The sequence below is a fragment of the Schistocerca piceifrons genome, chromosome 2 (assembly GCF_021461385.2).
Source record: "Schistocerca piceifrons isolate TAMUIC-IGC-003096 chromosome 2, iqSchPice1.1, whole genome shotgun sequence".
Lineage (NCBI taxonomy): Eukaryota > Metazoa > Arthropoda > Insecta > Orthoptera > Acrididae > Schistocerca > Schistocerca piceifrons.
Genome location: NC_060139.1, coordinates 187024947 through 187313304, shown reverse-complemented (window position 1 = coordinate 187313304; position 288358 = coordinate 187024947). Strand labels below are relative to the sequence as shown.

Sequence of the window (288358 nt, the reverse complement as noted above, 5' to 3'; positions counted from 1 at the left end):
TGTGAGTGCCTGAACTTTGATAATTGTCTGAAAATAAAAAATTAAACTTTTCACCCAAGAGAAGACTTGAACCAAGGATCTCTCATCTCGCAATTGCACACGCTAATCACGGGACCAAAGCGCTCTTTGGTTCACAATAACACTGATATTGCCTATCTTCCACAGAGACTACTCAGTTTGTATATTTTGCTTATTTTTTCATAGTTCCACACAACTTCTTCCTGTTTTCTCGATTGATCTGTGTTCAGTTTTTCAAGGCCTATCCACTGTACCAACTTATAACTAATTCTGAGGGGGGTGCGATTGGGAGGTTCCCTTGTGAGATGTGGTACTATAGAAAGATGTTGAAAATCAGGTGGAATCTTAAAACAAGAAATGAGGCAGAATCGGTGATGAAAGAAGCATGGAAAACACTGACAAGAAGGGACAAGATGATGAGGCACATGTTAAGACATCAGAGAATCACTTCCGTTGTACAAGAGGGAACTGCAGAGAGGGAAAAAAATATAGGGAAAGACAGAGACAACAAATAGTGTGTGTCACAAGGTGCTGTGTCACAGCTGAAAGTAAGGGGAAATTACAGGACATGGAGTTCTATGTGTATTTTAAGATGGCATCCTCTTGCTTGATGTATTCCAGGGGTAAAGTAGTTCCCCATTTGGATCTCTGTGTGGAGACTATTCAGATCAATACTGCTGGAAGAAAATCTCACCCAAAACAGACTGGTGTGGAGAACTGTACCAAACCAATATTTGGAGTGGAGTTCATAGCTCATACAAATGTAAACCGTATTTCTACACTTGCACCATGTATGGGTTGTTTAATACATTGTGGAAGGAAATGAGTAATAGGCAAAGATAATCCTATTTTTAAAAAATTGTCTTTTACATCATAAACAATCATGGTTTTCAAACCACAGCCCAAAGTGAACAAAATAAGATTACTTCTCAGTATTGGTAATGTATAATATTTTTTACAGAATACATGAAAAACGTGTTTTTTTACAATGGGTGCGTAGGCAGTCTCAGGCTTAATGAATGATTTATATTCGTATAGGTAACTCTCATTGTGTGATTAAATTTGCAATACTCTGTTGAATGGAAAGTGAAGTAGAACTTCTTGGAGGCACAGAAATAACAGTTTGTATTTTGTTGCCGTAGGTGTGCTGAAGAAAAGAGCAAATTTCCGTCGTGTGCAGCTGGTTCGTCGACTGTCTCTGTGGACGACATCCTGGAGTCGCAAGGTGCGGGCCTGGCGTCTCTTTGGGGCAACACACTGGTGCTGCTTTTCTTCCTGGTGCTCTTCCGTACCCTCGGCTATGTCGTGCTGCGGTACTTCCGCCGACCCAAGTGACGTGCCCTGCGGCAAACTCGAGTACTGCCCCACGTCACGTTACCATTGAAACTCACTGACATTTGTAAATGTACACATACACATATTATACGATACGCTGAAGTCTTACTGTTACCTGTGTAATTCTGGCACTGCAGTTATTACACGTGTAAATGTGATAATGTATCATATTCGAAAGAATTGTGTTCGTTGGAGAATGTTGCCACGGGTTACGCGTCGGAAGCGTCTGCGGTGAAGGAATGGGTGATTGTGTAAACTGTGAATGGAACACTTGGGTGGAGGCCACAACAGATATGCATGAGTAAGGTGCTGCTGACACACCGTTGTAGAAAGTTCCATTTTATCCAGATTTTACTGTGTGCCAGATAGTGTTAAGTGTGTGCACGATGGATAGAAACTACCCGAGGACATTCCGTGCTTCTCAGCAAACAGAGAGAATGAGCTCGAGTGTGAATGTGTGTGTGAGAGAGAGAGGGAGACTGACATGTTAAAAATGTGTGCAGCAAAATAATGAGGAAAGAGGTGGATAGTGAACCAGATGATAAACCTAGTCCAATATAAAATACTATTTATATTCAATAAATCTGTTATAGAAATTATGAAACACATTGTTCATGTTTGTTTTCTACCTATTCCTATCTCATATATTTTTGATTATATCTGAATAAATACATCATTTATTTGTGTATACATTTCTTTTCATCTTTACACCTGACTAATGAAATTTTACAGGAGGCTTCATGTACACAAGTGGAAATGTGGCCCAGTCAATCACTCAAAAATAGAATTCTCTTACATTCTGTAAATGGCATTGTGAAAGGAGTTAGCAGAATTTTGGAAAGCCCAATACCTCAGGGATCATAAATAAAATATCGAGCTCAATAAATAAGGTTTGAACCTGAAAAATGTTTGTGGAAGATAAGCAGCAACAATTCCACCAGTATCATTGCTTCAGTTAACAATGCTTTTTAATAAAACTTTTTCCCACTACGTCATGCTGGCTCATATAGAAACTGTTTGAAGAAAAACAGACTTTTGCAAAAATTGTTTAATGATGTGTTTCGAATTTTTAGGGCATCGTCAGATTCTGTTTGCTGTTAAGTCGTGAAATAAGCAAATGTCAAGAACACACAATGCCTGTACCTTCAATACACAGAATGGAATGTGTGGCAGTGCAGCAATAGGATCGGACTTGTAGAATTGCAGATGAAACTGATCTACACAGTTGTAGATGTCAAACATGTAAACAGTTAAGCTATGGACTAGTTCAACAGACAGGAAGTCTGGATCATGTGCAGTTCATCATTTGCACACTGCTTACCCATAATGTGTCATCTACTCAGCTTTAAACTATTTCACCATGAATTCATTTCCCTGTAGCTATTTTGTTTGCTGTACACCAAATTACTATCACAGAAGTAGTAGTAATACTGTCATTGAATCCTGAGAGAGAATGTTTTTTGGTACCCAGGACCAGCAGATGTTATAAGGCTACAAAAAAATTGCCAGCTATTTAGGAATGAATATTTTGTCACTATCACAAAATTAAATCTCTGTGTAACTGTTCTCTTGATACACTTCTGAAGCGACATCACATGGCTAGCATCTGTTCAAAAGGGTATAGTATTGTAGTCTCTCACAAGACCATGATGGTGCAAAATGCAAGGACAAGCCAGTACTTCTGGGGCTGGTTGTAAAATGACTGGAGGGACTGAGCCAGTGTTCATGAGCAGTGACAATCATTTCATGTAATAACAAACACTGTTATACTGTAAAACCTAGAGGCAGTTTTAACATACTACAACATTAGTCTTCCATAAGTAACAGTTGGGCCAAAACATCTTAAGAAACAGCCTGAAGGCTTTCTTTAAAAACTATGCAAGACAGATAAATGCCTGCACTTGCTTCTTTCCTGTTGAAACTATTGGTCAACAACCGTTAGGATACTGCATGCACTAATATACAGTTTTTTTGTGTGTTAAACACAAATTCCAGGCACATGTATGTCATACTCAATATTCCACCATGGCTTGTTGGGTAACCACACACAGCATCAGCTGCTGTGCTCTATCATTTAAATATACAGCACACTTAGATTATGGGTGACTCTGAGCCAACTTGAACAGAGATCATGAAAATTACTTAAGAAGATTTTGGTTGATAGACTTTGTCACATTGTTTGCAACCAAAATACTGAGAATCTGGGTTCATATATTTGAGTTCAAAACTTTCTTATATAGTGTTCATTTTTTCAGTCTCAGTTGCACGGCTTTTGCAGTGTGACTAGTTTGTCACCCTGGATCTGTATAATTGCGTAAGGAATAAATTTTTTTTGTCTGAGCTACACAATCAAAATACTTTAAAAGTCAATCCTTATGTTCCAAAGCCAATGTGCCATGTCAAAGATTTGGATACACAGTGCTTTTAAGTAAGAGGAAGCCTACCAGTGTCAAATGTGGCCTGGATGACTGTGATCCAAGCGTAGAATGCACATCACCACCGTCGTGTACCATGTGGTCTAAGAAAAGCACTGTCTAATTTGGTGATCAGTACATACAAGAGCTGCAGGTACAAAGCTGATCACCTGAGATGGAAACAAGAAAGGTCTTCATATGCTATAAAAGACCAATCTTCCAGTGACCTATATAAAAAAAGGTAAGTCTTAGACCTTGATGCAAATGCACCATGTTTATACTAGTACATCAATCTGCACCTGTAACTATATGTCAAGTTACCACTAAAGTTGTAGTTGCTAAATATTGTGAACCAGCTGTGAAGACAAATGTTAAGATACACCTACATCTTCCATTCCATCAAAGGACAGAGTACGGTGGGGCATTCCCCATTAAGACAACCATTGTATTTGGGAGGAATGGGAAATAATTCCCATCCATGTCTCCCTAAATCAATAAAGACCAGCCTCCCCCCCCCCCCCCCCCCCCCGTCCAATCACAGTCTGATCCTACCTGGTACTCCTGTTTATGGGATATTGAACTATAACCCTATTTTCTTCCACAGAAAGGAAACATTGTGGGCAGGGCAAAAAGATTAGACCCAGAAAGCTAGATGTAAAATCTTCAGAGATGTAGGGTTCCCATGATATCTTACTGTGAGGATTCATGTTACTGTCAAAGAAAAAATGCTTGACACACACAAGTGGTTCAAATGGCTCTGAGCACTATGGGACTTACCATCTGAGGTCACCAGTCCCCTAGAACTTGCAACTACTTAAACCTAACTAACCGAAGGACATCCCACACATCCATGCGTGATGCAGGATTTGAACATGTGACCGTAGCGGTCGCATGATTCCGGAATGAAGCGCCTAGAACTGCGCGGCCACACCGGCCGGCCATAAAAGTGGCTGCTTAAAGATGATACGTGGTTGGCTGCAAATAGCTTGTCTTTTTTTTCACATATGGTGAGAAACAGTCTTTTTTCACAGGCTGCTTGTAATTTTTTTTTTCTTTTCAGAGTGATTTTCAGTATGCTTCAATGTGAATGGAAACAGACATATTAAAAGACAGATAATATTACTGAAAAGGTCTGAACTCAACATTGGCAGACTCAGCTCAGATTACAGCTGAGCAGGCTTACAATTGGCTCACAACAATCTCAAAAAGTCTCATAATTCAGATCCAAACAACCAAAAATGACTGCCTAGCATCAGAAGTACACTTTGATCATCATACATAAAATCCAACTGGACATACAGGCAAAGTCAAAATGTGGAGAATACACAGTAATGTAACCGAGAATAGTCCACCCGGTATGTTTTTGACTGGGAAGTAGCTCACACTGTGTCTGTTCTAAAGTCAAGGAAAGAAAAGTTTGTTCTGCACACTCACTCCATGTTGTCTTACAGAATTATGTTCTAGTGCAATGCACCTAATGTAAATACATTATTCAGCAGGAGTGAGTAGGAAGAATATTGTGAAAAGTAGATAAACATAATGCACCTCTCACGAAATTGTTGCTCACTTCCCAGTGTATTTACTCCTTAATAGGCTTCATTGCCGATAATAAAAATCAGTTTCAGCAGTACCATGACTTTCACAATGACAATACAAATTACAGTAATAATTGTCTTGTATACTTTGCCTCCTTATTTAGGGTCCAGAGTGGAGTTATGTTCTCTGGTGCAAAAGTAAAATATATTGTGGATAGACAGATTGGACCAAAGAGGGAACAGTATTCCACAAAACAGTTACACAGTAGGCCTTTGCCTTGCTGCAACTAGTAAACCATCACTCAGCCTACAGTTAAAATGTGGAATTTGAATTACAGTCCAGTATTGCATACTAATAACAAAGAACTATGGACTAACACAATTCATTGAGTGCATGTTGGAGAACAGATGATGTTTTTTGTTGCTCTAAATGACAGTCAATAGGGAATGCAGAAGAATGGTTTTCCCTAATATATATTACAGGGAAACATTCCACGTGGGAAAAATATATCTTAAAACAAAGATGATGTGACTTACCGAACGAAAGCGCTGGCAGGTCGATAGACACACAAACATACACACAAAATTCTAGCTTTCGCAACAAACGGTTGCTTCGTCAGGAAAGAGGGAAGGAGAGGGAAAGACGAAAGGAAGTGGGTTTTAAGGGAGAGGGTAAGGAGTCATTCCAATCCCGGGAGCGGAAAGACTTACCTTAGGGGGAAAAAAGGACAGGTATACACTCGCGCGCGCTCGCACGCGTACACACACACACACACACACACACACACACACACACACACACACACACACACACACACACACACACACACACACACACATTTACAGACACAAGCAGATATATTTATGTCTGCTTGTGTCTGTAAATGTGTGGATGGATATGTGTGTGTGCGCGAGTGTATACCTGTCCTTTTTTCCCCCTAAGGTAAGTCTTTCCGCTCCCGGGATTGGAATGACTCCTTACCCTCTCCCTTAAAACCCACTTCCTTTCGTCTTTCCCTCTCCTTCCCTCTTTCCTGACGAAGCAACCGTTTGTTGCGAAAGCTAGAATTTTGTGTGTATGTTTGTGTTTGTTTGTGTGTCTATCAACCTGCCAGCACTTTCGTTCGGTAAGTCACATCATCTATGATCAGTCACTCGACACAGGAAACTGGTCCTTCATCTACACAGATGACACAACTGTTGCTGCTCAGGGAGTGATATTTGAAGCGGCAGCACACAAGTAACATCTACTCTCGAAGAACTTGCCGTTTACTGTTATGAGAACCACTTGAAACACAACCTGGATAAAAAAGTTAAACATCAACTGGAAAGTATGCAATCGAAATCACTGTGCTCACGACAATATCTAGGGTTAAAGTTGGATTGTGCCTTAAGCTACAAATAATGTATAGACATTAGACAGAAGGCATGTACCAGGGACAACCATATCTGCCAGCTGACACACACACAGGGAACACAGCTCAGCATCCTCTGCACTTGCTCTCCATTTCTCTGCTATGAGTACGCCTCACCAGTCAGGAGGAACTCTTCACATGCTAACCAAGTTGATGAAACAGGCCACGTAGTCACAGGGTGCTTAACACCAACCCCGGTCACCAAGATATTTCCACTCATGGTATTAGCACCTCCAGATGTAAGAAGACAGGCATCAGCAGAGTGTGAAAAGGAGACTCGAGAAACACATCCAAGGTATCCATTATTTGGAACTCTCATCATGTCCGAGATCCAGAAGCAGCTTCCTACTTAAAACTGCACAACTGAAAATTCAGCAGAAGCCCTCCCAACTGAGCTGTGGATAGTTATGGGCAGCGTGCCATCTCCGGTATGTGACATGGAAAAAGTCTCAATATGTGGAAATGAATGTTGTGAATGCGGAGCAAAGCAGGAACACTTATTGGTCTGCAGTAGCCTGAGTGAACCCTGTGACAGGGAAGACTGACTTGAAGTGAGTAACTGTGCCTTTCTGGTTACTGAAACACTCTCTAACTAAAATTAGATTGCAGATTTTATTATATTGTATTTTAGTGTTCTTTGGCCTCTGATAGATAGTTAAATAAAAAAAATAGACTACACATTTTCAATGGAGAAAATTGTTTAGGACAAAACACAACTCAAACCTTTAAAATAGTTATCTTGACACTTACCCAATGAGTCGCATCCCCTTTACACTTACAGCCATGTATCTAAATTGGAAAAAAAGAGTATTATCTCATTAGGAAGTCTGCAACGTTTTTGAAGCTGTTAGCAGTGTCCCAGCATGACCCATCAACAGCTGTAGGTGAGTGGCTGCCTTTTCCCATTTTTGTTTATTGGAATTGTCCATTGCCATAATAAAATCCCATCATTGAAGAAGAATGTATCTGATTCCACATCTCTCTGCCTCACCCATCATTTTGATGTGACTTACTATATGCTTCTCAATATCTTCTATCTTTTGGATGACAATGCTCTTGCTTATCTAAAAGAAATTCTTCAAACAGTAAGTAATTAACATGAAAAGTGTCATTTTGCGTTACCCTGTTGTAGCTTGGGGATGGGAGTGGGGGATGTCTTCAGGTACAAGAAACTTAATAGTTTCAGTGGGCATTTAAAAAAATCCAAAAGAAAGTTATTTTAATTCTAATTTGCTTGCCACAATTATTGGTGTGGGCTATAACTTGCACTTAAACAGGTAAGCACCTTCTCAAATGAAATTTTTGGTCCCTTTGTGTGTGGAATGAATGGTTTATGGTCCAAATTATTTGTTTTAATCTTGTAGTCCATTTTCTCATTATTGTCTTTACCTAAACTAAATTCTCCACAACACACATTACATTTCTTTCCTTAACCCACTTACCTGCCCTTAAATAAAGTTCCTACTGCATAGGAAATTTGTTTTTCACAGAAGTGGCTGCATCCACGTAAATTTTATGGTCTGTCACATATTACAGGTATGATGTACATACAGAATAAAAAGTGTGTGAAAAGTCTTTCAACATAGTTTCGAAAATCAGTGGTTTATCAGACTTATTTTTCAGTCACTAGAAGCATGCAGAAAATGTTACCACCATTTTGTATTATGCAAAACCATCAGTAGAAAGAACAATGTGTTTTCTGCCTCTCTGTAAAGTGGTTTTACTTGTGAGTGTTTTAATCCATTTTAAAACTGGTTTCACAAGTACGACAAACTGCAGAGGTGACTGATTACAGCAATAAAGGGTGCTCTAATCTGCAAAACATCGTGAGGTGCATGGCAGTGTGTAACATCCCATTGTACCAGTTAGGGTGCTTCCCATTCCATTCACATGTGGAGTGTGGGAAGAATGATTGACAGAATGCCTCTGTGCATGCAGTAATTATTCTAATCTTATCCTCACAATTGCTATGTGAGCAATATGTAGGATGTTGTAGTGTATTCCTAGAGTAATCATTTAAAGCTGGTTCTTTAAACATTATTTGTGCTGCCCTTCTCTGTATGTGTTCAATATCTCCTGTTAGTCCTATCTGGTAGGGGTCTTACACACTTGAGCCATATTCTAAAACTGGTTGCACAAGTTATTTGTAAGCAATCTCCTTTGTAGACTGATTGCACTCCCCAGTATTCTACCAATAAACTGAAGTCTACCACCTACTTTACCCATGACTGAGCCTATGTATGCATTCCAGTTCATATCCCTGCAGTGTGTTACATTCAGGAATTCATATGAGTTGTCCGATTCCTACCATGACTCATTGATATTGTGAGATACAATGTTTTTTTCTGATTTGTAGAGTGCACAGTTTTACATTTCTGAACATTTAAAGCAGGTTTCCAATCTTTGCACCACTTTGAAATCTTATCAAGATCTGACTGAATATTTATGCAGCCACTTTCGGATGGTACTTCATTGCAGATAACTGCATCATCTGCAAAAAGCCTTATTTCACTATCAATATAGTCTGCAAAGTCATTAGTATACAACATGAACGGCAAGGGTCCCAGCACACTTCCCTGTGGCACACCTGAAGTTACTTCTACATCTGATGATGACTCTCCATCCAAGACGCTGTGTCCTCCTTACCAAAAAGTCCTCAATCCAGTCACAAATTTCAGTTGATACCCCATATGATTGTCCATTTGACAATAAGCTTAGCTGTGGTACTGAGTCAAATGCTTTCTGTAAATCAAGAAATATAGCATCTAACTGATTGTCTTGGTTCCGAGCTTTCAGTATGTCGTGAGAAAAGTGTGAATAAGCGTACTCAATCAGGATATTAACGCCTGGTGTTGGGGTGATCAATTACATGCTGTGTTTACCAGACATATCCCTTAAATATCACATGATGGGCACCCCATCGTAAATTTTCACATAGTACTTTCACATGGAAAAAATGAGGCATTTCCTAAATCCATGAACTTCATTGAGTTCTGAAATTCCTCATTTTTGCCATCTTGTTTATCACACACAATTTTCCACAAGCCACCGTATGGTGAATGGTAGAGGAACCTTGTACCACTTTTAGCCGCTCCGTCTCCTGTTCTACTCACAAATGGAGCAAAGGGAAAAATGAATGCCCCTGTAAGAGCCCTTATTTCTCTTACCTTGATTTTGTGGTCTTCACAAGGGAAGTATGCTGGCGGCAGCAAAATCACTGTGCAGTCTATAACAAATGCTGGTTTTCTAAAATTCAGCATAGTGTTTTGGGAAAAAGAGAGAGAGAGAGAGAGAGAGAGAGAGAGAGAAAGGCAAGACTCCCTCCCTTCTGGGATTCCAATTTGAGTTCATGACGCATTTCCCTAATACTTGGGATCAAACCTACCAGTAACAAATTTAGCGGCCTGCCTCGGAAGTGCTTAATTGTCTTTCTTTAGACCAACCTAGAGGGAATCCCAAACCACTCAAACAATACTCGCGAATGGGTTGCATAAGTGTTAATAATCGGCTACAGTTTCCTAGAACAACCCCAATGAAACAAAATCAATCATTTGCCTTCTGCAGAACTGACCTCACATGCTCATTCCATTTAATTTCGCTTTGTAATATTACACCATGATATTTAACCAAAGTGACTGTTTCAAGCAGCACAGCACTTTAGACTACTAATCTGCTGTTGCTTACATTTTTCTGTGTTTATAGAAAGCTGCTTATTAATAGAGCCCAGATGACAGTATGTGCATGTATCTATTTGGTCCCAATTGCAGGAAGTGCTTAGCTATGCAACACAAATGACTTGACACAGCCTAATTGGTATCAAGTTGCGTCTGGTCCGAGGTGTATAGTCAGAGTACCAATAAGGAAATATGGCACACGGCATGGTGAATGCTGGCTTGACCCATTTAGAAGCAAGCAGCAGATAAACTTTCAATGTTTTTGACATCAAGTGAAAGAAATGTCCTCATACTTTCTTACCTGGAGAACCTATTTTTGCGAGGAATGAGTGTCCCGCATATAAACTTTAACACAACATTAGAAAATTCTTATTGTTCATAAGAATAGGGTGAAAGGAACCTCATTTTTGCACACTTTTAACTGTTAGACAACTATTTTCAATTCATGCTTTGTGTTATTTCCATTTCTTTGTACCTTACATTTCTATTTCTGTGAAAAATACATTAATTGCAGGGATAAACTGCAAGAATGTAGGTTTCTATAGTGGCACTTTTGTATAAAATCTTTAAGTACCAGACAGTCTGTTACTATGCGAAAATTCCAGATGCCACTGCGGCCAGAAGAAGTCATCGAAAGGTTGGGTTTACTGACAACTCTGAGGCGGCAAGAAACCCAATCAATATTTATCTGAGATATGAGAATGTCTTTTAGTGTGCAGGAATAGCACTGTGGCACAATTCATTTCACAACAATTTTTAGGCACATAACTACTTTACATAAGTATGATGGTATGTTAAATAGCAAACAAAGCTTATCATTCCTAAAAAATTTTCCTCTGTGTGTGAATTGCAGTATTTTTGTACTAGGGTGACTGAGAAAAACCGAGATTTGGATTGCAACTCCTATATTCACTGTCTCTGTATGATGCCTTGCAGAGGATAGATGTAGATAAAAGCCGGCCACTGTGGCTGAGCGGTTCTAGGCGCCTCAGTCCGGAACCGCACTGCTGCTACGGTCACAGGTTCGAATCCTGCCTCGGGCATGGATGTGTGAGATGTCCTTAGGTTAGTTAGGTTTAAGTAGTTCTAAGTTCTAGGGGACTGATGACCTCAGAAGTTAAGTCCCATAGTGCTTAGAGCCATTTGTAGATAAAATTGTTTTCCAATGTCACAGCTGCACTAAATATAATGGTAAAACTATTGTTCTTTCATCCCTCTACAACACTACAAAATAGTTTAAGACACTCCAGTCTCCTGATTTACATACCTTTAAACTTTGTGGAACATTTTAGAATCTTACTCTAAAAGTAATTACACTGCAAATAAAAAGCAATATGATAAAGTTACTTCCAGAGGTCTGGGGCTACATATTGGCAATGTTGACATGTTTACAATGGTACTTGGTGACACACATTGAATACTTTGTGAATGCCTTTTCTTTGTTAAAAAATAAGTCACAACTTTGAATTTTCAGCTTACTACGTAAGTCAGAGTAATTCATAACATCAAAATTTTACATGGCAAATTGCCTTAGTGACACACCATATAATAGCCCTCTGTCTGAATATTTGTTACATGATACACTATATCTTAAATTGTATTTTATTTGATGTAATACTTCATTTTTTTGTATACTTCACATGCAAAATAAAAACAGTTGCTCACATTCTTGTTAACGCAATGATCCATCTCTTGCATAAGATCCAAAGCTGAAATATCTACGTGTTCTTATACAGTACGAACCTGAGCTCCATTGACTAAATTTTGGAGGCTGTTCAGAGATGTTTTCTGAGCATCTTGGTACAAAAGTACTTTTTACTCTGGTAGCTCATTACAGAGTGATAATTTAATGATTTTTTCAGTTTGTTACTCAATGTTTCTGTGAGAATACCTCCAACACGGTGAAAACAACTGTAATACAGTATCACCAAAGCATACAACAAAAAACATACAAATACAACAACCCTCAGATGAAACACACATACACTTTTATTACACAATGGAAAATCCAGGATGGAATGTAACAATATTATGAACAGGAAAGTGCCTACTCACCATAGAGCAGAGACGCTGAGTCGCAGATAGGCACAACAAAAAGATTGTCACACGTAAGCTTCCAGCCAGCAAGACCTTCGTCAAAAATGTGAATGTGAGTTGCATTTGCTTGAGCATGGGTGTCTGTCTGTCTATTTTTGACGAATGCCTTGCTGGCTGAAAGCTTATTTGTGACAGTCTTTTTGTTGTGCCTATCTGCGACTCAGCATCTTCGCCATATGGGAAGTAGTAACTTTCCTTTTTATAATATTATTACACTTTCATCACAGAGTGGCTGCCGTCACTGCAAGAACATCTCGGCATACTGTTATCCTGCCCCCCCTCCCAATTCATTAGTGATGAATTTCTGGGTTTCCTATCATACAGAACACATCTCATTGATTCCTAATAGGATCCAATCATCAAATCAAAAAGTAATACACGGTGTATCCCAAGGGAGTGTTACGAAGCCTTTATGTTCATGGCACACAAGGTGAATCCTAAGGACGATAAAATTTTGGGCCTTGTCCAGGGATATGTCCTGAGTATTCTGGTACAAGGGATCCATGGTCTCATTACAGAATAATAACATGATTTAATCAGTTTGTTAATGCAATCATGTTTGCTTTTGTGACAAATTTCTACTTAAAAACCAGTAGCCAGGAAAGGGGTGGGGGAGGAAGCTGTCTTTTAAATAAAGTAAGACTAAAATGATGTCTTAATTAATGTTAATACTAATCACGTACACATATCCCGTAAACTGAATTGTTCCCCATCACTTCGGGAAAAAAAAAATATATATATATATTCAAATGATCTGTGGAATATGTAACTAACTAAACGTTCACAACAATGAAAACGCCTTTTACAAGCAATCACCAAAACTTACAACATAAACGAGTAACACACAAACTGCATGATGCAAAAGTACTGTGAATGGGAGCAGCTTAGCATAGCATTGTTGATCCGCACTTCCATTGCATTTAGTGAACCCATACAATTGTGTATATTTGTCATCTCTTCATTCGTGAACTTGTCCATACTGTTGTGAATCACTGTTACAGTACAACTAACACTATCAGACAAAAACCGAAGATAGAACTGAACAGTACCAAAAGCAAGCTTGAGTGTGAAGAGTAAAGTGGACAACACTATTGATAACTGCAAGTACTGTGACTAATTGAACAAGCTTGTTTCCAAACAAGACACACAGTGCATACTATCAACAATTACTCTGTTGTGCAGATATTTTTCAGTGTGATATGTAAACAAAGATAATGGGAGTGGGAAATCAAATTACCCTCAGGCAGACATGGGTCCCGTATATCAGCATATTCCCAAAATATCTCTTGAATGTTCTCAGTGGAGTTTGGAATCATCCTGTGTATTAGTGTAGCTGAAAGACTGAGCAAGTAGGTAATAACACAACAATACCTTTTCGTAAAAAAAAAAAGAAAATTAAGTGCACTGGATGTCATAGAAACAATTTAGATGTAACATACACATGAAGGAAACAAAACCTTCTCTTTGCCCCATAAAAATCAGCAAAATAGTTCTGATTCATTTCTGCCTAGCAATCTGCAATGAAGAGCTACTATTTGATATTTGACATCCTTGATATATTTTATGGTCCTGTATTTTAGCTTTCAAAAATAAAATACTGGAAACAAATGACATTGCACTTTTTCTGGAACATCAGTGAGATATTCTCAGGCCCATGACTTCCTCTTCATTGCTATCAACATGCACTAAAAGTTCATTCCTACTCATGAAAATCTAATGCTGCAGATCAAATGAAACGACAATTTTTCTCTTATTTGCTGGATCAACTAACGCAAACATTAGAATTTCATGACAAACATGCTGTCCTTTACTTAATGACTAACCAACCTAGTCCATCACTGATATTTGTTAGGTATTTATCTCTCTGCAAGGAAAGTTGCAGTGTGCCATACCAGGCCAAATTGAAAATTGCAAAAATTCCGATGTTGTTTTCAAAGGAGTAACATTAAACAAACCAATATGAGTTGAGATGTACCCAGAACTGTTTTTAATTTACTTTGTATACATATTTTTTTTCTTTGCTGCAGATATTTTTTCTTTCCGTTTCCTTTAAGGCTATTTCATTAAATTTATTTAAAAACAAAATATAACATCATGAATTATAGTCCAGACGGAACTGCTCTAGGATAGGTCCATTACACTCCACTTCCACACGCCAGGCTATTGTGCTGGACTGAAATCCCTGTAATATGAATCCCACAAATATAAGAACAGCGTGTGTCTTCTATTTCCTTCAAGTATAGTATAAAATAGAAATAAAAGGACATGGAGGGGAGGGTTATCAAGCAAACAACATGCACTGTTACAGAAAATCTAGTCTATTTAAGATTAAAACTATACAGTACATTTTTGTCTATTTATTGTACTCTACTATAATCCATGAGAATCACGGAACCAGTATTATTTTTTCACTTCATTATTCCACTTGCAGATGTTGTGCATGGAAAGTGACTGTCTGTACAATTATGTTTATGCCCTAAAGTGATCACAGTACAACTGTTCCTTTTTGAGAAACACTATTGAGAAAATTCAGAGAACCAGTATTTGAAGCTGACTGCTGAATGACTACTGCCGCCAACATACCGTGCATAAGGACCACGAAGATAAGATACGAGAAATTAGGGTGCTTATGTAGGCATACAGGCAGTTATTTTCCCCTCGCTCTATTTGCAAGTGGAACAGGAGGGGAAATGACAAGTAGTGGTACAGTGTACCCTCTGCCATGCACCATACCATGGCTTGCGGAGTACCAACATAGATGTAGATAAAGGCTCCTATGGAATTTGCTGCTCCTCTTAGAAAATTACACAAAATTAAGAACTTCACAAAAAAACTACATTCATTTGAAAGCACTTAAAAGTAGGTAGAAATACTGTACTGCATCACTGTTCAGACAGAGGTTCCACAGTGTTTTGGCTACCAATGTCTTTCCGCAGTAACTGTGTGAATTGTTAAGCTGCATAGTGCAGATTGTTAAAATTAGAGAATTTAATGTATTGTGACATATCTGAGTTCTTATACATAAAAAAGACAAAACAAAGAGGGCAAAGGTAAAGTCCACAGCTGATAGTGCTGCTTCAAAAACATTTAAACAGGTGTTAATAACCAACAGCTTCCTATGCTCTCATGTGGTAACACTGCAAAAAGGATTCTGGATTTAACACACACTATTTGTATGTGATTTTGGAATATTAACCAAGATCCTTTCTTTAACTTAGTGAAAATTAATTAATGGCGAAAATTAATTCTGTCAACAACATTCAAACCATCTATAACTTGAGTTAAGTGGCAAACCACCAGCTAAATGTAATGTGCCAATTAAAGTACTGGGGAAACTAGTGCAACTAATGTATCGCATACCACAACTTTCAAAAATCTCTAACATGCAATGAACACTGGTGCGTTAAGGATAATAATGAAGATCTACTGCCTCTCCTTCCTAGCCCTCAGCTACCTATATTCCTTTACTCAGCACCCATTATCCCAGTGGTTCTGCAGTGCTGAGTGTGTGTGTGTGTGTGTGTGTGTGTGTGTGTGTGTGTGTGTGTGTGTGTGTGTGTGTTTTATTAGTTAGTTCTGAAAGAGGACACTGTCCTAAAAAACACTGAGTGGTTACCTTCACTCTCTCCATTATTTCTATTCAAGACATATCTTAGTACCTCTGCATATTTTCTGCTTTTGTAAGACACATTCTGACAGGGTGACGAGCACAAACAAAACTCTAAAACTGCTGTATTTTTCTGAACAATACAATAATCACAATATAGAAATTTTATTTAAAGATAAATAACATTGTGGTGTACTGGATATATGGAAACAATTACATATGATACAGAGCTCTTCCAAAGAGTTATCTGATGTTAAACTTGTGATGAAGTGAAAAGGCCCAACAGTGGAACTAGATCCAAACATCACAAATGTGTCAGTATTATGTAAAATGTGGCTGTGGCAGGAAGCCGACAACCCTCGTTGTTCGATATGTCCTTTTGGCATTAGGTGCGGCTGGTGCCCAAAGTCCACCAGGTGGGCTGGAGCCAAGTGGTGTGGTAGCATCCACTGAAGACGATGAGGAGGCACCTTGCTCCTGGCGTCGAACTTCCATCTCCCGTCGCGCAGCTTCAAATTCTTGTAAGTCTTCGAGCTTCAGCTCAATACGTGTTGGAGCCCTTCGGATCATAGTTTTGCTTTGTAAGTAACCTGGGACATCGGAATATTAATTATTTTGCTTTAGTATATCTCACTTTGACAGTACATGTCCCAAAAAACTAGGACAGAAGAAGAATTACAATAAAAGGAAAGTGTTAGTCAAGAACAGTACTATCTCATAGATATGTCTCACATTCAGTATGTAATTGCCCTAAGCATGTAAAGTGTGTGTTCTTATTTCTAATATTCAAAGTAAACTTGCATAAATCAACTTCACTGCTTACTGGGACATGTCACCGTACACTTAACTGGGGTGATTAAAATGGACAGAGTGACCCCATGCATACAATTTTCTTGATTCTGTTTACGTTATTTGAGAAGGTAGTATCATGATCATAGTAGTGAATAGCCAACCAAGATCATTATTACCGACAACACTTACTAGGAAAGTTGCATACCTCTGTGTGACAAAATGAAAGATAAGTGTGTTCTACATTCAACAGTACGCAATGTGAAAAGCCTGATGTGTAATTCAATGGCATACTTTTAGTTTGTGGCAGCACACAAATACCATGAATGTTTCCCTGTCCATCAAAAGGAATGCAAGTGTTACAAACTGCTAAAATGACATGCTGCATTGTATTTGAAATACTTGATGAAGGTGGCACAGTACACTATTTCTTGGTTGATTTTATAGGAAGCTATGGAGAGCAAAGGAAAAAAAGCTAAACCCCATTCTTCACGAACTACTGTGGGGAGATGACGCAAGTGCAAAAAAGAGCAGAACCAAATTTTCTCTGATATTTTTGCTACTGTATCTACAATCTGTCCTTAGTACCAAGTAATGTATCTATTCTGAATGTGGTTATTGAGCTTGCTTTACCACAGTATAGTTAAATTAACACTGGGGTGGAACTAAGAATTATATGACAATTTCCTGAAAATGATAAAGTAAAATGAGGCAGGATTCAGCAGTGTCTGTTATAATACTACAGCAGACAGTATTGTTTGACTACTACGGCTGGTAGTGTCCAAACACAGGACATCTGCAGCTCAAAATCTTTAGATCTACTGATTCATAACTAAGCTGTCCTGGTTTTTCCGTTTTTGAAAAAAATACTGAGGATTAGGACACAAACGTTTTAGGTGAAAGGCACATTAAGTATCAAGGTAGCACACAAGGATTCAACATTTTGTGTTACAGGTATCAAAACCAAATCGACAGCAAAATCCAGTTGCAAATCTACTGCAAGGAAGTAAATACAGCACATGGACTGTTCCTCGTGGAACAAGATTTGATATTCACCAGGTTTCTACATCTGCAGGGATACTCTGACAGAGGGCTCATCGAACCACCTTTACAATAATTCTCTATTAATCCAATCTCGAACAGCGCACGGAAAAAAACGAACACCTATGTCTTTCCGTGCGAGCTCTGATTTCCCTTATTTTATTGTGATGGTTACTTCTCGTAATGTCAGCGTCAACAAAATAGTTTCGGATTCGTAGGAGAAAACTGGTGGTTGAAATATCGTGAGAAGATTCCAGAAATGACTAATCTACTGATGTCCACCCATGACACACTCTCCCCTACTTCTCGATAATACAAAACGTGCTGCTGTTCTTTCAACTTTGTAGATGTGCTCCGTTAATGCTATCTGGTAAAGACCCCCACACCGTACAGTAGTATTCCAAAAGAGGGCGCACAAGCGTAGTAGACAACCTCTTTAGCAAATCTGTCGCATCTTCTTAACATTCTGCCAATGTAACGCAGCCTTTCGTTCGCTTCCCCACGCAGATTTCTGGCTGTAGAGCTGATTTAGGGAATATTAGGTCATAATCAAAATCTGAGAAACCTTGGCTAAGAAAGCTGACGTAAACTGACATTTTGCTGCAAGTAGAAATTAGCAGTGCCACCTAAATAAGTGTTCAAAAATTTAAGGAATTTTAGAAAGAATTTCTTCTCCCCAGTTTCGTAAATTTTATTTTATTACTAATAACTATGGATCCAACTATACACCTCACCTACAGTCTGGCTCTGGTGTAAAGCACTACACAATTTAAGAATCTTATGTTATACATCAAACACTCTAACACGACACGACACGACTCACCAGACACCATGCAAAACTTAACTCTTTAAACTCGAATTTGTGACACTTGACAGTCGCCAGCAACGCTGCCAACCATCAAAATTATTCTGCCCTGACAAAGTTAAAAATTCTCTAGATGTAATATCATAACAGGTTTCCTATAAAAGTCGTATAATTATCAGCGAAAGGACCAAGTATTTTCAGAGTAGTTGTATTCCTCTCACACGAAAGTTGTAAACACCGAAGATCACTACACACTTGCCATGTCAGTCACAACAAAATCAGAGATCCTAGATTCACCAAGTCAACACTTCACCGTGAAATGGAGGTAGAATTTTTACCTCCATGCTCCGTGATGTCCCTTTAACCCTTTCTTAACCAGCGTAGCTTATAAGAAACATCGTCTTTCCATAGATGTATTTTGCATCAAACCGATTTTAACTACACTTTGCCATTGTTTACTTGAAGCTCCATGCCAGTAGTGACTTTTCCTGACAACAGATGGCAGGAACTAACGCGCGGGAAGAAGGAAACAATTGTTGGGCGTGACTAGTTGCTGGAGTCTTCATCGTGAAGAATTGATGATAAAAAAACGTGTAAAATACGTAAGTTTTGCACTTTCGTTAACAGTCAAATAATTATCGTGTGTTGTGACAATCCTTCCTGCATAAGTACATCATTCATTTGACTTGCATAATGATTTCCAGATAAGATAAACTGCGAAAAACCTTATGTTGCTTCAAAGCAACAGTGGAATTGAGTGGAAATTCCGTAATTTAATGCCTCGCTTTACAAATCTATTGATGTAGGTCTTTGAAATTTTGCTTTGCAGGTATAAAATCACATTCTAGACACTTTTTAAATATTGCGTCACTATGTCTGGCTTTTTGACTGATGCTGACCTAGAATATATTATGAATTTACCCGATAATGAGTTCAATGCATACATTGATGTCCCTGATGGGGATATATCAGATGTTGGGGACGAAGATAAAGATGAAACTGTCGAAATTGATGAAAGTTCTCAAGCTATTTCCGAAGCAGCTGTCATGAATTTCATTCAGATGGTGGAAAAGGAGGATGGAGCCGAAATTTCGGCAATTAGAGAGGAGCAAGAGACAGAATATGAATTTCCAAAGGTAGGGACCACTAACAGAAGTAACAATATTGAGAAAGTACATAATTATAAGTATAATTACGTATTTTAGACGTCAATGTCTTTAAATTTCAGGCTGATGCAGTCAGGAGTGGTGAAGTTATTGATTCTCAGCCAAAATCAGATGTAAGCGACAACAATACAAATGAAGAAGCACCATTTACACGTGAGCAGGAGCAGCAGCAGCAAGTAAAACATAGATGTATGCGTAGTGATTATAAATTTAGAAAAAGAGATTTTGTGGTACAAGACACAGAATAGAAAGGATCACTTCCACCACCACCAGTAGAGGAAATGACACCTTTGCAATATTATAAAATATTTATGAATGATGACGTATTTGAACTCATTGCTGAGCAATCCAATATCTATGCTTTGCAGAAAGTTTCAGTTTCTTTGCGGACGAGCAAAAATGAAATGGAGCAGTTTGTTGGTATTTTACTGCACATGGGCATAATCAAAATGCCTTCCATTCATTTATACTGGTCGAATGAGTGTAGGTATTCACCAATAGCTGATGTGATGAGCAGAACTCGCTTCTTCCAGCTACTGCGGTATTTTCATGTTGTCAATAATCAAGACTTGCCTGAAGCTAATTGTAATCGTGACAAACTCTTCAAGATTCGCCCACTTTTATCTGCATTGCAGTCATCATTGAAGACACTCCCTCCAGAAGAATACCAAGCTGTTGATGAACAGATAATACCATTCAAGGGTAGAAGCGGTTTGAAACAGTACATAAGAAATAAGCCTCACAAGTGGGGCTACAAATCTTTTACGAGAGCTGGTGCTTCAGGCATGATGTATGATTTTGAAATTTATGTTGGCAAAAACACCTGCAGTGATAGAGGATTAGGTTTGTCTGGGGATATTGTTTTGGCATTGACGGAAACATTGCCAGAGAAACAGCATTTCAAAGTGTTTGCTGATAGTTGGTTTTCTTCTATACCATTAGCAATTGCCCTGAAAGAAAGGGGCATTGAATTCTGTGGCACTATCAGGACAGACAGGATGGGAAAATGTCCCTTGAAAACTGAAGCGGAGATCAAGAAAACTGGACGTGGCTCCTGTGACTGGAGAGTGGAAACAACAAACAATGTAGCTTTAGTACGCTGGTTTGACAGAAAATGCATAAATTTCGTGTCAACATACGCTTGTGTTGAGCCCTTGGCAACATGTAGACGCTATTCTGCATCTGAAAAGAAATTCATTGATGTACCTAGACCTTACATAGTGGAAAAGTACAACAAACATATGGGGGGCGTGGACCTTGCTGACATGTTGATAGAACTATACCGTATCAACTTGAGGTCACGGAAGTGGTATATGCGCCTTGTGTACTGGTGTTTGTCTGTAGCAGTTGTCAATGGATGGCTACTCCACCGTCGTCATATGGTCCAACGTGGCAAAACCTCAAAGATGTCACTCCTGCAGTTCCAAGCTAATATTGCTGCAAGTCTACTGCTTGTGGGGAAATCAGGTTCCCAAAAGAAGAGAGGAAGACCAAGTTCTGAAATGTTGACAAGGACTCCTGCAACAAAAAGGACTGTATGTGCAGCTCCAGTTAAGGATGTGCGTTTTGATGGGTTCGAACACTTTGCAGATATGGTAGAGAAGAAAGGTCGATGTAAAGTTTGCATTAAGTCTACTACACAAATTTTTTGCACCAAGTGTAAAGTGCATCTGTGTCTCACAGTAAATAAGAAGTGTTTCCACATCTTTCATGGAATATAATTACTTCATAAGGCAAAGATACAACACACACTGATGTCTGATGAGATGCGTGAAAGAGTGAAATGTTTGCAGTGCAAAAATTTCAAATTTTTACTAATACACAGAGCTGAATTTGTTAATTACTCGAACGAAAATTAGTCATCACCACATTGTCAATAATAAAAATGCTGTGCATAGACTTCTAAGCTATAAAATGTGATGTATAAACCAATATTTTCCTTACATGAATCCATGTTTATTGAATTTTGTTTCTATGATGTCACTACCTGTAAGAACCACTGTTGCTTAAAAGCAACATTAAAAATTTTTTTGAAATAAAACATATTTAAAAAAAGATTATATCATATTTTACATTTATGCACCTAAATAAGTGTAAAAACGAATGCAGATATTTTTTTTTCTCAAAACTTCGAAATTCGGTAAAGAAAGGGTTAAGACGTGCGCATGCTCAGTTTCAACCATAGGATATGTCTATCGATTTTCATGGTCGTATCGAGTCTGAGCACCGAGAGGGATAAGGTCACGCGCTGGTTCGAAGGCGAATGAGATGTCTATCGACTTTGGTGATCGTTCGGTTCACAACACACGAGGCAAATATTAACATTCATCTTAAGTAGAAACAACTGGTAGTTACTCTTTTCCTTTCCTTCACGGTACTTTAGCCTCGAAGTTACGTCTTTTACAAATAAAATTTCTGAGTTCGCGGGGCTGGCCCGTGGATGTGAGAGAAATTAAAGTGTTGACAACTATTAACTTCAAAACTTGCCTGAACGAGTCGTGTTAGTTTTCCTAACATATCTTCATCAACCCCGAAAGTGAAACGACGTTCTGATTTACAAGAAAATAAAGCTGAAACCAGCCAGAACTGAATCCAATATCGTATATATTTTACAGAGGTCATTAAGGCCTCTCAATAAAATAAGCTTATTTTTAGAAACTCTGGAAATTAGTTTCACGAGCTGCTCTGTAATTAGAAAGGACAGATAGCCATTCTAGCAGAGAATCATCTTACGTCTAATAAATAAATGCTGTTTCAGAAGGATAAAGATCCCTCGAAACCGCATCGGTATAGGTAAAATTTGTTGTAACAAAATTACGAATACCGTCATACTGATGGTTAAGGGTGTTATTTAGCTGAAAACATTTTTGTTTGGTAAAGAAGTGTCCTAGAAAAACTTGCTTGTAAATTTCCTCCTCTAATTGTAGATGGCTGAGACTAAGTTGCATTTTAATTCTTTTGCAAATGTGTCCTTCTATTCTGTGCTTTTTATTCTGAGTGAATGTTTGTTTTTCAGATGATCAACTTGTTTTGAATATTTAGTCGCATTTACGTGTTCCATACTTAATTTGTAAATTAGGTATTCAGAATGACATTTCTCTGCTAAAGAAAGAGAGAGAGAGAGAGAGAGAGAGAGAGAGAGAGAGAGAGAAAGCACTCCTATATTGACATAATATAGAATATTACAGAACATAAGCCTGTCCCAGAACCTTGCAAAATGTGAAGGTGAACAAAAAAAAAATCAGAATTTTTTAAAAACATTTATTTGCCCATAGTATCAACATATACCCGGAAACAAACTCATTTTAAAAATTGTAGTATACTCTACCACACGTTCCCATTTCAGTCTTCAGTACGGAAATCTCCAAGAAATTGTTCACTGAGTTATTTCTTAGAGGACGTTTTTGTAGAATTCACATTTCATTTTTTTAACATAAGATTTTATTTCAAAATACGTCATAAGCTCTACATACTGGAATCTTGAGAAAATTCACGTACATTAACGAATTTTTAGGATGACTAGTTATTCCCATAAGTTTGTCAGCTACTGAGAGTTGTCTATTAATTTAAGTCCAAAAACGATATGAATTGTGTGTGCCTGTAATACAAGTTGTTGCGTGTCGCTTTGCTTTGGGAAACAGTTTCCATCTGCTTATAATAGCGTTAGATACTTGTATTTGCATATATTTGTTCAATTCATCAGTCGAATCATGCCCCTTGCTGTGTGCCATATCGTAACAAATTTTGGGCACTCAAACCGATATTCGATTGTATCTTCTGAACTACATTACACATCTAGCTGACGGTTTTAACTGGAAGAAGTAAAGCTTGGAGTTGGTCCCTATCGTCTGGTGAATCATTTTGTACCAAGTCGATCTGCCGCCCTCTGGTATTAGTTTCTTCACTAAATTTTACTACACTATTCTCCAATTGAGCTGCAGTACTGGCTAGCTGCAGGGCCCGTTTACAAGGAACTGGTATTATTTTGAGAGCTATGGCCATTTTACGATCTTTTCCTTCCTGTAGGACATCTATTGGTATGTAACTTTTATTGAGATAATAATTTCAGACAAAGTTTAATGAGTGTGAGATGCTGACAATATTAACTGGCGCTAGCTCTGGTGTCAGGCGATGTGAGTCCCAGTTCACACTCGTTTAAGTCGAGGGTGCAGAGAAACCTTGAAGATTTTGCCCCTTCCATTTAAATCAATATAGCGCTTGCTGTATAGCCTTACCTTATTCTCTGGGCACCGGGGGGGGGGGGACCTTAGCTAAGTGCCACGGTTTTGCGAGTATTTGTGTGTTGCTCAGCTTGACTTTTCTACCTGCATGGATTTTTACTACCGCTCTTATTTGATGTGGTGTCGTGCGCCAGTTAAGAGCCTCCATTCTTTGTGGGTTATTTCTCATAATGATAAGTAACACTTGGTGTTGAACTTGGACAGTAAACTAATTCTGCTGTATATTCCACTAATTATTTGCCATCAGCAACATCACGACCTTTTTGTATCGTCAAGGGATGCTATGAAAGATATCAAGATTTCTTGAGTGTCCCATGAAAACACACACGTCACTGGGGTAAAACTCTACATGTAAGCCATTCATTTCCAATAAATATCCTTGACACAACACACAATACACAGGAGAGGATCTAAGCCACTGCCATTAATAATTACTCGTGACACAGCATTGCCCAAAACATTCTGAATTGCGTTTTTGAACGTGCTCATTTTTATCATGTCTTTTCCCAGATATTTATGACTTACCCTGAGGGATGCATTTTCAAAGTCTATTGATAAAAATCACTGCTTTCTTTGATATGTCGGTTTTTGCGTATGAAATAAAATCTCTATATGCTAGTAAGGCGACATATAATTGTGTTTTTGTCAGGAATGGCACATATTTGATATAAATGATTAGTTTATAATCAACATTGAATAATGTGATCAGGTGTAGATTCTATAAATTTGTCGTTTCTTTAGTTTCTGGTAACAATGTGATGTAACCTCTTAGAAATTCTTCTGACATGTCGGCACCATTGCAGATTTCATTAGCGATATGTAGTAAAAGTTCTCCTAAATTATTAAAGTATTTCAAATAAATTTCAACAAGAACTCTATCCACTCCTGGAGATTTTCCCTTAGAACTCTTTTGGATTGCTTCCTCGATTTTGTCTAAAGTGCGAGCCTCATTAAGATGCATCCAGTCATTTTCCATAACCATATGAAGTATTTCCTGAAGAAAACAGTTTATTGCAGATTTCTTGTCGCGTTCTTTGAACAGGTTGGTAAAGTGGGGGATGATTTCCGTTTTATGTTCATTTTCATTGGTAGTTTTCCAGCTGATTTGTTTCTTTGCATTCTCTTACAAAGCAATTCCTGTCTCTCTTCAGTTCCCTGTGTAAGTGAAAGACTGATACAGGCCTTCTCAATTGCCATCTACTACTGATTCCTTATAAAGGTACCCACAGTTTTCTTTTGGAGGTCACAAAAAAGTTTTGCCTTGATTTATCTCAATGTCGATAGTAAGATCAGCTGAACTGTTAGTTTACTAACGAGATCTTGTAGACAGCTCTGACAGAATTGTCAGGTTGACTGGTTCCAGCAGGCTTTCTTGGCATTGCTGTTGGTTAATAAATTTCGAATAGCAGGCTTAGCTTGCAAGAGCCACCACTCCAATGTGTTTTTAGCTTGGCACCACTTTTTGAATACCTCTTGCCATGTGACTAATAGGTCTTGTGTCAATATGTGATCATCCAAATGGCTAATGTTAAACTTGCAGGTGCCCTTCTTATAATGAAAATGAGTTTCTGGGAGTTTAATTTGGAAGATGTAGCTGCACTGTTCTGAGGATATCACTGACTTTGTTTCAGTTTTAACTATTTGAGCTAGGTTTGAAATCTGCTATTTCCATTAGTATCAAAATAAGTGTACTTGATTTTGTTGCAGTTCAAAATTCGCCAAGTGTCTTCAAGATTGGGACTGACAACCAGTGCCTTAAGTTCATTATACCTGTTTGGAACAGACTTCTGATCATCATTTCTAATTATAATTGTTGTTGTTGTGGTCTTCAGTCTGAAGACAGGTTTCATGCAGCCCTCCATACTACTCTATCCTGCATCAGCCTCTTCATTTCCTAATAACTACTGCAATGCATGTCCTGCTTAACTTAATGTATTCATCTCTTGGTCTCCCTCTATGATTTTTACTCCCACACACTTCCCTCTAAAACTAAATTCGTGATCCCTTGGTGTCTCAGAATGTGTTCTATCAACTGATCCCTTCTTTTGGTTAAGTTGTGCCACAAATTTCTGTCTCTCCAATTCTGCCCAGTACCTCCACATTAGTTACGTGATTGAAACATTTAATCTCCAACATTCTTCTGTAGAACCACATTATGAAAGCTTATATTCTCTTTTTGTCTAAACTACTTATCGCCCATGTTTCACTTCCATATATGGCTACACTCGAGGAAAATATCTCCAGAAAAGACTTCCTAACACTTAAATCTATATTCGATGTTAACAAATTTATCTTCTTCAGAAATGCTTTTCTTGCCATTGCCAGTCTACATTTTATATTCTCTCTACTTTGGCTGTCATCAGTTATTTTTTTGGCCAAGTAGAACAAAACTCTTCTACTATTTTAAGTGTCTCTCTTCCTAATAGAATTCCTGTAGCATCGCCTATTTTAATTTGATTATATTCCGTTATCCTTGTTTTGCTTTTGTTAATGTGCATGTTTTATCTTACTTTCAAGACACTGTCGATCCCATTCAACTGATTTTCCCAGTCCTTTCCTGTCTCTGACAGAATTACAATGTCATTGGCAAACCTAAAAGTTTTTATTTCTTCTCCCTGAACATTAATCCCTACTCCAAATTCTTCTTTGGTTTCCTTTACTGCCTGTGCAGTGTACAGATTGAACAACATCAAGGATAGACTACAACCCTGCCTCACTGCCTTCTCAACCACTGCTTTGCTTTCATTCCCATCAATTCTTATAACTGCTGTCTGGTTTCTGTACAAGCCGTAAATAGCCTTTAGATGCTGTATTTTACCCCTGCTACTTTCAGAATTTCAAAGACAGTATTCCACTCCTCATTGCCTAACGGTTTCTCTAAGTGTGCTATAAATGGAGCTTTGTTTTTTATTAACATACCTTCTAAAATGAGTCGTATGGTCAGTACTGCCTCACGTGTTCCTACTATTCTCTGCAATCAAACTGACTTTCCCTGGGGTCAGCTTCCACCAGTTCTTCCATTCTTCTGTAAGGAATTCGTGTTAGTATTTTGCAACCATGACTTATTCAACTGATAGTTCGGTAATTTTCACATCTATCAGCAACTGCTTTCTTTGGAATTGGAATTAGTACGTTCTTCTTGAAGTCTGAGGGTGTTTCGCTTCTCTCATACATCTTGGTATGATATTTGTCATGACTGGCTCTCCCAATGGTATCAGTAGCTCTGATGGATTATCGTCTACCCCTAGGGCCTTGTTTAGACTACATGTTTCAGAGAGCCATTAATTTCTTCTCGCAGTATCATATCTACCATCTCATCTTCATTTACATTCCTCTTTCAATTCTATAATTTGCCTTCAAGTTCATCTCCTTTTTATAGACCCTCTGTATACTCCTTCCACCTTACAGATTTCCCTTCTCTGTTTAGGAATGGTTTTCCATTTGAGTTCTTGATACTCGGACAGCTGCTTTTCTTTTCGCAGAAGGCTTCTTTAATTTTCCTGTAGATGGCATCTATCTTTTCTCTGGTAAAATATGCTCCTAAATGCTTGCGTTTGTCCTCTAGCCATTCCTGCTTAGCCACTTTGCACTTCCTGTCAATCTTATTTTTTAAACACTTGTATTCCCTTTCACCTGCTTCATTTGCTGCATTTTTAAATTTTCTGCTTTCATCAATTAAATTCAATATCTCTTGCGTTATCTATCGATTTCTATTCGACCTTTTCATTTAACCTATTTGATCCTCTACTGCGTTCACTATTTCATCTCCTAAAGCTACACATTCATCTTCTACCGTATTCCTCCCCCTGTTTCAGTCAATTTTTGCCTAATGCTGCGTCTGAACCTCTGATTTTTTCAACAAATAGAGGTCCCCTCTCTTTAATTTCCTACTTTTTTTCCAATTCTTCAGTTTTACTCAGTGTTCATAACCAATGAATTGTGGTCAGAGTCCACATCGGTCCTGGGAAATGTCTTACAGTTTAAAATGTGGTTCCCAAATCTCTGTCTTACCATTATATTATCAATCTCAAACCTTCCAGTGTCTCCAGTCCTCTTCAATGTATATAACCTTCTTTTATGATTCTCAAACCAAGTGTTAGCGATGATTAAATTATGCTCTGTGCAAATTTCTACCAAGCAGCTTCATTTCATTCCTTTCCCCCAGTCCGTATTCCCTACTATATTTCCTTCTCTTCCTTGTCCTACTATCGAATCCCAGTCCCCCATGACTCTTAAATTTTCATCTTCTTTAACTATCTGAATAATTTCTTTTATCTCATCATACATTTCTTGCTTGCCTCAATGATACAGACATATATACCTTAGGTGCAAACACACTGGAGGGATACCTGTTGAGAGGCCAAACAAACAGGTGGTTCCTGAAGAGGAGCAGCCCCTTTTCCAGCAGATGTAGGGATAACAGTCTGGATGACTGACAGATCGGGCCCTGTAACCTCAACCAAAACGGCCTTGCTGTGCTGGTCCAGGTAGGGACTACTCAGGAGGATGTCGTCATCAGGAGAAACAAAACTGGCGTTCTACGGAACGGAGAGTGGAATGATATATTCGTTAATCGAGCAGGTGGGTTAGAAAATTTTAAAAAGGGAAGTGGATCGGTTAAAGTCAGATATAGTGCGAATGAGCAAAATTCGGTGGCAGGGGGAACAGGACTTCTGATCAGGTGAATTCAGGGTTATAAGAACGAAGTCTAATAGGGGTAATGCAGGAGTGAGTTTAATAATGAATAAGAAAATAGAAATGGAAGTAAGTTACTGTAAACAGCATAGTAAACGTAATATCGTAGCCAAATCGACAGAAAACCCACGTCTACCACAGTAGTACAAGTTTGTATGCCAACCAGCTCTGCAGATGACGAAGAGATTGGAGAAATGTATGATGAGAAAAAAGAAATTATTCAGATAATAATTGTAATTATACAGTTAAAAATCACCATCGATGACAAATTAATTGTTATTTCTACGAAGCAGACCAAACAAATGGCTTGTATTGGCTTTGTTTTCACTACCGGATGGAGCATAAACCTTCATAAGCGTTACATTGTAAATGGAACAAACGATTCCACGTCCATTCGGTAAAAATTCTACTTATTTTATGTCAATGTCACGATGTATTTTACTTACAGCACCAGTTTTACCCTCTGGGACGATATTAGAGATTACTGTGAAGTCGACAATTTGATTAACTACTTCTTTTCTAACTTCTTGCACCAAAGCTACATCATATTCTGTCTTTGGAGTCAGTTTCTATATTGTTTGCGGCCACAGATGGGTTCTCTGTTGATGGTCGTGTTGTTCACTTTGTGCTACTGGTTTCTGGATTTCCTTTACTACTTCGTGTGTAGGTTTAGATGTCTCATGCGCTACAGGAACTGTCTTGAAAACTGGCAGCAGTGAATTATATGCCACTACCCTGTTCGCGACTTTCGGTTAACTGCTGCAGATGTTTCTTGTATCCATTACATCATCGTTTCTTTCCACAGGAAAGGAGACTGCCTACACTACGCTTGTCCATCCTCTTTTTGAATACTGCTGTGCGGTGTGGGATCCATACCAGATAGGACAGACTGAGTACATCGAAAAAGTTCAAAGAAAGGCAGCACATTTTGTATTATTGCCAAATATGGGAGGGAGTGTCACAGAAATGATACAGGATTTCGGCTGGACATCATTAAGGCGCTTTTCGTTGTGACGGAATCTTCTCACGAAATTCCAATCACCAACTTTCTCCTCCGAATGTGAAAATATTTTGTTGATACCGACCTACATAGGGAGGAACGATCACCACGATAAAATAAGGGAAATCAGAGCTCTTACGGAAAGATATAGGTGTTCATTCTTTCCGGGCGCTATACGAGATTGGAATAATAGAGAATTGTGAAGGTGGTTCGATGAACCCTCTGCCAGGCACTTAAATGTGATTTGCAGAGTATCCATGTAGATGAAGACAACATTGGCCATGACTTGTTGCAATGGTGTACCGCATTATCGAATGACTGGATTTGGTAAATAAAAAATTGACTGAGATTCGGATAGCGGTACTAGATTGTCTCTCTGGAACCCAAAAATCCGAATGGGTACATGCGTAATCAGATCATACAAAGAAGGAACAATCTGTTGCTGCTGCAAGTTTGACCCCTCACACGCGAAGTGCGCTGAGGACAGCGTCCAGTTATGGAAAGTGTTCGTGGAGGAGAAGTTGCATGAACATGAACCATTCCAGATATACTCGCAGGATGAGAAACCTTACACCCTGTTGTGTTCATTCGTGGATTTCGTTGGGTACTCTCTTCTTCATGGAATGACATACAAAAGATGGGCTTCGTCAGTGGTTATATTCATGGTGATGGTGTTTTGAGGCAGCAGAAGCAGTCGATCTTGCTGCACTTATACAAAATTAGAAAAGATTTTTCTGGCCGAATATTGGAGAAGTGGCGTGCAAGAACGACTTAAAAAAGAGACTTTTAATCTGCAGCCATTCAACTTTAGAAACGAAAGTTTGTGAAGCTACTTCGAAAAATACATAAATAACTCCCTCTACTGGGATGAACCCATGTCACACCGCAATATTTTGCGAATTTTGAAAGCTGTTTTACCGATTGAGGTTTGCTAGAAGCTGATTCATGTATCAGAGACTAACCTGGAAGAGTTCATGTCGGTCCTAGACTTGACAGACTTGATACTTGAAGCTGTCCAGAACAGAACAGGCCAAATATGGTATCACGTTGGTGAACCCAGCCCAGGCAACACTTGTGGATATAACGCATCCAATGAGTATCATGCTGTTCACAACAAAACTCAGATCAGTCCTCTGTATCAGTATAATGGCTATTATCATACACTGCTGGCCATTAAAATTGCTACATCATGAAGAAATGCAGATGAAAAACGGGTATTCATTGGACAAATATATTATACTAGAACTGACATGTGTTACATTTTCACGCAATTTGGGTGCATAGATCCTGAGAAAGCAGTACCCAGAACATCCACCTCTGGCCGTAATAACGGCATTCATACGCCTGGGCAATGATTCAAACAGAGCTTGGATGCCGTGTACAGGTACAGCTGCCCATGTAGCTTCAACACAATACCACAGTTCATCAAGAGTAGTGACTGGCGTATTGTGACGTGCCAGTTACTCGGCCACCATTGACTAAATGTTTTCAGTTGGTGAGAGATCTGGAGAACGTGCTGGCAAGGACAGCAGTCGAACATTTTCTGTATCCAGAAAGGCCCGTACAGGACCTGCAACATGCGGTCGTGCATTATCCTGCTGAAATGTAGGGTTTCGCAGGGATCGAATGAAGGGTAGAGCCACAGGTCGTAACACATCTGAAATGTAACGTCCACTGTTCAAAGTGCCGTCAATACGAACAAGAGGTGACCGAGACGTGTAACCAATGGCACCCCATACCATCACGCTGGGTGATACGCCAGTATGGCGATGACGAATACACGCTTCCAATGTGCGTTCACTGCAATGTCACCAACCACGGATGCGACCATTATGATGCTGTAAACACACCTTGGATTTATCCGAAAAAATGACGTTTTGCCATTCATGCACCCAGGTTCGTCGTTGAGTACACCATCGCATGCGCTCCTGTCTGTGATGCAGCGTCAAGGGTAACCGCTGCCATGGTCTGTGTGCGTTCACCGCAATGTCACCAACCACGGATGCGACCATTATGATGCTGTAAACACAACTTGGATTCATCCGAAAAAATGACGTTTTGCCATTCGTACACCCAGGTTCGTCGTTGAGTACACCATCGCATGCGCTCCTGTCTGTGATGCAGTGTCAAGGGTAACCGCTGCCATGGTCTCCGAGCTGATAGTCCATGCTGCTGCAAACGTCGTCGAACTGTTAGTGCAGATGGTTGTTGTCTTGCAAACGTCCCCATCTGTTGGCTCAGGGATCGAGACGTGGCTGCTCGATCCGTTACAGCCAAGCGCATAAGATACCTGTCATCTCGACTGCTAGTGATACGAGGCCGTTGGGATCCAGCACGGCGTTCCGTATTACCCTTCTGAACACACCGATTCCACATTCTGCTAACAGTCATTGGATCTCGACCACCGCGAGCAGCAATGTCGCGATACGATAAACCGCAATCGCGATAGGCTACAATCTGACCTTTATCAAAGACGGAAACGTGATGGTACGCATTTCTCCTCCGTACATGAGGCATCATAACAACGCCGGTCAGCTGCTGTTTGTGTATGAGAAATCGGTTGGAAACTTTCCTCATGTCAGCACGTTGTAGGTGTCGCCACTGGCGCCAACCTTGTGCGAATGCTCTGAAAAGCTAATCATTTGCATATCACAGCATCTTCTTCCTGTCGGTTAAATTTCGCGTCTGTAGCACGTCATCTTCGTGGTGTAGCAATTTTAATGGTCAGTAGTGTAATTACAACAACAATAGACGGAAACTAGAAGACAAGAACATCGGTTCGGTCTTGAGTATATGACACGTAATTATAATTACTGGCAGAAAAACCAACAACAGCCACAAAGTGACAATAATAGGAAAAATCAGCTACGGGTAATTACTGAGCTAGTTGATGATGGTAATTGTATGACTAACCACTGACTGCATCTAATCCTGAAATGTCTGTCCTGGGATGCGTAGGGACTGTATTGGAATTCCCAAATGCACAGTGCAATGACGATAAGGACATGCATCAAGAGCTTTGCTCTGATATTAATCCATGCAATACTGATTATTCAATGGTTTCAGTCTACAATAAGAACAAAAGTTGCGAAATTACTTGTCACTATTATCTTGGACACAGGATCCGCTGTCAGTGTTGCCTCAAACAGTTTTTTCAAAATAATGTGTGAAAGAATACAAGTACTTACCTACCCTGTGAGTAATCATCGAATCCTTAGAACCGTTGGCACCCGTTTGAAAAATGTCAGAGTGCAGATATGCCTGTAGATAGCGCTAGGAAATCTAGTATTCAGTTGTACATACCTATATGTCAATGTGTTGATCTTGGCCTGTGTAATTCGATTTAACTTCCTAAGGGAACAGGACACTAGACCTGACTTTTCCTTGAAAATGAGCTATTTTGCCATTGGTGATGTCTAGATTTCTGTGGATTCAATTAAGAAGAATAGTGGCCATGGGAAATACTGCCAGAGTACAAAAGTCTACTGGGTAGCTCATGACACTTGTATGGAAGGAGCGGCAGTCGGAGTCTACTACAGTTCTTGGTACCAACAAACAAATAAAGTCTAAGATGGTAGAATGAAACAATTTGACAGAATCCTATTGCTTAAAGTTGTTAACCTATTGCTCAAATACGCTAATGAGTTCTTAGAAAGGCCTGAGTGATCCATGGATGTCTGTGTCACTTTGATATAGTGCCACATAAGACGTTCTGTCATAGTTCATATGCCGTTCTGTGATCAAAGAGACCAGCAGCAGATAGAGAAAGAACAAAAAAGAGCAACTTCTGTGTACTGATCCATTTCGTATTATTAGAATTCCTAATCAAGGAGTGTATGTGCTTGCATATCCTGGTAGTCATAAGATTAAGGGTTTATATCCTCATAAAGATTTTGAGGAGATATTTTCATGAGCAATGAAATAGTATCAAGAACTTTTTACAAGTGTGACATATGACTTTCAGGTAAGTCTATGAGTATTTTTTACATATTTTAAACTGAGGAGTAACGGCACATAAGTTTTGACTACACAGTACTGTAAAATGTTGTATAGAATGTATATATTTTAATTACACCACATAATTCATCAGAAAAATCTTGCTATTCTGATCAAAACTGTATCAAACAAAGACAGAATAGTTGTACCTGTAATATTGAAATCTTAACTGTGCAACAGTGCTGTTGAATTATGTATTGTTTAAATTCTGACTTACCACAAAAATGATGCATTGACTCATCAGTATTGCAAACCATGTTTGTATCTTAGTGAGAAGGCAAATTAACTTCAACCTGTAGTTAATACTGTCCTATTCTACGAATGAAATTCCATCCATGTTGATCCTTATGGAAAAATTAATATTTATCAGCTTAAAAAGCTAATGGCCTTCAGCCGAAAGAGTTGTGAACTTTGAATGGTAGCTGAAGCATATAACATGTTAAAGATTCTGGCTCCCATTGGGGGCTTTGTAATGCCTCATAATAAGAATTTCATGACTTGTGTAGATCAGAGAAGCTGTTCCATTAGTGGGACACTGCACATGTTGTTATCTCTACTTCTCCCACGATTCAGCAGTTCCACAACTTCTTAACAATAAAATAAAGTGATATTGTAATACCTGGACTCCAGCTTTAGATAGAACCCGATGTAATTTTGAAGGTAGGAACCAGCTATTTTGTTGAAATTGATTCAATTGTATTTACAAGATGTGTGATGCACTTATAGTTCCTAATTGTGAAGACTGAGTTAATAAATATGGAATGGGTGAGCTTGTTCCTTATTAAGTACTGATTATTCTCAGTTATTTAAGTAAGACACCTATCCTTTTTTTTCTTTTTTTGCAAATTGTGATAGCTTTTGTGGTGTGGCTTTAGTGGCCAGCTCGTGGCCAGTTGTGTCATGACCTGCATCTTCAAATTTTGTTATAATTATTTTTCCAGTACAAAAAAACTTATTGCTGACTAATAGCCATCCACATTGTGGATAGCACTGCAGGTGATACTATCAAGCCACTGAGTACAATAAGATTTGCTCCCAAATTAAAAATTAATAATAGCTAAAGGTTTTAAGTTTGAAACAAAAAAAATATGCTGAGGCAGATTCAAAGCATTGAAAGTGATTTGCATTCCTACTTTCGTTATGTATGACTGTCTTAAAAACCACTTTAGTAGGAAGCTGGACTACTGTAAACCCTTCTTCACACCTAGGATTGATGTCAATTTTCAGTCAATGTATCTTCAACTCTCTCATGTACATGAAGGAAATACATGATACATTCAGAAAAAGGAGTGATAATCACAATTATAACAGATTATGCTGATCCACTATGGACATTTTAGAACTGTGACTGTATATTGAATATAAATAAGTTATACAAAACTGCAACTAGTCACTTTTTTGAATAATTATGTTTTATTCCATGAACCGGTTTTCGAACCTTTTCAGGATCATCTTCAGATGGTTTCAGGAAGTTACATCATTATTGCTAGCATAATGCTGGGTGCTGGCTTGTGACAGTATAGGCGGCTTTTTTCGGTTAGTGTCCATCTGTCTGACTTCATTTTGATGTCCATTTATTGTATTACTACACACACTTCCACACAAACTATATTAATTACACTCTGACAGCGAGACTTTTCCAGCATCCAGCATGCGCTTTACAACTGTTGCTTGTGACAAGCACTGCCGCAAGTCAGCACCCAGCATTATGCTAGCAATAATTATGTAACTTTCTGAAACGATCTGAAGATGAACCTGAAAAGGTTTGAAAACCGGTTCATGGAATAAAACATAATGATTAAAAAAATGACTGGTTGCAGTTTTGTATAACTTATTTACATACAATTATAACATACACAATAAGGAGAACATACACATGCCAAGCTGTTAACTCTCTATGACATGGGACAGTTTTCCAGCATGGGCTGTTAAAATGTTCAGTCATCTGCAAACTAGACTGTAGTCCTTGGAATTGGTGAAATTTCGAGGAAAGATGTTGGACAATCTACGCCAAAAACCACTCTTCAATTTGAATGAATTGTTTGATAGTGAACTGGCAAAATGGACTACCTAAACAGTGCAGTACTGTATGAAATGACTTACTGTTTAGTGAACAAGTACTTGGAAAAGAAATTATTACTTTATGTTACTAAGTGTGATACTACACTTACACTAATTTGTTATTGCGTTATTGTCTCTAAATCCTTTTGAAATCCTAATTTTTCATTTGACTCAGTCTCTTCAATCATGACTGGTGAATCACATAGCTATGGTAATAAATGTAATAATATTCTGTCATCCGTACCTAGCTTTCGTGTGGGCCTGTGGTGCGTGATTGTTCTCCAAACTGCAACATACATACCACTTATCCATATTTGCAGTCTGATAAATGATTATATCAGTAAAAAATATTTTCCTTAACCGCTTTAATAGTAATGGTACTTGATATAATTCAACTATGTCTTACAAGAAAAAAATCCAGTCCACATCAGGTTCTTGACAGTCTATAGCGTTCATAAAATGCAATAAAAATAAAACAGAAAACACATTGAACTATGGATCCCCTTTCGCTTGAAATCGCCCACTTAATGTAAGATGAAGATCTATAGTCTAATTTGCCTTTTTTCTCAATTTTATTTTATTTCATGAACATTGCAAACTCAGTGTCAACAACCTGACGACGAGAGCATTGTCACATAAAATGCATAGTTGAATTTTTCAAGTACTATTGTTGTTGTTGTGGTCTTCAGTCCTGAGACTGGTTTGATGCAGCTCTCCATGCTACTCTATCCTGTGCAAGCCTCTTCATCTCCCAGTACCTACTGCAATCTACATCCTTCTGAATCTGCTTGGTGTATTCATCTCTTGGTCTCCCTCTATGATTTTTACCCTCTACTCTGCCCTCCAATTCTAAATTGGTGATCCCTTGATGCCTCAGAACATGTCCTACCAACTGATCCCTTCTTCTAGTCAAGTTCTGCCACAAACTTCTCTTCTCCCCAATCCTATTCAACACCTCCTCATTAGTTATGTGATCTACCCATCTAATCGTCAGCATTCTTCTGTAGCACCACATTTCTAAAGCTTCTATTCTCTTCTTGTCTAAACTGTTTATCGTCCATGTTTCACTTCCATACATGGCTACCCTCCATACAAACACTTTCAGAAACGACTTCCTGACACTTAAATCAATACTCGATGTTAACAAATTTCTCTTCTTCAGAAACGCTTTCCTTCCCATTGCCAGTCTACATTTCATATCCTTTCTACTTCAACCATCATCAGTTATTTTGCACCCCAAATAGCAAAACTCATTTACTACTTTAAGTGTCTCATTTCCTAATCTAATACCCTCAGCATTACCAGACTTAATTCGACTACATTCCGTTATCCTCATTTTGCTTTTGTTGATGTTCATCCCATGTCCTCCTTTCAAGACACTATCCATTCCGTTCAACTGCTCTTCCAAGTCCTTTGCAGTCTCTGACAGAATTACAATGTCATCGGCGAACCTCAACATTTTTATTTCTTCTCCATGGGTTTTAATACCTACTCCAAATTTTTCTTTTGTTTCCTTCACTGCTTGCTGAATATACAGATTGAATAACATCGGGGAGAGGCTACAATCCTGTCTCACTCCCTTCCCAACCACTGCTTCCCTTTCATGCCCCTCAACTCTTATAACTGCCATTTGGTTTCTATACAAATTGTAAATAGCCTTTCTCTCCCTGTATTTTACCCCAGCCACCTTCAGAATTTGAATGAGAGTATTCAAGCCAACATTGTCAAAAGCTTTCTCTAAGTCTACAAATGCTAGAAATGTAGGTTTGCCTTTCCTTAATCTATTTTCTAAGATAAGTCGTAGGATCAGTATTGCCTCACGTGTTCCAATATTTCTACGGAATCCAAACTGATCTTCCCCTAGGTCGGCTTCTACCAGCTTTTCCATTCGTCTGTAAAGAATTCGCATTGGTATTTTGCAGCCTTGACTTATTAAACTGATAGTTCGGGAATTTTCACACCTGTCAACATCTGCTTTCTTTGGAATTGGAATTATTATATTCTTCTTGAAGTCTGAGGGTATTTCGCCTGTCTCATACATCTTATTCACCAGATGGTACAGTTTTGTCAGGACTGGCTCTCCCAAGGCCATCAGTAGTTCTAATGGAATGTTGTCTACTCTCGGGGCCTTGTTTCGACTCAGGTCTTTCAGTGCTCTGTCAAACTCTTCACGCAGTATCATATCTCCCATTTTATCTTCATCTACATCCTCTTCCATTTCCATAATATTGTCCTCAAGTACATCGCCCTTGTATAGACCCTCTATATACTCATTCCACCTTTCTGCTTTCACTTCTTTGCTTAGAACTGGGTTTCCATCAGAGCTCTTAATATTCATACAAGTGGTTCTCTTTTCTCCAAAGGTCTCTTTAATTTTCCTGTAGGCAGTATCTATCTCACCCTAGTGAGATAAGCCTCTATATCGTTACATTTATCCTCTAGCCATCCCTGCTTAGCCATTTTGCACTTCCTGTCGATCTCATTTTTGAGATGTTTGTATTCCTTTTTGCCTGCTTCATTTACTGCATTTTTATATTTTCTCCTTTCATCAATTAAATTCAATATTTCTTCTGTTACCCAAGGATTTCTACTAGCCCTCGTCTTTTTACCTACTTGATCCTCTGCTACCTTCACTACTTCATCCCTCAAAGCTACCCATTCTTCTTTTACTGTATTTCTTTCCCCCATTCCTGCCATTTGTTCTCTTACACTCTCCCTGAAACTCTGTACAACCTCTGGTTTAGTCAGTTTATCCAGGTCCCATCTCCTTAAATTCCCACCTTTTTGCAGTTTCTTCAGTTTTAATCTACAGTTCATAACCAATAGATTGTGGTCAGAGTCAACATCTGCCCATGGAAATGTCTTACAATTTAAAACCTGCTTCCTAAATCTCTGTCTCACCATTATATAATCTATCTGAAATCTGTCAGTATCTCCAAGCTTCTTTCATGTATACAACTTTCTTTTATGATTCTTGAACCAAGTGTTAGCTATGATTAAGTTGTGCTCTGTGCAAAATTCTACCAGGCGGCTTCCTCTTTCATTTCTTAGCCCCAATCCATATTCACCTACTAAGTTTCCTTCTCTCCCTTTTCCTACTACCGAATTCCAGTCACCCATGACTATTAAATTTTCGTCTCCCTTCACTATCTGAATAATTTTTTTTATTTCGTCATACATTTCTTCAATTTCTTCGTCATCTGCAGAGCTAGTTGGCATATAAACTTGTGCTACTGTAGTAGGCGTGGGCTTCGTTGTCTATCTTGGCCACAATAATGGGTTCACTATGCTGTTTGTAGCTTACCCGCATTCCTATTTTTTTATTCATTATTAAACCTACTCCTGCAATACCCCTATTTAACTTTGTATTTATAACCCTGTATTCGCCTGGCCAAAAGTCTTGTTCCTCCTGCCACCGAACATCACTAATTCCCACTATATCTAACTTTAATCTATTCATTTTCCTTTTTAAATTTTCTAGCCTACCTACCCGATTAAGGGATCTGACATTCCACGCTCCGAACCGTAGAACGCCAGTTTTCTTTCACCTGATAACGACGTCCTTCTGAGTAGTCCCCGCCCGGAGATCCGAATGGGGGACTATTTTACCTCCGGAATATTTTACCCAAGAGGACTCCATCATCATTAACCATACAGTAAAGCTGCATGCCCTTGGGAAAAATTACGGCTGTAGTTTCCTCTTGCTTTCAACCGTTCGTAGTACCAGCACAGCGAGGATGTTTTGGTTAGTGTTACAAGGCCAGATCAGTCAATCATCCAGACTGTTGCTCCTGCAACTACTGAAAAGACTGCTGCCCCTCTTCAGGAACCAAGTGTTTGTCTGGCCTCTCAACAGATACCCCTCCGTTGAAGCACTATTAAAGCAGTTAAATACAAATAATTTTTACTGGTAAACTATAATGACTGCTACCTGACAGCTGAAAAATGGATAGTATTTCAGACATCTTGGGCATGTTTAATACTGTCAGTACTTTCGATGTACTTTCTTTACTAGTTATGTAAGACCCAAAATGTTATCTCTGTTATATTTAGTAACCTTTTCATGGATTTTGGTTTATCCTTTTCTACATAAACGACCATGAAGAAACCTCAAGTTTAACATACTTCAAATACAACATAGTTGTTTCCTACAGGTTTCTGTTATTCTGGCCATTTCATGTGCATAGTTGTCCAAAAAAGTGGTCACTAATGAGAGAACTATTCCACGATTCACCTGAAGGAAACCCACCACGATTCACCTGAAGGGAACCCACACATAACCTGAACTGTTATAACTTGATATGGATTTAACTGCACTACTCCGAAATGAAATCTCATGTCCTTAATCTCTATGGCACCTTACCTGATGCTTGGGTGTGTATTGGGCAGTTGGCTCTGTCAGTCATTTCAAACTGACCACAGGAATGACCACATGTATGGTGGATGATAACACAATGTGAAGAACTTCGAATCCACCCTGCACTGTGAAGTGGCACAGCTGTTAGATTTGGGATGTCCCTGGATACTGAGGTTTTAAACTGAATTAGCCAGAAAGTTAACATGTGCAGCATTAAATGGCATCAAACATGATGCATGGTGTCTTTAGTGTCAAACAAACATGCAGAGCTGTATTTAGCACTTCAATATACTGACTTACAGTTAATAATAATACTAATTGGTATTAAGTGTTAGCAGGTGGTATTGCTTGTTTGTTTAATTTTACTGTCATTAAGCTGATTGTTTTCATATTATTCATATTTCATTTCTTACATTTATTGACAATTTCAAGTAGTATATCTACATTTGCAGCCACATGATTACTCTGCAATTCACAATTAAGTGTCTGGCAGAGAGTTCATTGAACCGCCCTCAGCTCTTTCTCTATTGTTCCACACTTGAACAGTGCACAGGAAAAACGAACACTTAAATCTGTCGTGCAAGCTCTGATGTCTCTTATTCTATTATGATAATCATTTCTCCCTATGTAGGTGGGCACCAACAAAATATTTTCACACACTGAGGAAAAAGTTGGTGATTGAAATTTCATGAGCAGATTATACCACAACGAAAAACACATTTGTTTTAATGATTGCCACCCCAATTTGTGTTACATACCTGTGGCACTCTCTCCGCAATTTTAATGAAGTTCATAATTTTCGTTCATGTTATTCTAAGTCATCAGTTTTACAATGTTTTATGTGATTTGTGTAAATAGAAATGCGCTGAGGTATTGGAATACTGGTTTAGGATATGGCAACTTGAGTTGTACCAGATCTCACAAAAATCGGATGATTCTTGTAGAGTGTAGAAAAGATAAAAAAGTATGCCAGTTATCCTAAATGGCGTGCAGAGAGTGGAGTTGTTCTGCGGCCTGCACAGAAATTGGGTCCGGTTATCTTCAAGTTTATAGTTCAGTAGAGGGTTGGTAAAGCCGTCTTTTAATTTTCATTTATTTCTTTCATTTCATATTTTTTACTTTGTTGAAAAATGTCATTAAAATGGCCAACTGCCATATGGTCAAAACAGAAAAATGTAAGGTAGTATATGGTGTAAGCAGCATATAAATTACTCTCAAGTGAATGTTTACAGAAATATTGAAATAAGTTTAAAACGATACAAAAATAAATAGATAAAGTTTATGCACATCAGTCAGTGTTCTTTGTTGTTAGATGGAGAAGTGCAGGACTTGACCCTGTGAACTCCCCGGTCCGTAAATGCTTGCAGCGGTTGCAGTCCTCTGCAATGTGATCGGTTGCATGCACAGTTCTCAGTCATATGATTGAACTAAATAGTTGGTCACTAGGAACACAAGCTGTTGGAGTTCTTACAAGTGAGTGATTGTGTGACTGTGCCTCTTGCCATTGCTTTTCTCGATCCTTACTCTATTCTAAGTCTGGTGTTGCAAAACATACACTCCACAGAGGAGAACGATTTTCGGTGATATGGAGAAACTCCAGTACGCTCCCTGCTGGCGGGTGTAAGCTATTCTATGTATAGAATAGCCGTTTATACTCCAAGTGAATAATAAAATGTGTCTCTCGAAGGTTGTGATTTTAAGACGACTGTTGTTGCTTAAGTAGGATATTTAAGGTCATCAAATACGTATAAACCTTCAAATTAACCTTAGTCTGAACGGCTCCTTCAGGCACTAGGGCATTTTGTTACCTATATTAATATGATTGGAAATATGGCAGATAGGACGAGAAAGTACATAAAAATTATTCAGTCTTGAGGCAAATCCCGAAGTGCAAAACTCCAGTTATCTTCCGATGGATACAGATTCAGCGTCGTACATCCTACAGGTTGTCTTTATCTGTGTGTAGAACAACAAGTAAACTGCTCTCACAGAAATAGATCTACCACGGAGAACCATAATTGATTCTTGTGTCAACAATTTCAAGAGGGATGGAACTATTCATAACACAAGTGGTGAGAGTCCAGCCAGGTCTTGAAAGTTGAGCACAGAGTGTGTTACGTAACATTCTAAGGCTGATGAGGTCCAATGGAGCACACTACACGCCTGGCGTTGACCTCTCCTGGTCCATCTCCAGAGGGCATGGCAGATCTGCAAATGGAAAACATGTGAGCAATTAGATCCTCTAAGTGAATTGTTGTCATTTGTTAAATTATTTCAAGGCATCTGAAATAGTTATTAAGGCTAAAGCGATTAGAAGGTAATACTCTCTTTAGCAATGTAATGAGAAATAGCTGTTTTGTCGTATTGCCTGTCTCTGGTTCTTTGGCCGACGTTTGTTTGATGTTTTTTCTGACATTAGCCCGCGCAAGTGGCTGGCATTGTCAAAGCATCATATTCCATTACCACTGGTGGAGTGGAGTCAAATCCACGGCCCGGGATTGTGCGCCTATCTAGCCAGATTCTGAGGGCTTTTCTTGGGCTTTGCTCCCATTGTTGCTTGCAACGGTCGTTCGCTTCAGCACTGAGGTCCAGGATTTATGCTTGAGGCTTTCCTCTTGTTGGCGGTCATGTTTTGTGAATTTCTATAGCTTCCCTGGACAAGTGGGTGTGGCAGCTCGCCGGGCGGGATTAGCCGAGCGGTCTAGGCGCTGCAGTCATGGACTGTGTGGTTGGTCCCGGCGGAGGTTCGAGTCCTCATGTGTGTGTGTGTGTGTTTGTCGTTGGGATAATTTAGCTTAATTAGTGTGTCAGCTAAGGGGCTGATGACCTTCGCAGTTAAGTCCCATAAGATTTCACACATTTTTGTAGCAGCTCTTCTCGACTGCGAGAACTTCCGTGTTTGCGAATTTTGTAATTTGGTGAGCTTCACACAGCGCATGCTCCGCCATGGCCGATTTCACCACCTATCCCCACCTGCAATACTGTATATGCTCCGAGATGCTTGTGTTGAAAGGATCGTCCGCTCATTATCACATAGAGTTTTCCACATTTGCAGGATATGCGGTATATTCCCGGCATTGCAAGTGGGTCCCATTCTCCATTGCTAACGTGAGACATTCTTTGATCTTCTTCGTCGGTTTACTCATAGTCTTGACGTCATCTTTGCGCAGTATACGGCTGATCTGTCCGTCATCCCGGATATGTATGGTAGAAAGGCCGCAGCCGATATTTCTTCTCCTGGTGTGTCACTTCACCGAGTGTTAGATTTCGTGGCACTTCTTACGCCACTGGTGGAGTATCCATTGCGCCTCAGAACACTTTCCATGTGTTACATCTTGCACCCGACATGGTGTACCTCACGTATTCGTCTCGTCGAGAATTACGAGCGTACTAACCGTTCCTCTTTCCTGGTCTGGTCATAATTTAACGGTTTGTCCAGGTAACGCTCTGTATGTGTCGCTTTTTGATACGCGGTGTGTACCAGGTTCTCACCATTTTTCGCAACCAGCACATCTAAAACGGTATTTGTTGGTTCTTTTCTACGTCCTTAGTAAATTTTACGTTAGCGTGGAGACCGTTCAGGTGTTTTAGGAACTCACCAAGGTGTTCCTCACAATTTGCAATACGAATGTGTCGTCGACTAATTCGTAATACGCCTTTGATTTACAAGGTTCCAAGTCCAAAGCTGCAGTGCGCCGATGAGGCGGACATGAGTTACGGGGATTCACAAGCTTGCTGACACTGTCTACTAACACTGCCTCCCTCCCACCCCGCCACCACAAGCCCAGAACATTGTCTAGCCTACGATGCGTCATTACAGTCTACGGTAGCAGTGAACTTGAATTGAAAGTGATTTGTGTTATTGGTAACAGTAAAATATTTTTGTTAGTAGCCAGTTTCGTAATAGAAAAAAAAAATTAAGGGTACACTACTGGCCATTAAAATTGCTACACCACAAAGATAAAGTGCTACAGACGCGAAATTTAACCGACAGGAAGAAGATGCTGCGATATGCAAATGATTAGCTTATCAGAGCATTCACACAAGGTTGGCGCCAGTGGCGACACCTATAACGTGCTGATGTGAGGAAAGTTTCCAACCGATTTCTCATACACAAACAGCAGTTGACCAGCGTTGCCCGGTGAAACGTTGTTGTGATGCCTCGTGTAAGGAGGAGGAATGCGTACCATCACGTTTCCGACTTTGATAAAGGTCGGATTGTAGCCTATCGCGAGTGCGGTTTATCGTATCACGACATTGCTGCTCGCGTTGGTCGAGATCCAATGACTGTTAGCAGAATATGGAATCGATGGGTTCAGGAGGGTAATACGGAACGCCGTGCTGGATCCCAACGGCCTCGTATCACTAGCAGCCGAGATGGCGGGCATCTTATCCGCATGGCTGTAACGGATCGTACAGCCACGTCTCGATCCCTGAGTCAACAGATGGGGACGTTTGCAAGAGATCAACCATCTGCACGAACAGTTCGACGACGTTTGCAGCAGCGTGGACTATCAGCTCGGATACCATGACTGCGGTTACCCTTGACGCTGCGTCACAGACAGGAGCGCCTGCGATGGTGTACTCAACGACGAACCTGGGTGCACGAATGGCAAAATGTCATTTTTTCGGATGAATCCAGGTTCTGTTTCGCTCACCTCTTGTTCGCATTGACGGCACTTTGAACAGTGGACGTTACATTTCAGATGTGTTACGACCTGTGGCTCTACCTTTCATTCGATCCCTGCGAAACCCTACATTTCAGCAGGATAATCCACGGCCGCATGTTACAGGTACTGTGCGGGCGTTTCTGGATGCAGCAGATGTTCGACTGCTGCCCTGGCCAGCACATTCTCCAGATCTCTCACCAATTGAAAACGTCTGGTCAATGGAGGCCGAGCAACTGGCTCGTCGGAATACGGCAGTCACTACTGTTGATGAACTGTGATATCGTGTTGAAGCTGCATGGGCGGCTGTACCTGTACACGTTCTGTTTGACTCAATGCCTAGGCGTACAAGGCCGTTATTACGGCCAGAGGTGGTTGTTCTGGGTACTGATTTCTCAGGACCTATGCACCCAAACTGCGTGGTAATGTAATCACATGTCAGTTCTAGAATAATATATTTGTCGAATGACTACCCGTTTATCATCTGCATTTCTTCTTGGTGTAGCATTTTTAATGGCCAGTAGTGTAGCTAAATGCTCCACCCACTGTTACGCGGCCTCTAAACACTGATTACGTGTACACTCAATGAACTGTAACTCTGTCCTAGAACGCTTTAAATGACCGCACCAGTTCTCGCGCCTGCGCCGGGGAATGAACTTATTGCGAACTCTTTCGAAGCTTTTGGCACAGGCACACCAGCTTTATTAATCACCAACAGTCTCGAGATGACACTTAAAAAAACCGCTCCACATGTCCCACGACTCGCATAGAACCATCTCGAAGGCTGGTGGCCTATTTTATTATTTCAAGAGCTCGGAAACTGCTCTAAGAAGTTTTTTCTAACTATTATGCCTTTTAAGCAATCAACCTCAGGAGCAGAACACGTGCGTTTTCATTGATCATTTCCCGGTCACGCTTCGAATTCCTTCCAAGTCTGCAAACCTTCTTAAATCAATTTCACGATCTCTCTCTCTCCCTCTCTCTCTCTCTTTCTCTCCCCCTCTCTCTCTTTCTCTCTCTCCACACCATATAGCATTTATCAGTGCTGTGCAGTTGTTGCAGTGGATAGCGTTTTGGGTTAGCATGCATGTGGTCGAGAGTTCGATGCTCGATTGAGGCGTTCTTGTATTTATTGGCTAAATGTGGTCTGCGTGATACGGTATCTGGCGTCTTAATCGTCATACAGTGGTTGCAGAGGGTTTTCTATAAAGCATTTGCAGTTAGGTATTATGCAAACGTACATAGAACTACAGTCGTTTTCGTTGGTCAGTTTTTAAAGAAGCCTTGTGGACATCGTGGACGCGAGTTGTTTCGCGCCACTGCATCTGTTACATTCCAAATGTGTTTTCTCCGTACCCTCCCCCAATGATCCCGTCTAAATGATTTACAAAGCACGTTGCTAGCCCTGTTGGTGAAGTAGGCAAGAATAATAGTTGGTATTAATCAATGGAATCGTTAGGAGAGCGTACACACAAAACAAGTTTGGAACTATAAGATGCAGTGATGCGAAACAATTCGCGTCCACGACGTGCAAAAACCTTCAAGCTGACCAATGAAAACGAGTGTACTTCCATTTCTGTGTTCATAGTACACACCTGCAAATGTTTTGTAGAAGACACACTGCAATCGCTCTACGACGATTAAGACGCATGATACCGTAACATGCATACTATATTTAGCAAATAAAAACAAATAAGCTTCGACCCAGAATCGAATCCTCGACTTCCTATATACTATCACAAAACGCTATCGACTACACCAAGTGCGCAGCACTACTGCTATGTGCTGACAGAGGTAGTTACCATTCACGTGATTACTGTGTTGCCAGATTGCTAATCTTTGAAGTCCGTTTACTGTCCGAAACATGCGCAGGCTGAAATTTTGTGACAGACATTTTTTTATTGCTAGTATGTGGGAAATCGTGCTGCAATGTGCGAGTGCCCGAATTTTTCGTCACCCTGTTTTCTATTGCATATTTAAACCAGCTTACATAATTACACCAGGCTAACGGAAATAAAATTATATTAAGAAAATCTTCCGTCGGTTCTTGGTAGAACAACATTATAATAAACGAAAAGCACCAGTTTGCTTTTGTTCTACAATATTACTTTTATTGCTAACCGATTTTCGGCTTACAAGGCCATCTTCAGACATTTACTTCTGAAGATGGCCTTGTAAGCCGAAAACCGGTTAGCAATAAAAGTAGTATAGTCGAACAAAAGCAGACTGGGAAATAAAATTATGTTGTAAATGATGTACAATGTGAAGCGTTCAGACTCCATTGTAAACTAACTATAAGAAACTCTCCCGTGATTGGTTTGTATGTAACGCCTTAAAGTGTACACGAAGTTTCAGCGTCCGCCATACAGACAAATAGCTCGTCGCGAAAGTCTAATTCCAGATCACAGCGAGAACTACTGATATGTTGTAGCATTACGGCTCAGCTGAAAGTCAAGTTTTAGTGAAGGCGTGGCTAGTGGCAGACAGTTAATTTAGGTTATCCAATAGTTTCATGTTTGTAAGACAATTGGTGTTGCTCACCCCAGATACGTTAGATAATGAAATCTGTCAGTTGTACGAGCGCATTGACTGAATCCACTGTGTAGAGGGACTGTTGCTGCTCTCTAGCTGGACAGATTGGATTGCAAGTCCAGCGCTGTTATCATGTGATACCAGTTCTATAAGACCTTGTCCTGTTGATCAGACGTAGCGTGTCTCTGGCGTTATTCCACAAATACATGGAAAAAGGAAGCGCATTCGTCGCTTTTCAGGCAGTTTGGCCGCGTGAATTAAGGTCATTGTCGTTCACAGGGCTATTTTGTGAGAAATATTCTGAAAGATCCCAGTTTAGAAGCTGGGTTACGCCGTTTAAAACTTTTGTTTCCGTCCGGGATCGAACAGGAAACGTTGCGTGTGTGCACGTAAGAACAACTTTTTTTTCCAGAGAACACACCGGGTGGATTTCGGTAAATAAAATTAATGAACACGGTTATTGCACTCACTTGGCAAGCGCTTTCCTTCCTGCAGTAAGTACACCTGCAACGGATCGAAATCACTAATTCTTCGGTTTCTCAGAAAACGTAGGGTTGCGTACTTGATATGTAGTCTACACAAAATATCCTGGATTCTGCGACTGTATCTTTGGAATTCCCCACAAACACATGAGTTTCGGAGCCTTCAGCTGGGTCACTGATAATGCATATTTAAGAATTTCTCACTTAGCTCAGTTTGAGAACAAACGAAGGGTCTAGTGGACTAGACCGTCGATTTTGCGACTCGTGATGTCAAAGTGATGTTTCCGACTACAACAATTTTAGCCAAGATTTTTCCGACCGACGAAGGCACCTGCAGCAATGGGGAGAGGCTCTGATCGGAAACACCACGGTGCAAAACTGGTTCGTGTAGTGGCTTTTACGATCGTTTTGTAATAAGAAGATCCCTTCACATTTTATATTCATGTATATAATTAAGGCGATGGTGGTCAGTGATCCCTTCAGTGCAGAGGCACTCTAAGCTAGAACTCTTACGGGTACCTATGAGATGCCACAAGTAATAAGATTAGTGGGCAAGGGGCACTACATCGGTAGTGTGCAGATAATTTGGGTCTGTAAAGGAGGCCGCTTATAAAACAGTAATACGAGCTACTCTTGAGTACTGCTCGAGCGTTTGGGATCCCTATCAGGTCGGATTGAGGGAGGACATAGAAGCAATTCAGAGACGGGCTGCTAGATTTGTTGCTGGTAGGTTTGATCATCACGCGAGTGTTACGGAAATGCTTCAGGAACTCGGGTGGGTGTCTATAGAGGAAAGGAGGCGTTCTTTTCGTGAATCGCTACTGAGGAAATTTAGAGAACCAGCATTTGAGGCTGACTGCAGTACAATTTTACTGCCACCAACTTACATTTCGCGGAAAGACCACAAAGATAAGAGAGATTAGGGCTCGTACAGAGACATATAGGCAGTCATTTTTCCCTCGTTCTGTTTGGGAGTGGAACAGGGAGAGAAGATACCCTCCGCCACGCACCGTATGGTGGATTGCAGAGTATGTATGATGTAGATGTAGATGTAGATGTCTGACAGGAGACGTGCTACGGTAGTACGTCCAGTCGCAATGACACTGTGTCTGCATGGCGCAGAGGTCAGCGCATCTGATTTGTAAGCAGGAAATTCTGGTTCGAATCCCAGTCTGCCACAAATTTTCAACTCTCCTCGTTGATTTAAATCAGTGCCCACTGACAGATAATGTCTGCAGTTCCTTTGTGGCTTCAAATTTTATTCAGACATAGGACTGGTTATGCACATAATACATAGGCATGTTTAAATTTTTTTCTTATTAAAAGACGAATATATGGTGTATTTTGAGGCTGTGGTTAAGCAGGAACCTAAGAGTATAGCATAAATTGCTCCGAATGAAACCAGCAACAATGTCATCTGTATTGTTGCTTGTCACAAATATTTGGCTGTCCACTTCTGAACATATTGCGATTTCCGAGGGAGTGGTTAGGCAACTTGAAACTGTTACGAGTGAAACGAACAGCAATGCGGTACACCTGTCTGTTGCCACGTCAAAGAACGGCGCAAAAGTGTGGGAGGTTCTGGTCGGAAACACCACGGTGCACAACTGGTTGGTCGGAAATGCCACGGCTCCTGCGACACTTGCAAAGGAGCTGCAAACGCCAGTGTCGGAAAGTCTACGGAGCAAACGTAGGCGCTTATAGACTAATACATGGTCCGGCAATAAGACCTTCCGCGTTTGACGTAGCCAGCAAGCGACTTGTAGTGAGAATACTGATGTGGGGAGTGTTCTGTTTGAAAGTGGTGTACGTGCATTTTCAGTGTGGCCTGGCTTGGTGAGCATCGTTTATTCGTGACGGGATTAGTTCTGGGATTAGTACTCAGCGAGCGTTTCGGAGACGACTCGAAGTTGGCCGACATGGTGGTGTCTCGAATAGAAAAACTATTCAACCGAGGCTGTCAAACTTTAGAAAGACGGGTTCAACACTGGAATGAAAACCTACAGACCGTCCTCGGACTGCAACAAAGCCGGAAAATGTGGCGCGTGTGGGAGTCTCTGTGCAACAATCACCAATGTGCTCAGCACTTATAATTGCAGCTGCCCCGGCATTATCTGATAGGAGTGTAGGAAGAATTCTTCATAGAGAACTTCATATGCACCGCTTCAAAATGATGCTTATCCAGGAATTAAGTTCAAAAAAATGGTTCAAATGGCTCTGAGCACTATGTGACTTAACAGCTGAGGTCATGAGTCCCCTAGAACTTATAACTACTTAAACCTAACTAACCTAAGGAAATCACACACATCCATGCCCGAGGCAGGATTCGAAACTGTGACCGTAGCAGCAGCGTGGTTCCGGACTGAAGCGCCTAGAAAAATGGTTCAAATGGCTCTGAGCGCTATGGGACTTAACTTCTGAGGTCAGCAGTCCCCTAGAACTTAGAACTACTTAAACCTAACTAATCTAAGGACATCACACACATCCATGCCCGAGGCAGGATTCGAACATGCGACCGTAGCAGTGGCGCGGTACCAGACTATAGCGACTAGAACCGCTCGGCCACTCCGGCCGGCAAGCGCCTAGAACCGCTCGGCCACAACGGCCGGTGTGAAATAAGTGAAAGAGATTTTGAAACCTGCAGAGCTGCCTGTGAGGAAATTCTTCAAAACATTCCACCTGGCGCTTTGTTTGTTTCTTCGGATGAGGCCCATTTCCACTTCTCAGGAACTGTACACAAACAGAATTTCCGCTACTGGGCTGCAGAAATCCCTCGTGGCCGGCCGGTGTGGCCGAGCGGTTCTAGGCACTAAGGTCTGGAACTGCGCGACCGCTACGGTCGCAGGTTCGAATCCTGCCTCGGGCATGGATGTGTGTGACGTCCTTAGGTTAGTTAGGTTTAAGTAGTTCTAAGTTGTAGGGGACTGATGACCTCAGATGTTAAGTCCCATAGTGCTCAGAGCCATTTGAACCAAAACCCTCGTGGAATTCATCAGCGACCACTACACAGCCCTCCTGTAACAGATTGGTGTGGGGACTGTATTTTTTCGAAGAAGGTGGCCACACGGTAACGGTTAACTGAAGCCGTTATTGTCACATGGTAGAGACCTTCCTCCAACCTAGGCTAAACAAGTTTACTGCAGATCATGATGATAAATAATTGTGGTTGCAGCAAGACGGAGCAACATTCCACACGTCTCGGCGTTCTGTGGAAATGCTGCGCGAGTTGGTTGCTCGTCATGTTGTCACTTCACGAGGAGACATCGCGTGGCTCTCACGGTCGCCTGATTTATCGCCTTGCGATTTTTTTTTTCTTTTGGTACACTTAAAGGTTCTAGTGCACAAACATCGTGCGACAACACTGCAAGCACTTAAAAGAGGCCATTACCCAAGAAGTGGCATCCATTCCAAGACAAATGACATGGAGATCTATGGAGAACTTCGAGACAGACTTCGTCAGTGTGTCAACAATGGAGGACGTCATCTAGCAGATATAATTTTTAAAACCAAATAATTCAAAATGGCAAAGTACGCATTTTTCATAAATAAAAGTAATATTTCTCTATCAGATTTAGTTTTGCTGTGACAACCTGTTAAAATGAGGGATGTTTTATTGCCGGACCCTGCATTTCCCTCACTGGCATGTTTTTTTAATGAGTGAAGTAACAACATAGGCAGTGTTAAGTACTGGACATGCGGCTGTAGTGTGGCAATGTTGTTGTGTCAAAAATTGCAATGGAGTAACATCTCCAAATCAAGCGAAGTGCATACCGTGGACGAGTGTTTTTTGAAAAAAAAAAAAAAAAAAAAAAAGAATGTCACGGGTGACGAGACGCAATGTTATTAGAACGAACCTATCACCAAACGACGAACTGTAAAAATTCACGTGAACCGTCAACACTTTGACGGCATAACCGTTATTCAAACCAGTGCGAGGCGCGAGTTGAGCTAGATGGCAAAGCAAGACATTTCTGACAGTTTCACACTGAAACGTCCCCTTAGAAAAATTAATGAATTACTGTGCTGACAAACCTCTTACATTATTTGATTTTCAAACAGCTGAGCAGGACTGAACGTACTCAGACATTTCGCTCTTTACCTATTCTGATCAACACTAAACTGACACACAATATTTTTAGCGCAACGCAATCTGACTTTCAATAATCCCTACAAAAGAATGGCCCTGACTAACATTAACCTATACCTTTCACAAATCACTTACCTCACAAAAATCTTCGTTACTCGAACTACTGTAATACAGTGAGCGCCACTACTGCCAGCTAAATAAAAGATTCAAACTACTGAAGGCACTAACTACTGATAGGCACAGTTAGCAAAAGAAAGATTTTGATACGAGAACAAACAATGTATATACCTTAATAGTGTTCAAAAGTCATAATATATATAGCAGTTCATGGCATCCAGTCTTACAAATTTACTGTGTCTGATGGACACACGTCCAGATCATCCGCTCTCAAAACTCTGCCATTTTTCTCCCCACATACACCACTGGTGGCGTCTCACCTCCAACTGCGCAATGCTACGCGCTGTTAACATCCAACTGCCCAACACTACAATAGCAAATATTCCAACAATGGAAACTAGCCACAGCCTTCACACAGCACAGTCAGTGATTTTCATATAGAGCGCTACGTGGCGTTACCAACATAAAAACCTAAACATCCTACTTACAACATGTTTGTGAGAACGTTCAATGTTTTGTACTGAACAAGGGGGGAACAACGTAGGGCAGCTGAGGCATTAAAACCACTGTGTTAACTCTTCTCTATTTTTTATTAGTCCGGTCTCGAAACTTTCTGGGCTGTTGGTGGGATACATATACGTATCAGTATATTCTTTCACTACACTGCATATCGATATTGTGAAAAAGCAGTTATAGTCCTTAAAATATAGAATGCGATTGTATAAAAGGTTGGTTGGTTGGTTGGTTTGGGGAAGGAGACCAGACAGCGTGGTCATCGGTCTCATCGGATTAGGGAAGGAAGTCGGCCGTGCCCTTTCAGAGGAACCATCCCGGCACTTGCCTGGAGTGATTTAGGGAAATCACGGAAAACCTAAATCAGGATGGCCGGACGCGGGATTGAACCGTCGTCCTCCCGAATGTGAGTCCAGTGTCTAACCACTGCGCCACCTCGCTCGGTATTGTATAAAAATTTTTATTTCTTAATTACACATACGATAGATCATAAGATAAATAATTTTTTCAAGTTCTAAAGTCTTAGGGCTGGCAGACAGCAGAGCCGGATTGTATGTTTCTCGCCAAGAAGAAAGCGACTACAACGAGACAGGCTAAACTTTAATGAAGTCCCACCGAAGTCTGATTCCCTTTCTCGTAGAATGGGAATTCAGAACACCCAGAAACGAGGATCTTGAGATCTCTGAACTCTGTATTTTCGAAAGCGGTAGCATAGCGAGATAATCCTTTCGCAGGAACTACTTCCTTGTGGTTCCCGACTATTGCGCCTAATCACGCCAGATGCGGTGAGTAAACCATTACTCCGCGATATGCATTCTCGCGGGAGTGCTAGTACACCAGAGAATGTAGAGCAGCTGCTGTGAAGTGTATAGGGTGTTACAAAAAGGTACGGCCAAACTTTCAGGAAATATTCCTCACACACAAAGAAAGAAAATATGTTACGTGGAGATGTGTCCGGAAACGCTTACTTTCCATGTTACAGCTCATTTTATTACTTCTCTTCAAATCACATTAACCATGGAATGGAAACACACAGCAACAGAACGTACCATCGTGACTTCAAACACTTTGTTACAGGAAATGCTCACAATGTCATCCGTTAGCGAGGATACATGCATCCACCCTCCGTCGCATGGAATCCCTGATGCGCTGATGCAGCCCTGGAGAATGGCGTATTGTATCACAGCCGTCCACAATACGAGCACGAAGAGTCTCTACATTTGGTGGGTTGCGTAGACAAGAGCTTTCAAATGCCCTCATAAATGAAAGTCAAGAGGGTTGAGGTCAGGAGAGCGTGGAGGCCATGGAATTGGTCCGCCTCTACCAATCCGTCGGTCACCGAATCTGTTGTTGAGAAGCCTACGAACACTTCGACTGAAATGTGCAGGAGCTCCATCGTGCCTTGTAACGGCACATGTTCTAGCAGCACAGGTAGAGTATCCCGTATGAAATCATGATAACGTTCTCCATTGAGCGTAGGTGGAAGAACATGGGGCCCAATCAAGACATCACCCAAACGTTCACAGAAAATCTGTGTTGATGACGTGATTGCACAATTGCGTGCGGATTCTTGTCAGCCCACACATGTTGACAGTGAAAATTTACAATTTGATCACGTTGGAATGAAGCCTCATCCGTAAAGAGAACATTTGCACTGAAATGAGGATTGACACATTGTTGGATGAACCATTCGCAGAAGTGTACCCGTGGAGGCCAATCAGCTGCCTGCACACGCTGTACATGGTACGGAAACAACTGGTTATCCCGTAGCACTCTCCATACAGTGACGTGGTCAACGTTACCTTGTACAGGAGCAGTTTCTCTGACGCTGACATTAGGGTTATCGTCAACTGCACGAAGAATTGCCTCGTCCATTGCAGGTGTCCTCGTCGTTCTAGGTCTTCTCCAGTCGCGAGTCGTAGGCTGGAATGATCCGTGCTCCCTAAGACGCCGATCAATTGCTTCGAACGTCTTCCTGTCGGGACACCTTCGTTCTGGAAATCTGTCTCGATACAAACGTACCGCGCCACGGCTATTGCCCCGTGCTAATCCATACATCAAATGGGCATCTGCCAACTCCGCATTTGTAAACATTGCACTGACTGCAAAACCACGTTCGTGATGAACACTAACCCGTTGATGCTACGTACTGATGTGCTTGATGCTAGTACTGTAGAGCAATGAGTCTCATGTCAACACAAGCATCGAAGTCAACATTGCCTTCCTTCAATTGGGCCAACTGGCAGTGAATCGAGGAAGTACAGTACATACTGACGAAACTAAAATGAGCTCTAACATGGAAATTAAGCGTTTCCGGACACATCTCCACATGACATTTTTTCTTTATTTGTGTGTGAGGTGTGTTTCCTGAACGTTTGGCCGTACCTTTTTGTAACACCCTGTAGAAAGTGGGAGAGAGTCGTAGTGGTAAAAGTAAAGCTGTGAGTGGTGCCTCGACCAGTAAGATGATTGGAAGGTTCTGGGCACCTTTGGCCGTCCAGCAAAACATTTTGGTGCAATGGAAACGCCTTGGTAAGAGAACATTGACGTCAGCAGCTTACAGACTGTAGATAGAGCGATCGGTTCGTACCTGTTTGGCACCGGACATTGGGGAGATATTCACGAGTACCGTCTTCAGGACGCTCCGTTCCAGATGTGCGACGCACAGCTGCCAATGTACTTGTGCAAGGCGATTATCGCCTCGTGTCGGTATTTAATACTGCCCAGATAACCCGACGGGAAACGGCTTGGTAAGGGCCGGTATCATATGGACTATCAAAGATAAGATAGACTGCAGAAGTGCTCTAAGAGCATGTTTTCAAAAATGGTTCAACTGGCTCTGAGCACTATGAGACATAACTTCTGAGGTCATCAGTCCCCTGGAACTTAGAAGTACTTAAACCTAACTAACCTAAGGACATCACACACATCCATGCCCGAGGCAGGATTCGAACCTGCGACCGTAGCGATCTCGCGGTTCCAGACTGTAGCGCTTAGAACCGCTCGGCCACTCCGGCCGGCAGCATGTTTTCCATAGCACCGTTGCTTGAAAGTCTGTATACGTTTTAAAAAAGTGAAGTAATTGCTCACACACTTTTGGAAACCATTACTTGCTCAATATCTGTTTGTCATTTTATCCTAAACAACCAGTTTTGGTCAGACAACAGACCACTGACAGAACGTCTTGACGGAAATTGGTTGATGGTAAGATGACATACAGAATGTTTTTGTACTTTCAACATTGCAGCCCAGTCAGCAATCGTGGTAATCTAATACATAACAAACTATCAGCCTCGATTGCGGTAATGAAACCAACCTTTACCTAGGTTTCAACCCAAATAATTGAGCATTCTTCAGAAGATATACCTGAATCTATAATTTGTCTAAGAGGGCATGGCCTAGAAATAAAACGCCCATGGAGATGACGCGCACGCCAGAGCTTTTGACTTAGTAATTACGTACCGCATTTTTAAAATGTGACAACGTCTATTCAGGCTGTTTTAGTTTTATTTCTAGACCATGCCCTCTTAGACAAATCATAGGTTCAGGTATATCTTCTGAAGAAGGCTGAATTATTTGGGCTGAAACCTAGGTAAAGGTTGGTTTCATCACCGCAATCGAGGCTGATAGTTTCTCTTATATACATACAGAATGATTTTTCAATCAACACAGAACAGTAAAAGGGGAATCAGAAGTGAAAGAACGTAAAATAACGAGGAAAATCCTAGGACCAAGAACTAAAGATGGTGTGCATTATCCGAAACCCAATGCAGAAATATATAAAAATTTCTCCAAAATAACAGACACAATGCGCATGAGAAGAATCCAATTCATGGGGCATTTAGAAAGAATGGAGTCAAACAGGTTAACGCACAAAATCCATACATTTTTAAAGAAGAAAACTACAAGACCGAACTGGTATAAACAGACGGAAAAAGACCTGAGAGAATTAGGGTCTCCAAATCCACATGACAGAAATGAAATCAGAAAATCGCGAACACACGGGATTTTGAGGAAGAAGAGAGAAAAACTAACCGACATGCGTGGTCTGCGCAAAGAAAACTAGCCTATTCGTTGCGTATGAAGGAATACTGAGCGAAAAGGAAGGCCAACAAACGTTGATTACGCGTGGTCCTAACTGATCCATCCGCGAAGAAGAAGAAGCTGTAAGTTACCGTCTCCTTAAAATAATTACTTATATTCTATACCTTGTTACGTCAGATTGTCGCAGGCGAAACGAGTGGTTTTGGGACGATGTACTTTTGTTTAACTATTCACAACTGAGGAGGTAGCTAACAAAAAAAAAAAAATGGCTCTAAGCACTATGGGACTTAACATCTGAGGTCATCAGTCCCCTAGACTTAGAACTACTTAAACCTAACTAACCTAAGGACATCACACACATCCATGCCCGAGGCAGGATTCGAACCTGCGACTGGAGCAGTCGCGCCGTTCCAAACTGAAGCGCCTAGAACCGCTCGGCCACAATGGCCGGCTGGTAGTTAACACTTTGATAAGTAATAATACAATTTAATTAAATAATTTGCCAATGGTTACCTTTTCCACACAATACTGTATTTGCTTCTATAGTGCCTGTGTTTTATATGAAGGTCCAAGCTGATTAAAGCACGTTTAAGAATTTACGAATTTTGCAGTTCCTCTCTGACAATGGTATTCTTATTGAGGTCGCCAGGCGTCAGCACGTTTAAGAATTTGCGAATTTTGAAGTTCCTCTGTAACAATGACTTCCTTTTTGAGGTCGGCAGGCGACAGCTATTTCGGCCGATCTCGCATTTCATATGGTTTGTGAAGTAGCCCTGACTGACGCTCGGCCGGTCGCAGTGGCCGTGCGGTTAAAGGCGCTGCAGTCTGGAACCGCAAGACCGCTACGGTCGCAGGTTCGAATCCTGCCTCGGGCAAGGATGTTTGTGATGTCCTTAGGTTAGTTAGGTTTAACTAGTTCTAAGTTCTAGGGGACTAATGACCTCAGCAGTTGAGTCCCATAGTGCTCAGAGCCATTTGAACCATTTTTGAACTGACGCTCGCGCATGTAGTGGTAGTTCTGAAGCTCCTTGAATATCGGCAGCTTTCATACCAGCGACGCACTCATAGGAAGGGGTATGTATTTGTGTAAACAGTTCACCCACTTTTGGAGGACACTTGTCATTCTTTGCTCCACACGTCCCTACCTCAACGTGCATCTCTTCATACGAAATCAGTAGCTGAGATCCCGCCAGGACTAACTTATACAACATCTGTGACGTTAATCTGCAGATTGTTTTATTTGGTTCGGATGCTAAAGAAATTCGGCTAAGGCTGAAGGAATTGGACATTGCAATATGACAGTTGGCTTGAAGAGTATTTGCAATAAGACGAAAATAATATACAGTCAGTATGTCGGCAGGAGAATAGTCAAATTTAATCCGAATCTGAACACTTGGGGGCAACTGAAAGCAACAAGCGGATGAACGGTTACCATATTTTATGGACTATAAGAGCCACTTTTTCCCTCGACAGAATACCTCCAAAATTCAGGTGCGTCTTATACTCGAAATTAATACGTATAAAAATGTACAGTGTTTGACTTAAAATTCCAGTTGGTCTTAAAAATGGCCATATAGTCTACGCCGCAGGAAACCTATCACTATCTGGCAACATGGGATTCAACAGGGAGCTCCCGGCACCGATGAGACGAACATTAGTTACGGGGATTCACAAGCTTGGTAACACTGCCTTCCTCCCGCCCCGCCATCACAAACCCAGAACACTGTCTAGCCTATGATGCGTCATTGCAGTCTAGGCTGCCAGTGAATTTGAACTGAAAGTGATTTGTGCTATTGGCAACAGTACAATATTTTTGTTAGTAGCTAGTTTCGTAATAAAATGCCTCAAATGGCTCTGAGCACTATGGGACTTAACATCAGAGGTCATCAGTCCTCTAGAACTTAGAACTACTTAAACCTCACTAACCTAAGGACATCACACACATCCATGCCCAAGACAGGATTCGAACCTGCGACCGTAGCGGTCGCGCAGTTCCAGATTGAAGCGCCTAGAACCGCTCGGCCACTCCGGCCGGCGGGTTTCGTAATAGAAAAAAAAAGTATTCATATGATGCGGGCTATAAAATTCAAAGTAACAGGATAGGCTGATGAACATGAAAACTGAGCAGCTGAACAGCATTTCGGCCTTCACCTACAGAAAAAAAAAATCGCGATTGGAGGGCTAGTAAAGACGAACTGAAAAAAATGAGGAAGACTAGATGTGCAAATAGAAGACTGAACTCGAAATGGCCGATATTAGAAGATGAAGATTTTCAGGAATTTCAATGGTCAGTTCGGTTTTATAAACTTAGATTTTTTTTAGTGTGGCTTTGTAGTCTAAAAATAAAAATGGTAAAAAAAATTTAAATTGCTTAAATATGAAGGTGCGTCTTATAATCCGTTGCGTTTTATAGTCTGTAAAATACAGTAAGTAAATAAACAATAGGGTAAAAATGGCTTGGCGTTCATGTCGTAAATTAAAAGCTGTATTCAAAAACAAATTTCCAATGTGCTTAAACGTAAAGTATACCCCATACAACACCGCGTAGTGCGAAGCAGAGGGAATTTAGCGTGGATCGTATATTAGAGTATGTAACGAGGGAAAAAGGACGGCGTAAATGTCTATGTGGGTGCAGCAATTATTACTCTAACCATCTCTTCACGGCCTCTATTAGGAAGTCGTGGTCTTATGGCTAGCGTCGCTGGACTCTTACTACGGATTTTCCTTTTCCCGGACTCTGTGTGTGTGTTCTCATCATCACTTCACATCATGGCTGCACAAATCGCGGAAATGCCGTCAAATAAAAAGCCCACTATCAGCCGACCGAACTCCCTAGAAAGGGACTTCAGGCCAACAACGACTTATATGACATATGCACATCTCATCTTTTAGGATTCCGTATTTCATTTGAGACCACCCGTGGTCTAGGGGTAGCGTCTTTGATTTATAATCAAAACGTCTTCGGTCCAGGGTTCGATCCCCGCCACTGCCTAAATTTTGATAAATAATCAGCATTGGCGGCCGAAGACTTCCGGCATAAGAAGTCAGCCTCATTCTGCCAACGGCCTTGTCAAAGAGGGCGGAGAAGTGGATAGAGGTTCAGGGCACTCTCTTGTCCTAGGGGTGGGAAATTGCCCCTAAAGGCGGAAGAATCAGCAATGATCAACGACATGAGGATGCAGAAGGCAATGGAAACCACTGCATTAAAGACACGTAACGTGTATCCACAGGACATGTGGCCTGTATTTGAAGAAGTGTCATGATGATCTCTCCATTGGCAAAAGATTCCGGAATAGTCCCCCATTCGGATCTCCGGGAGAGGACTGCCATGAGAAAAAGATTGAATAATCAACGAAAGGATAACGTTCTACGAGTCGGGGCGTGGAATGTCAGAAGCTTGAACGTGGTAGGGAAACTAGAAAATCTGAAAAGGGAAATGCAAAGGCTTGATCTAGATATAGTAGGAGTCAGTGAAGTGAAGTGGAAGGAAGACAAGGATTTCTGGTCAGATGAGTATCGGGTAATATCAACAGCAGCAGAAAATGGTATAACAGGTGTAGGATTCGTTATGAATAGGAAGGTAGGGCAGAGGGTGTGTTACTGTGAACAGTTCAGTGGCCGGGTTGTTCTAATCTGAATCGACAGCAGACCAACACCGACAACGATAGTTCAGATATACATGCCGACGTCGCAAGCTGAAGATGAACAGATAGAGAAAGTGTATGAGGATATTGAAAGGGTAATGCAGCATGTAAAGGGGGACGAAAATCTAATAGTCATGGGCGACTGGAATGCAGTTGTAGGGGAAGAAGTAGAAGAAAAGGTTACAGGAGAATATGGACTTGGGACAAGGAATGAAAGAGGAGAAAGACTAATTGAGTTCTGTAACAAGTTTCAGCTAGTAATAGCGAATACCCTGTTCAAGAATCACAAGAGGAGGAGGTATATTTGGAAAAGGCCGGGAGATACGGGAAGATTTCAATTAGATTACATCATGGTCAGACAGAGATTCCGAAATCAGATACTGGACTGTAAGGCGTACCCAGGAGCAGATATAGACTCAGATCACAATATAGTAGTGATGAAGAGTAGGCTGAAGTTCAAGACATTAGTCAGGAAGAATCAATACGCAAAGAAGTGGGATACGGAAGTACTGAGGAATGACAAGATACGTTTGAAGTTCTCTAACGCTATAGACACAGCAATAAGGAATAGCTCAGTAGGCAGTACAGTTGAAGAGGAATGGACATCTCTAAAAAGGGCCATCACAGAAGTTGGGAAGGAAAACATAGGTACAAAGAAGGTAGCTGCGAAGAAACCACGAGTAACAGAAGAAATACTTCAGTTGATTGATGAAAGGAGGAAGTACAAACATGTTCCGGGAAAATCAGGAATACAGAAATACAAGTCGCTGAGGAATGAAATAATTAGGAAGTGCAGGGAAGCTAAGACGAAATGGCTGCAGGAAAAATGTGAAGACATCGAAAAAGATATGATTGTCGGAAGGACAGACTCAGCATACAGGAAAGTCAAAACAACCTTTGGTGACATTAAAAGCAACGGTGGTAACATTAAGAGTGCAACGGGAATTCCACTGTTAAATGCAGAGGAGAGAGCAGATAGGTAGAAAGAATACATTGAAAGCCTCTATGAGGGTGAAGATTTGTCTGATGTGATAGAAGAAGAAACAGGAGTCGATTTAGAAGAGATAGGGGATCCAGTATTAGAATCGGAATTTAAAAGAGCTTTGGAGGACTTACGGTCAAATAAGGCAGAAGGGATGGATAACATTCCATCAGAATTTCTAAAATCATTGAGGGAAGTGGCAACAAAACGACTATTCACGATGGTGCGTAGAATATATGAGTCTGGCGACATACCATCTGACTTTCGGAAAAGCGTAATCCACACAATTCCGAAGACGGCAAGAGCTGAAAAGGGCGAGAATTATCGCACAATCAGCTTAACAGCTCATGCATCGAAGCTGCTTACAAGAATAATATACAGAAGAATGGAAAAGAAAATTGAGAATGCGCTAGGTGACGATCAGTTTGGCTTTATGAAAAGTAAAGAGACGAGAGAGGCAATTCTGACGTTACGGCTAACAATGGAAGCAAGGCTGAAGAAAAATCAAGACACTTTCATAGGATTTGTCGACCTGGAAAAAGCGTTCGACAATATAAAATGGTGCAAGCTGTTCGAGATTCTGAAAAAAAGTAGGGGTAAGCTACAGGGAGAGACGGGTCATATACAATATGTACAACAACCAAGAGGGAATAATAAGAGTGGACGATCAAGAACGAAGTGCTCGTATTAAGAAGGGTGTAAGACAAGGCTGTAGCCTTTCGCCCCTACTCTTCAATCTGTACATCGAGGAAGCAATGATGGAAATAAAAGAAAGGTTCAGGAGTGGAATTAAAATACAAGGTGAAAGGATATCAATGATACGATTCGCTGATGACATTGCTATCCTGAGTGAAAGTGAAGAAGAATTAAATGATCTGCCGAACGGAATGAACAGTCTAATGAGTACACAGTATGGTTTGAGAGTAAATCGGAGAAAGACGAAGGTAATGAGAAGTAGTAGAAATGAGAACAGCGAGAAACTTAACATCAGGATTGATGGTGACGAAGTCAATGAAGTTAAGGAATTCTGCTACCTAGGCAGTAAAATAACCAATGACGGACGGAGCAAGGAGGACATCAAAAGCAGACTCGCTATGGCAAAAAAGGCATTTCTGGCCAAGAGAAGTCTACTAATATCAAATACCGGCCTTAATTTGAGGAAGAAATTTCTGAGGATGTACGTCTGGAGTACAGCATTGTATGGTAGTGAAACATGGACTGTGGGAAAACCGGAACAGAAGAGAATCGAAGCTTTTGAGATGTGGTGCTATAGACGAATGTTGAAAATTAGGTGGACTGATAAGGTAAGAAATGAGGAGGTTCTACGCAGAATCGGAGAGGAAAGGAATATATGGAAAAAGCTGATAAGGAGAAGGGACAGGATGATAGGACATCTGCTAAGACATGAGGGAATGACTTCCATGGTACTAGAGGGAGCTGTAGAGGGCAAAAACTGTAGAGGAGGACAGAGATTGGAATACGTCAAGCAAATAATTGAAGACGTAGGTTGCAAGTGCTACTCTGAGATGAAGAGGTTAGCACAGGAAAGGAATTCGTGGCGGGCCGCATCAAACCAGTCAGTAGACTGATGACAAAAAAAAAAAAAAATCTCATTTGTTCAAAGCAGCTCCCTTATAGGATCGTTTTAAAATGAGTGTAAAGAGTCTCGACCGCAAGAAACCTTTATTTTTGTGGTTACCGGTACCCACAAACTCACTCATTAAAACATAACAGAGTACTTCCCTTTGACGTGGAGTCACGAAAGAAAGGTTTCACATTCCAAGTAAAGAAAGAAAGTCAGAAAATTGTTAATTTGTAATTATGTTACACGGAAAACGTTTCTTTTGTCATTTGTTATCCGACCTCAAATATCCTCAAAAGTCTTGGAATCCGTGGGATGGATATCTTGCCAGTATCAGTATCGATAACAGGCAAAACTTGTGGAGATCCTCGATTCTGCAATGGATGAACTGTCTGTACACATAACTAAGCTTATACGGAATCCTCAGTGCGCCAGCTCTACTCGCATCTTACCACTTTTTAATTATTATTTTTTTCACGACCTCTACGGGGGTAGTACGTAGGGGGCTCAAGATTTATGTTACTAAACAGATAAGCCTGTTCCTGGTTGTTGGTTTATGTTCATGGTGTACAATCCCAAATGCAGATTGACTATCCAATAGCTTTCAAAGCCGGCCAGTGTGGCCGAGCGGTTCTAGGCGCGTCAGTCTGGAACCGCGCGATCGCTATGGCCGCAGGTTCGAATCCTGCCTCAGGTTCGAATCCTGCCTCGGGCATGGATGTGTGTGATGTCATTAAGTTAGTTAGGTTTAAGTAGTTCTAAGTTCTAGGGGACTGATGACTTCAGATGTTAAGTCCCATAGTGCTCAAAGCCATTTGAACCATTTTTGGTTCAGGATACAATCAAAACACTGGGCTGGGGAGCTGCTACCCCACACGCCGTATTCACCAGACGTGGCCCCTTCCGACTACCATTTGTTTTCATCAATGGGACACGCATTGGCTGAGGAACACTTAGATTCCTACTAAGAAGTCGAAAATTGGGTGTCTGATTGGTTTGCTTCAAAAGACGAACATTTCTATTGGCGTGGTGTCCACGAATTGCCAGAAAGGTGGTCAAAATGTATAGAAAGCAGAGCCATTTGAATCTTTTATTTTATTTTATTTTATTTTGGCTTTCAAGGCAACAGGCAACAAAACTTTGATTACCGGTGTTTCATATAATTATTGTCCGAATTCAAAAACTGATAATGCTGTCATAATCCAGTCATTAAGAATTATAACCTGATTTTGAAGGATTAACACAGTGATTCAAGTATTAAAGTTAGAAACTGTGTACATGTGTTGAGGCAGAGGTAACTCACGGCGCGTTACCCGGAGTATATTCAACCGGTATTTCCAACAAACTAACTTTATTTACGGCTTCGAACACTTGAGAAAGATTTTTCACGCTGACACCGCCCCTCTTTCCCCACAAACGATGGAAGTTAAAAAATCAGCTAAAATTTACCAGACGCCTGAACTGCCATTCTACCTCCACTTCTGGCGAAATCAAGTAATCTGTAGATTACGAGGGAAACCCCATAAGTAGGGTCTCCTGTTTTTTTATAAGTACATAGACCTGTTTATTTCTACAATGGTTTACATCAGTTTACAGCTTGAACATTTAGCTGTTTGTCGACATAATCACCATTTCTGTCGATGCATTTTTGTAGACGCTGTGGCAGTTTTTGTTTGCCCATGTCATACCAGCTCGCTGCCATGCTGTTCAGAAAGTTATGAATCTCTTCTTTCAACTCGTCGTCGGAGCTGAATCGCTGGGACCACAATTAACGCTGACAGGTACTTTGAGACTCTGAAAAAACTCAAACGGGCAATTCAGAACCGGAGAAGAGGAATGTTGAGCAAGGGCGTACACATTCTGCATGACAACGCTCGCCCACACATCGCTCGGCAAACCGTTGCTCCCCTGCAACAGTTTCAGTGGAATCACCCACCCACCCTATAGTCCTGACTTGGCACCCAGTGACTATCACCTGTTCCCTAAGTTAAAAGAACATTTGGCCGGAAAGCGAATCAGCTCCGACGACGAGGTGAAAGAAGAGGTTCATAACTTTCTGAACAGCATGGCGGCGAGCTGGTATGACATGGGCATACAAAAACTGCCACAGCGTCTACAAAAATGCATCGACAGAAATTGTGATTATGTCGAAAAAGAGCTAAATGTTCAAGCTGCAAACTGATGTAAACATTGTAGAAATAAACAGGTCTATGTACTTATAAAAAATAGGAGACCTTACTTTTGTGATTACCCTCGTAATTTCGCACTCCCACGGCCGTAGTGGCCAATGATACAGGGTGTTCGGAAATTCCCGTTACAAACCTCTAGTACTTGTAGAGGGGAGTACGTACACAATATTTTGAACAGGAACCCATGTGCGGAAAGGTACCGTTTCCGTACTACGACGGTTTCAGTTCAGGTGTTTAACTCGTCCACTTCTGCATGGAGAACTGAATTAGGAGTAGCGCAGTACCATTATTAGGTAAAAAATCAAAAGGAAGCATAACGAAACATCCATTTATCACAATAGCACATTTGTTGAATTAAGACGTAAACATTATCTGTTTACATTACTAAGAAAAAAAAAAACGAACCCGGACTGCTGTACGTACAGAACAGTACTGATGCAACAACAGCGGCTCGATGTGGCGATCAGCAACGTTGTTACAGACATTGCACCTGCGAAGCATGTTCTAGTACACACTCTCCATCCCACCTGGTGTCTCTTCAGTTTGTTACGGGAATTTCCGAACACCCTGTATATGTTTAGGGGTTCCAACGGTATATTCAGATGGCAGTTATAAGAGTCGAGGGGCATGAAAGGGAAGCAGTGGTTCGGAAGGGAGCGAGACAGGGTTGTAGCATCTACCCGATGTTATTCAATCTGTATATTGAGTAAGCAGTAAAGGAAACAAAAGAAAAATTTGGAGTAGGTATTAGAATCCATGGAGAAGAAATAAAAGCTTTGAGGTTCGCCGATGACATTGTACTTCTGTCAGAGACAGCGAAGGACTTGGAAAAGCAGTTGAACGGAATGGACAGTGTCTTGAAAGGATGGTATAAGATGAACATCAACAAAAGCAAAACGAGGATAATGGAATGTAGTCGAATTAAGTCGGGTGATGCTGAGGGAATTAGATTAGGAACGGAGACGCTTAAAGTAGCAAAGGAGTTTTGCTATTTGGGGAGCAAAATAAGTATTTGTATAGAGTGTAGTCGTGTATGGAAGTGAAACATGGACGATAAATAGTTTGGACAAGAAAAGAATAGTAGCTTTCGAAATGTGGTGCTACAGAAGAATGCTGAAGATTAGATGGGTAGATCGCATAACTAATGAGGAGGTATTGAATAGGAATGGGGAGAAGAGGAGTTTGTGGCACAACTTGACAAGAAGAAGGGACCGGTTGGTAGGACATGATATGAGGCATCAAGGGATCACAAATTTAGCACTGGAGGGCAGCGTGGAGGGTAAAAATCGTAGAGGGAGACCAAGAAAAATGGCTCTGGGCACTATGGGACTTAACAGCTGTAGTCATCAGTCCCCTAGAACTTAGAACTACTTAAACCTAACTAACCTAAGGACATCACACACATCCGTGCCCGAGGCAGGATTCGAACCTGCGACCTTAGCAGTCGCACGGTTCCGGACTGCGCGCCTAGAACCGCGAGACCACCGCGGCCGGCGGAGACCAAGAGATGAATGCACTAAGCAGATTCAAAAGGATGTAGGTTGCAGTAAGTAATGGGAGATGAAGAAGCTTGCACAGGATAGGGTAGAATGGAGAGCTGCATCAAACCAGTCTCAGGACTGAAGACCACTACAACGGTATATTTGTTTTGGTCCATCTGTATTTGCGCCATTCTCCTTTTCGATGATGAAATTTTCGTACCGGTGTTGAACACACAAAACTGTAAGTTTGAGATAAACTTCCAGTAACTGTCAAGTTCACCAAGTATTTGCAGCAAGTGTTTCCACTAACTTTTAGCGTCTTCTGCAAGTTGACGAAGCGTGCGGAAGTTTATTTGCTGGGGGAGTTTCCACGTCAAACAGGTTGCAGAAGTGGATTCTGTAAGCGACTTGGGGAAGTTCACTTGCTAGCGGACACACGCCATTTAAGTGAGCCGCATGCCATCAGTTGCGTGCGTCAGCGCTTATAGCTCTTCGCGCGCAAATTCTGGACACACTGTCAGTTTAACAGCTCTATTGTTTCTGCTCACTGGCCTCTGTCGCTCATTAGAATACAGCACAACAAAGGTGTTCTGCGCGCTTCTCGCGATGGAAAAAACTGTGACTGTGTTCGAGGTTTGAGTTTCATTACCATATTAACGAAGTGAGGAGTAGGCCCGTTCTGAGGGACTGTTCCTCACACTATCAGTCAAACAAATTTAAAGAAAGTCGAAGCCTGCAATGACGTATGTCGTATGCAGGGTGTAAATTTTAAGTTGACAAACCAGAATAACCGGAAAAATAAGCTTCACACGAAAAAATATGTAGAATCCAAAGTTGATTATTTCCGAGGGGGACATCTGCTGGTGCTAAAATTAGCCCACCACCCCAGCCCCCGGGGGTGGGGCGGGAGGCAAATTTAAAATTTCAAATGAGGACCCCCATTTTTTATTGCAGAATCAGATTCTACATAAAAAACTACGTACATTTCGTCTTAAACATTTGTTTTGATTCCTGGTAGTTGGCGCTGTAATTCAAGGAAATCCATGATCTCATTTTTGCGTGGAAAATGGTTACAGATAAATAAAAAATATTTATTTACTTCGTAAATTTTGATTCGCTAAAGCTAAAACTCTCCCTCTCTCGGCATAGGGTAGGGTTAGAGAGAGAGGAATTAGAGTTTTACAAATGTTGACCCAATCCGAATCTGCAGAAAAATTAATATTTGGGTAAACATTTGTAAAACTCTAATTCCTCTCTCTCAAACCCCACCCTATGGGGAGAGAGGGACAGTTTTAGTTTTAGTGTGTCCGCAGCTCGTGGTCGTGCGGTAGCGTTCTCGCTTCCCACGCCCGGCTTCCCGGGTTCGATTCCCGGCGGGGTCAGGGATTTTCTCTGCCTCGTGATGACTGGGTGTTGTGTGCTGTCCTTAGGTTAGTTGGGTTTAAGTAGTTCTAAGTTGTAGGGGACTGATGACCATAGATGTTAAGTCCCATAGTGCTCAGAGCCATTTGAACCATTTGAATTAGTTTTAGTGAATCAAAATTTACGAAGTTAATAAGTGTTTTTTATTTATCCGTAACCATTCTCCACGCAAAAATGAGATCATGGATTTTCTTGAATTACAGCACCAAGGAATGCAAACCTACATTTCCAGCATTTCTAGCATTTGTAGACTTGGAGAAAGCTTTTGACAATGTTGACTGGAATACTCTCTTTCAAATTCTAAAGGTGGCAGGGGTATAATACAGGGAGCGAAAGGCTATTTACAATTTGTACAGAAACCAGATGGCAGTTATAAGAGTCGAGGGGCATGAAAGGGAAGCAGCGGTTGGGAAGGGAGTGAAACAGGGTTGTAGCCTGTCCCCGATGTTATTCAATCTGTATATTGAGCAAGCATTAAAGGAAACAAAACAAAAATTCGGAGTAGGTATTAAAGTCTATGGAGAAGAAATAAAAACGTTGAGGTTCGCCGATGACGTTGTAATTCTTTCAGAGACAGCAAAGGACTTGGAAGAGGAGTTGAACGGAATGGACAGTTTCTTGAAAGGAGGATATAAGATGAACATCAGCAAAAGCAAAACGAGGATAATGGAATGTAATCGAATTAAGTCGAGTGATGCTGAGGGAATTAGATTAGGAAATGAGACACTTAAAGTAGTAAAGGAGTTTTGCTATTTGGGGAGCAAAATAACTGATGATGGTCGAAGTAGAGAGGATATAAAATGTAGACTGGCAATGGGAAGGAAAGCGTTTCTGAAGAAGAGAAATTTGTTAACATCGAGTATAGATTTAAGTGTCAGGAAGTCGTTTTTGAAAGTATTTGTATGGAGTGTAGCCATGTATGGAAGTGAAACATGGACGATAAATAGTTTGGACAAGAAGAGAATAGAAGCTTTCGAAATGTGGTGCTACAGAAGAATGCTGAAGATTAGATGGGTAGATCACATAACTAATGAGGAGGTATTGAATAGAATTGGGGAGAAGAGGAGTTTGTGGCACAACTTGACAAGAAGAAGGGGCCGGTTGGCAGGACATGTTCTGAGGCATCCAGGGATCACAAATTTAGCATTGGAGGGCAGCGTGGCGGGTAAAAATTGTAGAGGGAGACCAAGAGATGAATACACTAAGCAGATTCAGAAGGATGTAGGTTGCAGTAAGTACTGAGAGATGAAGAAGCTTGCTCAGGATAGAGTAGCATGGAGAGCTGCATCAAACCAGTCGCAGGACTGAAGACAACAACAACAACAAACAGCACCAAACACCAAGAATCAAAACAAATGTTTAAGACAAAATGTACGTAGTTTTTTACGTAGAATCTGATTCTGCAATAAAAAATGGAGGTTCTCATTTGAAATTTTAAAGTTGCGTCCCGCCCCAACCCCCGAAGGCGTGGGTGGCGGGCTAATTTTAACACCAACAAATGTCCCCCTCGAAAATAATCAACTTTGGATTCTACCCATTTTTTCGTGTGAAGCTTATTTTTCGAGATATTCTGGTTTGTCAACTTAAAATTTACACCCTGTATACAGTGATGTGACAAAATTCATGTGATAACGATATGCACACAGGCAAATGGCGGTCGTATTGCGTACACAACGTATAAAAGGGCAGTGCATTGGCTGAGCTGTTATTCGTACCCAGGTGATTCATGTGAAAAAGTTTCCGACGTGATTATGGCCACACGACGGAATTAACAGACTTTGAACGGGGAATGATAGTTGGAGCTAGACGAATGTGTCATTCCAGGTCCGATATCGTTACGGAATTCAATATTCCGCGATCCACAATGTCAAGAGTGTGCCGAGAATACCTCTCACCACGGACAACGCAGCGGCCGACGACCTTCACTTAACGATCGAGAGTAGCAGCGTTTACGTAGAGTTGTCAGTGCTAACAGACAAGCAACACTGGATGAATTGACGGCCGAAATCGATATCGGACATACGACAAATGTTCTGAAAATTTTCGTGTCCTTGGAGATGGAAATGGCTTCGTCTCTGCGTAGAATGCTGTACGGCCTTTCACTGCCTGCTTCCATGCGGGCAAGAAATTCCAGAGAGAACGTTTGTCTGGCGGGTCAGCAGGCGCAACTCCTGAAGATGAGTGATTTTGTATGGATAAAAAGGCAGGATGCTTCGTAGGATTTTATGCACTGTTCTCGCAGCCATGTCCAACGTACGGGCAATTCCCCGTGCACTGCGTGTTTGCACACCACCACTCGACTCATCCTGCAATGCTGTGGGCACATCTTCGACAGAAGTTGTGTCAACTGCTTTCCTCCCTCTGCCACACTGCACTTCGAAAAACCTGAGTTTTCAAATTTTATAATCATATACTCCATACCCTTAACAGCCATCGGAACAAAGCTTTTTTTCACACTGTTGAGTGTCCGGAACTTCTGCAGAGCTACTACCGTCCACTCACCGCTCTTGCAAAAGAGCTTTGTCAGCAGCAGGCGATCCTTCATGGGGATAGTCATGCTGGTGGACGTCTGAGAAGCAAACTGAGGAACAGCTGTGTGTCCCCCGTCTGTTGGTGTGCGTGTCAAATTTTCGTTAAATTTTTTTCTTATTTTTATTCCATGTCATTTTCCTCTGCGTTAAAAATTTGCTGTTCAAATCAGTGGTTCTCTTTCTAAGCGCTTTGAAAACGAAGCTTCAGTTATTGACTCCCTGTATTTCTTGAGACAGCGAAACTCAAAGCGAAAAAGTTACCCAGACTATATTCATCCAACATTTGCGAATGAGAGGACTTAGCGACTTCCAATAAACTTCACACAAAATGTAAAACCTTTCCGAAACTATTTCTCGCTGACTACACTGAAAAAATAATGAAAGGAAGAAAGTTTATCTCTTACTATATTTTCGCTATTCACGCAGTAAAATTTATGCATTAGGCATGACGTTTTGAGTGTCTACTTCCTTACTAGTAACTCTACCGACAATACATTTTGCAGCCAGTATGCACATGCACTGCACTTGCAAAATTATATCACAGTGTAACACATACTTCCGAAGATATGACGTGATCTGTATTGAGATGCAAAAGAAACTAGCTTTTCTTTTTTAGTACATTTAAACGCTTTTGTATTTTGCAACACACCCATAACATAAACAACAGAAATGCTATCGCAATATTTGAACAATGTTTTATTACTAAATTGCAGATCAATAACGTGTTACTATCAAGCCTAAAATTAACTGTTTGACATTATGCACTACGACAAAAAGGCCTTACATGAACATATAATGGGGTTATCACTTTTTTGGTTTATCAGTTGTAGTTTTGATTTTTTCATCATTATATGGGTGAATAAAACCAACATAATTATTATTTGCATCTTCATCCATAAAGTTTTTACAAGCATAACATCAAATATTTAACACAGCAACTCATTTATAAAGAACTCAGACATTTGAAGCTATTTTATACATGCGAGTTCGGGGTTTAAGCAGCATTTTATATTTTAACATGAGCTGTTTATAATTTCGGAACAGCCTATACTAGTCAACACTTGCAACCGTGGATAACTGACCTTTCCGCTTGTCATTACTTCAAGCGATGGTAAAATCTGTAACAGTGGTTACCTAAATGGTCCCATTCAGTAAGAACAAAAGAACTCCCTGGTCACTTCGACACTTTTAGTGTATATACAGTCTGCGCAGGTAATGGTCCAAAAATTTTATTTCAGATTTGTAATGGCGACCCTTACTATTAGTAAACAGCGGTCTTTCCTGGTCATGAGAAAGGCGCTCACAGAAGCGACAGTAACAGGTAGTTTAAGTGTCACGACTAATGTTTATTATTGTATGAAACGGCGAGAGGGTGCAGGCAGAATGGAAGAGGTGGTTGTCAGTGACGATTGAAAGACATAAAAGCATGATGACTGGGTGTTGTGTGTTGTCCTTAGGTTAGTTAGGTTTCAGTAGTTCTAAGTGTTAAGTCCCATAGTGCTCAGAGCCCTTTGAACCATTTGAACATAAAAGCAAAGAAAACGTTTACGCTTAGTGCAGTTTAGGGTTTACATCTGGAACCTCTAGTTTAGATGTACTTGTATACTATGCCAGTCGCATAGGCTATCAGGGGTGGGTAGCCAAAAGTTAAAAGATGTGAGAAACGAACATAATCTTCGCTTTTAGAGTGTTTACTTCGACGACTTGACAACAATTGGCAACTCGCCGAAGTATACACTCCAAAAGCGAATTCACAGAATCCATATATTGATGGCTACAGTATGCAAGTATCGATACATCTGATTGTCTGAACATGGAGTGGATAGAGGCCTGAAGATGACATTACTGAGATGCCGAAACTGGTTGTCATCAAAATAAAATGACTTCTAAAAACATACGGCTGTTTGGAGATTTTCCTGGGTAAATACCTGTATATTGGTTAGCAGTTTAATATAACAGCTGTGCTGTAGGGTCCGAAAGTGAGTCTGCGATACATTTAGGCGTTTTAGAATGTTTACACTTTTACTAATGAGTATGACAGATCTGGCCTATACGACCAGATACGCTTTTTCACCAAGGACTTGTATTTCATACCAGTCTGATGTCTTTGAAAATGCCCTAAGGCCGAAATCTAGATTGCATAACAATAAAATAAAAATTATTGCAGTCAAATGGTGGTAGCATTTAAATAGTGTTTGAACTGCTATGTGGCAATGGTGATCTAGCGGGTAGAGCACTACGTCTCCCTGAGCCTGGACACCTCGGGTTCAATTCCGGATAGGGGAGGGGATTATTCCTCTTTCCAGTCCCTCTAGAACGGCCCCATGTCCACTCAACCTGCTGTCAAAATTACACTACTGGCCATCAAAATTGCTACACCAAGAAGAAATGGAGATGATAAACAGGTATTCATTGGACAAATATATTACACTAGAACTGACATGTGATTACATTTTCACGCAATTTGGGTGCATAGATCCTGAGAAATCAGTACCCAGAACAACCACCTCTGGCCGTAACAACGGCCTTGATATGCCTGGGCATTGAGTCAAACAGAGCTTGGATGGCGTGTACAGGTGCAGCTGCCCATGCAGCTTCAACACGATACCACAGTTAATCAAGAGTAGTGATTGGCGTATTGTGACGAGCCAGTTGCTCGGCCACCATTGACCAGACGTTTTCAGTTGGTGAGAGATCTGGAGAATGTGCTGGCCAGGGCAGCAGTCGAACATTTTCTGTACCCAGAAAGGCCTGTACAGGACCTGCAACATGCGGTCGTGCATTATCCTGCTGAAATGTAGGGTTTTGCAGGGATCGAATGAAGGGTAGAGCCACGGGTCGTAACACATCTGACATGTAACGTCGACTGTTCGAAGTGCCGTCAATGCGAACAAGAGGTGACCGAGACGTGTAACCAATGGCACCCCATACCATCAAGCCAGGTGATACGCCAGTATGGCGATGACGAATACACGCTTCCAATGTGCGTCCACCACGATGTCGCCAAACACGGATGCGACCATCATGAAGCTGTAAACAGAACCTGGATTCACCCCAAAAAATGACGTTTAGCCATTCGTGCACCCAGGTTCGTCGGTGAGTACACCATCGCAGGCGCTCCTGTCTGTGATGCAGCGTCAAGAGTAACCGCAGCCATGCTATCCGAGCTGATAGTCCATGCTGCCTCAAACGTCGTCGAACTGTTCGTGCAGATGGTTGTCGTCTTGCAAACGTCTCCACCTGTTGACTCAGGGATCGAGACGTGGCTGCACTATCCGTTACAGCCATGCAGATAAGATGCCTGTCATCTCGACTGCTAGTAATACGAGGCCGTTGGGATCCAGCATGGCGTTCCATATTACCCCTCTGAACCCACCGATTCAATATTCTGCTAACAGTCGTTGGATATCGACCAACGCGAGCAGCAACGTTGCGATACGATAAACCGCAATCGCGATAGGCTACTATCCGACCTTTATCAAAGTGGAAACGTGATGGTACGCATTTCTCCTCCTTACACGAGGCATCACAACAACGTTTCACCAGGCAACGCCGGTCAACTGCTCTTTGTGTATGAGAAATCGGTTGGGAACTTTCCTCACATCAGCACGTTGTAGGTGTCGCCACCGGCGGCAACGTTGTGTGAATGCTCTGAAAAGCTAATCATTTACATATCACAGCATCTTCTTCCTGTCCAGTAGTGTAATACCGGCGAACTTTCCCACGGGCAGAAGGCGGCCTGGTTTTGAGTTTCAGTTGAATAGTTCTCACCGAGTACACAAGTAGTTTCTTTTGGGATTTAATTAGATTTATTATCATTATTGCAAATTCAGCATTTCACTAAGATTTCAGGGAGAAATGATCATCATGATAAAGAAAGAGGAAACAGGGCTCCCAAAGAAAAATTTAAGTGCTCGTTTTTCCCGCTCGCCGTTCTAGAATGGAACGGTAGAGAGACAGCTTGAATGTGGTTCATTGAACCCTCTGACAGGCACTTTATTGTGAACAGCAGAGCAATCACGTAGATGTAGATGAAGATTTAAGTTTTGTTTCAAGACACTGTTCACAAGCGCAGTACAGTCCCAAATAACAAGTAACAGTCGATATTGTTCAGCAGTTGAATACGATATGTTATGGACACGTTACACGAGGAGAGAGCTTTTGAAAAAGAGTATTCATTATTCCACATATAGATAAACTACATAGAAAGCTTATAAAGTGTCGCCAAGTGTCAAAAACTATGCTTCAGGAATGAAAATTAAGTGGATTATTTAAAATTTGTGTTTGTTGAAAACGTTCCTTTTTGGAGAAAAGTTATTTTGGAAATACGCTATTCAGTTGTAGGCAGAGACGCGCTAGGCCGGTAGGCGCACATACCTTGGTATCGACAGAGATCGGAGTGTTGCTCTTCCGCACCATCGCGGACCGCGTTCACTGACGGCTGTGAATCGCGGTGCGGACAGCCGGTTGTAATGAATAGGCGGGCGCATTGCGAAACCGGCGAGCAAGGAGGAAGCGGCCACTTCGCAGAACGCCCTCCACACGTGGGCCGCCGTGTCAGCTGAGGCGATACTCGCGGAGAAGGCGCGGACGTAGGCAGGAAGTCACCTCCACTGTGCACACAGCTCCGGGCGAGGTGGCGGGCACTGAACTCTTTCGGTTTCAATGCTTACATTGAGTTAAAATATTCCAAGCTGTTTCATCTGTCCCAATATTGTTCAGTTTTTACCACAGAGGCAATAGCGATTCGAAAGGCTCTCAATTTTGGTGGTCATGCGTGGTTCAAGAACCTTCCTATAGTGTTGGACCCGAAAAGCGTATTGTAATCTATTGAAAACCTAAAGTGGAACAGTAAACTGAGTATTCGAGTACTGCAATACGAGAATCATGGTTAGACATGCGCTCTCCCCCAAAACTATGGGCGGTCTTTTCGGTGCAGTACATTAACGACCTAGTAAATGGTAGCTTTGCCGGAAGTATTGGTAGGAAGAGAAACATAAATAAATGTGTGTGAGAGAAATCGGGAGCCGACGACATCTCTTTGTGTTTTATTTGTTTGTTTCTTTTGCATATAATTAGAACCGCATGTCATTCGGTGTTAGTCCATGGTGTATTATATATCCTTACAAAATATTAGCCGGCAGGAGTGGCCGAGCGGTTCTAGGCGCTGCAGTCTGGAACCGCGCGACCGCTACGGTCGCAGGTTCGAATCCTGCCTCGGGCATGGACGTGTGTGATGTCCTTAGGTTAGTTAGGTTTAAGTAGTTCTAAGTTCTAGGGGACTGATGACCTCAGAAGTTAAGTCCCATAGTGCTCAGAGCCATTTGAACCATTTTTTTGAACAAAATATTGTTTGCATTTCATAGCGAACACTTAACTTGTGCTCTTTCATGTAATCAAAGCAATTAGTTTCGATGCAAGTACATTTTACTTGCGAAAACATAAAGAAGTCTATATTGTTGTTCTTGTTTTTTATACTCAATGAAATGTTCTCCATCATGATCAAAGAGAAGATTTCCTGTTATTATTCATAAATGTGAAAGTTGTATATGAATAACAGAAATATGTTTTATGTAAGCTATGTTTTTCTTGAAATGATAATTAAATCGACAACCTAGCTGCGAACAGGCGTAGATATACATCTTTGGGGACATGTTGAAAATGTGTGCCCCGACCGGGACTCGAACGCGGGATCTCCTGCTTACATGGCAAACACCGAGACTCGAACCCGAGATCTCCTGCTTTATGGCAAACCCTCCATCCATCTTAGCCACCGAGGGCACAGAGGATAGTGCGCCTGCAGGGACTTATCCCTCGCAAGCTTCCCGCGAGACCCACATTCCCATGTCCACACCATTTCGTAGTGCGTCTAATAGATGTTTGCTCAACATACTCATTTCTCGTGGCAGATTAATCTACCAAGTCCCGTACGAGTTGGGGCATAGCGTGTGCGTTCGCACAAGAAGGTCAGTGGCCGGATAACCATATTTTAACTATACATAAAGGTAGTATCTGTTCCCGAAAGAACAGATACCATCATTTCATTCTAGAGAAGCTGCACGGTCATCAGTGGTATCTGTTCTTTCGGGAACACATAACATCTGCATATAAACTGTGTTTTTCTTCTACTTGGATACTCTGCAAATCACATTTAAGTGCCTGGCCGAGGGTTCATCGAACCACCTCCACCATATCTTTACGTGCGAGCTCTGCTTTCCCTAATTTTATTATGGTGATCGTTTCTCCCTTTGTAGGTCGGCGTCAACAAAATATTTTCGCATGCAGAGGAGAAAGTTGGTCATTGAAATTTCGTGAGAAGGTTCCGCCGCAACGAAAAAGCCTTTATTTCAATGATCGCCACCCCTTAATGATCGCCACCCCAAATCCTGTATTATTTCTGTGACACTCTCTCCCCTATTTCGCGATAATACAAAACGTGATGCCCATCTTTGAACTTTTTCGATGTACTCCGTCAATCCTATCTGGTAAAGATTCCACACCGCGCAGCAGTATTCTAAAAAAAACGGCAGTCTCTTTAGTAGATGTGTTACATTTTCTAAGTGTCCTGCCAATAAAATGCAGTCTTTGATTAGCCTTCAAAATGGGTCAAATGGCTCTGAGCACTGTGGGACTTAACATCTGTGATCATCAGTCCCCTAGACTTAGAACTACTTAAACCTAACTAACCTAAAGACATCACTCACTTCCATGCCCGAGGCAGGATTCGAACCTGCGACCGCAGCAGCAGCGCTGTTCCGGACTGAAGCGCCTAGAACCGCTTGGCCAGGTTAGCCTTCCCCACAACATTTTCTATGTGTTCCCTCCAATTTAAGTTGATCATAATTGTAATTCCTAGGTATTTAGTTGACTTTACGACCTTTAGATTTGACTGATTTATCGTGTAACCGGAGTTTAACGGATTCCTTTCAGCACTCACCTGGATGACCTCAGACTTTTCTTTATTTAGGGTCAACTGCCAATTTTCGCACCATACAGATATCTTTTCTAGCTCGTTTTCCAACTTATTTTGATATTCTGATGACTTTACTAGTCGATAAACGACAGCCTCATCTACAAATAACTGAAGACGGCTGTTCAGATTGTCTCCCAAATCGTTTTATAGATAAGGAAGAGCTAAGGGCTATAACACTACCTTGGTGAACGCCAGAAGTCACTTCTGTTTTACTCGATGACTTTCCGTGAATTACTACGAACTATGACATATCTGGCAGGAAATCACAAAAAAATTGTGTCTGAAATCTTATGGGACTTAACTGCTAAGGTCATCAGTCCCTAAGCTTACACAATACTTAACCTAAATTATCCTAAGGACAAACACACACACCCACGCCCGAGGGAGGACTCGAACCTACGCCAGGAAATCACAAATCCAGTCACATAACTGATACGATATTCCTTAAGCACGCAAATTCACTACAAGCCGCTTGTGTGGTACAGTGTCATAAGCCTTCCGAAAACCCAAAAAATGTGTAATAAATGTGAAATCCCTTGTTTTCCGTTTTTTTATTTTACACTTTTTTTGAGGAAATTATATTTCCTAGCGCTATGTGATAAATCTGTATTGTTTTTTGTTATAATTATTTTTACTACAACATCCCTCTGTTCCACCTCACAAATCATCAATTTGCGAATAAAACCAGAACTATATGTTGACAATTTCAATTTGTATAAAAATATTGTTTATTTTTAAATAACAGAAAAGAGGATAACTATGTAGAACAAAAATGTTGCGTGGCTCTTTATATAACCTCATTCAGTTTTTTGACGGTTCACCACCTCTGTTTTCTAGTGGAACATAAACACACTGCATACGCAAACAAAGTGATCGAAATGAGGTAACGCCTGACAGGTACGCAACACACCTAATTTACAGGTAACGCGTTTACGATCTTAGATGACCAAAGCTACCAGGAAACCTACCGTAGTCTACGCTTACTTGTGGTAGTCTACAGTCTACGGTGTTTTCGCAACTCTAATCATGCCTAAATAAACGAGTAGGTACGAGAGCCTCCTTTATACAGGCTCTGGTTCATGTAGGATTTGTCTACGGTGACGAAGTCGACCAGTCAGCGAAGGAGGCCCTGTAATGAGCGTCAATCTATACCAACCTCCGATTTCAAGTTACGGATGCGACAACTAGCCGAGGAAAAATAAGCACTGAATCTACGCCATTCAAACTGTCTAATGGTCAACACTGCGCTACGATCCGACCAACAATCGGGTGCATCCCATGGTTTCGATAATTTCAGGCAGGAGGAAGCTTATGACTATCTTGGTACGAAAACGAGAAAACTATGATTCAGCTCCTTATGTCGGATCGGCGTCAAGGATATCCCTATCAGAAAGTAGAAGGAGATGCCAACCATTTTTTTGTTGCAGTTTCTTTGAAGCACAGCAAACCCACTTCTTCCAAAACGTTGTGAAATTGAAGGTGCCCCATACTACAAGTGCTCCAGTTTTATTACGTCATGAAGATCCTCAAATAAATAAAACTTTTTTTTTCTACGACATTGTACCGTGTGCATCTGTGGTTGCATAAACACTCTTAATTTCCAGATATGTGCATCCCAGTCTGTGTTGAGTTCTATTTATTTTTTATTTTCTCTTGTTAATACGTCATGTTTCCTTAGCGATGTGCGTTGTATCTGTGAGCATTGCATAATACACTGACCGAAAAAATTAATAGACCTGGAAAGACGTCATCGATTTTGATCTGATGGCGGTATATGCCACCTGGGTGATAGTGGATGTACTAATAATGGCTTCAACGTCGTCCACCAACAATAGCACAGTGGTTCAATAAATGGCTCTGAAAACTACAGGACTTAACTTCTGAGGTCATCAGTCCCCTAGAACTTAGAACTACTTAAACGTAACTAACCTAAGGACATCACACACATCCACGCGCGAGGCAGGATTCGAACCTGCGACCGTAGCGGTCGCGCGGTTCCAGACTGTAGCGCCTAGAACCGCTCCGCCAATCCGGCCGGCGATAGCACAGTGGCATAGCTACCAGAGCACCATCTGTGTCCATTCATTAACAGGGAATGCTCTCATCCAGAAGACTCAGTGTAGCGCAAACGCTTGAAGCAAGAGGCAGCCATGCCACGGCGACGTACTCGTGCTCCCTACAGACAACGGAGCGAGTCTGAAAGGGGAAAGTGTGGGCTTTCGAGTGGCAGGATGGTCCTTTCGGAAAATTTCCACACAAGTTGTACATGCTGCATGAGTTGTGCAACGATACTGGTACCAGTGGTCACATCCGCAGATGAGGTTTCAGGTGCCCACGCACCACAGACGCCCGCCAGGATCGCCGTATTGGTAGGGCAGCAGTAGCAGATACAGTCACCACTGCACAGATAAGAGGGCTTGTAAGCCCTCACATTTCAACACGAACTACTGCGAACTGGTTATTAACAGATTTTGGGCACACACGTCTCTAACCCGTGTTTCACTCATGCCACAGCGTCAATGTGCACGGCTCGACTGGTGCCGTCAGAGGACGGAATGGTGTCCCGTGGTATACAACGATGAAGTGAGATTCTGCCTGCATGCAAGTGATGGTCGTCTGCTCGTACGACATAGAACTGGCGAGCGCTGTCTCGTAGAGTGCATTAGTTCAAGACACACTGGCCCCATCCTAGATCTTATGGTCTGGGGTGCGATAAGCTACAACTCTCGTTAGTATTGGGGCAACAGGGGTATTACACGAAAGTACCGTTATCGAAGATGGAGGTGATGGCGTCATCCAACATGGTGGAGATGGCGTCACCCAAGATGGCGGCGATGACGTCACCCAAGATGGCGGCGACGACGTCATTCAAGAAGGCCGGGAGTTTGAATTTTGGCGGGAAAGTTCCACACCCCCCCCCCCAGAAAAATGGCGGGAAGTTCAAATTCCAACATGATAATGCGTCACACCTCGTTTATCTCTACTAAGCAAAGAAAATCGAGGAAAGATAGGTGACTTTGGCTAACCTAAGTCACCCGACCGCCACTTCCTCCTATGAACTGGCGCCAAGTTTGAATTTTGGCGGGAAGACAGGTCACTTGGGGTTTCGCTGACAATCTAAGGTAATGATGCGAAAGAAAGGGCACTTGCACTAACCTCACCTCCTCCTACTAGCGATTGGTGGGAAAAAGGACTTTTCTTTATTATTTAACCAATTTCATGCAGATGTGTTCGCCTCTGGGTCCAGATCCCAACTGGCTTAGTACACATCGCTACCAGCAAAGGGCGCTCTCATGATGTCAGGTGATGACACAAGTACCGTAATTCAAGATGACGGCACCCAGTGTGTTCACCATGAGCTCCAGAGTCCAACTGACTTAGTACATTTCGTCACCGCCAGAGGGCACTACTGTGACGTCGGGTGATGACGCAAGTACCGTTATTCAAGATGGCTGCATACATTTTGTTCGCCATGTGGCCTAGTACATATTGCTGCTTTTTCCCTCACGCTTCAATAACGGCGTGTGCCGCGCGTGTAGAGACTGCAGGTGCCACAGATAGTCTTCTGGAAATATGCTAGCGAATGTAACGGAACACATGTGACACCAACATCGCGCATCTAACGTATCAATTACCTAAGTACTTAATTCCAATTCAAATTTAATGATATTCCATAAATGAATGTACGATCGTTGATACACTTTTAAATATAACAAGTTCATTTCCACTTTGAGCTAAACTTCCAGCATTTCCACCAACGTTACCTGCTGTCAACGCTGCACTTGGTTCTTGAGGTTGTTCTGCAGAAGCCGTAACGACGTCTTCTTCCCACTCTGTTTCCGCTTCAAAAAAACTGAAGTCTTCGTCGAAGGTGATAAATCTTGTGGACCTGGTTCGTCACCAGCAGCAACTTGACTTATATGTTGAAGTACGTCTTCGTCTGTACAGAAAATACTATGAATCAGATACTGTGAAAATAACAAAGAGTAAAGTATTTAATGCTGATGATTGGAAAACATTTTATGGGGAAATCAAGATGATTCAACAACAACATATCCTGCTGTATTAGGGCTACAACGAATTGGCCAACGTATGATGCTTGGGTTACACCTTTGAATTAACCCTGCATCCACAGAAGAAAATGGGTCCATTCAATATAACAGCTTGGGCAGTCTGTAGGGGGAAAATGGCGGGAAAATGACTCAGGCTGCGCTGGGCTGCTGGGGAGAGTAAGGAAGCAGTGCACTCTACTTATTTTGGAACATTTTATCACACTGATACAAAAGACATGCTTGGGGTCATGCCACACAGCCCACAGATCTGTAAACTACTCCTAAATAACGCTCTCCAGACACGGAAACAACTCCTAATTTGCCCAAATAATTTAAGTACAGACATGCAGACTCCTTCTAAATAATGCAGCACAGTGATGTGTAGACACGCTCAGTATTGTAAACTGTCCAAATAACTCTTAGCACAGCCTACAGACCTGCTCGCAAAATAATGCAATCAAAAGGCGCAAGCACCCTCCACCAACCCCTGTCCAGTAGAGCACACAGGCAACCCCAATGAAGTGGTGCAGCCGTCAGCTGTCAAACCACACACAGGCCCCTGCCCGGGTCCTGCAAGAATGAGGCGGTGACATCTCATTCATACTTCATTTCTCAGAAATTCCTATCTAAATACGTGTTCACCTAGACACACGTGCTGATGTAATCGGGCGGGAGCGCAGATGCGAGCCGCCGCCGAACGCAGGTGAAAGTTGTATCTAGGCGGCGTTGATGACGCGATCGGACGGGGGTGAAGACTTATTTACAGAGTACAGACGATCCAAGCAGGGCCGCGCACGTGGGTTCGTTGCTACCCTCGCTCTAACTGCAGTCCGAAGACGTTGCAGAAATCCATTCCAGAACAGCACAAGCTGCTTTCTCCTTAGCGGTTCTAACGAACTATGCGTGACTTTTGAATGACGCTTCGCCGCGCGTAACTACTTACCATCGCAAGTGCACCTAGCAACGTTCTCAATGTTATACTGAAGCCACATTGCTATGTAAAATAATAACCAAATCGAACTCCAGTAAATTGCTTAGTCCCCAAGAAATACACTACTGGCCATTAAAATTGCTACACAAAGTAGAAACGCAGATGATAAACGGGTATTCATTGGACAAAAATATTATACTAGAACTGATATGTGATTACATTTTCACGAAATTTGAGTGCAGAGATCCTGAGAAATCAGTACCCAGAACAACCACCTCTGGCCGTAATAACGGCCTTAATACGCCTGGGCATTGAGTCAAACAGAGCTTGGATGGCGTGTACAGGTACAGCTGCCCATGCAGCTTCAACACGATACCACAATTCATCAACAGTAGTGACTGGCGTATTGTGACGAGCCAGTTGGTCGGCCACCATTGACCAGACGTTTCAATTGGTGAGAGATCTGGAGAATGTGCTGGCCAGGGCAGCAGTCGAACATTTTCTGTATCCAGAAAGGCCCGTACAGGACCTGCATCATGCGTTCGTGCCTTATCCTGCTGAAATGTAGGGTTTCGCAGGGATCGAATGAAGGGTAGAGCCAAGGGTCGTAACACATCTGAAATGTAATGTCGACTGTTCAAAGTGCCGTCAATGCGAACAAGAGGTGACCGAGACGTGTAACCAATGGCACCCCATGCCATCAAGCCAGGTGATACGCCAGTATGGCGATGACGAATACACGCTTCCAATGTGTGTTCAACTCGATATCGCCAAACACGGATGCGACCATCATGATGCTGTAAACAAAACCTGGATTTACCCGAAAAAATGACGTTTTGCCATTCGTACACCCAGGTTCGTCGTTGAATACACCATCGCAGGCGCTCATGTCTGTGATGCAGTGTCAAGGGTAACCGCAGCCATGCTATCCGAGCTGATAGTCCATGCTGCCTCAAACGTCGTCGAACTGTTCGTGCAGATGGTTGTTGCCTTGAAAACGACCCCATCTGTTGACTCAGGGATCGAGACGTGGCTGCACGATCCGTTTAGCTATGCGGATAAGATGCCTGTCATCTCGACTGCTAGTGATACGAGGCCGTTGGGATCCAGTACGGCGTTCCGTATTACCCTCCTGAACCCACCGATTCCTTATTCTGCTAACAGTCATTGGATCTCGACCAACGCGAGCAGCAATGTCGTGATACGATAAACCGCAATCACGATAGGCTACAATCTGACCTTTATCTAAGTCGGAAACGTGACGGTACGTATTTCTCCTCCTTACACGAGGTATCACAACAACGTTTCACCAGGCAACGTCGGTCAACTGCTGTTTGTGTGTGAGAAATCGGTTGGAAACTTTCCTCACGTCAGCACATTGTATGTTTCGCCACCGGCGCCAACCTTGTGTGAATGCTCTGAAAAGCTAATCATTTGCATATCGCAGCATCTTCTTCCTGTCGGTTAAATTTCGCGTCTGTACCATGTCATCTTCGTGGTGTAGCAATTTTAATGGCCAGTAGTGTACTTAACATGCGCTTTCGTAGGAGTTTTCGTGTTGTCTCGGCTTGTATGCACGAAAATTCCTGCCCTAAGAGAACCTGTTTACGAAAATAACTCACAATAACGTCGAATGCAGTCTTCATCGAGGGCCTAACGTGGTATCCATTCCATCACATGCTACCCTTCCTGATCTCAACATACGCAAGTGTTCTCACAGCTATGTAGAGGCTCCTATATCCCAGCACAAAGGATATGAATGAATCAACCATTTTGATTCGCTCTTATTGAATTTACTGGCCGAATTACTGATGCCGCCGGTATCCAGGCACCATCCCCATCTTTTTTCTGGGACTTTCAGCGGTAAAATTATTTTGCACAGATCGCTAAAGTGCACTGACAGTTAAACACGTAAACTTGTCTATAGATCATCAAATACGTACCAGATTCACAGGGATGTTGTAAGCCAGGAACATATCTACCACTGTAACTTCAATTAAATATTACTATTATTGCTACATTCTGACACCAATCGATGTACACTTAATACCTCCTCTTGATGGCTGTCCTTCTGGAACCAATCTCACTATCTATAGCGCACATAATTTTCAACATAAAAAATCTTACGCCGTTATCCATGTGCTGAATCTATATGACCCTCATGATAGGACACACAGTCATCCTCTCTAGTCATGCCACAACATAAACCACGCTAACTTTACAATGCAATATATACACATTTTGCACCACATAAGCCACAGTAACTTTACAATGCAATATATACACATTTTACACACGCAGTGCAATTATCTTTTATGTCTGTACAGCACCTGAAAAAAAATTATCGTATGCCTCACTCACACCGACTTTGTCACGATGCTCCTCAGTCCTAGGGAAGCACCATTCACCTTTTCTCTCTTTCTACACATGTGACATTCAGCCGCAGTAAACTATTTTACACTGATAGCCATATTGCTCTGACTACTAAACCTCGCAAAGTGCCATACATATATTCAAATATGTAAAGATAACTACTCATTTACACTCTCCTCCCACTGGGGCCAGGAGCTTGAACATTAGTGCGTGAAACCGATCACCAACTCAGCAATATATCAATGCGTATCGTGTCGATGTAGTAAACATACAATTTGTATCCTACACCATACAAAATCACCCCTTCTACATCAGAATGTCCTCAGTGAATCGAAGTCACTTTCAGAAATATTGTGCAAAGACGGGCTCGTTTCCCCCTCGGTACAAATGCGCTACTGTTTCTGGTCCAGACATGCTTGCTTGCTTGCGTTTCTATAGACATCTCCAGACTTGGGGATTACAAGAACATACGTATTTCCGCATCGTCTGCCATAATATTATATCATTACCGTGGTACTTCTCTATATCAAGCACTAGGCAGCATCATACCGATCGCCAGAACAACATGGTCTTTCTCATGTCTAGAGAACAGGCAACCATGTCTTCCACATGACAGATGCTCAAACCACACTTGATCTTCTCTCAACTAAATAAAGGTGCGAAATATGCAGAAGCAGTGAACTGAACAATTTACATGGGAGGGAATAATGGTCCAGCACAAACGAACCCCCATACACAATCTTCTCAAATTTCAACTTGATCACGAAAGCTGCCCATCTTATGATCGCGGTCTCAATTGAATGTCATTTGACAATGAGCCAAGTATTGCAAATACACCGTACTGTTGGCACTGGCTCTGGAAGTATAAATATCAGTACTTTTATTATGACTTGACATACTCTTCCCTTTGCTATCACAGTACTGCAAAGTCGGCCGCGGTGGCCGAGCGGTTCTAGGCGCTTCAGTCTGGAACCGCTCGATTGCTATGGTCGCAGGTTGAAATCCTGCCTTGGGCATGAATGTGTGTGATGTCATTAGGTTAGTTAGGTTTAAGTAGTTCTAAGTTCTAGGGGACTGATGACCTCAGATGTTAAGTCCCATAGTGCCCAGAGCCTTTTGAACCATTTGAACAGTACTCCAAATCAAATCCATGCCCTCCTTACGACTAGACATAGTCATTTCCGTTCCAGAAACACACAATTTGTAAACCTGATGCTCAAATGCGAACATATCACTCATCCTCTAGGACTAAGTATAATACTTCGTCAATGGATCATTGCCTACGATACTGCTGTCAGGAAGGAGTACTCCATTCTTCTTATTGGTCTTCTGGTCTTCGTCATCATCACAGGAGCACTCACGTACAACAAAGTCCTTGTAGCGAGAGTGCTTCACCCAGCCTGCCATGATACCTACTGTGTTAGGTACTGGTGTGCAATAGGCTTTTGTATGATAACGAATATGTGTGTAGCTACTATAGCACAGTCACCTTACAAACTGAGCTACAAAAGCTACACGATAGAATGAACTCCAAGTGGTATATTTCAAGGGAAGAGTGTCGTATACATTAATGTTCATAAAAGTGCACTAACGTGTACTAACATATGTGACATTTTTGTCTAGAGAAATAAAAAAAACATAAACACAAGTTTAATATTTTAAATATATTTATTTATTCAACATCTACAATTATCATCAGTACTCTGTCTTCAGGCCACAAGTGGCCCATCGGGACCATCCGACCGCCATATCATCCTCAGCTGAGGATGTGGATAGGAGGGGTGTGTGGTCAGCAGACCTCTCTCCCAGTCATTATGATGGTTTTCTTTGACCGGAGACGCTACTGTTCAGTCGAGTAGCTGCTCAATTGGCATCATGAGGCTGAGTGCACCCCGAAAAATGCCTACAGCGCATGGCAGCCCAGATGGTCACCTATCCAAATGCCGGCCATGCCCGACAGTGCTTAACTTCGGTGATCTGATGGGTACCGGTGTATATACCGCTGCAAGGCTGTTGCCCACAATTATCATCAGCATGGGCAAAAAAGTCGTTTTATTCTTTTTTAAATGGTGCAACAGCAGTACAGTATTTGGAAAATAGCTGCTTCTTGTATCCCTCAAATTCAGCACATATATCTCATAATGTTATTGGCGCATTGCAATAGTCTGGTATTCCATGAGTAAATTTGAGTTCAACATTTCCAATACGAATTTGAGGAATAGCACAAAACTTTGGCACTGCAGTTATACAGGTACTAAAACAATGATCTATATCTTCTATGTGAATGCTACATTTGTGAAGCCAGTTAATGCTGGAGTACATGTCCTGGTAGGAGTGGGACAGAGCATATTCGGTAGTCATATGCTTCTTGCTGTATGTTTTTACATGACAGAGTTCATCCCATTCGTAGTCAGAAAACCTCACTTTAATGTTTTTTGGCACATTTTCGAGCACTACCACAGTTGACAGGTTACCGTCTTGCGAAACTTCAAGTCCTACATGAAGACGTTTTGAACCACTAAGTATTAACACATAGCGTGAGGCGAGTAGTAAAGGCTGCAGTGCACTGGGGGTTGGTATCTTCTCATCCACAACTTTCACACCAGCATGGTTAGCCTGCTGTTCTTGCACTGATGGTTGCATGTCTCTTGTGCGATGATCAATGGACGGCGTGTACGAAGGAGTCCAGTACCGTGAAGATCCCTCAAATGGAGCCTCTGGTACTGATATTAGCACCTCGCTATCCTGCTCCAACATAGTGAGAAGCTGCACTACGGGATCCTGCCTGGAAGAGTCTGAGGTCACCACGTGTGCGGACCCTGACAGGTTGGAGCCTGCTGATGCTGACGTCACGGGTGCAGCTAGCAGAAAAACAAGGATATTCATAAGCGCAATATACTGCTGCTGCTACAGAAATAATAATAATTTTGCGATATAGATAGTTACTTTTCTGCTGCTTCCTCCTCCTATTCTGCTGCTGCTGTGGTAACTGACGATTCATCTTGACTGACTGTCTGACCTGAACAGAGATCGAGCAGCTGCTGAGTCCTCCTTATATGCCATCCACCTATGTCATCATGATGTTGTGTTCATATTGGCTGAATCGCATGATCGTGTGACCTATCAAAGTGCCCTCTAGCGGTGAGCTCGTGAACTAGATCAGTTCTTTGGTCTGCTGGATCGGGGGCAGTCATCTCTTGTGGGCTGGGAGCTTACATGAAGCCTTTAGAAAAGGCAGACAGTTTCAACAGTAGCAGATGTATCCATGAGATGGGTAATGCATCCTTAAAGCATCTCGCTGCAAAGCATTTATTTGCAGGACCATATTCTTCGTCTTCATATGTTTGAGCATTATTGCGCACTTCCATTCCCCATGTAGGAGGCTATGGGGTCAGTGTTCGCCTGTATGCTTACAAATAACATAGCTGTTAAACTCTTCCTGCTCAAACACCAATAACTCATCAATATAACACATTCATCATGACCGCGAGGATGGGAGTGAACAGCTTATCTTCAATGGTATATATCGAGTATACGAATATGCTTACGCCGAAGCGAAATGACGTCAACTGGACGTCTCTTCTGTTTTGGGAGAGTGAATGCTTCATGATGAATATCTCGGTATTTTGCGCATGTGCATGAGCATGTGCTGGTTATGAGGTGCATTCTGACTACATCCCTCAGGACTGCTGAAATCTGCTGAACAGAATTCTTGTACTTATTCCTCCTACACTCCTCCATTATCATACTCTTCCATATCTCATGTAGTGAACTGTGACTACAGTCCTCCATCAAATGTCTAAATGTAATGTAGCTATTGAAAGCTGCTCTATCCTTCACATTCATCTCGATGATCGAACACATGACGATGGTTTGACAACAGCAGCTCAGCAAAGACTGAATCACCACCATCAATTCTGGTTATCTGAGTGGAGAAAAAATATAGCCACCTTGGATAATGGTACTTGCATAATCAGATGACGTCACAGTAATGCACTCTGGTGGTGTCTATATGTACTAGACCTCCTCATGGTGAAAACACTGTTTGCCGCCATCTTGGATAACGGTACTTGCATCATCAGCTGATGTCAAGGTAGCGCCCTCTGGCGGTGGCGCTGTGTACTAAGTCAGTTGGAGTCTGGAACTTGTGGTTAACACACTGGATAGCCGTACTGGATGAAAATGATTAAATAAAGACTTATGTGCAAGTCCTTTCACTATGAATACTTAGGAGGAGGTGGTGGTTGGGTGACTGAGGTTAGTACAAGTGTCCTTTCTTTCGCGCCATTTTCTTCACTTAGTAGGGATACGGGAACTGACCTTTGTTTACCTCCAAAATTCAAACTTGGCGCCAGTCCACAGGAATAAGTGGCAGTCAGGTGACTTAGGTCAGTGGAGGTAGCCCAAGTGAGGTATATTCTGGCGATTTTCTTAGCTTAGTAGAGATAACAGCAGTGTGATGCATTATCCTGTTGGAATTCAAACTTGGCGCCAGTTCGTAGGAGGAGCTGGTGTTCGGATGACTTAAGTTAGTACAAGTGACCTATCTTCGGGAAATTTTCTTAGGTTGGTAGTGAAAACACAAGTGACCTTTCTTACTGCCAAAATTCAAAATTGGCCCCAGTTCGTAGGAGGAAGTGGAGGTCGAGTGGCTTAGTTTAGTACTAGTTAGCTATCTTCCAGCCATTTACTTTGCGTAGTAGAGATAACTGGGATGTGGTGCATTATCTTGTTTGTATTTGAAATTCTCCCCATTTTTCTGGGAGGGAAGAGGGTTAGGTTATTGGAGGTAGTCCAATTGACCTACTTCCCACAAAAATTCAAACTTCCCGCCAAAATCCGCCATGTTGGATGACGTCATCGCTGCCCTGTTGGATACATCTGGCAACAATGCAGAGTGGTTCTATACCGCCCTTGTCCCAATACTCACCTGTTCATAGTGCAAAGCCTGTAGCAGAGTTGTTACATGACAATAACGTCCCTGTAATGGACTAGCCTGCACACAGTTCTGACCTGAATTGTATAGAAAACCTTTGGGATGTTTTGGAACGCCAACTTCGTGCCAGGTCTCACTGACCAACATCGATACCTCTCCTCAGCTCAGCACTTCGTGAAGAATTGGCTACCATTCCCCAAGAAATCTTCCAGCATATGATTGGAGGTATGCCCGTTTGAGTGGAAGCTGTCATCAAGGCAAAGGGTGGGCCAACACCATAGTGAATTCCAGCGTTACCGATGGAGGGCGTCACGAACTTGTAAGTCATTTTCAGCCAGGTGACCGGTTACTATTGATCACAAAGTGTAGTTTAGGAGATTCGACGCCATAATCAGTAACATCCGTGGAAAACTAGCTTTTGCTTAAAATGGAGGGCAAATTTTCCAGTTTACATTCATCCAGTGGTTCGTAACCACGTAACAAAATAGCACTGGCAGTTACCAGAATTGCAGCGGTGTCGCATATTTCCCAGCTGAATATTACGCAGGAATAGGCGAAGTAGAAAATCAACCTTCTATGCATAACGTACACGTGGGAGTGCAATGAAATAAAAAAGTCGAAGTTCTCCATGGACGATGTGTGGTACATTTTTCCATGTTGCGGCATTTTAATGAACTGTCATTAGAGCACCAAGTATAAGGGAATATATTTTCGCGTACTTATGCCTCCTTTTTCACTGCAAGGGAGATGTAACTCTAAATAAGTTATTGAAAGTTTCATTGTCTATCCGCAGAAAGTTGATGTAATCGTCAGGTTCTGTGTGTAGCACTTCGTTTAACAGGTTATCATATATATTCCTCTCTCATTTTAAACCATCCCCTTGACCTGTACCTTGATTATTTCTTCTTCTTGGTTAAACACAGTGCCTTATTTCTTCTTCTCGATTAAACACAGTGCCAGAGGCAATGCTACAAATACTTTCTCTGTATTTGTAGCCATTCGCACTAATATCAAAATACAGCATACATGAAAAGCGTCTACTTGAAATGTAAGGTTAAACTGACAAACTTTACGGGTACGTGTACGGACTTGTTTGACGTATCCGTTGTTACATAAATGCGAATTTGACAAATAAGTTTGGTCTTTTACGAGAGCACAAGCTATCAAAGGTTTAATTGTACATTCGAAGAAAGATGATGTAATCATTTGGCTCAGAGTAGTATTTCCTTTAGCAGGGTTTCGTGGGTAAATCTCTCCCTCAAATTAAGTCATGTCCATCGTCTACTTTTCTACTTCTTCTTCAATCATAGTGTCAAAGCCAATGCATTTGTGGCCATTCTCACTCTCGTCAAAATACTCTCAAACACGAAGAGCGTCTGATTCTGAGTGAGGTCAAACTGACAAATTTTATTTGTACATGTATAGGCTTGTTTGAGAAATACGCTGCGACGAAGGCAAATTTGACAAACAAACTTGCTGGTTTACAGGGTCGTAATGTACGGCAACTCTCCTTAAATGTGGATAAATGTAACATAATGCCCATAACAGAGGGAAAGAACAGTATGGTATAGTATCTAATTACAAGATTAATGGTGAACTTCTTGAGCATGTCATATCGTACAAGTATTTGGGGGTAAAAGATGCGATGTGAAATTGGACAATTACCTCAGTATTAGGGAAGGGGAATGGAAGATTGAGATTTGTTACAGAGATTTTGAGAAAGAGCGGTGCATCTATAAAGGAAATGGCATACAAGACGCTAGTGCGCCCAATTCTAAATTAAGTTATTGCGCCGGCGTTTGAATTCGAGACCTTATCATACGGGCACAGCAACAGACGTCGATCCAATTCAGAGACGCACTTCTAGTACCGTAACAGATCGGTAGAGGCCATGCGAAAGTGTTACAGATACATTCGGAGAACATAAACGGTAATCCTTGGAAGAAAGATGACGTAGTTCTCGCGAAACATTGGTGAGCAGGTTTAGAGAACCTGTATTCGGAGATGACTGCGACCATTATGGTGACACCAACATATACAGGGTGGTCCATTGATCGTGACCTGGCCAAATATCATACGAAATAAGCGTCAAACAAAAAAACTACAAAGAACGAAACTTGTCTATATTGAAGGGGGAAACCAGATGGCGTTATGGTTGCCCCCCTAGATTTCGCTACCATAGGTCAAACGGATATCACCCGCTTTTTTAAAAATAGTAACCCCCATTTTTATTACATATTCGTATAGTACGTAAAGAAATATGAATGTTTTAGTTGACCACTTTTTTCGCTTTGTGATAGATGGCGCTGTAATAGTCACAAACATGTTGTTGTTTGTTGTTGTGGTCTTCAGTCCTGAGACTGGTTTGATGCAGCTCTCCATGCTACTCTATCCTGTGCAAGCTTCTTCATCTCCCAGCACCTACTGCAACCTACATCCTTCTGAATCTGCTTAGTGTATTCATCTCTTGGTCTCCCCCTACGATTTTTACCCTCCACGCTGCCCTCCAATACTAAATTGGTGATCCCTTGATGCCTCAGAACATGTCCTACCAACCGATCCCTTCTTCTGATCAAGTTGTGCCACAAACTCCTCTTCTCCCCAATCCTATTCAATACTTCCTCATTAGTTATATGATCTACTCATCTAATCTTCAGCATTCTTCTGTAGCACCACATTTCGAAAGCTTCAATTCTCTTCTTGTCCAAACTATTTACCGTCCATGTTTCACTTCCATACATGGCTACACTCCATACAAATACTTTCAGAAATCACTTCCTGACACTTAAACCTATACTCGATGTTAACAAATTTCTCTTCTTCAGAAACGCTTTCCATGCCATTGCCAGTCTACATTTTATATCCTCTCTACTTCGACCATCATCAGTTATTTTGCTCCCCAAATAGCAAAACTCCTTTACTACTTTAAGTGTCTCATTTCCTAATCTAATACCCTCAACATCACCCGACTTAATTCGACTACATTCCATTATCCTCGTTTTGCTTTTGTTGATGTTCATCTTATATCCTCCCTTCAAGATACCATCCATTCTGTTCAACTGCTCTTCCAAGTCTTTTGCTGTCTCTGACAGAATTACAATGTCATCGGCGAACCTCAAAGTTTTTATTTCTTCTCCATGGATTTTAATACCTACTCCGAATTTTTCTTTTGTTTCCTTTACTGCTTACTCAATATACAGAATGAATAACATCGGGGAGAGGCTACAACCCTGTCTTACTCCCTTCACAACCACTGCTTCCCTTTCATGTCCCTCGACTCATATAACTGTCATCTGGTTTCTGTACAAATTGTAAATAGCCTTTCACTCCTTGTATTTTACCCCTGCCACCTTTAGAATTTGAGAGAGAGTATTCCAGTCAACATTGTCAAAAGCTTTCTCTAAGTCTACAAATGCTAGAAATGTAGGTTTGCCTTTCCTTAATCTTTCTTCTAAGATAAGTCGTAGTGTCAGTATTGCCTCACGTGTTCCAGTATTTCTACGGAATCCAAACTGATCTTCCCCGAGGTCGGCTTCTACCAGTTTTTCCATTCGTCTGTAAAGAATTCGTGTTAGTATTTTGCAGCTGTGGCTTATTAAACTGATAGTTCGGTAATTTTCACATCTGTCAACACCTGCTTTCTTTGGGATTGGAATTATTATATTCTTCTTGAAGTCTGAGGGTATTTCGCCTGTTTCATACATCTTGCTCACCAGATGGTAGAGTTTTGTCAGGACTGGCTCTCCCAAGGCCGTCAGTAGTTCCAATGGAATGTTGTCTACTCCGAGGGCCTTGTTTCGTCTCAGGTCTTTCAGTGCTCTGTCAAACTCTTCACGCAGTATCGTATCTCCCATTTCATCTTCATCTACATCCTCTTCCATTTCCATAATATTGTCCTCAAGTGCATCGCCCTTGTATAGACCCTCTACATACTCCTTCCACCTTTCTGCTTTCCCTTCTTTGCTTAGAACTGGGTTTCCTTCTGAGCTCTTGATGTTCATACAAGTGGTTCTCTTATCTCCAAAGGTCTCTTTAATTTTCCTGTAGGCAGTATCTATCTTACCCCAGTGAGATAAGCCTCTACATCCTTACATTTGTCCTCTAGCCATCCCCGCTTAGCCATTTTGCACTTCCTGTCGATCTCATTTTTGAGACGTTTGTATTCCTTTTTGCCTGCTTCATTTACTGCATTTTTATATTTTCTCTTTTCATCAATTAAATTCAATATTTCTTCTGTTACCCAAGGATTTCTACTAGCCCTCGTCTTTTTACCTACTTGATGCTCTGCTGCCTTCACTACTTCATCCCTCAAAGCTACCCATTCTTCTTCTACTGTATTTCTTTCCCCCATTCCTGTCAATTGTTCCCTTATGCTCTCCCTGAAACTCTGTACAACCTCTGGTTCTTTCAGTTTATCCAGGTTCCATCTCCTTAAATTCCCACCTTGTTGCAGTTTCTTCAGTTTTAATCTACAGGTCATAACCAATAGATTGTGGTCAGAGTCCACATCTACCCCTGGAAATGTCTTACAATTTAAAACCTGGTTCCTAAATCTCTGTCTTACCATTATATAATCTATCTATGGCTCACAATTTTAGACGAACAGTTGGTAACAGGTATGTTCTATGCATTAAAATACAGAACGTAGGTACGTTTGAACACTTTATTTCGGTTGTGCCAATGTGATACATGTACCTTTGTGAACTTATCATTTCTGAGCACGCATACTGTTACAGCGTGATTGCGTGTAAATACCACATTAATGTAATAAATGCTCAAAATGATGTCCGTCAACCTCAATGCATTTGGCAATACGTGTAACGACATTCCTCTCAACAGCGGGTTGTGCGCCTTCCGCAATGTTCGCACATGCATTGACAATGCGCTGGCGCATGTTGTCAGGCGTTGTCGGTGGATCACGATAGCAAATATCCTTCAACTTTCCCCACAGAAAGAAATCTGGGCCATGGTATGGTGCTTCGACGACCAATCCACCTTTCTTGAAATATGCTATTCAATACCGCTTCAACCGCACGCGAGCTATGTACCGGACGTCCATCATGTTGGAAGTACATCGCCATTCTGTCATACAGTGAAACATCTTGTAGTAACATCGGTAGAACATTAAGTAGGAAATCAGCATACATTGCACCATTTAGATTGCCATTGATAAAATGGGGGCCAATTATCCTTCCTCCCATAATGCCGCACCATGCATTAATCCGCAAAGGTCTCAGATGTTCCACTTGTCGCAGCCATCGTGGATTTTCCGTTCCCCAATAGTGCATATTATGCCAGTTTACGTTACGGCTGTTGGCGAATGACGCTCCGTCGCTAAATAGAACGAGTGCAAAAAATCTGTCGTCGTCCCGTAATTTCTCTTGTGCCCAGTGGCAGAACTGTACACGACGTTCAAAGTCGTCGCCATGCAATTCCTGGTGCATAGAAATATGGTACGGGTGCAATCGATGTTGATGTAGCATTCTTAACACCGACGTTTTTGAGATTCCCCATTCTCGAGCAATTTGTCTGCTGCTGATGTGCGGATTAGCCGCGACAGCAGCTAAAACACCTACTTGGGCATCATCATTTGTTGCAGGTCATGGTTGGCGTTTCACATGTGGCTGAACACTTCCTGTTTCCTTAAATAACGTAACTATCCGGCGAACGGTCAGGACACTTGGATGATGTCGTCCAGAATACCGAGCAGCGTACATAGCACACGCCCGTTTGGCATTTTAATCACAATAGCCATACATCAACACGATATCGACCTTTTCCGCAATTGGTAAACGGTCCATTTTAACACGGGTCATGTATCACGAAGCAAATACCATCCGCACTGGCGGAATGTTACGTGATACCACGTACTTACACGCTTGTGACTATTAAGCGCCATCCATCACAAAGCGAAAAAAGTGGTCCAACTAAAACATTCATATTTCTTTACGTACTACACGAATATGTAATAAAAAGTGGGGTGTTCCTATTTTAAAAAACGCAGTTGATATCCGTTTGACGTATGGCAGCGCCATCTAGTGGGCCAACCATCTAGCGGGCCACCTCCAAGCAAGATGAGTTTCGTTGTTTGTAGTTTTTTCGTTCGATGCTTATTTCGTGAGATATTTGGCCCGGTCATTATCAATGGACCACCCTGTATATCGCGTAGCGGCCATAAGAAAAAGATGAGATAGGGCAAATACAGACGTATTTAGACAGTCATTTTTCCCTCGCTTAGTACTTGAATGGAACAGGACAAAAATCGATAGTTGTGGTAGAATGTGCCCTCCGTTATGCACTGTACATGGCTTGCGGAGTATTTATGTGTATCTTCGGTTTACAATGCAGCGACAGGTACGACATTGGTCCGTGGTAGTACAATTGTAACGAAATGGAACTTAGAAACAGGCCATTAAGTGAATACCCTGAAAATAGGAATAGGCCACGGAAGTGGTAGGAACTCCCGCTCCGACTCTGAGGGTTTCTGCCACCTGCGAAATCCTTCCCCGGTGAGAGAGAGAACGGCGTGCACCTTGCGGCTGATGTAAACCACAAGAGTTCTTTCTACATTTCCCGTTACATGAGACATCGCGGCCAAACCTATAGCTGCGGCGAATCATACTAGGTTCTTTCCCGCACTGCCTTTCCTGTTAGTCTTGAGCCCAATAAACTTCTGACTCGCGGAAACCGGAAACAAGAAGTTCTTGAGTCACGTCCCCCTCCACAGTCAGGAAAGAAGCCTTTCCAGAAGCTGCACGTCACAGATTCCACGAAGGTTAAACTAGCAGTACGTTTAGTGTATCTCCGCGATACCGTACATGCTTAGAAATATGTAGTTTCACACAAGATTTCTTGATGTTGGTGTTTTATATGAATGTTTCATTTTTGATCGCTTCGTTGGCATACTCGCAGATAATTTAATGGATATGACTGCTTCCAGTGATGGTTCCGCCTGTGTATATATAATTCTTCACATGCATATACTCATACATCGTCAAATGCCAATCCCTGAACCAAACGTAGATCCTCCGCAGTTCTTGGGCATTTTTTTATTTTATTTTTCCAAGCAACACAAAACGGTCGATGAGTGTAACAGTTGCAGTTACATTTGTTATTGGGTATTTTAACATAGAACCGAACTTGAATGTACTGCAATTAGTTCTTTTCAATTCTGTACTAGATTAAAAGACAAAAAACTTGGCATATTGTATTATGTCACTGTTATTTTTGCAACATGCAGCTTCTGAAACATAACTCGGTATAATCACGGACGTAGCTGGGATTTCTTAAAGAGGACCTTAAAAAGGCTCATGTGTTTCATTTATTCTGAATATTTCAGTAATGAACGACATACCATTCTATTCGACAATATTTTCAGAGTTTTACCAGAGACATGATCTCATTATTTCGGAATGCTGTATTTTGGCAAACAACTAAGCCTTCCTTCACACTTAAAGATCATTTTACACTCTTCTCCTTTCAGTCTGTATTTTAGATGAGGAAGTGATCGGGAATGGACGAGCGAGAATTTTTTGCCACACCGTGGTTACCGACAACGCTTTTGGGATAAAGAGATCTCCGTTCAACAGAGAAGACAGAACAAGTATTGGTGGGGAATATGCAAACGATCTGGAATTATTCAGCCTTACACTTCCCCAAATTTCCTCATGTAAATATGCATCTGTCACTTCTTGCAATGTAGAAAGATTATTTTCTGCATTAAAGTATTCCCTGGCACACAAATGCGCGAGCCTAAATTATAATTAAGATTGTTATTTATCTTATAGCTTCTAGAGCCCGGATTACATATTCCATAGATCCAGTACGGCGTGATTACGCATGGATGTGCAGTGAGTCAAAGAAGATACAATACAGATATCTTAAAATACAATACATACTGGTATATTACACATGGTAGATGAATGATTCAAAACTGGTACAATACAATAATATAATAGAGATAATAAACAATACAATAATACAATAGTGATAAAAAACATTACAGAAACAATGACAAAGGAAATAATCTGAATTACTACTCAAATTATTTATCTCTGCAGAAGTACTCATCTAAAGGGTAGAAACATTTTTCCAGTAGGAATTCCTTTAGCTTCTTTTTTAGATAACCTTTTATTTTCTTTTAGACACTTTATATTACTCGGGAGTATGTTAAAGATTTTTTGTACTTGCGTACTTTACCCCTTCTTATACCATAGACAGATTTTTCCGTTCACAGTGCATATCATCATTCCGTCTTGTGTTATAATGATGGTGTGCCCCATTTGTTTCATATTCAGAGGAACTGAGAAGTGTGAAAGCCATGAGTGAGAGGAGATATTGTGAGGTAGTGGTTAATATACCAACTGTTTAAAAAGATTGCGACGTGAGGTTCTTGGAGGAGCACTACATATAATTCGGACCATTTTTGTCTGGCTTACAAAAATTTTTTTTTTTGAAAGTGGAGAGTTGCCCCAACAGTTTATTCCATAGCACATCACTGAATGAAATTAGCCAAAATATGCAGACTTCGATACGTTGATGTCTCCAATTTGGGAGATTATTCGGATGGCGAATGTTGCTGAGCTAAGCTTTTTTGGTGTTTGCTCTATGTGTAATTCCCAGTTGAGCCGGTTATTTACGTGAACGCCTAGGAACTTTGTGCACTGAACGCTCTGTAACTGTTGGCTCTCATGTGCGATATTAATCTCTTCTGGGCTTTTGTAACTGGATTGGAACTGCATGTAATTTGTTTTACTGAGGTTTATTGCTAGAGAATTTCCTGTGAACCAGTTCAGAGCATTTTCAAGTGGCTGGTTGGCATTTAACTCTCCGTCAGTGGAGATTTTGCTGGCTGTCACTATACTTGTGTCATCTAAACATTGTGATATTGTTAGCACTGTTTGAAGACAGGGGTAGGTCATTAACATATATAATAAATAGGAGGGGACCAAGGACTGACCCTTATGGAACCCCATTATGTACTGTTCCCCAGTCGAACTCTACCTCTCCTACTTGTAGACTGTTAACATCTAATACTGTTTTTTGTTGTCTGTCTTCTACATATGATCTGAACCAGTTACCCATTTGTCCACGGATTCTATATAGGGCTACTTTTCCTAAAAGGATTCTGCGATTGACGCAGTCGAAAGCCTTAGTCAGGTCACAGAATATGCCAACAGGTAATTTTTTCTTGTCAAGGCATTGCAAAACATTATTTGTAAGTGCGTAAATTGCTTCGCTTGTAGATATACCTGATCTGAAACCAAATTGTTGTTTACTAATTAGTGCAAATTTTTCAAGGTGATTGACAATCCTGATGTATATTAATTTTTCAAAGATTTTAGAAAATGCTGTTACAAGAGAGATAGACGATAGTTGGAAACATCTGTGGGATCACCTTTTTTGTAGAGGGGCTTCACAGTAACATACTTCATTCTGTCAGATAAGATACCTTGATTTAGAGAGGCATTGAATATATGAGCTTGAACTTTAGTGAGTTGATTACAGCTGGCTTGTAGCAGTTTGCTTGAAATATTGTCCACACCCAATGAATTTTTACTTTTTAGAGAAACTATGGTTTTTCTTACATCTTGCACAGTTATAGGGGCCATACCTATCATGTCTATAGAGTTAGGGAAAAGTCCTTTCAGAGTTTTTGTTGCCTTTTCTCAAGAGCCTTTGCGTGCTGTTTTCTCAGCAACAGTTAAAAAGTGCTCATTAAAGATTTTAGCTACAATATCTTGATTTTGAACTAGCTTACCCTCATTGTTAAGAGCAATATTTTGGATCTTGTTGGGGTAATTTGCACCAGTCTCATTTCGTATCACTTCCCATATAGTTTTGATTTCATTAGTGGAGTTATTAATTTTTGAGCACAGATACATACTTTTTGATTTCTGAATGATTTTGTTCAAAGTTTTACAGTATTTTTATAGTTATTTAAAAGGTTAAGGTATCAGGAGAAAGAAAACTGGCGTTCTACGGATCGGAGCATGGAATGTCAGATCCCTTAATCGGGCAGGTAGGTTAGAAAATTTAAAAAGGGAAATGGATATGTTAAAGTTAGATATAGTGGGAATTAATGAAGTTCGGTGGCAGGAGGAACAAGACTTCTGGTCAGGTGACTACAGGGTTATAAACACAAAGTCAAATGGGGGTAATGCAGGAGTAGGTTTAATAATGAATAGGAAAATAGGAATGCGGGTAAGCTACTACAAACAGCATAGTGAACGCATTATTGTGGCCAAGATAGACACGAAGCCCATGCCTACTACAGTAGTACAAGTTTATATGCCAACTAGCTCTGCAGATGACGAAGAAATTGAAGAAATGTATGATGAAATGAAAAAAATTATTCAGATAGTGAAGGGAGACGAAAATTTAATAGTCATGGGTGACTGGAATTCGAGTGTAGGAATAGGGAGAGAAAGAAACGTAGTAGGCGCATGGAAAAGGATTTTTTCATCGCGACTGATGCAGCAGAGACGGGATTGGGGACTACGTTATTTCAAATGGATGACGGAACAAATGTAGATACCATAAAGATGATTGCTTTTGCCAGTCGAACACTAATCGTGAACGTTCACATTGTATGACTGAATTAGAGGTGTTAGCGATAATATGGGCTTTGAAAAAATTCAGGTATTTCGTATATGGTAAGAAAATAGTTATATATTGTGATCATAAAGCTGTAACATTTCTTACGTGAAGTCGAATGTTGCATGGCCGACTTACACGTTGGGTCCTAGTGTTACAAGAATACAACGTGACAGTTAAGCACGTCAAGGGTCGCGACAGTGTAGTAGCAGACGCATTGTCGAGATTGCCAACAGCTAAGTCTGACGAAATGGAAGAAGATCGTATAGTAGATTTTAAGATCATGATATCTGAAACACTTCCATATACGAAAGAGGTAAGTGAGATGTGTTTGCATATAGAGCAGATGCTAAAGATAGATTGTAAGTGGAAGGAAGTTATAAGTGATTTAGGTAATGGGAAAAGTAATAAAATTAAGAATCATTATAGAATAAAAGAAAGTGTATTATTCTACCGGAAAAATGAAAGGGATAAGTGGAAGATCTGTATTCCTTATAAGTATGTTGATCCTATTTTATGGTTTACTCATGTCCGTTGGGGTCATTTCGGAGCTCAGAAATGTGTTATGAAACTACAGCAACTGTGTTTTTATCCAAACCTACTAAAGTGAGCACAAGAAGTACTAAAAAAAGTGTAAGGTATGTCAAAAGGCAAAACCAGTTAATTATGGTATTCGAGGTGTCTTACATCCCATAGTTCCTAAGCAACCATTAAGCATTGTATCATGCGACACATGTGGACCTTTTCCAACAGCCGAGGGGAATTTCAAATATGTGTTTGCTATGTATGATTTATTTTCGAAACATGTAAAATTGTATCCGTTAAGATCCACTAATGTCAAACCGATGCTGAGAAAAATCAAGGATGACTATTTAATTAACTTAGGTAAACCGACGAGGTTAATTTCAGATAATGCCTCTTACTTTAGAAGTAAGATGTGGCGTGAAGCAATGAAGACATGGGGCGTGCCTCATGTGTTCATAGCCTGCTTCAACCCGTCGGGGAACCCAACTGAAAGGATATTTCGAGAGCTAAATAGATTTATAAGGACGTATCTGGGCAAACAACACCATCGATGGGTAGAGCTGATAGATAGTTTTGAAACAATGTACAATGAACTACAACACCTATCGACTGGTTATTCGCCAAATGAAATCTTATTCAATAAGCAGAGTAATGACAACTGGCTTGGTACTTTCCCATCTATACATTAGAAGGAAAGAAATCACCAGGAAACGATATGTAAAGAATACTTGAGATTAAAACATAAGGCTAAAATACGCAAGAACCAGTTTGGTAAGAGAATAGGTGTTGTAATTAGCTATAAAGTATGTGATTCTGTATTATTAAGAAACCATCCTAAATCGTCAAGAAAAAAGAGACTGAATAAGAAATGGTGTAATCTGTATAATGGACCGTACCGAATTATTCAGATACCTCATGCTGGGAGTTATCTTCTAAAAGACGAAGAACATAGAAAAATAAAAGGAGTTTATCCTCATCTTGAATTAAAAAGGTATTTTAACTAGTCCAGAATAATTATTTTATGCATCAAGATATAAGTTCCAATGAGTTATTGCTAGAACCATCTTAAAGATGATTATGTGTTGGAATTTTAGTTAATTAATTACGTATGTCTTTATTACAGATTAATGATAAATGTTTGTTTAGAATATTTGTTCACATGTTCTGTGATGAAAGAAGCACACACACATGTACACACAAGCACAATGAAAACTATAATCAGGATTAATTCGGATAGGAGAGTAATTTTAAAAGCGAGATCACTTATTTTGGGGAAAGCAAGCGAAGCCTGTATAGAAAGCGACCAAGTAACCAATGAGGGTACCAGAGAGTGAGAACTATTTTAAGTGACAGAACCAAAACGGTAAAGTGACGATAGTGTGAACAGTCTATGATTAATAAACTAAAGAAACTAGTATAGAATGCCAAGATACTATTCAAACTACTGACTGACATTGTTAGACAGAGGCAAAACAAAGTGTCGTTAGAAACCAGTAAATCATTAGTGTTGTATGTGTGCGCAAGGAGAAGGCATGAAATAAGTGTTCCAGACTTCCGACTGTGGTGTCGCGGACAGCCAAGCTGCAGGCTGTACTGAGCTATAGTGCAGTCTACCACTGACATCGCCACCCCGCAACGGAGATAACCCCCAACCGACGACAATCGGATCGTAATCGCTGCTTTGTACGATCTGATGCAGTAGCAGCTTCGCCAGAGGTTTGGAGCAGAAGAAGCAGGCTTCGAACTGGGCCATGTCTCGCAGCCCACATGGTCCAGTGCAATGAAATGAATTATTTAAGTGATGAACCTTATGTTCATATATTTGTAAAGATCGATGTATTATTTCATGTTTATGTGTGTGTATGAATGGTGTTACACCAGTCTACGTTCTGGAGACGTGATTTAAAGATCTCAGTAGTTTCATCAGTAGATTTCCTAGTAATTTTCCAGTTGGAACCACTATTAATCTCACAAATAGTTGATTTGTTAATGGTGATTCTTTGTCCATCATGGTCAGAGAAACCATTCAGGACTTGCCTGACAGCTACATCATCAATCTTGGTTATGTCAATAAATACATCATCAATTAATAATTTTGTTCGTGAAGTTGCCTGAAGGTGTTCTGTATAAAGCTACTATTGCTATATAAGAATTATTTAAAGCCAGCTCTATGGCACACGCTTCAAACTGTTGATACATACAAAAATTCTGCACATTAATTAAACTAAATGTGATGCGGTTTCCGACATACATCGGTACTCCACCTTTTTCTATGAATTTTCTACAGTAAGATGTTGCTAAGCAGTAATTATCTATAGCAAATTTTTCAATATCTGACATAACATGTTGCTCACTAAATCACAGAACATGGGCACAATCTATACCTTGTGGCTCCTGGCTATTAATTAAGAGTTCATTAATCTTGTTGCTCAGGCTACATATGTTTTGATGGTAAATAGATTTTGATTTCCAGAACCACTTACACATTTATCCCTAAAAAAGAAATATTAGTTGACAGAGTGGGTTTGGTATTTTTCGCTATCCATTTATTCAAGTTGGTCTGTTTCCATGTACTGGGAAGAATCAGCTTTACTTGGTGTTTTCAACAGTCATTTGTCCAATGTCATCTGTCTATACTCATTCATGCAGTCTTCTTGTGTTGTGGAGCACTCATTCTTCGAATGTGTGTGTTTTGAGTGTACGTTGTTCCTAGCATTTACGACGATTTCACAAATAATGGACGCTAAGTGACTTTTCCCGCGCCGATTAAGGTGAAGGCCGTGAGTAGTGTAAAGTTCTCTACTAAAATTTTGCACATTAACCATTTGTACATTTGCAAATTTCTCCATATTGACTGTTTGTATATGCTACTGCCCTGTTAACACACCAGAATTGATGCAAGTCATACTTGTGTGGAATATCGAGAATAATGACGTTTGAGTCATTTAGGTGGTTTAGAGCAGATTTTAAGGCATTAACAGCATGCAAACCACCGTCGTGTGCAACCTCATTTGCACCACCACAGATTACAATGAAGTACTCCTTCATTGTCTTTCGAGAAATATTGTTTACAGTTGTAAGCACTTGGTCAAAACGAGCGCCAGGTTTAATAAAACCTGAAGCATTTACTTCACTGATTACGCTTTTTATTTGGTGTGCAGGGCCTCTAAGATGACTATCACCCATTAAAAATACATTTATTCTTCTTGCTGCATTTGTTGTGTTAGTTAAATTAACTATCGTGTTGGATGTTGAATTTAGCTTGCTTCTGTTTACGAGTGACGGTTTTGGCTGGCGAGGTTCCACATTTTGCTTTTCTTTCAGATGGTGCACGATTTGATCTTCTGTAGATAGGCCTACCGTTTTAGGGAGCACGGCAGGAGAATTTATTACTAAGACGACGAAATGTTCACGCTATGCTTAGCGTTACCGGTACACCCAGAACGAGTTGGAATAATTGGAATGGCGACGGAATCTTCGGTCGCTGTGTACACTTTATTTCTGTCGGATTCACTTACGCCCTGCTCGGCGGTTTTTATTTTTCTATGATCATTTCCAAGACATTTGAGTCTATCAGCTAACACTTTGCCAAGAATCTGCGCACAATTTCTTGCAACGAATTAATAGTTTCAACTAGTTTTGCTTTGTCAGGATGGACTTAACGTGTTACACACTTAAAAGATTGTATCTTTAAGGGAATTGCAATTTGTCAGGAAATAAAAGAATTCGGAAGGAATTGGCTATTGCCTACAGTAAGGGACTAACAGCGGCATTTACGTAAATTGAAATCCACAAACAAGCAAGATTGCCGGCGGATGGATTCGAACCACTTCGCCTTCCGAATCCGGGGATTGCTAGCTCAGCGCCTCAAGGCGCAGAGCTATCCTAGTCGATTAAGCATTTGGAAAAACTGGCTGTTACACAGTGTTTTAAAATAAAATACAATGTATCGCAGCAAAAGATGGAATTGTAATATGCATGTTTTGGCTTTAACTGTGCATGATGGGTTCCTCAATGTGTGCATATTTTAAGATTTAACTATACATGAAATTGCTAGCTTCAGTTCTTATAGTATTACAAGAGCGTAAATAGATTTTGGACGAAGGAGGGGTCGGTTCGGACGAATTCAAGCAGCCTGCTGAAAAAAAAATCTCTTAGAAACAAACGAACTACAGAAAATGCCGTCTTCACATAGCCCTTCCGCTCTCTGCGAAGCCCTCCCCATCTTTCCATATCGGAACTGGTTTTCTTAACTGAGTATCGCCTGGGTTACCAAGCTGGTCGGTATTTTGCCATTTGGGCTACTAACGATAAAATATTGAACAAAGTTTTTTAAAGAAATGTAACCATCGCAGGTTGGGCGATAGTTTTGTTTATCAACGCGCTTTTCGGGCCGAACAGATAAATCCAAGTGTATTTTTATGCACCGGTTTTAATAGTTTTTAATGATTCCGCTGCCTTGGGAAGTGCTGAACTACTCAACCCCAAGGTTCTACCGGCATTCAAATAAGACTTCCGTGCTAACATTAAACTGATACAGATAGGTAATTAGGATATTATAGAAGTGCATGCATATTAACTTTCTATAACGCTAGTGGACGAATCGGTGTTCCTCTTCTTTCCTGTTACAAACTTATCGATAATTAGAAATATCACAACAGCACAAAAACAATAAACGGCACCTCTTACATGAAACTCAACTGCTAGTAAGACCTGAACTGTTTAACTAAACAACAGTTGAACTCAAGCAAGACCAGTAATGTACAGTAGATGGTCTTGTCTAAAATAGGGATGGGCGATAACCAACAGCGTTGTGCAATTTCACACGTCAACCCCCCCCCCCTCTCCTCCCCACACTTTTGGCTACTTCCTTGGTAAAATGTTAAACACATTACACATCATCATCATCATCACAAGGATTTATGGTAGGCCATTTCAAAAGTCTTTTGCAAAATGTCTGTACTATATTTCATCTTTGGGTGGAATGTATTGAGTAATTTTTTTTTTTTTTTAAATATCAACAATCTTCTTACGACTAATTGGGACTTTCCCACTTTAATATTATTATTGAAGCGTGACAAACAGAGTTTCTGACTCAGGAAGTGAAAAAAGTGTGGTGCAAAAAGCTGTTTATGAGTGTGTAAGGCCGGCCGGAGTGGCTGAGCGGTTCTAGGCGCTACAGTCTGGAGCCATGCAACTGCTACGGTCGCAGGTTCGAATCCTGCCTCGGGCATGGATGTGTGTGATGCCCTTAGGTTAGTTAGGTTTAAGTAGTTCTAGGGGACTGATGACCTCAGATGTTAAGTCCCATAGTGCTCAGAGCCATTTTTTTGAATGTGTAAGCTCATACAGTCCTTTCCTCATGTTTCCTTGAGTATTAAAACTCCTTAAAGGATGTTAATGCAAAGGACTGTTTGTCAGTGTCCCGTTACATCAGAGGAATAGGATTAATTGGTAAGATATTGTTTTCTTTATAAAGATAGCCACCATTAATTGATATCAAGGAGTTCATCTCCTTGTACTGTAACTACTGCCTTCATCTGTTTGTTTATATTAGCTACTAGAAAACCCAGCAATGCTTTGTAACTGCTAAATATGTATGGAAATTGTATATATACTGTAAACTTCTTCTCTCTTTCTCTCTCTGCCCATCTCCTCCGTTTTCCCCCCTCTCGTTGTCCATCTCCTTCTTACGCCTCCCTCTGTCCATTTTCTCTTCCTCCCCCCCCCCCTCCCCCTCTCTCTGACCTTGAGCCTTGTTTAATTTTGTTGCAGACAGGACCTCAATTGGGAAATGAAGTCACTTAAAATGAATGGATAAATCGTTTGGGATTATTAATATGTGGGACACAGGAAAGACCCCTCCAGTTGCTGGATCTGTAAAGATAGTACTTTCGATGAAAGTATTTCTCATAGTTTTAATCTGTGAAAGAGCAGGCCTGCAAAGTTTTGGATGATTCAGATTTAGTATTCCAATCACAAGTCAGTGAGTGATAAATACAACATTCCTCTTAAAAGGGACCGATGACCTAGCAATTTGGTCCATTCTGCCCCTCTTTATACCAACCTCTTAAAACTGACTGTGATGGAGAAAACAAAAGAGCACTCTGTTGTGTATACACTTTAGGTTGAGAAAGAATATATGTGGAAGAAATAATTTGTCTAATGGTTAAAATGCCTTAACATCTAAGTTAAAACTGACTACAAGAAAGGAAATGAAACTGCACATTTTCACAGCACAGCATTTTCTTTCCCGAAGTCAGTTTTAACAGAAAATCTGTTCATTGTTATATAAAAATATGTAACCTATGCCCATCTGAATGTTAGCAGGGTGGTTGTTGTGGTCTTCAGTCCTGATACTGGTTTGATGCAGCTCTCCATGCTACTCTATCGTGTGCAAGTCTCATCATCTCCCAGTGCCTACAGCAACCTACATCCTTCTGAATCTGCTTAGTGTATTCATCTCTTGGTCTCCCTCTATGATTTTTACCCTCCACACTGCCCTCCAATACTAAATTGGTGATCCCTTGATGCCTCAGAACATGTCCTAGCAACCGATCCCTTCTTCTAGTCAAGTTGTGCCACAAACTTCTCTTCTCCCCAATCCTATTCAATACTTCCTCATTAGTTATGTGATCTACCCATCTAATCTTCAGCATTCTTCTGTAGCACCACATTTCAAAAGCTTCTATCCTCTTCCTGTCCAAACTATTTATCGCCCATGTTTCACTTCCATACATGGCTACACTCCATACAAATACTTTCAGAAATGACTTCCTGACACTTAAATCTATACTCGATGTTAACAAATTTCTCTTCTTCAGAAACGCTTTCCTTGCCATTGCAGGTCTACATTTTATATCCTCTCTACTTCGACCATCATCAGTTATTTTGCTCTAGGGTATCAAGTAACAATTTGAAGGAAAATGGTCAAGAACTTGGATCTCTTTGCTAACAACTTTTTCCCTTTATATATTATGTATACTTTTTTGTTCCACATATATTAAATTAATATGTAGTCATGCCCATCCTAAAGTATATCAGAGTATCATGTAAAAATTTGAAGTAAATCAGTCAAGAACTTCACGATTTTTGGCACCAACATTAAATTAGAACTTGTCTTTATCTAGAAGAATAAATTATGGACACACACGCTCCTTATGGATATAAACCCTGTCATGTTTGTTTATAGCATGTTTTGTTAAATCAAATTATCTAACACAATCAAGAAATGATTGCCCTGTGACAAGAAAACAATTTACATCTTCACACTTTCCAGATTCAGTGAGTCCTAAACAGGAACAAATGACTCCTGATTCATCCAGGGAAGGAATCAGAGAATAAATGTAAAGTTTGGCACTTGCTGAAACATAGTTTTCATTATAATGATACAAGAATGTACACACTTCATTAGCACATTTCTTTGCATTTCCTTCAATGTACAAGTAAATAATGTTGTCCTTAAGTTTTGTTACACAAAAAATGAACACAGATTACTGTCTCAAGAAAAACACTTTTTGCCCTGGCATTCATGGCAAGGACAAGTTCTGCATAAAGTCGAACACAAGTCCACACACTGATTTGTCTGTGGCAGTTCTTTCTACTTCTGTAGCTGCTTGAAGAAATTCTCGCTTCTTTCTTTGTGAATGTCCAGTCCACCCTGTGCCGTCCGTATGACAGACTCGGCCAGCTGATGTAATTTCAATTTAGTTAGAAGCTCTTCACACATGCTGCAATCACTTTGTGGTCTCATAAACTTTAATTTAAAACTTTTATTGAGGTATAATATATAAAAACTATTTTTAACTGTTGTTCTGGGATGAGACATTTAAAAGAGGTTGTACATTGTCTTCACATTTAATTCAGGGTGCAGATATTTTATTTCTTTTCCTCCATAGTATGATGTTTTAACTGGGAATGAACCTGTGCGATTATAAATATCTTTGCAGATATGTCCTGGGATCTTTGTTAAAACCCCCTCAGAGATTAAAAGTGAACCTAACCTGAAAACTCTTTTCTGTGATATACAAATTTATATGCAGTTTGATTATGCAGCACACATAGGACTTCAAAAATAGGGAATTGCATGGGGAGCAAATGTCACAATTAATGCACAGTGGCACGTGGACACTTTGCAAAAACTGAAGTGTGCTGGCCGGAATGGCATTCCGGCCCAAGTTGCTGGAGTTAGTTGGCAATTGTGTGTGCATAAGGGTGCTTGCCTACCACCCCCCCCCCCCCTCACCCCCCTGGCAAAGAAATGATAAGACTGAGGAAATTAACGAAAATTAAGGCATGGCGAGAACCAAGGACATGTTGTAGCGCCAGTTTCCACCTGCAGACTTCTAAGAAACTGCTGTCGAGGAATAGTCCAGACAGGACGTGAGGTGAAACAGGTACTGAGGTCATGACTGTCATGTTGTAGAGGGCACTCAGCAACAGGATATTGTATGTTGCCAGAACACCTTCTGCCTATGCCCTTTCATCATAACTCATAACTTGATGGTAGTCATGCCGATGGAAAAGGCCAAACAGTGTTTATACGACAGCTGATATAAGATGTGTGTCATTTCACAGGTGGCTCTCTCTCTTTGATAGTATGTGTTTTGCCAGTTACAGGGCTGCCATAGGTGGGATAGGAGGGTGCACCAGGTAAGTCTTGCAAAGGGGATGGTCACACAGGTAGGAGTCATAAGGTATGCAGATGCCTTCAAAATCCCATCCATGTGATTCAAACTAACCTGCTGTCTCTCCTTAAAACCTCAGGACCCTCACAAGGACTAATACCTCAGTCCACAGAACTTCTTACCCCACCCAAACCACGTGCCCACCACCTTTTAGCTTCTCCCTAGGCTCTACAAACCCAATCACCCCGGCCATCCCATAGTTGCTTCAAAGCACCCACTGAATGTATACCTGCCTTAGTTGATCAACACCTGCAACCCACAGTACAAAGATGTCCTTCATATATAAAAGACACCAACCATTTCCAAATCATCTGACATCTGTGCCCGTCCATATCCCACCACACACCTGACTTATCACCACTGGTGGCACCTCCCTCTATACCAACATCCCCCACATCTGTCTGCTGTTGAACATTTCCTCAGTCAGCACCCATCTGATTTCAAATTGATGACATCTTTCCTGCTCACCTTAATCATTTTTATTCTTACCAACAACTACTTCACCTTTGAGGGGCAGACATACAAACAAATCTGGGGTACAGTCACAGTAACCAGGAGGTCTCCTTCCTGTTGTTGTTGATGTGGTCTTCAGTCCTGAGACTGGTTTGATGCAGCTTTCCATGCTACTCTATCCTGTGCAAGCTTCTTCATCTCCCAGTACCTACTGCAGCCTACATCCTTCTGAATCTGCTTGGTGTATTCATCTCTTGGTCTCCCTCTACGATTTTTACCCTCCACGCTGCCCTCCAATGCTAAATTTATGATCCCTTGATGCCTCAATACATGTCCTACCAACCGATCCCTTCTTCTAGTCAAGTTGTGCCACAAACTTCTCTTCTCACCAATCCTATTCAATACCTCCTCATTAGTTACATGATCTACCCACCTTATCTTCAGCATTCTTCTGTAGCACCACATTTCGAAAGCTTCTATTCTCTTCTTGTCCAAACTGCTTATCGTCCATGTTTCACTTCCATACATGGCTACACTCCATACAAATACTTTCAGAAACGACTTCCTGACACTTAAATCTATACTTGATGTTAACAAATTTCTCTTCTTCAGAAACGCTTTCCTTCCCATTGCCAGTCTACATTTTATATCCTCTCTACTTCGACCATCATCAGTTATTTTACTCCCTAAATAGCAAAACTCCTTTACTACTTTAAGTGTCTCATTTCCTAATCTGATCCCCTCAGCATCACCTGATTTAATATGACTACATTCCATTATCCTCGTTTTGCTTTTGTTGATGTTCATCTTATATCCTCCTTTCAAGACACTGTCCATTCCGTTCAACTGCTCTTCCAAGTCCTTTGCTGTCTCTGACAGAATTACAATGTCATCGGCGAACCTCAAAGTTTTTACTTCTTCTCCATGAATTTTAATACCTACTCCGAATTTATCTTTTGTTTCCTTTACTGCTTGCTCAGTATACAGATTGAATAACATCGGGGACAGGCTACAACCCTGTCTCACTCCTTTCCCAACCACTGCTTCCCTTTCATGCCCCTCGACTCTTATAACTGCTATCTGGTTTCTGTACAAATTGTAAATAGCCTTTTGCTCCCTGTATTTTACCCCTGCCACCTTCAGAATTTGAAAGAGAGTATTCCAGTTAATGTTGTCAAAAGCTTTCTCTAAGTCTACAAATGCTAGAAACGTAGGTTTACCTTTTCTTAATCTTTCTTCTACGATACGTCATAAGGTTAGTATTGCCTCACGTGTTCCAACATTTCTACAGAATCCAAACTGATCTTCCCCGAGGTTCCCTTCTACCAGTTTTTCCATTCGTCTGTAAAGAATTCGCGTTAGTATTTTGCAGCTGTGACTTATTAAACTGATAGTTCGGTAATTTTCACATCTGTCAACACCTGCTTTCTTTGGGATTGGAATTATTATATTCTTCTTGAAGTCTGCGGGTATTTCGCCTGTCTCATACATCTTGCTCACCAGATGGTAGAGTTTTGTCATGACTGGCTCTCCCAAGGCCATCAGTAGTTCTAATGAAATGTTGTCTACTCCCGGGGCCTTGTTTCGACTCAGGTCTTTCAGTGCTCTGTCAAACTCTTCACGCAGTATCATATCTCCCATTTCATCTTCATCTACATCCTCTTCCATTTCCATAATATTGTCCTCAAGGACATCGTCCTTGTATAGACTCTCTATATACTCCTTCCACCTTTCTACTTTCCCTTCTTTGCTTAGAACTGGGTTGCCATCTGAGCTCTTGATATTCATACAAGTGGTTCTTTTCTCTCCAAACGTCTCTTTAATTTTCCTGTAGGCAGTATCTATCTTACCCCTAGTGAGACAAGCCTCTACATCGTTACATTTGTCCTCTAGCCACCCCTGCTTAGCCATTTTGCACTTCCTGTCGATCTCATTTTTGAGACGTTTGTATTCCTTTTTGCCTGCTTCATTTACTGCATTTTTATATTTTCTCCTTTCATCAATCAAATTCAATATTTCTTCTGTTACCCAAGGATTTCTATTAGGCCTCGTCTTTTTACCTACTTGATCCTCTGCTGCCTTCACTACTTCATCCCTCAGAGCTACCCATTCTTCTTCTACTGTATTTCTTTCCCCCATTCCTGTGAATTGTTCCCTTATGCTCTCCCTGAAACTCTCTACAACCTCTGGTTCTTTCAGTTTATCCAGGTCCCATCTCCTTAAATTCCCACCTTTTTGCAGTTTCTTCAGTTTCAATCTGCAGATCATAACCAATAGATTGTGGTCAGAATCCACATCTGCCCCTGGAAATGTCTTACAATTTAAAACCTGGTTCCTAAATCTCTGTCTTACCATTATATAATCTATCTGATACCTTTTAGTATCTCCAGGATTCTTCCAGGTATACAACCTTCTTTTATGATTCTTGAACCAAGTGTTAGCTATGATTAAGTTATGCTCTGTGCAAAATTCTACAAGGCGGCTTCCTCTTTCATTTCTTCCCCCTAATCCATATTCACCTACTATGTTTCCTTCTCTCCCTTTTCCTACTGACGAATTCCAGTCACCCATGACTATTAAATTTTCGTCTCCCTTCACTACCTGAATAAATTCTTTTATCTCGTCATACATTTCATCAATTTCTTCATCATCTGCAGAGCTAGTTGGCATATAAACTTGTACTACTGTAGTAGGCATGGGCTTTGTGTCTATCTTGGCCACAGTAATGCGTTCACTATGCTGTTTGTAGTAGCTAACCCGCACTCCTATTTTTTTATTCATTATTAAACCTACTCCTGCATTACCCCTATTTGATTTTGTATTTATAACCCTGTAATCACCTGACCAGAAGTCTTGTTCCTCCTGCCACCGAACTTCACTAATTCCCACTATATCTAACTTTAACCTATCCATTTCCCTTTTTAAATTTTCTAACCTACCTGCCCGATTAAGGGATCTGATATTCCACGCTCCGATCCGTAGAACGCCAGTTTTCTTTCTGCTGATAACGACGTCCTCCTGAGTAGTCCCCGTCCGGAGATCCGAATGGGGGACTATTTTACCTCCGGACTATTTTACCCAAGAGGACGCCATCATCATTTAATCATACAGTAAAGCTGCATGTCCTCGGGAAAATTTACGGCTGTAGTTTCCCCTTGCTTTCAGCCGTTCGCAGTACCAGCACAGCAAGGCCGTTTTGGTTAATGTTACAAGGCCAGATCAGTCAATCATCCAGACCGTTGCCCCTGCAACTACTGAAAAGGCTGCTGCCCCTCTTCAGGAACCACATGTTTGTCTGGCCTCTCAACAGATACCCCTCCGTTGTGGTTGCACCTACGGTACGGCCATCTGTATCGCTGAGGCACGCAAGCCTCCCCACCAACGGCAAGGTCCATGGTTCCTTCCTATGCCAACATTTTCATGGGTCACTTGGAGAGGCTTTCCTGGGATCCATGTCTTCATCCCCTGTTTTGGTTTAGTTGCAATAGATGACATCTTTTCCATACTGATTCATGGTGAGGATGACCTACTATGATTCCTGGCACCTCTACATATATTCTCCCAATTAAATTTATTTCAGTCCTATTCCGAATCCCATGCCATTTCCTTGATGTTGATCTCATACTCACCGAAGGTCAGCTACACACTTTGACTTTAGAATCACGCCCTGAAATGACGTCCATCTGTCCAAGACTTTTCCTGCCACACCTAGAATAGCTTTTTGTTGCCCTCCCAATCTCTGCAATATCCTTGTCAAACCCTATGCACCCCCTGCACCTATCTATCTATGGCTCCTAACTCTGAGTGTCGCCGCTGCAAGACTTGCCCTATACACCCTCCTACCACTAACTGTACCAGCCCCGTAAATGGCAAAACATATACTGTCAAAGAGAGAGCCACCTATGAAATGACACATATCATATATTAGCTGTTGTGTAAACACTGTTCGGCCTTTTACACCAGCATGACTACCATCAAGTCACCAGTTAGGATGAATGGGCATAGGCAGAGGGTATATTGGCAACACACAATATCCTGCGGCAGAATGTGCTTTACATGACAGTCATGACCTCAGTGCCCATTTCATCACACATGCCATATGGATTCTTCTCAGACACCATTTTCTTACAGCTTGGCAGGTGGGAACTAGCACTCCAACGTGCACCTGGCCTTCATGTACGTTAATTTCCTCATTCTTATCATTTCTTCAAGGTAACTATTCCTTTCTTCGTTCCCTTTTCATTTTCTCCATCTTTCATTTTCTGGCCTGTCTGTTTTTCACTGTCCCCTCCCACCTCGGTCATACAATGCACTTAATTTTTCACTCTAACCCATGCACCATGTTTTAGCAGTAGTCTTTGTCTTGCACATTACCCTATCTTCCACCATTAAGTTTTCAGGTTTTCAGACCTCATCTGGTGCAATCTCCAACAATCAATCTTTCCTTATCAGTCCGTCCAGTAAGTCTCCTCTGACTTAGGGTTCTGGGCAACTTTTCTGAACACTGCCCTGTCCCTGAACATCACCAGACCTATTTCATCACCCCTCTTACTTCCCCTTCAATCCTTTTGCCAGGAGGAGGAGGAGGAGGAGGAGGAGGAGAAGCCACTGGCTCTGAAAGCCAGCAAACACTAATACCTTTTATTTGTGTGTTCTCCTGCCACTGCTTGGTGAGTAGATTTTTTATCCATCCGATTAAATTATATTTTCAAAAATTGATTATTTTTGTTGGTTTCTTTAATGACCATTTCAGTCTGTCAAGAAACTGACTGATGATGCACTGATCTTCATAATTCTACCTGGAATCCCAACATATCCATGTGAGCCATTATTCTTTAATGATTTAATAACTGATTAAATTTCAGTTTTGCTTCTTTCCTGCAGCTGCATGTGATAATTGTCTCAGAACACAAACTTTCAAGAGTTTCACATATCTACCTGCACCAAACAGAATTATGGTTTAACTTAACTACTGAAAAGAAGTTATTAAATATTTTGCACAAGTCTAGTGGATCATATTTTGCAATCCCACATTCTGCCCTAAATCCTCTTTCACAGTGGACAATAGTTTTAATGTTGTCCTGAGAGCTTCCTACTCTCATGCAATCTGATGACATTCTTTTGTACTTCAGATTACAGCTTCTTGATAAATTCAACTGGGAGGGGCATACCACAGAACTACTGAAGTGCTTGAAAAATCTATTTGCAATGCAAATGTTGCCAGACATAGGCGATATAAAAATAAAGTTAGCATACTTTCATTCCATAACGTCATATGGGATTATTTTTTTGGGTAACTCACCAAGCGAAGCTAAAGTTTAATCCAAAAACATGCTATAAAAATTATATTGTGTGAACTCAAGAACAACCTGCAGAGGGCTGTAAAGGATTTATTGATGGCCAACTACTGGTCGATTGACGAATTTCTTAGGAGAACCAACTGATTTAACTTGTGTGTTACTAAATAATAATGCAAATGTTGTATATAATGTGACTTCTGTACAAACTGAGTGCAGTAATGTGATCAACGGAAGTAAGTGTTGTAAAATAATTTTTATATTTCAGTAGGCATGTCAACAGCCTAAAAATAATCATATGCACCTCAGCGTCTCTAACATTTACACGTTTTGTGGCAAGTTTGCTATCGCACTATCACATTTTAAATGAAAATATGTTTAAGATTTTTTGACTTACCTCATATCCATCGGGACAATTCCACTTCAGAGCTGCGGAGGGTACGTTAGCATATCTACTTCTCCTCATAAATGTGTATTGTGTATTCTCATTTCCTGGCATGTTCTATGTCCTGGAGCACTTCATTATGTATTGGAATGAGAAATACATGTAATGTAATCTAAACTTTGCGGTACTGTCTATAATGAAATTCTGTAACTGCCCCCATTACGACATCTCTTATTTCCTCCTCCATGCCATTTGATTCCTATATTCCTTATTAGTATTGCACTCTAATTGGAAAATAAACTGATGTAGTGTTTGAGGCTTTCCCCATGTGATAACTGCTTGAATGGTTCGTGGACACCATTTCTGATGATGGTTTTTAGTCTCACACAAAGTGATCATGTATTCCTTCAGAATTGAATCTAGCAGTGTCATGTCTAGAGAGGAAAATCCTGCTGGAGTACAAGCAAAGGCCTATCTATAATGCAAGTTCTTTCCTTGAAAATTCAAACTCTCCATCATAATCTTTAGATATCTTTACATCATCTTGATACACGAACTCTCTTGAATGAAACTGCATGCAACAGGAATGGTTACCTCTCTCTCAAACTGTGATCTCCTCACATGGAAATAACATGTACTCCTCCAAAGGAAGCCTTTGCATTTCTTTGCCACATAATTGATGTTCAGAGATACTCATTCAGTGTATGTCCATTACTAATTTATCTATTTTGTCTTAATTTTTCTGTTATGTTGGTGAAAGCTTACTGTGCCTTCTTATTTACATTCCCCATCCACTGAACTTACTTCCAGCATTAACAAATGTTGTATGTTTGCTTGCTTATATGATGCCTGCTACACACGAGATGGCCATAAACAAAATGGGCCAACAATGCACTGCAATCAAGTCAGAAGCACAAACACAATGCTGCTGCCCTTGAAAAACCTAACTATCACTATTTTCTGGTAGTTAACATGATGTCTCTACAACATTCACAATTCAGAAAAAGTTTCAAATTACAGAGACTGTCTACAGTTTGATTTGTGTTGCTTACAACATCTTTGGATGATCAATGAAAGTGACAAACTTACAATAAACAGGAAACAAGTACGAAAGAAAGTAGGAATACGAAGCACAGATAAATGTTAATTGGTGTTTTTCCAAAATTCATGTATGTTTAGCGCATACATTTATTTGGAACTGCTACGCCTGTGGCTGTTCTTGTTGGGTTCGTAAGTTGGAGGTTGTGAAATTCTTGCTCTGGCATTTCACTAGTATGAATGGTTCGCTTCGTCACTAATGCTGACATACTACACTTAAGTCTGCCAGAGTTTGTAGGTACCACAGAGTCTTGACAAAAATTGGTTGCAACGAGAAAGACAGGCACTTTTTTTCTTGTTGAAGTTGTTACATTCTAAATAAACAAGCATGGTAAATTTTCCCCACAGGAAGTAAAATGTGTTGCTGAACTTAATTGAGAGATGGAAGGCAGAATACACTCAGTCATGGCCAATTTTACTTTTATCATAGATTGTAAGGCTGTTCAGATTCAGTGATCCTGGTGTTTAATGAAAAGAAACCACATTCATAAGTGCGCAATATGTGGCACATTTCCAATGTTGTCCGCTGTCAATCCCTAGCACTTGGGCCTCTGTATGTATTTATGTGCCAGATTTATGTTTTATTTGCTGTACACACAATGGGTAGTCCAAACAAATATTAGGAAATGAAACAACTTCTCTTCTGATGATACATCTTCTGGCAGAGTCCCATGCTGACTTTTAGGTTATGTAAGCACTCACTGCCCCTCAGAAAAGACTCTTAGTGTTGCATATCATGTCCATATACATTGTGAGCCTACATATGACTGATGTTCCAGCATCATAGAATTTTTTTGTGTTCTTTCTCAACCATTAATGTCACCCACAAAAGCCTTTTATTTGGACATTCCTTCAACTTTGGAAAGAAGGGAAAAACACTTGGTACCAAATTTGAACTGTACAATGTACACATTGAAACTTTCCATCTGAAGGACATCCTTATTTGCTTTATTCAACACTGGAAAATCCAGGATGGAATGTAACAATATTGACAAGGACAGTTGCTACCCACCATATAGCAGAGATGCTGAGTCACAAATGGGCACAACAAAAAAACTGTCAGAAAACTAGCTTTCAGTGAACAAAGCTTTCATCAGAGATAGAACACGCACACGACAGCAGTCTCTGGCTGCTAAAAAATTAAAAAAAAAGTAATATCCTATGACTATAATATCAGTCAGTTGTGGAATTGGCCAACTCGTACAAATACCTGGGTGTAACACTTTGTATGGATATGAAATGGAATGATCACACAGGCTCAGTCGTGGGTAAAGCAGGTGGCAGACTTAGGTTTGCTGATAGAGTACTGGGAGAGTGCAATCAGTCTACAAAGGACCTTGCTTACAAATAATTCGTGCAATCTGTTCTAGAATAATGCTCTAGTGTGCGGGACCCGAAACCAAATAGGACAAACAGGAGATATTTAACATATACAGAGAAGGGTGGAACAAATGGTTACAGGTTTGTCTGATACTTGGGAGAGTCCCAAAGAGATACTGAAGGAACTGAACTGGAAAACTCTTGAAAATAGATGTAAACTATCCCGAGAAAGTCTATTAACAAAGTTTCAAGAACTGGCTTTCAATGACGATTCTAGGAATAGGCTATACTACAATCCCCTATGTATCACTCACATAGGGAACGTGAGGATAAGATTAGAATAACTACTGCACACATAGACGCATTTAAAAAAAAAAAAAAAAAAAAAAAAAAAAAAAAAAAAAAAAAAAAAAAAATTCATTCTTCACACACTCCATATGTGAATGGAATGGGAAGAAACCTTAATAACTGGTACAATGGGACACACACACTGCTATGCACTTCACAGTGGTTTGCAGAGTATAGATGTAGTTGTAGAAGTACAAGAGTTCATCTGGAGCTTTCCCACCATACAAATTGCCATTATTGTGCACTAAAATTTTCCATGCACCATTCCTCACCTATTTCTTTCAGTAGCCACTCAACATGATATGGACCTCCCAGACCTTAAAAGAGATTGTTACTAGTATGGCATCAAACAGCAGTTTGGAAGTTTGGAGTTTATTCTATTTGGTGTGTGCACCCACACAAAGGAAAAAAATGGTGTATGGTGTATTTTTATTTATATCATACATAAGACAGAGTAAACCAAAATACTTTTAACAGCTGCTGTGGAGGAGTGCCATATAAACAACCCCATCTGTAACCAACTTATGGAGTAAGTTCCATCCACGCAGTTGACTATTACTCCCACCTATTCTATCCATGAAAAGGGAACATTTAATACATTATTTGTTTGGCTCTTTGGCACCCTTGCCAGTGTCTGGCCCTACTGCATATATGAGGGATGGCTAATATAGTTTCTTTAACACAACACACAACACTCAATCAAACTGGAGATCAACTATGAAAAAACTTAATCACTGCCACCTGAAGTGGAAAATTTGCAGCATCACAAAAAAATGAGATCATTCACCAATTTCATGGTATAAATGAATTATCCGCCTAAATCCACATGATATTTTCTGATATTTTCTTGTATTCTCAAACTTTTTGTAATAATTCTCAAGGAATACATGATACTGAATACTTACAGTAAAGAGGACACATCAAGAATGAGATTTTCACTCTGCAATGGAGTGTGCGCCGATATGAAACTTCCTGCCAGATTAAAACTGTGTGCCAGACCGAGACTCGAACTCGGGACCGAGTTTCAGTCTCGGTTCGGCACACTGTTTTAATCTGCCAGGAAGTTTCAGGACACATCAAGTTGCAGACAGGCACAATTAAAAAGACACTCACACAAAGCTTTCGGCCAATGCCTTCGTCAGTAAAATTAACGCGCGCGCGCCCACCCACACCCCCACCCACCCACCCACCCACCCACACACACACCCACACACACACCCACACACACACCCACACACACACCCACACACACACACACACACACACACACACACACACACACACACACCTCCAGAATCTCAGGCCAGAATGCAACATCACGTGGGATGTAAGCAGCAATCTGGAGGGGTGGGGAAGAGGAAGCAGAAGGGGTAGCTGTGTACCGGTGGGGAGAGAGGTGAACACTGTCTGGTGGAGTGTGCAGGGATTAGACTGCACACAGGCAACAACTGAACCACAGCCTTTGCCAGGGCTTTGATGTCTTTTCCTACATTGTTGATATTTCTCCTCGAAGTTTCCAATGTTTGAGACTGAATACTAAAATTTCATGGATAAGCTATAACTACTTTCAAATTTCACGCTGTGAATACCTAGCATTAGCCACCATTACAGAAATGCAGGGTACGTTACACAGCAGCATCTCATTAATTTAGCAAAATAAGCACATATTTGGAAGTGAAGGCTGCACTAGCTATCAGTTAAAACCTCGCTGAAGTTCTAGTACACTTTGTGTTTTCTTTTTCCTTCTTTCACTGAGCTAAAAATTGTCAGAACAAAATACTAAGAAAACCTCTATGTCATTAGGAGTGTATCAAGGGTCATAAATGTTTGCCTTGGGAATAAAAAGATACTTTAAAAAGAAAAGGCATTGAAATGATTCAAAATAGGTATTTCTGACAAGAAGTTGGGTTTTGTTCTCCATCTGGAACCGATCAGCACAGGAACTTGTCTGATTGTCCACTTTTAGTTCATTTATACACCAACTTTATGTCACCTTTGATTGTGTCATAAAAGGAATATGGAATCCCCGCAAATTAAAAATAAAATTTTTAAAAAATCCAATTGGCCACTTCTACAAAGTATCATAAAACCTAGACCGAAGTACTGAAAATCCCAGTTGGAAACATGACAAGTAACAACGTTCTATGAAAGCAGTTCTCTGTAATTACAGCAAGTAAATGATGGTTATTGTTTGATGAACATCAACGTTGTTGTAATTCTTCATGCTTTCCCAGCGATCTGTTGACATCTAGGATATTCGAGAATCCTGCCAGATATTCGCTGTCTTCTTCAGGTGCTACCTGAGACTGGTCCTTGGGTCGATCAAGTCCAGTATTTATGCCTGGAAGGAGCTGGGTGTTCCGTCTGTCTTTGGTCCGCACCGAGTCGAATGTTCCCTCTGTGGTCCGTGCCTGCCAGACTCCGCTTCAATGGACCCCTTCAATCGCAGATGTTCCGACTGCTGTCCACGCCCATTTTGGCTGACCGCAACGTTTGTGGATGTAACTGAGGTGTGTCAGACTCAATCTGAGGTGTTGGGTACTCTGTCTCATGACTGTTACTATGATTTCCACTTCCGTTTCGTGTTGGGTGCTCCAGAATCGGTCCGCGCTGTGTCGTGTGTTCCGTCTGCAGTCCGCGCCCGGCCTTGCCGTCTTCTGAAGTCAAGTTCATGATCTGCGGTGTGTCAAATCTGGTCTCTAATGTCCGACACCTTGTCTCATGGCTGTTCTCTTGGTCTCCACTTCTATTTCTTGTAGAAATGACAGTGTGGGATGACATACATTGGCCAGACCACCAGAACTGTGGACATCAGGTGTAAAGAACACCAAAGACACACCAGACTTAGACAGGCAACTAAATCAGCCATAGCAGAGCATTGTCTGGAACTTGGTCACTCAATGGATTACAATGACACCAAGATTGTGACACAGACCTCAAGATTTTGGAACAGTGTCATTAAAGAAGCCATTGAGATTAAGGTCACAGATAATCTAATCAACCATGACTTGGGATACCAAATCAGCACTGCCTGGAATGCAGCACTTGAGCTTGTGACAACTCAATGCAGGATACTCCAGGGTTCTACAAGAAATAGAAGCGGAGAGCAAGAGAACAGCCGTGAGACAAGGTATCGGACATTAGAGACCAGATTTGACACACCCCAGATCATGAACTCCACTTCAGAAGATGGCCAGGCCGAGCGCGGACACCGGTCGGAGCACCAGCCAATGTAGCCGCGTCTGGCGGGCTCAGACCGCAGACGGAACACACGACACAGCGTGGACCGATTATGAAGCGTCCAGCACGAAACGCAAGTGGAAATCATAGTAACAGTCATGAGACAGAGTACCCAACACCTCAGATCGGGTCTGACACACCTCAGATGATGTGCACAACCGTTGGGGTCAGCCAAAATGGGCGTGGACAGCAGTCGGAACATCTGCGACTGGAGGTGTCCATTGAAGCCAAGTCTGGCGGGCGCGGACCACAGACGAAACACTTGACTCGGCATGGACCAAAGACTGAACGGAATGCCCAGCTCCTTCCAGGCATAAATACTGGACTCGATCGACCCAAGGACCAGTCTCAGGTAACACCTGAAGAAAACAGCGAGGCACGGCACGCTGTTTAAATATCATGCGAGAACGACGCACACTGAATTAGTTTCCCATAGCACTCCTCTCTGTTAATGTAAACCATTACTCTTTCTTCATCTTTTATGATACTTTCCTAATGATGGAAAAGCGATAATGAATTAAACTAGTGGAGGAAAACAGTAGATAGTCATTTAATCAAAGCACCAGTACACAACAGTAACTAAATCACCTGATCAATAACACTGTCTAAATTTACAAGTCAACATATTTAGTTACCTACTTCAGTTAATATCCAGCAGCACAGGAAATTCAGCAGTTTCTGAGGTAGCTGATGATATATGAAATATGTACAGTAGCATTTTATCTGTCAATTAGCTGAAAATTCTCCATTTGCTAATTTAAAGAAGTTCCTTTAGGGACTGTTTTTAACTTCTCTCCCAATTAAACTGAAGTTAAATTATAATGCTGTTTTAGTTTTCACCTGCAGATGTAGCTGCAGCTTTATATCATTCCCCAATCGTGGTAGTTTTATTTTCCAAAATTTCTTTACAAGAGTTAGCTGCTGGAGTAATAATGGTTGTTGTATGATGAACTGACAGTAAGAAAACAAATGTGTGTTGAGTTTGACAGTGCATTACACCACTCTGATGGACTACTCGTACCACAAAAGTAATTATCTCTCAGAACTGTCAAACAGTTCAGACTAAGCTTAGAAAAGGATCAAATTTTTGATATGAGTTATGTGCAAATGCTGTACAGCCCTTAAGTGAACTAGGAAACTTCAGGAATGTGTGGAACAGAATTATTTGCAGTTTCACAGAATTGTTCCTCATTACACACAAAGGCATCAAGACAACCTTTTGAGAGATTCTGCATAAAGCTAAGGTGCCGCAGTACATTCAGTACTGGATTAAAATATAGTTTACAGTTACGATAAATTCTGAAAATAAAGAAGTGACATTCTACTTGCTGCAATTAACTCCTGAAGAATGCCATATATTGAAGGTCACATGATTTGTTGCCATTATTACCACTGCCATTGCAAGAAGTACTAAAAATTGGTTGCAGTTATTTATAACAGAACTGTTCACCCATGCATGGCCCCTGAATGCACAACATCAAAAAGTAAAGAAATTGGAAAAGGCAAGCTTCATCCCCAGTGATGGACATTATTTCTGCACCATTTACAACAATAATGATTAAGTTTTAACAGTTATGTTTTACTTTTAGAAGCAAAGAATGTTTGCTCCACTTATTTATAATAAATTACTGGGTACACAATGTAGCCTTACATATATTATGACTGAAAAACTGACAGAGAAAGGGAAAATAATGAGTTTTAACAGGGAACATTTTAAAATTTTTTATGAATTTTTAAGTCCAATATAAGTTTGCTTCAAGATGTCAAAGTGTTCCTTCCAAATTTCACAGGTTGATCCTCCCCCACTCCCCCATTACAGAAATTATTTTTTTCTGGAAATTCCCAATATTAAAGTTTCTAAAATACCTGCACTACTTTAACCAACAAAACAAAATTGGATGAAATACGAATAAAATACAAAACAGGACGTATAGTTCATTACTACTGGAAACTGCATTCCCCTGCAGCAATGGACTAGTTTGCAACAGATCACTTACTGTATTTCTTTATTCCTGTACATAGAAGGCACCCAAGCAACTTTTCTGCTTGTGTGTGTGACACCAGAACTTATGGGGACTGTAATTTATGGTGAGAAGGAACTGATCCACACATTTGTAACATTTTATCAGTTCATTAATAGAAAAGAATTCCAACTGAGGCACAGAGTCAAAGCAGCTGTGATAATTTATACTGTCTTCAACCCACAATTATATTAACTGTGGCTACCATTTTAACACAATGCTTCTGATGTGTGATAATACGAAAATAAATATTCTTCCATGTAAACCACTACAAGGATTGTGACATCCCAAAGGTATCATTACACATTTAAACATTTATTTAATAATTACATTCACATATCCACACATTCATCATTAATTACAGAGGAAACACACTGCCATATAAGAAACAGAAAAATTTACTACCATCCAAAAACAGAATGAAAAAACCTAAAGCTAACACTTTCTATACACAAACAACAACAATAACAACAACAAAACAATGCAAAACTGTGTCTACTTGGCAGTCTTTAAATAATGGAAGCAACATTCACTTCCACAACTGAATTTTCTCTGTCATTCACATGGTTTCAACATTTTCAAATCTTCCACAGACAATTGCTATTACCTACACAGGTAAGATAAAATAAACACACTTCCATAAATAAGGAACATCTTAGTTTCCACTAAAAACAGTTCAAAACAATCATACCATTTAAAAGAAAATGTAGCTATCTCAAAATTACCTGCTTAAATGAATAAATCAATCAGTTAATGCTTTTTAAGCTATCAAAACTGATGTAATGATCACAATCATCCTCTTGAAACACTATATAACAGCTGAAGTAACCAAACTGTGCAATGAAATAAATAATCAGCTGTACATTATGATACTACAGCACAGAGTTTGGTAAAAGTTCTAACTGGAGTGTTGAAAATTTTTTGTCAATTAACGATCACCCCTTCAGTCATTACATAAACAGTTACTATCTGGGGCAGTCTCACTGTAAAGCAACATATCCAAAAATATAAAAAGAATCATAATGTGACAAAAACAACACTGATATTTTTTGTGCATTTTTTCGACTGCATGTTGACCCCTATAACACAACTAACCTACAGGCAAACAGCAACAAAAAGTTAAGCTTTGTTCTGCAACAATTAAAGACTCTCTTAAATCTACACAATTTACATCAGAATTGCATGCAAAAGAGAGGCTGTTGTTAAGTATATATCACAATCTTCCACAGACATTTAAGTATCTCATGTGTAGCTCACTTGTTTGTTTATTTTTGGTTTACACAAAGTACCACAATATATGTCTGTCTGAATAAATGCATTTCATCACTGTGTAATCAATTGTAAGAAACTGAAATTAACAATAGTACATTAAATCTTCCACAATACAAAGTTTGTAAAAACTTGCAATCTTCCACTTTTGTCCATTTATATTTCAGGACGATCCAGTATGCAAATTTTCTTCTCTAATTTTCTCGGTCTAGTAATAAACTCCAAAGTTGACTTCCCCAAAGCTTCACAAGCCAGCTGAACTTGCAGTTTTACAACCTCATCATTTTCCGTTAAGTAGACATGTTTCAGCGTTCTATACAGTTCTAATATAATATCTTTCAAAACCTAAAACCAATATCAAGACATTCAGTTATGAATTACATCACAATGTAATATTAAATGAGGTAGCTATCAACAGATGTGTGACAAATGAGAAATTATACATACTGAAACTGTGTCATCACCGAGACCTTCCAAGAGAAGTGTGAGAACAAGGATAGCTGCTCTCCGCACTTCCACCACAGGATCTGTTTTCACAATACTCTGGACACAGACCATTATCTGGATGCAAAGAAAAGAAAAATTACACAGGGCAATTTACACAATTTTTTCCCAGGAACCAATAAGATATTTACAAACAGAACAATCAATTATTAAATTGCAAAAGAAACCTATTCTTACTAACCTCATTAAGAATTGGGCCAACCCTGAACTTCATAACCTTACACAGAGTTCCTAAATTGGACAGGCTAGATGCTCTTATTAGTTCATCTGGATCCTTTGTCGCACCCATGAAAGCATTGAGAAGTAGGTCTTTATGAACTGGTATCATGTCACCTGCACATCAATTAAGAGTCATTTTGAGCTGTCTAAAGTCTATGAATCATATAGGTAAATTCCTAGAATTTCAATACCTGTAAAAGGATTTTCATTATAACTTAAGGTTACCTAGAGCCTTTGTCACTCTGACGAGGACCTCACCAACTTTCATCCGAAGTTCTGGGGATTTCTCCAATTGTTTGGAACGCTTAGTTCTCATTCCCACATACTCTTCAATCAAAATTGTCATAACATTCTCAGGATTCATTCCTACTAATGCAGCTAGACCATTGACAGCTGCTAAATATATGTATGAATCTTCATGGTTAAGGTTTTCCTATAATAATAATAATAATAATAATAATAATAATAATAATAATAATAATAATAATAATAATGGTTCAACAACATCAGAAAAAATATGACCATCTACATGCTAAAAACAAATTTAAAAAGTATGTTTAGTGTTTAACAATTACATGGTAGCATGTAATAGAAACTTACTGAGAAAAAGCTCTGTGGTATTTTGCTACAAGCAAACTTTAAGGGATCAATAAATTTTGTTAGCAACCATCTTATTGCCTATTGCTTTTCCATTAAGAGAAATTCAGTTTCCAGTCAATTGTAAAATTTTGTAAATAATATAATTTTAATTAACAGAGATTATTGAAGATATACCCTATTCATAGGACAGAAAATGTACTCTAATGACCGGAATTATGATTAAGAAATGCCATTTGAACATATGGTTAGAATATGAGGGCTTGACAAGAAACCTAAGTTTTAGCGACTACAAAGGCTTGCTAAGCAGGCCATATATTATTGTGGGACTTTGAACACAAAATGAATTTCTTTCAATATGACAAGTGTGAATGTAAACAAACTTAATCTTTAAGAATTTGATGCTGAAGGGACTGAAAATTCTAGCTGTATGTACGTGTACTGTGTGTGTTTTGCTTCTCTAACTTTTCTGTTATCTGCCATATTCAGACTATGATACCAATAGAAACAATAAAGAAACTGAAGTTCAGGAAATTTAGTGTATTAATTTTAAACTGAATTCTTAATAAACTGTGTGATGCAAAGATTTATGGTGGTAATAAGATCAATAGACACTGATTAGTGAGAGTTGAAGTGACATTTCATATACCAAGATGAGTTGGCATTCGGGAGTGGTAGAATTCCTGTCAACTGATTTACTGAAATGAAATGGAGTAAGACTGATAAAATCAACAAAGATGAAATGAAAATTTATGCAGGACTAGGACTTAAAACCTGGAGGAACAGACTTATCTAGGAATAATAACTATTCTCTAGACAGATGAGGAATCCTTTCATCACAAGGAGCCCCACATAGTTGGAGAGCAAAGTAACTGAAAATTTTACAAGAGGTAACTCATAATAAATGTTTAAGATCATTCAGCATAGCATTAACTCTTAAATGCTCATGTAAGGTCAATGTGACCCAAGTATTTCCCCTCCTCCTGCTACTGCTGCTGCTGCTGCTGCTATCTGACACAATGAGGTACAAAGGAAGCTTATCTCACCTAAATCATTTTCTTGCTGATCTTTTTCATGTACTATAATTTAGACAGTGCTATTATGGTGTAACATATAACTTATGGTAAAGAGTCATCTACATTGCTGAAAAATGATGATGGCTACAATGGAAGTCTTTGTTATTAGCTAATTTGTTTGCAATTTTAAACTGTTAGGAAGTTGTAGTGTTCGTGCATTTACACCGGCCCTGATACACCATGTACCTCCAAGGCAAGATGATGACAGAAGTTTTGTTATGCATTCCAGTACTTGCTGGATGGGCATTTGTTCTGTGCTATGCCTTCTGGCTCAGAGAAGTAGTACACACCATTGAGAAAATGGGCATGCCATGACAATCATGCTTAAGTCACACGCATGGGGGGGGGGGGGGGGTGCAATAATTCTATTGTTGAGATTGCACAGGACAGTCATTGGTGGATATTCCACAGAAGTTATGTGAGATTGGTGTATGCTCACAAATTGTAAATGAACTGAAATGAAATGATCGTATGGCATTTATTGGCCGGGATTCGACCGCCGTATTGAAAGTCTTTTTAGCTGATGCCACTTCAGTGACTTACGTGTCAATGATGATGAAGGACACACAACACCCAGTCCCACGCCGGAAATCAAACACAGGCCCCCTTGCGTGGTAGGTGGTAATGCTGCCGCTGCACTACGGAGGCGGACAGTAACTATTACCTTATTTATGATACTGTAACGGAAGGTGCAATTTAAATATACTGAATAGAAGATGTTTCTATTACTTTGGCAGAAAGAGAAGAGAATTAGAGCTTCCAGATTCCAGCACACAAGCGGTTACAATGGAGAGGTAATGCACACCAAGAACAAAGACATGGTTTGTCTGAACAGTATTTTTACGAAGCAGCAGTTCAGAGCTTAAGAGAACCAGTACTTCCAATCTGAATGTGCACACTATTTTAGACTTCATTCTGGCAACACAGTGCATGATTCAGAATATTTCTGAGTTGGAAATTCAATTAAATTTGAAAAATAGGAATATATTAAAAGAATATCAAGAAGAAATAACTGATTTTGAAGGAAGATTGCATTGACAGCCAGTGCTTTTTTTAATACTGCTGCTACTTGACTTTAATGGTTTTTATTTTACTGTTACACAATCTAGATTTCAGCCTTTGGCCATTTTCAAGTACAAAAACTTATTTATATGTTACAAAGACATAGTGCCATGACTAAATTTATCATCCTTTATAAGATAAAACTTCAAAATGCTACCCGCAAAAACAGAAGGAAGGATTTTCAGAAGATTTCTAGTAGTAGTAGTAGTAGTAGTAGTAGTAGTAGTAGTAGTAGTAATACCAATAGAAATTAACACTGAATCTACTCGACCCAAGATGCTATAATAATAGTCAGGCTTGTTATAAGATGTATACTCAGTGACACCTAGCAAGATCCAAATACTTCAATGATCCTACACAGAGGACTGTCATTAGATTAAAGTGTTGGTTCATAGGTTATGTTATCATGTGAAAAAAATAAATATGGTATTGAGAGTGGATGACTGTGAATGATTTGTTACTATTTATCGAAGGTCTTGATACAATGAACAAACAAGGAGACTACAAACAAAGTCAAAATCATCAATCAGATAGCAATAAGGGATCAGTATCTGCCAAGATTTCAAAGAGAAAGTGAAAGTAAATACTGGAAAGCAAGGAAGCAAAATAAAAGCTAGATAGCTAATGAAGTGAGTAATCAGACAGGCATTTCATACTAATAGTATAAATAATTCTTGTCCTACTGTGCCAACTGACTGGTCATTTTCAGACCAGTCAACAGTTAAAAAAAAAAAACAGACGTTCTGGGGCAGTGGCCAGGCTTCAGGATGTAACCACGGATCAGTAGGCTGTCATATAGAGGTGATAGTAGCCCATACAGAACTAACTCTTCAAGTTAATAGAAGAAGAGTAATAAAAAAAACACTGTAGTGGATGATATTTTTGGAAAGAAAGTCATTACTACCTTAGTTTCTGCGAGTGAAACGTCATTAATCTCATGAGAATTACTATCAGTAAACAGAAAAAAAAGCATCCTTTCCCCATACTGCCAGTAGCAAGAGTGTTTGTTGTCAGACTTATCAATCAGAAGGGAAAGCATCTTAAGGAAGAAACTGGTCAGCCTATAATAAGGGGCATTCAAAAAGAAACGAGCCGGAGGCATAATTACAGAAACCAATACCTGTATGTTAGAAGTATTGACCTTGGCTGTTGAGACACTTGTCCCATAGTGACACAAGGTGGTGAATGGCTGTTCCATAAAATTCCCGGGGCTCCAATGTTAACCAGTTCCGCACGTACAGCTGGACATTGTCGTCCACACGAGTGCAGAAGAGGTTATGCTGATGTTCATCTTTGACCAAGACGGCCCTCTTCTGATTCACTTCCTGCAGCACAGGACAACAGTGGCTGCCCAGCATTACTTGAAAACCTTGACCACCCTTCGCCATACAATCAAATCAAAATGACCAGGCAATTTCACCCTTGGAGTCATTCTGCTCCACGACAATGCAAAGCCTCATACAGCCAACACAGTCATAGCACTCCTGCAGAAATTCAAATGGAAGGTTCTCGGCCACCCTCCATACGGTCCGGACCTCTCTCCTTGTGATTATTCCATTTTTGGTCCCCTTAAAAAGGCTCTGAGAGGCAAATGAGTCACCTCTGACGACGACGTCCAGCTGTATGTGTGGAACTGGTTAACATCGCAGCCCCAGGAATTTTATAAGACAGCCATTCACCATCTTGTGTCACAGTGGGACAAGTGTCTCAACAGCCAGGGTCAATACTTCTAACATATAGGTACTGGTTTCTGTAATTATGCCTCCGGCTCATTTCTTTTTGAATGCTCCTTATACAATTAACACATTTCCTTTTATCAAATGTTGCTTGTGGTACCTAGGTTAAATCTAGAGGACTTGTTAGGCATGGATAGGTTAATCGATAATACAGTATTATTGGATGTCAAGCATGGAAGGGCTGTATGTACTAACTTTCTTGTGGTAGAAAAAACACTTTAAGGAGGGACATTCACGAAATTGACTGACAATGCGAATTTTCAAATTTATTTTTTATTTATTAGCAGAACTCATGAACAGTAAGTTCCCAAAGTTTTAATGATGAAATTGGATCTGTAGTGCCTGAAGAATAACTACATGTGTGATGCAACCATCCTGCCACGCCCACTTTTTGAAGCAACACTGCAATACTAGCTCAGTGAGCAACGATTCTGTGGATTACTTTCAAGCAAACTTGCACAAGATTCATCTAGAAGGTTGTGTGATATGTACTCTTTGGTTTTATAGATAGTCTGCGAATCTGTTCCGTATCTTAGAAATAATAACAAACCAGAATGAGATTTTCACTCTGCAGCGGGGTGTGCGCTGATATGAAACTTCCTGACAGATTAAAACTGTGTGCCAGACCGAGACTCGAACTCGGGACCTTTGCCTTTCGCGGGCAAGTGCTCTACCAACTGAGCTATCCAAGCACGACTCACGCCCCGTCCTCACAGCTTTACTTCTGTCAGTATCTCGTCTCCTACTTTCCAAACTTTACAGAAGCTCTCCTGCGAACCTTGCAGAACTAGCACTCCTGAAAGAAAGGATATTGCGGAGACATGGCTTAGCCACAGGCTGGGGGATGTTTCCAGAATGAAATTTTCACTCTGCAGCAGAGTGTGCGCTGATATGAAACTTCCTGGCAGATTAAAACTGTGTGCCGGACCGACTGTGTGCCGGACCGAGGCTCGAGAGCTTCTGTAAAGTTTGGAAGGTAGGAAACGAGATACTGGCAGAAGTAAAGCTGTGAGGACGGGGTGTGAGTCGTGCTTGGGTAGCTCAGTTGGTAGAGCACTTGCCCGCGAAAGGCAAAGGTCCTGAGTTCGAGTCTCTGTCCGGCACACAGTTTTAATCTGCCAGGAAATAACAAACCAGCTGCTGCTGGACACACCAGACTTACAAAGATGTTGACAGACACTTTGCAGTGTATTATGGCAAGGCTATCAGACAGAACCTATCCAGTGTAAGTGACATGAAAAGTGCAGTATGGGCTACATATTTCCACATGGTGTCAACTGATGAACATCCCATTCATCATATGTGCCACATTAGCTGGTGTAAATATCTACAGGCTCAGAGGGATAACAACCTCTACATTCACAAAGAGGAGCATCTAAATTGTATCCTGGATGTTGTCAAGCCATATACAGGTTTCTGTCAGATTCTGAACTTCTAAAAAGTGTGTTCATGGCAAACCCAGACTCCAAATGAGTCTCTACATTCACTCATGTGAAAATGATGCCCTAAAACCAAATTTTCATCTGATACAGTTGTCAGAATTGCAGCTTATGTTGCAGTTCTTGTCTTTAGTGGTGAGAGTGTAGAGAGAATGAACGCATTGCGGACAATGGGCTTTAACATGGGAAATTTCACTCAAGACATTGAGAAAAATAGATTTACATTGCCTCTCTGCAACTGGAAAGTCACAGTTGAAGACCTAGTAAAGGACAAGAAGGCAGAGAACAAGAAACCAGACGAGAAGTCTTGAAGGGAAAGAGGATCCTGAGTACAAATTTGGGGCCTTTTGAAGAAGTGACATTGGAAAAAATATTAGGTTGAACTTTAAATTGCATTTCCTGAAAAATATGTTTTTTAAAATTTATGTACTTTTTTCTCAGAATCTATGAGGGTTAGGATTATAAAATTTTGTGCACTTATTTCTATAAACCCAATAAATGTTGCCTCAAGAGTAAATTTTGAAGTTCTGAGCATAAGCTGAGATATGGGGCAAAATACTGGGAATTTTGCATGAATTTTATATTATACTTATATAATTATCATTAAAAATTATTAAAATTCTCCTATTCAATATCTTCAGAAAACCTCATGAGAGAAGCTAGCTATATGTAAAGAGATTAAACAGAGAAAATTTTGTAGAAATCCCTATTTATTAGTTTCTGAGAGAAAGGTACATAATTTATTTTTTGGAAAAAAAAAGAAGAAGAAGAATTCCACAAAAAGTTACATATATATAATCCAAGGAACTTAACAGTAAATGTGTTAATTTCAAGTAAAGCATGGTACAAAATTTGATTGCCATATCTTCAAAATTGTGGCTTTGGTCCATCTTTTATATCGTGTGCATTTTTCATGAATGTTCCCCCTTAAACCAAAAGTGTGACACTACCTTGTATTGCTTCAAGAACAAAAATTTCTATTAGAGGATATTCTAGTAAAATATAAAGACGTGTTTTCAGATAAACCTGGGATAATGGGTGTTCATTAAGTTTGGGATGCATGAACACTTAATAAACACACAGAAACTAAACAGGATAGACCTGTCATTATGTAATACTTATTATCTAGGTTTGAGGAAACCAAATCTTTTAGTTAAATTGATTTAATGGCAAGTTCAATTACATGAAAATCAAAATAATACATGGCCTTCTTATTCAAATGAAAATCTTACCAATTTAAAGAATTAGCATTTGGTTTGAACACTGCAGTGGCAATGCTTTATATAAATCACGAGGCAGGAAATAATAATGATTGTAAGTGATACACTGTTAGTCTCTAAGACTTGGGAAGACCACTGCAAATTACTGACTTCTGTCTAAAGCAATTGGAGAAAAAAAATTTCAAAGTTAGACTTTGGGCCATGAGAATTAAAGTTTTTGGATCATATTGTCAGAAAAACGGGCATACAACCTGATAAAGGAAAGGATACAAGCTGTAAAAAACTGTCCTCAACCAAAAAATTTAAAACAATTGCAAGTGTTTTACATTTAGCTGGCTGAGTGGTACTAGTTTATTAAACCATGGACTCCCCCCCTCCCCACACACGAGGTGTTCTTGGTTGTGTAAATGAATGTGTGTGTGTGTGTGTGTGTGTGTGTGTGTGTGTGTGTGTGTGTGTGTGTGTGTGTGTGTGCGCGCGCTTTTCTGAAAGAGGTTTTAGCCAAAAGCTAACGTGTAAGTGTGTTTTCGTTGTGCCTATCTGCAACTCAACATTTTATCTTCATGGTGAGTAACAGTGCACATTTTCCTTATATTGTTGGTACTAGTTAATTAAATTTATCAGAACAAAAAGCTCCTTGGATCTGAGATGATGCTACAGATGAAACATTTAATAATATTAAGTGAGCTCTTATGGAAGGTAAGATTTTACATCGCCCTAAAACAAATCAAGTTTTTACATTGGCCACAGAAGTGTTGGCATAAGGCTGGGGCTGTGAGCTGTTCCAAGGAAATCTGATTCCAGAAAAAGGTGAGCATTGTACAATAGCATTCATTAGTCAAAGTCTTAATAAACACCAGCTGAATTATTCAGCTACTGAGAAAGAATTGTTACCTATCATTTGGAGTCTACAAAAATTCTGGATGCTATATGGGACTCCAAAATAATAGTGTATACAGATCTTAAAGTAGTAAAGGAGTTTTGCTATTTGGGGAGCACAGTAACTGATGATGGTCGAAGTAGAGAGGGTATAAAATGTACACTGGCAATAGCAAAGAAAGCGTTTCTACAGAAGAAAAATTTGTTAACATCGAGTATAGATTTAAATGTCAGGAAGTCGTTTCTGAAAGTATTTGTATGGAGTGTAGCCATGTATGGAAGTGAAACATGGATGATAAATAGTTTGGACAAGAAGAGAATGGAAGCCTTTGAAATGTGGTGCTACAGAAGAATGCTGAAGATTAGATGGGTAGATCACGTAATTAATGAGGAAGTATTGAATAGGATTGACAAGAAGAAGGGATCGGTTGGTAGGACATGTTCTAAGGCATCAAGGGATCACCAATTTAGTATTGGAGGGCAGTGTGAAGGGTAAAAATCATAGAGGGAGACCAAGAGATGAATACACTAAACAGATTCAGAAGGATCTAGGCTGCAGTACATATTGGGAGATGAAGAAGCTTGCACAGGATAGAGTAGCATGAAGAGCTGCATCAAACCAGTCTCAGGACTGAAGACCACCACAACAACAACAACAACAACAACAACAACAACAACAGATCTTCAAGCTTTGTTTTCCCTAATGGAAAGCAGACTGTTACATAGCAGACTGACACTATGGGTTTTATTTTTACAATAATAATTTAAGTTAGAGATTACCTACATAAAAGGTCACTCACTATATGTAATGCCCAACACACTTTTTTAGACACAATTAGGTGCAGACAACAACAACAACAGATCTGGTGTACCTGGAATCAAACTTTGAGTAAGTTTTATTAAAATAAGTTATTGTATTATCTATTTAAGATCATTAAAACAAAAAATAAGAGATGGCTTATGATGTGATGATTACTTGGGTAGTATTGTAATGCCTTGTAACTAAGGGCCAATAACTGAGAGCAATAAACATAAGAGGTTGTTGTACAATACTTTATTTTGGAGAATTTATGGATCATGAAAGACTGGAAAATGAGCACACCGACTATAACTGTTGATGGCCTAGTATGGTATGTACACAAAGTATATGGACACTCTGGAATACCTAAGCACATCAGGCACTTACACAAGTTCCCCTGTTTTAGAAGTTTAAGCAGAAAAGTAAAAAAAAATAAAATATGTACACATGACCTGTATCGAGGGTTAAAGACAATAATAATGCCCTCAATTTCTAAAAGCATCCAATAGTGCCAAAGGCATTACATGATTTAACACCTACACATAACTGATCAACCTGAACATTATGACCACCTACCTAGTAGCACCTCTGGCACAGATAACAGTGGCGAGGCATTGTGGCGTGTAAGCAATGGTGGCTCGATAGGTCGCTGGAGGAAGGTGGCATCACATCTGATCCAGCAAGTCACCTAATTCCCATAAATTTGGGGGTTGACGTGATGAATTCTGATGCCACTTTCAATCACATCCCAGATGTGTCTGATTAGGTTCAGATTTGACGAGTTGGGGTGGGGGCGGCAGCAACACATCAATTGGAACTTGCCACTATATTCCTCGAACCACTCCATCACACTCCTGGCTTTGTGAGATGCCACACTATCTTGCTGAAAAATGTCACTGCTGTTGGGAAATATGATCGCCCTGAAGGGATGTATGCGGTCTGCAACCAGTGTATGATACTCCTCGGCAATCATAGTGCCCTGCGTGAGCTCTACTGGACCCATGGATGCTCATGTGAATGTTTCCCAGAGCACAATGAACCCACCATCAGTTTTTCTCTGCCCCCCAGTACAGTTGTCAAGGAAATGTTCCCTGGAAGATGAAAGATTCGCACCCTCCCACTGGCATAATGAAGGTATGGGTATTCATCGGACCATGCAACACACTGCCACTGCATCAACATCCAGTGCAGATGGTCATGTGTCCATCTCAGTCATAGTTGTCCATGTTGTGTTAACAATGGCACATGCATGGGTCGTCAACTGCGGAGGCCCATCGTTAGGTGTCTTCCCTGCACTATGTCTTCAGACACATTTGTACTCTGATGCTGCAACACAGTTCACCGCCTGTCCTGTTATACCAGTCTGCCAGCCTATGTCATCCAACAACAGTAATGAGGGGTAGCCGCCCAACCCCATGACATCTGGACATGGTTTCACCTTGGTTTCGCCACATGTTGACACTTGCCGCAGCACTCCTCTAACACTCAACTAGTCATGCAGTTTCCAAAATGCTTGTGCTGGTCTTCTGAGTCATCACAATCTGCCCTCAGTCAAACTCAGATCTTGCACCTTCCCCATTCTACACATGGACAGCACACTTAGTGACACTACATGCTCTGCGCATGTGTGACTAGCAGCCATCCATCACCAGGTAATGCTGCACTTGCCTGGATGAGTTAATATCTATAGTAGGTCGGTGGTCATAATGTCCTGCCTGATAAATATATCTTTCAACCATTACCAAAAGGTAGAGGTGGAGTGACTTAGATCTTTGTAACAACTGAAAGCTGATGAAAAAATGTAAAATTATATCTTATTAAAATAGCAAATACAGGCACTGTAGTTAACTGTCTATGAGCGTAATTTGCAGATGTGGGAAAACTGAGAAAATTACTTAGAGATAATGGTATACAATTTATAAGTAAGAATTTTTAGCATTGGAAGGGTAGGGAATATTACCATGTCAGAATACCATTCTCAGTCTAACTCATCTGCAGGGAATCAAACAGACTTCATTGAACGCATTGTTAAAATAGACACAAACAGACTTCATTGAACGCATTGTTAAAATAGACAAACACTTTGGATTCAAATGATTCTGGAGCTTCAAGTTATTTTAAAAGAGTTGCCTCATTTGTCTATGGGTCTTTCATCAGTAAAGGTATTAAATAGAAGTGAACAGCTATTAAAATCATTTGAATGGCCAGAAGATACAATCAAATATAAGGGCAACACTCAAGGATGTACGGAAAATGAATTAAAGAAAACATCTCAAAGTAAATGAAGGACCATAACCATATGCTTCAATACCAAATTTTAAGATAGACGATATGGAGTTGGTCAAGGCCTATTATATCACATACGCAGAGGGAAACTAGCAATTTCTCTCGAAAACATGAAGGTCCATAGAAGGTAACAAATATTCTACATTCTAAAGCAGCACCTGTTCCAGATCCTTCAAGGAAACGGAATATAAGAACACTGATGTGATTAAAAAGTTTATAACTTAAAGAAAAGACCTCAAGAGGGTTCACAATCCATGAACTTTGTAGGATGATGGCTACAAGACTCCAGTTGTCTGTTATATTCCTTACTATTTCGATTTCTTCCCTTTCACTATACTATCTACAGTGAACAGTTGTTTGAGACATTTACTAATGTATACAATATTGGTAATTCATGCATAGTTGATGATAACAGACACTATGGGCTTATTACATAATATTTATGAGTGATAATATTTTTGTCTAATTTCTCACACAGCATATTTATGCGACTGTAGGACGATACATATAAAATAAATAGACCATCTGCAAAAACTTCTATGAAGGCTCAAAGCTAAAATTTAGTGAGTACTAAACAGTCTAATACAAAATACACATCATAAACACATTCCAACTCCCATATTATACAGTCTACAGCATGTGTTACCTATTATTTTTATACAACCATTCATGATGAGAAAGCACTGATCCAGTAAATTAAAAAATAAATAAAAAGCAAGCAGCCTTGTCTTTATGTTCAAATGAAAATCATTTATAAACTTTACAAAGCCTGCAAGACACAGCAAATATGAAATAAAAGTACAAACATTTTTCTTCTGTACTACATATACTAATATTTTTTTGAAGTTAAAAGTTTCCAGAATGAGTTTCCGAGTTCGAGTCTCGGTCGGGCACACAGTTTTAATCTGCCAGGAAGTTTCAAGTTAAAAGTTCCTTAATAGGAACTATTTTAGTTTGGATGTAAAACTGTCTGTCAGTTATGTTGTGTCAGTATGTAAATGGCAAACATTTTTGTGACTGTATATTGACTTAGTTGAGACACTGAAAGCTGACTGAATACTGAATGTCTTTTGTTCTTAAATCTGTGGACCAAATACCTAGATACAACCTGGACACAGCACACTGATCTTTGAGTATGAGACTTCTACAGAGTTCTGTTATTCACAGTGTTCAGGAAATTGCAATTAGGCAGAAAGCTTTGCTCAGCCTTTATTCTAGAGACAAGGAACATCGAAAATGGTAATTTTCTGTTTGCCTTTCATCTGCGTAAGTCAGTGGAATAAGGAAAGTAACTTTCCACAGATAATAAGACAATGAGGAGACACTTTTATATGTAGTGAATTGTTTCATGCAATTGTTAATTTGTCATGATGAATGAAAACACTTTTGACAGCTAGTAAAACTTTGATTTTAAATGACTACACTAACGATTTTACAGCTTACAGAGACACCTTCAGCCGCAACAAAAATTATTAGATTACTCCATCACAAGTGACCCCAATGTTCTCAGCCAAGTCACTGCCATTTAGAGAATACTGCGAGCTGCATTTCAGTGTCTGGTTTGAGATAATACTTGGACATGCAATGACTGGCCAGTATACTGGTACAATCTACCTGGCAACATTAATAGAGGATATTACATGGAACGCCTTCCCAAGTAGCCCAAGTTCATCCAGTTTTTAAAATATTGCAGATACACTACATATAAAATTGTTTGCAACCTATTAATTTACTGTTTTCTTTATGCACAATAACCTCAATGGTACAGAAACAAGTTGTTACCACGAAATTCAAATGCTTTCATCCTACACCATGCACTTGCCTCTGGAGAAAAATCACTTGAAAAAGAAAAAGAGGTTATTTTATGAGATCTGGCTGTCTGAGGACAAATCCTACCCCATCACTCTTTGATTTTCCAACACATGTAATATCACCAACTAACCGCTGTGGTGATGTACTGTTAAAATTTCAAGCAAAAGTTATGCTGCTGGAATTTGTGTGTACTGGACATTCAGGGATCAATTAGAATGCAGAATATTATACTTTTGGTGAGGAAATGTGTCAGTCAAGAGAAATAAAGGAAAGAGCATAAACAATTTTCATGCTGGAACTTAAGAAATGCAACAGCTCATTTCCTGACCAGCAGTGGCAGTATTTAGAAAGTACGTAAGGAAATGCAAATATTGGCTTTAGGGAGGTTACAAAAATCTGACATCATTTGGTGCATTATTTGAGAGGGCTGCAAAGTAAATAAAAGCCCTCATTTCACTGTGTTGTTTTGTAAATTCTTTTAAAAGTGAAATGTATTTCAGCCACACGTCAAATGATAAAAGTTAGTTCAAAATGCTCTAGCCTTAGTATTTACAATTGAATCTCCAGTTGGCCTTATTAAACAGCAGTTCTATCTAGGAGTAAATGTATGGGATGATTTAAAGTGGAACAACCACACAAATCTACTAGCAGGTCATGGAAATGCCAGACAGATTCATTAGCAAAATCCTCAGAAAATGTAGTCCACTCACCCAGAAGGTAGCTTACAAAACTCTGTTTTGACATCTTTTGAATACTGCTCATCACACTGAGATCTGTATCAGACAGGACTGGTTGAGGAAACAGAAAAGATCCGAAGAAGAGCAAAGCGTTTAGCTACAGGTTCATTTAGTAAGCAAAGAAAATCTATTTATTGATGATCATAAACTTTGTCTCCTTCAAAGTTATCCCCCTAAATATAATACATTTGAGCCAGAACTTTTTTAAATCTTGGGAGCACTTACGACACTTTTCATTATTAGCTCCTTCAGGGATTCTGTTTTTATTGCATCAATGGTGGCAAAACAATGAACTTTCATGGTTCTCTTCAGCCTCGGCAATAGAGAGAAGTCGCAAGGGACCTTGTCCGGCAAATATGTTGGCTAAGACAACTTAATGGTTTTGTTTCTTGCCAAAAAATCACAAACAAGCATAGGGGTGCGAGTGAGAGCATTACCATGGGGCAATTTCCACGAGTGGTTTTGCAACAATTCTGGTCATTTTCTTCAGGTTGCTTCAGGCAAATGGCACATAATTTCCAGGTATTATTTGTCCCTTATTGATCTTACGAGCACAAGGCAGGAACTGGTGATGCACTATCCCATTGTAATTGAACAAAACAATGAAAAGAACCTTTATATGTGACTGAACTTGTCAATTTTTTCTTATTTTTTTTTTCTTTTCGGTTTTGGTTCTTCAGACAATTTCCACTGGGACAATTGGGCCCTGGTTTTTACATCATACCCATATATACCCATGCCATGTCACCTGTTATATAACCTTCTTTAGAAGTTTTGAATCATTGTTTACTTCACTGAGCAATTCTTGAGCAATATCTAAGCAACGTTGTTTTTGGTTGAAATTCAACAATTTCAGAACGAACTATGCTGCTACACGTTTCATGCAAAAAATATCAGAAAAATGGCTTGGCATGAGGCAAAGGATATGCCAACATCACAAGCACATTGTCTGATGGTGATTTGGCTATTTTCCAGGACTGTTTTCTTCACTTCATCCATATTGTCATCAATCATCAATGTGCTAGGGCGTCCAGGGCGGTCGTTGATTTCAAAATCTTCTCGACCTCCTTTGGAACATTTATACCATTCATAAACTCTTGGCTTACACATAGTAAGTTCACCAAAAGCCAAAGTCAACTTTTCAAATGTGGTGCTGCACTTTATTTCATTTTTCAAGCAAAACTTAATGCAAATTCTTTGATCCCTCTTTCTCAAAAGTAAAAATTTTCCAAGCACTTAAAAACACACACAATCTGTTTGACTGTGAACAATAAACTACAAATATTGAAAATGGAAACATGTATCAGGAACACACGTATCAACAATGTAACAAAATTTTGAAAATCTGATGTATAGAAGCCCACAAAATTAAAATAAAATTCTCATTACTTTTTGATTACATGTCATAAATATATCGCGAAAATACCATGAAAATAAAATTAGAGAGATTCGAGCTAACACAGAGGCTTACCAGCAGTCTTTCTTATGTGAATCGTTTGCGACTAGAACAGGGGGGGGGTGGGGGTGGGGTTAGTGACTATGACACATGAAGTACCCTTCAGCATAGATGATAAGATGGCTTGCAGAGTATAAATGTTCATGTGCAAAAATAATCAATTTCTGAAAATATAGTGTAATTGGATTCATACAAAATCTACTCGTCAAGGGGTGGCACAAGAACACACACAAAGTTCGCTGCTGTAATACCTTTTGTATGTGTGTTCTCCTTCCGCTACTTAGTGAGTAGATTCTTTATCTATTACAGAGTATATATGTAGATGCAGATGTAGATGATTGAGTCACTGCATAGGTCACAAACTGATAATACGTATAGACGAGATGGTGACTCAAACTTTCAAAGCAGCATACAACTGGAGAATTTATATACTATCTGAATACAACTTTAAATGTTCTGAACTGTGAAAATTGATTTGCCTTGGGTAAAAGAGTCCTCTAAGACAGCACAATTGAACTGACTGGTTTGATATATCCAAAGAGCCAGAAAATTATCCGAGAAATTTATAAATTAATGATGCTCTTAAGGTGTAACATGCCAGCAATACTTTCATCTTCAGCATGATTTTCAATATTTAGACCATTATAGATATATCCCTGGCAATACTGTTTCTAAAACATTTACTAATTATAAACTTTCATAAGACAATTCTGAGATTTTCAACCTTGCATATAGCTCAGTTAGGTGTAACATTCCCAATTTCTATCAATTCAAATGAGTCATGTGCAAGTTCATCTTGGATAATTTTGGTAGCCCACTAAACAGAAGACGCCTAAATTTTGGTATGTCTCTTCTGGCACCATGTGATTTCTATATCGTCCTCTTGATTTTTTGTACGCCCTTTCATCTTTCACAACTATTTTCTGTTTACCACACTTTTCTTTTCATCTCTGTCGTTATTCACTTACCTATTCCCCTGCTCCTCTTGTTAAATACCTTTTTTCCATCTGCTCTTCTTGGCTCATTTCCCACGAGGGTAATCACCAACAAATTTTACAAGTTTACATAAATACTGTTCTTATGTCACTACACTAATCATCTAATCTGGTTATTTACATGCCGAAATACTGAATTCAATGTACTTTTTCTTTTTTTGTCAGTGTCACTCCTGCATTTGTAATGTGTTTACCTTAGGTTATGAGGTTTACGCAACTAAGTACCAATAAACAAAGTTTTGTGAATGTGCTTTTTGTTTCTAAGGAAACTTTTTTCTGGTTGTTACAATTTAAATTACAAGCATTGTGAAAATATATGCACCAATGAAGAACTTACGAAACAGCTAAAACATCTCACAGCAGTACGTGTGAATAGTGCTTCCCGTTACATGTTGCTATGCTGCACACAGTGCTATATGTGACTGGTTGGCTTTCCTTAATTTTGTGCATTGTTCCATCTAGAAACTTCCTTTATTGTTGGATATCCATCATTAACTTACTGGAAAGCCATGTGAGGGAAATTATTTAGCACTAGCTGTTACCAACGAAATTATTTAGCACTAGCTACTTTGTGCAGCTGCTCTCTCATATCCCTAGCTTTGTTACAATGAGAGGCAGTGAGTAAGTAAGCTACTGTACATGCAATAACATCAGCTGCCCTCACGACTCTCCTCTCTCCCGAGCTATCCCAAAGCACAATGTCTCAACATGCACAGCATCACTGCCAAGCAGAGCATACAGAAGGGCATGGGCAGGAGCGTGCTTCTATGCATAAAGCTACATTATGTAAGAAATACTGTGGAAGTGTGGATTTAACACATTGAAGACTGTAAGCATTGTATTTATGACTATTACATCATGTAGCACATTATCAACCAATAAAACCATTTTCACAAATGTGTTGTCGTCTTCAGTCCAGAGACTGGTTTGATGCAGTTCTCCATGCTACTCTATCCTGTGCAAGCTTCTTCATCTCCCAGTACCTACTGCAACCTACATCCTTCTGAATCTGCTTAGTGCATTCATCTTTTGGTCTCCCTCTATGATTTTTACCCTCCACGCTGCACTCTGTTACTAAATTGGTGATCCCTTGATGCCTCAGAATATGTCCTACCAACTGATTCCTTCTTCTAGGCAAGTTGTGCCACAAATTTCTCTTCTCCTCAACTCTATTCAGTACCTCCTGATTAGATATGTGATCTACCCATCTAATCTTCAGCATTCTTCTGTAGCACCACATTTCAAAAGATTCTATTCTTTTCTTGTCTAAACTACACTACTGGCCATTAAAATTGCTACACCACGAATATGACGTGCTACAGACGCGAAATTTAACCGACAGGAAGAAGATGCTGTGATATGCAAATGATTAGCTTTTCAGAGCATTCACACAAGGTTGTCACTGGTGGCGACATCTACAACGTGCTGACATGAGGGAAGTTTTCAACCGATTTCTGATACACAAACAGCAGTTGACCAGCGTTGCCTGGTGAAACGTTGTGATGCCTCATGTAAGGAGGAGAAATGTGTACCATTACGTTTCCGACTTTGATAGAGGTCGGATTGTGGCCTATCGCGATTGCTGTTTATCGTATCGCGACATTGCTGCTCGCGTTGGTCAAGATCCAATGACTGTTGGCAGAATATGGAATCGGTGGGTTCAGGAGGGTAATACAGAACGCCGTGCTGGATCCCAATGGCCTCGTATCACTAGCAGTCGAGATGACAGGCATCTTGCCCACAGGGCTGTAACGAATCATGCAGCCACGTCTCGATCCCTGAGTCAACAGATGGGGACGTTTGCAAGACAACAACCATCTGCACCAACAGCTTGATGACGTTTGCAGCAGCATGGACTATCAGCTCGGAGACCATGGCTGTGGTTACCCTGGACGCTGCATCACAGACAGGAGCGCCTGCGATGGTGTACTCAACAACGAACCTGGGTGGACAAATGGCAAAACATTTTTTCTGATGAATCCAGGTTCTGTTTACAGCATCATGATAGTCGCATCCGTATTTGGCGACATCGTGGTGAACGCACATTGGAAGCGTGTATTCGTCATTGCCATACTGGTGTATCACCCGGCGTGACGGTATGGGGAGCCATTGGTTACATGTCTCTGTCACCTCTCGTTCGCATTGACAGCACTTTGAACATTTCAGATGTGTTATGACCCGTGGCTCAACCCTTCATTCGATCCCTGCGAAACCCTATGTTTCAGCAGGATAATGCACGACCGCATGTTGCAGGTCCTGTACGGGTCTTTCTGGATACAGAAGATGTTCAATGTAGATGTAGCTGTAGACTGCTGCCCTGGCCAGCACATTCTCCAGATCTCTCATCAATTGAAAACGTCTGGTCAATGGTGGCCGAGCAACTGGCTCATAACAATACGCCAGTCACTACTCTTGATGAACTGTGGTATCGTGTTGAAGCTGCATGGGCAGCTGTACCTGTACACGCCATCCAAGCTCTGTTTGACTCAATGCCCAGGCATATGAAGGCTGTTGTTATGGCCAGAGGTGGTGGTTCTGAGTGCTGATTTCTCAGGATCTATGCACACAAATTGCGTGAAAATATAATCGCGTCAGTTCTAGTATAATATATTTGTCCAATGAATACCCGTTTATCATCTGCATTTCTTCTTGGTGTAGCGAATTTTAATGGCCAGAAGTGTATTTATCGTCCATGTTTCATTTCCATACGTGGCTACACTCCGCACAAATACTTTCAGAAACGACTTCCTGACACTTAAATCTATACTCGATGCTAACAAATTTCTCTTCTTCAGAAACGCTTTCCTTACCATTGACAGTCTATACTTTATATACTCTCTACTTCGACCATCATCAGTTATTTTGCTCCCCAAATAGGAAACCTCCTTTACTACTTTAAGTGTCTCCTTTTCTAATCTAATTTCTCAGCATCACCCACTTTAATTCAACTACATTCCATTATCCTCGTTTTGCTTTTGTTGATGTTCATCTACTATCCTCCTTTCAAGACACTGTCCATTCCGTTCAACTGCTCTTCCAGGTCCTTTGCTGTCTCTGACAGAATTACAATGTCATCGGCAAACCTCAAAGTTTTTATTTCGTTTCCATGGATTTTAATTCCTAATCCTAATTTTTCTTTTGTTTCCTTTACTTCTTGCTCAATATACAGATCGAATAACATTGTGGATAGGCTACAACCCTCTCTCACTCCCTTCCCAACCACTGATTCCCTTTAATGCCCCTCTACTCTTGTAACTGCCATCCGATTTCTATACAAACTGTAAATAGCCTTTTGCTCCCTATATTTGACGCCTGCCGCCTTCAGAATTTGAAATAGAGTATTCCAGTCAACATTGTCAAAAGATTTCTCTACGTCTACAAATGGTAGAAAAGTAGGTTTGTCTTTCCTTAATCTATCTTAAGGTAAGTCATAGGTTCCTTACTGCCTCATGCGTTCCAACATTTCTACGGAACTTCCCCAAGGTCAGCTTCTACTAGTTTTTCCATTCGTCTGCAAAGAATTCGTTTTAGTATTTTGCAGCCGTGACTTATTAAGGTCATAGTTCGGCAATTCATCACACCTGTCAACACCTGCTTTCTTTAGGATTGGAATTATTATATTCTTCTTGAAGAATGAGGGTATTTTGCCTGTCTCATACATCTTGCTCACCAGATGGTAGAGCTTCGTCAGGGCTGGCTCTCCCAAGGCTACCAGCAGTTCTAATGGAATGTTGTCTAATCCCATGGCCTTGTTTCGACTTAGGTCGTTCAGTGCTCTGTCAAACTCTTCATGCAGTATCATATCTCCCATTTCATTTTCATCTACATCCTCTTCCATTTCCATAATATTGTCCTCAAGGACATCGTCCTTGTATAGACTCTCTATATACTCCTTCCACCTTTCTACTTTCCCTTCTATGCTTAGAACTGGGTTTCCATCTGAGCTCTTGATATTCATACCAGTGGTTCTCTTTTCTCCAAAGGTCTCTCTAATTTTCCTGTAGGCAGTATCTATCTTACCCCTAGTGATATACGCCTCTATATTCTTACATTTGTCCTCTAGCCATCCCTGCTTAGCCATTTGCACTTCCTGTCGATCTTATTTTTGAGACATTTGCATTCCTTTCTGCCTGCTTCATTTACTGCATTTTTGTCATTTCTCCTTTCATCAATTAAATTCAATATCTCTTCTGTTACCCAAGGATTCCTATTAGCCCTCATCTTTTTACCTACTTGATCCTCTGCTGCCTTCAGTATTTCATCACTCAAAGTTACCCATTCTTTTCCTATTCTATTTCTTCCCCCTTTTTGTCGAGCGTTTCCCAATGCTCTGGTTCTTTCTGTTTATCCAGGTCCCATCTCCTTAAATTCCAACCTTTTTGCAGCATCTTCAATTTTAATCTATATTTCATAACCAATAGATTGTGGTCAGAATCCACATCTGCCCCTGGAAACGTCTTACAATTTAAAACCTGGTTCCTAAATCTCTGTCTTACCATTATGTAATCTACTCGAAACCTTCCAGTGTCGCCAGGCCTCTTCCACATATATAACCTCCTTTCATGATTCTTGAACCAAGTGTTTTAGCTATGATTAAGTTGTGCTCTATGCAAAATTATACCAGGCGGCTTTCTCTTTCATTTCTTAGCCCCGATCCGTATTCACCTACTACATTTCCTTCTCTCCCTTTTCCTACTATCGAATTCCAGTCACCCATGACTATTAAATTTTCATCTCCCTTCACTATCTGAATAATTTCTTTTATTTCATTGTACATTTCTTCAATCTCTTCGTCATCTGCAGAGCTAGTTGGTATATAAACTTGTACTACTATGGTAGGCGTGGGCGTCATATCTATCTTGGCTACAATAATGCGTTCACTATGCTGTTCGCAGTAGCTTACCCGCGCTCATATTTTTTTATTCATTATTAAACCTACTCCTGCATTACCCCTATTCGATTTTGTATTTGTAACCCTGTATTCACCTGACCACAAGTTTTGTTCCTCCTGTCACCGAACTTCAGTAATTCCCACTATATCTGCCCCTGCCCGATTAAGAGATCTGACATTCCATGCTCCGATCCGTAGAACGCCAGTTTTCTTTCTCCTGATAACGACGTCCTCCTGAGTAGTCCCCACCTGGAGATCCGAATGGGGGACTATTTTAACTCTGGAATATTTTACCCAAGAGGACGCCATCACCATTTAACCATACAGTAAAGCTGCATTCCCTTGGGAAAAGTTACGGCTGCAGTTTCCCCTTGCTTTCACAAGTATGATAAAGGGCAAAAGTCAAAGGGTAAATATTGTTTCCCACTCCTGTGATATTCTTCAAGTTGATAAGTATTTTGAACTACACAATTTATAAAGTAGTCCGTGTTCTTCCTCAGGGTTCAAGCTGTCCCCATACCGAATTTCATCAAAATTGGCACAGCAGGTTAGTTCTGAAAACATAACTGATAGTTACTCCCGCATTTATAATATTAGTATGGATAATTTTCACTTATTATATTTTTTTTCTGAGATTCAACTCTGATGAACTAAAGCCTATACAATGCCTCAATCTATGCTCAACTTACCTGTGAAATGCCATAAAATATCATCCAATAGTTTAGAGAAAAGTTTTCAGACAGACAGACATGACAGTTTTACAGATTTATTATTAGTATAGACAAGCTAAGATGTGAGTATTAAGTATCATAAAAACTATTCATGACCCATGTGAGCAATTAGTATAATTTTATTACAGATGAGAAAACTATTTCTTAAAGCATATGTAAAACAAATTAGCCAGATACCTGAAATATTACAAAGATTTCCTCTTTGTTGCGGCGAGCCTCCTTGTCCCCTGAAAGTATGAGCCTCGTAAGCTCCAGTAGGCCATGACCACGCACAGGTATTAAGGGATCATAAGTCTCCACAACAGCTTTGAGATATGCAGCTTTGCCATCTTTTGGTTTTCCGCCTTTATCTTTCTCCCCAGCATTGTTCGTCTTTTTCTCTCCGTTCTTCTGGCCATCCTTGTTACTGAAGGCTAGCATACGATCAGCTGCCTTCTTACCCTCTGCCAGAGCAGCTTTCTTCTTGTTCTTGTTGGTGGTAGGTGGCGGTTGCTGCTGCTCATCATCTTGCTTCTCTGTTTTAGCGGGGACATCCTCAATCGGTTCAACTGTGCTTTCAGTAATAACACCATGTGTCACAACCTTGTTGTAGATCTGACTGGCCAGGTGGCGTAGTTCCTCATTTGCAACCTGCAGAAATATAAACCAGAATCACATTAGTTCTTCATACAGTAAATCACTACTAATCTGTTTTTCATATTAAAACTTTCCCCAGGGTAAAAAAGAAGATGTACATACAAAACATTTATCAGGATAGGATAAAGCATTAGGTACCTGCTCCATATTACACTAGTGAATGCACTTGCAGGATGTGAGAAATGATGTAAAAAGATATTCCACATGTTACATATGGACAGATTTCCACTATACAATGTCAAAGTTTTTATAAAATGGACACTTCAATAGTTCAAGATATTTAGTGTGGTTTTTAAGCTTACTATTAAAGCTTTCATCTTTCTTTATGTATTATTCTAGAAAACATGTTTCCACCTCTAGCCATATGAGGGTACCAAAGGTGCCCCGAACTTAAACATTATTGCTTTGGTGGTCTACATGTTACAATGTGGGAGGCATAATGTTGCATTGGTTTACTGACCTCCAAATCTTTGAACATGATACACTCACCAGTCAAAATTATTGTGAAACTAATCCTTCCTCATGGGTGTCTTTACAGGAATGCATTCAGCCCTGGCTTCATTTTTATGGATGACAACGTGCGAACGCATCAAACTGCACAGGTGGAGCAACTCTTGTAATGAGAGGACATGGAATAAATGGAATAGGCTGCCCCCTCCTCCAACTTAAATATCATCTAGCGCATGTAGCATGTGTTGGAGAGACATATTGCAGCATGTCCACATGCACCAACAACAATCCATCATTTGTCAACTGCACTGATGGAGGAATGTAGCACACTGCCACAAAAACTACTTGTCAACCTCGGGGCCAGCATGGGAGCACACTGCAGAGCATTCATTGCCTTCTCCACTGCTCACACATCCTATTAACAACCATGTCTCACCTTATGTAATGTCCAGAGGACCATAATGAATCATGATAACTTCAGGATAATTAATGTTTGTGAGTAAAAGTGTCATTTTTCTTCAGCTCATTATGTATTTCTTTCAGTTAAGTTCTTAACTATGCTGTGGCAGTTCTTTCTAAGTATGGTCCAACTTTCATCCAGCTGTGTGACTTGTACTTGACATTGAACTTCATTGAAAGTTATTTTCATTCTTAATGTTTGCACACCAATGTATGTTTCAAGGTTATTTGGAGAAACATTTTGTGCCTGTGTTGAGAATCATACCATCATTGTTCAGTGCACAGGTGGTTGTGTCTTGGAGTTAATACACTCCTGGAAATTGAAATAAGAACACCGTGAATTCATTGTCCCAGGAAGGGGAAACTTTATTGACACATTCCTGGGGTCAGATACATCACATGATCACACTGACAGAACCACAGGCACATAGACACAGGCAACAGAGCATGCACAATGTCGGCACTAGTACAGTGTATATCCACCTTTCGCAGCAATGGAGGCTGCTATTCTCCCATGGAGACGATCGTAGAGATGCTGGATGTAGTCCTGTGGAACGGCTTGCCATGCCATTTCCACCTGGCGCCTCAGTTGGACCAGCGTTCGTGCTGGACGTGCAGACCGCGTGAGACGACGCTTCATCCAGTCCCAAACATGCTCAATGGGGGACAGATCCGGAGATCTTGATGGCCAGGGTAGTTGACTTACACATTCTAGAGCACGTTAGGTGGCACGGGATACATGCGGACGTGCATTGTCCTGTTGGAACAGCAAGTTCCCTTGCCCGTCTAGGAATGGTAGAACGATGGGTTCGATGACGGTTTGGATGTACCGTGCAATATTCAGTGTCCCCTCGACGATCACCAGTGGTGTACGGCCAGTGTAGGAGATCGCTCCCCACACCATGATGCCGGGTGTTGGCCCCGTGTGTCTCGGTCGTATGCAGTCCTGATTGTGGCGCTCACCTGCACGGCGCCAAACACGCATACGACCATCATTGGCACCAAGGCAGAAACGACTCTCATCGCTGAAGACGACACGTCTCCATTCGTCCCTCCATTCACGCCTGTCGCGACACCACTGGAGGCGGGCTGCACGATGTTGGGGCGTGAGCGGAAGACGGCCTAACGGTGTGCGGGACCGTAGCCCAGCTTCATGGAGACGGTTGCGAATGGTCCTCGCCGGTACCCCAGGAGCAACAGTGTCCCTAATTTGCTGGGAAGTGGCGGTGCAGTCCCCTACGGCACTGCGCAGGATCCTACGTTCTTGGCGTGCATCCGTGCGTCGCTGCGGTCCGGTCCCAGGTCGACGGGCACGTGCACCTTCCGCCGACCACTGGCGACAACATCGATGTACTGTGGAGACCTCACGCCCCACGTGTTGAGCAATTCGGCGGAACGTCCACCCGGCCTCCCGCATGCCCACTATACGCCCTCGCTCAAAGTCCGTCAACTGCACAAACGATTCACGTCCACGCTGTCGCGGCATGCTACCAGTGTTAAAGACTGCGATGGAGCTCCGTATGCCACGGCAAACTGGCTGACACTGACGGCGGCGGTGCACAAATGCTGTGCAGCTAGCGCCATTCGACGGCCAACACCGCGGTTCCTGGTGTGTCCGCTGTGCCGTGCGTGTGATCATTGCTTGTACAGCCCTCTCGCAGTGTCCGGAGCAAGTATGGTGGGTCTGACACACCGGTGTCAATGTGTTCTTTTTTCCATTTCCAGGAGTGTATGAACACCAGTGGGTAGGATGGTGGCAGGACAAGGGACAAGAGGGATGGTGTCATAGAAGGCAGTGGGCTAATGAGTTGGGGGGGGGGGGGGGAGTGCAGATGGGGGGGGAGTGCAGATGGGGGGGGAGTGCAGATGGGGGGGGGGAGTGCAGATTGGGGGGGGGAGTGCAGATGGGGGGGGGGGGGGGGTGAGACAAGGAGGTAGAGGAAGTGATGCAACGGGGGATGGCAGATGTGGGTGTGGAGGAAGCAGAGAAGAGAGACAGAATGGGTGGAGTAGTGAGTGGGAGTGGGAGAGGGAAGGGAGAGGGAAGGGAGAGGGAAGGGAGAGGGGAGGGAGAGGGGAGGGAGAGGGGAGGGAGAGGGGGAGAGAGAGGGGGAGAGGGGGGGAGAGAGAGAGGGGGAGAGAGAGAGGGGGAGAGAGAGAGGGGGAGAGAGAGAGAGAGAGAGAGAGAGAGAGAGAGAGAGAGAGAGAGAGAGAGGGAGAGAGAGGGAGAGGGAGAGAGAGAGAGAGGGAGGGAGGGAGGGGGGGGGGGTACCATTCTGATCCAAACCTCCCCACAAACCCTTCATGGCTCCCTGACCATGCCTTGCCAACTTACTCTACCTTGTACATCTCCAAAAACTACCTCCAGCCTCTTTGAAACACACTGTTTCGTAACACCAATCCCATAACACAGTTGTCAAAATTCTTGCCAGAACTCTGATCCCTGTAAAGTCCCAGTATTTTCTAAAGGCCTTACTTTTTACACAAAACCTGTGTTTACCCATGCTGGATTCATAAACAACCTTCTTTCCTTTACTTGTTTGTTGCAGTGGAAATATTTCTTTGGCACACACCCCATATACATAACCTCTAGTAAAACAGTTTGAACTTCCCTGAACTGTAATCCTCCCCTCCTTACACCCTCATTCCCAGTAATCTTTCAGGAATTCCTCACTTTTAACATGTTCTCACCTCCCTTTCCTGAATTCCTCCCCAGTGAGACCAACATCATTCCTGCAGAACACACAACTATCCGTAACTCGAAAACCAGTCCAGACATTACTGCCCTTACTGCTACAAAGGCTCCACCATAGTGGTCATGAATTGTAGAGACTATGTGGATGAGGTTCTCCACCAACTTTCTGATATCTCTGCATACAAACCTTATGACCATGATCCATTCCCAGAAGTCCAACATGAACTCCAGTAATTCCATAAGGCATCAGGTGCACCCCAAAACTTGAGTTCCTTTTCTTACACCAGGAACCCCCAAGTTCTCCTACCTTTACTTACTCCCCAAACTCCAATGACCCAACCCTACAGGTATCCCTAATGGCCATCACATTGTGTCTGGGTATAATGCTCCTACAGAACAAACCTCTGACTCTGTTGTTTTTGTGCAGCACCTCCAAGCTACTGTCCCTAGCCTCAAATCCTACATTCAAGAGACTGCTCATATCTTTCACTGCCTAACCACAGTTACTGTCCCGTTAACCACCATACTCCTTGTTGGTCACTGTGGATCTGATATCCTCATACGCCAACAACCCCCTATCTTCTCCAACATTGTCCTGTTACCAAACCAACCACCTCTCTCCTAATCAACCACATCCTGAATCACAATTATTTCACTTACAAAGCCAAAATCTATACACGAAACCCATGGTACTGCCATAGGTACTCGCATGTCACCTTCCTATGCCAACTTATTTATGGTTTATCTGGAGAAATCCTTCCTATCCAGTCAACTTATAAAACCCCTTACCAGGTTCAGATTCACTGATGACATTTTCATGATCTGGTCTCATGAGAAGGGCAACCTTTGTTCTTTCGTCAATAACCTCAACATGCGCTCCCAAATCCACTTCATCTGGTTCTCATCTCAACCCATCACCTTCCCATATGTTGATCCCCACCTCTCAATGGCTTCATAAATACACCTGTTCATATCAAGCACACCAAACACCAACACAGGGTCTCCACTCTGACAGTAGTCACATGTTTCACATCAAAACATGTCTTCCATACAACCTCATCACTCATGGACACTGTATCTGTAGTTGAAAACAGGAGTTGTCTAAATATAGTGACACGATTATTGGAGTCTGTATTGACAGACAATATCCTATCCAGCCCATTCATAAACAAACCTCCTGTGCAACCCCATCCTCTGATGCCAATAAACCTGTTATACAGGCACCAGGCAGCACTCTTCTGATCACCCAGTATCACCCTGGCCCTGAAAAGCTCAACCACATCCTTCATCTGGGCTTCGACTACCTATCGTCGTGCTTTGAGATAAGGGATATCCTATGCAACATATTACCGACACCCCCAAAGTGGAGTTCCACCACCCACTCAACCTACAGAATATCTTTGTCCATTTCTATTCCAATCCTGTTCTGCACCCAAGGATCATTCCCTTGCACTCGGCCCAAATGCAAGATCTGTCCCACAAATCCACACACCTGCACTACCGCAGTTCAGACACAGAAATCTCCAGCCCAATAAAAGGTAGGGCTACATGTGAAAGCTGCCATGTTGTATATCAGTTATGCTGCAATTACTGTGTAGAACTGTTTGTGGGCATGTTAGGTAACCAACTGTCAACTCCCATGAATGGCCACAGCCAAACTATGGCAAACAGCAAACTTGACCATACAGTTGCTTCGCTATGCAGGCCATTTGGATACCTCTCTCTGGCACAATTGTTTTATTAACTATGCAAGTATGGAATTCTCTCTGTAACACATCCTGCGTGCATTCCGCTCTAGTAATCCCCCTGGCCTAAACATCTGCTAATCTGTTTCCTACTGCTTCAACTTAACGTTTCCCTACTCTCATCGCCCACACCATTCCTTCCCAGTCCAGATCGTGTAATGACTTCTCTCACCTAACCAACCCCCCCCCTCCCCCCATGTGGGTATTCCCTCCCTCCCACCCACCACATTATCTTTCCTGTTTCCACTTGCCCTGAATGAGAACTCACAAAAAGTGGTTATAGTGCTGGAGTACAGGAATAAATAGCATGAGCACTTCCATGAAGAAAACTGTTGGAAACAAAGATGTGGAATAAGAAAAGAAGGTGTCAGTCAGTACAGTGACTAATCTCCCAAATCCTTCCAGAAATAGAGGCAAAGTTTACAAATATTTTTAATTGGTGACATATATGAAATTAACTGTCTGATGCAGGGTATTCTGAGGGATAAAACTATTATGAACAAACCTGATTACAGTGAGTGAAAGAAACTGACAGCTCAGGGCAGGGAAGCTGATGAGACATTATTAATTTCTTGAATCACTCAAAAGGAAGATTTTATTATTGTTACACAGACAAAACGAAATATAAATCTGAGGCAGAAAGGCAAATCCCTTCTCGGCAATATTTCTCACATACACTATGTGATCAAAAGTATCCGGACACCCCCGAAAACATATGTTTTTCATATTGGGTGCATTAGTTACACCATATCAGTGACCTGAGTAGTCATTAGACATTGTGAGGGAGCAGAATGAATGCTCCACGGAACTCACGGTCTTCAAATGTGGTCAGGTGATTGGATGTTACTTGTGCCGTATGTCCGTACACGAGATTTCCACACTTCTAAACATCCCTAGGTGCGCTGTTTCCAAAGTGATAGTCAAGTGGAAATGTGAAGGGACATGTACAGCACAAAAGCGTACAGGACGAGCTCATCTGTTGACTGACAGACCGCCGACAGTTGAAGAGGGTCGTAATGTGCAATACGCAGACATCTATCCAGACCATCACACAGGAATTCCAAATTGCATCAGGATCCTCTGCAAGTACTATGACAGTTAGGCAGGACGTGGGAAAACTTGGATTCATAGTCGAGCAGCTGCTCATAAGCCACACATCACACTGGTATATGCAAATGACACCTCGCTTGGTGTAAGGAGCATAAACATTGGACAATTGAACAGCGGAAAAACATTGTGTGGAGTGACAAATCACGATACACAATGTGGCAATCCGATGCAGGGTGTGGGTATGGCGATTGCCCGGTGATCATCATCTGCCAGCGTGTGCAGTGTCAACAGTAAAATTCGGAGACAGTCATGTTATGGTGTGGTCTTGTTTTTCATGGAGGATACTTGCACCCCTTGTTGTTTTGTATGGCACTATCACAGCACAGGCCTACACTGATGTTTTAAGTATCTTCTTGCTTCCCACTGTTGAAGAACATTTGGGGGATGCTGACTGCATCTTTCAACACAATCGAGTACCTGTCCATAATGCAAGGCCTGTGGCGGATTGGTTACATGACAATAACATCCCTGTAATGGACTTTCCTGCATAGAGCCCTGACCTGAATCCTACAGAACATCTTTGGGATGTTTTGGAATGCCAACTTCATGGCAGGCCTCATCGATACCTCTCCTCAGTGCAGCACTCCGTAAAGACCGGTCTACCATTCCCCAAGAAACCGTCCAGCACCTGATGGAACGTATGCCTATGAGAGCGGAAGCTGTCAGAGCGGAAGCTGTCATCAAGGCAAAGGGTGGGCCAACACAATACTGAATTTCAGCATTACCGATGGAGGGCGCCACGAACTTTTAAGTCTTTTTCAGCCAGATGGCTGGATACTTTTGATCACATTGTAAATTCACATGCTTCTAAATTGGAAGTTTTACTTTTCAATTTTTCATGATTTTAGTTAGTGTTCAAACAAAAACCACTAATCATTACAGTAGCTGTACCCACCGTGTCACAGATCATTTTCAGTGGTTCCACAATGCTCTCAAAAAGAGCACCTTCAAGTGGAGTGTTGGCTGAACTGTTGACAGCCACACTCAAGATCATGAGAACAATGAACAGGTGTTCATCCAGGCTGTCATCACAGTCTGAAGAAACAGTACTGGCAGCGTCACCATTCTCAACCGTTGTCCGCTCTGCTAGCTGGCGTGCATCTTTTTCCAATATAAAGAAAATATACCGCACCAAGTAATTTGGATCGCTAAAAATTTTCTGCTTCACATAGTCACTCTCTGACAGTGCAGTGAGCAACTGTGCTGCTATAATAGTTCTTTCACTGTCACATTCTGTTGGAACCTTGATGCGGCATGTGGCAGGGTTCGGGAAAGATGTTGCACCTCCTGTGATATAAAGTGAGAATTAATATTTCCATTGTACTCACATTACTTAAATGTGTTTTATCTTAAAAATGTGAATAAACAAGTACTTCATTTTCATTCACTGGTTTATCATGCCTATGATGTCAACTTGACCACACACACGAACAAGTTTTCTTCATCTATGAAGTTATTGCATGTGGATGCTCTGTAATGTAACAAACTTTGATGTTTGCAAGAAACTACTCGTGAAAATGAAATTAATGTTTTGAAATTTTGACAATTCTTTGCATCAATGTTCTAACTACAAATTAAATTTGGAGAACACTCCAGCTTTCCTGAGAAATCCAAAGTGCATTGAAAGAGAAATTCAGTGCAAAATGATTTGCCTGATCTATCTTTTTCCATATTTACTTTCACTGAAGAGAAGTTCTGTAATTGTGCCAACTCATTGATTACAACTACTACAAAATACAGCTAAATTAGCTTATATTTCACTCCACTAAATCAGCCTGCAAGTGTGTCATATTTGGTCAAGGCAATGACAGCAAGAATTCAAGTAAGAGCTCTCATGCCCAAAACAGTTTGGGTCAGAATTATCAAATTCAAAAACGTGTTACTTTAGGGCTAATATACAGTAAACTTTATATTCCAAATACGAAGACTACTCTAATGTAACCTTACCTGTATACTAGCATAAACTTCTTTTCACACAACACACTAAATAACAAGAGTATTACTGTGAAATTCAAACATAAAGAGAACAAACCATCATCTTGTGCATTGTCCAGAGGCTCAAAGAAGACATGAAGCAAGGCAAGGAACAAGTTAGTTGTTATCTCTCCTGTCTTGTCAGCATTGTTGAGGAGCTCAAAGACACAATCAGCCGTGTTCTCAAATGCCTCTCGACCAGATGGTGGTGAGGGAACACGCATCTTGCCTCCTTTTGCACTAACAATACCATCCCTTTCACGCACTTCCACGCCACCACCAGAAGCAAAACAGAACTCATACAGTGGATTCATCTGTAGCAGTCCATCACTCCCACTTTCATCACCAAAGATGAATGATCTGAACACATCCCCGAACACCTCAGATCTGAAGTTGCACAAGATTCTTGACAGCAAGTCTTCCACCTGGTACAGTAAGAAAAACATAACCAGATCAGCATACACTTATTAGACATACTGTAGTAGCTATTACTGAAGACTTTTTAATTGCGTCTTTCTAGAGATTTGGAGCAGTTTTCTCGTTTTGTTCCATAAAATTTTTCAGTTTTTTAAACTTCCTATGTGCAGAACACTATTATCCTAAAAATCTTTAAGTGTTGGTGGATGCTGAATTTAAATTTAAAATAATTTCTCATATTTAATGACAATATTATAAAAAGGATAGATTGCTACTCACCGTATAGTGTAGATGTAGAGTCACAAACAGGCCCAACAAAAGGACTGCTAAACACGTAAGCTTTTAAAAAGACTGCTAAACACGTAAGCTTTTAAAAAGACTGCTAAACACGTAAGCTTTTAAAAAGACTGCTAAACACGTAAGCTTTTAAAAAGACTGCTAAACACGTAAGCTTTTAAAAAGACTGCTAAACACGTAAGCTTTTAAAAAGACTGCTAAACACGTAAGCTTTTAAAAAGACTGCTAAACACGTAAGCTTTTAAAAAGACTGCTAAACACGTAAGCTTTTAAAAAGACTGCTAAACACGTAAGCTTTTAAAAAGACTGCTAAACACGTAAGCTTTCAGTCAAAAGGCCTTCTTGAGTATGTAAAACACACACACACACACACACACACACACACACACACACACACACAGAGAGAGAGAGAGAGAGAGAGAGAGAGAGAGAGAGAGAGAGAGAGAGAGAGATATATTCACACAAACACAATTTGCACACACGACCACTGTCTCTCGCCTCTGAGGCCAGATTGCGAAGCAATCTGGTTGGTGATGGAAAGGAGGAGGCTGGGGTGGGGAGGGGGAGGGATGGGAGGAAAGGGGTGGGGGATGGCAAAGTGCTACTTGTGGGAGCGTATAGAGACATTATGGAGAGAGGGTAGGGTAGTCAGTAGATTAGGAGGAGGAAGGGGAGGGGTGGGAGAAGAGAGTGGAAAAAGAGAAGAGTAAAAAGACAGTGGGTGCTTTAGTGGAATAGAAGGCTAGTGCTGGAATGGGTACAGAGAAGGATGAGCGGGGGAAGGACAGTGACTAATGATGGTTGAGAACCACGAGGTTATGGGAACATAGGATATATTGCAGGGAGAGTTCCCACCTGTGCGATTCAGAAAAGCTGGTGTTGGTAGGAAGGATCCAGATGGTACAGGCTGTGAAGCAGTCAGTGACATGAAGAATGTTTTTTTGGGCAGTGTGCTCAGCAACCGGGTGGTGATGTTTCTTGGTCACAGTTTTTCGATGGCCATTCATGTGGACAGATAGCTTGTTGGCTGTCATGCCAATGTAGAATGCACCAAAGTGGTTGCAGTGGTGTGATATACACGACTTCTTTTACAGGTATAGGTCATACTTGTGACAGGACTGGAGTAGGAGGTGGTGGTGGTGGCGGCAGCGGGAGTCTTGCATCTAGGTCTACTACATAGAAATTAATTATGTGGCGAAGGGTTGCGAGGAGAGATGGACGAGGATATTGTGCAGGTGTAGTGGGCAGTAGAACATCACTCTGGGAGGGGTAGGAAGGTTAGTGGGTAGGACAATGTACATTTCAGGTCGCTATGAAAGGCAGCCAAAACCCTGTTGGAGAATCTGATTCACTTTCTCCAGTCCTGGGTGGTACTGAACCATGAGAGGAGTGCTTCTTTGTTATCGCACAGTGGGTATGTGGGAGGTGGTAGGTGACTGGAGAGACAAGGCTTGGGAGATCTGTCTCTGGACAAGGTTGGGAGGGTAATTTTGGTTTGTGAAGGCCTCAGTGAGATCCTTGGTATATTTGGAGCGGGCCTATGCATCATTACAGATGAGATGACCTCGAATGGTTAGGCTGTGTGGAAGGGACTTCTTTGTATGGAATGGGTGGCAATTGTCAAAGTGGATGCGTTGCTATTGGCTGTAGGTTTGATGTATGAGGGTAAGTCAAAGTAGTTACAAAATTTTATTGTAATCAAATAGGAAACTTACAAAAACATAATTTTTTGACATAGTCTCCTCGCATTTCAATGTACTTGATCCATCATTGCACAAGCTCCCTGATGTCCTCATAAAAGAAGGTTCTCGGTTGAGTTGCGAGCCAGGAATGCACCGCTTCTTTCACTGCTTTGTCTGAGGCCAATCAATGGCCCCTTAATATCTGTTTGAGTGGACCAAACAAGTGATAGAAGGGGGCAAGATTGGGACGATATGGAGGATGATCCAGAACTTCAAATTTGAGTTTCTGGACCATTTCAGCAGTGTGGGAGGCAGTATGCGGACGGGCATTGTTGTGCAACACAACAACACCGTTTGACAGCAATCCTCGGCATTAGCTTCAAAATGCAGGCTTTAGCCTGGCAGTAAGCATCTCATTGTAACGTACACTGTTTATTGTTGTGCCCCTTTCCCCATAATGTTCCAGTACTGGACCTTGTGCATCCCAAAAAACCGTAAGCATCAGTTTTCCTGTGGACTGCTGGGTCTTTAACTTTTTCTTGCACTGCAAACTTGAATGTTTCCATTCCATACTCTGCCGTTTACTCTATGGCTCGTAATGATTGATCCATGTTTCGTCACGAGTAATGATCCTGTCTAAGAAGTTACCCCCTTCGTTACCATAGCGATCCAAATGGTTTTTGCAGATGTCCTAGCGCATTTGTTTATGCAACTGTTATAGTTGTTTTGGGATCCATCTTGCACAAACTTTATGAAACCCAAGTCTGTTGTGGATACCGTGACTAATTTGCAGACGATGTGCCACTTTGTCAATAGTTAATCGTCTAAGAGAATCATTTCACTTGAATGCTCAATGGTTTCTTCATTTGTGGCGGTAAACAGGCATCTGGCTCCTTCATTGTGCGTAACACTTGTGCGACCATTTCGGAATTTTCCAATCCATTCGTAGACACTCCATTGTGGCATAACACTGTTCCCGTACTGTAGTGAAAGTCTCTGATGAATTTAGGCCCGATATACCTTCCGACCACAAAAAACGGATCACTGAAAGCTGCCTTTCTTTGGTGCAAATAGACAGTGGAGCAGCTATGATTAACAGCACAGCAGAGAGAACGAAATTAACCTAGCAGCTTGAAAATTGCAAAGATATAACAGCAAATAAACAAAGCAGGCATCATGCATCATCAACGTGAAACGACAGTACTACCAAAATAAACAAAAATATAACTAAATTGTGGATAATAATTGACTTACCCTCATAGACGGAGGTACTGGTGTAGCTTGACATAGGATGGTACCAAATGTGTGCTTATTGCTGTACCACAAATTTGTTTGTAGGTGCTCCCTTCAAAGGTGAAGTAACTGTGGGTGAGGTTGGTAATGGTGACCAGGAAGCAGGTTTTAGGTTTGGAATCTATCAGGTGTTGGAGAAAGGTAGTGTTCAATAGTGCCAAGGTCATGGGCATCTGGGATGTTAGTATTAAGGGATGGTTGGTTGACTGAATTGTGGGAGAGGACTAAACAATGAGGTCATCGGTCCCATCAGATTAGGGAAGGATGGGGAAGGAAGTTCACCAAGCCCTTTCAAAGGAACCATCCATGCATTTGCCTGAAGTGATTTGGGGAAAACATGGAAACCTAAATCAGGATGGCTGGAAGCGGGGTTGAACCGTTGTCCTCCCAAATGAGAGTCCAGTGTGCTAACCACTGCACCACCTCACTCAGTAATATAAAGGGAGGTGGCAGCAATTATGATGAGAAGGGCACTGTGTGGTACAGGAATAGGATGTGCAGAGAGCCAGTGGAGGAGGATAGGATGCATGTAATAGGCTGAAGGTCTACAAGAGCAGAGAGAGAGAGAGAGAGAGAGAGAGAGACTCTGGGGAGATGTGCTGGGATGGGTTTAAGGATTTGAGGAGAGACTGGAAATCCTGCTGCATTTCTGGAATGGAATCACTGTGGCAGAGTTGTAGGTGGATGACTGACAGCTGTTGGAGTCCTTCCACTAAGTAATCCTTGCAGCTGAAAATCACATTGGTGGAGCCTTTGTCAACTGGTAGGATAATAATGCCAGGATCATATTTTGGGTGGTGGATTGAGGTTTTCTCTGTGGATGTAAGGTTAGCTTATATATTGAGAGATTTGAGGAATGACGACGAGGCAAGGTTCTACATGTAGAGTTGGTGGATGGTTGTAGTCCAAGACAGGAGCAGGAGGCGAAGAGGGTGGGGGGGTTTCTTGAGGTGGTGGTGTGCATCGTGCTCCAGTTCCTGAAGGGCTATAGCTTCCTTGCAAGAAATGGGATACAAGAGTTTGGGATTGCATTGCAGGAGAATTTTACGGATGGAGTGTGACTGAGCAGGTGAGGTCAGTGTGAGCAAACTGGAATCAGAGAAGAGAAAGAGTGGAAGGGATGGGGTCCCTTCCCATCTATCCTCTTCCCTGTTCCCACTCCAGTACTACATGGCCTTCTATTCCACTGACACACTCACAGTATTTTTACTTCTCTCCTCTTACACTCCGTTCTCCCACCCCTCTCTGCTCTCTGTCTATATCTGATGACTGAGCCTAGTTGCCCTACACTCTCTCCACCATGTCACTATATGCTCCCACAAGCAGCACTCTGCTGTCCCCCAGCCCTATCTTCCTATCCCTCCCCACCCCAGCCTCCACCTTTCCATCACCAACCAGATTGCTTCTCCCATCATGTACAGTTGCTCGCAGTCTGGTCTTGACAGCCAGAGACTGTGTGTGTGTGTGTGTGTGTGTGTGTGTGTGTGTGTGTGTGTGTGTGTGTGTGTGTGCGCGCGCGCGCGCTTCATAGACCTTTTGGCTGAAAACTTACTTGTTTAGCAGTCTTTCTGTTGTGCCTGTCTGCAATTGAACATCTCCACTATATTGTAAGCAGCAATCTATCCTTTTCATAATACTGTCATTATTCCATCCTAGATTTTCCAATGTTTGATTTCTCACATTCAACAATTTATGTATTTAAGTTATGCACAATTCCAACAATATCTGTTATTCACTTCATGTTATGAAATATTACAAAATATGAAGGAAAATGTCCAGACAAAAAACTAGTCAAATCACTGGCAATAGCATGTTGGAATCTTGTGCCCCAATGTATATCCTGATTGGAAAGATGCAAATATCTTCTAACTTAGCAACGTATAATTTATAACTAATCACCTTTTATCTTTCTAAGTTTCAACAGCAAAATATACCTCAACCATTCAATACGCTATATTGTAGCATTTGTAAACAAGCATTATAATTTTGTGTATTATGAAAAAATGCATATGCTCTTCTGCAAATAGTGAGCAATGTCAAGAACATAGCACAGTTAGTAATGAAGACTGTCTAAGAGTAGGCTGCGTATGGGGATATCTTTGGAAAGAACCAATCTGCTGTGGAAGCAAGATAGTTGTTGCTTTTCTGAAATGACTCATCAGCTCTCTCACACTTCCACTGCTGACTGCTTTCAAAGATGTTGCATATACAGTCTACAACCTGGTAGTGCCTATGTTACTATCTGTGCTATGTCCTCATATGGTGCGCACTTCCCTCACGGGGTTTGCAATACCTGCCCTTAATTTTTCCACCTCCCCAACACAGCCCTCATTCCACCCAGAAAGGAAACCAATAGTTCCAAAAGCTGTAATAGTTATGGGTAATATTGTGTGTGTGTACTGGCATACCAAAAATTTCACTATTTAAAGTAAATAGTGGCAAACATTGTGTCTCATAATATTTTGTCATCTCCCAACATCTCTGGTCTGGTGCTTCCACAGGCAGAACACAGTACGCACACAAAATGTAGAACAACTGCTGAGTATTTCAGTACTAAACTTTGGAGTAATAATAGTACTGTCTAAACTTAATTCTTGATCTTATCCCTAAAGTACATCATTGTTATTTTGCCAAGAGTCCTCTAATGCTATCTGAGTGTTGTTGACGAATTTTCTTACTTTTGAAGAAAATTATACCATCATTTAATGTAACTTAGAAACACTTCTGGTTGATCTTAGAGAAAAAAAAGTGACAATCACAAAAAAAAAAAAACATTAATCATTTTGTTCTATCATAAGAACAGTGGTTTTTGCTTGATTAGTAATCGATCCAGTATATACACTATGTGATCAGAAGTATCCAAACATCCCCAAAAACATATGTTTTTCATATTAGGTGCATTGTGGTACCACCTACTGCCAGGTGCTCCATATCAGCAAACTCAGTAGTCATTAGACATCATTGTGAGAGAGCAGCATGGGGTGCTCCGCTGAACTCACGGACTTCGAACGTGGTCAGGTGACTGGATGTTACTTGTGTCATCCGTCTGTATGCGAGATTTCCACTCCCCCAAACATCCCTAGGTCCACTGTTTCCAACATGATAGTCAAGTGGAAACGTCAAGGGACACATACAGTACAAAAGTGTACAGGCCGATCTCGTCTGTTAACTGACAGAGACCGCCGACGTTTGAAGAGAGCTGTAATGTGTAATAGGCAGACATCTATCCAGACCATCACACAGGAATTCCAAATTGCATCAGGATCCTCTGCAAGTACTATGAAAGTTAGGCAGGACGTGATAAAACTTGGATTCATAGTCAAGCGGCTGCTCATAAGTCACATATCACACCGGTATATGCCAAATGAAGCCTCGCTTGGTGTAAGAAGCATGAACATTGAACGATTGAACAGTGTAAAAACTTTGTGTAGAGACGAATCATGGTACACAATGTGGCGATACGATGGCAGGGTGTGGGTATGGTGAATGCCTGGTGAACTTCATCTGCCAGCATGTGTAGTGTCAACAGTAAAATTTTGGAGGCAGTGGTGTTATGGTGTGGTCTTGCTTTTCATGGAGGGGGCTTGCACCCCTAGTTGTTTTGCATGGCACTATCAAAGCACAGGCCTAAATTGATGTTTTAAGCACCTTCTTGCTTCCCACTGTTGAAGAGCAATTCAAGGATGGTGACGGCATCTTCCAACACAATCAAGCACCTGTTCATAATGCACAGCCTGTGGCGCAATGGTTACACGACAATAACACCCCTGTAAAGGACTGGCCTGCACAGAGTCCTGACCTGAATCCTACAGAACATCTTTGGGATGTTTTGGAATGCTGACTTCGTGACAGGCCTCACTGACCGACATTGATACCTCACCTCAGTGCAGCACCCCATGAAGAATGGGCTGCCATTCCCCAAGAAACCTTCCACCACCTGACATATGCCTGCAAGAGTGGAAGCTGTCATCAAAGCTAAGAATGGGCCAACATCATACCGAATTCCAGCATTACAACATCATACTGAATTCCAGCATTACCGATGGAGGGCGCCATGAACTTTTAAGTAATTTTCAGCCAGGTGTCCGGATACTTTTGATCACCTAGTGTATTACTGACAATGCAAGCACAGTTAACTAATTGTCACTTTTTTAACAGTAAGTTTTGCTGCCGGATTACACTGTTATGTGTGGTTAATGTTTGTGTCATATTCAACACAGCAACAGCACTGCTCTGTGAACTTAAGCAACTGTGAGGCAACATGTTTCCATTTTCATTGAGAAGTACCTACATGCTACTACATACTTACACCGAAGTATTCACATTAGTTCAGTGCAAAGAGTTTGCCATTCAAAATATGTTGACCTTTAAGAGGGCGGGTGGGGGGGGGGGGGGGGGGGGGGGAGATTGCTATGTTTTTACATGCTCTGCTGCTCAATGTGTACAGAACTAGTCCTGCTGGACTAACAATCACACTGTTAAAATATTTTGACATTATTATTATTCAGAATTAAAAAAAGAACTAGTTTTCTCTCAGATTCAATTGTGTGTGATTGCACATGTAAAAGATTATTAGATTTGCCTCTCACAAACATTGTGCAGCCGTCTCCTGACAGATTTCAACTGGTAATAGCAAGAAACAAAGAACTGATTCAAACATTTCACAAGTCTTCAGTTTACTGGCATTGGGCTATCTTTCCAAGATACAATACACTTTCGCGATAATGTCTTGCATTCCTACAAGATGTTAATTTTGTACCATTGATATCAATGCTAAGCAAATATGTTGAACTGTGTATTTGTCATCCTGCACAGTACACAGAAAAATAATGTTAATGGTCTAAGAACATTGTACTCGATAATGGCATGAAAACCAAAATCTAGATTGTACACAAGAAAAATACAGAAATATACAGTCAAATGGTGGTAAATCCTTTCAAAAAATACTGTTTGACTATGGCTGAGCACCAACAAAAACTTTTTATTTTCCTCTGTTAGCTCTTTCAACAAATGTTTCTCTTAAGAAACAGCAGCACACTTCCCACCAGTGAATAGATCACTTTTATATACATAAAGTTACAGGTGATTATAATTAAACTGGCGGTGTTCCCAAGTGCTACAGTGTAGGCTGTGTACCTCACAGGACACTAAAACTTCGTAGGTATTTTCATTAACTGGTGCACTTGCAAAGTGAAAAAAATAACAGTTCCACTTTCTAACACCAGGTGAAAACATGGTGCTGTAAGCAATCAGAATGTGTTGGTGGGTGTAGGGAAAGGGAAGGAATGATAAATACACGATAACAGTGGTTCTGGCATGTTTATTAGGATATGGTCACACATTATATCGTGTTCTCTGCCAGGGTCTCGACCACCTCTCATCGTGACCTGAAATGTAGAATATCCTATCCACTACCCTTCCCACCCCTTCCAGAGTGGTATTCCACTGCCAACCAATAACACACAGGTAAGGTTTTTATTTTGCAAATAAATTATTATGCACATTCTTTAAAACTACACTTTCCAAACAGGCTGCACCCCTAACATGGCATGGTTGACAGTTGCAGCATATCAGGTGTAATCAGAACAGTATGTCATTGTATGCTATCCGACAGATCAGGAAGAGTTTGGATATGTCCCTGACAGACACTATCTTTCACATAGCCTCACAACCAGAAGTCACATGGATTTAGGTCAGAGGCTCTAGAAAGCTACACATCTCAAAATTGCCTAGAGGTGATACAGTCATCACCGATGGTTTCTCGAAGCAAATCTTTCACCTGGAAAGTGACATGTGGTGTTGCCCTATTTGACACAAAAATCATGGTGTGGACACAAATGCACTCTTGCAATGTTGGAATCGTGTTGTACAAGGAGGTCCTTATAATGCGCAGATTTCACTGTACACGTAACAGGCCCACAAGGTGTTATCACTTCAATGAAAAACAGACTAAAGTTAAGAATCTTGTGGAACCACACCACAGTCACATAAGCAGAGTGTAGTGGATGTTCCTGCACAACATATTGTAGAGTAGAGCCCCATATGTGACAGTTCTTTGCATTCACAACACAGCACAGAGTAAGGTGCAGCGTCCATTCAAAGAACTTTTCTGGGCACATATAATTCATTTCCATGTGTACCAAAAAATGAAGGGCAAAGTCATGACATTGTAGTCTATCTTGGGGCTTCATTTGGTGCACATTCTGAATCGTGTTGGTATACTAGCGTACAATGAGCAACAAAAGCTTTTGAAGTGTTGATCGGGGGAGAGATAACTTCCTTGACATATCTCAAGCACTGACTACAGAATCCAAGGCATGTACTGCACAGTCAACTATAGCTATAGCAACTTTGTCAACAACTGCCATGGGAATGGGCTGCCTCCTCCTCCTTGCTGCACCACCTAATTCACCTGCATCTCCCAATTTCTTGATCATATTCTTTAATAACAGCGTTGTTATCAGGAGAAAGAAAACACGTTCTACGGATCGGAGTGTGGACTGGTGGTTGTGGTTGTTGGGATGTTTAAGGGGGACTAAACAGCTAAGGTCATCAGTCCCCCATTCCAAAAACAAGCGAGACAAAGTCGCAGAGCAGATAAAACCCCAAGGGGAAGGAGACTGCTGCCCCCCCCCCCCCCCAGGTGCTAAAGAACACAAATTAGGCAATGAACACTACAGAAAAGAAGAGTACAGACGAACACCAGACAGAAAGAAATAGAAGAAAAGAAGATGGCCGGAGACTGGTTGACTGACCACGACAACAAAAAAGGGAAAGAGTCAACCATCCGATGAGACACCAAAACAGCAACAAATATGGAGAGACGCGAGGACAAAAGACACAGAAACGGAAAAGTGCAGGACCCCCCTAAATGGATCCATAAAAAGGACTAGCACGGATAAAATGTAAAACATTGTCAGCCATGGAGGCATCGTCGCATAAAATCAAAGGCAAGGTGCCCGGGAAATTAAAAGACTGCCGAAGGGTGTGCAGTCGGGGACACTCCAATAAAATGTGGGCGACCGTCAGCCGGGACCCACACCGACACAGGGGGGGATCCTCCTGACGCAAAAGATGGCCGTGCGTCAGGTATGTATGGCCGATGCGGAGCCGACACAGGATAACAGAGTCCCTGCGAGAAGACCGCAGGGAGGAGCGCCACACATCGGTCGTCTCCTTGACAGCCCGCAGTTTATTAGGCATTGTCAAGCCTCGCCACTCAGCAGACCACATCCCAAGCACCTTACGGCGCAACACCAGCTGCTGATCGGGAGCCGTGAGGCCGATCTCCAAAGCTGGGGCGTCGAGCGCCCCTTTGGCCAGCCTGTCAACACGTTCGTTCCCTGGGATGCCAACATGACCTGGCGTCCAAACCAAGACCACCGAACGTCCAGAACGGGCAATGGCGGAAACAGACTCCTGAATAGAGGACACCAGAGGAGAAGAGGGATAGCAGCGGTCGATGGCCTGAAGGCTGCTCAGGGAGTCACTGCAGATGACGATGGACCTACCTGAGCAGAAACGCATATGCTCAAGAGCACGCAAGATGGCCACCAGCTCTGCAGTAAAAATACTGCAGCCAGCCGGCAAGGAGCGTTGCTCAACATGGGCAGCGTGAGCAAAAGCGTAGGCAGTGCGACCATCAACCAGGGAACCACCAGTGTAGACAGGCTCACAGCCCGGAAATGATTCGAGGAGTGCAAGAAAACGGCAACGGAGGGCCACAGGCGGAACCGAGTCCTTAGGTCCCTGTGCCAAATCCAGACGGACGGACGGCCGGGACAAACACCAGGGAGGCGTAGGTGTACGGACCCAGAAGGGAGGCAGAAGAGGGAATGACCCCAGTTCTGACAGCAGGGACTGGACACGGACAGCTACGGAAAGCCCAGACCTAGGTCGCCGTTCGGGCAGATGGAGGACCATGGCAGGGAAAAGCAGGCGACGATTGGGATGGTCTCGCGAGCAATGCACGTGGACAGCATAGTCGGCGAGCAGTCGATGGCAGCGAATCCGCAGCGGGGTACCCCGGCCTCCACCAGTAGACTATTTACGGGGCTGGTACGAAAAGCGCCAGTTGCAAGCCGAACCCTACAGTGGTGTATGGGGTCTAACAACTTCAACACTGAGGGTGATGCAGACCCATAGGCCAGGCACCCATAATCAAGCTGGGACTGCACAAGGGCTCTGTACAATCGCAGCAGCGTGCAGCGATCTGCACCCCAAGATATGTGGCTAAGGCAGCGGAGGGCGTTGAGGTGCCGCCAGCATTTTTGCTTCAGCTGAGTAACATGAGGAACCCATGTGAGCCGGGCATCAAACACGAGTCCCAAGAAGCGGCAAGTGTCCACCACTTCAAGCAGGTGGCCGCTGAGGTAAAGTTCAGGATGAGGCTGGACCGTCCGACGCCTGCAGAAGTGCATAACTCGAGTCTTGGCTGCAGAGAACTGAAAACCATGAGTCAGAGCCCATGATGCTGCCTTGCGAACGGCGACTTGCAGCCTGCGGTCGGCGACTCCCGTAGTCGTGGAGCTAAATGAGATGCAGAAGTCGTCGGCATACAAAGAAGGAGACACTGACGACCCCACTGCTGCAGCCAGACCATTAATGGCCACTAGAAATAAGGAGACGCTCAACACTGAGCCCTGCGGGACCCCATTTTCCTGTATATAAGATGAACTAGAGGTGGCACCGACTTGCACCTGGAAAGAGCGGCGCAATAAAAAGGTTTGAAGAAAAGCCGGGAGCCGACCACGAAGACCCCACTCATGCAACGTGGCGAGGATGTGATGCCGCCATGTGGTGTCATACGCCTTCCGCAGATCGAAAAATACAGCAACGAGATGCTGACGTCGGGCAAAGGCCGTACGGACTGCAGATTCCAGCCGCACCAAATTGTCTATGGCAGACCGGCCCCGACGGAAGCCACCCTGGGATGGAGCGAGGAGACCGCGCGACTCAAGGACCCAACACAAACGCCGCCCCACCATACGTTCGAGCAATTTGCACAAAACGTTGGTGAGGGTAATGGGACGATACCTGTCCACCGCCAGTGGGTCCGCACCGGGCTTCAAGATGGGGACAATAACACCCTCTCGCCATTGCGACGGGAACACGCCTTCGCTCCAAATGCGATTAAATATCGTGAGAATGTGTCTCTGGCAGTCCCTGGAGAGATGCTTCAGCATCTGCGCGTGGATGCAGTCTGGGCCTGGTGCTGTATCAGGGCAATCGGCGAGGGCAGCGAGGAATTCCCTCTCGCTGAAAGGAGCATTGTATGTTTCAGAACGATGCGTGTGGAATGAGAACGGCGTCCGCTCGGCTCGCTCCTTTAGAGAGCGAAAGGCGGGGGGATAGGATGCAGTCGCAGAGCTTTGAGCAAAGTGCGCGGCAAGCCGTTCAGCAATGGCGGCAGCGTCCGTGCAGACAGCGCCGTCCAGGGAGAGCCCAGGGACACCCATAGGGGTCTGGTATCCGTAAATCCGCCGGATCCGGGACCACACGAGCGAGGGGGAGACATGGGAGCCCAAGGATGAGACATACCTCTCCCAGCACTCCTGCTTACGGCGTGCAATAAGACGACGGGCGAAGGCACGGAGCCTCTTAAAGGTGATGAGGGTCTCAAGAGACGGGTGCCGCCTATGACGCTGGAGAGCCCGCCGACGGTTGCGAATAGCCTCAGCAACCTCCAGCGACCACCAGGGTACAGCCCTCCTCCGAGGGTGGCCAGAAGAACAGGGGATGGCAGCCTCGGCCGCTGAAATGATGGACGTGGTTAAAACACGCACCACCTCGTCAATGTCACCCTGTGGGGGAGACTCAATGGTTGCAGCGGAAGTAAAAGCCGGCCAGTCAGCCCTGTGGAGAGCCCAGCGGGGCAAGCGCCCAGAAGAATGACACTGGGGCAGTGACAAATAGATGGGAAAATGGTCAGTACCACACAGGTCAGGATGCACTCTCCAGTGGAGGGATGGGACAAGTCCAGGGCTGCAAATAGAGAGATCGATGGCCGAGAACGAGCCATGGGCCACACTGAAATGCGTGGGAGCACCGGTGTTCAAGAGGCTAAGGTCGAGCTGAGCCAACACATGCTCCACGGCCCGACCGCGGTCATCGGAGACAGTCCCACCCCATAGAGGGTTGTGGGCATTGAAATTGCCCAGCAGCAAAAAAGGTGGCGGCAGTTGGGCTATCAGAGCAGCCAGGACATGCTGCGCAACAGCACCATCAGGTGGAAGGTAAATACTGCAGACGGTAATAGCCTGTGGCGTCCACACCCAAACAGCGACAGCCTCTAAAGCTGTTTGTAGAGGTACAAACTCGCTGTGAAGAGAGTTAAGGACATATATGCAGACGCCACCAGACACCCTTTCATAAGCTGCCCGGTTCTTAAAATAACCCCGATAGCCACGGAGGGCAGGGGTTCGCATTGCTGGAAACCAAGTTTCCTGCAGAGCAATGCAAAAGAAAGGATGACGGCTGATAAGTTGGCGGAGCTCAGCTAGATGGTGGAAGAAACCGCTGCAGTTCCACTGGAGGATGGTATTAGCCATGGATGGGAAAGGCGTGAAGGGATTGGGGAGGCAGATTACACCTCCGGGTCCCCTGCTGCTACTGAGTCACCACCTGGACAACAGCTATCTATTGCATCCGAGGGACTGGCGAGATCCATGTCCTCAGTGGACGCCAGAATCTCCACCTCATCCTCAGACGCAGAGCTTGTAGGAAGCGGTGGAATGGGTGCCACCGCAATGTCGGTAGCCTTGGGGAGTTTCTTCTTCTTCTGCTTCTCGCACTGCGCCTTGGGTGGTTCAGGCTGGGAGGGCGTCACTGGGTCAGTCTCAGGGACAGACGATGACCGTGTGTCCCGACGACCAGGGACTGGCGGTTGTTTGAGCCACTTGTGGCTGTCGGCTTTGGAACCGGTCGGAACGTGCGAAGGGAGGTCCCCAAGGGACCCCTTCCTTACGAGAGTAGCCGAAGAAGTCTTACGCTGGGAAGGGGGGACTGATGTCCCCGATGGTTGGGGGGGTGTTGCTCCTGAAGAAGATGGAGCAGGAGCAACAGGAGGTTTAGTGCCCCCCACCATCAAGGGGGCAGGTGTGGGACTTCGACTCAGAGCTGACTGGAGTGGATGGAATTGTAGAAGGAGTGACAGTTGCGGCATAAGAAGCTGTCATGCGCACTGGATGAAGCCGATCATATTTCCGCTTCGCCTCAGTGTACGTCAGGCGGTCGAGAGTCTTGATTTCCATGATCTTCCGCTCCTTCTGCAGAATCGGACAGTCTGGCGAGCAAGGCGGATGGTGCGCACCACAGTTCACACAGATTGGAGGCGGCGCACAGGGATGATCAGGATGGGAAGGTCGACCGCAATCGCGACAGACGAGGTCGGAAGCACAGCGTGAAGACATGTGGCCGAACTTCCAACACTTGAAGCACCGCATGGGGGGAGGGATATACGGCTTGACATCACAACGGTACACCATCACCTTGACCTTCTCAGGTAACGTGTCACCCTCGAAGGCCAAGATGAAGGCACCGGTGGCAACTTGACGATCCCCCGGACCCCGGTGGACGCGCCGGACGAAATGGCCACCTCGGCGCTCCAAGTTGGCGCGCAGCTCGTCATCGGACTGTAAAAGGAGATCGCGGTGAAAAATAATTCCCTGGACCATATTTAAGCTGTTATGTGGGGTGATAGTAACAGACACATCCCCCAACTTCGTACAAGCCAGCAAGGCTCGTGACTGGGCAGAGGATGCCGTTTTTATCAACACCGATCCAGACCGCATCTTGGACAAGCCCTCCACCTCCCCGAACTTGTCCTCTAAATGTTCGACAAAGAACTGAGGCTTCACAGACACAAACGAGTCCCCGTCAGCTCTGGTACAGACGAGATACCGGGGCGAGTATCTTTCGCTCTCATTCACAGCCTTTCGTTCCTCCCATGGTGTGGCCAGGGAGGGGAACGATTTGGGGTCATACACATTAGCCTTAAAGTGAGCTTTGGAACGCTTAGAGACTGCTGACGGATGGCTGCCAGCGAGAGATGATGTACCACGCTTCATTGCGGGTCATCCGCCCTGATGCCACCTACTCCGACCAAGGGCCCTCCCCACGGGCGCCACCCAGCCACAGCAAAGGCCACCTGGCAGGATGGCCATTGCCGGAGTCCCGATGCCCCAGGGCGATGGGCATCTACTCCTTGGCATACGTGGGGAGTTAACGGTGCAGGCATCAGTAGAGCGATCCCTGTGTTGTCAGGGGGCTACAACCAAGAGGGTACATGGCGGCCCCACCACAACGGACTGGCTACCGTGCTGGATCTTAGGTGCAAAAATGGCCAAGGTCGTCGTCGCAGTTAAAAGAAACACTGCAGAGTGCAGAGTGGTAATCGCCCAAGAGATCGAAAACGAGCGGGACACCATTGCAACGACGAGAAAGACGGCTAAAGGTGTAATTGCACGACGGATACAATGCACCATGTAAGGCGCCCTTCCCCAAGTGGCTCGCTCTTCGGAATAATTTAGAAAGATGGAGGTCAAACCCGAGAGGGGACCATCACATAAGCCCGAAACATTTGAGACTCCTTTTAGTCGCCTCTTACGACAGGCAGGAATACCGCGGGCCTATTCTAACCCCCGAACCCGCAGGGGGTAGTGTGGACTGTCAGATCCCTTAATCGGGCAGGTAGGTTAGAAAATTTAAAAAGGGAAATGGACAGGTTAAAGTTAGATATAGTGGGAATTAGTGAAGTTCGGTGGCAGGAGGAACAAGACTTTTGGTCAGGTGAATACAGGGTTATAAATACAAAATCAAATCGGGGTAATGCAGGAGTAGGTTTAATAACGAATAAAAAAATAGGAATGCAGGTAAGCTACTACAAACAGCATAGTGAACGCATTATTGTGGCCAAAATAGATATGAAGCCCACGCCTAACACAGTAGTACAAGTTTATATGCCAACTAGCTACGCAGATGACGAAAAGATTGATGAAATGTACAATGACATAAAAGAAATTATTCAGATAGTGAAGGGAGACGAAAATTTAATAGTCATGGGTGACTGGAATTCGACAGTAGGGAAAGGAAGAGAAGGAAACATAGTAGGAAAATATGGAATGGGAGTAAGGAATGAAAGAGGAAGCTGCCTGGTAGAATTTTGCACAGAGTGTAACTTAATCATAGCTAACACTTGGTTCAAGAATCATAAAAGAAGATTGTATACATGGAAGAAGCCTGGAGATACTGGAAGGTATCAGATAGATTATATAATGGTAAGAGATTCAGGAACCAGGTTTTAAATTTTAAGACATTTCCAGGGGCAGACGTGGACTCTGACCACAATCTATTGGTTATGAACTGTAGATTAAAACTGAAGAAACTGCAAAAAGGTGGTAAATTCAGGAGATGGGACCTGGATAAACTGAAACAACCAGAGGTTGTAGAGAGCTTCAGGGAGAGCATTAGGGAACGATTGAAAAGAATGGGGGAAAGAAACACAGTAGAAGAAGAATGGGTAGCTTTGAGAGATGAAATAGTGAAGGTAGCAGAGGATCAAGCAGGTAAAAAGATGAGGGCTAATAGAAATCCTTGGGTAACAGAAGAGATACTGAATTTAATTGATGAAAGGAGAAAATACAAAAATGCAGTAAATAAAGCAGGCAAAAAAGAATACAAACGTCTCAAAAATGAGATCGACAGGAAGTGCAAAATGGCTAAGCAGGGATGGCTAAAGGACAAATGTAAGGATCTAGAGGCGCATATCACTAGGGGTAAGATAGATACTGCCTACAGGAAAATTAAAGAGATCTTTAGAGAAAAGAGAACAACTTTCATTTATATCAAAAGCTCAGATGGAAAACCAGTAATAAGCAAAGAAGAGAAAGCAGATAGGTGGAAGGAGTATATAGAGGGGTCTATACAAGGGCAATGTCCTTGAGGACAATATTATGGAAATGGAAGAGGATGTAGATGAAAATGAAATGGGAGATATGATACTGCGTGAAGAGTTTGACAGAGCACTGAAAGACCTAAATCAAAACAAGGCCCCGGGCGTAGACAACATCCCATTAGAACTAATGACAGCCTCGGGAGGGCCAGGCCTAACAAAACTCTACCATCTAGTGAGCAAGATGTATGAGACACGCAAAATACTCTTAGACTTAAAGAAGAATATAATGATTCCAATCCCAAAGAAAGTAGGTGTTAGATGTGAAAATAACCGAACTATCAGTTTAATAAGCCACGGCTGCAAAATACTAACACGAATTCTTTACAGACGAATTGAAAAACTGGTAGAAGCAGACCTCTGAGAAGCGCAGTTTGGATTCCGTACAAATGTTGGAACACGTGAGGCAATACTGACCCTATGACTTATCTTAGAAAATAGATTAAGGAAAGGCAAACCTACATTTCTAGCATTTGTAGACTTAGAGAAAGTTTTTGACAATGTTGACTGGAATACTCTCTTTCAAATTCTGAAGGTGGCACGGGTAAAATACAGGGAGCGAAAGGCTATTTACAATTTATACAAAAACCAGATGGCAGTTACAAGAGTTGAGGGGAATGAAAGGGAAGCAGTGGTTGGGAAGGGAGTGAGACAGGGTCGTAGCCTATCCCCAATGTTATTCAATCTGTACATTGAGCTACCAGTAAAGGAAACGAAAGAAAAATTTGGAGTAGGAATTAAAATCCATGGAGAAAAAATAAAAACTTTGAGGTTCGCCGATGATATTGTAATTCTGTCAGAGACAGCAAAGGACCTGGAAGAGCAGCTGAACGGAATGGACGGTGTCTTGAAGGAGGGTATAAGATTAACATCAACAGAAGCAAATCGAGGATAATGCAATGTAGTTGAATTAAATCGGGTGATGCTGCTGGAATTAGATTAGGAAATGAGAGGCTTAAAGCAGTAAATGAGTTTTGCTATTTGGGGAGCAAAATAACTGATGATGGTCGAAGTAGAGAGGATATAAAATGTAGACTGGCAATGGCAAGGAAAGTGTTTCTGAAGAAGAGAAATTTGTTAACATTGAGTATAGATTTAAGTGTCAGGAAGTCGTTTCTGAAAGTATTTGTATGGAGTGTAGCCATGTATTGAAGCGAAACGTGGATGATAAACAGTTTGTACAAGAAGAGAATAGAAGCTTTCGAAATATGGTGCTACAGAAGAATGCTGAAGATAAGGTGGGTAGATCACATAACTAATGAGGAGGTATTGAATAGAATTGGGAGGAAGAGGAGTTTGTGGCACAACTTGACAAAAAGAAGGGACCGGTTGGTAGGACATGTTTTGAGGCATCAAGGGATCCCAATTTAGTATTGGAGGGCAGCGTGGAGGGTAAAAATTGTAGAGGGAGACCAAGAGATGAATACACTAAACAGATTCAGAAGGATGTAGGTTGCAGTAGGTACTGGGAGATGAAGAAGCTTGCACAGGATAGAGTAGCATGGAGAGCTGCATCAAACCAGTCTCAGGACTGAAGACCACAACAACAACAACAACAACATTCTTTAACCCATTTATTGACAACGGGCCTCTTTGCAGATGTTTCTGTCGGCAATATTCCCACAATGCAGCACTGCTATTGCTGCCATTCTGATAAAATAACTTTACCAGCAGTGCACTGTTTTTCTTCTAAATAGCCATTGTGTTACATACGTGAAGCTTCAACTTTCTTACCCTTTACACCACCAGTCATTTCACAATAGAAATCAACATATGTCACCAGGTGACAAAAAGCATACTGACGTCAAAAAAGGTGTAGTCAGACGCAGTGTGTTTTAAGACCTTACACAAATGTGGTATCTTTAGTTGGATATACAATAAATATTGATCATCACCTGTAACAGCTGAAGTTATTTCAAGGGCAGAAGCTGAAGAGTAATTGTAAGCAACATATCAATATTAAACGTGTACCAAAATTTTCGCACTTTGGCCACTCTGAACCCCCTCAATGTTCATTCCATTTTGCTATAATCATTTTGTTTTGGCACTGAGTTACATCAACTGATATAGGAAAACTTCTCCTGAAACATGTTGAAAAACCCCATATGAAAATTGGCAGCAAATTGTTTAAAGTTAAATCTTAATAATTATGTTTACACACTGAAATCTTAAGCTGACCTTGATTGAAGCCATAGTCAAACTAGCATTCCATCTCTCTAATAATTTTTGATGAAATAATTTAAAAAATAAAATGTTAAGAATATACTATGATGAAATAAGAGTAATGTGACAAACATCGATGGTGGGGCAATTTGAGCCTGGCTAGCCAGAAGCAGTCTGCCACTGCAAGCAGTTAGATTCAGCCAGTAGCAATAAATAATAGTTACTGTTAGAATGCTATTAACAACAGTTTATTGTTAAAAAGTGTCTCGCGTGATATTTAAAGTGACAAAGGTTTAATAGGAGAAAAAGAGTAATTACTATTCAAAGACCTTTTCTTCACCTGTTCCTTACAGTGGAAACAGTTTTTTTGCCACCAACCTCACCCATCAAACTTAACCCAAAATCAATATTGAACCCTGTCTGACTCCACTAACTCACCCATCAAATTGTGATCCACCTCACAGCCCTCAAATAAATGCTGTTAACTTTCAATAATTTCTTAACCTCGAACCTTGCCTCACCATCGTTCTCCAAATCCTTCAACATGGAAACCACCCTTACATTCACAGAAAGAACCACAATCCACCACCTAAAAACTGACTCTAACCTATAATCCTACCTGCCCACATAGGTTGCACCACTGGTTATAAACCACAGGGATTACCTAGCATGGGATTCAACCAGCTGGCAGATATGTCCACCTACAAACCCTGGCACAGTGATCCCATTCCTGAAATCCAGCAGCATCTCCAGTCCCTCCTCAAGCCCTTAGGTCCGTCCCAGAATCTCTGCCCTGAGGCTACGTCTCTTTTCACTCCCAAACACTTCTTGCACCTCTACTTTCTACACGCTTCCTGAAGTTCGTAAATGAATCAATCACCAAGGATGCCCTATTGTAGCCAGTTACTGTGCCCCTATAGAGAGAATCTCTGTTCTCATGGACTAACACCTTCAACCTACTACCTGTAACCTACCTTACAGCATAGAAGGCAACAGCCATTTCCTCCTATGACTCTTCACACTTGCTGCTCCTTTACCACCTCATGCCCTGCTTGTCGCTGTCCATGCTACCTCCCAGTACACCATCATCCCAATCCTCATGGTACTGCTGCTACTGAACAACACCTTTAACAATTCTCAACTGACTCCAAAGCTACAATCTCCTTCCTGGTCTCCCTGACCATGTGCCATCTACAGGAATCATTCCCAACCACCCACAACCCCAAACCCATCACCTGGTTCAGATTTAATTATGACATCTGCATGGCCTGGACTGACAGTGAGGATACCATATCACATTCCTCCAGAGCCTCAACTCCTCCTCCCTCATTCATTTCATCTGGAGCTTCTCATCCAAGCAAGCCACCTTCCTCAATGTTGACCTCCACCTCAAGGATGGGTACACAAGTACCTCAGACTACACCAAATCTACAACCAGCAATTCCATTCTATACCAAAAGTTCCTTCCATACAACGTAAAACACCAGAGGTTGTCTCTTCTGCAGTGACAAGCAATCCCTAAACCAAATATACCAAGGATCCTACTGAAATTACCCACACAACCTAGTCCAGATACAGATCCCCCAAGCATTATCTCTTCAGTCACCTAACACCTCCCACAAATTCACCATGCGGTCACAAAGAAGCACTCCTCCATGACTCAGTACCACCTAGGACCAGAGCAAGTGAATCACATTCTTCGCCAGAGTTTCGACTACCTCTCATCATGACCTGAAATGTAAAATAACCTACCCACTATCCTCCGTTCCCCTACCACAGTGGTATTCTACAGCCCATAAATAGCATATAGGTATGGTTTTTATTTTGAAAATATATTATTATGCACATTCTTTCCAAACTACACTTCGTTGGATGTTGTGCAACGTCAGTAACTGGAAACTGATTACTTTTTCAATACTTATTTGCAGAATGTAAAGGTATTTAAAACTGTTTCACAAAATGGTCCATCAGGATATAATTTGCTATATTATTAGGCAATTTCACATTTTTGCAATCTGAGACAGAACCTGCATCTATATTTGCATTTATTACAGAATAGCAAAATTTTCAGATTCCTACTCATTTCATAACTCACTGGAAATTGGAGTATCCTTGTCCATCTCTGCTCCACCCCAGCTCCCAACCCCGTGCTACAAGGTTAATTTCTCTGCAATAGACCTAGATGCAAGATCTGTCCCATACATCCTCCCACTACCACCTACTTTAGCCCTGTCACAGACATCTCCTACCCCATCAAAAGTAGGGCTACCTGTGAAAACACCCATGTTATCTAAAAACTAAGCTGCTCACTTTGCTGCTTTCTACATGGACAGCACAACTTTCAAGTGTGTGTCCACATTAATGGCCACAGCCAAATAGTGGACAAGAGACAGATGGACCACCCAGTTGCTGAACATGCTTCCCAACACAATGTGCTTCACTTCAATGACTGTTTCACAGCCTGCACCATCTGGATTCTTCCTACTAACATCAGCTTTTCTGAATCATGCTGGCAGGAACTTTCTCTACAATATATCCTTCATTCCTGTAACCCCTCTGGCCTGAACCTATGCCAGTTCCTACCTTCCACCTACCTGTCTCCTCCTCTGCTCCCCTTCCAACACTTCATGCCTTGCACCCCACCAACAAATCTACTTGTCTCCAACAGCACAGCCTCCTGACTCTGCACCCAGTAGCCCATCCTCTCCCCACCATGTACCTGCACACTTCCAAAGGCAGTGTAACTATTCACACTTTACAGGAAGACCGTGCATTTGATTGTTGACTGATTTTGTTTTGCAGTTGCTATAAAAGAAGACACTATAACATGGCAGTCAGCAATGAGATAAACAATGATAACTTAGACAACCTAGGGGAGATGGGCAGTTTGGGAAATGGGACCCCATCTCCCTCTCAGTGGGCTGTCAAATCTACATCCATGGTCTCTGCTTCTGTGGTAACAGAACTGACACAGTCAAACGAATCCCTAATCCCTTCTGGTGTTACAGGAGTCGTACTCCAGCTCCACAAGGGGCTAGCATGTGTCTTCACTCATTTCAAAATGAGAAAAGTAAACAACAAGCAACACACACAACCCAAAGCAAAGCTGAGTACACAAAGCATTTGGTAATGGCTACTGCACAATTGCTTGCCAAGCTGGCCAGTGTCATGAAGGAGGTAGTTCAAGCCTGACCTGTAGTGGTATATTAAGCAAATGTAGGTCAAACCAACATCCCCGCCCACCTTTCATCTGAAAGTGCTACAATGAACCACAATAAAAATTTTAGTTAGCTAAAAAACATACATGTTTATCGGGTCTATGATGCTAGATGCCACGGCCGAGTCCTACATTACCACACATGGTATGTATCTTGGAGGGATCATTCCACTGCCAACAATTGATGTGGGACCACAGCAGAACTTAGGAGCAAACTGGTATGTCGTCACATACATGCACAGGTATGACTTATTGTGAAACACCATTTTCAATACTTATTTGGAGAATATAAAGGCATTTAAAACTGTCTCATAAAATGGTCCCTCCAGATATAATTTGCTATATTATTAGGCAACTCCGCAATTTCACATTTTTGCAAATTGAGTCAGAACCTGCATCTACATTTGCATTTATTACAAAATAGCAAATTTTTCAGGTCCCTACTCCTTTCATAATTCATTCAAAACAATTGTTCCATGGAAAATTCAGTGTGAATCATCATGTTATGCTAGTGAGTTGAAACCCATGTGAAGACATCTGGAACAAAGAGCACATTCACCTCGTTTGCAGGTTCAATACTGTTTTGCTCGTCTTATTAATTATAGACCAAACTTATGGCAGTACAAGAACATTGTAGAATGTGGACAGCTTTAATTACAATCTGTGAATCAAATATTTCTGAAAACGCTCTCCAGAATTCAGTTAAATATTTTTTCACTATATTCAGACTATCATGACTTCATACCACATGAAAAGTATTTATTAAGGTTTATGACACTACTTACTTTAGATTTGTAATGGCATGCACTGGAGTATACTCTCTTGTAGAGGGCAAATAACACAGGTGTAAAGCTGGCATAGGACACTGGAGGCAGGGCAGGCTCTGAGGAGCCACTGACATGTTCTGCAAACAGCCGGTGCATGTTCACTATGCACAGTGTTAGTTCTTCCTCTGGTACAATAAGCTTGCGTGACTCTGTAACAAAAACATGCACTACAGAGGGCACTCAACATCTACTGACAACCTTTCAAGACAGACTTACCAAGCACATGAGACACAAGGACAGTAACTAAAGGAAGATCTATGCTAGGGACACAGTGATGTACAAATGACACTAATTCTCATTACAACAAACATTTTCTTCCAAAGTAAGCCATCTTAAATACCAACTGCGGAAAAGAAAGAGGAGGAGCAGGTAGACTTACGTAAGTTAAATTCAGGGATTACTGGATGTGTCTATTGGCTGTGCTGGGAGCTGTAGCTCCTAAATCCAAGGAATAGACAGCCCAGCTATCATTTTGTGATCACAAACTTAAGAGAAAGAGCGAAAGTAAATTCTTTCAACAAATATTTAAATATACATAAAGTAATCAAGCTTTTTCTGAACACCGTGCCTCACAGCCAACAAATATGTCTCGGATGAATTTGCGTGCACAAAGACCATAAAGCTACACCAGTATTTTGTTTAACAACATTTAAGATCTGTAGTTTGACTTCATTAATCATATTACAGCATGCTCGAGTATATTAATTTGTGTCAACAAGATAAGAAGATAAAAAATACCTTTGAAAAATGGAAGCTTACCCTCCTGTAGACTGTATGGGTCACCTAAGATACCCAAGCCCAATGTCCCATTGAGACTGATAGTAAGCGCCATTGGGGCTCCTACTCAAGAGCTGGCTAGATATCCTGCTTCTTGTTGCAACCGTATACAGGTAAAACTGACACTCATATTAAAAATTCCATGCATTTTATTGAAAAACTGAGGGAGATCACAGTTAGTCCAAGTGACATCCTTGTCAGTTTCGATGTAGTATCCCTGTTCACCATGGTCCCTGTTGACGAAGCTCTTTCTTACGTAGCTGATATGTTTCCTACTGATATAACAGCTTTGTTTCGACATTGTCTATCCTCAACTTATTTTCAATATAACGGCGAGTTTTATGAACTAACTGATGGGGTGGCCATGGGTAGCCCTCCGAGTCCTGCTATTGCTAATCTATTTATGGAGTTTTCCGAACAATAAGTGCTGCAGTCGGCCAAAAAAAAAGCCCTTTGAAATGGTATCAATACGTGGATGACACCATTGTGATATGGAATCATGCTGAAGAGGAACTGAGTGATTTTTTGGTGCACAAACAGTTTCAATCCAAATATACAACTCACCATGGAGAAAGAGAGTAATGGACAACTAAATTTTTTTGGATATATTGGTTATTAAACGGGCAGATGGGACTTTGGGGCACAAGGTATATAGGAAAGACAAACACACCGATCGTTACCTACATAAGGATTCGAATGATCATCCTAGGCAGAAGAGAGGAGTCATAAAAACTTTAGTGGACAGGGCTGATAACATCTGTGAGCCAATTTATTTGCAGGATGAATTAAGCCATTTGCAAATGGCTTTCAAGAGAAATGGGTACACTGACAACGAAATAGATCGAGCACTCCACCCTAGAAGAAAAGTGTCCGAAAATACAGGACAACAACCCCTGTCGGCTGGAAAAGTTTTTCTTCCATTTATTCATAAAATCAAGGACCGTATTGGGAAAGTTTTGGCCAAGTTTCAAGTGGAGACAATCTTTTGACCTACCAAGAAAATTAGTGAAAGTTTAAGATTGGTGAAAGACGCAAGACACCCCTTAGGTGTGTATAAAATTCCGTGTAGCTGTGGCATGGTTTATATTGGAACAACTAAAAGGAGTGTTAATACCCGCCTAACGGAACACAAAAGGAACTGTAGATTGAGACAAATTGATAAATCAGCTGTAGAGGAACACGTTTTCAAAGACGGTGATCACGAAATAAAATTTAGTGAGACAAACGTGATAGCTAGGACCTCACATTATTATACCCGCATGTATAGAGAAGCTATACAGATCTACAAGCACGAAAATAATTTTAATAAAAAAGAAGGATTAAAACTAGACAAGATATGGCGGTCGACTCTGCACCAACAAAGTGACTATCAATTACCTATAATCGAGACAGATGGCACTAGCCAGAGATAGTTTTAAAGTCGAAAGCACGTGGTGATTGGTGGCGCCATCTAAGTGCTCTATATAAGCGGGACCTCCAGCGCCTGGCAGCCAGTCGCCGACTCACCTCAGAAGATGTTGCCCGCAGTAGGCAACGAAACATCAGGAAGGAGACGCAGTTTTATATAAGGACCACGGCAATTCAGCCCGGAAGATTTAACTAATGAATATTAATGAATATTTTTAAAAATTAACTTTTTTGCTATTTTAGTGGAATATTTTATTTTCTATTTTTTAATATAAAAAACCTATTTCAAAAAATTAAATTTTCTGCTGTGAGATATGTAGCTTAATCTTCATCATCTTATTACAGCACGAGAGAGGATATTCATTTGTATCAACAGTGTAGGAAGTAGCTTGCTATGTCAACAATGCAGTAGTATATAGGTGTCAACTGCTGCTGTGTGCCAGTGTCACTTCTATTCGAGCTCACATGTGAACTTTCACTAACTGTAGTCTTGGCCTGGCATGGTATTTGTTTAGTATTAAAATTACTCTCTGCAGTGCGCTACCTGTATACACCCCAGGAAAGTTACTTTGCTCTTAAGCAGTGCTTAGTTGCACATGACGTGGCATTGTGTGAGGAAAAGGTACCGATAAAAATTAGTCTAGGTGTATTGCAGTGCTTCTGTTGACAATCAACCAATGAGTCCTCAAAAATCAAGTGGTAGATATTGAAAATCATACTGCTGTGGCACACTGCACATAGTCTGACGAATTGATGGTGTTTACTTCTAGCAATCTTACTACAATAACTTCCTAACTATTATATTCTGAAAAGTCAGATCATTTGCCATATATTTGACAGTGTAAGTTTATTCAATGTTTTCTACTGTACGATAAGTTAGCTAAAATCCAGTGAAGTCGTACTGCACACAAGAGTACATTCCAATCAGCTTAACATGCAGAGACCCCAGGAATAATGCTAACTGCCTTCACCAGCTGCACGAGTCTCTAGAAAGAGCTGGCAACAGTATCTGATTGTATGCAACATATTACTGAAGCTGACATGATTGACAATCCACAGCTGACTGCAATATGTGCTGTCAATTGCTCACAGAATGGTCACCTCTAGTTGGCTGACAATTCCTCATGGGATACAGTCCAAATACAAATCTGAATTTTTCTCCTCTTGTGATGCTACTTCCGTACAGGGGCCAATCGTATGCCTAACATTCAAACTGCTTACAACTACCAGCCCCTTCTTTCCCCTCTTGTTGTCTCTATCTTCACAGGTAAAGAAACCACTGCTTGAACATGAAAGGCAAGACAAACTGACTACATCTCATTATCGGTAGGCAGCAATGCATCAAAACTATTAATCAGAAATACAGAAACCTTCTGACCAACCGCCACATACAACCATCCCACTGAAACAGCTCTATATGTGGGCACTATCTGCCAGCATCACCAAGTGGCTGCCTGAGGCTAGATATAGATTCTCTGTAGACCACAAATTACAAAAGATTCATTTGAGCACTCAATCATTCAATGCGATTTCGTGGTTTTCATTATTTTTCCAAATAACTATTTCAGAAATGAAAAAAAGAAAGAAGGAATAAATTAAAGAAAAATAGAAGCTACTTAGTTTGTGGGCATTCACAAGATTGTAGAAATACCCTAAGAAAAGGACAAAGTGACAAAACCTCTACAGCTTGCTTTGTGATACTATAGGGAAAATCAGCCAGCCAGGGACTCACTCTCATAACAAATCCATTGTTTGTCTCCCTGTGATTAGGTTGCAATGGTAGCCCAGTGGGGGAGGCAAAGTCACTGAGCATGGGTAATGGGCATTTTGTTTCTTTTAGATTTGGGCATTATTACCACAGCAATTGGTTTTCACTAACAATTTCACATACACATAAACAGGAGCAGTGTCTTATGAGTTTCATAAAACATAACAGAAAGCTAACAAATCCATTAGCAAACAATTTACCAATGTTATACCGTACAGAAAGTTAAGAATGAACCAGTGTATACATCCAACAGCAATGGACAAGAAGCAGAATTGTTGTTTTAACTTCATAACAGAAAAAAAGTCCCATAATGCACTGCTCTGTTTTGTGTTTATTCTTGTGTGAAACAGTCAGTGAATACTAACCTTTCATATTTATTCTACTGTAAAAGAGTCATCAAAATATTAACCAGAGCTCAATACTAACAGAAACACTATGTACTGTGTTCATGTTTAGTGTCTTTTCTCCCATTGATAATCCATACAGTACAGCGTAAGAAACTTTGATGCTTAAAGCTAATCTTTAGCTAGGAATGCTGAAGGGGGGATGGCATGTGCACAAGCTGTCATGTGTCACACAGACATCAGAACTGGTAAGGTGTGGTGCACCATAAAGATGATGTACAGGTGTGGATTGGGAGGGGGAGACAGCACTGTTGGGAACAGTGTGTGGGGCAGTGGGTTAGTGGAGATTAAGGCCAGGAGGATTATGGGATCCAAATACCTGCTGCAAGGGTAACTACCATCTACATAGTTCAGAAAAGCTGAAGCTGGAGGGAAGGACCCAGATGACATGGGTTGTGAAGCAACCACTGAACTCCAACACATTGTGCTCATCAGCTTGTTAAGCCACTGGGTGATCAACTTTAATCCTGACCAAAGTTTGGCAGTAGGCATTCGTTCTGGTGGACAGCTGATTGGTGGTCATGCCACATAAAATTCTGTGTGGTTACTGCAATGGAGCTGGTGTATTATATGGTTGCTTTGATATGTGGCCTCGCCTCTGATGGAATAGTATTAAAACTGTGACAGGAATGGAGCAGAATGTGCTAGGTGGGTGAATCAGACAGATCTTGCACCTGGGTCTTCCACAGCAATGTGACCCCTGTGGCAAGGGCTTGAGAGTGGGAGGGGCATATGGATTGACCAGGATTGCGTTGGTTGGCTGGGTGACAGAATGCCACTTTATGAAATGTAGGAAGGAAATTAAGTAGGATGTCCCTTGTATAAAACATTCTTGGGCTTCTTGCCACTTCAATTCAGGGTAAAACCTTGAGCTTTCGAAGATTTTCACCACAATCTTCATCAGGAGTAACTGTTACTCCTGATGGAGACGATGTTGGAAGTTAGTTAAAAGCTCAAGATTTTACTCCGAATTGCCATGGCAAGAAGTCCGAGAATGTTTTACACGACAGTGCCATCGCAAATGACTTTGTTCTCAGGATGTGCCTTATTTCTGGGCAAGATGATAGTCAAAACTCTGGAGGAGGACAGGGTTCAGTTGCTTCTGTCAGGAGTGATACTTGGCGACAAGGGGGGGCATTCCTTTGCAGTTTATTTTTGGGGGTGGTGGGGGCATTAGGGGTGAATGAGGTTATGGCACCAGAAATCCATTTGTGGACAAGGTTGGCGGTGGTCGTGCCTGCCTGTGTAGGTCTTTGTGGGATCTTCAGCATACAGGGAAAGAGAATTCTCCTCACAGCAGATAAGCCATTCACTGGTGGCCGGGTTGGACAGTATCATTTTTTTGGTGTGGAAGAAGTGATAGCTGTCAAAATGCATGGTTAAAGGCTGTAATGGACAGCACACGAATTTGTATGGTTTCTTAATATAAAGAGTTTTTCGATTAGGTGCACTGCAAAAAGCTAGAAAGATCAAGTGGCAGAACTGACTCAATTACTATTGTAGGGGGAATCTGGGAACACCATAAATCACACAGAAGCAATTAACTGAAAAAGTATAGAAAAGTCTGAGGAAGAAAATTAAAAACATCTTTCACAGACAGGAATAATTATGTTAAATAAGTTATCACATCATAGATTAGAAAAAACAGACCTGAAAAAGCTGAAATTTTATTTACTAAGAAGCAGGAAGAACTTATCAAATTGTAAACTGAATTTTGTCAAAAAGCTTTGTGCAATATCACACACCACCTCCCCACCAACATATCTTGCTCCATCCACATATATGCTTTGCTCCTAAAAATTCTCAGGTTCTTCAGTTCTGTTTTGATTTGCATTTAACCTCAAGACACTTCTAGAATCATCCAGTTAATTTTTTGAAGTTTCAAACATCCATTTCAAAAATATCCCATTTTAAAAATGAATGCAGCCGATGATGAATGTCATTAATACTTAAATATTCAAATCATGTTTGTACAGATGAATAACATGAAAGCAAACATTAAACATGAACATTTCTCTTGTTAAAAACATGTTATTCAAAACTGGAGAAAGCAATATAAAGGAGAAGTGTGTTTAAAGATAATTGAGGAGAGGCTGCTAAGCACCCATCATCAGAAAATAAATAACATGCAAAAGCAAGAAACAACATATCAGGCCACCAAGTAACTAACCTTTATCTGTTTCATCAGTGGCATCAGGTGAGGGAACTACCTCCACTGCTGTTGTAGATTGTTCTGATTCTTCTGCTTGTTCTGTTTCAGATTCCTCCAAGATTTCCATCTTCTCCTCTATTTTTAACAATGGCCCTGCCTCATCATCTGTGGAATCCAAGAGGCCAATGCCTTCAATACTATTCATAATTGGCATTTCATCTATGGTATCATCTTCCTCTACTTCACTATCCTCCCAGGCAATGCTGCTTGGTGGAACGCAACACGTCAGCAGTGGCTTAAGAATGATATCAAGGACATGTCTGCGAATGAGTTCTTCATCTTTCTTGTACAGTGCCTGAAGTAAAAAAAAAGATACAAAACAGAGGCCGAAATATGTCAACCTTTTATGCAGCATGAAGTTTATTCTAACAGTATTTCCTACTTCTGGCAACAAACAACTACAGCAGCCCCACTATTCTTAACTGTGCTTATGCTTCTGCGAGTTAGCTCTACACCATTTGTATTTTTAATGTCTATTGAAGCACAAATTTTAATCGAGTAGATTGCATCAATAAGAAAAACATTTAGCACCATGGCTTTTTCCTTGGGAGATAGAGACGATAAACTGAATAACTTAGTTTCATGTCTACACTAACAATAATAATTATAAAACACCAATAAACAAAACAAAATAAGTCAAGTTCTTAAGTATAAAGTTCCTCACAACCACATTGTGCGAATTACTAACTCAATGGCTACAAAATTTTATTAATTTCTTTACACATTTTCATTAGTGTATTTGAGGCAGAACCAAAACTGAAGAATTTTAGTATTAGTTCAAAACAACTTGATGCCAATATATTATTGGCCACTGATATTGGAGCCAAACTATCAGCTATTATGTTTAGCATGCTTTCTCATATAAAAAGTGAGTAACAGCATACAATTGAAAAACCATAAACATTTTCTTACTTTATACTTCCTATCATTTCCCATCCTCAGAAGCAACTACAAAACGAAGCAGCACTTACCTCAATACAACGAACAGCAATCATTAACTGGAGTTGTCCCACAGAACCTGGAAGCTTATCAGATCCTTTCAAGATTTCCACCAACTGTAAGAAGTGAAATAAAAATAGTATGTCACTGCCCTTATCTGAAGTTCATTCAACAGTAATGCACTTTCAGAAAGAATGTATACTTACTTTATTATGCAAAGGTTGCAGTACTTATTCCTATGATCAGGTAAGTAACAGAATAGCAACAAAACATGGAAGCTGCAAAGTGAACTGTCACTCTATAATGCTGCTTGATTAGGTAACTGGTATAAGAACAGACCAGTAAACAACAGTCAAGAAGGAAGCCTTTCTGCAGAGTTGAGTCTTTTTCTTTCCAAAAAGCATTTGACTCAGTACCACACCTTTGCTTATTGTCAAAAGTACGGTCATACTGGGAATAAAGTGAAATTTGTGACTATAATGGAGACTTTTTGGTAGGAATGACACAGCATATTACCTTGGATGGAGAGTCACTGTCAGATGTAAAAGTAACTTCAGGTGTGCCCAGGGAAGTGTGTTGGGACCCTTACTGTTCATGCTGTATATCAATGACCTTGCAGACAATATTAATAGTAACCTCAGACTTTTTGCAAATGATGCAGTTATCTATGATAAATTACTGTCTGAAAGAAGCTGCACAAATATTCAGTCAGATCTTGATAAGATTTGAAAGTGGCACAAATAATGGAAACTTGTTTTAAGTGTTCAGAACGTAAAATTGTTCACATCACAGAATGAAAAACACATAGTATCCTATTACTATATCAGTCACTGTTGGAATCAGTTAATTCTAAGAAATGCCTGGGTGTAGCACTTCATAGAGATAAGCAATAGAATGAATACATAGGCTCAGTTGTAGGTAAAGCAGATGGCAGACTTGAGTTTCTTTGTAGAATTCTGGGGGAAGCGCAGTCAGCCTACAAAAGAAATTGCTTACAGGCCACTCATGCAACCCAGTCTAGAAAATTCATCAAGAGTGTGGGACCCACATCAAATAAAACTAAGAGGGAATATTAAACGCATAGAGAAGTGCAGCACAAGTGGTTACAGATTTGTTTGACCTATGGGAGAGTGTCCCAGAGATACTGGAGAAAGTGAAATGGCAGACACTTGAAGGTAGATGTGAACTATCACAAGAAAGACTACAGACAAAATTTTAAAAAACCAGCTTTGAATGACTACCCCAGGAATATAGTACAACCCCACACTTATCGCTCACATAGGAATTGTGAGGACGAGATGAAAATAATTACAGCACATGCAGAGGCATTCAGAGACTCATTCCTCCTGCACTACATAGGTGAATGGAATGGGGAAGAAACCCAAATAAATGGTACAATGAGACATACACTTTGCCATGCAATTCATGGGGGTTAGCAGAATGTAGATGTAGCTGCATAACTACACTTTTTCATGTCTTTAAGGGGGGGAGAGGGGGAGAAGGAGAAAGGGGGGAGGGCAGGTGGGGGAGGGGGAGAAGGAGAAAGGGGGGAGGGCAGATGGGGGAGAGGGAGGGAGGGGGAGCTGACAGCAGTTACTGCTTTTATTAATGGAATTTTTGAGAAAGTCACTAAACTTACCTGGGAACATATATTCTTATTATACTTTTCTGGATCAGACGTATGAACAGTCGTTATAAGATTAACAACTGTCTCCAGTTTACTCCAATCAGTACCAGTATCTGGATCAGCATCACAAATTGCACGTATAAGAGAACTGACGCCTTTTGGCCTCATTATGCAATGGATTAGCAGTATGATGCAAGATTTCTTAAGCCATGTTGGAGGGTTGGTGCGTGCACAATTCTGCAACTAAAAATTTTCAAAAATGATCACAACGCTTACACAGAAATTAAGCTTAAAACATAATGAAATTTGTTAATGCATAACTCATCACGACACTAATACCTAAGAGGCAATATATGTATGAATGTGAACAGATACATAACATCACTGCAGATTTTCAAAAGGTCTGACATTGTACCACACTGTTGACATATGCAAGATTTGGCCAGACAGAGTATCCTCACAGTTGAGAGACTGGCTCTAAGAATATATGACTGACTCAACCCAGTACATAGTGAATGTCCAGTAGAATCAAAAAGAAAACTGGATGTCCCCCAAATGATACAAAGTAAGGTCACTAACATTCTCAAAGTATAGAAATAATTTATCAGATAGTAATCTAACAATGGAAAATCCAGGATGGAATGTAACAATATTATGAAAAAAAAAGTTGTCACTCACCACATAGCGGAGACACACACACACAACTGCAGTCTCAGGGAATTGTAGCCACACTGCCACTATTTTCTTATGCATCACTATGCTAAATGTCTGTCCTCCTTTCTCTTCTTTCCTGTGTTTCTCTTGTTGCCTAAGCAGTGTGGCTACAGTTGCCTGAGAGTGTAGTAGTAGTAGTAGTAGTAGTAGTAGTAGTATGTGTGTGTGTGTGTGTGTGTGTGTGTGTGTGTGTGTGTGTGTGTGTGTGTGTATTTTTGACAAAGGCCTTATGGGCCGAAAGCTTTACCTTTGACAGTCTTTTTGTTGTGCCCCTCTGCAACTCAGCATCCTCACTACATGGTGAGTGGCAACTTTCTTTTTCATAATATTGTTATAAGATAGTAAAGTAAAGCCCCTAGTAGATTACAGGGAAATGCAGAAAAACTTCGACAGCATTTCTGCTTTGTGTATTAGACATCTCTTTCAATGTCCAGAGACATAAATGATACACATAAAAAGAAAAAACCTGAATGAATCCAACAGCAACATTGACAGTGAACTAGTGGAGCATGTCTCCTCATCTCCACAGTGGGGACCCTATCGGCTGCATAGAAAAGGATGGTAAACATACAAATATAAATTTTGTTTCAATTGAAAGGTGATGGCTCTTTTACACAGTAGTCATTTTACAAAACTTGGGTCTGGCTTTCTTGATATGGACTTTAATTTGTGAGTTATACCTTTTGTTGTTAATGTTTAGATGACAGTTTTATACGTCTTTCTTACAGGTAATCACTAATTTTGTTTTATTGTTGTTGTTTCTAGGTCTTTACACTCACTACTTTCGTTAACTGAGGACAGAAGATGTTGAAGACTAAGTTGTCAGCAAATATTACAGCATCATCAACATGATGGATATTGTCCGTCTTCTCTCTATTCAAGAACATACATTATTCAACATTTTCAAGAGCTTTTTGGAAGATACATTTTGAATAAAGATTAAATGTCAGTGGCAACAAAATAGTTCTTCGTATTTCTGAAATAAATCTAATGGAGATAACCATCAAACTTTAATAGGAATCGTTGGAGGAAAGTTATGTTGTTCTTGTGAAACTCTGCTCAGCAGATTTTAAGAACCGATAGTGGAAGTAGATATTGCAGTTTTATTTCCCGCACTGTGTATATAATGTAGGTTCAGGAAAATAACAGATTAGGACATGTACTGAGTAGTCACTTTTACCCAGCTTCATATGCAAAGGGGAAAAGGACAAAAGAGTTGGTAATATTGGTATGAAGCACCATGCACAAATCACTGCATAACGGATTTTGAAGTATACATGTAGCAGTTGTACAAGCAATGCAGATGCAGGTTCTTAGTACTTAGGAAATACAAATCTGCATTTGAAATAGTATTAGATGCAACCATTTAACTTTAGACAGATTTTCTGGTTCCCGGTTAACTCTTACCTTATGTTCTAAGTGGACTGTCTCCCACACCCATTCTTCTGGCCAAACTCTACAATGATTCCCTTGTTTCTCCCTAAAAGGAACCTGTGGTTCCAAATGCCAAGCATACTGTCATTTATTTCTGTGTTTCTATTGGCAGTACTAGGAGTAATATCTCCTGAAGCTACAAATGACCAGGTTATTTATATACCTGTGTTTCAGTTTGATGATAAGTGTAATGTTAGAAGAGTCAATCAACTATAATATTCTGACTCCCAGTTTGTATTTTATTATGTAGAACTGCATTGTTTACTTAATTGCAAAAGTTGTTTATGTATTCTAACACAATTATATTTGATTAAAATGATTTTAATTTGACTCAGTACTTCCAACAGGTAAGCAGTGTTTGCCAAAAAACACACCACACACGCACCTTTTAGAAACAACTGTAAAATATTAGTAGCAGAGCAACATACCTACTTCATTAATTTATGCTCACTGGGACCATTCCCTTCACCTAACGTATTATGCAGTAACAGCAAAGACTGCCGCCTGTTTATTTCCGCATAAGCTCTGTCATGGATTGCGTATTATCTTCCCCTGCTACCACATTTATTGTTCAAGTCCTTCCTTGCAGAATACAACATATATTGGTGAAGCAACACTTCACAATGCTCTTAAAATCAATGTATGACACATAAAAAAGAAACGTGTAGTATTGAAGTATAGTCTCATACTCACTCTCTTTAATCCAGCAGCACCATGCAGTATTAGAAGTTCCCTGATGACGAGTGGTTGGTACATTTCCCAGATGAAAGACAAATAATATATACGAAACTGAGAACGGTCTCTTTGCAGGCGCACCCATAGTTCAGGTGTCATCACAAACTCTTCGCTCTGGCCATTTGTTGAATTTGTCTCACGCTGAGCTGCTTCCGATCCAGATGACGCTACTACCGCTGTTGCTGCCACTGTGGTCGTTGCCACTACAGTTGTCGATGCTTGTGGTGGTGGCTCTGCAGGTTTCTTCAGTGGCACAAAGCTCAGCTGGGAGAGAGCAGCCATTAGATCACCCAAATGGTGCGAAACAATGATCTGGCGCAAGGATGGGTTCTCGGCGCACACAAGCAGGCCTCTTGTAACTGCAGCCAGCCGCTCGTACTTCTGCAAAAACAGATGCTGTAAAACTTTAATGAAACTATGCAAAATAGTTTACCAAGAGGTTAAATCAAACAATGGAAACTCAGGGTAGGAATATCAACACTGTAGGAAAAGACAGAGCGTTACTTATCAGCCGAGATGCTGAAATTGGCAGTCGTGTGCATGAGGTATACTTGCTTGTGAGTGCGAATGGTCTATGTTTCTCTTTTGCTGATTAAGGCCACGGGTGAAAGCTTTATGTAATTGTCTTTTAATTGTGCCTCTCTGCAACTTCGCATGTCTTCTTTACACTAAGTAGCAATCTGTCTTTCCTACACTGTCCATATTTTTACCAAGAGGTTACATCATCATCATCATCATCTAACATATCGGCTCTTAGAAGTATAGGAGTGCCAGTTACAAGTATTTTAAGTAACTTACTAAAAAACACATCTGGTGAAGAATTATACCAAATGATATAGCAGGTAGCAGTTGTATATCTGAAGTTGCCTTCAAAAGTATTTCTTGACCCTCAAGCAGGCGCACCTGTGTATAAGTGCACAGTCCACAAACAACATTGTGCTGTACCATTCCACTGTTTTACAATTGCAAGCCCATACCTACTATTCCTTCATTCTTGCCTCAACCAACACAATGGTAAGTTGTGCTGTCATATGCCCAATTGAGCAGCAGTAATATGCAACAGCGAGCTACATGAGGAAAAAAAAATTAAGACCCTTGCAAGAAAATGACCCAGGTTTCAAGCTAGTGGTACACCCCCTCTATGAGGCAGCTGTCTATGAGATAATTAGCAATTGAATAACCGGCTGGCTGTTATCTTCTGCCAACTGATCTGTTTGATGCTTCAAGTGGCTCATCACTGTAACAGTTGCACGCAGCAGCAGAGTGATATAATGAAATTATATTTTATTATTGTTTAATTAAGCAGTGATTTAGCTCAAATAAAGAAAACTAAAACTGCAAGTTTGCTCATCCATGTTTACCATGGTAACAAAGACAGTCATTCTTTACATGTAACCAAAGCACGCCTCACGTTCGCTTGTATCATAAAAGAAGGTGCGCCCCCTCGAGGGCTAATCACAGTAATATTTCAATACCTGGTACCAATCCGTGAATAATAAAACCAAAGACAAAAATTTAATATGAAACATATTACTCATAAATCAAGACAATATTATGAAAAGGATAGATTGCTACTCAATATATAGCAGAGATGCTGAGTCATAGACAGGCACAACAGAAATACTGCTGAACACCTAAGCTTTCGGCCAGAAGGCCTTCTTCTGAAATACACAACATATACATGCACATTCATGCAAAAGCAACTCACTCGCACATGCGCACACACACAAGACCACTGTCTCTGGCTGGCCTCAGAGATAGCCATCGAAAGCTCAATAATTTAATTCGAATTGACGTGGCTTAAAAACCGAGATAATTTTATTCAAGGGGGAAGATGATTGAGACGGAGAGGCAGCAGGTGCACGGGATAGGGATGTGGCACCAATGAACTCTGTCTGGTCTCAAGCAGGGGGAGTTTCATGCTGTGCACAATGTGGAAGAGTGGATTGGGAGGGGAGATGTAACAAAGGAAGGAGGCCATACATAAGAGGGCGTTGGGAGGAAGAGGGACGATGTAGAGAAGAGGATGGTGCTGCAGGATGGGTGTGTGTGGTGCTGGAGCAGTGATTTGGGGGGGGGGGGATGTTGGGGCAAAGGGTAGTGGAGATTAAGGCCACAAGAATTACAGGGCTGAAGAAGACATTGCAAGGACAGTCCTTATTTAAGTAAATCAGATATGAGGGGGACTGGTCAAATGGCTCGCACATTTCCATGAAACAATATCTAGACTGAACTTCTATTTACCCAGAAAGAATAAACTTAAAACTCAAAACAGCATTTCCTACAAAGTATTATACAACAAATCACCCAAGGATATTACAAAAATTGCTAAAACTTATTTAAACAGGCAGATAAAAAGTACCCGTTACGCAATATATTCTATGCAATGGAGGATTACTTATACAAAGCAGTACAGATTTGATAAAAAATTTTAACATATATAAATACTAACAATAATAGGTTACTATGAACAGCACAATGAATGCATTATCATAGCAAAAATAGACAAAGCCAATACCCACCACATAGTACAAGTTTATATGCCCACTAGCTCCACAGATGAGGAGATTAAAGAAATGTATGATGAGATAAAAGAAATTATTCAGATAGTAACAGGGGATGAAAATTTGATTGTGATAGGGGACCACAATTCGACAGCACAAAAAGGAATAGAAGGACAAATTGTAGGTGAATATGGATTGGGTTAAAGGAATGAAAGAGGAAGTCAAATGATAGCATTTTGTACAGAGCATAATTTAATCATCTTTAACACTTGGTTTAAGATCCATGGAAGAAGGTTGTATACATGGAAGAGACCTCGAGACACTGGAAGGTTTCAGACTGATTTATATAAAAGGCAAGACAGAGATTTCAGAACCAGCTTTTAAATTGTGAGACATTTCCAGGAGCAGATGTGGACTCCGATAACAATTTGTTGGTTATGAACTAGAGATTAAAACTAAAGAGACTGAAAAAAAGGTAGGCCATTAAGAAGACGGGATATGTATAACCTGAAGATATTGGAGCATGCTGAGAGTTTCAGAGGGACCATTAGGCAATGACTGACTAGACTAGGGCAAAGGAATACCATGGAAAACAAATGGGTACCTCTGAGAGGTGAAATACGGCATTGATGAAATAGGTAAAAATACAAGGCCTAATAGAAATCCTTGTATAATAAAGGAGATGCTAAATTTAACTGATGAAAGGAGAAAATATAAAAATGCAGCAAACGAAGCAGGCTAAAGGAAATACAAATGTCTAAAAAATGATATTGACAGGTAGTGCAAAATACCCAGAGGACAAATGTAAGGATTTAAACGTGCACTCCTAGGGTGAAGATAGATACCTTCTACAGGAATATTAAAGAGGCTGTTGGAAAAAAGAGAAGCAGCTGTATGAACATCAACAGCTCAGATGGAAAAAATCAGTCCTAAACAAGGGAGATGAACTTTGGTTGGTTGGTTGGTTTGGGGTATAAAGGGACCAAACTACAGGGTCATCAGTCCCTTTTTCCTGACCCAAGCAAGGTTCAAGGTACAAAAACGCCCAGCACCACAGCTAAAAAGAAAACAAATGGAATGAACAAAAAAATGCGGAAAACATACACCACGAGGAAAAGCAGAGAAAGGTGTTAAAACCATAGAGCAGATGGTCTGGACTGGCTGATCAAAATAATAAAAGAGGATGAGCCAGCCACTTTGCAACACATTAAAATGTCCACCCCAAAGAGAGAAAGCGAGATGAACACACGTAGGGAAAAGATGACCACCAAGACAAACAAATGCCAAGAAAGTGTGACAGAGTTAAAATGGAGAGAGGGTGGCGACCTCATAGAGAAGGCTAAATGCCCACCCTTAGATGGTACACTACCCCCCCCCCCCCCCCCACACACACACACCAATAAAACGTAAAACTAAATCTGCTGCTGAGGCATTGTCATCCAACACCGAAGGTAGGGTGCTGGGAAGGTTAAAAGTCCGCCATAGAGTGGCTAAAAGTGGGCAGTTCAGCAAGATGTGGATGACAGTCATATGTGACCAACACCTGGTTGCTATCTGGAAAAGGCTGTTCAGATAGCAGGCTCAATGGAAACTAGATTATCAATGGTAAAGCGACCCTGGCGGGAACTACCCTGGCATGGAGCCAGTAGGCCATGTGACTCCAAGAGCCAACATGACCACCAACTTACCATACGTTCTAACAGCTTACAAAGAATGTTGGTGAGGCTGATGGGCCGGTAGCTATCCACATGAACTGGGTTTTTACTGGGTTTGAGCACTGGAATGATGGTGCTTTCCTGCCACTGTGATGGAAAGATGCCATCACACCAGATCTGGTTGAAGATGATGAGATGTCGCTTGTAGTTGGACGAAAGATGTTTGATCATCTGACTGTGGATCCGATCTGGCCCAGGAGCTGCGTAGGAGCAATGTGCAAGGACGCTGAGGAGCTCCCACTCTGTAAACGGAGCATTATAGGGTTCACTGTGACGTTCAGTGAATGAGAGGGCTTTCCTTTCCATCCACTGTTTGAGGGTGCGAAATGCTGGGGAACGATTCTCTGATGCGGAGGCTCGAGCGTAGTGCTCAGCAAAGTGCTCGGCAACTGCGTTTGTGTCAGTAGATAACACGTCACTGATGTTAATGCCAGTAACACCTGTCGGGGTCTGGTACCCACAAACACGTCTGATCTCTGTCCAGACTTGGGAAGGTGACGTATGGCACCCAATGGTTGAGAGGTACCCCTCCCCACACTCCTGTTTCCATCTTTTTATAAGCTGGTGAACACAGGCACGAAGCCATTTAAAAGATATTATGTGCTCTAGGGAAGAGCGTCATTTATGTCGCTGTAGAGCTCACCAACACTCTTTAATGGCCTCAGCGATTTCCGGCGACCACCAAGGTACTAACTTTCGCAGGGGGCACCCTAAGGAACAAGGGATCGTGTTTTCCGACACAGAAAAGATTGTTCTAGTGACCTGCTCAACTGCCACATCGATGGTACCGTGTGGGGGAGATTCAACGGTGACAGCAGAAGTGAAAGTGTCCCACTCTGCCTTGTTTAAAGCCCATCTTAGTATATGTCCAGAGGAACAGTGCTGGGGGAGTGGCAGGAAGATGGGAAAGTAGTCACTACCACGCAAGTCATCTTGGGCTCTCCAGTGGACAGAAGGGAGAGTCCCGGGCTGCAGAGGGATAAATCAATGGCCGAATAAGTGCCATGAACCACACTGAAATGTGACCCACAAGGGTTTAGGGTCGTTAAAATCTCCCAAAAGTAGGAAAGGTTTAGGGAGTTGATGAATCAGTGCAGCCAATGCGTTCAGGGGTACTGCACCATCTAGAGGAACATATAGGGTAAATCCAAATGAAGTGGTCCAATAAAAATTAAGTTGGTTGCTTGACCATTTTTAAATATTTTAATTGTTTTACATGTGATTACCCTCTAATTGAGAAGTTCAAATCAGTTTTTAAAACACTTACCTTTCACTTTTCCTGAACGGCGGCCATTTCTGCTTGTAAGCGCGCGACGATGTTTCAGTTTAGAGACGTTAGCAAAAATATGAATATCTCTGCACTGGGTTACGTTACAACATTGCAATTGACATGATTGTTTTTATAAAAGTGTCCTCTACAACATTGCCTATTACACAAAATACCCTAAATACAAAAATAACCAGTCAAAATGACCTCCAAAGTTTGGTAACCAAATTTTCAAAAATCCACTTTTTAGGCCAAAAAATAACAAACAAGGAGTGATTTATGAGAGGCTATTTTTTTCCAATATTTGGATATCATAAACTAGTAGTCTCATACAGAGGAAGAACACTTACAAATGTTTCCTTAATTTTTTATGAATTTTTGAAATTTGAAAATTTTAAATTTTTGTAAAGTTTGGGTTAGTTATCTCAAGGTGGGACTCAATATAATGCTATATGATAGCAACATTCTGTAAAAATTTCAACACTGATACCTTAGTGTGAACAAAGACATGAATTTTTGAAAATGAGGAGATAATTCACATTACTCTACAACTGATCTTATGGCTGTTGCCTATTCATGTGTGATATTGGTGGGATATAATCAATTATTATTGACGTAGGGTACTGAATTACATATAAAAAGTGGAAACATCTCTGAAATTAACATGTATATTATTCTGACATACTTAAATATTTTCAGTTAACATTCTTAGAGATGCGACTGTTCCTAAACCTGATGGTGAATGTTAAGAACACTTATTTCTTCAGACAGCTTCTGTGACATAGAATAAGAACTCCTAGTTGCTGTGGTAAGTTCAAGCACTGAAAGTTTTCTTAAAACATTTTTCATTGGTATTCAAACTTTGTCACTAGTAGATTTCTTGAATGATGTTCTTGGGCCAGCAGGTTGGTAAAAATGCACAAAAACATAACTGTTTTCCAAACTTATTATTTCAACCTCTGCAAACCACCACTGTCCATCATACACACATGCCACTATGTCATTCAACGTTAAAGACAGATGTAATTTTACTGACAATGATCATTATAAATTTTGGTTTCTGATGTTACATAGCATCGAACTAAATTTTCTGCAATGCCAAGGAATTTGTGGAAATGCCTTGTTCCTTTTATTGCTATACAGTTTTCAAATCTGGTTTGAAGTGTTGTTTTCATATGCAGAACAACTTTCTTGATAAGAAAAAGGTAATGCCTTTAAAATTATCCTTGCAAAAGACATACATGTCCTGTATTGTGAGAATTTGGTCTGTGGTTGGTCTTTGTAGGCTGGTTTTACTTACTTCATGTTTTGTTGTACCTCCTATTCCATCACATGCATTTTTACGATGGCAAGATGCAAAAAAGTGCCATTCAGCCTCCAACCAAAAGTCTACTTTGTGGTTGCACAGATTTGAAAAATTCTTTTTGTTCTTATACTGACTACCACTTCCATCGGAAAAATATATCAGCTTCTCAAGCTTGGGAAAATTTTCTTTTATGTAATTTATTACATAATTTTGAAACACATGTACAGCTGAAGTGTTGTGCTCCAAGTAATTGCTTACAAGGGAACCTCCCCATCACACCCCCCTCAGATTTAGTTATAAGTTGTCACAGTGGATAGGCCCTGAAAAACTGAACACAGATCAATTGAAAAAACAGGAAGAAGTTGTGTGTAACTGTGAAAAAATAAGCAAAATATACAAACTGAGTAGTTCATGGGAAGATAGGCAACATCAAGGCCGCTAAGAACGTAGGAGCGCCGTGGTCTCGTGGTAACGTGAGCAACTGCGGAACGAAAGGTCCTTCGTTCAAATCTTCCATCGAGTGAAAAGTTTAATTCTTTATTTTCAGTTTATGTGACAAACTCTTATGTTTTCATCACTTTTTTGGGAGTGATCATCACATCCACAAGAAAACCTAAATCGGGCAAGGTAGAAGAATCTTTTTACCCATTCGCCAAGTGTACAAGTTAGGTGGGTCGACAACATATTCCTGTCATGTGACGCACATGCCGTCACCAGTGTCGTATAGAATATATCAGATGTGTTTTCCTGTGGAGGAATCGGTTGACCTATGTCCTTGCGATCAAATGTTTTCGGTTCCCATTGGAGAGGCACGTCCTTTCATCTACTAATCGCACGGTTTTGCGATGCGGTCGCAAAACTCAGACACTAAATTTATTACAGTGAACAGAGACGTCAATGAACGAACGGACAGATAATAACTATGCAAAAATAAAGAAAGTAAAATTTTCACTCGAGGGAAGACTTGAACCAAGGATCTCTCATTTTGCAGCTGCTCTCGCTATCACGGGACCACGGCGCTCCTGAGACAACATTCTCCTTCATGTTGCCTATCTTACACATGGCCTACTCAGTTTGTATTTTTTGCTTATTTTTTCACAGTTCCACACAACTTCTTCCTGTTTTCTCAATTGCTTTGTGTTCAGTTTATCAAGGCCTATCCACTGTGCCAACTTATAACTAAATCTGAGGGGGGTGCGATGGGGAGGTTCCCTTGTTAGAATGCAAATTGAAGAACTGCAAACTTCATCTTTCTTATTTTTAAAGTAGAGAATAAATGGATGCACTGTTGTCTGGTCACTGACCCAGTGATACCCTTGTATTGCATCCTGAATCACAAATGAAAAATTTTCTGCAAAATCAACTAGCACTATGAATTCAGTTTCATGAAGTTGTGCTTTTCTGTACTTCAAAAACTAACTTTGGATCTTAGAAACATAGTGGTGACTTATGAGTTTTTGTAAGTTATCAATTAAAGATTTCAAGTACTCTTCCTGAGATTTAACAACTGTTATCATTTCTGCCCTGTCATTTATGACCCCGCTGTTTGAAGGTAATACTGTCTGGCATTTCCTCCTCATATTCATGAAACAATTCCATAGCAGTTTCCTTACCAGGGCATTTATTACACAAACTCATCATGCAGTGACAACTGTTAGTGTCACAGACCATTAAATCTAGTAACTCTTTGTAGTTAAGATCACTGAGTTTTGCACCCGCAATCATCAGTTTGACATTTTGATGATATAAAGCAACACATAGAGTGTGTCCCTGAGGATCCAGCCAAAATACACCATTTAGGGTTGAGAATATTTGAAAGCTACATAAAGTTCATTTAAATTTGACAGCACTAGTCATTTCTATTTTGTTACTTTAACTACATTTGCAACAACTCTTTTGCTATCTTTGCAACCTGGGCACATTCTACTGTTTTCATCATCTTCAAAAACTGCTTTTAAATTGTTTATTCACTTATACCTGTTCCTTTCTTCTTTCCTAAAACTGGAAAAATGCCTTGGCTCTTTCACTAATTTTCTGGTTAGTTTAACCAAACGATGAGAAACACTGAATTCATGAACTATTTTTTCTCTTTAACAACATGAGTCAGGGAGCGAAATTAAGATTTTAGCTTTTTCCTCTTTAGATGTCACTGAACATTTAATTTTTAATTTCTCTATTAAGTCCAAATATTCAGTGTCAGATGACGCTGGTGGTAGGTTTTCTTCTTCATTAGAAATAATGTTATCTGTATTATAAAAAGCATGATTCCAAGTTTTTTCTAATTTTGTCTGAAATTTGTTGTTCCTTATTTTCAGTAACTGCTTTTCTTTTTCCGCTACTTAATTTTATAATTTTTGAAGCAGGAGATACGTCTAACTTAGAACAAGCAAAATCCAATATGCTAACAGCTTCCTCATTAGGAATATAAATGTCATTAACACGGTTATATGATTCTGGTTCTGGATTCACAACAAATATTTTTGAGTAACAATTTGGACAGAGGGAATTTCCAGGAATCACATTACATTTCACTAGGGAAGCTGTTTCACTCTCACATAACAAGGACAACGTTCAAGTTTTATTTCCTTCAAACCTTTAGCAATAGGCTTTTTATGAACTAAGTGGATCACAGCACTTTCTTCCTAAAATGTGGTTGTACTTCAGAACATATTTCTTCTCACGATACTCACACACTGTTACAGAAGAACGTACTCAAAGTTTAAACAAAGTTTGTCTAACTTCATCAAAGTAATTGCCATTTTTCAAGTTTTTTGAAACTGAACCGTAAACTGTTTTGAGAGTCACTTCACTTGCTATCTGTCCAACATAGCACTGTTCACCCATCTTATTGCATTCCAGTTAATCTCTCAAAATTGATTACAAATTACACACAGAACAAAGCACATAACACATTCTACACTCTCAATGAAGTATGTACATCCACTCTAACAGAGGTTTCACAACAGACTGACTACAACAATGCCACACCCAGCAATAATGTACTTCTTTATTGACAATAAACCGAAACGTAAATTTTTATTACCATAAAACAAAAATGAAAGCTCCTATTGTTTAATATTGCATTATTAAAAATAAACTAAATGAACATTGGGTGATAGTGTTAAATAAATATACGTCACAAATTTTATTACAATGAAACAATAAACCATTTAAATAGGCAACAGCCATAAGATCAGCTGTAAAGTAATGCGAATTATTTCCTCATTTTCAAAAATTCATATCTTTGTTCACAGTCAGATATCAATCTTGAAATTTTTACAGTACGTTGCTATCATATAGGTGTACATCTGTGAAAAATCATTTTATATTCAGTCCCCCTGAGATAACTAGCCCTAAACTTTAAACAAGATGAAAATTTTCAAATTTCAAAAATTCATAAAAAATTAAGGAAACCTTTGTAAGTGTTCTTCCTCTATATGAGGCTAGTAATGCATGATATCTAACTACAGGAAAAAATAAACTCTCATAAATCACTTCTTGTTTGTTATTTTTTGGCCTAAAAAGTGGATTTTTGAAAATTCGGATACCAAACTTTGCAGGTCATTTTGACTGGTTATTTTTGAATTTAGGGTATTTTGTATAATAGACAATGCTGTAGAGGACACTTTTCTAAAAACAATCATGTCAACTGCAATGTTGTAACTTCGCTTATGTCTCCAGACTGAAAAATCTTCGCATGCCTACAAATAAAATGGGCACCATCCAGTAAAGGTGCAAGATAAATTATTTTAAAAACTGTTTTGAACTTCTCAAATATAGGGCAATCACATATAAAAAATGAAAATATTTAAAAATGGTCAAGCAACCATCACTGGACCACTTCATATGGATTTACTCTATATGTTGCAGACAGTTATTTCCTGCGTCATCCTTATCCTGACAGCCACAGCTTCAAGAGGTGTTTGAATGGGCACAGGTTCACTACATACTGAACTCAGGTCATAGACACAAACTCCACCTGACACTCTCTTACAGTCGCTACGGTTCTTGCCATACCCCCTATAGCTGCGAAGGGCAGGGGTCCGCATTTTCGGGAACTAGGTTTCCTGAAGGGTAATGCAGAAAGCAGGTGTAAAGCTCACCCAGTTGGTGGAAAAAACCGCAGCAATTCCACTGGAAGATGACGTTATCATGAGGCTGGGAAGACATGAAGCATGCAAGGAGGCAGGTTATGCCTCAGGATCACCTGCTGCAACCGATTGAGTATTTGTATCCATTCCTATTGTTGATGAGGCATCAGTGAGATCCAGGTCCTCAGGGGAGGCTGTGGTCTCCACCTCATCCGCAGGTGCAGAATAGGTAGGGAGCGGTGGTGCTCGGGCCACCGGAGGGTCCTTCCTCTTAGCAGACTTCTTTGTTTGCTTGCCCTCTCGCTTCTCTTTAGGGCCTTGCTGGGAGGACTTATCCGAAGTAGCTTCATGCATGGAGGAAGACCGTGAAGCTCTTTGTCCAGCAGCTTTTGGCTCCTTTAGCCACTGGCGAGTGTCCGCTGTGGCGTAAGTGGAGACCTTGGGAGAGAGGGTCCCAAGGGACACCTTCTGCACGAGAGGAGCCAGAGGAGGCTGTTGCTTCTCCAGCTGGGTGGGAGGGGACCACTGTGCCCTGCGTTTGGGCGAGGGGGGGGGGGGCACTTGGTCTCGATGTAGGTACTTTGGGAGCAATGGAAGGAGATTTTCCCCCTACCACGAAGGGGGAAGATGTATTCTGGTGGTCTGCAGCGCCCACTGTTCATGGCACAGAGTGTGGTACAACTGGCACTTGTGATGGTGATGGTGATGGTAATGGTAATGTAGCTGCAGCATATGTGGATGTCAACCGAACAAGGTGTAATCGTTCAAATTTACGTTTAGCCTCTTGGTAAGTCAACCAGTCCAGGGTCTTGCACCCCATGATTTTCGGCTCCTTTTGGAGTACTGTGCAGTCTGGTGAGCAGGGTAGTGCTGCTCTCTGCAGTTGATACAAGTAAGAGGAGGCGCACAGGGAGTATCTGGACGCAGTGGACGTCCACAGTCTCGACATGTGGCGTTGCAAGTGCAGCGGGCAGACATGTGCCTTAATTCCCAGCACTTAAAGCACTGCGTAGGGGGAGGGACATATGATTTAACATCACAGCGGTAAACCATCACCTTGACCTTTTCAGGCAATGAATCACCCTCAAAGGCCAAGATGAAGGCACCAGTAGCATTGTCTTTGGGTCCCTTGTAAATGCACTGGATGAAATGAACACCCCGCCATTCTAGGTAGGTGCGGAGCTTGTTATCAGACTGCAAGCAGAGGTCACGATGGAAAATAAATCCGTGGACCATGTTGAGGCTTTTATGGGGAGTGACGGAACCAGGAATATCACCCAGCTGGTCACAAGCGAGTAACACCTGGGATTGGGCTGGGGATGCTGTCTGAATCAAGACTGCACCGCTTCTCATCTTGGACAGCGCTGTCACTTTTCCGAACTTATCCTAAAGGTGTTCAACAAAAAATTGAGGCTTCATAGGTAGAAAGGAGTCCCCGTCCATTCTGCTACAGACTAAATACCGAGGCGAATATGGCTCTCTTCTTACTGTAGCCCTATATTTCTCCCATGGTGTAGCGACGGAAGGAAATGCTTTAGTGTCATATCTGTCTGCATTGTACTCTATCTTGCCCTTCTTAGAGACTGATGGCGCGCTGTACGGTCACCAGCGAGAGATGACTTAGTGCGCTTCATTGCGGGTCATCTGCCCTGATGCCACCCACTCCAATCGAGGGCCCTCCCCACAGGTGCCACCCAGCCACAGCAAAGCCACCTGGCATGATGGCCGTTGCCGGGAGTCCTGATGCCCCAGGAAGACAGACCTCTACTCCTTGGCATACATGAGGAGTTTACAGCTCAGGCATCAGCAGTGTGATCCCTGTGTTGTCAGGAGGCTACCACCAAGTGGGTACATGACGGCCCCACCACAACAGACTAGCTACTGTGCTGGATACTGGGTGCAGAGAAATCCAATAGTCATGGGGGCAAAAGAGGACAGGAGACAACAGAAGAAGATGACATACACCAGAAAGTGTCCTCACCCATATAGTTGAATTGCAGGGGGAGATGTAAAGCCATGACAAGAGGTTCAGGAGATCGAATCTAAGGGCACTATGGATAACTCATGCACCATGTAAGGCGTCCTTCCCCATATGGTCTGCACTTCTGTAGAATTTGGAAAGTAGCAGGACAAACCATAAAATGGGACCTGAACTTATAGGGCCGAAAAGTGAGAGACTCCTTTTACCAGGTGTACCGGTATGAAATGAGCGTTTTTTTGTGAAGATGTAACACTAATTTTGAACTGAAAAGTAAAAACATTTTATTCAAAGTACTGACCATTGCTTTCTATACATTTTGACCACCTTTCTGGCAATTTGTGGACACCATGCCAATAGAAATGTTCGTCTTTTGAAGCAAACCAATCAGATACCCAATTTTCGACTTCTTTGAAGGAATCGAAGTGTCTCTCAGCCAATGCGTGTCCCATTGATGAAAACAAATGGTAGTTGGAAGGAGCCAAGTCTGGTGAAAACGGCGGGTGGGGTAGCAGCTCCCAGCCAAGTGTTTTGATTGTATCCTGAACCAGTTTTGCTTTGTGTGAAGGTGCATTGTCATGTAAAAAAATTACTTTGCCAATGCTTCTGGCCCATTCTGGTCTTTTTTTGATCAATGCATAATTCAAATTGATCATTTGTTGTCTGTAGCGATTAGTGCTCACAGTTTCACCGGGTTTTAGAAGCTCATGATTCACCACACCATTCTGATACCACCAAACACAGAGCATTGTCTTCTTGCCGAATTGATCTGGTTTTGCAGTCGATGTTGATGGTTGTCCCGGATTAACCCATGACTTTTCCCATTTAGGATTCTTAAAATAAATCCATTTTTCATTGCCAGTAAAATTCATGTGGCACCCATTTTCCAAACTTTTGGATCTTTCCCATAGCTTTTAAACGGTCAGAAATTGTTTGTTGTGCAACAATTAGCATTGCTGCCATTTGCTTCTGACTCAAAGAATCATCTTCATCCAATATTGCTTGCAATTCGGCATCTTCAAACTTTTTTGGTGGTCTTCCAAGTTCTTCATTTCTTACATCAAAATCATTATTTCTGAACTGCTGGAACCATCTTTTGCATGCTGCTACTGATAGAGCTGATCACCATATGCCTCAACAAGCGTTCAATGCGACTGCAGCACTTCTTTTCAAATGAAAACAAAAAATTAATGCTTTCTGCAAATCATCACTTTATGGTACAAAATTCAACATTGTTAACACGATGAAAACATATGCTGATGTTTGTTCCATGACTTGATGTATACTAAATATCTTTGACAGACGCCATACCAACCAAACAAACAAAAAATTGAGGCTCGTTCACAACAAATGTTCCCTATCAACACATTTGTATCTTGATGCTCATTTCATACCGGTACACCTGGTAGTCACCTATTATGACAGGCAGGGATACCTCAGGCCTATTCTATTCCCCAGATCCACAGAGGGGGAGATGAACTTTAAGGCAATGTTACAGGAATGGAAGAGGAAGAGCAAGAAGATGAGATGGGAGGTACGATACTGCAAGAAGAATCTGACAGAGCACTGAAAGACCTCAGTCAAAACAAGGCTCGGGGAATAGATGATATTCCATCAGAACTACTGCTTGCCCTGGGAGAGTCAGCAATGACAAAACTGTTCTACCAGGTGTGCTAGATGTATGAGACATGCTAAGTACCCTCAGATTTCAAGAAGACTGTAATAATTTCACTACCAAAGAAAGCAGGTGCTGACATATGTGAATATCACTGAACTATCAGTCTGAGAAGTCATGACAGCAAACTACTAACATGATTTATTTACAGAAGAAGAAGAAGAAGAATGGAAAAACTGGTAGAACCAGACATCGGGGAAGATCATTTGGGATTCTGGAGAAATGTAGGAATGCGCAGGGCCATATTGGCCCTACAACGTATCTTAGAAGACAGGTTAAGGAAAGGCAAACCAACGTTTGCAGCATTTGTAGACTTACAGAAAGCTTTTGACAATGTTGACTAGAATACCTTCTTTGAAATTCTGAAGGTAATAGGGGTAACATACAGGCAGCAAAAGTCTATTTACAACTTTTACAGAAATCAGAGTTGAGGAGTATGAAAGGGCAGTAGTGGTTGAGAAAGGAGGGTTGAAGTCTACTTCCAATGTTATTCAATGTGTACATTGAGCAAGCCGTAAAGGAAACCAAAGAAAAATTTGGAGTAGGAATTAAATTTCAAGAAGAAGTAATAAAAAACTTTGAGGTTTGCCAATGACATTGTAATTATGTCAGAGACAGTAAAGGACTGGAAGAGCTGCTGAACATAATACACATTGTCTTGAAAGGAGGATATAAGATAATCAACAACAAACACAAAATAAGGATAATGGAATGTAGTCAAATTAAATCAGATTACGATGAAGGAACTGGTAAAGAACACGAGACACCCAAAGAAGTAGATGAGTTTTGTTACTTTGGCAGCACAATAACTGACGACTAAAGTAAGTGACAATATTAAATGTTGACTGGCAACAGCAAGAAAAGTGTCTGAAAAAGAGAATTTTGTCAACATCAAATATTGATTTAAGTGTTAGGAAGTCTTTTCTGGAAATATTTGTATGGAGTTTAGTATTGTGAAACATGGATAATAGACAATTTAGAAAAGAAGAGAGTCAAAGTTTTTGAAATGTGATGCTACAGAAGAATGACGACGATTATATGGGCAGACCACGTAACTAATGAAGTACGGAATGGAACTGAGGAGAAAATAACTTTGTGGTAGAACCTGACTAGAAGAAGGGATTGGTCGATAGGACACATTCTGAGACATCAAGGGATCATCAATTTAATGTTGGAGGGAAGTATGGGAGGCAAAAACTGTACAGGGAGACCATAAGATGAATACAGTAAGCACATTCAGGAAAGTGTAAGTTGCCGTAGTTATTTGGAGATGATGAGGCATGCACAGGATAGAGCAACATGGAGAGCTGCATCAAAACAGTCTGAAGACCACCACCACAACAAAACATCATTACACATAACACTTTCACACTATGTTTTTTTCCTTCTTTGTTCTTTTTCTTTTTTGGGAAAACTTACTTACAGAGTTACAGAATGTGTAATTCTAAGACCTTTTCCTCTTTCTGAATCCAACACTGTGTTTATAGAGGGATACTGACTCATCTTTTCAGGCTAACAAATGGGAAGCTGCAGCACACAAAATAGAAAACAAACGTCATCACTATGGTTCTGACGCAGTTGATAGTGCATGTAGTGACATTCTGAAACAACGTGTGTTTAGTGTGTGGAGTGGCTGGAGTCATAAATGAGGGAACGGTGTAGCACTAGCCTTTTACATTATTAAGTAACTTCTTTGCAAAACAGTACTGAACACTATAGACAAACCAAATGAGGCAGCACTGTTTAAACAGCTCAGCCTTGTATTTGGCACAGTGGAAGTTCCAATCTTCATACAGCTATCTTGACTTAGTTGTTCTGTAGTTTCCCTAAATCACTTCATGCAAACACAGTGTTTCAACAACTGAACTAAACCTTGTCTGTCCCATCCTTGTCAAACTACACCTAAATGAATGTAAATGCCTGTATATATGCATTAAAACATTTTTTTTTTTGTTCTTAAATTGTAATACCAAGACCTGTGCAGTATCCTTGTTAAAGTGATCTATGGCTGAATACTACTACTTGTACTACTACAATCCAAATAGCACGGATTGTGAAGCAGCCACTGAAATTTAGCATTTTGTGTTCAGCAATGTGTTCTGCCACCAGGTAGTCAACTCTTCTCATGGCCGCAGTTTGGGGGTTGGACAGGATGGGTAGCTGGTTGGTGATCAAGCCCAAATAAAATGCTGTGCAAAAATTACAATGGAGTTGGTATACACTGCAACTGGTTTCACAGGCGACCTTGTCTCCAATACAATCTAAGATAAGCCTGTGATGTGACTAGAGTAGGACGTGCTGGGTGGCCTTGCACCTGGGTTTTCAACAGGCTTGTAAATATGTGTGGCATAAGGGTGGCCTAGGACATTGTGTTCATGGGTGGGCAGCTGAATCCTACTTTGTGAAGGATGTTCCTCGTTTCCAGACACAGTGATAAATAGTTGAAGCCCGAGAGGATGATGTGGTATAGTTGTTGCACTCTCGGATGATACTAGGTGATGGTAGGGGTGCTCCACTGCAGCTGGTTACAGGCGATGTTTGGAGGATTAGAGCTGTGTGTGTGCGTGCATGCGTGTGTGCGTGCGTGTGCGCATGCATGACCGCGCGTGCGTACACGCACTGCGAAGGGGCCTTCATAAGGGCTTGACAGGGACAGAGGTTTGAATGGAGCTAACAGAGGGGTTGAAGTCAATGTTCAATAAGACAGAATACTGGGTAAGTGTGAAGGAGATGGGAAAGGTGTTGAGGCTGTGGTGGAATGAGGATAGAGTGCTTGGTCCTGGATCCAGATTCTGATGATATCAATGAGCCTGAACCAGACAGGGGGTTTGGGATTTTGGGTGGGTACAAAGGTATCCTCCAGATGGTCTGTAAAGAGAATGGCATAGGAGGGCTCTAGTTAACATACACAGACAGACAACACACAGTAAATATACAGCAAACACACTGTAAATATACACAGAACATACAACCAATAGCATATTTCAACATCGCTGAAGGATTATCACAAAGAGCCTACATGCATTCTACGTATCTTTTCTAAGTAATGAAATGATTGTGCACTGTCAAAATGTTTGTTAACCTCATAAATAATCACGTATCAACAACAAAAAAGCAGAGGTGCATGCATACCGGATATACAACATAGAGCCAACAGAACATTTATAGACTGATCAGATTTATCAGGGAGCTAAGACTCCACGTATCCTCTAATAAGGAAGGAAAAAAACAAACCAAATTTACAGTTTTAGATCACATTAATGATATCATTAGACATGGAGCACAAGTTCAAAATGGGGAAGTAAATTGGCCATGTTCTTCTGAAAGGAAGAATTCCAGCATTTGTCTAAAGTAATTTGGGGAAATACTGAAAAATGTAAATTTGGAGGAGGGTTTGAAACCGCCAGCCTCTGAAAGGTAATAACCTTTGTTTTAACGAATGTGCCACCTCACTGTTTTGAGAAAGGAATATCGCTACAATTTCTTAAGTCAACTTGAGTCTACTTGGAAATGAGTCTCGAGAAAGGTACGAGAGAAAGTAGTGATAGAATGCTTGCTTCCACTCAGTCATTGCTACAGTTAAACACCACATGGAAGATGGAGTATATTACATTAGTCACACACTAGAAGAAATTCAACAACTTCTACTGGTAATGAAATAGGACACTGAACCACCAAATACTATTTTCATATATCTATGAAAGTGTCAACACTATAGCATTAGAGTGGCACAGCATACACAGAATAGCATCAGAGTGAAAAAGTCTGATTTCATTACTGGAAGAAGACAGCCCTGGAACAATGTGTCATACAAATGAGTTTTTTCATAATGCATGTGAAAACATGAGATATAGGAAAGGCAAGAGCTTTAGAAGTAGCAACTTTGATCAAAATCACAATATACATTCTTTATAAAGTAGTGTACATAGTATGCCTCTTATTAGTGGAAAAGGGGAACAGTCATACAGCAGACCCCCACAATGTACTTAACCACAGTGTACAAATGTGTTACACTGGAAACAGTATGCCACTGTAGAGTCACATGCCAACTAAAAAAAATTCTGATTGTTCTACTACTACTGACAATCACAGGGAACAACTCAGCAAAAAAACCATACTTTGATTGCTTAAAATGACAACATGGACAATGAACTTTCGGAAACACTTACCTCCTCAGAACAGGGCAATAAGAAAATAGATTACCTGTTTCTTGTACTTTCTCTTGCCTCGGACTTATAAACACTGTTACCTCATTCCATTCCATTCTGTCTTCTTACCCCTTCTTTCCTCCTACCAACAATTTATCAAAACATGACAGAACAGTGACTGGGAATACACTGAGTGTGGTGGCTGGTTTGTTGATTTTATTTGTGGAGTCTGGCATGACATGCATGGATGTAGACCTGAAGGCTCCTAATTTCTGCCACTGTGGTCTATGGTGAGAACACCAGTTGAAACATACAGGAAAGATTGGGGGGGGGGGGGGGGGTGTCCTTTCCATACATTCTCCTCCAGATGGCAATTTCACTTCCAAATAGTGTAGCACATTGTATTTGGTTTTTGTTTCAGATTGCAACACGGCAAGCTGGGATATTTTTACTTCCCCTCATGTGTTGCCATCTGCCTCCTTAAAACTGCCTCCTTAAAATTCATTTTTTCACTTGTAACTAATTATGATTAACATACATTATTATAATCTGCATTTTCATAAAAGAGGAAGGTTGGCCCTAAGTTTTAAGGAATATAGCACTAGATCTAATGTCTAGTTTTATGTATGTAATTGAGTTTATAATTTATTCTGACTATTCCTAGTTCGCATCTTTCATTATAGGGTGAAATCAGCAACTGTTTTGTAACTTAAATCCTATTGTTGACGTATAAACATATATAAATTCTGTAATAGTTGTAAACATTTGGAAGACAAAATGCTAATATTCTTAAATTATCTATATGGCTCTAGTCAGAAACATGTTAGCAAAACTAGCCCTTAATTAATTCCAAAGTAATTAACAGTTTTGTCAAAAGTATTGTTTGTGTAATGATATCTGTTAATTTCATCATTTAAACAAATAATTCGGCTTAACCCTTGTAATTGAAGAAACTGTTAAAAAGAACCAATTTTTTATGTATTCAGTTAATTTAAAGAGTTAAGTTTTAACTGTAAATTAAACTTCAAACAATGTGTAGTTTCAGCACCTATTATTGTGATGATATCTAAGGACCCGATTTTTGGTCATGAGACAGTCAGTCCACAGTCGAGTTTCAGACGAGAAACCTATGTTGGTTAGAACAACAACAATGCTTCAACTTAACTGTGGAATAAGTGTTAAACAATTAGGCCGTGTGCAAAAACAATGATGGTGTCTGCTCCATAAGTACCTTTCTATTCTCCAAGAACTGTGAACTTTGTGGTTAAGTTTTTTATTGCTCATAAATTTACAACAGTAAATTATTGTAGCAGTTTGTGGATGTTCGCCTGCCAACTATTAATGAGGCTTATGGAAAGTTAAACAATAGTGCACTGGCCATACTAAATGTGTGTATGGGGGGGGGAGGTTCTGAAAAGTAAAAGTAAACAACTGTGAAATGCAACTGTGCAGTGTGCTACATTATTTACCATATTCAGTGTCCAAATTACAAATCCCATTTTTCAGCCAGTGTAGCAACGCAGTACATCAACACCGAGGACAACAAATGATGAAACAAAGAAGGCAAACCGCTACAAGATCCACCACACCCAGAACCCTCCAAAGAAATTTAAGTCTTCCATCCATCTTACCTACTACTAATTTTGAGAGTTCATACTATTTTATTTCTTTTGTAACATTACTGTTGAAAAATTTAAATGGTGTGACAGTCTATGAGTTTACCACTTTGGTACTGTTATTGGAAATAAAGACTTCTAATTTCTGGACGTACCTTGCTTTTGTTTATAGTGTGTCCCAGTAGGAATGGTCAATATTCAGGGATATGACAGGAATGATCATTAGAAACTAGAACATCCACTAAACATGGGCTTTAAAAATGCATATCTTACGAACTATAATCACCTTCTCATTTTTGGTACTGTGAAACATCTCTCTTACTTAAAAAGTGCTCATAACTTTTAAGGAATGTATTTTTGAGTCCATGTTTATTAGACATTTTTGCTTCAAATGAGTGCCCTGTCATATCCCTGAATGTTGACCGTTCCTCCTAGAATGCCCTATACTTAAAAAATGCAAACACTTTCTAAGCAAATATCAGAGTTGCTGCCCACAAAAGAATTGTTTATACGTACTTAGAACAGAATAGATCCTCTTACACTACTCTGGCCCACCGAAAGTTAAACTCATTTCTATTTATCGTTTATTGTCCTATCTACCCTACCTATTATCAGTTAAAAGTTATTAAACAAATCACAAGAACGAGTGTGTGCTGAAAAGTAATGCATCCGAATTTTAATATGGAAACTTTTAAAATTTTTTAAACATTATTAACATCCTACATATTTATGCCTACATATCTGCAGCCTTCTACCACTAGAGGGCTCCAAATTTTAGCATGCAATACGTGGACATGTTAGGTAACACTGTCTGTGTGTGAGAAATAGCATGCTGTAATTGAGTTTGGAATTTGAGGATTTCATCCACACATGGAGCACCCTCTCCTTCAGCATGAAAATGTCAGACACCACATGAGCACTGCAACACCCCCAAGAATCTGATGCCTTGGGTTCACTGCCAACAACCATCCAGCAAGCTGTCCTGAGTTGGCCCTACCCGATTTTCATCTGTTTCCAGAACTTAAAGAATACCTTTCAGAACTTCACTTTGATAGTGATCAAGCGATGCAAGCAGAGGTGAGATTGTGGCTCCATCAACAAAGTCAGACATTCCACAGTGACAATATCAACACAAACTGGTCTCTCGTTGGGAGAAATGTGTTCGTTGCCAGGGTGGCTATGTTGAGAAATAAATATGTAGATGTGAAGAATAAAGATGCGCTACCCTTCATAATATTACTGCACTTGGCCTCTCGTGGTTGTTACTGGAAACATATGGTGACACTGCAATAGACAAAGTGGTGACTAAGGAAAACACATCACACTATGAAAGACTTTAAGGCAGTTGTGCATATATTACCAAGTGATTTAGCTTGTCCTCATGAAATATCATGATAAAAACTCACAGTAAGTTGACCGACATGCCTTTGCTCCCAGATGCAATAGTTGATTAACAAAATGTTAACAAAGTTTGTTTTATTTAAAAAGTTTTAAGAGTTTTCACATAAAAAAATCGGAAATTTATTTTTCAGCATGCCCTCTTATGTTAAGGTGCTCAATATGAGGGTATCTTTATCTTCAGTCAGCATTTTGGTAAAATACTGAAGGCTTTTTGGAGATCTAGCATCCTCATCCTCATTGTCGGAACTTGAAGCTTACAATATACTCTTTCTTTTACTCTTTCTATAAACTGAAGTGGTCCACTTTATTTGCCAATCACAGCAGATGACATGAAAAACAAGACATTTTTGATAAATATGTGCCAGGAAGCAGCCTGCTTTCACAGTGCATTTAGCATCAAATCTAAAAGAAATTCCGTCATCACCTAATGCCTTTCCACACCAGTTTTAATCATTCTCAGTACCAAGATTGGTTGTTTCAGTGTCATTTGTTTACTACAAGTGAGCCATGGGCAAACAATAGTACAATAATAGGATCCTCATGCATGAACACATTTACAGGGTGATTCAAAAAGAATACCACAACTTTAGGAATTTAAAACTCTGCAACGACAAAAGGCAGAGCTAAGCACTATCTGTCGGCGAATTAAGGGAGCTATAAAGTTTCATTTAGTTGTACATTTGTTCGCTTGAGGCGCTGTTGACTAGGCGTCAGCGTCAGTTGATGCTAAGATGGCGACCGCTCAACAGAAAGCTTTTTGTGTTACTGAGTACGTCGGAAGTGAATCGACGACAGTTGTTCAGCGTGCATTTCGAACGAAGTATGGTGTTAAACCTCCTGATAGGTGGTGTATTAAACGTTGGTATAAACAGTTTAAAGAGAATGGGTGTTTGTGCAAAGGGAAAAGTTCTGGACGGCCGAGAACGAGTGATGAAAATGTAGCACGCATCCAGCAAGCATTTGTTCGCAGCCCAGGAAAATCGACTCGCAGAGCTAGCAGAGAGCTGCAAATTCCACAATCAACTGTATGGAGAGTCCTACGAAAAAGGTTAGTTATGAAACCTGAATGTCAACTACCCGAGGCGATGGATCGGCCGCCAGGCAGCCCGTGACAGAGCACTTCATCACTGGCCTCCAAGAAGCCCTGATCTTACCCCCTGCGATTTTTTCTTATTGGGGTATGTTAAGGATATGGTGTTTCGGCCACCTCTCCCAGCCACCATTGATGATTTGAAACGAGAAATAACAGCAGCTATCCAAACTGTTACGCCTGATATGCTACAGAGTGTGTGGAACGAGTTGGAGTATCGGGTTGATATTGCTCGAGTGTCTGGAGGGGGCCATATTGAACATCTCTGAACTTGTTTTTGAGTGAAAAAAAACCTTTTTAAATACTCTTTGTAATGATGTAAAACAGAAGGTTATATTATGTTTCTTTCATTAAATACACATTTTTAAAGTTGTGGTATTCTTTTTGAATCACCCTGTAAAATGTAGGATTTAGCATTTCTGTTTTCTGCCTCTTGTATTCACCTCCAATATGTCACAGATCAGTAAGAGATTGGATCAAACCTATCTAGCACTTTCTGATAAATCTTTTGCCAAAATCTGGCTATGCTAATTGTTGCATGTTCCTTGCACAGTCCTAATCATATATTTATATACATTATTTTCTATTAGTTTACTTATTTGAAACAATCATCTTACAATATTGATTTTTCCAACATGCTACAAAAGTTGAAAACAAATTGATAGCAGTGAGACTTTTGGGGAAAATTTAAGTGTATACGACAGAATAGGCAAATGGGTAATGAGGGTGGTTATCTGTCACATTACACATGAAACTCGAATACACCAAGATAGAGATTGCAACTGCTTGAGAGATTGATTGTGCACGACTCAGTATCAGGGGTGGGCATAAAATGGTACATGGATCCTTCTATTGCCCACCAGTACATGGATCCTTCTATTGGCCACCAGACTCATCTCCTGATGTAACTGAAAACTTTAGAGAAAAACCTCATACACAAGTTCCCCCATCATACTATAATCATCAATAATCAATTGGGAAAATTACAGTTTCGTTAATTGTGGGTACGACATCCCGTGCAACATTACTAAATGCCTTCTCTAAAAACTGCTAGGAACAGATAATTTAGAGCCGCCACTCATGATGGAAATATATTGGATCTAATGGCAACAAGAAGGCATAATGTCTTTGAGGATGTCCACACCGAAAATGGTATCAGTGACCATGATACAGATGTGGCAACAGTTATTAGCAAAGTACAAAGGGCAACCAAAACAAGCCAAAAGATTTTATCTTGTATATGTTCAGCAAACTAGATGAAAATTCAGTAGTGTCATATCTCAATGAGGAGCTAGAAACTTTCAGCACAGGGCAGGAGCATGTAGAGGAACTATGGCTCAAGTTAAAAGAATAATTGACCATGCAATCTGTAGAGATGTGCACAGTAGAACAGTTCATAATGGCAGGGACCGTCCATGGCATACAGTCACTGTAAAGAAACTTCTAAAGAAACAGGGATTGCTGCATAATAGGTGTAAAACAAAACACAGGACTATAGAGAGAGGGTTGCTGAATGGAATGCGTTTGGCTGTCAAGAGACCAATGCGCGAAGCCTTCAATGACTACCATAGCAGAATATTTTCAAATGATCTTTCACAAAAGCCAAAGAAATTCTGATCATACTTAAAGGCTGTTAGTGGCACCGAAGTTAGTGTCCAATCACGTATGAGATAGGAACTGAAACTGTGGGTAGCAAAACAAAAGCTGAAATGCTTAACTCAAATCTCCCTTTACAAAGGAAACCCCAGGAGGATTGCCCTAATTTAATCCTTGTACCACTGAAGAGATGAGCAAAGTAAAGGTGAAGAGATGAGCGAAGTAAAGGTTAGTGTCAGTGGCGGTTGAGAAACAGCTGAAATTGTTGAAACTGAAAAAAGCTCCAGGGCTTGATGGAAACATATCAGATTCTATACTGAATTTGCAGCTGAGTTATCCCCTATTCCAACTATAATCTGTTGTAAATCACTTAAACACAAAACCGTGCCGTGCTCAGTAGTTGAAAAGGTACAGGAATCCCTTTCAGATTCTATACTGAATTTACAGATGAGTTAGCCTCGCTTCCAATCATAATCTATTGTACATCCTTTGAAAAAAAAAAAACAGTGCCCAAAGTTTGAAGAAAGCACAAGTCGCACTTGTCTATAAGAAGATTAGTAGAAGTGATCCACAAAACTACTGTCTAATATCTTTGACATCCATTTGTTGTAGAATCTTAAGAATATGAGGTATCTCTAACAGAATGACCTCCTCAATGCCAACCAGCATAGAGTCCAGGAACATCGATGAAGTGAAACTGAACTCCCACTTTTCTCACACAACACACTTAAAGCTTTGGATCAAGGCAATAAGGTCGACGCAGTATTTCTTGATTTCCGAAAAGTATTTGACCCAGTACCACACATATGCTTATTTTCAAACGTACAATCATATGGAGTATCAAGTAAACCTTGTGACTGGCCAGAGAATTTTTTGGTGGGAAGGATGCAGCACGTTATCTTGGATGGAGAGTCATTGTCAGATGTAGAAGTAACTTCGGGTTTGCCCCAGGGAAGGTGTCTTGGGACCCTTGCTATACATGTTGTATAGTAACAACTTTACAGACAATATTGATAATAGCCTCAGACTTTTTGTAGAGGATGCAGTTATCTATAATGCAGCACTATCTGAAAGAAGCTGCATAAATATTCAGTCAGATCTTGATAAGATTTCAAAGTGGTTCGAAGACTGACAACTTGTTTTAAATGTTCAGAAATGTAAAATTGTGCACTTCACAAAACGAAGAAGTGTAGTATCCTATGACTATAATATCAATGTCTCACAGTTGGAATTGGTCAACTAGCACAGATACTTAGGTGTAACAGATTGTAGGCATATGAAACTGAATGATCGCAAAGGCTCAGTTGTGGGTAAAGCAGGGGGTAGAATTCAGTTTATTGGTAGACTGCTGGGGGAAATGCAATCAGCCTACAAAGGAAATTGCATACAAATCACTCATGCGACCAGTTCTAGAATATTGCTCAAATGTGTGGGACCCATATCAAATAGAACTACCAGGGGATATAAAATGCATAAAGAAGGGCACCACAATTCGTCACAGGTTTGTTTGACCCATGGGAGAGAATCAGAGCGATGCTGAAGAAAGTAAACTCTCACACTCTTGAAGATAAATGTAAACTATCACAAGAAAGTCTACTAAAAGTTTCAAGAACTGGCTTTAAGGGATGACTCTAGGAATATACTACAAACCCTCATGTATCACTCACATAGGGATCATGAGGATAAAATTAGATTAATTACTGCGCACACATAGGCATTTAAGTAATCATTCTTCCCACTCTCTATACATGAATGGAATGTGAAGAAACCCTACTAATTGGTAGAGCAGCACATCCCCTCTTGCCATGCACTTCATAGTGGTCTGCAGTGTACACATGTAGATGTTATCACTATACGAAGGCGTGTATTTGCCCTCTTATTATTTTACTTGGTATGCATTTATTTGGAGCATGATTGGCTGTGTTTGAACTTCTAACCACAACACTTTTATTGCACATAGGAAGTTAGCAACTAACACACACACACACACACACACACACACACACTCCATAACTTTCCATATTACCTTTACACATTTTCTGATCATTGCCATAGTAATAGCACCATGGTCACATCCATGTGTATTTGGTGACAAAATGTGGGTATGGTATAGCCCAATCCACTAATGATGGCAATTCGTGCATATCAAGCTACGGACAGGGATTGCGTTGTTGCCAATTCCAAGCAACAGCTGCAGTATGTGCATGCATGTGCTTTGCACTTGAAGAAAGCGTATAAGCCTGCAGATTATGTCTCTTGTTTCCTTAAGCAGAATTTGTCGCTTGTTACCACCATCAATGACAACCCGCAACAAACGGAATAGAAATTATGTAAACAACTCGCTACGATCACATTTAATGCTCACACTAGCTACGGCATTCACAACAGAGCACTCAGAACACTACTGAATGCCCATTGGCTGTCGGAGAACGCGTGACATAGGGACGCAGAACACGCTTAAGCTCAACTGCCATCATTCGTGACTCCAACTATAGCAGCTGCAGGCCTAAAAGTGGGCTGTAATGCTAGTTGTTCAAAGCTACTGCCTGGTAATGCATTCAGTATTACTTCACAAGACTGCCTGTTCTCAGCATAATATTGTATGTGCAGTTTTTTCAGTTAGTACTAGGTAAATAACAGTAACCCAGTATCACCATATTGTTTCAATATTTTCTTGTTATCATATTCAAGCTACATTTGAATGACTTTATGATCAACATGACAGACGTTTACTTGACTTCACTGTCATATTACTTTGGTGTTTTGCTAGATCTACTATTTCTATCTGTAACTTTAAACACTACATGTCCTGGAGGAGGAGGAGGAGGAGGAGGAGGAGGAGGAGGGGGGCATGTCAGTCTTTCCTATATACATTATCTGATCAAAAGTATCTAGACACCTCTTAGTGGAAATTAATATAGGTGTGTCCATTCTTCGATTTTGAGACACTTGACAGTGTTTGGGACATTTTCAATGACTGGGGGAGTGCCAGCAATTCTTCCTTAAGAGCGAAATCCAGAGTGGGGGTAGTGAAGTTGGAAGCTGGGGCATAGAACAAAGTTGACATTCTTACTCAGCCTGAAATTGTACCATTGGGTTCAGATTAGGATTCTGGGCAGGCCAGTCTATTTCAGCAATATATTTGTCCACAAACCTCGGTTTCAAAGATGCTGCTTTATGACAGGGTGCAGTGGCTTGCTAATACAGTCTTCAAATTGTTCCTCACCTGTTCACAGTACATAATGGTGCAGAATGTCTTCATATCCTTCTGCATTTTAGCGTTTTCTAACATGGGGACCACACCACACATAACATTTCCCAGGAATTTGACAAATGCAAATCCTTCCACCAGCTTGCCACAGGGCATAGCATGATTAATCCTCGTTTCCACTCATCCACTGTCTGGTGGCATTGTTTTTTACACCAACTCAAAGGTCACTTAGCACTGACTACAGGACTGTGTGACAAGAAGCTGCTCGAACACTGTAGTCCATCCTTTCTAACTCCCTACGCAAGTCATTGTGCTAGTAGGACTGCTGGTAGCACTTTGGAACTCCTGAGTGGTTCCTTCTGCTGATTTCATGTAATTGTTTACAGCCACCCTCCATAATACTCACTGGTCCTCACCCATCAGTACATGAGGTCTGCCTGGTCTCAGTTTAGCTGTGGTTGTTCCTTCGTGTTTCCACTTCACTATCACAGCACTGACGGAACTTGGACAGCTTCAGAAGAGTTTAAATGTCCCTTAAGGATTTTTTAGTTCACTGATGTCCAATAACTAGTTCACATTTGAAGTCACTGCGTGCTCCTGACCAAGCCAGTCTGCTGTTACTGCTTCTATACAGACAATAGAATACTGCCCACCTCCTTTTATACTGGTGGATCTGCCTCTCGTGACTACTTCTGCACTACAAAGAGTGTCTGGATACTTTTGATCAGATAGTGTATGTTCCATATATTGTGGAAAATTTTACTTTCTACTTCAGCTTTCAGTCACATTTGGATTGCATGTGCACTCTGACACCCAAGTGGCCATTTTCAGCATATAGCGTACACCTGAGCCATCCAAAGTGACTCTGCAAGTCTCCTACAACTAAAAGCTCCTGTCTACAGCTACCTGGACCTCAACAGAGGAGAGGCAATGCCAGAGCAAGAGCAACAAGGTCTTCTACGTCTGGCCTCACTATCAGCAGAAGGCAACACATACAGCATAGTGACTTACTTCCAGCAACAGAAGCTCCTCATCCTTAAGATTGGCAGCACTGGAGCAGCGTGCAGCCAAGGCAACACCAACTCCAGGCAGAAGGCTGGGCAGCAGCCCCATGGACACGACAAACTGGAGGCAGGTGCGAATGGTCTTCTGTTGTGCAACACTCAGCAAGTCTTTCGGTCCCTTATTCCTGCCTTCTGCTGGCATTGCACTTAGCAGCTTCAGTGTCACCTTCATTGATAGCAGGATGTGAAGAGTTACACATACAAACTTCCACCTATGGAAAAGTACACGGGTTAGTGTTAGTAAAATCACAAGAATGAAAGGAGTATCTAATACAGATATTTGTTAATGAAATGTTTTGTGAAATAAGCAGTCACATATTGTAAAAGTCTACAATTTTATGTCAATTTAACACAAGAAAATAAAACCTCAATTACCAAAAATAAGTCGTAATTTCCAAGACACTGCTAGTACAGTAAATAGCATGGATATCTTTTTGCCTCTTTATTAAAATAATCTAATAGTAATAACAACTGCATTGAAAGAAATTAAAATCTCTTATACAGTTAAAATGAAAAAAAAGCCAAAAAGAGGCCACAAAATATACCAGAAGGCAGTATTTTCATCACACATTGTTGGCTTTCATGGCTCATATTTATCTTTTTGGTGGCACATGGGCTGTGAGCACGTCTCAGTCCACATACTAAAAATAATACCTTGTGCAATATTTACTTAGGTATTTGTTTTCTTTTCTTACAATGACTGTATAACTGCAGTATCGGGGGAAATTCTAAAACTTGTTTGCATAGTTTATTTGTCTATTATACTGGATGTTTCACATGGAGCCACCAACTGATGACTTTTGCAACCTTCATAGCACTTTTTTTTACAAGTTTTGTTCAAACAGAGAGTAGATACATTTTACATATGGGTAAGTGATTACTTATCCATGCTAAAAATATTAGTGTACTTTATAAGGCTACAAAATTGGTGATAGCAGCACTCTCTTTCTTGTATTGCACGCACATTGGAACACTTTCGTTGCTTTGTTCTGATGTGTCACACAGAATTTCATTAATTTGTAAAGATACAATGAGTAGACTGAAGTATTAATGATGTACAAATATTTCCCTGCAGAAGTCTTTATACTCTAGTCCATGGATAATCCTGACTGCTCTTTTCTCCCAGGTTAATATTCTGTTTGTATGTATGTGAGCAGCATAGCCCCATATATCTATCCCATAATTAATCAGTGCAAAAACTGTCCCATAAGAGACTGTTTTTTACATCTGGAGATTACTTTTGATAACTGGCTAATCAAGTGTACTGAACTAATATTTTATTTCATATAAAACTGATATCGTGTCCTAGAGAGGCAGGTCACTATTTTGTGTTGTGACTGCTACCCACACTATGTAAACATTTCCTTTTAGTATTTAGTGTTCACTTAACTCTACAAAGATGGACATGGAACTATTAAATTACATTTCATTTAAATTTTTCCAAAATTCTAAATATTTAGACAAACACAAGAGAGTTCAGAAAATAGAAATAGAAACATGCCACAGCATGAAAGAACATTTGCAAGGTATAAATAAAGCTTTGCAAAGAAGTAATTAGTTGTATCAGTAAGGAGTTAGCATGTTAATACAAACAACAAAGCAAGTAATTCTGGTACTAATAACTGCCTACCATTTTGTATAAACTAGTAGGTAATATAATATGATTGAAAACATATAAAGAAATTAAACAAGCTCAGCAGGAGAAAGACACTTAAGTACTGGAAATGGGAACACCCTGATATTTCCTTTAAGTGATTTTGAAAACCATGGGAAAATTAAATCACAATTTGAACTCCTATAGCACTGTAAGGGCAAGAATGGGAAGGCAGGTATCTGAAGAAAGGGTTTATACTTATAATGGAGAGAGATGTTGGGGGTAGGGGGTGGGCGAGTCGCATAAAATGGGGCACTAATGCACATAATAGCAGAGGGACCGATCAAGGTGGCGCAGTGGCTAGCACACTGGACACGCACTCAGGAGGACGACAGTTCAATCCCGCATCCCGCCATCCTGATTTAGGTTTTCCACAATTTCCCCAAATTGCTCCAGGCAAATGCTGGGATGGTTCCTTTGAAAGGGCACGGCCAACTTACTTCCCTAATCCGATGAGACCGATGATCTCGCTGTCTGGTGTCCTTCCCCAAACAACCCAACAGCAGAAGACTGGCAGAGGAGTGATGGATAAGGATATTTACATGATGCCACCAATAAGACTCTGAAGTGTTAGGGATTCACACTTAATACTATTGGCACCCAAATCAATCCAAAATTACACTATATTGAACATGATTATTTCCATGTGTGGGGGAGAGGGGGAGGTGACGTGGTGGTGAGTGTGCAAGATCCTCATCAGTCATCAAACTATATACTGTGTTAATATAATAGAGGGAAACATTCCACGTGGGAAAAATATATCTAAAAACAAAGATGATGTGACTTACCAAACGAAAGTGCTGGCAGGTCGATAGACACACAACAAACACTAACATACATACAAAATTCAAGCTTTCGCAACCAACGGTTGCTTCATCAGGAAAGAGGGAAGGAGAGGGAAAGACGAAAGGATGTGGGTTTTACGGGAGAGGGTAAGGAGTCATTCCAATCCCGGGAGCGGAAAGACTTACCTTAGGGGGAAAAAAGGACAGGTATACACTCGCGCGCAAAGGCAAAGAGTTTGGGCAGAGATCTTTACAAATGTCTGCTTGTGTCTGTGTATGTGGGGATGTGTGTGCGCGCGAGCGCGAGAGAGAGAGAGAGAGAGAGAGAGAGAGAGAGAGAGAGAGAGAGAGAGTGTATACCTGTCCTTTTTTCCCCCTAAGGTAAGTCGTTCCGCTCCCGGTATTGGAATGACTCCTTACCCTCTCCCTTAAAACCCACATCCTTTCATCTTTCCCTCTCCTTCCCTCTTTCCTGATGAAGCAACCGTTGGTTGCGAAAGCTTGAATTTTGTGTGTATGTTTGTGTTTGTTGTGTGTCTATCGACCTGCCAGCACTTTCATTTGGTAAGTCACATCATCTTTGTTTTTAGATATATATACTGTGTTACTAGTTTATGATACCTGCACCATTTGGTTTAAAGAATTTCATAATGATCATGTTGACATAAAAAGCTGAACATGCCTGCATCCACAAACATAAAGAATCCTTAAGGATGCAGCAAGAGTCAAGGTATCCATTACCAAAAAGATACAGCAACTATAACCCGTTTCTGAGGAGTATATTAATAACTATCATTAATGATAGGAATTATTGCATGTCAGGGGCACTTTCTCAGTTCCCAAAACTACAGTACTTAATGACTGCAAACTGATACCTTAAGTGATGACTTTTTATCTATAGTGATTATTATTAAATGGTAAATGTAATGTATTGACAAATAAGGCAAGACCCCGAGATTTTTCAGATCTTTGCCAGATATTACACTATCAATTCTACATAATGCTGTTAGCACTGCTACTTTTTTTTGACATTGGCTCCACTGATTTGGGAAAAAAAATATCTTCTGATAGTACGCTACAGCCTTGTCTCAAAATAACACATTACCACACATAAATGTTGTGGTAAGTACTTTAGGATTGAAGGAGACCACTCATCAAAAAGAAGAAGCATTGAGTTGTCAATAGGTACACACAAAAGAAGGAAAACTAGCTAACTTTGAACTTTAATCCAGCTCATCAAAGGATAACTCAAAAAACTAGCAAGTTTTCCTACTGACAACTCAACACTTACACTTTTTTTGTGAGTGATCTCTAATTCTTAAGTACTTACAATAACATATATGTACTTTTAAACACAAATCAGTATGAAAGATAAGAGTTCTAATTACCGAAAAGCATCCTCCCATTGGCTATCCAAAATTGGTGCCTCACCAACATAAATATATTATAGGGAACAAGGCCTGGCCAACATTCTCCCTATTGTATAGAATTCTTGAGTGTCCTGCTGGGTCAAGCCGTAACTCCTTCACAATATTTCAGCAAACAGACCTGTTGCCTTCTTCAGGTGATCCCTGATGAATGGCAATGTGTGTGTCTGCTGAAATACCGTGGAGGAATTATGACATGACCTGGTCGTACATCCGAGAATTCTATAAAATAAGTCGAAAAAACATCAGGTCGCATTGCCCCTATTCTTAACTTTAACCTCAAAATGGAATGAAGGTTTCTGATCAATTGACATGATATTCAATTTTAATTTGTTAACAATCTGGGCACTAGCAAATCTGTACAATAGGTTTTGTCTCTTAGGTGACATACAATATCTATTTTTGGGACTAGTAAGTCAATCCTGTCACTGAGAATTGCCCAAGCTGGGTTTTGTGATGTTAAAGAGTTAAGATGTTTTCTATGACACAGTCAAATCAAACTCACTTGTTGCCTTGGTTCTATATCAATTGTTATTACTGTATAATGGGACAGATTTTGTTTTCAAAGTTCATGGGCAGAAGATCAAGGCTGTAGGACAGGCCATAAAAGCCAAAATATATAACACATACTTACAAATGGACAGATACACTAATGTTCCTTCCAAATATCCAGCCAAGTGAAATGCTCCTTAACTTATGACAATAGCAAATAGTACACTTACATTAACACAATTCACAGTTTGAAATATCACTCATATACAACATATGAATAGGATTGGACTAAGTACAAAATCTTGTGAGATGCAACTTTTGGCTTTCCCAAACTCAGATTTGTTTTGTATCTTTTGTGTTGTCTGCTAGGGTGACACTCTAGCTCATGTTATGAAGCTATGACTACAGTTGACCAAGTGCTGTACAAATGATACCACTTTTTTTTCCAAGTAAAATTTTATGACATTGGCAAGTTTTTTTGTTTTTTGTTTTTCAAGTAAAATTTTATGACACTGGCAAGGTAGTAGAAAATGCCAAAAGGATACTTTTATTGGTTATCATACTTGACACATTCAACAGAGAAAAATTTATCATGTCAGTCGGTGTCATTTACAGATGCCTAGCACAGATTGCTATCATGTTAACACCAGTATATGTCAGTAGTCAGTCAAGTCTATAGTCTAATCTCAATATGGTGGCAAAAATAGATTTGAAAGAAGGCATAAAGTAACATCAAAAATTTTATTGAATGCTTTCTCCTACAATTATTTCAAGCAATTAGTTCAGGATCCCATAAGTGTGAACGGTTATGACAGCATAATGTACGTCTAAGTGACAAACAGTCCTTACCAAATAGAGAATGTCACGAAAGAAATAAACACCGCAAAATTGTTAAAGCAAGAATGAATACCATAACATCTAAATCCACTAAGAATAAACACAAAACATAAATATTTAAAGAGCAGATAAAAATTCTGCTTGATGCCTTCCTAAGAGACAGTATCCAGTCCTTTCCTATTAACTATAAAAGCGCAGACCAAATGTGACTCAAATACAATCGACCACAGTCTCTCAGCCCAGAAGTTTTAACGAAAGAGTTTACAGATGCTTGGCTTAGTGTCAATTTTTAAGTCAAGGCACTTTTAACTGTTTCCAAAATGAAAGTCTTGAAATCTGACAGGAAATTCAAAAAGGTTCTGTCATCTGGAATTCAATCTCTTTGGTGCGGCAAAGCAACTTAAATCACTTAAAAGGAAGTCTTCCAGTCCACATGATATTCTAATTATGTTCCTTTCAGAGTATGTTGATGAAATATCTCAATTTTTAGCAATCGTATACAACAGTTTGCTCAACTAAAAGATCCACACCTAAAGATTGAGAAGTTGCACAAGTCACACAAATGTACAAGAAAGAGAATAGAAGTAACCTGCTGAAATACAGACCCATATCACTGACATCAATTTGCAATAGTATTTTGGAACATGTACTGTGCTCATCTCTTAGGAAACACTTGAAGAAAATGATTTACTAACAGACAATCAACACAAATCAGGATGATAGTCTTGTGAAATACAACTGGCTCTTTATCCACGCGAAGTAGTAAGTATTATTGACAAAACATCTGAAGTTGATTCCACATTTTATTTCCTGGAGTCTTTTGACACTGCTCTTCATTAGTGGTTTCTAATTAAATTCTGTGCCTATGGAGTACTGCCTCAGCTGTGCAACAGGACTTGTGAGTTCATGTCAGAAAGGTCACAGTACAAAGTGATATCTGGCATTCCCCCAAGGCAGTGTTGTGTGTCTTCTGCTGTTCCTAATCTATATGACAATTTAGGAGACAATCTGAGGAGCACTCTTAGATTGTTCTCAGATGACGACATTTATCGTCTAATAAAGTCACCAGAAGATCCAAATCAATAGCTAGATATTTGTAGGTGTGAAAAGTGGCAACTGACTAAACAATAACAAAATGTCAAGTCCTCCACATGTGTACTAAAAGGAATGTTACATTTTGGATACAAGATAAATCACACAAATATTTTTGTTGTGGTCTTCAGTCCAGAGACTGGTTTGATGCAGCTCTCTATGCTACTCTATCCTGTGCAAGCTGCTTCATCTCCCAGTACTTACTGCAACCTACATCCTTCTGAATCTGCTTAGTGTATTCATCTCTTGGTCTCTCTCTACGATTTTTACCCTCCACGCTGCCCTCCAATGCTAAATTTGTGATCCCTTGATGCCTCAGAACATGTCCTACCAACCGGTCCCTTCTTTTTGTCAAGTTGTGCCACAAACTCCTCTTCTTCCCAATTCTATTCAATACCTCCTCATTAGATATGTGATCTACCCATCTAATCTTCAGCATTCTTCTGTAGCACCACATTTTGAAAGCTTCTATTCTCTTCTTGTCCAAACTATTATCGTCCATGTTTCACTTCCATACATGGCTACACTCCATACAAATACTTTCAGAAATGACTTCCTGACACTTAATATAAAATATAAAGGCTATCAATTCAACTAAATATCCGGGGATTACAATCAGTAACAACTTAAACTGGAAGCATAACATGGAAAATGTTGTAGGGAGGACAAACCGAAGACTGCGTTTTTTGGCAAAACACTCAATTTGCAACAAATCTACTATAGAGATTGCCTACACTACCCCTGTCTGTCCTCTTCTGCAATACTACTGCACATTGTAGTATCCTTACTGCAAATAGTACTGACAGAAATCATTGAAAAAGTTCAAAGGAGGGCAACTCATTTTGTATAATCAAAAAGTATGGGAGAGCATGTCACAGATATGATAAGTCAGTGTGTGTGTGTGTGGGGGGGGGGGGGGGGCAATCACTGAAACAAAGGCATTTTTCATAGCGGCAGGATCTTTTCATGAAATTACAATCACCAACTTTATTTTCAGAATGCAGGGAAATGACCATCATGATAAAATAAGAGAAATCAAATCTCCTACACAAGGAGTTAGTTGTTCATTTTTCTCATGTGATACTCAAGAGCGGAATGGCAGAGAGCCTGAAAGTAGTTCTGCGAACACTCTGCCACACATTTTTGAGTGAATTACAGAGTAATAATGTAAGTGTATAAGTGGGGGACACCATTGCTTGGTCTAGTGGTAAGGCATTGAGTGGTTGCAAAGTGTTTCATTACCATGCTGAACAAATGGTCATGATCAAAAAAACGATTGTTTTTCAATGACAGTGATTTTTGTAAAATTTTTCCTCTTTATAAGATTGATATTGGTGCCTAAATGGTATCAATAAAACTTACCAGGGTATACACTTTTGGTGCTAAACTATTTATTTCTTTAAGTAAGTGAATTCATAGCCCAAGGATTTCACTATTATCTGTCCAAAATCAGAGGTCAGAGACCTATATTCTGTGTGTGTCAATTTTTACATCACTTTCCAATTAAATCACTTTAATTTCATCAGTTTATTTAATTTGCCAGGTGTGAACTTTTTGCCTTTTGGTGGAGCAATGAAGAACTTTATAGTACTGTTCATAATGAAACTGCTGTCAGTTAAATTAAACCATTTGAACTAAATATCTAGAACTTCAATTTCCATCCACTTTTGTTTAAATTTATCCTAATCTGTCTTTGTAACAAAACTAGGTCCAGATCCTGCAAATATACAACACAATAAGTAGCTCAAAGTATTTATAACATGTTTATAAACAATTCATTAAACTCTGTTGAACTGAAAGTAAAGTTAAGACTGAAATCACTTCCTTTGTATAAAGTACACGCTGAAATGATTGCATGTTATAAATTAAAACTGTGTGCTGGACTAGTTTTTAGTTCCCAATATTCACAGATGGTAAATTAATAATGGTACTACATGAGCACCGTTTTTAAACCTACAAATGTCCAGCTTGTCATGGACTACCACTCTTTCCTTCAAGATTCCACAGGGACACTCCCACAGTGCCGAAGACAAGCACCTCCAAGTGAAATGGTATAAAGAAGAGTTCCATTTATCAATAGCCACAGGTTTCCATTCAGACTGAATTACACTGCTCTGAGCAGAGTTTTAATTTGCCACCTATAAGCAATCCAGCATAACTGGGAGCTCAGCGTACATGAAAGGCGGGTGTTTCAGTTCAAAACTAGTTTGGCAGAGCAATTTTTACCTTATAGCATGCAATAAAAATGAAAATTTCAATCACTACCTTATCCTCGTCAGTTTGCAGACACTTCTGTGGAAAGTAATACAAAGATGGACATCAGTAACTATGTACACATGATCAGTTTTTTCCTCCACAAAGTCAGTATTAAAGTCTTTGTATATAATGTTTCCCCTGTTTGTACAAAAATCTTATGAACACCACTGCTACTGCTTGATAAAGCTTATCTTGATGGTTTGCGCATGCAAATCTTCATGTGCATGTTCCCAAACCAACTAATCTGCCACAGCATTCAGAACACAGTTCAACACAATAACATTTTGATTTAGGGCTTGGGGCTTGACTGTGGCAGCCTCTACGTATGTCCACTGCTCCAACCCTGTACTTTAAAGTCAAATTTGATGTAAAAATTCCATATCACCTGTCCCTCCAAAAAAGTGGCAACGCTAACAGTGAAAACAGTTCATCAACAAACACTACTAGTGACACCAATGTCCAACCACACTTCTTTAGTACTGAGCTCATAAATTTTTAATGACAGAATACATGGCTAAACAGAGAAACAGGGTATGTCTAAGGTGACTCTAGCAGAATGATGCAAAATACTACTTGCAGAAATCAAGGGGCTGTCCTGCACTGCAAATTACTGAAATTATTTAACAAAGCAATAATTTTTAGGTGATGCAGCTTTAACATAATTTAAGCACATTAAGGAAAATATTGTACTTTATTTCAAAATAAAATGTAAAATAATCTCATATATAGAAAGGAGTTAGTAGACAGTGGCTCAGAAAAGGAATGCAAGAGTGTGGGGTGGTAAATGTATGGGCTAGGCATGTGATGCGCAGTTTTCACAGCTGGTGGGGAGCAGTGTACGATGAAGGTGACATGGACATGTGAACTGGTAAGGGGTGATAACACAGGAAGAGCAAACTGTTGAGCGGCAGATGTGGGGACAGTGGATCAACAGAGATTGAGGCCATGAGGGTTACGGGAACAAATGACATGTTACAAGGAAAATGTCCACCTGCACAGTTCAGAAAAGGTGGTGGTGGAGGCAAGAATACAAGTGGCCCAGTTTGTGAAGCCAACACTGAAAACAGGCATCTTGTGTTCAGCACCATTTTGTGCCACGGGGTGGTTAACTTTCTTTTTGGCCATACTGTTTGGTAGTGGCCATTCATTCTGGTGGACAGCTGGTTGGTTGTCATATACCAACATAAAACAATGTGCGGTGATTGCAGCAGAATTGGTTTGTGGCATGGCTGCCTTCACAGGTGTCTCAGCCTCTGTGGAGTAGCATAGTTGTGTGTGCAGACTGTAGTTGGGAGTGCTGGGTGGGTACATTTGGCAGATCTTGTACCTGGGTCTCCGACATGGATATGAACCGTGTGGCAAGGGATTACAAGTAGCATACAGCTGGACTACAAAACCTTTGTAGGTTGGGTGGGTAATGGAATATCATTTTAGGACAGGTGAACTGGAACCACTGAACTAAATGCTTCGCCAGGGCTTTGATTATCTATCATCATGCCATGAAAAGAGTGACATCCAACCAAAGATCTTCCCACCCCTCCTAAAGTGGTATTCCATAGCCCATCCAACCTACATGCCATCCTAGTCCATCCCTCCTTCACTCCCAAATCCAACCCCTTGCCACAGGGATTATATCCCTGTACAAGACCCAGGTGCCAGACCTGCTCAATCCACCCACCCAGCACTTCCTACTCAAGTCTTGTCACAGGCTTATCCTAACCCATTACAGCCAGGGCCATCTATGAAAGCAGCCATATCAACTCTACTGCAATCACTGCACAGCTTTTTATGTTGGTATGACAACAAACCAGCTGTCCACCAAACTGAATGGCCACTGCCAAACTGTGGCCAAAAATGAAGTTGACAACCCTGTGGTGTTACATGCAGCTAGAACTACATGCTTGATTTCAATAACTGCTTCACAATCAGGCCATCTGGATCCTGCCCTCCATTAGTAGCTTTCCTTAACTACACAGATGGTAGATATCTTTGTAAAACATTCTTCACTCCCGTAACTCTTCTTGCCCCAGTCTCTGTTAACCCATTGTCTCACAGCTTCCACCCCTCAGTTTCTTCTTTGTCTTCCCAATTCATGTCTCTACATCACCATCATGCGCTACCCCTCCCCCCAGCGACTCCAGTATTCATGCATCATATGCCGAGCCCATACATCTGTCACCTCTCTCTCCCCAATTGCTAGCCAGCAAACCAGCAAGTTGCTACTTACCCACCCCTAACCCCTCTTCCTGCCTTCCACCCAATGCACTTGCCAAACTGCACTAGGGCCACTGTGCGTCCAGCTGGCACTATGGAGGGACACAGGCACATGACAGTGTGCATTTTGTGTGTGTATTTGTTCTGTAGCTCAAGAAAGCCAGCAAGTTCTCTGTGTGTGCAGCTGCTTACTAACTGCTATTTGGTGAGCAGCCTTCTTTACTTCAAAATTATCTTCTAATGGATGGGCATTCTGAAGTGCTTTTAACTGTTCTGCTTCAGCTGGTGTAATTCTCACTGACCCACATCAGAATAGGGCCTACCATGCAAGGACACAGTTAAGGGTTCCTTGATAACGAAAACAAGGACACAGAAAGCAAGGTGTTGGAGAAGGAAATGGTACTTGTTGCATACATGGGAAAAGCAAACATAAAATGCAATCATAACAAACTTACCTCACACTGCTGTTTGCATTGACAGTACATTTTATCCCATGAAGAGGTTGCATATCACTGAAATCATCCAGTTTTAACTCCTTCATGGCATTTTGAATGTTAAGCTCAAGTATTTCATGAAGTTCTCCCTTGTTACCTGTTTAACAAAGACAGTACACAATACAGGTACTTCTCTAGTAGAGAACAGAAAATCATCTGATTCACTAACAATCTTGAATGTCAGTCACATAAAACTTAGTCAATGGAAGGACATGTTAGGAGGGAGAGGTTACAGATTAGTTCTATCATAAATGTCAATAATCAAAGACCTTATTTTCTTTATGTCCCTAATTAAGTTTGATATCACAAGTCAGACTCAACTTCTATTAACACTTTTTTCATCTTCATAGAGTGTGACTGAAAATGGTTTCCTGTCATCAGACTCTTACAGTTCCAATCTAATTTCATAACCGGCTTGCTTCTGTCTTTAGATCTGATACCAAATGATTTTAATGATTTGCATCACCTTGCAGAAGTTACTTTCACCTGAATCCAATGATTACCACTAATTACAGTCTCACATGGTATGTTGTAATGTTAGTTCCAGCATAAACAAATTGAATTTTTGTAAGTATTTTCCTCCCTGTTGACCAACAATGATGAGACAAGAATTCCAATTCTTCTATCTTTGTTGTTGTTCCTCTCTTTCTCTCTCTCTCTCCAGTATACCACATTCTCCCAGTGTCATTTTTTTCTTTTTTTCTGTCCACTTTGTTACCCATTTCTTACTTTCTTGGCCTCAAAAGCCTTCTAAATTTAATATTCTTAAAAAGAAATGTATGATTTCTCATTATTTGATAACATTTCTTTCTAATTATTTTGTTATTTCTGTATTCCATGCTGTTGCTGACTTCTTTTTCAATAAATGAGATTAATTGTTCAGTAATTCTTTAAATTAGTTGGATGCTGTGAGAAAGAACAGTACAAACTGCTTTGCAAATTTGTTTACCTTGAAGGCTTCCCCCCCCCTTTTTTTGTAATCTTATTTCACCCAACTCTGCTTCACATTTTCTTTGAATGAGACTTACAAGGTGCAATACCATATATTAGCAGGTCAACTGATAGCTCTGCACTTATGTTACTCAGTTTCTTGTGCTCAAACTCTACTTCCTCAGAATTTGTTGTTCTGATGTGGGTATATTGATAATCTAGCTTGTCATAACCTAATCTTAATGTCAACTCAAAATACAGCCCCATAAAATCGTCTCAGGAGTGCTCCAGGTGGAGTATAATTATTCTCATTTATGTCATAGTCATTACTTGCTGTATTTTATAGGTGTAAGTTGAACAATTAAATATTTTGTAAACTTTCTGCATGGCCACTCCAATATGATTTATTTAGCCATGTGAACTTCTCATAATGGTCTTCTCATGTACTCTGCAAACAGTTTTTGGTGGTCATTCTTAGCCTGTCATCTATGAAACTGTTTTGGTGATCTTTAATGTGCTCGTAATTATGTGGATATTTTATAACTGTATTAAATTATTTCACAAAAGTTTGTGTAGGAATTAGCAATCGGTTTGATCTTTTACTAAAAACAGTTCAGTGCGGATATAAATTATTTTTTGTGCTCCATATACACTACTAGTTTCGACATCTAACATTAGATTTTCCCGCCTATCAAAATCTGATTAGTATTGCAGCATATCAGAAAAAATTTTTGCAGTACTGATGGCTTTTTATTTTGTCTACCAATAGCTTTGACAATTTCCTGTATATTTCAACAACTGTGTAAGAGCCTTAGCCTGTCCTCCATATAATAACACACCGGTTTGTCAACTAAAATTGAAGGAGCTACACATCTTCCCTGAGAAGGAGCAACTTCTACCATTTTTGACAGTTGTTTCACTCCCATTATGCCTCATACTGCAACATTCTTTGGCTAGTAAATCTTACATTGCAGTATGTAAGTATACACTGAACTCCAAGACGCTCTAAAGAAGATTCAGCTACAGGCTCTGAAGATACAGGTTCTAAATGCACTCAAATTTTTTAAGTAACAGACCTATTCTACAAAAAAATGTTCCAAAAGACAGGGCAACCTACTGCAGCTCTCACCCAAAACGTGTACAACACACACAAGATCAAAACAGCAAATTGCTTGCATGTGGCACACACACACTCTCTCTCTCTCTCTCTCTCGCACACACACACACACACACACACACACACACAAAAAAAAAGCACTGACACCATAAAATTTAATTTTAAAATTCAGCAGCTCATTACAATAATGTTTCTATTGTATCTATTCTCACTCTTTAGAATGATCTGTTTATTCCTGGACACTAATATGCACTGAATTGTCATTCTCTCACAGACTTTGGCTATAAATTATCTGCTTTAGCACAGATACAGTGATTAGTAAGTATTTTTAGTCATACAACTGCCCTTTTGAAGGTTTCTAAAACACTGCCAAATATGTTTGCAGCATATGGGTAAACAGATGTTGGACCCAAGTTGCTGACAAGACCTGGTAGTGGTAATGCAAGGATTGAGCTACCAATTATAAGTTAATACCTAACTAAAGAATATAGTAGTTAAAATTTTAGAATTACTAACTACTACAAATTCATTGTCATTTCAGTATATGTTCATAAGGTGAGAGAAACCATACAGAAGCAACCCAGAATGACATACATAAGGTGATGAATCGGTTGCAAAATACAGCAAATATTTAAAAACGCTGGGGTCTAATGCTGTGTGGCAAGACTATGACTTTAAGGAGGAAGGGAAAACTGTCATTATGGTTCTTTATTTCTTCATTTACATAACAGCAAATCCTATTTGACACATATTCAGTTCTTTAATCAATAACTGCTGCCCTGAATGAGTTTATTGTGTGCATGTGTAGTATATACCCTTTTCCATTTCCTAAGCAAACGGCGGTAAAGAGGCAATAGGAAGCAGAGGGGTGAAGGGAACGAAATTATCTATCACGCAAACAGTGTCTACGCAGCACCAGTGAAATGTACAGAAATCGCGTCACTCTAATTTGCAACACGTTACTTGATCTTTATTTCGCGTACATCAACTATGCGGGCATTACTTCATGGAGTCTCTTTTTCACCGCTTGGCTGCAGATTACAGCAGCTAAAGAAGTGACAACTTCAGAACTGTGAAATTCCACTTACTTTCATCCGCTGGCTTAACAAGCATACTCAAAGCCCGATGAAGGGCGTTATGCAGTAGGTTAACTTTATTTTCCAACTCAGACATGGTTGATGTCACAACATGAACCAAACCGGCACAAATATGACTACCAAACGATTAAGTAGCTTGCTCAAATCGATTCGTCACAGGTGATTCAATTAGGAAGCAAACAACCACTACCAATCACCCTCATAATCACGCAATATCTGCCAAAATCTGCCGTTCAACTCTTACAACAGCGAGCTCAAAGACAGAAAGAGCGCGAAGATACTCCAACATCGTTTACAGATGACTATTTTATTTTGCTGTGATCGCCTTCTGCCCCTAGTGCGTATACAACACGTGTCTCTTTCCAAAGCAGTCAGTAGTTTACAAAGCAGATCTTAGTGCATAAGTATATTCACTGTGTGACGATTTTTCTAGATTGTTTTTCTTTCTACGGCGTTTGTCTATCACGTCTCACAGATTCGTTCCGTTCTTGCAACCAGGCTGCTTCCAGAATATAAAGTTGCTCGAGCATCCAAGGTGCTGTCTCTCACCCGCCTGATGCAAAGACAAGTCACCGTGTCTAGATCCGAACTCGTTTAGCGAATGCGAACCTTCGAAGGTGCCTGAACCAACGCAGTTGCTGTATGCCACTTTTCCTTAACTTGTTCAGTTTCAATTCCTTGGTCACAACACACAAGTTTTGAAACACTGACTTCAAGGAGCAAAAATTTTAATTTAAATAGAAATAAACAGATGTTCTTCATTTGGGAACATTTTCTTGACAGTTACATCTGCATCTACTAATAAATTCTGAAAGATAACGTATGGTACCTCTAAATTCATCCAGGTATCGAACAAAGTCTGTTGCCATTTCTCAGTCACAGCATTGTGCGTTTCTCCATACTGATATATCACTTGTATTTTTACTTGTGACACATTTACAGATGTCTTTATTATGACAACAACTGTGTTCCATGTTGTCTCCACATCTCATTCTCTATGCATTTCCCGAAGCAATTTATTTTTAAGTATTGCAGCGCTGCCACTATTTATTGGCGATTTCGTGGAAGCATGATAATGTAGCATTGCAGAAGCTACAGGCAACTGGTAGACATCAAAGAAACGTGACTGTTTATACACTGCGAGACAGACAAGCCGTGGCACTACGAACCTACCAGCATAGCAGCAAGACAAGGGTCCTACAGAATGAGCCCAGCAGTTTCCCCACCGGCCGCTAGCAGAAATGTTGTCAGGAACATGACAAGGAGCGATTCTACTGCCGCCAACATATATTACGTGTGAGAAATTAGTGCTCATACAGAGGCATATAGACAGTCGTAATTCCCCCACTGTATTTGTGAGTGGAACAGGAAAGGAAATGACTAGTGGTTGTACAGGGTACCCTCCGCCACGCACTGTAAGGTGGATTGCTGAGTATCTATGTAGGTGTAGTGATGCATTGGCACAAAATATGAGTCGCTGTCTTGTGTAAGTAGAGATTATTAGAGATATTCACAGTCTGACAGACCAAACACGACAAGGGGGCTATGCTAGGCACTACCACACCATGGATCAGTAAGCAGCCATCACTAGCCCAGCTACAGCACTACCTAATAGCACCAGGTCCTCTTTACGACACATGTTGCTGCCACAGGCTCGCCTCAGCAGCAAGTCGAATTCTGCCCAGTGGGCAGTGGGTCGTGATGAGGGCAGTACAGCCTCTCTCCCATTTATAATGGTGTGGGTGCTATGACCGTTTGCACTGCCACACACAGAGATGGGGGCTTCCTGTACAGAGGCTGGCATTCTCTGCAAGTGCTCCAGTCATTTACTGCAATGCTGATAGAACTCGCACTGTGTGGCATACTAAACAAGGATACAGGCTGCTAACAGGCTGCAGACATCAGCATTCTGGGGCCCATACACTGGGACCAATTGGCTGGTCCCAGCTAAAACTGCACTGCATAAATCTAGTTCACCACATGCAATGATGGGTGTGGCTACCACACCCTGGCATCTGAGTGTATCTCCATTAGTTGTAATAAAGTGATGGACTTGTTGGTATTGTTTTACCCAGCAGCCACCAGCCTAAATATCACAGCGACCCACCATCACTGCCCAATCCAGAACAGAAATCTTCCGTCACCCCCAGATCGACTTCAATTGATAATAGAAGAGGGCCAATAAAGCCTACAACTGCCATCTCTCGATGAGGAAAGGGACTTGACAACTGTAGGGTTGTAGATTCGTGAACATAGGTTCAGCCCTTTTGCTTATGTTTTATTGAAATATCATAGAGAGACAATGGGTATTTTTATTGCTAAGATCAGTAAGGGTAGGGCAGTAAATAAGAATTTGTTGTCTAGTATGTTTTGTCTCAAGCAAGGGGTATGCCTCTTTGGGTAGGAGTATGTAATGTGTTAATCATGCAAAGTGATTCAGGAGAGGAAACTGAGTGCTGTAAGAAGTATTCAGATTTCACACTGCTGAAGTCTGAGAATTATAGGATAAAGGCCAAATCACACTGGCTATCATGTCACATTCTGTCAAAACATTCTGCAATGCATTTAAAATGGCGGTGTCCACTCTGGGTGTTCCATCATGTCTTGTCACTTCATGATACCATCAAGGTTTTTGGGAAGGAAGTTTTGACAGCTGAGATCTTCTATCCCTTGTTGATCACATGACACACCAAGCTCATTTCTTCACAATACACAGCCAATGCAGATCTCCATATTTCATTTCATCATTGTTTTCATGCTTGATATCAGTTATTCAGTGTTTGCTATAAATTGTTTTTTTCATTATTTCTTTTGTTAAAATTTATAATTTTGTAATAAATGATGAAAGACTAATTGAAGCAGTAAAGCAGCAGTCTAAATTGTACGATATAAGCCTACTAAATTACTTGCCCTGTACTACATATATAATGGCGATTTTTATATATTATGTTATCATATTTAGTATTTTACACTGAAATGGACTGCAATATGGCTGAAACTCGAAGTGAAAGAATTGCTGTAGGTGGAACCAGAGATTAATTAGTGGAATTTATTTGTATGTTGCCAGGCATTTGCAGTGTTTTACACAGAAATGGACCGAAACCAAACACTACAAGAGTGGTAAAATGCTTTTCTTCTGAAGCATCAGCATATTTGTAAAGCACATCATGTTATGTACTATAGTTGTCCATTTAAATATGTGTTTGTGGCAGACTTATCTTTTGCTAAGTAGCTCTCTGGACTGTGTTTGAAACAATTTTGCAAGCACCAGTGGACCATATATATGTGATTTTACTAGTGAACCCCAGTACAAATAAGGCACTTGAACTATTAAAACCCAAATACAAGATGTAAAGAGAACCTATAAATCTTGAAGAGAGAGGTACTGGGGGAGTTATGTAATTGCATAAAAATTTGCACTGAACTGCAACTAAACGCTAAACAAACCAATGTTTGATAGGATGTGATGGCAGCTCGCAACATTGTGTCCCTTTTAGTAATTCTGACTCCTACTTGACATAACAAATGAGAAAAACTGGTGCTTCGATTTTCTAAAATATTTATAAATGCAGATTCCTCTTCCTAGAACTTCTTTTATGGATCTAAATTCTTCATTTGTGTGGCCATAGTGTCCATAGTTGCTTTATAATTCATGAGGGTATTTTTGATCCATCGATGCAACTACAAAAATGCGTGATTTTTTCAACACAGGCGTTTCGCTTTATTGAGGTAAAGCATCATCAGTGGTCTGTAATTCAGTTTATTTACATTTTGATTTGCTTTTTAGATCGAAAAACAGTCCGTTAAGAATAGGTTGGTTTGTACTTACGGTGATTTTTCGGCTGGTTTCTCGCTTACATCTGCATCTAACACAGAAAAACAACGATGTGCTAGCAGACGGCATTCCACGACGTAAGCGAGAAATCAGCCGAAAAATCACCGTAATTACAAACCAACCCATTCTTAACGAACTGTTTTTCGATCTAAAAAGCAAATCAAAATGTAAATAAATTTAATTATAGACCACTGATGATGCTTTACCTTAATAAAGCGAAACAGGTCTGCTGAAGAAATCACACATTTTTGTAGTTGCAATGACGGATCAAAAATAACCTCATAATCCTTTTATGGTATGTTAAATCCCCTTTCTGTACCACATAATGACATTTTCGGATCCACACTCATTTTTACGTTATTTTGTGCCTCTGCTGTCTTCTATAATATACAAGCTATCCCTGGAAACTGCAAATTTGAGTCCGATAAATATCATTTTCGTACAAATTTGGACTCCAGCATCCATGTACAAGAGCTACCACATTGTGTATGTACACTTTGTGTGTAAAAACAATTGAAAATCATCTTGCAAAGAGCGCAGTTACCCCAAAAAATAATTGAGGAGAGCCATGCGAGTTGAATCAGATAAATTGAACTCATTTGGCATGCCAAGACGCGATGGACAGCGTGAATACACCTTGATGTGACAGTGGTGCGATGTGATGTGATAGTGCTGTGACAGCCAGTGTGAATTGGCCTTAAGTGTGTTAGTTTGTGCAGTTGAGAAGGGCAGCAGTGCTGAGCAAAGAATATGGCTCGGTATATAAGAATGTCAAATAATGAAGAGTGTTTGGAGAGTAGTGTGCTTCAGTGTCTTTGTCGTTTCTATGTGTGTGATTGATGAAGGGTAACTATGTCATGGTCAGAGCCAGAGGGAGCAGAGTTACTACAAGGGAGTTGTTAAAAACTGTAGTAGCCAAAGTAGATAGGATGCAAGTAGACAATGTGAAATTGTCTAAAGGACTGTAAGTAATTCTGGCTAGGAGAATGACATAGTTTTCTGTACTTACCTAGAGTATGGAGAGGAGATGCAGAGAAGACTCAGTGACTTGTGGATTAAAAACAAGGCTCAGGACATGAGGAATAGGAAGATTTTGGATGGGATGGGGAAAAAGGTAAAAGAGGGAGAAGAGTGTAACGTAAAGGAGAAAGCTGAAAGGGAGAGGAACAGGCTTTGTCTAGTTTGCTTGTTGCTGTAAGATGTGTGAGAAATGCTGGTGTAGTTAAACCTGTCAATCCAGTGAAGAATAGGACGAAACTTGACAACTTGTGGGACGATCTTTTAAGTGGGAAAATTAAGATAGTTAATGAAGAGGGTCCTAGCGTTGTGACAGGTTGTGCAATACACAGAGTACTATCATTGTGGAAGTTGAAAGGAGTTACTTGGGAAGCATCAGCTCTGGTATCACGTGCAACTTTAGAATATCATGTAGCCGTAGTGCCAGATGGGGAAACTGTGGGCTGCACCAAAGTGAATAAGTGTGCAGATAGCAACATGGATGATTTAAGTGCAGTAGTACCTATATCCCACTGGGTGATAATGGGTTTAGTTTAGGACCATGGAGGCTGGGCCAGAGGTACACAGAAGTACAAGTGACACTGATTTTTGTGTCATTCAGTGCAGAACTGCAGAAAATGATGTTCTTGTACATATTACAAGAAATGCACAGGAAGCCATTAATTTTGATAGTCGTGTTTCAGGTGTTGCAGATCTTGTGAAAGAAACAATATAGATGCATATATTTCCTCAGAAGCAGGGTGACCATAGGAAAAGGAAGAGAAGACCAAATTCATGAAGTTAATGATTGGATCGACAAGGCAGAGTATTTCGAAGAGTGTATGCCAGAGGTTCAGGGTGTATTATCAATAGTGCAAACAAAGGTCACATCCTAACACAGCAACCTGCTGAAGTCCATTCTGATCCGTTTACAATGAACCCAGTTTGATGTGCATGAGCATAATGGCTCTGAGCACTATGGGATTTAACATCTGAGGTCATCAGTCCCCTAGAACGTAGAACCACTTAAGCCTAACTAACCTAAGGACATCACACCCATCCATACCTGAGGCAGGATTCGAACCTGCGACCGTAGCAGTCACGCGGTTCCAGACTGAAGCGCCTAGAACCGCTCGGCCGGGCTGAGCATAATGTAAGTGAAGGTTACGAGACAAACCCGAGAGTAAACTTTCTGCCTGAACATCATGCCAAAATTGACCTTTGGTGATGCACCGTAAAACTTAGAAGGGCAAAATTCCAGCTAGGGCACACTGTCGTCAACGCAATGCTGTCATGAAGTTCGTCCACATTACAGGGCAAGGCAGTTAAATTGAGAATAAAACCATTAAAGCTTAATTCGTGTGCTATAGTATCAGACGCCACCAGGAAATTGCTTTTGGTGATCAGAGTGCGGCGGAGCGGAGTTAAAAATGTTCGCTAGCACCGAGTGAAGCAAGCTGCAAATTAATGTACACCTACCTCAGTACAGCGTTCGTTCACCATCCGTTGCTCTGCATTCGTAGGTACTATGTAGACGATGCTAAAGCAGCGTTGAAGCAAACCGTCGTCCATACTTACGACTGAATAGTCCGTGTAAGTCAGGTAACAAAATAAACCTGTAAATCTCTGGTAGTAACGGGCAAAGGTGGAAACTTCCTTCCTTCATTGAAAATGTCCGCTTCCCCATACTAATGTTGTTTATTGTCTTTTAGTAATGGTGTCAACAACTCCGCATTTACGTCGATAGCACATCTACTGCTAATTCATGCAGCTTATATCACACGCAAGACAGCCAGAAATGTACAAGTCCAACCGAAATATTACGAGATTAATACAGTCAATACTCTGCTACGAAATGAATTTCACGCTCGGTTCTTTTCAGTAGATTCTACAAAGGAAGATATTCGCCAAAAAATGTACTGTAAATGCACACTGAACATGCCACGCAGAATTCTTCACAAATGCCGATAGTTTAAAACGCAGTTTTCTCTACAACAAACACTCCAAAATCTCTCAAACTTCACAGAACTGTCCGTAAATGCATCTGCTTGCATGGCGATATAAACCGAATGGGAAATAACAGTAACTTCTTCATTTTACAAATAACTTTTTCGGACATGTGTAACATTACTCTCTCGTCCTTCAGCTAATCCACGACTGACCGAATGCCGTTGCTTTCAGGTCATACAAGATCATATTTCCACTTAAACGGTATTACTCCAATCAACATTCGCAGAGGCATTTACGTCATTTCATGCTGCAAATATTAACAAAATGTTCCACCAAATCAAACGAAACGAAAACTAAGAGAATCTTTGCTTGAAATATACTTTAGAACTGATTATCCTGTTATTACCTTTCTGGTTGCCTTATTACAAAAGCAATCCACCAGTTAGGGGGATTTACAGTTTTCATGACACCCTGGTAGCGTAAAACTTGCTAGTTACGTAAGGTGTAATACAAAATACGAGGGTAATCCCAAAAGTAAGATCTCCTATTTTTTTTATAAGTACACAGACCTGTTTATTTCTACAATGGTTTACATCAGTTTACAGCTTGAACATTTATCTATTTTTCGACATAATCACCATTTTTGTCGATGCATTTTTGTAGACACTGTGGCAGTTTTTGTATGCCCATGCCGTACCAGCTCGCCACCAGGCTGTTCAGAAAGTTATGATCTTCATCTTTCACCTTATCGTCGGAGCTGAATCGCAAAGGCCACAATTAACGTTGACAGGTACTGTGAGACTCTGAAAAACTCAAACGGGCAATTCAGAACCGGAGAAGAGGAATGTTGAGCAAGGGCGTACACATTCTCCATAATGGACTCCCACTAAATTTTGAGAAACGCAGTTTATACAATTCTGTACAGCAAATGGCATAACACCATTGATAAATATAGACTATGAATGGAAGTCTGTTGCTAAGGTAGAATACTCAAAATTTCTGGTTGTATGCATTGATGAGAAATTGAACTGGAAGAAACACATCCATGATCTGCTGAAACAGTTAGGATCAGCTACTTATGCTATTACGGTTATTGCAAATTAAGGTGATAAACATATCAGTAAATTAGCCTACTATGCCTATTTTCATTCACTGCTTTCATATGACATCATATTTTGGAGCAATTCGTCATTAAGAGAGAAAGTATTCATTGCACAAAAGTGTGTAATCAGAATAATAGCTGGAGCCCATCCAAGATCAACTTGCAGACATTGGTTTAAGGATCTCAGGATATTCACAGTACCTTCGCAATACATATATTTACTTATGAAATTTGTCGTTAATAACACATCCCAGTTCAAAAATAACAGCCAAATGCTTAGCTACAACACTAGAAGAAAGGATGATATTCACTATTCTGGATTGAATCTCGCTTTGGCACGGAAAGGGGTGAATTATGCTGCCACAATAATCTTTGGCCATTTGCCAAATCGTATTAAAAGTCTGACAGATAGCCAACCAACATTTAAAAGCAAATTAAAAGAATTTCTGAACGACAACTCCTACTCAATAGATGAATTCTTAGATATGAAGTAGTTTCTGTAAAAAAATTAATTAATTATTTTGTGTAAAGAAAACTTGTGTTAAATTGACACATTACACATCATTACGAAATGTCGTATTCTAATCTATGGAACAAGGATTAATGGACGTATGTATGTATCTCTGTAACACTCGCCCACACATCGCTCAACAAACCGTTGCTCTCTTGCAACAGTTTCAGTGAAACATAATCACCCACCTGCCCTATAGTCCTGACTTGGTGCCCAGTTCCCTAGGTTAGAAGAACATTTGGCCAGAATGCGATTCAGCTCCGACAATGAGGTGAAAGAAGAGGTTCATAACTTTCTGAACAGCATGGCGGCGAGCTGGTATGACATGGGCATACAAAAACTGCCACAGATTCTACAAAAATGCATCAACAGAAATGGTGATTATGTCGAGAAGTAGTTAAATGTTCAAGCTGTAAACTGATGTCAACCATTGTAGAAATAAACAGGTCTATGTACTTATAAAAAAAAAGGAGACCTTACTTTTGGGATTACCCTTGTAGAATTGAAATTTGACATATGTCCCAATACACACTCACATTCACACTCATTTACTCTCACCCTAACACAAAATATAAATATTAACTTTTAAACTGTTATTTTCATTGCGAAAGTCTTTATAAAATAAATCGGCACACTGAGAGTGCTATTACTGCTTTTGAATAACAAAAGAAATATAAACTGTTATTCTTAAGTGTCCGTTAAGTACATTTTAATGGTTTTTTTTTATAGCTCCAAAACTATTATAGGTAGTGGTATCAAATTTTGACATAACGTTCGTCTGAATAACAAAAGGTCATGTACCAAATTTGGTATAAAACAGACAATATTTAACATAGTTATTTAGTTTCTTAGGAGGGCTGAATAAGTGATTTTAGTACCCGCCACAGTGAGCATTCTCATGGTCCGCTTTAGCGACAGGTGTGGCTCTGACGCATATGGCAGGCCACAAGTCTGCCGCTGCCGAATGCTACTATACTGCAGGCTTCCAAAACAGCTTGCCATAACGTAACAAAACTTACTGCAAAAATCTGCAGTCGCGTAATAGCTGTGACGCCACAAGAGGTTCCAGTAAGCCAAGAATTTGTGGGAAGAATTCAGCCTGTGATTAACAGTATAGTGAGATAAGTAATTGGGATTAAATGTCGATGTATTCTGAGTCATAATACCATATGTGGCTCACATGCGAGGATAGGGTTGGGAATATGCTTTCTAGGAAAGCATAAACGGAACAGTGTTCACAGGGACAAAGTTCTGAACGAAATTCCAAAACAATGAGCTAAATACCACTGGATAGACAAAGGTAATGCCGAACACTGAAGGTTAACAGAGTCACACCATATGCTGGTAAAAGTTTGTTCAGGATAAATTATTAAAAGGGAAAGAGTTTTTCATATCATTTTTTCTTGTATGTATAAAGTGAGAAGTAAAAGATAATTGTACATGGAAGATTGTAATTAGGATAATAGTAAGAAATGTATTTCTCAACTTTTGAGAGTTGAGGACCTTGAAAATGTGATAAGGGGTATCTGGACCATTGTCAGGATAACATGGCTAGTGGGATATTAGTATAGTCATATGCTATTCTGTACATTCTCAAGAGAATTAAGGACTAGTAATTAGTACGAGACAAGTGTACACTTGTAGTAGTAAGTAAGGATCTGAAGGGCTAATCACTGTAGTGTAAATTCCTAACCTCTGAACTTCTTTTTCAAGCAGGTTAGTACTAATATACTGAAAATTTTTGTAAATGTACTTTGTTAGCTTTGCTTGATGACTTTTGTTGTACAGCAGTCCAGAATAGAGACCCACGGGCATATCTTCCAAAGTTGTGTGGTTCTGTAGCGCCCCCACTTATTTTTTGTGATTCCGTGCAAGCATGGCAGTGCAGCATTACAGAAGACATAGGCAGCTGGTAGGTGCCGATCTCGGCATGCCAGTCACAATAAGGGTCTGTTTATATATTGCAAGACAGACAAGACCCAGCGCAGTGAACCTCCCAGCACAGCAGCAAGAGAGCATTCTTATAGAACAGGCCAATAGCTGCCCCACAAGTGGCCATGGAAATGTTGTCTGGAAGATGACTAGAAATGATGCATCGACACAACAAATAAGCCATTCTCTCCTATAATCAACTGGACTTTTTAGCAGAAATATTCACAGCTCAGCAGACCAGCTATATCGAGGGGACCATGCCAGGCTCTGCCATACCATGGGTCAATAAGCAGTCACCACAAGCCTGGTCAGCTGCAGCTACAGTGTCAGCTACCAACACAAAGCCCTCCTTCCAGGACTTGGCGCCGCTCCTCTGGTAAACCACTCCAGGCTCACCTAGCAGCAGTTCGACCTCTACCGATGGGCAGCAGATTGTGACCAGCCCACCTTCCTTATACGGTGACGTGGGCGACGTGGCACCTCACACTACCAATTACAGAGGTGTGACTTCCCACCAGGAGGCTGCCAAACAGTGGATCATGAAGCTAGATAAAGGTTAATGCGAACTTTCGCCCAACCAAACACTATTTTTAGTGAATTACAAGGTGTGACAAATGATATGTAGCAAACCATTTGTGAGTTGAAAACTAAGAGTGATTATGTTTTCCCTCCCACACAGGTAGAACACCACGTGGAACTCTTGCAACGAATTAGTGTGGCACAACCTCTCATCACACTGACTGAGTCAATAAGACAGATCACACTAGCTCGATACAAAACTGTGTACATGTAACTGAACCACGTTTTCATATGCAGTTTCAACATCAAGACTATGTCCATATGTATTCCATTGTGCTTCCACACCAGAAATGGAGCAGACGAAACCGTTTCTTCCTCCATGGTACATGACCAAGTGGGTCACACGAGAAGAATTGTGATTTATCTCCTTGGCTGTGTATGATCAATGGGGTTCCGTATGACGACACCCCTGGATCAGATAACCTAGTGCTATACAGGCACAATTTCAGTGACATTCCTACAATGGAGCATTCATTACATAACCTGCTCTTATTTCAACCTGAAAAGGAGATAGACTAGGTTTAGACATCACAGAGATTGTTCTGACTACCCACAACATTCCTGATGACGTGTCAAAATTTCTACTTTGTTGTGCAATATTGTTGATTATACATCTATCATCAGTGACATCATCCAGTCACCTCTGGTCACTCACAAGTTAGAAACAAGTTCATCAGCCGATTTATACAAAAAAACTAAACAGCAGATCATCTTCCCAGTTCTGGCGACATCTGCAGGTATTGATGGACACTGCTTTTATGCTTGACAACGCATTGTGGGCGATATGGAAAAACAAGTTACTTCCACAAATTCCAGTTTCTTTGATTTCAAATGAAGGCAGCATGTGTGAGAACAAATTACGGATCGTCGGCCAGAATTTTGCACTGCTAAAGTCATTCCACCTCATTCTCAAACTCTGTGTCAATGGTAAAGCAGCCATCGTAATGTTACAGAGAGAATTCAGTCATGGTTGCAATGGAGATGGATTTATTAGTGCTTCATTTGCTGCGCATTTCGCCTGTATTGAAAGTTTCTTCAGACAATCGAACTATAGGTAAACAATCATCTTATGAAATTGAGTCAAACACATGAAATTACACCCAGAAAAGAATGAGCCAAGTGCATGTATAATGCTAAAATATGGAACAATGCCAATGGTCGCAATTTGTACCTTGTGAAGGTTTACAGTAATGTGGTAGCACACCACAATCCGATAATGGTAATGAAGGTGCTAACACGTAAAGTTGTGCATATATGACAAATTTAAAGAAGTGCTATTTTGGGTTTAGTGGGTATCATCTCCATATGATGATTTTTTTATGCTGTTGACAGAACCTGCGTTTGTAAAACATCACTTTTGATCTTACCATATGAGAGTTCTCCTTTATTACCATTATTGGCTTGTGGTGCATTACTACATTACTGTAAATCTTCACAAGATACAAATTGTGACAATCGTGTTTTAGCTTTATAAATGCACTTGGCGTACTCTTTCCTGGGGGCAATTACATGTGTTTGGCTCCCCATTTCATGAGATTATTATTTACCAATAGTTCGATTGTCTGAAGATGCCTTTGAATACAGGAGAAATACATCTCAAATAAAGAACTAATAAATCCATCTTTATTGTAACCACGACTGATTCTCTCTACTTCTCCATATTTTGCACTTCTGGATCAAATCTATTACTATGTAGGAGCTAACAGCGACCTACAGCAGTGGTCAGGAACCAGCAGCCAATGTGAGATATGTGCTTCTGGAGCCACTAAAAGTAGAAAGGAGCCATGTGTTAGGGTTCCTCACAACCAGCTGCACATAGCTGACTGTCCTCTGGCTGACATCATGACATCATTTAGGGTTCCAACCAAAGCTGTCAGATGGCACTCTGGGACTGGTTTCATTATTTTTGGAGCAGATGCTCGGAAGTGTGTTAAACCAAAAGATCTATAGGAAGGTGCTGAGTGCTGCAAAAAAATCATTTAATGACAAAATAATATATAATGCAGAGAATAAGGGAGAGGCAAACAAACGCAGAATAACATACTGCTAAGGGAGGGGGATAAGGTAATAAATGATCCACAGCACTTAGCAAACTATGTAAACGAACATTTTTCAAGTATGGTAGAGAAGGTACAGCAAAATGTCGCCCAAACAAATATAACACCTGTAAATAATGTTTCACTAAATACAATGATATTACTTCCAACCACAGAGAATAAAGTCAGTAAAACAATTCAAAAACCAAAAAATAAAAAGTCAGTAGGCTTAGATGAAGTACTAATGTGTGTGCTGAAACAATACTTAGGAATTATACAAGGCCCCTTAACAAATATAATAAATTAATCCTTCACAGCAGGGACATTTCCAGAGCAGTTAAAACAGGCAAGAAAGGTAATGCAGAAGACATAGAAAATTACTGGCCCATTTCCCTGCCGTCAGCATTCTCAAAAATAATAGAAGCAATTATGAAAGATAGATTAATGAATTAGCTGAATAAATACAATCTTTTAAGTGAATCACAGTTTGGTTTCCAAAAAAATATGGAGTCAGCCATAGCAGATTTCACAAAAGTTGTACTTGATTCTCTTGATAAAGATGAGTGTATCACAGGCATATTTTTGGATCTTACTAAGGTGTTTGATACAGTCGACCAAAAGATTCTATTAAATAAATTAGAAGCATTTGGAATAAGAGGGGTATCTAATGACTGGTTTTGATCATACCTAACAGATAGGGTACAAAGAGTAGAGATAACACATACTTCAAATAGATCTAAGCATTTACTAAAATACTTATCAGAACCAAAATGTATTAATATAGGGGTTAGGACTAACACTGTTCCTGATATACACCAATGACTTTCCCAGTAGTGTTAATCATGGTGAAAAAATCCTCTTTGCTGATGACAGAAATATTATAGTCACTGAGAAAACAAGAGAACTCCTTGATGAGAAAGCAAATAAAACTCTCAAGGAAGTCTATGATTGGTCAGTAACTAATAAAGTGACACTGAACATAAATAAAACTAATGCTATGAATTTCAGTTTGAAGAGGAACAATGACAATGTTAAATTAAATGTAGATGGCACCTCTATAGACTGTGTAACAAATGCAAATTTTCTGGGAATGAATATTAATTCTCAGTTGAAGTGGTGTGAACACACAAAGGTACTTGCAAACAAAATGTCATCAGCATGTTATGCCCTTAGAATCCTATCATCAGCGTGTAACATGCATTGTCTTTTAGTTACATATTATACATATGTGCACTCAATTCTTAGCTATGGCATTCTTTTTGCGGAACAAATGCACAAAATATGAACTCAATTTTCAAACTCCAGAAAAGACCCATAAGAACAATAACCAAAAAATACTAGCCGAGCTCATTGTAAAGATCTGTTCAGAACACTGGGGACTTAACTACTCCATGTGAATACATTTACTAGTCAGTTGTAAACATCAAAAATTACTGCACAAACAGCTCTATCCATGACCATGCAACAAAAAATAGATTCAAATTACATTTATCAAGAAAAAATAAACATAAATCTCAAAACAGCATTTTCTACCAAGGAATAAAACTGTACAATAAATTACCAAAAGGGATTAAAGAAACTGCCAAAATACACTTGTTTAAAAAGGCAGCTAAAAAGTACCTGATATGCAATACATTTTACACATTGAAAGATTACTTAGCTAAAACAGAGTAGGTGTTTGATAAAAAATGTTATACAAATATATAAAAATAATATTAATGATTATAAAATATCCAACATTCCACATAATACCTTCACTTTATGTTTTTTTCCTTCTTTTTTTCTTTTCTAGAAATACTTACACCCAAGCTATGCATGGCACAATGCTAACACCTCTTCCTCTTTCTGACCTCATCATCTCACTCATTATGGAGGGATGCTGACTCAGTTTTTCAGGATAGCAAATGGGAAGTTGCAGTACAGAAAATGGCATAGAGATCACCAGTGTGTGTCGTGTGTGTGTGTGTCTGTGTGTGTGTGTGTGTGTGTGTGTGTGTGTGTGTGTGTGTGTGCGTGTGTGTGTAGTGAGTGAAGTGTTATGAAACAACGTGTGTATAGTGTGTGCAGTGACTGATAGTGAGATATGAGTGAAAAATGTGGCATTACATTATTAAATAAGTTCTTTGTAAAAAAAGTATTATAAACCAGGAGTAAATCTATTGATAGTCTCTAACTAGAAGTCTGTAAATACATGTTGTTGTTGTTGATGTGGTCTTCAGTCCTGAGACTGGTTTGATGCAGCTCTCCAGGCAACTCTGTCCTGTGCAAGCTTCTTCATCTCCCAGTACCTACTGCAGCCTACATCCTTCTGAATCTGCTTAGTGTATTCATCTCTTGGTCTCCCTTTACGATGTTTACCCTCCACGCTGCCCTCCAGTACTAAATTGGTGATCCTACCAACCGATCCCTTCTTCTAGTCAAGTTGTGCCACAAATTTCTCTTCTTTCCAACTCTATTCAATACCTCCTCATTAGTTATGTGATCCACCCATCTGTAGCACCACATTTCGAAAGCTTCTATTCTCTTCTTGTCCAAACTATTTATCGTCCATGTTTCACTTCCATACATGGCTACACTCCATACAAATACTTTCAGAAACGACTTCCTGACACTTAAATCAATACTCAATGTTAACAAATTTTTCTTCTTCAGAAACGCTTTCCTTGCCATTCATTGCCAGTCTACATTTTATATCCTCTCTACTTCGACCATTATCAGTTATTTTGCTCCCCAAATAGCAAAACTCCTTTGCTATTTTATGTGTCTCATTTCCTAATCTAATTCCCTCAGCATCACCCGACTTAATTAGACTACATTCCATTATCCTCGTTTTGCTGTTGTTGATGCTCATCTTATATCCTCCTTTCAAGATACTGTCCATTCCGTTCAACTGCTCATCCAAGTCCTTTGCTGTCTCTGACAGAATTACAATGTCATCGGCGAACCTCAAAGTTTTTATTTCTTCTCCATGGATTTTAATACCTACTCCGAATTTTTCTTTTGTTTACTTTACTGCTTGCTCAATATACAGACTGAATAACATAGGGGAGAGGCTACAACCCCGTCTCACTCCCTTCCTAACCACTGCTTCCCTTTCATGTCCCTCGACTCTTACAACTGCCATCTGCTTTCTGTACAAATTGTAAATAGCCTTTCACTCCCTGTATTTTACCCCTACGACCTTCAGAATTTGAAAGAGAGTATTCCAGTCAACACTGGCAAACGCTTTCTCTAAGTCTACAAATGCTAGAAACGTAGGTTTGCCTTTCCTTAATCTATTTTCTAAGATAAGTCGTAGGGTCGGTATCGCCTCATATGTTCCAACATTTCTACGGAATCCAAACTGATCTTCCCCGAGATTGGCTTCTACCAGTTTTTCCATTCGTCTGTAAAGATTTCGTGTTAGTATTTTGCAGCTGTGACTTAAAAACTGATAGTTTAATTTTAGCTTAATTTTCACGTCTGTCAACACTTGCTTTCTTAGGGATTGGTATTATTATATTCTTCTTGCTCACCAGATGGTAGAGTTTTGTCAGGGCTGGCTCTCCCAAGGCTATCAGTAGTTCTAATGGAATGTTGTCTACTCCCAGGGCCTTATTTTGCTTAGGTCTTTCAGTGCTCTGTCAAACTCTTCACGCAGTGTCATATGTCCCACTTCATCTTCATCTACATCCTCTTCCATTTCCATAATATTGTCCTCAAAAACATCGCCCCTGTATAGACCCTCTATATACTACTTCCACCTTTCTGCTTTCCCCTCTTTGCTTAGAACTGGGTTTCCATCTGAGCTCTTGATATTCATTCAAGTGGTTCTCTTTTCTCCAAAGGTCTCTCTAATTGTCCTGTAGGCAGTATCTATCTTACCCCTAGTGAGATAAGTCTCTACATCCTTACATTTGTCCTCTAGCCAACCCTGCTTAGCCATTTTACACTTCCTGTTGATCTCATTTTTGAGACGTTTGTATTCCTTTTTGCCTGCTTCATTTACTGCATTTTTATGTTTTCTCCTTTCATCAATTAAATTCAATATTTTTTTCTGTTACCCAAGGATTTCTACTAGCCCTCGTCTTTTTACCTACTTGATCCTCTGCTGCCTTCACTACTTCATCCCTCAAAGCTACCCATTCTTCTTCTACTGTATTTCTTTCCCCCATTCCTGTCAATTGTTCCCTAATGCTCTCCCTGAAACTCTGTACAACCTCTGGTTCTTTCAGTTTATCCAGGTCCCATCATCTTAAATTCCCACCTTTTTGTATTTTCTTCAGATTTAATCTACAGTTCATAACCAATAGATGTGGTCAGAGTCCACATCTGCCCCTGGAAATGTCATACAATTTAAAATCTGGTTCCTAAATCTCTGTCTTACCATTGTATAATCTATCTGACACCTTCTAGTATCTCCAGGGTTCTTCCTTGTATACAACCTTCTTTCATGATTCTTGAACCAAGTGTTAGCTATGATTATGTTATGCTCTGTGCAAAATTCTATCAGGCGGCTTCCTCTTTCATTTCATACCCCCAATCCATATTCACCTACCACGTCTCCTTCTCTTCCTTTTCCTACTGTCGAATTCCAGTCACCCATGACTATTAAATTTTCGTCTCCCTTCACTACCTGAATGATTTCTTTTATCTCATCATACATCAGTTTCTTCATCATCTGCAGAGCTAGTTGGCATATAAACTTGTACTACTGTAGTAGGTGTGGGCTTCGGGCCTATCTTGAAGTCTCGGTATGTAGACAGTTTTGGTTTCTTTCTAGGACATGCTAGTGAATACGTCATGAAAATAATGTCATGGGCGTACATGCCAGGCGCAGATATTTGAGAGGTGCAGATTATTCTGTTTGCAGATTTCGTTGCTTATATATGTATGAAAGTGTGATTGGTAGAGGTGTGATGAGTAGGTTCCAGCTGAAGTAGCGTCATATTTGAGGAAGAAAGCATCCTCTTAAATTTCCCACTGGAAGGACTATTGTGCAGAAAATTAATGTTAGTGTCAACTGGTATTATTACATGTTCATATGACCATGAGACTTGAGAGGGCAGTTTCGAAGCAGGCGAACCCACCTACTTTAGGAGGTTTGTAAAGGACACATATTAAGCACTTTCTGTTAAGGGATTTGATCTCTATGAACATATATTCCTCCTGTTTATCTACATTATTGTCGAATGTATGTAGCACAGTAGCTGATAAATTAGAGTGTATGTATGCCCCTACTCCACCCCCTAATCTGTTGCATCTGTCATGCATGAGAAAGATATAGCCATCAAGGTTTATGGAAGTTGTGGGAATACTTGGTTTGAGCCAAGTCTCTGACAAAAGTATTACGTGTATATCAGTAGTTTGAAATATATACACTCCTGGAAATTGAAATAAGAACACCGTGAATTCATTGTCCCAGGAAGGGGAAACTTTATTGACACATTCCTGGGGTCAGATACATCACATGATCACACTGACAGAACCACAGGCACATAGACACAGGCAACAGAGCATGCACAATGTCGGCACTAGTACAGTGTATATCCACCTTTCGCAGCAATGCAGGCTGCTATTCTCCCATGGAGACGATCGTAGAGATGCTGGATGTAGTCCTGTGGAACGGCTTGCCATGCCATTTCCACCTGGCGCCTCAGTTGGACCAGCGTTCGTGCTGGACGTGCAGACCGCGTGAGACGACGCTTCATCCAGTCCCAAACACGCTCAATGGGGGACAGATCCGGAGATCTTGCTGGCCAGGGTAGTTGACTTACACCTTCTAGAGCACGTTGGGTGGCACGGGATACATGCGGACGTGCATTGTCCTGTTGGAACAGCAAGTTCCCTTGCTGGTCTAGGAATGGTAGAACGATGGGTTCGATGACGGTTTGGATGTACCGTGCACTATTCAGTGCCCCCTCGACGATCACCAGTGGTGTACGGCCAGTGTAGGAGATCGCTCCCCACACCATGATGCCGGGTGTTGGCCCTGTGTGCCTCGGTCGTATGCAGTCCTGATTGTGGCGCTCACCTGCACGGCGCCAAACACGCATACGACCATCATTGGCACCAAGGCAGAAGCGACTCTCATCGCTGAAGACGACACGTCTCCATTCGTCCCTCCATTCACGCCTGTCGCGACACCACTGGAGGCGGGCTGCACGATGTTGGGGCGTGAGCGGAAGACGGCCTAACGGTGTGCGGGACCGTAGCCCAGCTTCATGGAGACGGTTGCGAATGGTCCTCGCCGATACCCCAGGAGCAACAGTGTCCCTAATTTGCTGGGAAGTGGCGGTGCGGTCCCCTACGGCATTGCGTAGGATCCTACGGTCTTGGCGTGCATCCGTGCGTCGCTGCGGTCCGGTCCCAGGTCGACGGGCACGTGCACCTTCCGCCGACCACTGGCGACAACATCGATGTACTGTGGAGACCTCACGCCCCACGTGTTGAGCAATTCGGCGGTACGTCCACCCGGCCTCCTGCATGCCCACTATACGCCCTCGCTCAAAGTCCGTCAACTGCACATACGGTTCACGTCCACGCTGTCGCGGCATGCTACCAGTGTTAAAGACTGCGATGGAGCTTCGTATGCCACGGCAAACTGGCTGACACTGACGGCGGTGGTGCACAAATGCTGCGCAGCTAGCGCCATTCGACGGCCAACACCGCGGTTCCTGGTGTGTCCGCTGTGCCGTGCGTGTGATCATTGCTTGTACAGCCCTCTCGCAGTGTCAGGAGCAAGTATGGTGGGTCTGACACATCGGTGTCAATGTGTTCTTTTTTCCATTTCCAGGAGTGTATTTGAACTCGTCGAAGTGAGCTGGCAGAGACTGGAAATTTGCATGTGCAATATGGAGCTTGGTGCGTTCAGGTGTCGATAGGCCGAGGAGGTTGCTGACAGATGGTTGCGGGTCGTGGTTACCGCTGACAAGGGGTTCTGGCGTGAGGAATGTGGAAGGCGTGAGGAGAAGGGGGGAGGGGGAGTGTTCTCCCAGTTCTCTGCAGGGAAAGCGGCCCAGGGGGGGGGGGGCAGGTCCCACCAGAGGAGGCAACGGGACCTATAACCAAGGTTGGCGAGGTTTGCAACGTTCCTGAAAGTAGTTATGTGCTGTGAAGGGAAGGAAACTCACTAAATACAACGGGGGTAATCTGCACATAACAGTTTTCAAGACGAGGACAGAGTGTGATAGTAATGGCACTTATGAGGATAACAACTAAAATATGATAGTGGGTTGCTAATTACAGATGGAAGTAAGACTAACTTAGGTAATAATTAACAAAATTACATGAGAAAACAATTTGAGATAAAAATAGTTATGTGAAGAAACGAAAAGTTGATAACACAAATAATAACAGAATTACATGAGAAAAAATAGAGATAAAAATGTTGTGTGGAGAAACGAAAAAGTTGATAATACATTGGTCAATTATGGTTGACAATGTAAACATATAAACATACAGGTTAGTGGCAGCAAGATTTGACATGATTTAGCTTCGAAAGCACTGGCTTAGGAGTTCATTAACACTGCAAATTGTTCTCTTTCCTTTTTCGGTCTTAACCATTATCCTGTCATCATTTGTCCATACGTTCTGTAGCCAAAATTTCAAAATCGCACTGTTCAAAATGATTAGTCTTTCAGAGGTCAGATCCTCTGATACTGTCAGACCCAACTTCGTGAGATTCTTCTTCGCTCTGAAGATTTCATATCATTCCTTATAGGCTATAGGACACAAATTTCAGTATTATAGGTTTTGGTTTTTTAGAATCTGGCGACCTACAAACCCCATTCTATGACTTCTGTCAATGTCACTCATAGTGACCCACACGCCTAGCTTTTCTTGGGCAAGGTTTATCACTAGTTCATCTGTGTTCTCTCTGCTGCTCTCTGGAATGCCGAACAGTCTGAGATTATTGCGTCTCTCATATTGTTCGAGCTCGTCAGACTTCTCGATCAATTTGTGCTCGAGCAGTCGTGCTCTCTCCTCACTTGCTTTTGACGATGAGCCTAGTGTACGGATCTCGCTCGCATTCGCCTCCAGAGTTTTCTGTATTTTGTGTATCACTGCTGCAGTGACAGCATCAGTGACGGTTTGAACAACGATCCCGAGCCTGCAGCGTGGCGCTCACCTCAACCTTCACGAGTGCGGCGATGTCAGCGATGCTGGGCGCAGCGGCCGCAACTTCTGTTGTAGATTCCACTCCTGCACTGTCGCCAGCCTGGCCGTTGCTGCACTGCGCGTTGCTCGGCGATTTTCCATTTTAAGTGCGATTCCGTGTAATTGGTACTCATTATGTGATACAAAGCACGACACTGGCACTAGATATACGACCTTAGTATATGTAGACTAGTCTAACTGCTTAGAAAGACCTCCAAATTTCACGTAAACTTGCGAGCCAAGCTAACGCACGTCACTCACTCGCCACCATATTAGGCCCCGGGAGTAGACAACATTCCATTAGAACTACTGACAGCCTTCAGAGAGCCAGTCCTGACAAAACTCTACCATCTGGTGAGCAAGATGTATGAGACAGGCGTAATACCATCAGACTTAAAGAAGAATATAATAATTCCAATCCCAAAGAAAGCAGGTGTTGACAGACGTGAAAATTAAGCTAAAATTAAACTATCAGTTTAATAAGTCACAGCTGCAAAATACTAACACGAATTCTTTACAAACAAATGGAAAAATTAGTAGAAGCCGACCTCGGGGAAGGTCAGTTTGGACTCTGTAGAGATATTGGAACACGTGAGGCAATACTGACCCTACGACTTATCTTAGAAGAAAGATTAAGGAAAGGCAAACCTATGTTTCTAGCATTTGTAGACTTAGAGAAAGCTTTTGCCGATGTTTACTGGAATACTCTCTTTCAAATTCTGAAGGTGGCAGGGGTAAAATACAGGGAGCGAAAGGCTATTTACATTTTGTACAAAAAGCAGATGGCAGTTATGAGAGTCGAGGGACATGAAAGGGAAGCAGTGGTTGGGAATGGAGTGAGACAGGGTTGTACCCCCTCCCCGATGCTATTCAAACTGTATATTGAGCAAGCAGTAAAGGAAACAAAAGAAAAGTTCGGAGTAGGTATTAAAATCCATGGAGAAGAAATAAAAACTTTGAGGTTCGCCGATGACATTGTAATTCTGTCAGAGACAGCAAAGGACTTGGAAGAGCAGTTGAACGGAATGGACAGTATCTTGAAAGGAGGATATAAGATGAACATCAACAACAGCAAAACGAGGATAATGGAATGTAGTCGAATTAAGTCGGGTGATGATGAGGGAATTAGATTAGGAAATGAGACACTTAAAGTAGTAAAGGGGTTTAGCTATTTGGGGAGCAAAATAACTGATGATGGTCGAAGTAGAGAGGATATAAAATGTAGACTGGCAATGGCGAGGAAAGCGTTTCTGAAGAAGAGAAATTGTTAACATCGAGTATAGATTTAAGTGTCAGGAAGTCGTTTCTGAAAGTATTTGTATGGAGTGTAGCCATGTATGGAAGTGAAACATGGATGATAAATAGTTTAGACAAGAAGAGAATAGAAGCTTTCGAAATGTGGTGCTACAGAAGAATGCTGAAGATTAGATGGGTAGATCACACAACTAATGAGGAGGTATTGAATAGAGTTGGGGAGAAGAGGAGTTTGTGGCACAACTTGACTAGAAGTTGGGATCGGTTGGTAGGATGTGTTCTGAGGCATCAAGTGGTCACCAGTTTAGCACTGGAGTGCAGCGTGGAGGGTAAAAATCGTAGAGGGAGACCAAGAGATGAATACACTAAGCAGATTCAGAAGGATGTAGGTAGCAGTAGGTACTGGGAGATGAAGAAGCTTGCACAGGATAGAGTAGCATGGAGAGCTGCATCAAACCAGTCTCAGTTCTGAAGACCACAACAACAACAACAACATGATTCTATAGAAATGTTTCTATGATATGCAGACAAGTTAGACAGACCATGGGAGAGAAATGTAAGACAAGGAGATAGACAAAGAGAATATGGTCAACACCAGAATAAGGGGCGGTCTCAAGATCATTAGGAGAGATATAGGAGGAGAGAGCTGGGAAGCTATAGAAATTATTAACATGGTAGTAATGATAGGAGGCAAAACTATTGAAATGACAGAAATAGAAATGAAAATAGGGACATGAACAGAGAGGTTGATCATGGGAAAGAAAAAGCAGACAATTTGACAACAGGTAGATTGAAAATAGAGGAAACGGTCAGGAAAACTGCGAAACATCCCATTGGGAGGCATAGGTTTGGTTCCTGTTGATGGTATTGGTAGGTGGGACTTCACAAGACATGGCCTGCATATCAGTATGAAACGGAAGTGTAAACTGGCTGGGATGATAGCAAAATCTTTAGGGGGGGATGCATTGAAACTCATGGGAGTACGCTTTTAGGCTAAGATCAGGTACTGTGAGACTCTGAAAAACTCAAACGGGCAATTCAGAACTGGAGAAGAGGAATGTTGAGCAAGGGTGTACACATTCTCCATAATGGACTCCCACTAAATTTTGAGAAACGCAGTTTATACAATTCTGTACAGCAAATGGCATAACACCATTGATAAATATAGACTATGAACGGAAGTCTGTTGCTAAGGTAGAATACTCAAAATTTCTGGTTGCGTGCATTGATGAGAAATTGAACTGGAAGAAACACATCGATGATCTGCTGAAATGGTTAGGTTCAGCTACTTATGCTATTACGGTTATTGCAAATTTTGGTGATAAACATATCAGTAAATTAGCCTACTATGCCTATTTTCATTCACTGCTTTCTTATGGCATCATATTTTGGGACAATTCGTCATTAAGAGAGAAAGTATTCATTGCAAAAAAGCATATAATCAGAATAATTGCTGGAGCCCACGCAAGATCACCTTGCAGACATTTATTTAAGAACGTGAGATATTCACTGTACCTTCGCAATACATATATTAACTTATGGAATTTGTCATTAATAACCCATCCCAATTAAAAAATAACAGCAAAGTGCATAGCTGCAGCATTAGAAGAAAGGATGATATTCACTATACTGGATTAAATCTCACTTTGGCACAGAGAGTGGTGAATCATGCTGCCACAAAAATCTTTGATCATTTGCCAAATAATATTAAAAGTCTGGCAGATAGCCAACCAACATTTAAAAGTAAATTAAAAGAATTTCTGAATGACAACTCCTTCTATTCAATAGATGAATTCTTAGATATGAAGTAGTAACTGAAAAAAATTAATTAATTAATGATTTTATGTAAATGAAATGTATGTAAAGGTGACACAGTCTACATCATTACAAAATGTCGCATTCATGATCTGTGGAACAAGGATTAATGTATGTATGTATGTCAGGTTGGGACGAGAAAAATGCACAGAAATAAGGCTAATGGTGCCAGAAGAAGAGAAGAAATGGAGAACATACCTGGCTAATTTTGATAGACAGTTCTGGGAAATTGTACTGAGTGAAATGAAAGATGAGCAAGACAGGAATCAAAGCAGTGAAACAGAACTGGGTGAGGATGTTTTGACAATCGTTTTTTTACGAATCAAGTAGCCAGTCTGTGTCAGCAGAAGAGAAAGAGAATAATAATTATAATTAATAGGGAATTGTGAGATTAATAGAGATGAAAATGTAGAGAAAGGCTGTGAAACTGTTATTGCTTGGATTGAAGGTATGAGGATCATGTACAAAAAGGACAGAAAACAAGACAGGTAGAAGTTGTGAAGAGAATGTTGAAATTATTAGCGATCTTTAGAATGAGAAAAATTAAGAAATAGAGACAGACAGGTATGGCATGCTCCGTAATGCTGATGGTGAGGATTCTGATAAAGAAGAATGGGAAAAGTGTTACTTTGTGAAGAATTAGATGGGAAGATTTGTATTGAAGTGAAAGAGAAAGAAATAGTGCATAATCATACTAGGAATACAGTTATTTGTGGCAGAAAAGAAAAGGAGAATATTAGGAAAATACATGACTATCATATCATACCTGTAGACATCAGTGAAATTGTGCCCATTTTTAATTATGTATCAAAGCAAATCGAACTTACTTCAGATAAAAATTAAAGGTAACATGGGAGCTTTATAATTATGTGGGAAAAAGTAGTCAGGTACATGATGTTTAGGAAGAGGTTTCACAGGACTTGCATGCAGATTGGGAAGGGGGCAGGGTGGATTCCGAAACAAATAATGAGTTAAGTGAATGTAATGAATCTTTGGGTGCTTTGCAACAGTTAACAGAAGAAGAAGAGTTAACAGAAGAAGGGAAAGGTATGGAATTTAAAGAAATAAAAGGTCATTTGTTAGATTAAAGTGATAATAAAGGTGAAAGTGATGTGCTATGGAGCCCACATTTTTTGTCTGCGATAAGTTGACAATTAACACGGTGGTTGTCAGGAGTGGCCAAGCCCATGCTTTATGGCTGCCAAGGGGATAGGGGCTGTGAGGGGCAGAAAGGGTCAGCTGCCTGCATTAGTGCTGGCACCACTACCTGAATTCCGTGCTTATCACTAAATCGGAGGTGGCACTGGCATTAACACCGTTGGATAGGAAATCACCTAATTTGTTGACATTTTCACGATCAGGAGTTTTATCTACAACTTATTTATTATTTATGTATTGAAAATAATGAAAAATCAGAATAGACGAATGTAAAACTTAGGACACTATGAATCGAGAGTCAGAAACTGATATTTAGAATCTGTACATTGCATTTATTAAACATAACACAACAGTAATGTTTACAAAGTGTAATTAACTGTTTCTGAAAGGAATTTCAAAACGATGTTCACTAAAGATCACTACCACTTGTGTCTGGTTCAAGATCATCATCATCAACAACAACAACATCATTGATGATACTTCATCAGTGAGTATTTCCATTATTCTGTCTTGTGTCCATACTCTTGCTCCAGTTGCTGCACTTTCCTGTAGTAACCTTGCCACTCCAGTGCAGTAACTGAAAGGAAAGCAGCATTAACAAGGTTTTGCAATTTTTCCTTAGGCATGTCACTAGTGACGTTGTTTTCCTTGAAACTGCTTAATTTTGACCCATGCCTGTTCTATCGGAATTCAATCGCAGTTGTAGGGAGGTAAAGCGACTATTTGTGGCCTCTCCTCTCAGCGATTTTATCCACAGTGTACACTTTCATGGCTGGTTTGTTTTATTTTATTTTAGATAACAGTTCAACCTTCCTCACTCAGTTGTTGCAGTTAATTTGCCTGTTTCGCAACCACTCTAACATCGTAATCCTGAAATCATGTTTATTAAGCATTCTGTCGAACTTCATGTTGTGGTATTATGCATTATCCACACAATCATAGAACTGGCTGGAATATTAGGGAACACCATATCTGTAACCCTCCTCCCGTCCATTTCCTCTAGTTTAGTCAACTTCAAGAAGTTCACAAGTTAGTGGAAACAGTTTCTTGCATGCAGCTTCCTGACAAATTAAAACTGCGTGTCAGATGGGTTCCAAGGATCGACTTCTGGTCTAGCACATAGTTCAAATTTGTTAGGAAGTTTCAAATCAGCGCACACTCCGCTGTAGGACGAAAATTCGTTCTAGTTCTTGCATCTTGCTGGAGGTACTTGAAGAATATTTCTTTTCTTGAAAGTTTTACTCAAACTCACAGAAGTTGTGCGTGTTCAGTACCGGTGCGAAAACATCAGAGTCAAACAGGAGATTGGCACATAGACAGACGGGCTGAAACAGACATACCATTGGAACCTCTAAACACACATAATTCCCACCATCAGTAAAGGAAGTGAGAAATAAATTTACCAATCAATTAGTTTCTTCAGAAGGGAAACTAGAATGGCAGTACAGAGGTCTTTAAATTTTAGCTAATTTTTTTACGTTAGTGTAAACAAAAATGCAATACATTGTGATAATAGTAGTAAATACTGCGTGCAAAAATTGAAAGGTAATTACACACATGCTCCTAGTGAGATTCCGAGCCGCACTTTTGTTTCCTGTTAACAAATATTTGATTATACAATAGGCAAGAGATGTTGCAAATGTGCATTCGACATCCTCAAGGTTTATAATGTGATGTCCTCTGATTTTAGTTAACCAAACAGTGGTTTGGTGACATCAATGTAACTCCTCTATCACTTTTTTATTTTTGTTCTTTTTTGTGATTTTATTTATTAATAATACTGCAAAAACAATGGCAACTACTCTGGTTTTTAAGAATAACTGCACTTCTTCAACAAGTACTTGCAGCAGGTTTGTGAAATAAACTTGCCTCAGTGGCTTGAAGAAGTAAGCTTGAATAAGTTTTTGTTCTAATGTAAACACCTCAGCAAGTGCTTGCAGAAGTTGCTTGCTAGTGGACACAGGTAAGACTGTAAACCAAATTGTAAACGTATGGTGTGTCTGCAGACGATTTTTACATGTCAGCTCTTGGTTAATTTGCCATAGCAGGCAGCATTTTCGTCTCGAAATGTTATTTCCCTTATAAAAGTGTTTGTGACCCCTGATTTATCCCAGTGCAAAATCTGTTTACATATCCATCATTTGTATGTCATCTTCCTTATATTTAACTCAAGTCACAGCTCTAATGCCATAACCTGCACTATAACATTGATGCTAACCCATATGATTTCAACTGATGTCATGTTGAAAGGTGTGCAGCTACATAGAATTTGCGGCATCCTGTTTGAACGAACGGTAGCTCATGATGCCACTACATTAAACCACAAGCTGTGGCGTCACATGAGTTACGTGTGTGACCCTAGCTTAAGAACACTGACCCTAAGTATTCCAAAACCAACGATGGCTGCTCCACCAGTCGAAGTAATTGCTGTTGAGTGGAGTGCCGTCTCAAAAAACCGAATTACTTGTCTGGGACAAGATCATCCTCCCTAACATTCTGACACAGCCACTTGGTGAAAATCCTCTCGAATATTATGGAGACTGTAGGCAGTAGGCTTATGGGTCGATCTTTTTGTACCAGTCGGAGATCTTTGACTGACCTGAGGATTGGAACCACCTGTGCATATTTCTACACTGACTGAAATCTGAAGATCTCCATGTATACTGTATCACGTGGCAATTGCTTCTGGAGAGCACTGTCTAACATGTCAACTCCGACTGGTCTACAAGTATGTAAAGAACAGAGTTTGCGAGTATATTTCTCTCAGTGACTTCCTCAATCTAATCGCCTTCAGATCTGGCTGTAAGGAACCCTGGCAGTCTCTCCTCTGCTTGACGAATGTGATTATCATCAACTGCATTTTTCGTAAGATGAAATTTCCTGCAAATGTGTCTGCCAAACACTTGTCTTAGTGTCTAGTTGGTAGCAAATTTCTCGCACAATTGGTGATGGCAACACATCTTGTCTCTGCTGCAGAAATTGTGTAGTTTCTCCCCATTCACTGTTATAAAGGAACATGAGTGTGACAATCTTGGCAGCCCTGTTTCTTTTTGTGTTGTTAATGTCGCACCAGTGTGGATTCAGATTACACTTCATTGCGGGGTGATGCATGACCTGCTATGGTCGAAATACACAGCCGTACTCTGTGTTAGGCTTTGAGGAAATTGCTGGGAGAAATTTCAACATTCCTATAGTCTTCAGATACTTGCTGCGTTAACAGCTTCCACAGTGAGTTGTGCTAAAATCGCAGAAATTTCGGCCACCCCCAGGCTGCCCATGCGATAGTTCGCAGGGAAGGGGGAAGAGCGTGTGCTAGCTTGGGGGTCTGGAGTATTTTCAACATTTTGGAAGACAAATGACGACTTGTAAGTAACCACAAAAAAGTTCCGGTTCCGACCCTTTAAAAAATCTATGTAATATCGACTTTTAAATCATTTTCTTGAAAGAAAAACACGTGACTACATTATATTTTTCATTTCTCTGAGAGCTGGTGTGGAGGGCGGGGGAGGGGAGGGGGTCGCAGCATAACCCTTGTACCCAAGTATAGGTGGCTTTGTCCACACCCTTCGTGTATAGGTCAGGTGTGGCAATGGATTTATCAAAACAAAATGTCCAGGCATTCTGTGACCAAAATGGTACTGAAACAGAGGATGACAGACTACAAGCCGAAATACTAAATGTCTTTTTCCAAAGCTGTTTCACAAACGAAGACTGTACTGTAGTTCCTTCTCTAGATTGTCGCACAGATGACAAAATGGTAGATATCGAAATAGATGACGGAGGGATAGAAAAACAATTAAAATCGCTCAAAAGAGAAAAGGCCGCAGGACCTGATGGGATACGCGAAGGAACTTGCCCCCCTTCTTGCAGCGGTGTACCGTAGGTCTCTAGAAGAGCGTAGCATTCCAGAAGATTGGAAAAGGGCACAGTTCATCCCCGTTTTCAAGAAGGGACGTCGAACAGATGTGCAAAACTATAGACCTATATCTCTAACGTCGATTAGTTGTAGAATTTTGGAACACATATTATGTTCGAGTATAATGACTTTTCTGGAGACTAGAAATGTACTCTGTAGGAATCAGCATGGATTTCGAAAAAGACGATCATGTGAAACCCAGCTCGCGCTATTCGTCCACGAGACTGAGGACCAGCGACACGGGTTCCCAGGTAGATGCCGTGTTTCTTGACTTCCGCAAGTACAGTTCCCCACAGCCGTTTAATGAACAAAGTAAGAGCACATTGACTATCAGACCAACCGTGTGATTGGATTGAAGAGTTCCTAGACAACAGAACGCAGCATGTTATTCTAAATGGAGAGAAGTCTTCTGAAGTGAGAGTGATTTCGGGTGTGCCGCAGGGGAGTGTCGTAGGACCGTTGCTGTTCAAAATATATATAAATGACCTTGTGGATAACATCGGAAGTTCACCGAGGCTTTTTGCTAATGATGCTGTAGTATATCAAGAGGTTGTAACAATGGAAAACTGTACTGAAATGCAGGAGGATCTGCAACGAATTGACGCATGGTGCAGGGAATGGCAATTGAATCTCAATGTAGACAAGTGTAATGTGCTGCGAATACATAGAAAGAAAGATCCTTTATCATTTAGCTACAATATAGCAGGTCAGCAACTGGAAGCAGTTAATTCCATAAATTATTTGAGAGTAGGGATTAGGAGTGATTTAAAATGGAATGACCATACAAAATTAATCGTCGTTAAAGCAGATGCCAGACTGAAATTCATTGGAAGAATCCTAAGGAAATGCAATCCGAAAACAAAGGAAGTTGGTTACAGTACACTTGTTCGCCCACTGTTTGAATACTGCTCACCGGTGTGGAATCTGTACCAGATAGAGTTGATAGAAGAGATAGAGAAGATCCAACGGAGAGCAGAGCGCTTCGTTACAGGATCATTTAGTAATCGCGAAAGCGTTACGGAGATGATAGATAAACTCCAGTGGAAGACTCTGCAAGAGAGACGCTCAGTAGCTCGGTACGGGCTTTTGTTGAAGTTTCGAGAACTTACCTCCACCGAGGAGTCAAGCAGTATATTGCTCCCTCCTACGTATATCTCGCGAAGAGACCATGAGGATAAAATCAGAGAGATTAGAGCCCACACAGAAGAATACCGACAATCTTTCTTTCCACGAACAATACGAGACTGGAATAGAAGGGAGAACCGATAGAGGTACTTAAAGTATCCTCCGCCACACACCGTCAGGTGGCTTGTGGAGTATGGATGTAGATGTAGATGTACATTTAGCTTCAGTAACAACTCTTGTTGGAGCTACTTGTTGCATGGATCTGTTTATATTCAGCAGCTAACAGACAGCTCTCAGTGAGCGAAGCGTTATTTTGTATTCTGTAAAAAATGTCTGAGTCAGATGACGATGTGACTGAACATAGAAGAAAGAGAGGTAAAGTGAATAAAGATAAGCATTCAAAGTTAATGGAGAAACTATCCAGACAAAGTGGAGAAGTACTTGTCACAGGCAAGGGTTACCGATGGAGGCTAAAAGAACTGGTCCAGATTTTGAAAGTCGTAAAAAGTGCATGGCTGATTTCAGTGCAGCAGAAAAACGAAGTGTGATAGAAAATTTGTACAGTGGACGCCCAAAAAATTAAAAAGATACACATCTGTTAGGATTTATAGAAAGATATGATGTTGCTAGACATCGACTAACAACAGAAAGTTTCAAACAAAACACGCCAGCCTTCAAATACTGCGTAATGAAAGGATTCAATCTGTTTGAAGTTTGACGCAAGGCCTATGTTAGTTTGCGTGTTGACACAAGTAAAGTGATGCAACATTTAAACAAGCTTTTAGAGAGTAATCAGTTGCCTATTGACATGAGAGGAAAGCATTGAAACCATGGAAATACTCTTGAAACAACGACCACTGCTAAAACTGATGAACATACCCCGTCATTTCCCAAACACGAGTCACTCGACATTTCCATTCGTGTATCATATTTGGAGTCCAGTTTAACAGTTCGAAAAATGCACAAACATTCCATTGAAAATCATCCTGAGCGCAGAAGAGTAGTCAAATAAGAGTTTTATTTAAAACATTTTAATGAGAACTACGATTACAAGGCCACAAGTTGATGTTTGGTCGACCTTCAAATATATGAATGTAAAAATAATATCTTGATGTCTTCATGAAGTAGGAAACAGAGCACCTGTCGCTGAGGTGATTGCTCACAAAAGACGCGTCAAGAAGTTTTAGCAGAAGATGCAAAAAGCCACTGAAATCTACAAGACTAGGACTGGCGTCAGGGCCATTGCTTTGAATTTTATGAAGGATCTACCTTTGACATTTATGCTAGCTCAGGAAATGTGCTATCTGCATAAACTTAGGATTTATGTTTTCAACATTCATAATACCGGAAACGAGACTTCAGTTATATACACATATACAGAAGAGAGAACTAATAGAGTTCCTAATGTGGTATGCAGCTGTGTCCTCGACTTCATTTACGAGATTCCAGCAGAAAAGAAAGAACTGCATATATTTAGCGATGACAGTGCTGGGCAGAATCGAAACCACACATTAACAAGGCTGTTTTTGACACTCACCATGAATGTCAGATTCTCGGTCATCAGCCACTACTATTCGATTTGTGGACATAGTTTCTTGCCCTGTGACAGAATCTCCTAAGTCGTCAAGAGAGTAGTTCGAAGACTCGATCGGATCTATTTGCCTGAAGAGTATGAGGAAATCATTCGAACTACAAGAAAACAGAAGCTCCCTTCTGTAGATAAGAGTCTTCAAACCAACCAAGTGCTGAACTTCAAGGATTGGTGGCCTCGCTACTTCAAGAAGAAAAAAAAAATGTTCAAATGTGTGTGAAATCTTATGGGACTTAACTGCTAAGGTCATCAGTCCCTAAGCTTACAGACTACTTAACCTAAATTACCCTAAGGACAAACACACACACCCATGCCCAAGGGAGGACTCGAACCTCTGCTGGGACCAGCCGCACAGTCCACGACTGCAGCCCCTTAGATTCAAGAAGTCATCCAAGGACATTCGCAGGAGTGGTTGCTCGTTCAAATTTATTATACATACGCCGAAGAGCCAAATAAACTGGTACAACTGCCTAATACCGAGTAGAGCCCCCGCGAGCACGCAGAAGTGCGGCAACACGACGTGGCGTGGACTCGAATAGTGTCTTAAGTAGTGCTGGAGGGAAATGACACCATGAATCCTGCAGGGCTGTCCACAAATTCGTAAGATCACGAGGGGGTGGAAATCTCTTCTGAGCAGCATGTTGCACTGCATCCCAGATATGCTCAATAATGGTCATGTCTGGGGAGTTTGGTAGCTAGAGGAAGTGTTTAAACTCAGAAGAGTGTTCCTGGACCACTCTGTAGTAATTCTGGACGTCTGGGGTGCCGCATTGTCCTCCTGGAATAGTCCAAGTCCGTCAGAATGCACAATGCACGGAATGCACATGAACGGATGCAGATGATCAGACAGGATGCTTACGTACATGTCACCTGTCAGAGTCGTATCTAGACGTATCAGGGGTCCCATATCACTCCTACTGCACATGTCCCACACCATTACTGACCCTCCACCAGCTTGAACAGTCCTCTGCTGACATGCAGGGTCCATGGATTCATCAGGTTGACTCCATACCTGTACACGTTCATCCGCTCAATACAGTTTGAAATGGGACTCGTCTGACCAGACAAGATATTTCCAGTCATCAACAGTCCAATGTCGGTGTTGACGGGCACAGGCGAAGCGTAAAGCTTTGTGTCGTTCGGTCAACAAAGATTCAAGAGTGGGCCTTCGGCTCCGAAAGCCCATATCGATGACGTTTTGTTGAGTGGTTCACGTGCTGACACGTCTTGATGGCCCAGCATTGAAATCTGTACCAATTTGCGAGGAGTTCCACTTCTGTCATGGTGAACGATTTTCTTCAGTCGTCGTTGGTCCCGTTCTTGCTGGATCTTTTTCCGGCAGCAGCGATGGCGGAGATTTGATGTTTACCGGATTCCTAATATTCACGGTACATTCATGAAATGGTCGCACGGGAAAGTCCCCACTTCATCGTTACCTCAGAGATGCTGTGTCCCATCGCTCGTGCGCCGACTATACCACCAGGTTCAAACTCACTTAAATCTTAACAGCCAGCCATTGTAGCAGCAGGTACCGATCTAACTACTGCGCCAGACACTTGTTGTCTTATACAGGCGTTGCTGACCGCGGGGGCGTATTCTGTCTGTTTACATAGATCTATATTTGAATTCGCATGTCTATACCAGTTTCTTTGGCGCCTCAGTGTACAACCATCTGGAGTTCAGTAATAAACTGAACGCGTATGTGAAGTTTTTGGAGTTCATCCATGGCCTAATTGAGAGGACATTCAAGCTGAAGAAGGAAGAGGATGTGGTGCTCCGAAAGACAAAGCGTATGGTGTGAAAGTCCCTATCAGTTTTAAGAAGCTGCAGGACATCTACAAGGTCAAACACTATGTGCCTGAAAACCATAGGTCAGTGGCGTATTTCGGACACAGTGGAAAATTGGAAATTTGTGGTAAGGTCTTATGGGACCAAACTATTGAGGTCATCGGTCCCTAAGCTTACACACTACTTAATCTAACTTAAACTAACTTACGCTAAGGACAACACACACCCATGCCTGAGGGAGGACTCGAACCTCCGACGGGGGCAGCCACGCGAACCGTGACAAGACGCTTGACACCACGCGGCTACCCCGCACGGCTAGGACACAGTGAAGAGTGATACTGATGAGAGAAGTATCTCGAACTGATTCTTTAAACTTTAAAGGGCCTACTTCCTTTTCTTTCAGTAAATAAATTGTTCAATTAATAGCTGTAAATAATAGCCATTGTCTTCAGTATTTTATTTCGGACTATTTTCTGTCCTAATAGCCTTTCTTAGCACTAGTTATCGAATGTTTAAACAGTGAGTTGAAGAAGGATAATATTCCAGCATATTCAATCATTAATTAGTGGTTAACTAATGGCACTCCTAGTATGAAATTTTGAGACAGAACCACTTGCTGCTAGTACTACAGTTGCTTAATTGCGAATTTCCAAATATGACGAGTAATTTGGATACCAAAGAGTTTTTTACGTTTTACCAAGAAATTGGTAAATGGATATTTATAATTTTTCCTCTGTGCTTTCACTTAGATGAACAGCAGTGGACTGAAGTCATCTGGAAGGAGGTTTGCACAAAGTGGTCAATAAACCACAAAAAATGTTATTTGAACCACTGATCGACCAATATCAACGCCAGGTTGTTATATGTTGTCCGAGTCAGGTAGTTGCATCAGCTAGTGTCAGAGCGATGATTTTTTTGTAGGTAGATGTCTTGCTGTACAGTGCATCCCTGTCTGTGCGCTAACAGCAAAAGTTTACTGCCCAGACATTAACCCCAGGCCATTTGCATTCCAGACACAAATGGTTAGTCCTTGAATTAGCATATTATTCGTGATGGTTAAGCTAGGTAAACACGTGAGAGTTTTTCACTCTGAGAGTTGTGAAAGTAATACATGCCGTGTAAACCGCGCCGAGAATTAGCTCGCTGGCAGTTTATTTATTATTTCTCGTTCAGCTACAGGCAAAGCGTGATACACTTACAAACATCAACATAAAAATTTAAATTAACATTAACAATGATTTACAATAAAATTTTCAGGGTTTCCAGCCACAAAAGTGCTTGGTCACTTATCACATGTATGTCCATCAGATTTCCTCCCTTAAGTCCGTGTACGTCGCACTCAACTATATGCTGCATGGTTTGACTCTCTCCGCACTCACAATTGGGGTCCTGGGAGAAACCCCACTTTTTCAACAAATATCCGCACCGACCAACACCTGTCCGCAGACGATTTAGAGTTACCCACACTCTACGTTGGAGTTGGAAGCCTGGAACTCGTTGAGATGGGTCCTCAATAAGGAAACTGTTATTCACTTTGCTTTCCTGCCATTGCTGTTTCCACAGGTTATCGATATCAATCTGTTGTTTGAGTTCTTTCCAGAAGGGATTTCTTGACATCAATCTGTCAGGGGGAGGAGGTAGGTCCCTGAACTTTTCTTTGTACCTCTGGATTGCTCTTTCACGTCTAATCGAGGGTGGTTCGATATTGGCAAGGACGGGCAGCCAAGGTTTCGGGGTGGGTCTTACTGTTCCTGTTATGAGCCTCATTGTCTCGTTAAGTTGCACATCAATATATCTGACATGCCTACTGCGGGCCCAGACGGGTGCGCAATATTCCGCTACACTATACAGAAGTGCCAGTGCTGATGTGCGTAGAGTTTCAGTGGAACATCCCCAGGTTGTTCCTGCCAGTTTCATTATGATGTTGTTTCTTGTTTTCATTTTTTGGGCGACTTCGTACAGGTGGCTCTTATATGTGAGAGTGCGATCTAGCTTAACACCCAGATATTTTGGCGTTCTATCGTTTTTCAACAATTTACCTTTTATTTGCACTTTTAGCTCACGATTTGCATCTTTGTTACACAAGTGCATTATTGATGCCACGGATTTAGTCGGATTTACTTTGAGGTGCCAGTTGTCATAATATTGTTGTAGTCGTTCCAGATCCCTGTTTAAAATTTCTTCCAGTTCTTCGAAAGTGTTGGCGTGAGCCGCGATAGCGATGTCATCTGCATACATAAAAGAACGAGATTCCAGGTTTGGGATGTCCGCTATGTATAAATTGATAAGGCATGGAGCCAGCACAGACCCTTGGGGGAGACCATTTTGTAGTGTCCTGTAGCTGCTTGTTTTCCCATTCAGAGATACCTTGAATCTCCTGTTTATCAACATATTTCTGACTAGATCTATGATCTTCTTGCATTTCACGACTTTTGACAGTTTATACAGTATCCCTTTTGTCCATACGGTGTCGTATGCTGAGGTGAGATCTAATAATACCATGCCCGTTTTCTTTTTTTTGGTAACCTCTTTCAATGAAAGTGGTTAGGGCGAGAACTTGGTCGCAACAGTCTCTTCCTTTTCGAAAACCACCTTGCTCTGGGGGAAGAGCAGCTTCTATTTTACTTTCTATTCTGCCTAGGATGACTCGTTCAAACAGCTAGTAAGTGGTGCACAATAAAGATATCGGTCTATAATCTTTAGCATTCTCTCCTGTTTTCCCTGGTTTCTGGATGGCTATGACTTGTGCGTTTTTCCATTGCTTTGGTAACCGGCTGGTATCTATATTAGAGAAAAGAGAAGACAGCCATACTCTTCCCTTTGGCCCGAGGTTCTTCAAGAATTCTGGAAGAAGGCCGTCACAGCCAGCTGCTTTACCAGGTGACATTTTCTTTAGGGCTATATTTATCTCTTCTTGTGTTACCCAGTTCGCTAAACCTGCTTCCTCCTCGCTTGCATCTAGCTCTTCGTTCATCAGTTGGTGCAGTTCTTTTTTCTTCGAGGCGGAGGCATGGATTCTGGATGTTTGTAGTATAGAAGAGCATATCTTGTTAGGGGTCATTTTATTATTGATGTTCCGTCCCTTGAATTGTGCTCCGCCAAGTTTCCTCAGTAGACTCCAGCTCTTCTGTGAGGAGTGCGTAAAGTCCATTTGTTCCATCTGCTTTTGCCATATCTGTTTGCGTTCCTCGTCCATAGCTCTTATGAGCTGTTCTCCTAGTTCTGGATTCTCTGTTTTGTTATATTCATCGAGTAGTTGTTTGCACTCCTTTGTCCAGCATGGGATGTATTCTTTCCGCGCTCCTCTTGGTATTGAGTTATGTGCCGCTTTGATAATTAACTTCGTAAATCTGTCGTAATTTTCTGGAATTGGGGGAATTCTGTTTACATTATTTTCAATGGTATCTTTAAACTTAACCCAGTTAGCCTTCCTGAGGTTCTAGCGGGCTACAGGGGGGCTCTTTATTACTGGTATTTGGATCCCAAGGTCTATAATAACTGGTCTGTGTTGGCTCCGAGGAATACGGCTCAGTACAGTTCTCTTGGACGGAAGTGCTATTCCAGTTTCTCCAGATGAGACAAAACAAAGATCGGGCGTTGATGTTGTGCCCCACGCTCCTGAACAGAAGGTGGGGGTATCTTTTGCATCGTATATTAATGTATAATTATTTATATCTGCCCAGTCTGCCAGCATGAGTCCTTCTTTGTCGCAAGACTGATAGCCCCATCTGGGGTGGTGGGAGTTAAAATCGCCAATTATGACTGCAGGGTGTTGTGGGTTAGGTAAAACAGGTTGTTCCCATTTTTCTGAAGGTGGCTTGTACACGTTATACACAGTCATATCGTTTAGTTTGATTCCCACGGCAAATTCGTGGTGCATAGTTTCCTCAATATTATCAACCAGTTCTTTCTTGATCAGTGTTGCAATACCGTGTTTATTATGGGCTTTATAGCCCACAATTTCATAGCCTGGTATTAGAAGTCTCGAGATATTTTCTTCTGATAGATGTGTTTCCTGCAAGGTCAGCACATCAATTTTTTCTTCTGTTAGTAGCTTTGTGAGGATGTCTCCTTTTGTCCTCGTGTATCCTTCTATGTTAACTTGGCATATACGTATTCGTCCACGCACTTGGCTCTGGGGGGGGGGGGGGGGGGGGGGGGAACTGAGGCATTTGTCTCGCTCTCTTGCGTAACTTCGCCTGTGAGGGCCGGGAGGTATTACTACGTCCGGCCGCCGTTTGGTGGTGACATTTGCTTCTCGTGTCGCAGCTCGTTCTGAGCATTTCGATACGCTGGCAGTATCTGAGAGTGTGATAAGTCTCAAGTAGTCACGCTGTAGGAGTCCATAGGTCTCGTGTAGACAGCAGCCTCCGTCACTTGAGAGCTGCTAGCTGTAGCTCTCAGACAAGAAAAACTATCCTGGTATTGTTGGGAGAGCTGAGAGTGGTAGTCGTTCTATTGTATCCAGAATCTGTGCTGTATTTCATAGCTTTGGCGCTAACACATCTTGGTAATGTGTCTTGCCTTACTCATACACACATTAAATAAATGTACTCAAGAGATGGTATCTTAAAAACTAGTGCACAGGTTCCTATAGTGCACTATGTATCTCTGATCTCCCCCCCCCCCCCCCCCCCCCCACCAATCCCTCCCAGCATTGTCATTAGTTGTTGCGCAAGACTTGACACTATGGACATAGAGGCAAAACACTGTGCACATCATACAGTCTGGAAAGAATGCCAAGTCTACCATCATGACATATCTTTCAGCAGAATAGCAATCGAAATACTCCAACAGGTAGATATTGTTGCATAACATATCAGTATAAGTTGTTGAAATCAAGGTACACGACGTAAGTCTCATGCTTAGATGCTTTGAACTATCCACCCATTCAATGTTTATTCGCCTGGGCGTGCTTATGGACACATTGGCAAATTGCCCTTGAATCTTGCATTTGAGAAATAGCAGCGTGTCAACATCAGTCAATCATTCAATCTCGACATGTGTCCTCTTCTACACTGTTCCTCACGATAGCCCTAGTACAGTGTAATAGAATACAGGATCCAGAGTGTAAGTAGTCATGCAAGCACCCCAGATTTTCTAGAAAATATCTGCCTCTATGTAGAGCTTTGCATACTCCCCTCAATCAGAGACATTGAATTCCTGCCAAACATTCACAACATGCCCACAGTATGCATCCGTTATGGCATTGCCTGTAAGTTTACTGCTGAATGCAGTTATGTCAGGCAGAGTGGTTTGTTTGCGTCTCTACACACAATACAGGTATTCGTAAGGAAAGATCCCCTTCTTCATCATAAGCTGACAATTCGTTTCATCAGGAAATGCAGCTCTAGTGAGATGCATGTCCTCCAGACACAAGTCTCAGCACGTTTCTCAAGTGGAGCTTGCATAAATCGAAGTGAGTTTGGGAGGTGATGTTCAGTGTCATCAGCTTGGAGAACTAAATGCATCTCTCAACACTCACAGGCAGGACGCTAACCGGATCACTGGATAAACCAAAATCACCCAAGCGCTCAATGACAAAATAGGCATCATACCCGCTCAGATTGTGAAAAAAGAAAGGTATGTGTCGTGGCACTTGCTACTTCAGGTTGTGTGCATTGTGTGCCATACCGTGAAACTTCCCATTTAGATGTCAATGGTCTCTACATGGGGTTTCCGCCCTTCTGTCTAATAGCTGTCCACAAATATGGCATCTGATGGCTCTTTTTGTAGAAGGCATGTTCTCCTGCGATTTGCTCATGGGGATGTTGATGACATAAATGCGATCAGCTTCCCACACAAGTTTTTTGAGCCTAGTGAGTAACCATCTCACAGGAATATTCTCAACATGTGATCTAAAATGATTCTTACTTGAATGATGTGAACCTACAACCTGATATGGAGCTGCATATGGTACGTGCCACTCTGTGAGGGTTGTATGGGAGACAGTAGGGTCTTCCTTACAGCATGCCACGAGATGAGTAGGTATTTGAAATCAGCGTCCACTACAAAAGGAGAGCGCTACTGGTGGTATAAATTCTTGAGCAAAAATGATGTGAACCATGATGTTTAATCTTTTGGGCTGAAAGTAGGTTGGACATGTTCTTCACCCATGCAAAGTGTTATTTATTGTCCTTGGAGAATAACAGAAAATTTACAGTTTTAGGATGCTGACCGCCTACTTTGGAAAGGAAGAGGCGTCCGCTAACTTTATGCTTCCCTTCTTTTTCTCGCACCGTGTATTCTTCTTCTTCTGGCTCGCTTTCCCCTTTCTACAGGGTATAAACATGATGCACATTCTGCCTCTCGAATGTCGTAGGGAATGAGATGGCTTAAAATTAAAAAGCCCACAAACATCTTTTGTACTGTATTCTTGTGGGTTATTAGTATAATTTCTTTCACACGCCAGTATTGACCAAGTGAAGCAGAATTCCTCTTCGAGATTCTGAACATTGATACATGCCTTTTTACCTGCTATATCATTTGGAAGTTTGATGTAGTTTATTGGTATATCGAAGCACCACTTAAACAATTTGACAATTCAGAGGTTTTCTTTACCAGGATGCAGCTAAGCTGGGTGTTTTTTGAAGGAGTTCTTTGCGGAATGGCCATATACATAAGAAAAAGTATTCCATTAGAGTTCATTGACGTATCACATCATTGCACTGAACAGTTATTTGAATGCCGTACAGGGGAAGTTCAATTAATGAAACTAAACTTCTATTTGTTGTTATTTATAGTTCCCCTAACTCTGACAAAAAGGATGTTGGAGGATCTCCTAAATTCATATGATCTGGTGCAGACTGTTTTTTCCAACCAGGGTGCAGGGGAATGTTAGCACAACTATAGACGATATTTTTATTCATTCTTCATTACTAAATGGGCATACTGTTAATAGAACGACGGAAGGCCTTTCAGATCATGATGCACAAATTTTGGCACTAGAAGGTTTTTGTACTCAAACAAAGGTCATATATAATTACAAACTGTGTAGAAAAGCTAATCCAATGGCAATAGAGGGTTTTTTAAACCCCATTAAGGGGCAAGAGGAGCAGGGCGTTTATAGTGCCAATAACATAGATGACAAATATAATGTTTTCCTTAACAAATTTCTCATGCTCCTTGAAAGTTGATTTCCATTAGACTGTTCTAAACAGGGTACTGGCAGCAAAAGGCGGCCTCTGATAAGAATATCATGTGGAACAAAGTGGGAATTATATCAAACTGTCAGAAGTAGTCCCAATCGAGCTACAGTAGCCCATTACAAACAGTTTTGTAAGGTGCTTAAAAATGTTATTAGGAAGCAAAGAGTAAGTGGTATGCAAACAGGATAGCTAGTTCACAGGATAAAATTAAAACCATATGGTCAGTCATGAAGGAAGTGTCTGAGAGCAACAGTAGGTCGATGATATAAAGTCAGTTCGTAGTAAAAATATTTCTCTTACTTATAAGTCAGATATATGTATAGAATTGAACCATAACTTTCAGAGCATTGCTGGTGATTTAAATAAAAACTTAGTTTCTATAGAGAATCATATAACTCTCTTGGAAAATGTCTTTCTGAGACTGATGTTCTGAAATACTCTTCTGTGATACTGACAAGGTGGGGATTGAGTCAATAATTAAATGACTGAAGACTAAGGACTCTCATGGATACGAAGGAGTACCTAGCAGAATATTGAAGTACTGTGCTGGACATGTTAGCCCTGTACTTGGCCATATTTGTAATTTTTCCTTTAAGAATGGTCAGTTACCCTGAACTATTAAAGTACTCAGTAATGAAGCCACTTTATAAAAAAATGGAGAAAGGGATAATGTACACAGTTTTAGACCTGTTTCTATGGTATTAGTGTTTGCTAAAAGGCTGTGTATGTAATGATAATTTATCATTTTATTTCACATAATTTGCTATCAAATGTATAATTTGGTTTTATAATCGGTTCAACAACTGAGAATGCTGTGTTCTCTTTTCTCTGTGAGGTACAGGATGGATTAAACAAAAGGTTTCGAACGCTAAGCATCTTTTTTTTACTTAAGTATGGCATTTGATTATGTTGATCACAAATTTTGCTCCAGAAGTTGCACTATTGTGGAATACGGGGATATCTCACAACTGGTTCACCCCTTCCTGTAACAACAGACAGCAAAAGGTGATTATCCACAGTGTTGAGAATGGCTATGAAGTGTGGTCTGAGTAGGGCATGGTAAAATGGGGGGTACCCCAGGGACCAGAGCTGGCACCACTCCTGTTCCTTACTTATAAAAATGATATGCTCTCTAGTATTACAGGTGAGTCTAAAATATTTCTGTTTGCTGATGACACTAGCTCGGTAGTAAAGGATGTTGTGTGCAACTGTTTCAACTAATGCAGGTCGTGACATAAGTTGTAGAAATTGAACTAACGCTAAATCACAATGAGATTCCGCTTTTACAGTTTCTAACATACATTTCAACAAAACCTGACGTTTTAATTTCACAGAATGGGCATATGGTCAGTGGAACTGTAGAGTTCAAATTTCTAGGTGTTCAGATGGGTAGTAAACTGTCGTGGAAAGCCTACATTCAGGATCTTGTTCAAAGATTTAATGCTGCCATTTTTACTATTCGAATGATTTCTGAAGTAAGTGATAGTTCGACATGAAAAGTAGTCTACTTTATTTATTTAAATTCGCTTATGATGTATGGTATTGTATTTTGGGGTAACTCTTCTGACATTGGCCTCTCAATATTTATATTCTGTACTGTCGTTTCTTGTTAACAATATCAGTTAATTCCCAAGAAATAGCAGCTTTCACTCAGTTAACACTAGGCAAAAATCTAATCTGCATTTGGATTGCACCTTCTAGACTCTTGTGAAGAAAGATGTGCTGTATACTGTTGCTACCTTTACAACAAGCTACCACAAGAGTTCAAAAATCTTAGCAGTAATCCACACTCTTTCAAATCGAAACTGAAGAGTTTTCTCATGGGTCACGATTTCTATTATGTTGAGGAGTTCATTGAAAAATTTAGCTGATTCCTGTGTAATATTGTTCATTGTGTTTACATAAACTTATGGCTTGTCTTTTTCTGGGTTCATAAAAATTTATTTTATTTGTTTTTACTTTTATGTTGTTATTTGATGTACTGACACATTTCATGACCTTGGAGGCTTGCTTTTCAGTTTAGTCCTATGGAACTAGACATGTAAAATAAAAGAAATTCAAAGCTGCATCCCCTATTTAATGGTTAAAAAACGTGGTTGTGGACATGCAAGTAATGTGTATGGATGAGTGATCTGATTGACCTAGTACAGTCCCAAGCCCACTGGATTGGTGAAAGAGCTGCTACTAGCCAGCTGCTAACTATAACTAGACAGTGCTGCACACGGAGTTACGCCATGAAGGTCTTGGGCGAGGTGACGGCGCCGCAGACATCCTTATCGCAATGACTGCAGCTATGATGGTCCCAGTCGTGTTCAAGGCGTCGTAGACGACCCTAGTTGAGGTGGGTGCAGCACAAGGGTCCCAGTCGTGGTGATAGTGTCTTAGACTACGACGGTCAAAGTGACTGTAGTCACAACAGACCAGGACGCGATGACTGAAGTCACAAAGGCTCTTCCCTTGGTAGTGGTGGTGGTGCCAGGTGCATTAAGGAGGGTTAGGAGGAGGCGTTGTTGGGTGAAGTCATTGCCCGGATGACACCCTCAGATATTCTGAAGGGAAAAAAATCCTTGTGTGTCTAACGATGTCGGAAACGAAAAATACATATTTGTGATACTTACTCCTACATTGATCTGCATCGTGTATGAGTGTGTGACCCCTATTCATTCTAGTCTGCCTGTGGGCTGCTTCTTATCATTAGAAAGAGATCATCATCGTCATCATTATTATTACTACCAAGCATGCCTAAAACAAAGAGATATATCATAAACACTGCATGTAAGTATGATAAAAAAGTATTACAGAAGAAGAAGCTCTACTCATGTATCTGCTTGTCTTTGATTGGGCAGATGGGTGAGATTGGCATCATGGACTGAGGCAGCTCGACCTGTTCTCCTCCAATGGCTTCACTGTTATCGATAGCATCTAAAAACAAGACAAAGAAGCACATTTGATAAGCTATTCATGCAAGTGTGAATAACTGTAGAATAACAATGAATTACTACCACTACATACGAATCTGTTCATTGCTTATCGGCGTCCATCTCTGAGAGGCAATGAACGAAAATGGCTGTATGGCCTGGGATGGAACATCATTCTGACTATCGATTGCATCTAGAAAGAAAGAGAACTCCTAACCAATGCATGCAGGAGATGTGGCAGTAGAAGAAGAAATATGTGTGACTGCATACATATATGCTCATTCACAAACTAAGTCAAGCCCTGGGAACTTTGAGCCGAAATTGGCGCCATGGGCTCCACAACACAAGTACCAAGCATAAGAAAAACTCAGAAGAAAGATTATATTAACACCAACCATACTGTGGAACCACAGACTGACTGCAACACATACATGAGCTTGTGGGCCGAGCAAGTGCACAGGAAGGATGGCTCGACTTGGACTGGATTCGTCCTAGCAATGCTACACATCAAGCTTTCGCTTGTGGAGTGAATTCGCCCATGGAGTACACAGGAGCACCAGGCTCAACTTGGGTTGCGATCGCTGCTGCAACATCACCGAAAAAAATATATAAAGAAGAAGAGGAAATACATCTTGGTATTTACAGAAAGCTGTGCAAATCTCCATTTAACCATTCTGAAGAAGATGACGCAATATATTCCTTCCTAGAGCAACTATTGATACGACCGCAGTGTGGGTCTGGATAGAGTAACAAATTTCTGTACCACACAAACAATGTCTGCGAGAAATGATGCACTTGGCTATGCCACACTGGATGGACGCTGCTACGTAGTAAATCCCTGTGCAGTAAATAATGAATTTTTATAGCAGCTAGCGCAGATGATTTCTATGTGCTATATGATACACATTAATCTGCTGTATATACACTACTGGCCATTAAAATTGCCACACCAAGAAGAAATGCTGATGATAAACGGGTATTCATTGGACAAATATATTATACTAGAACTGACATGTGATTACATTTTCACGCAATTTGGGTGCATAGATCCTGAGAAATCAGAACCCTGAACAACCACCTCTGGCCGTAATAACGGCCTTGATACACATGGGCATTGAGTCAAACAGAGCTTGGATGGCGTGTACAGGTACAGCTGCTCATGCAGCTTCAACATGATACCACAGTTCATCAAGATTAGTGACTGGGGTATTGTGACGAGCCAGTTGCTCGGCCACCATTGACCAGACATTTTCAGTTGATGAGAGATCTGGATAATGTGCTGACTAGGGCAGCAGTCGAACATTTCCCGTATCCAGAAAGGCCCGTACAGGACCTGCAACATGCGGTCGTGCATTATCCTGCTGAAATGTAGGGTTTCGCAGGGATCGAATGAAGGGTAGAGCCACGGCTCGTAACACATCTGAAATGTAACGTCCACAGTGCCGTCAATGCGAAAAAGAGGTGATCGATACGTGTAACCAATGGCACCCCATACCATCACGCTGGGTGATATGCCAGTGTGCCGATGACAAATACATACTTCCAATGTGCGTTCACCGTGATGTCGCCACACACGGATGCGTCCATCATGATGCTGTAAACAGAACCTGGATTCATCCGAAAAAATGACGTCTTGCCATTCGTGCACCCAGGTTCGTCGTTGAATACACCATCGCAGGCGCTCCTGTCTGTGTTGCAGCGTCAACGCTAACCGCAGCCATGGTCTACGAGCTGATAGTCCATGCTGTCGCAAACGTCGTCGAACTGTTCGTGCAGATGGTTGTTGTCTTGCAAACGTCCCCATCTGTTGACTCAGGGATCGAGACGTGGCTGCACGATCCGTTACAGCCATGCGGATAAGATGCCTGTCATCTCGACTGCTAGTGATACAAGACCGTTGGAATCCAGCACGGCGTTCAGTATTACCCTCCTGAAACCACCGATTCCATATTCTGCTAACAGTCATTGGATCTCGACCAACGCAAGCAGCAATGTCGCGATACGATAAAGCGCAATAGCGATGGACTAAAATCCGACCGTTATCAACGTCGGAAACGTGATGGTACGCATTTCTCCTCCTTACACGAGGCATCACAACAACGTTTCACCAGGCAACGCCGGTCAACTCCTGTTTGTGTATGAGAAATCGCTTGGAAACTTTCGTCATGCCAGCGGTTGTAGGTGTCGCGACCGGCGCCAACCTTGTATGAATGCTCTAAAAAGCTAATCATTTGCATATCACAGCATCTTCTTCCTGTCGGTTAAATTTCGTGTCTGTAGCACGTCATCCTCGTGGTGTAGCAATTTTAATGGTCAGTAGTGTACAATGAATTTTTGTAGCAGCTAGCGCAGTAGATTTCTATGTGCAATATGATATACATTAACCTGCTGTATATAATAAACTTTCACCTAAGTAGAGGACTCCATTAAGTTTCTGTACCATCTGCTGGCGAAGTGTCAAGCACATAAGACAATACTCTACAGTTCTAACCAGACGACATTGTCAGTATTGAAGCAGACTGAGAAGTGTTATCACTGACTAAACATGCTATATATTTAGACAAGTGCATGTCTAGGCGATAAGGTAAGCTCTCCACTGTTCATGTCATCTTAATGAATGCACTCGGTATACCAAGCTCTGATGTGAGTGATGAAGTCTCTCTGTATCTCTTTAAAGACATGCATCATACAGAGAGTAGGATCTGGCAGCATCACAGTCTGCACTTAAAAAACACATGACTCAATATAAACAGATAGTGGACTGCCCTCCAAAGCGCTCTCTAAACAAATGGTGGAAAACCGACAACCCAGCCAGCACATATAACAACTGACAGCCTCTGGCTGATGCGCCAGCTGCTGCAATGGGTGCTGGGGATAACCAGTGCGTGGATATCGACAAGAGCCATAACGAAATTCACCCAATGATAATATGGCCTTAGCCACGCCTGGCGGCTCATGTTGGGAGGTGTGATGAGAGGAGCCGACCGATACAGATTTGAAAAATGTACACTGCTGGCCACCGTAAATGCAACACCCTGAAGGAAGCATCCGAATCAAGTGAAATTTACACCATGGGTTTGCAGCGATGAGATATGCAACTGATTAGAATTTCAGCGCAGACGCACATCACGCGCGCCTGTGGCGTCACCTCATAGCGCCATTTAAGGCTTGGCGATTTCGACGAGTGTACGTTCGGCACGTGTGTTTATCTTGTGGTTGTTCCACAAGACGATCGGTTATGCCTCGTAGACAACAGCGAACATCGTTTGATCAAGTGTCCGAGTTCGACAGAGGAAGGATAGTGACTTACCGAGATTGTGGATTATCATACAGAGAAATCGCTAGTCGTGTTGGACGAAACCAAACAACTGTAATGCGGATATGTGACCGTTGGATGCAGGAGGGTACGACGGACCGACGTGGTCGATCGCATTCACCTCGGTGCACCACTGCACGTGCTGATAGGCAAATTGTGCGCATGGCAGTGACGGATCGCTCATTGACATCCCGAACCATAGCACAGCACATTGCGTCTGTAACGCATCATCCAGTGTCTGCGCGTACCATTCGACGCAGTTTACAGCAGAGTGGTCTGTCCGCAAGACGTCCATTGCTTCGTCTACCATTGACGCACAACCACAGACGTCTCCGTCGCCAATGGTGTGATGACAGACGGATGTGGACGGCAGAATGGAATGACGTTGTCTTTACTGACGAGGCACGCTTCTGTCTGCAGCACCACGATGGTCGGATTCGAGTGTGGAGACGCCGTGGAGACAGGATGCTGGACAGCTGCATTATGCACCGCCACACTGGTCTTGCACCGGGTATTATGGTATGAGGCGGTATTTGACATTACTCTCGCACGCCTCTAGTACGCATTGCCGGTACTTTAAATAGCCGGCGCTACATATCCGAGGTGCTGGAGCCAGTTGTCCTTCCTTACCTTCAGGGCTCGGCCACAGCCATATTTCAACAGGATAATGCGCGACCACACGTGGCACGCATTGTCCAAAGGTTCTTTGTCAATAACCAGATTGAATTGCTTCCCTGGCCGGCTCGCTCTCCGGATCTTCCGCCGATAGAAAACATGTGGTCCATGGTTGCTCAACGAGTGACCCAGATTACATCCCCAGCTGCCACACCAGATGATCTTTGTCAACGTGTGGAAGCTGCTTGGGCTGCTGTACCCCAGGAACACATCCAACGTCTCTTTGACTCAATGCCGAGACGTGTGGCAGCGGTGATCTCCAACAATGGCGGCTACTCTGGCTACTGATTCTGGCAGGAACCACATGTCACAGACGTCTGTAAACGTAATCATTTGATACTTGGTCAACATGTTATCTACAAAATAAATTTTGTTGTGCTACCTCGTCTTTCTTGGTGTTGCATTTACGGTGGCCAGCAGTGTATTCAGGAACTGTCTGAAATTCTTTCTCCAATTGTAGATCACAAACACAGGGAACATCTGCGGGAGAATTTGCATGCTCACCACTGAAAAAATCTATTGGTAAGACAAAAAAGTCAAATGCATAATTTAAGTTTTTAAAAATCATTTATTGATTATCCAGCTATTTCACATTATTTGAAACAGACATGAAAGCATTGTTCTCTTAATCCTCTTCACACATATTCTTGAGTTGACAGATGGCCCGACAACTGTATGATCATGTACTGAAGCATTCTTTAACATTTTCTCCATCCAGAACACTTTGTCACTAGCTTTAACATAAACTACAGTATCGGTGTGATCAAAATTCTGAGAGCATCGTCAACATATGTTCCACAGACACATCAGGTTCGTCCCAGTCCTCTGAATGGTGATTTCGCCCCACCCATAATGTTGTCCTCTGAGGTTTCGCACATTTGAGACTCCTGAATAATTTAGGAGCCTGAATAGTCGTGGAGAATGTTGCTGTTACACGTCCGTGTTTGTAAAAGTTAGAAACGCCAGATCTTTATACACAAACTCCCTGAATTTATCCACAAACCCTTGGGCATCAGCAATAATGTTCACTCTCTGAAACTCCGTCAGGAAATGGTGCTGATGTTATGCATCACTTGTTATTTCACACTGCCTGCTGCACGATTCTGTTTAACGGACAATAGTTCACCTTCCTATCACGTAACATCACACTAATGAAGTAGTTTCTTCGAGGAAATTGTCTGATGACTCAAATTCTACACGAATGTCAATATGTCCGCCTTTGATTAGCTCATTTTACTTCGATGTGTCTGTAACAACGATCGGTGCTAAATCCTTAAATTTCTGTAGGCTCAGTTCAGTAAGTATCCGGATCCGTCATCTGTCTTGTAATAGGACGGACAAAACTTTGAATACATGTCGTATAATAGGCTGTACACTGTATCACTCTAGTTCAGCTATTACCAATTGAGGAACAGCAACATACAACTATAGAATGGATCGCCTGTTTGACCATGTGCAGGACTGTTTAGGTGTTTTAAACCCTAGCAAACAGTATTTACAACATGCTTCTCTGTAATCTCCTCCAATCACAACATTGCGGTGCCAGCTAACAGTCACTGTATGTCAACATTCTATTGTATGTCTATTGAGGTAATAGTGATACATACAAGTTGGCTGCTGTCTTTTACGCTTTCCTGGAAGAAAGAGAACCATCTGCCTCTAAATTGACTTGCATCTGCCTTAAAGGATGACTGAAAGTGGATGGCGTGATCGGTTGGTGGAATTGTAACAAGTAATGATTTAATGGTAGACTGATGATGCATTCTAGAGAGAGAGGGAGATGTTGCTGTGAATCATTCAACCATTTTTCCGTTGTTCTGTCGGAGTGTATCAGTTGTGTGGCATAACCTGCGTTCGACTCATACACAACTGAGTGTCCTGTGTGTGACATAGAGCACTATACACCTGTGATCGTTAACAGTAAAACTCTCAGTCATCAGAGGACTTTCAACTCACGTGTGATGATGATGAAACATCTTAGAGACGAAATAAGATTTATGCTACGTACTCCATTCCCCTGTCGCTTCTTGGGCACAAAATCAAGTCTTCAGTTTCATAACTACAATGATTCTAAGTTAGTGACAAGTGTTTGTGAGGTACTACAATCCCCTTGTATACATATGCTTGACAGGTGTCCTGTTCATGGAGTTAGTTGCAGTTATGCGTTTGTCTGTTTCCTTATAAGAGGCATTCTCCATTAATAACGATCATTTTTTTATGAGACTAATGCGAGCATAGTATAATTTCTGAAACGTGATCGGGGTCGCTATACACCTCTAAAATGCTATATTGTTCATGTATCACAAAGAACTGATGTTTTTAGGGAAGTAGTTTTTTCACGTAACATTTTGTCACCATAGTTTATCGGAGAGAAACCTGCAAAGAGAATGTATGTCATGCGCTGGAAATATATTTCTTACATTGTAATATTAAGAGCATTGCATTCCACATGACTAGTCGGTCAGAAACCGCACCGCTCTAACATTATAACGTGTTTTAAGTGCATGTGTTTATGTTCTCTCTACCAATGCCTTCTTGGTATTGACCCCAGACGCTAGAACAGTACTTTGGAATTGATAGCGCAGTTGATTTACATAACATGCTTCAAACTCCATCCGTCTGGAACTCTATCATGTATAAAAACCACACGTTTCTTCTTCTTCTTAATCGTGTGTTATATCATCACGATACTTTCATATCTACTATACACCCATAAGTGGTGCTAACCTCCTCGACATGCACGCATCTGGAGAAATCTTGTGCACTTGGATGAGTGCTGTGAGTAACAGCAGTTACGGTCTCGGCTCATTCTGTTCCTTCACATGACGTGGAATGTAGCAGTCTACATCTGGTCAGCTGCAGATTTAATTGGAGACTGTTGCAGCGAGCGTTGGTCAAAGACAATGCGAGGAGGTCTTTCAATCTCTAACTTTACCCTAAGAATGTTCTGCGACTCCCATCCATATAGGGAAAGATGGGCAATCGTAACCGCAAATTACTCACTATGATCGATATGCTAGAAATTTGAAGCTCGCTGTCTGGTATGCATTGGTGTATACGTTCGAGAATTAACAATGAATGAACATACTGCACAGTCGTCTATCTACATTAACATTCTAGTATATGTTACTCGCAAAGTAGTGTAGGGGTGGAGTTAGAGATGATACAGAAATTGGGAAGCATGCTGCCACGTCATTGGACGGTGTTGAAATTCTGGAGCAGCTGGTAAAATTGCTAAAATTGATCGCACTAACAACTGCAATGCTTGTTACAGTACATCGACAGTGGCTTTTCCATCCCATCTGTCCACTGGTCTGCTGTTGAGTACCACATAATGATTGACTGACATCACTTGTTTGAGATAGAGAAAGAGTTTTGGTAGAGGGGCAACACCTTCCGGGGATGCCTAGTACCGAAAGAGTGATCACGTACACGACTGCAATATGAGGAATCAGTTGAAATGGAACACTGAACCATCCCCTATGCTGTCATTATGAAAGATAAATTTAAATGTAGAGGCGGCAATTACCTTCGGACACTAGATTAAAAAAAGGCAAACCTACGTTTCTAGCATTTGTAGACTTAGAGAAAGCTTTTGACAATGTTGACTGGAATACTCTCTTTCAAATTCTGAAGGTGGCAGGGGTAAAATACAGGGAGCGAAAGGCTATTTACAATTTGTACAGAAACCAGATAGCAGTTATAAGAGTCGAGGGACATGAAGGGGAAGCAGTGGTTGGGAAGGGAGTGAGACAGGGTTGTAGCCTCTCCCCGATGTTATTCAATCTGTATATTGAGCAAGCAGTAAAGGAAACAAAAGAAAAATTCGGAGTAGGTATTAAAATCCATGGAGAAGAAATAAAAACGTTGAGGTTCGCCGATGACATTGTAATTCTGTCAGAGACAGCAAAGGACTTGGAAGAGCAGTTGAACGGAATGGACAGTGTCTCTGAAAGGAGGATATAAGATGAACATCAACAAAAGCAAAACGAGATTAATGGAATGTAGTCGAATTAAGTCGGGTGATGCTGAGGACATTAGATTAGGAAATGAGACACTTAAAGCAGTGAAGGAGTTTTGCTATTTGGGTAGCAAAATAACTGATGATGGTCGAAGTAGAGAGGATAATGTATGGAAGTGAAACATGGACGATAAATAGTTTGGACAAGAAGAGAATAGAAGCTTTCGAAATGTGGTGCTACAGAAGAATGCTGAAGATTAGATGGGTAGATCACATAATGAATGAGGAGGTACTGAATAGGATTGGGGAGAAGAGGAGTTTGTGGCACAACTTGACTAAAAGAAGGGATCGGTTGGTAGGACATGTTATGAGGCATCAAGGGATCACAAATTTAGTATTGGAGGGCAGCGTGGAGGGTAAAAATCCTAGAGGGAGACCAAGAGATGAATACACTAAGCAGATTCAGAAGGATGTAGGTTGCAGTAGGTACTGGGAGATGATGAAGCTTGCGCAGGATAGAGTAGTGTGGAGAGCTGCATCAAACCAGTCTCAGGACTGAAGACCACAACAACAACAACCTGTTTGTAAATGCTCCACAATGCCGCAAAACTCTCCCAGTTTCCTGATGTCGTGGTTGTCTATTATTTCAATCATCCAGTGTGTGTTTTGTGGGAGCAGCAGCAACATTATGTACGCTGTGCGATGTCCAGTTTTCTCTGAGAGCCAGTGGATCAAAACATGTTATTGTTAGGTTAGAAGCTGACACAGACCTCAAAGTCGTTATGGAAAAAACAAAATGTATGGTGATGTACATAGCTGTGTCATATGCTGCTTGGACGTGTTACAGCAGAAGAAAACAATGTATCAAACAACAACACAGAGAACCTCTCTTACAACTGATAGTACAGTTGTCCGCAGCTCGTGGTCGTGCGGTAGCGTTCTCGCTTCCCGCGCTCCGGTTCCCGGGTTCGATTCCCGGCGGGGTCAGGGATTTTCTCTGCCTCGTGATGACGGGGTGTTGTGTGATGTCCTTAGGTTAGTTAGGTTTAAGTAGTTCTAAGTTCTAGGGGACTGATGACCATAGCTGTTAAGTCCCATAGCGCTCAGAGCCAGTACAGTACAAGCAATGATCCTTTACACTGGTCTGTACAGGCGACTTCG

General features: G+C 41.0%; 2 protein-coding genes and 1 non-coding gene across 4 annotated transcripts in view; 1 reads left to right on the top strand and 2 right to left on the bottom strand.

Annotated features, from left to right (window-relative positions):
* LOC124775236 (ABC transporter G family member 14) overlaps window positions 1–2041 on the top strand; it is a 78241-nt gene extending 76200 nt beyond the window's left edge. The window contains exon 11 of the mRNA XM_047250074.1: window positions 1161–2041. Coding sequence (XP_047106030.1) covers window positions 1161–1353 — 193 coding nt within the window. The 3' untranslated portion in view covers window positions 1354–2041. The remainder of the gene's footprint in view (window positions 1–1160) is intronic.
* A 122012-nt stretch (window positions 2042–124053) lies between these two features.
* On the bottom strand, window positions 124054–235700 carry LOC124776419 (transport and Golgi organization protein 6 homolog). 2 transcript variants are annotated; one of them, XM_047251413.1, is made up of 15 exons: window positions 235444–235700; window positions 232270–232405; window positions 221005–221269; window positions 192354–192791; window positions 189525–189755; window positions 187918–188001; window positions 186905–187241; window positions 180337–180527; window positions 156590–156956; window positions 155453–155844; window positions 147640–148092; window positions 125972–126179; window positions 125709–125860; window positions 125471–125584; window positions 124054–125368 (listed from the first exon to the last, which is right to left on the bottom strand). In XM_047251413.1, the coding sequence occupies exons 1-15, from the start codon at window positions 235526–235528 to the stop codon at window positions 125180–125182; spliced, it is 3642 nt and encodes a 1213-aa protein (XP_047107369.1). In that variant the 5' UTR covers window positions 235529–235700; the 3' UTR covers window positions 124054–125179. The 2 variants fall into 2 exon arrangements, with proteins under 2 accessions (XP_047107369.1, XP_047107370.1); XM_047251414.1 differs by having other exon boundaries at window positions 192354–192776.
* Trnas-cga lies at window positions 130836–130910 on the bottom strand. Its single transcript has one exon. It is a non-coding gene; the product is annotated as a tRNA-Ser (tRNA).
* Window positions 235701–288358: the final 52658 nt, after the last annotated feature.

What these genes read in the sequence shown, in the direction of transcription:
- LOC124776419 (XM_047251413.1), bottom strand. Translation starts at nt 235,528, where the DNA reads ATGTCTGAGTTGGAAAATAAAGTTAACCTACTGCATAACGCCCTTCAT. An exon ending in TTGCTGTTCGTTGTATTGAG is followed by an intron (nt 187,242 to 187,917) that starts GTAAGTGCTGCT and finishes TTTTTACTTCAG; the next exon opens with GCACTGTACAAGAAAGATGA. An exon ending in CAGAGTGACAAAGGCTCTAG is followed by an intron (nt 125,861 to 125,971) that starts GTAACCTTAAGT and finishes ATTGATGTGCAG; the next exon opens with GTGACATGATACCAGTTCAT.